Source organism: Diplotaxodon limnothrissa, linkage group LG1 (assembly GCF_057381915.1).
Source record: "Diplotaxodon limnothrissa isolate DT_005_m linkage group LG1, D_limnothrissa_male_GT1.1, whole genome shotgun sequence".
Lineage (NCBI taxonomy): Eukaryota > Metazoa > Chordata > Actinopteri > Cichliformes > Cichlidae > Diplotaxodon > Diplotaxodon limnothrissa.
The window spans coordinates 18139841-18428198 of NC_140596.1; the positions used below are offsets into that span (position 1 = coordinate 18139841).

General features: G+C 41.5%; 6 protein-coding genes across 6 annotated transcripts; 4 read left to right on the plus strand and 2 right to left on the minus strand.

The window, feature by feature from the left end:
* The first annotated feature begins 5015 nt into the window (after positions 1-5015).
* gse1b (Gse1 coiled-coil protein b) lies at positions 5016-173376 on the plus strand. Its single transcript, XM_085372779.1, has 17 exons — positions 5016-7920; positions 54893-55031; positions 149486-149683; positions 156482-156690; positions 162753-162919; positions 163165-163359; positions 164758-164925; positions 165071-165432; positions 165641-165962; positions 167301-167944; positions 168093-168205; positions 168311-168572; positions 169763-169876; positions 170085-170447; positions 170631-170969; positions 172099-172202; positions 172595-173376. Exons 1-17 carry the CDS (start codon positions 5410-5412, stop codon positions 172733-172735), a joined length of 6351 nt encoding a protein of 2116 aa, XP_085228905.1. The 5' UTR covers positions 5016-5409; the 3' UTR covers positions 172736-173376.
* Positions 173377-175883: 2507 nt separating this feature from the next.
* On the minus strand, positions 175884-179558 carry gins2 (GINS complex subunit 2). Its single transcript, XM_085354147.1, has 5 exons — positions 179469-179558; positions 178109-178223; positions 177192-177291; positions 176958-177084; positions 175884-175979 (listed from the first exon to the last, which is right to left on the minus strand). The coding sequence occupies exons 1-5, from the start codon at positions 179556-179558 to the stop codon at positions 175884-175886; spliced, it is 528 nt and encodes a 175-aa protein (XP_085210273.1).
* Positions 179559-182593: 3035 nt separating this feature from the next.
* On the minus strand, positions 182594-187304 carry emc8 (ER membrane protein complex subunit 8). The gene is made up of 5 exons (XM_085354159.1): positions 186784-187304; positions 185344-185420; positions 185165-185234; positions 183899-183993; positions 182594-183680 (listed from the first exon to the last, which is right to left on the minus strand). Exons 1-5 carry the CDS (start codon positions 186994-186996, stop codon positions 183521-183523), a joined length of 615 nt encoding a protein of 204 aa, XP_085210285.1. The 5' UTR covers positions 186997-187304; the 3' UTR covers positions 182594-183520.
* A 90-nt stretch (positions 187305-187394) lies between these two features.
* Positions 187395-189964, plus strand: cox4i1 (cytochrome c oxidase subunit 4I1). Its single transcript, XM_085354170.1, has 5 exons — positions 187395-187442; positions 188185-188261; positions 188978-189142; positions 189350-189481; positions 189648-189964. Exons 2-5 carry the CDS (start codon positions 188186-188188, stop codon positions 189782-189784), a joined length of 510 nt encoding a protein of 169 aa, XP_085210296.1. The 5' UTR covers positions 187395-187442; position 188185; the 3' UTR covers positions 189785-189964.
* Positions 189965-191292: 1328 nt separating this feature from the next.
* Positions 191293-209279, plus strand: dusp22a (dual specificity phosphatase 22a). Its single transcript, XM_085354179.1, has 7 exons — positions 191293-191601; positions 192368-192401; positions 193034-193116; positions 194479-194528; positions 197378-197452; positions 197664-197835; positions 207898-209279. The coding sequence occupies exons 1-7, from the start codon at positions 191581-191583 to the stop codon at positions 208093-208095; spliced, it is 633 nt and encodes a 210-aa protein (XP_085210305.1). The 5' UTR covers positions 191293-191580; the 3' UTR covers positions 208096-209279.
* Positions 209280-210961: 1682 nt separating this feature from the next.
* Positions 210962-214185, plus strand: irf8 (interferon regulatory factor 8). The gene is made up of 9 exons (XM_085354190.1): positions 210962-211010; positions 211157-211368; positions 211761-211944; positions 212150-212247; positions 212515-212572; positions 212986-213033; positions 213163-213555; positions 213703-213818; positions 213991-214185. The coding sequence occupies exons 2-9, from the start codon at positions 211198-211200 to the stop codon at positions 214183-214185; spliced, it is 1263 nt and encodes a 420-aa protein (XP_085210316.1). The 5' UTR covers positions 210962-211010; positions 211157-211197.
* The last annotated feature ends 74173 nt before the right edge of the window (positions 214186-288358 follow it).

A 288358-nucleotide genomic window follows, 5' to 3' on the forward strand; every position in this document is an offset into this window, starting at 1 on the left:
AGGTCAGCTGCACGGGAACATATGAAGGCAGAAAGGTGATGGAGTAAGAAGGAGGCACTGAGGTGGATATTGAGTGGTGAATGAACTGAAAGGCAGGACTGCAGACAAGAAATAGGATTATTTGATATGGGTGAGGGTGGGCGGTAATCACTTTTTCCAGGGACTTTGCTGAAGATGTCATGTCATCAGCATTTCACTGGCAGCAAGAGAGAGAGAGAGAACGAAAGAGGAAAAGAAAGAGTGAAGAAAAGGAAAGAAGCAAGAGGATGAGGGCGCGCTTCTTCCGAAGGCGGCAAGCAGCCAACAACAACAGCCGACTCCGGTAGGTCGGCACAGGAAGGGGGTGGGGGGGGAGTGTGCGTGTGTTTGTGTAGATCAATGTGCATGTGCAGGCCTATAAGTGTGTGTGTGTGTACTGCAGGGTGCTGTTAAAGCCCTTATGTGTGCACCCTGCAAGCCTCAAGCATTCTCATTTGTTGTTACTGGGCCAGAAACCCTTCGGCTGGGCCGGACCCAAGGGAGTCGTTACACCACATTCCTTTCCCATTATTCCAGGCGTCTCTTTACGAGCAGCACCATCCCCGGATTCGGCTGGCCTTTCCTCTTGCCCCTGATGTCCTGTGTTTTCATCCTCATCATTATTCTTTTTTGGTTATTAGCTGCCGCTGCTCAGTCAAAAGATGGTGATGTGCCAGAGAGGAATAGTAGTAGGGAGGGGCATGAGATTGTAAGGCTTCTGCTGCTAGAGAGAATGATAGAGCGTGTTAGCATATGTGTGTGTGTTTGTTTGGGGTTTTTTCTCTACATCCTTAAACTGTACCTTGACAACTTTGAAACCACCCCAGCTTCAAGGTTATAGAAATATAAGTAAACCAGCTATTCAAACGTGTCTCTCTACGATTGCTCAATGCATTTCCAGCAGTCACTTGTAGTAACCTAGAGACACACAGTGAGAGAGCTCTGGATAACATCTGCCACAGAGAACAGGTGTTCCAGGCTCTCCAATTCCACGTGGATCACAGCAATACACCGGGGTCACTTATCACCTCTCCTTCCCTACGTTTTCCCTCTGCTCTGTCTTTTAGCCTTCTGGCTCTTCTCATTACTTCTTCTTTCCTCCCCAAATGTTCTCTTCTTCTTCTCCTTGAAGAGTCTTCATCTGTTGCGTCTCAGTGACCTGAGAAGGGAGGAATGTTCATCGTTGGTATGTCATGACTTTTCAGTCTGCACTGGGAGGGGTGTAGAGCCTCAGGGTGGGGCCTCAAGACTGACTGACAAGTACAGGTGAAAGTGGTGTAGGTCATCTTTGTGCCACTGAGGACACACACACACATGTACTCAGGCTCCAGCCCGGCTATGCCTCTGTGGGAAAGAGGGGAGAGGTCAACTGCATCTGTGATGGGGTTCACTACAGGGAAAGTAGAAGCTTCCTGACCTGAACATCACCGTCATATCACATGACTATCATTAATCTCAATTTTTGCATTTGCACAAAACTCAGTTTGGAGTGTACTGAGGAATGAAGGAAATGTAGCTTGAGATGAGTGAAGAAAAGGATCATAAATTAATACTATTAAAATAATGTAAGTGAACTGTATTTGAGCATGAAAAGCAGAGGGGAGAGCTCATCTGACTTAATCCAAATAAGTGAATGAGCAGTGGTCCAGTCCACGCTGTGTGAGCTGGACATTAAATCTTCTTGCTCAGAAGAAACACATTCCTTAGCTACACCCCTGACCTTGGAGAGAGGGAAGAGATCCTGCAGAAACAAATCAATAAGCAAACAAAAAGGAAAAAGTCCAGGCCTCTGCCCTTCTCTGTCTCCTCTGTGAATGCCTGAAATGCCTCATGACTGCTGATAAAGGAGTTAAATCAGATAAGAAAACCTTTCTCACCAATTTGAGAATTTGAGATGCGTCTTGTTACATTCTAATATTGTCTACTGTGAAAACTCCAGCCTTGAACTAGCTCACAACCTTAAAATCCCACAATGTTATTTTGTTCCCCCCCCCCCCACTATTAACACTGCAAACAATGACGATGACACTATAAGGGAGCAGATAATGGGGGAGTGCATTCGCTGTGGTGACTCTCCATCAAGTAACTGAACTTGTGACTCTTTGGCTTGATTCACTTTATGTGTTGCCTCGCTGTAATGGCATGTACACCCTCACTTCCTGCCTGGCAGGATACAGAGCTGTGGCTGGAAGCTAAGCGTGGCTGTTATTTCTGGTGAAAAGGTATCTGCCACTTTTAAACCTTTACTTTGAAAAAAAAAGTAAATGTTGAAGTTGACAAAAACACTACAAAATTATTTTTTTTCAAGTGATAATAATGGAATTAATAAATTAGGCAAAATATAAATGGAAGGGGTTTAGACTTGGGTAGTTTATTGGGCTCTAATGTAACAAGACTTAAGTGGTAACCAGTTATTCTCAGCAAACACAAATATTACAAGTGTCTGATATAAACCAGCATGAAAATATTTTGGAAAAATGCACATCTTTTGTGAACAGCCCCCCCAAATTGACAGCAGAACAGTATTTTCAAAAGAGAGGTACAGAGAGAGGAAAGAGGACTGAGCTATGTGACTAAAGTTACAAAAAGAGTCAGGGGTGTCAATCAGACTCAGTCTGTTTGAGTCCAGCAAGTCCTGTGGGAGAGGCCTAATCAGTCAAAATAAGAGAAAACATCTGTGTAGGTGTAGCTGAGCATTATGACATGGACAAATAGGCTTTGATAGAAAGAGCAGGTATGAAAAGTAGAAGATTTCCTACTGGTGGGTATAAAGTGATAAAGAGAGACCTGAGGAAGGTGTTAGATGGCACTACTTTTCTTGTTAAGAAAAAAAACCATACAGTTGATTTGGGGATGTTTAGTGTAAAACAACCAAACTTTGAGAGAAATTAAATCACAGAGGTTTTATTATATTAGACTCAAGCATTGCAAGTGCTGTAGGTTACAACCACTGTCCAGCTGAAAATGACCCACAGTCAGCAGGTTATATGAGTTTTGCTATTTTAATTCTTTTTAGGCTTTGAAACAGAACTTTCTTGCAGAGTTCTCCCATTTGATGGTAGATAAAGGTAATAGTAATCCGTTTCCCATTTGCCTCTTATTGATATGTGTAATTTCCAGGAGGTCTCACTGGTGAACCGTGGAGTCCTGTGGTATAACAGTAAAATAATGCCTCCCATATGTCCATTAAAGCACAGGCACATGCAGGACATTGAAGTAATGCATCCAAACAGACACATTCAAAAATCTCTGAGTTTAGAGGTAGTTTTTTTTTAATTTAAATAAAGAATAGAAATCAAAAACATAGAACAAGAACAAAATGAAATTTTATGCATTTTAAAGCACATTGGCAGGTGTCCCCTCCCTCAGTGCGCACACTCACATGCACAAAGCGTAGTGTCTGTGCCCTCCCCCCACTTCTGTCATCACCTTCTTCTGACAAACCTCCTGGAGGCCCTACACTACTCAACAAGAGGATTTCATTCAAATCACTTGCAATCTGCATTCCTTTGCTCCTCTTATAACCCTACGGTGTTTTTCTTCTGCTCATCTATGATTTGCTTGCATGAGCCTCTAACTGGCTGGGCAGAGGGATTTCCCAGATGATGCAGTACCAAAGCCTGACGGTACAAGGCAGTATTGTAAATCTATGTTGACTACAAGCCACTAGTGTTTGAGTATGTGTTAGGAATAACTTTAAGCCAGAAAAGAGCAACTAGAGTATGCAATTTAAATGCAAAACAGCAATAGATCAGAGCACCTTCTTTGGTTTACTTCATTCTTAACCTGTGCTCATCTCTGTGTGCATGATCAATCACATTTTTCTGAGATTTCTTGAGGAGGATACAGTTTTCTTCAGGTGGCACAGTAGCGATAATGACATGATAGTGGAGGAGATAATGGAGAAGTGCAGAAATAGAAAGTGGTAGCCTCTGACTCTCTGACATCAGTGGATCACTGAACAGCAGATGAGCCCACAATGGGACAGACAGTCATAATTGTTTTTGCTTACTGTTGTGGTCTTATTGCTGGACTTGTCCTGCTGCCCAGTCTTGTTGTGTAAAATGCTAAAGGTCAGCAAAGGGAAGAGTGGGCGTATGTTAGAGGGAGGTCAATTTTGGTTCACAGCCCTCTTTATCACCTCTTTTAGGGGACTGATCTTTCTGTGTGTGTGTTGACTTTTATATCTGCTTTCTGTGTGAATCTACCCTTTGAATATTCTGCCTTCCCACTTCTGTCAAAGCATTCTTTAAACTCTTTTTGTAAAGGTGCTATATTAATAAAGTGTCATTAGTACTGCTGCTTCTACTACTACTATTATTATTGTTATTATTATTATTATTATTATTATTATTATTATTATTATTATTAATTGTTGTCTAGGAGTTCAGAATTATTTTGATATGAAAGCAAAAGTGCTTGCATACTTGTCATAAAAGAATAACTGTATAACTCTCCTACGTTTCATTTCACCCAGTAAACAAACATTAAAAATCACCAAATAATGTAGTCTAAATTCTAAATAACACTAAAAACTTACTGGGAATTAATATCCACTAATTTGTTGATATATGTAAACAGACCACGTTTCTGGAAAATCAGTTTTATACATTATCTTAATCTATTAATTCGAATACATTAAAATATATATATATATATTTTTTAAAAATCCATAAATATCTATGCGTAATTAAATTAACAAAAGTCTGCTTTTGAAAAAAAAATATTCACCTTTGTGCATGGAAAAAAGTGTTCATGGAAAGTTTATCCTACACCGTTTCCCTAATGGGTTTTTGAGGTTTTGCTCACAGGTGATCCACGAAGGAGCCTGATCGTCGGGCTGATGCACGCCCCCTGTAAACTGTGGACATCCTGTGCATGGTCAGTACTTTGATGCATCGGCAGCTACTGAAGGAATGTGTGCTCTCTGTAAAATTATTACTGGGGCTGACAGGGGGTGGAGGTTTCCTTTGGGGTGTCGAAGCGGGTCCCATGAATTGAGGATGGCGCTGTGTACAGTGTGAGCGAGTTAGCAGCCAAAGTTACATGGCGCAGGCAGGAAAGTTTGCAGGAGAGGCGGACAGTGATTCCAAGTTTTTCTTCTGTCATACCCACGGATGCCGAGTGCAATAATGTGGACTACAGTCTTCAGATAACAAGGACTACTGGGATGTTTTATGGATGTTTTGCTTGAAAAATAACAGTTAACGGTTTTCTGCGGTTGCCGCACGCTGTCGTTTCAATGGACTATCATCTATCTTATCACTCAGTGAGTAACTTGAACAGAAATTGACTGCATGGTTTCTCTGACTTGGGCACAAGTGTGCATCACGAATATGAGTGTGTTGTTGACGTTATGCCATGTAGCCTAGCCTTACATGTTGTGAAACAATGAACTACCCCCGTGACCAGGAATTGGCACCCTTATCTCGGAAACACCGACTCATGGCTGCAGCTATGCCCGGTGAAGACAGCACATTGCCCGGTAACATTTCCAGGACTGATCGGAATGGATTGGGGGGACTTGTTCACTGTTTTATATGTGGAAGCGGAGTTACACCGGGGAAGGAATTAAGGTTACAAGTGGCATATCAAAAAGAGAGGATCCCCTTTTTCCCGTTTCTCCAAAATCAGGAGCCAGCCCCGGGTGCGTGTGAAGTGAGCCCAGATGGTCATGTACTGGTGTGCGCTGTATGTCACTGCTTTCTAACGGAGCAGTGGAACTCTTTCGAGCGGAGCAGGACACCCATTGAGAAGCGCATGTACTGGCTGAAACGTCCGTACCAGTGCGACTCTCGTCGGGTCCCACAGGAGTGGAACATCTCCTATGATTTGGAGAGGAGGATCAGTGTCAGTAGCCAAAACTACGACGGGGGCGCAGAGTCTGATTTCTCTTCTTTTTCAGAAAACGAGAACATTTCAGATCAGGAGATGGATTTTGCCTACAGAGTCGGTGTGGGCAAAGACAAGTTTGTAAGAGCATCTGGAAAATCGCCCAGAGACAGCAGCAGGAAGAACAATGGTATCGGTATTAAAAACAGCCCAGATACACAGCGGGCAGTGCGTTACCCGGTGGGTGTTTATAGGGCGCAGGGATCGCCAAAAGCGGAGAGTGCTCTGACGGCGAGGCGCAGTGCTAAAATTATGAACAATATCTGTCAATCACCAGAATCTTTGGCAAAGTCCCAGGAGAGATTCCCCCGGCGATGCTATGACAGCTCGCTCTCTGACACACCAGTGCAAGACAACGGGGTCATTATGCGCAACAGGCGGTGGCTGGAGGAGGAGAATGTCAGACATGTGGAGTCGCATCAGATCCAGCGTGTAGCCGACAGCAGCTGTGCTCCTTCCAAGCATCCATCGCTGCTGTACCAGGGAAAAGGCGAGGAGAACTCCAGCACTTCTGCGTCTTCTGCTGGCACCGCTGCTGTCATCTCTAAACGTAACACGGCTCCTCCCAGGGAGAATAACTCTGACAACTCTGAAGATGAGATTAACATTACAAGCGATGACGACAGGGAATCGTATGACCGCAAAACAGACCGCACAACACAACGTAGACCTGTTGCAGATCAGCCACACCACACTGCAAACTCCAGTCCAGAAGAGTGTGTGTGTTACATCTGTGGCGCTGGGCTCAGACATGATGGACGTTTTAAAGTCAGTGTTCAGAAACAAGAGAGGGCACAGGGTGAGCCCTTCTTTCCCTTCTTGTGGCTTCACTCCCCACCCCATAATGCAATACCTATTAGTCCAGCAGGTATAACCTTTGTCTGTGGCAGCTGTCACACCTCTCTCTTGCAGCAGTGGCAGAGCTTTCAGCTGGCTGATGTGCCTGTCCTTCAGCGTTTGTATGTAGTCCCCCTCAACCAGACCACAACTGGACTTCATTCTTCCCAGTTTCATCAGCAGGAGGGAAAATCCTCAGGGTCCATGGAATGCATACCTGAACCTAAGGCTTCCCACGAGGCCTGCTTCCTTTGTGGACAGGAGTGTGGAGGAGACATGAGAGTAGCATATGCACAGGCAGGGGTTGGCAAATCCCGTGGTGTGATGTACTTTCCTTTCATTAATATGTTGCCTTGCCCCCCTAATGCACAGGGAGTGAGGAACGGCCGTGTGCACTGCTGTCCTCAGTGCCATTTTATCCTGGAGGAGATCTGGAGTGCGTATCGACTTAGCCTCAGTGAAGACCTCATCACCTCTGTCAGCTCATTCCTTGTCAGGTACCATGCTGCCATGTCTATCGATGTCTCTGGATCAGCCCACCCTCAAACAGGGGTGGCTTCACATCCCAGCACCTCCATGTCAGTGTGCTACCTGTGTGGAGCTGAGCTGTGTGCAGGAGGAGAGTACCAGCTACATGTTAACCCGCCTGGTCGCTGTGGTGAGAGGGAGCCTTTCTTTCCATTTCTCACTGTCCATCCTCCTGCACCCCATGCCAAGCCAGTTGATGCCACAGGTCTGGTGTCAGCCTGTAAGCTTTGCTACCATGACCTGCATGCTCAGTGGGCCCAGCACGAGAGCAAAGGTCTAGGTCAGCCCACCCCTTCTACCTCTAGCTCATCCAGTGCCAACCCCCAACCACCCAGTTCACCCTGGGCACGCCAGTACAGCTGTGAGGTTTTTGTGTGCTTCTTCTGCAGGCAGGAGCAGCGCAGGCAAGGTAGGCTGTGCGCTGTTACTGTGGCCAGACTACCTGTGTTCTTATATGCACCTCGCAGCACACGCATGCTCCTTGTGGATGATGGCAGGAGGTTGGTGATTGGCTCATGTAAGGAATGTAAGGCAATGGTGCAGGTGGGACAGAACATGCAGCAGGACAGGGCTAGGCTGGAGCCCGGAGCCTCAGATGGGGAGAGGAAAGAACAAGAATCAACGCCGCCACAGTCTAGACATAAGGTAAGAAGGAGAAAAAAGCTGTTTGAGAGATGGCACAGTCATATTCTTTTTTTCCTACTGTTTTAAATTTTGCTCTGTTCATTCCAAAACCCAGTATGCTGGGATTTGGATTGACTTGAGTATGCTGGGATTTGAGCTGTCAGTGCAAACTGTGTTTGTCCTAATGCAACCTCTGAGTCAAATTAAAAGGGGTGATAAAGAACTGCAGGGAAATAATTATGTTAAATAAATTAATATCACTGAAAGTCCTTGAAGTTTAGTGCAATGATGTACTCTGCATTGGGAATAACAGTAGTTTTGTGTGAATGTCTCAGTAAGTGGAGACTGAAAGCACTCAGATATTTTACTTCTATAAAGAACAGAGGAAAGCTATGGTGACAAAAGCAGTCCTGTATTTGCTTTTTTTTTGGTTAAAACATGACTAAGTGGGTCTCACCTGAATAGTTTATTTTGATTTGAGCTCATTCACTCAGGAGCATTTTGAAGGAATTTAATGTAAAGATTAGGGCAATAATAATAAAAATTCTCAAGAGATTTATGAAGAAAAAAGAAGCCAGCACTTCTAATCAGGTTTGTGGTACTTTATGTATATACTTAATTTCCTTCACCAGCTTTAGAATTGGATTACCAGTCTGTCACCAACAGGGATTTGTACAATTAAAGTTCAGTTTTACTTTTATTCAATTTTGATACTAAAAAATAAATAAATAGAGTGAGGTAAAGAAATTGTGCATTAACGTCTTTCTCTTTTTAAATTGATTTGTTTAATTGCTCTACCTATTCATATTTACAGTAAATGTATACACAGATATTGGCAATGATCTTCGCTAAAGTAGGTAGCAAAGTAAATGGTAAATGGACTGGTTCTTATATAGCGTGCGTCTATTCTACCTAAGCACTCAAAGCGCTCTGTACAAACCGAGCTGGTACTTTCCCAGACCTGCATTCATTCATGTGTTGTGACATTTTTACCCAGATTCTTCCCATATTAGGGTGATCTGGCAGCGTTTTCTGTGTAAAGCTACTGTGCATTAATCTGCTGGTTTTATGACAAATAACCTTGTATCATAAGAAGTAATTTCGATGCAATAAACTCTTAGCATAAGTGGTCCACAAAATGATAGCAAAATTTAATTTTACCAGATGATCAACAGCAAATTTTCTGACTGTGTGGTTGTATAGGGGACCAGTGTGGGTCAATCAAGGATAGTGACGTGTTAATGAAGAGCTGAGGAGACAGCCAGCTGGCTCTATGAACAGATCTGTCTTGCAAACAAGCACTGACACACTGACCACACAGGACATGTGAAGAACATCTGTGGATGCTATTCAGGTTGCGGATTGGAGCTGTCTATCTAATATCTCCCTCTTCTCTGTAAAGAAGTGCTAGGTGACAGTTAGCATCGGTGTCACAAAAAAAAGAAAACAATCTAATGCACTTCATTATCCTGAACTAACATGCAAATGCTTAACGAAATTTTGAGTCATATGCTGTAAAGAAAGATGTGTCATTAGTAACCCAGATGATGCTTGGAAAATCCCGCCATGGTTAGTTAAACATCTGGAGTTCAGACGTGTGTCTATAGAAATGTGTTATTAACAGCTTAGTTGTTTAATTGAGGGGAAAAAAGATGGACTTGGGTCATATTGGTAGGCACTCGAATTGTGAGTGATAAAGTTGTGCTGCAGAGTCCATGCTGCCTTTTGCTAAATCCAAAGTTAAATCTTTATTCTGTGTCTAAGCATTCACATGTGAGCTAGATGAGCTCATAACAGTCACATGAGAGGGGATACTCCAGATATATATATAGTGTGATATAGTGCAGGGTTTTCTCTCCACTAAGGCTAGTGGATCATAAGGTTGGTTACATGAGAACAGTGGCAGCATGAGCAGAGGTTTGGGTGATCATTCTGGATTGGGATGTTTGCAGGTGGCACAGCCGGTTTTGGCCTGTGTGAGGCAATGACCTCATGGCTGAGAAAGTGCCAGTGTTTCTGTGGGCAAGGGGCAACAGGTGCTTTGTCCTCTAGTGTCATGCTGTATGCTTGAGAGGATCTGTCATCACAGGGATTTCGGCTGTCAGGAGGGAGTGCCCATCTGGTTCCCCTTAGTGCAGTGTGTTTGGTAAAAGGGGCTGTATAAATATAAACACTATTCTATTCTGTTCTATTCTATACTTATACTCATACTTATAACTGCAATATGAAGTGTCAGATTGTTGAAATATATATTTGCTTGTTTTGCGAGATACAGATTAACACGTGAAATAAGAGCCAGAATGTTATATGCAGATATACTGACAAACATAAGTAATGGGTCGCTATCATGCTCTGTGTTGTGCTACTGTGTGTTTAATTAGTATGTTGGACACGACCTTTGACAGGTCCAACATGTTAACCTTTGACAGGTGCATAAGTATAGACTTCCAGCCTGCGACTGGGGAGGGGCAGCTGGTCAGCAGATCTTCCACTCGCACTCAGTGAGACAGATGTCCGCTGAGTTGCATTTCGCAAACGGTTTACAGTTTTATTCAGTGGTTTGGGAAATGCCTGGACAAACACTTTTTCTTTTTCAAAATATAAATCTTAAACAGATTGAAAGTATATAACCCTCTATCGCAAACAGATTTTTCAAACTGCGTTTTCCCCAGTGTTACTCCACAACTATTTTTTACACTGTTTATTAGGGGGAAAAGAAGAAAGCCATAATGTTTATTTTCTGATTACACTGTTTCAGATGAGTGTTTTTTCAGCTCTGGTCAATTTTGAATAAGTTAGTTTGTAATGCTGTTAAAGTGTGCTGTGTTGCAGTGTGCTCTTATTATGTGCACCGCATAGACTAGACTGAAAAGCAAAACACTTTATAAGACCGCACAACAGCAAGACAGTATATTTACTAATGCATGCTAAAAATCAACAAGGTGCATTTTGTTTTTTATTAAAAATGCTGCTCTTTTTCTACATACACAAGTTTTTGTGATTGAAGCCATACAGCACAATTTTAAATGTACCTGTAAACTCTCCGTTTCCATAGAGAGCAGAATTTTGCACTTCAAGACATAGAAGGCAGGTTAAAGGACGAGTAATCGTTTACCTGACGGTTTGTGAGATGACTGCTGTTGTGAATCAGTGGCTATACATACAAATGTGTGTGTTTTTAAGCAGTTTAAGTAGTTGTTTGATTGATCAGTTAAGTGCAGCTCTCTTTCTTATAGTCATATTGATGTCCAAATGATGCATTAAATTGCACCTTCAGTTTTCTTTACGTTTGTTTATCTTACATGTATTTAATTACTCAAATGTATAGTGTGAATCTACAAAATGAATAAAGTAGACGGTGACAGTAGTTTTCCTTTCCAAATCGCACAATAACTGCACATTTGATCAGTCTGCTTGGCAACAACTGCAAACATGCAGCCATGAAGTCATAAAGTACCATCTTCATCTTCAAGAAGAAGAAGAAGAACAGAGTGTCCGCCCACAGATGGTGTAGCTTTCAAAATGTGAGGCTTTTAGCTAAACCCACTGTCTCCTTGCAACTATTGGTGTGTCTAGTGTTTGTACAATGACATAAAAGATCGACACAGCAAATAAAATAATAGCTAGCTAGACACACTGATAAAATCTGCATGATTGATCTGTCTGTCGGGGTATCCACATGACGTTTATATTTGAGTGGCGGTGTGCTGGAGGCTGTTTCGGGTGGATTGTTATTGGTGATCCGCTCCGAGGGCAGAGACAGATTTCTACATCTCAAATCACTCAATTGCTTTGTGTGTACGCAGTAGTGTGTTATTTAAGGTGTGTCTGTAGTTTACTGTGTGCTTACAGGAAGTATTGGCTTAAAAAAGATGAATATTACATTCTCACTGTCACGGTAAAAACACATCAGCATCTTGACAGTTTCACCAGGGAAGATTTATAGCTTAATGAAAGAAGTGACTCCAACATTAAATTTAGATTTGATGTTAACTGTGAATGAATTAATGGAAGTATTTGAAAAAAGAAGAATTGGAGGCTGAGAGAAGGTGAGCGGGTTAATTGGATTTAAATTGCAGCCAGAAGAAAATCGGAAAAATGGGATTCTTAAAATATCTTCATGAAAGGAAATATTACAGCACGCCAACCGCAGAGTGTTTTACACAGTCCTTGCCTGTGTGGAACAAAGTGTCTTTGAGTGTGCATGTGTTTGTTCAAAACCAGTCATGTTGCGTGGATTGTGTAAAGTTTCTGCAGCTGTGGTTCTGTCCTCCGCTAGCAGTGCAGTTTGACGGGCAGCCTTGCGTTTCTCCTGGGATCCTCTGGGATTTGAGAGGCTTAATTTCAAAGCTGCTGGAGGTGGATTTTGATTTAGCTTTCAAAGCTTTACTCAGTCTCTTCCCGCTAGCCTTTACCCAGTGCTGCATTCTTGCCCATATCTGACTGGACAGATCAGATCATACATGGAGTAGATGAGATTGAGGTATTCCAGTGTTTCATGTCTTACCTTTTATGGCTCATCCTCGAAATCACAAACCTATACACCTCTAAGAGCAAATGTTTTTGGACCTTTTGGAATTGTAAGGATTTCTGCATGGACTACTATGTATAAATGTTGTCTGAGCTTCATCCAAATCACAGTCTAGATGAGTTGTAGACCAATTTTGTGAGCAATCCATTTCGGAAAGCCTTTCTATTTTTTATGCACCTTTAAATATATTCTGTCACTTGTTAGCCTAATGTTGTGCTTACTTTAACAAGCCCTGATTATAGTCATTTAGACTTCGATTATAGTTATTGAGAAAATTGAATGTAAATTATTTTTTTCACTGTTTCATGTTGACATTGCTCTCAGAGAGGAAGGTTTTTCACATGAGTAAAGTTGTTTTTATGCAGTTTGATTTGAGTTTAGGAAACGCAAAGAGATGGAAAGAAAGCAGTGCTGCTGCAGAGGCTCAAAATACTGGTAATCAGTTAAGACTGTGTGAGTTACAATGCAACTGGGAACCTTTAGCGAGATCAACAGTAAAGATTAGAGGATGTGGAGCTACTTTGTCATTCCTGTTGATCATATACATGAAAGTATAAGCTGGTAGCCCCATCTGTGTACCAAACGGGATTGGTTTAAAAATGAATTATCAGTTGTACTTATTAAAACTAATGCAGGAATAAAGTGGACTAGACAATAGGACGTTGGAAATTAAGTCACCAAAGTGGATGTACAGTGTCAACATAAGCTTGTGTGCGTTTCTCAGCTATGAACAGGTATGTGGGAATTTTGCTTCTGCTTCATTGTTCAGCGTATCTTGATCACTTTGCCCTATTGAGTCTGTGGAGTGTACGACATGATCATTAAATTCCATGCACAGATGTATTTAAAGTTGTATTAGTGTTAATGTTTTTCTCATTTGTTATATACAAATGTCAATCGACAAATGTGCTCCCCTAAAGATGTCTCTGTTAAAGCCTTAAATATGTTTTAGATCAGCTTAAGGGGGAAAGCTGCTGATTTCACTCACCAGAATCTGTTTATAAATCATTGGAAGTACAAAGCGTTCCATAAATCTTTTGAAACTCCAGAGGAATAAATTGCCTCAAGTGATGCGACTGTTACCTTTGTATAAAAGTTGTGTGAGAACACGTGATTAAATAATTGGGATTGTTTCTGTTTAACCCATTTAAACCATTTTTTTTGTCGAATTTTGGCACCTGTATTTCTTTTTTTTTTTTTTTCAACCTTTTTTTTGTATGATATTTTAAGGCTTGTTCAAATGTGTAAATACGGTAAATCTGTTTGTCATATATTGCTCCTCCACTTCACATGGCCTTTTTTGTAAATTCTTCTGTGTTGCTTGCATGGCGTTGCAATGTTTAAGAGTGGTTAGGCTATAAAGGCAGTCGCCCTGTGCCAGACTTAGATATGGGCACGATCCAGTAGTAAACCTGGTTTGACTGTGGTAATTATAGAGGACAGTGCAATGCAACTATAGCTCAACCCTCTCTACCAGCTGCACTCTAACCATGGCATACATTCACCCACAATCACAGACTAACACTTACATATGCACAAAGAGTAATGTTTCTGATCATTTACATACTGAACAGCTGCAAGCATGTGTGAATGTGTGTCTTTGCGCACACGTGTGTCTACCAGGTGGTTGGGAGCAATGGCAGGTGTTCGCTCTCGTGTTGGCAAAGGCAGCTGGATTGTGCCACAGCTGTGCAAGTGTGCACTCTGTGTGTGTGTGTGTGTGTGTGTGTGTGTGTGTGTGTGTGTGTGTGTGTGTGTGTGTGTGTGTGTGTGTGTGTGTGTGTGTGTGTGGTTTTGCACCTGGATGCAACTGGACTGTGTGTGTGTGTGTGTGTGTGTGTGTGTGTGTGTGTGTGTGTGTGTGTGTGACACAGCACAGTAGCTAATAGCAGACCTATTTCCTTGCCAGACATTCAACATGTAACTTGCACTCTCAGTTGACTGGATATTATTCATTGCTATTAAGTGCTAGTCATTAGTCTTGGTCTTCTAGATCTGCCTAAATGTGATTTTTCATTCTTTGGCTCTTCCCCTTCATTTCCCACTTTGCTCTTGCCCTGCTGCCCTGCTGATATTTTTAATGGGGTGAAGAGAGAGAGAGAGAAGATTCAACCTTACCCTGCTGTCAGGACAACTGAAGATGTCAGCTGGAGACTAAAGAGTGGACTAAATATACTACACACCCTCTTCCCCTCCGCTCAGCAAACAGGGGCTCTGACTCCTGGCTCTGACCAACCAATTGCCAGATCGCTTCACCTCTTTCTGTCAGCCGACCAATGAAGAGATAAAGATGAACATTACTGGTGATCTTCTGGGAGCGTATTTTGGCTGAGGATGACATTCCCTTCTTAGATTACTCCCTCCTCCTGCAAGCATCCCCAAGTGCTGGCCGTGACCTCCTTCACCAGCACCCCCACACATGCCGCTCAGCCACCTGGTTTCACACATACTCAGTTTGTCCTGCCAGCTTCAGGACAGCTGGGAAGAAGGAGACAGAGAGGGAGCTTTGGACTGAGCCTCCCATGAAGCCAGAGACTTTTGCGTGTCTGGAAGAATCCAGACTATACAGACTAGCCTTGCCACATTTAGTATTATCTGATCTCTACACTGTACATCAAAGTAGTAATGTTGAAGTGATCGCACAATTGTGGTACTGCTGCAATTTTAGGCAGCGCCTGTTTAAAAAAACTTACTTAGGTCAGTGGCTACATTTGACCTTTAGTTTGGATTGAGGTTGAGTTACCTTTAGTTATCCAGAGCATCATGCAAACAAGGAAAGGTGATATAAACTTCCACCTACCTTTACTTAACATACCGTTAAGTGGAGAGTCACAGAAACACAAACACACATGCATGGACACACGCAAACACACAGGCATAGTCAGAAGACTTTGTGAATAGTTTCCATGGGTGAATTTTCCCCACACTGACGTGACCAGGCTATGAGTCAGAAATAAACTGATACAGTTTCTGCATCTGTCTGACAGATAGATACCACAGACACTTCCAGAAGGCCTGTCATTATTTATTTGTTACTTTTTGCCCGCTATCTCTTTCAAGCATGCCATTTGCACTGTTGACATGTTATTAATATAGGTTTCACGTGGCAGTTTACCACTGCTGGTCATGTCTATGACTTACTGAAAGCATATCTAACCTAATCCAAGGCTGCGAGGCTAGTATTATCCTAACATGCAACCTGCCAGCTCGGTCAGTGGCATATCCCACATGGTCAAGAGTTGTGTGCGATGTGGAGCGATGTGCTAGTCATGGTTGATGTGCAGAGCTTACTTTCAAGGCCACAGCGAAGGAGTAAGCCACCAAAGAAGATTTGAGCTGTCAAATGATCTGAAAACCTCTTCATGTGGAGCTCCATCATTACAGTCTCATGTCAGGATTTATTGACAATGCTATTGAGTCAGAATATTTCTTAAGAGGAGCCATAACACAAACTATTGGAAAAGATGGCAAGTATAACGTTAGAGAAACCTTTACCATAAGTGTTGTGACGAGTATGATGTGGAAACCATCATCCTCAGATAGCTGCCATTATAAAAGGCTTAACTTGTTACGAAAGCTCACAGAGGCAGAGGGGTACTAGATGTATTCATGTTCCCCTCTTCTACAGGGGGCTATAAAATTGCACTTGGCTTGACTTGGGTGTCAAAGGTTGCTTTTTTTCCCCTTTCTTTTTCCTTATTCTTGTTCTTCCAGCTGTGTCCTCTGTCCATCTTTCTCCTTCTCTCCCTCATCCCCCTTCACCTCATTCATCTACCCCCCCCCCCCCCCCCCCCCCCACACACACACACACACACACACACACACTCTTTGTTTTTCTCCCCACCTCCGTCCTCCTCTTCATCTCTCCCTGTGGTATTAGCAGGGCCACATGTTGCTGGCTTCTCCTGGTGGTGTGAGCCCCATGGCAGGCCCTGGCTCCAGGCTGACGCGTTACTCAGTGTGTCTCCGTGTGTGTATGTGTGTATGAGAGGGAGAAGTGTAATGTGTTCCTGCATGCCTAACAGTCGGTGAGTGTGTGCCTGTGTGCGCGCACGCGTGTGTGTGTGTGTGTGTGTGTGTGTGTGTGTGTGTGTGTGTGTGTGAGGCCGCTAACACAGTAACCTGATAGTGGTGCGGCTGAGCAGTACAGAGCAGAGCAGTGCTGTGATTTATCCCGCGGGCCCAGCAGATGGCTGCAACAGGAGTTTGTTTAAGTTTGCTTCAGAGCCGGGCAAGCAGCCAGGAGCATAGAGAAAGCTTGCCAGAAAAATGTTCACTGACTCTGGATGCCTAACCACACCACTCCCCCTCTCCCTTTTCTACCCCCCCCCCCCCTCCCGCCGCCTCTTACCCCTCACAGCCCCCTCAGTCCAACACACACACATACAGAAACACACATGCTCTTGCAGACTTTCTGTCGCTACTCTTCTTTTACCCCTCTCTAATTTCTCTCTTTCCTCCCATCTGTTTTACACACATGCTTACATACATATGCACATTTACACACACACACGCACAGGCTCTATGTTGTGTGTGCTTCTGTGCTCTTTTGGCAACATCCCTGGTGGAGACATGAGCTCACACCTCAGGAGGGGGCATTCAAACTGAAGAGGTGTCCATTCTGGTGGTGATCTTCTGAACACAACCATATGACTGAAACTTTGCATGTAGAAGAGAGATGGAGGATCTCTGGAGCATAAACACCAACAGAGGCGCATATGCAGAGCTACACACTATACCATGTGTAGATGATTTATGAGGTCCAGTTGGACTTTTTTTTTTCATTTTAAGATTTCCACACATGGGCTTTTCTTCTGTCTCTCTCGTTCAAGCGCTTCGTGTCTGCTTGCAAAGGTGATGACAAGTTCTCTCGCATCACTTCAGGTCACCAAGGTGATAACTGATGACCTCACTGTCCACACATCAGCATCACTTTTTCTACTTTATCTGTCTCTGGTCCTTTACTTTCCTCTGTCAATCATACTTCTCTTTTAGACACAGTTTAGTGACAAAGGTCTAAGGACATTATAGTTAAATCAGGCAGCAGACATTAGCCAGGCAAAGAGACACACATTTTTTGAGCATTTTTTTAGACTGAGTTAGTGAGCAAAGCTGCAAAATGTATGAACGTTTTTAACTTGAAATCAGCACTTATGTGCTGAAGGGCTTTGTGGTTGTTGTTTTTTTTCACTCGATCAACCACAAAGTTGAGTCCAGGTCCTTGTATGGAAGCCAGCTTTACATGTTTTCATGCAGTAAGAAATGTTGACTACATTTCTAAAAAAAAAAAAAGAAGTTAATTGACCTCCTACTTACCATTTTACCAAGTGACCTATTTAGTGAACTTCAGTTAGGTTAATTTGCATGTATGTTGTTTTGCTTATGTTTGTACATACTATATGTATAGTGTCTTGGTTTTTTAGTAGGGCATAAAAATCATAATTATATAATATCTATTATATCTCTACATTTACTTATTTGTGGATCTTAAAGATTAACTCTAGACCAGCTGTCCCCAACCATTTTATGTCCGACAATATTTTCACGGACCGGCCTTTAAGGTGTCGCGGATAAATACAACAAAATAAAACCAGTACCAAAATAATATGATTTATTCATAACACACTTGGAAATACCCAGGGAAACAACGTAAAAAACGATAAAAAATAACGATAAAAACCCTGAAAACCATAAATTTCACACCTGAGCCTCAACTCTCGCGCCCGGTACCAAACGACTCACGGACCGGAACAGGTCTATGGCCCGGGGGTTGGGGACCACTGCTCTAGACCATTACAAAGTTTGTCACACTGTCAGGATTTCTGTAGATTTGTGACATCTGCTAAGTGCTTTTTTTTTTCATCAGCATTATTCTATACTTTTTTCTGTCTTAAAAATAAATATTTTGTTTTACATTTTCACAGAAAAATACATATTTTTATTCTATCCATTTATTTTCCTTTTTAGGATGTTAATTTCTTTTTACTTTGCTTTTGTGGACCATATAATTAATTGTGTTTCTTTGATTATATATACACATCTGTTGAACTGAATTGTTTCTGTTCTTTTTGTTGCATTCTCATATGGTCTGTAACCTGTAACCTTCTCCAGTTCAGCGAGAGTATGAAGAAGGTGGCTATTGAAGTCATGCATACACACAAACTGTGGAGGGAGGGTGAGCCTTGTGAGTGCATAAGTATGAGTAATGTGTATATGTATGTATGACTAATTGTGTGAAGCTGTCGGGGTCATTGAGATTTGGCTCAGAACTTTATTTCCTCTAAACATAAGCCATTCTCACTGCCTGTTGTGCCTTCAGGTCAGAGACACAGCTGAATGCTATCTGTGCCGTGTAAGCATGCAGAGTTTGTTAAGGATAACAATCATATGTTTGCATTCCTGGTGGTGTTATTCTACATGCAGAACAGTTGTGTGTTGTCTTGTATTATGGGTTTCATAATTGGTACAAATTATAGAGAAGTACGAAGTCCTCTGCTAAGAAAAGGCGATAATTAATATGTCCAAATGCAAGGAGAGCTGCTAGTCTTACTCTGTAAAAGAGCAGAGAAATATTTGCAAACTGTTTTATTTTACCTGAACAATATGTAAAAATAAATAAATAATAATAATAATGATAACACCACCCAGCTATTAAACCCTTAATATCTAATGTGTCCTATTTGAGTTTTTGAGATTTCTACATCATCAGTGTGATCCCCCCCTCCCCCCTTAGATAATCTGCACAATACACTTAAAGCAAATATATTGAATATATTTAATTCATTATTTATAAAGAATTGTCAGAGTGATCAACAAACACACTTAGAATTTTCTGGCAGTAATTTGATGTTTCTGGCTTTAATGGTTATAAAACATGTCTTTCAGCTCATTTGCGACATTTAAGTGCAGCTGGTAGAGAGGGACATTTAATCTATGTCTCTTCAGATTACAACAAATAAACATGCAGCTGTGAACAGGGGAATCGATTTAATATGCTTTTAGATCATTATTTTAAAATGAAATGATGCTTAAAATACAGACTTGCAAGGGGACACCAGCTGTACCAGCAATGAGTTCTCAGAGCACATGCATCTTTGGTAAAACTTTGCAACTGTATCCTGCATGTTGACAATATCCCTCCACAGAGAGACCCATATAAACACCTGCCAAAGGAGTTAAAACCACTTGTGTGGTAGTTCTCGCTACAGTGGGGGCTCGATTTCAAGTCATTTTTCACCAAAGTGCTTTCCAATTGATTAGTATACCAAATTGTTATAACACACAAACTGACTCACTGATGTTATCTATAACTTAAAATGACATATTGGTGCCCTCAAGTGCTACTACAGCCAACACAAAACATTTTTGTGTGCTACTGCAGGCATTTGATTTTAAAACCCACTCAAATATGAACAGGTCACAACGAGCAGGAAGGACAAAAGGAGGAGACGAGTAATAAAGATCAAAGTGTTTGTATGCACTGTATCTTCCCACAGCTGTGCTCCTTGATACCCTCAGAGGAGAGCGAGGTCACAGCAGGTCACAGGTCAGGTAGATTAGCAACCTGCTAATGAATATTTATCTGTCAAGATTGTACTCACTTGACACAGAGGTGCCTCTTATCAGACTCATTCCTTAATTGTGCTCGTGCTCTTATATTGCCTTCGTGTGGCATATATTTTTAAATCAGCATTGTAACTTGGATATATACTGAAGGAGAGTTTATTTATTATGTCTTTATTCTAAAATTTCATTAGGCCAGTTTGATGTAGGCCAGCATTTAACAACTTGGCACATGCTGACACTAAATCCTTTTTGCATTTCTTTCTTTTTAATGGATTTATTATTGTAGGGTCTTTACCTTACAGTATAAAGTACCTTGATTGAATTGCTTTTATCCAATGCACTCTAGGAGGCAGGCATTGGCGGTTTGGTGCACAAACAGGAACAGTGAATTACTCATAGATCCCCTCCAGACACGTAAATGAAATATATGAATGTGGTTTGAAGTAAGCAAAACTCTAGTGTTTTTCAAGTGGATTCTGCATCTTTTAAAGATAGTTTATTTTATTATTCATGTCCTCGCTATTTTGTGTATATAACATACTCTGTTGGATCCAGACCAGGTGGGCTTCTCTGTGAGCCAGTTGTTGTCCACCTGTCGGTCTGCCTGATGAGAGCAATAAGCACAGCAATTTCTGCAGACCAGAGCCTCAGACAGACTGACGCTGGCTGAACAGTGATCAGATGCTGTTTGACTTTAGCTCAATGTGAAACATGTGTCCTCAGTGTTGGACTCAGTGCAGGCCTTGAATGAGCTCCCACGATGCACGGCTCCACAGGTGTCAGAGTCGTCCAGAGTTGTGTATGAGGTCTAGTTCAAACGTGCACAAGCATATTTTTTTTCCTTTGTCCCTTCTTTGTTCTCCAAAATTAGTTTCCTCCACACAAGCACAAAACAAAATTGAAGCATGCTGTTAAGAGCAAGAATCAAACAAACAGGCAGAGATGTCACTTTAATCCAAAGTCAAGTTGGCCAATGAGAAGCAGTAAATAACAGATAAAACCTTCCCCTGTCTATATGTTTACACTGCAAACATTTGTAGTTGGAAAGCTTTTCCCAGAGCTACGTTTTCAATGACCTTTAACTGTTTGTGGGGGGAAAAAGGAAAACGCAGGGATAAAGGTACAGTTTTAAAAATACTATCATAGGTGTGGGTAGGGCTGGATAAGGTTGCAATTGTGTATGAAAAAGAGTATGAGCTTTCCAGTATCTGTCAGTACAGATCAAAGCAATTTTTTTCTCTGTTGTTTTCCTGTACTTGGCTGAGTAAGTGTGCCTGGACTCAGAGCTGCTTTTATGGAGTGTTGCTGAGCCGGTCAGTGGTCTGGGCCTACATGCATGGCTGTGGTCCTGTTGGATCTCTGTGATAGGCTGTTAAAGCCGACTGACAATCCCGCTTTACAAGCTGCTATACATCAACCATTAGACCTGCTGCAACCGTGGGAACACAGACATATGTGTTTGTACATGTGTGTGGGTCTGAGTCAGTGACTTGCGGGGATCTGTGTGTAGCAGAAACAGGGCCTGCTGCTGAATGATAAGGCCTGCTGACCTTGTAACCTCAAACTCACTGTGACGAGGTCATATCGAATTACACCTAGCCAAATGTTCCCTGTCTGCGGGCTTTAACACAGGAAGGTCTAACCCCTGGAACAGAAACCTTTTCTAACCCAGTGATGGATGGTCGTCTTCTCCTCAACCTCATGTCCAATAAACACAGACAAATGGACAAACAGGACACATGACCACAGCGGAGGACTCGTGATATGAAGCTAATCTTTTCCTTGTGAAAACAATACAGGTTCTGTTTAACTGCAGAAGATTGCAAATTGGCATATGCTGCATATTTATTCACTACATTATGAGGTGCTTCCTGTTTTATGAAGGTACACCAGCCTGACTTATTGGTAATAGAATAGACGAATCATAAAATGTGAATTCTCATGTTTCGCTTAATTTGTTACAGCGCTGTTTGACAAAACCAAATTATAATTACAATAATTTCTTTGTGAAGATTACCAAGTGTATCGAGGAATAGGCTAAATGTGAAACTCCTCGTATCAAAGTCTTATCCTGTCTTCCTTCTCTTACCCCAAGCAGTCATGGCTGATGGCCACCCCTCCGTGCGCTGGTTCTGACAGAGGTTTCTTCCTGTTAAAAGGGAGTTTTTTTCCTTCCCACTGTCGCCAAAGTGCTTGCTCATAGGGGACATATGATTGTTGGGTTTTTCTCTGTATGTATTATTGTAGAGTCTGTCTTGAATTAAAAGTGTCTCTCAGCATGATAATAAACTGAAACGATCAGCTTTTTTAGAGTCAATCACTCTGTCAGTAAAAAAATGTGTTAACATTTTTTGCACGATTTCCATTAATCTCCTAGCTTATCGTGTGTCCACCTGGTGTGTGTCACTAGGACATATAGGTGAGAGTGGGGGGACGATGTGTATGCAGGAGCAGATTTTTCCCTGTGTGTGGCATTGTGTGGCTCAGCCTTGAGGTAAATATTTGAAAACTGCAGGCACCATTACGAGAGGGTCTGCTTTTGATGGGGTGATTTTTGTGTGAGGCCAAGATGATGTCGACTTGACCTTAGTGCATAATAGAGAGCCAGGAGGCTGTCGTATAGAGCAGTGAATGTGCAATCATTTCTTACATTCAGATTTCTCAGTTTGTGTTTAATCAAAGTTAAATTACTCAACACTTTGTTTGTGTTGTTACTTTTGAAAGTTTCCACTTTGTTCCCTCCGTTGCTTTTTCTCCTACTGCTTTACTTGTTGAATATTTTGCCCTTCACTTTGAGAATGAGCTTCTTTTTGCGCTCCATGAAGTGGCAGCAGCTTGCTTACACCTCCACCCAAGCTGCCAGGACTCCTCATTCTGGCTCTGGATCTTTATATCTTCGTTTTTTTCCCTCCTTCATTTTCATTCTAAACTCTAAATCTTCCTCCTCCACCTCCTCATTCTTCACCTCCTCTGTCTCCCTTTCAGTGCAGAGCAAGCCAATCTTTTCTGGCGCCGGTGCCGCGTCTTTATTTTCCCCTTTGGAGGAGTCAGATTTATTGGTCCACTGTTTATTTTTATAACTAATTTTAGCTTCTCATTACTAATGTATCAGCATTAGGCGAATTGCTTCTTGTTTTTTTTTCATTTTTGGTTGTAAAAGGTAGTCAGTGTGAACGACTCAGTAGATGAACTGGTATAAATCGTGTGTTTATACTTGTTTGAGTGTGTGTGTTTATGCGGCCTTATGTGTGTGGGTGTGCGTGTGTTCAGTGCATGATTCAAGCACAGATGTTCTCAAAGGCTCCAGTTTTTAGGCAGTAGTTCTCCCTCTTCCCTCAGAGGAAAAAAAGGAAGTATCTAATAAAAGGCGGGTGTATGAAACGGAATGAGTCATGCAGACCCGCACAGAAGGAGAGAAAGAGAGCGAGAGAGAGAGAGAGAGAGAGAGTCGGCTTCCATCCATCTCTCAGAGCTTGTGAGAGAGAGTGAGTGAATGAGTGAGAGAGCGAGGCAGGAAGCAGGGAGGGAGGCTGTGCCAAGCTGGAGCTGAATTCCTGCCAAGAGTCTACTTGTTTGCTCGTCTGGCTGGAGCCAGAGGCTGACCTTATTAGCTAGGAGGGCAGCCGTCTTATTAAAACACATCTGGCGCTCAGGGAGCCCAAATAGTCCTCATATTGTCTTCCTGCTTGCTCCTGACCTTGCGTTACCTAGCAGGAATGCTGACAAGGGCTTCACGCATCTGTTGAGAGTTTCACCAGGGTCTTTCTCCCCCTCCTTTCCTCTCTCCACCCCTCCTTTCCACCCTCGCTGTCTTTGCTGGCGCCTGCACGGTAGCTCTGTGGGACCTGTTTTTTTTCCTCCCCCCCCCCCCCCCCCCTTTTTTCCTCTTCCATCCCACCCGTTTCCACACACCACCCCTCAACACCACCTAACTACTCTTCAGGATAGCGTCCTAGTACCCCCCACAGAGGAACTTTTTTTTTCTTACCCTGCCAGGTTGCTGTGTTGATACAATTATTCCTGTGTGTATTTGTTTTATGAGGGGCTGTAACCCGGCCCTGTTTAAATAGCTCTTTGCTGCTTATTTTAAAGCGGGGATGGTGCCGGGTCCAGGTGCTGCGGGCTGTTTTGAGTGAGGGTTTTTTTTATTGTTTCCATAGTTCCTTACAGGACAGAAGGTGTCGGGAGCTACAAAGACACTGAAACTTTTACTGTACAGGAACCTGATCCCAGCTGGCCGGTCACTTGATGTTTCAACACTGTGCAAAACGATTTATTTTTCACTGTCCTCCCCCACCTGTGTAGAAAACTTGAAGTCTTTTTTGGGGGGCGGGGGTCGTGTTCATTGTGAGGACTGAGTTGCTGATCGTTACAGTAAAGGTGTGTGTGGAGTGTTACTCACTGCCCTGTAAATGAAAGCAGTAATGTATCATTACTGCACCTGTAAGTAACTCTAAGCTGCTGCAGATGGAAGTGAAGAGGTGCACTTGACACATCAGTGTCACAGTCAGTGATTTTTCCCCTCACACTCCTGTTAGTTCACTCTACACTCACTCTAATATAAATTCACTTTCACTTATTTAACTCTGTCAAACGTGTCTCTTGGTTGGTATAGTGCCTTTACTTTTCATCTTGTGTGTCTTTACGACAGCATCAACCGTTACCCTTTAAACACGGGACCACCACCACCACCACTTATTTCTTCTCTCTCCTCCGAGGTGAATCTCAGCCTGTTGAATTTTCTTTTGTGGGGAGCACCAGCTGAGGAACTGTATAAGATTGCAGAGTATTTAAACAGATGAACATGAGCGATATCAGTTTCCTTGAGCAAAAAATGTGTGTTTACAGTGACAGAATCACATCTGTGATTTAACATCTGTTTGATGATGGAGTCTGGATTTACTCATCTCACTCATAACACCACTCGTTCTCTCTCTCGCTCTCTCTCTCTCGCTCTCTCTCTCGCTCTCTCTCCATCATCTGGCTACACTGGACATCTTGCTCCCTTTTTCATCTGTCTGGCATTTGTGTGCGAAAGCTTTGCTTTTGTGCATAATACAGCATATTTGTGTGGTTTTGCTCAGGCTCCACAACAATTACGTCCCTGTCTCCACACCAACACCAAAGCTATCGATGAGTCATTTGCAAACTTATACATGCTCCGTCTGCTGATTCACATCTTATTGTCTTTATTGGTGCCACTGTAACTCACTTTTTATGTATCTATGTGTGTGTGTGCTGTTTTTTAATGCAGAACAGAATTGTCACCGCTGGGAATCTGCACTTAGTTTACACACCTGCATTCTACCACGCACACAAATACTTGGCTGGTCTAAATACTCAGATTACTCATGTCCTGTGAAATCTCTGTCATCAGCTGAGTGCTGTTCCCTGTTTGGCTACATAGTTTCTAGAGACTGTTGTGAAATGAGGAGTTCTGTCTTGCTTGGGATTGGCAGACAGAAACACACAGATGTGAGCCCGACGTCTAAAAACTACAAGGTAAGAAAGTGGCACATATTGACCACTAACTCTTTCACCTCTCTCACACACAGACAGCCTGTGACTTTGGATAAAGGCTTTATTTTTCTTCCTTTGGATGTTAATGAACTTCACCGGCTCCGGATTCTTTTATCATTATCTCAGCTGCATCTTTTGCTCTGTGCACGCACCACAAATACACACATCCATCTATAGCTATAGCCCTGAGTACTTATGAGAGTGAGAGAAAAGGAGAAAGCCAAATGTATGCAGTGAGAGTTGACCGTATGGACCCTGCATCCTTCTTGGGTGATTCCTGACATTCTCTGCCCACCACAAATACACTCATTTTGCAGGGCACGTGATAGCTCTGCCTCATTACACTCACAAAGATATCCTCTTTCTGCAGCATGCTTATCTGCTTCACAGAGCTCTGTTGCAGACTAAAGATCCAATTATTAAAGCTGCAAGGGCTAATCTAAACACGCAAAGTAAGATGGATCACGGTCCTCTTTATTGTAGATTGTGTGTGAGAGTGTGTGTTTTGCGTTGGTGTCTGCCAGCTGTAGGGTTGTTAAGTGGGGGTCTCTTCCTCTCTCCATTGATAGAATAAATAACAGCACTTCCTCTCTCTACTCTTTGACTCTTCCTGTTGTCCCCCAGGTGGAGGAGGGGAGGGGGGACATGCCACTTCCATAGCCCTTTCACTGTCTTTTCATATTCTATTTTGCTTTTTCCCCCCTGACACGTAGTATCTGTATTCTCTCAGAAAATCCAAAACTTTGTAAAAAGCAGACAAAAAAGGGATGTGGTTAGGTTAAAAGTTCAGTTTAGAACAATAGTAATTTGAATAAAAGACACAAGTGCATTATGCCTCAGTCCCTCCTCACTATTCTTTAACCATCATTATTTTCAAAAATCTGTTATATATTTGATATAAACATTCACACTTGCCTTGGTGGTATATGTACTAACTATAAATGAATTATACCTGTATGGCTTTATAGGAAATGTGCGCGTGTGTGTTTGTGTGTGCGTGGTGGCCAGGTCCTCAGCATGGGAACAGCTGTTCAGAGCAGCACTGGCCACACACACATGGGTCTGATTAGCACTTGGTGACTCCATCCCTCCCTCCCTCCTGCCCTCCCTGCTCACCTCCCTCCTTTTCAGCGGGGGCCGCAGCATGCTGGCGGCACCAATAATTTTAATGCCTAGTCTGAGTCTGCCAGGAGCAGAGGCATGTGTGTGTATGCGCCCGCACACTCGCTGTACACAGACAACGCTTACACACAGAGCAACACAACCACCGAGTCTTGCCAAGAGAGGGAGCACAAAGCTCTCATGCCTTGATCTGCTCTTTTCCTTTATCCTCCCCCTCCCCTCGCTCTTTCTCTGTCTCTCTGTTTAACCCTGACCTTCTCCTTTCCCTCCTCATTCACTCCCTCTCTGCCACAAATCTTTTACCTTAACAAGTTCAGAGGTGACTTTTGAGGGTCTTCACATCATGTACTGCTCTACACTAATCCCCTTGTATGTTGTATATCGGTTCTGTTTGTCATCCAGGAGGAAATGTCTTTCTATAGCAAATGGTAGATGAGGCAGATACGAGGAAAAGAAGTGTAATAACTCACATAGGGAGATAAGTGTGTGAGAATGAGAGAAGGGAGATGATTAGGGGTGAGACTGGGGGGATTTGGGTAGAGGTAAAGGTTATAAAAAGGTTAAGAACACAAGAAGGAGAAAAATGGCAAAAAAAATAAGGTTTGGAGTTAGGAGAAAAGGAGAAAGGAGTGAAGAAACATACAGCGTGAGAGACAGAGAAGGTCACATGCAAGGGAGTACAAGTAAGAAAAGAGGAGGAAGAGCCCATCATGACTCGTCAGTCTGTCTCCACTTAACACAGTGTCCCTGTTTCTGTGCATGGCTATTGTACTAATAAAAGCAAGACCATGACACCAAATTTAATGTAAACACTTATTGTATGTGTCTATAATAGAAGCAAACTCTCTGCAAGCAATAGAGGGTTTTATTTGTACAGTAAAAGCTATATTTTGGAATAAAAATAGAATAAACGTAAGATTAAGAACCCTACATTGTAAATGGTGTACATTTAAATAGAGCCTTTTCACAATGGAGGTTCTTTTGAACTCACTAATGATGGCAGAGCTGCTGTCCAAGGTCCTCGCCTCCCAATTCAGGTGCAGTGTCTTATCAAGGATGCTTTGACATTTGAAGGAGCCAGAGATCAAAATGCTATTTTAATGATGCTATTTTATCCTGTGTTGGACTTTAACATCCCCCCCCCCCCACCCCTCTCTCCATCTGTGTGTCTTTCCCTATCTCTGTACTGTATGTACTTCCTGTCAGGAAGTGCCACACAGCAGACAGACATTCCAGTTAAAGAGTAAATCGGGACATTGTTGCCAATTCCAGAAATCAAGACCAACGGCGTCTGCTATTGTTGCTTGATCTGTTCAAAGAGACCGAGGTCAGGCCAGATAATCAGTTTTGGCTTCCTGCTTCTGGAGACATCTTGTCTTAAGGACAAGGTGTGCATTTTATGAGTCATTTTTAGTTTGTCCTCAGTGGAATTCTCCTATCTTTAGCTGCAGCTCCATATCATTAATGTTTGTCTTTCAAGAAAGTAGTTTTTGACAGCTTTTTTGTGGATGTGTAATAATATTGAAAGCCACCAGATGGTGTGATTGCTCCATGCAGGAGCGTTTTATTGCTAGGCAAATGCAGAGATGGAGATCTCCAATTAATGAAAATATGGAGACACCAGTAGGTATGCAGCCAGGGTGTAGACCTAAGCATTTGTTCTCTAGTCAAAGCAGGCTAAAAGTAATTGCCTGGGCTTGTGTGTGTGTTTGTCTGTTTACATTTGCATATCCATTAGTGTACGTGTGTGCGTGCATGCGTGTGTGTGTAAATAAGCTTCCTTGTGCAACAGTGCAATAGTTCTAGGGTGGCTTGGAAACTGTGCATGAATGTATGTGTGGTTTCTGAAGAGTGGGGATATGGAGCAGCTGTTTAAATGCTTTGTATGGTAATTACTGTGTGTGTGTGTGTGTGTGTGTGTGTGTGTGTGTGTGTGTGTGTGTGTGTGTGTGTGTGTGTGTGTGTGTGTGTGCGTGCGCGCGCGCGCGCGCGCGTGCGCTTGCATATGTGTGTGTGGTGTATGGTGTCATCACTCGGGCTGTGTTGTGGTAGACTCTCGGCTCCACACACCAGGCAAGTCTGTAATTACTCAAACCAGCGCTCATACACACTGTAAGCTTGTACAGTCTGTGGTCCTAACTCTCTTTTCTCTCTCTCCTAATCCTCTATCACTCTAGCCTAGCTCTTTGGTTTCCTTCCTCTCTCTCTGTCTTTCTCTCCCTTAAAGTCTTCCTCTGTGATTCCCAGTGTGGCCTGAGCTCTGGTTTGGCCGTGAGATCTGTCTCCCGTGTTTTGCAATTTGGACTGCATCGGTGCTTCAAACCAATTCGCTTTCATGCCCATGTTTCATTGACAACACACACAGAGGCAACATAATGTACTGGCCTCCCTGACCAACTTGACTCAGCCAGGAAGCCAACAACACATTTTAAACAGTGAGCTAACACATGCCAGGCAGGTTTTGAAATTGTCCTGTCAGCATTGTGCTCCACTTGAGTGTGTGTGTGTGTGTTTAAGCCAGCTGTCTGTCCAGTTCACCCACACCTGGGTTTGCAGATGGTTGCCTTCAGCCTGTTTAACCTCCCAGTCTTGATTTTAACAGAGACAGGACGCTTTTGTCCCAGATCTCTTGCTATTGCACACACTAACATCGAGCCTGACATATAACAGGCTTGTAGCTTTGATTATGCCAAGATGTGTGTTCTTGCTTGCGCATCACTCTTAGCTCTGTTTGTATGTGTGCGCTTTTGTTCCTATGTAGTTTCTGCCAGCAGCTGTCAAAGGACAAAAGGCTAAGCCACATCTCTAACCAGTTTGAGAGCTTCCCTATCTCTGCTCACACAGACAAGGTTGCCACACACACACACACACACACACACACACACACACACACACACGCACTAATATCGAAGAATTCACATACTGCACATACATACGTGCTTCTGCACTCCAGTGATGTATATTCCTGTTTTACTGTCTCTATTGCACCACCACCCCCCCACCCCCAAACGCGCGCACACACACACACACACACACACACACACACACACACACACACACACACACACACACACACACACACACACACACACAGAGATACACAGATTCCCTCTCCCAGCGTGGCTAAACTAGATTAGTGTGTATAAAGGCTCATAATCCCTGCTGCCTCCCCAGCAGGCAAAGAGGAGCCTGTCCTCCAAATTAGGTTGGCCTCTCCGGGTGATGAGTGGCTGCCAGCAAGGGTCCACTATATTTGTGTGTGTATTTTTGCATTTGTGCACGTGTTGTGGTTCACATGTCTCTGTGGCTGCTGTTTCACTTGTCCACATGTATACATTAAGTCAAAGGAAAGATAAATTCACAGTGGCACTCTGGACCCAGTGGTTTAGTTCATCTTTTTATTTTTATTTTTAAATCTTGCTAAAGGTCACAGTACAAAATTTGACCGAATGGGCAAAAGGGTGAAGTTTCCACTTAACAGCAGATTTTGATGTTACAGGGTGTGCCATATGCAATGCCTTCCAGCTTAGTCCATTACTTTGGACAGATGTATTTTAAATATTTCTGTCGTGCCGTTGCAGAGAAAATAAAACTACTTAATTATTATAACATAAACTTAACTGCAAGTTTGCAGTTCTATGCATTTTGATCTTTTGGATTCTGGCTTGTGGCATCTCACATAATTTAGTTTTTATTTTCTTGAAATAAAACAACCTCAGTTTAATTATTTGGCAGAACTGCAGCAATCCCTGTTCATGCATGGCAGTATTTTCCGTGTCTAAGAGAAGACGGTTTAACACCGTTTAATGTCTTATACCCTTTTGAACTAAGGATTGATATGAAGCCCATTTCATTATGTAACAGTATAATACATGCAGGACAACTCAATATGTAGAAGTAGCCCTCTTTTACTATCAACCAGAATCCCACCTCATTTTTTTTATCACTGGCAGAAACCCAAATTCTTCTTCTTTTAGTTATTAATGTAAAGTCAGTTATAAATAAAGCTTAGCACTTATCAAAAAGGTATACTTTTCATGATGTTTATCATTATTCTTTTGAGTACTTACTGATCTTCCCTGCTGCATGCATGTCTAATCCAGCCCCAGTAGTTGTGATCCTGTAATTATTGTCCTTCTGTTACCCTCTGCTTATCATCATGATTCAGAAGGCTGACTGCTACACCAAGGCTGTATTAGCTATGGGGCAACACTCTTTAGGGTTTTTAGTGTGCTAATAGCGAAGGGCCCATAGGGATCCACAGTAATTGGTCTTTATTTATGCTGAGTGAAGGCTATGATTAACTAATATCACCCTTGAGTGTATACACAAACACACACATTAATACAAACAAATGCACATCCAGTCACACACATAAGTAGATCCCCTCATATAGTGTGTGCACTTGTGAGATTGAGTGGAGAATTGAGCTAATCCCTGGTGGCAGGCTGAATGCTCTGCAAATCTACCAACAGGCAGTAAAAAAAGGCATACTTTAGTTCACTTACAGTACCACAGTGGATTCTGCTACAAGAGGGGAAATGTTAGCAATATAGTTTTTTAATAGTTTTGCAACAAATCATAGGTTATAGAGAAATAAGTTTCTTGCTGTGTGTGTATATATCAGCAAGAAGACGATCCTTTTCTGACCACTGCCAAATGCCACTAAACTGCTAAGGTGTCCGTAGCATCAGTGAAAAAACACAACGTATCAATGTCTTTGCATGCGCTATTTATCTCTATCTCTGGTGCAGCTAATGAGCTGGGGGCAGTAAAGGCCATGCTTTGTCTTTTGAAGAGACAGACGGTAAGCAGGGAAAGTGGTGTGTGTTGGGCTTCAGCCTACTAAACCTTCACACATGAAGGCACTCACATTCTGGCTGTGTTTTCATCTACACTATACCAACCTGCGTGTGTGTGTGTGTGTGTGTGTGTGTGTGTGTGTGTGTGTGTGTGTGCTTACTGTCAAATCCCCACAGTGGCAGTATTCTCATGTGTTTACTCCTAGTATAGAAACTGAACACCGGCCTGTAATCAGAGCTGCAGTGACTGGCTCACAACAACAGTGTTCCCTCATTATGGCTCCAACAGATCACCTTTATCTCCTGTGTGTGTGATTATGATTCCCCCCTGTTAGCCTTCCAGGCAGCAGTGGTACATGTGGGTGTAGTCAAAGCAATCTGTGTGTGTGTGTGTGTGTGTGTGTGTGTGTGTGTGTGTGTGTGTGTGTGTTTTACAAGATCCTGGCCTGGCACTTACATTTGTGCAGATTCTCAGTCATTCATGTCATGGTAGTCAATAGTGCTTGAAAAGACAGCAACTGGACTTTAGGATCGTTTTGCCTCTCATCCAGGCTTCTTCAATTCTAAAACAACTGATGGAAAATCCCAGGTATTTAACCTCTAGTGGGGGACGGTTTTGGGGTTCGTGACCTGCTATTAATCATTTGAGTCATCAGATGAGTCATGAGTTGAAAAACAGCATGGGTCATTGCTGTCACCAGGGCCAAGATTTGAAAGATCTGTAAAGCACTGCCCCACCCCACCATTATATGAGCTGTTGAGGTCACCTGAGGCAAGTTGTGAGAGGGGGTTAAAATGCTTGAGAAGGGATCTCCTTAGAGGGCATGTTTTTAAATTTTCTCACCAGCAACTGAATGTGAGGTATAAAAGAGGGAGAGTCATCAATTATAATTTCCAAGTGCTTACAAATAGATATTAACTCGATCTCAGAGTCCTGAACTGTATTGATATGTGAGAGGTTCAGTGGTTTTTATTTTGTTTGGGAACATTTTCAGTTTAATTTATGCGCATTTAAAACAATTTTTAAATCACACACTAGGTGCACTGTATTAAACATTGATTGTAGCTAACGGAGTGCCTGGTTAGGAGTAGGAGAACATGATCAAATCCTCACCATACTGTTTGCTTGAAAATGAAAGCTTGCTGTTGTCATATTATGACCAAGATAAATGCAACAAATAGCAGTGGTCCTAGAATGAAACCCTGGGGTACTCCTTTAGTTACTCTGGGGAAGCTATATGCGACTCCTTCTACCTGCACCTGAATAATTTTGAAAGGTTTCAAAATTATTCAGGCTTTGACACAGGCTTCGCAGGAAGCCTGTGTCAAAGCCTTTGACTAAATCAGTAAAAAGGATTGCACAGTGTTGCATGTTACATAATGAAAACAAGCAAAGACATTATATTTTTAAGGCTGCTAAAGATATTTTGTAATTTTCCCTGAAACCTGATGATTTATCAAAAGGAAGTCTTTTAGTTGTTCACTAAGACGAATTTCAAGCTCCCTAACAAAGTGTAGAAAGATTAAAAAGATATGTAACTAGCAGAGAAATAGTATCATCTACTAGCCGTACAAAGAAATATCAGGGCCTGCTAATGTTCTAGGATCTATACAGGGAGTGCAGAATTATTAGGCAACAACCATGTTCTCAATGAACCCAAAAAACTCATTAATATCAAAGCTGAATGTTTTTGGAAGTAGTTTTTAGTTTGTTTTTAGTTTTAGCTATTTTAGGGGGATATCTGTGCAGGTGACTATTACTGTGCATAATTATTAGGCAACTTAACAAAAAACAAGTATATACCCATTTCAATTATTTATTTTTACCAGTGAAACCAATATAACATCTCCACATTCACAAATATACATTTCTGACATTCAAAAACAAAACAAAAACAAATCAGCGACCAATATAGCCACCTTTCTTTGCAAGGACACTCAAAAGCCTGCCATCCATGGATTCTGTCAGTGTTTTGATCTGTTCACCATCAACATTGCGTGCAGCAGCAACCACAGCCTCCCAGACACTGTTCAGAGAGGTGTACTGTTTTCCCTCCTTGTAAATCTCACATTTGATGATGGACCACAGGTTCTCAATGGGGTTCAGATCAGGTGAACAAGGTGGCCATGTCATTAGTTTTTCTTCTTTTATACCCTTTCTTGTGGAGTACTTGGACGCGTGTGATGGAGCATTGTCCTGCATGAAAATCATGTTTTTCTTGAAGGATGCAGACTTCTTCCTGTACCACTGCTTGAAGAAGGTGTCTTCCAGAAACTGGCAGTAGGACTGGGAGTTGAGCTTGACTCCATCCTCAACCCGAAAAGGCCCCACAAGCTCATCTTTGATGATACCAGCCCAAACCAGTACTCCACCTCCACCTTGCTGGCGTCTGAGTCGGACTGGAGCTCCCTGCCCTTTACCAATCCAGCCACGGGCCCATCAAGACTCACTCTCATTTCATCAGTCCATAAAACCTTAGAAAAACCAGTCGTGAGATATTTCTTGGCCCAGTCTTGACGTTTCAGCTTGTGTGTCTTGTTCAGTGGTGGTCGTCTTTCAGCCTTTCTTACCTTGGCCATGTCTCTGAGTATTGCACACCCTGTTGACTATTTTGAATGAAACACTTGATTGTTCGATGATCACGCTTCAGAAGCTTTGCAATTTTGAGACTGCTGCATCCCTCTGCAAGATATCTCACTATTTTTGACTTTTCTGAGCCTGTCAAGTCCTTCTTTTGACCCATTTTGCCAAAGGAAAGGACGTTGCCTAATAATTATGCACACCTGATATAGGGTGTTGATGTCATTAGACCACACCCCTTCTCATTACAGAGATGCACATCACCTAATATGCTTAATTGGTAGTAGGCTTTCGAGCCTATACAGCTTGGAGTAAGACAACATGCATGAAGAGGATAATGTGGACAAAATACTCATTTGCCTAATAATTCTGCACTCCCTGTAAGTCTGAGGGATATTAATATCAAGGGCTTACTATTGATGCACTCTTTTCAGAGGACAACACACAGAAACGTTATCACTATTCACGCTTGTGCTCACAACTCAGGAATGTATGTATTACATATTTATACAAATACAAGTTTGTAGTTTCACCATGTTGCAAGGCCTCTTCATTGTGGGTATGCATTTCCTGCATGCCAGATATGTAAAAGAAAATAGTAAGTTTTGATCCCCAAGGCAGCTGCTAGCCTTTCTGAAAGCTCTAAAGAATTTAAAGGCTGAGAAGTATTTCACATTTTAAATCAGTTTAAGGTGATGTACATTTGTTTCCTAGTTGCTGCTTCTGGTCTGAGATACAACTAATTACTAAAGTTACTCAACTGAGGTGCACATCAGTTTCATCTGCATCCAGCCGATATCCATTATTGAATTAGGGTAACCTGGTCCCCTCCTCGTCTTCCCTCCCTCGCTTCTGATTCTTTTTTCCTTTTTTTTTTTTTTTTGTTATTGCATTACACCCCACACCCCACCTCCCTGCTTTATGTGGCCCAGTAATGAGACAGTGACAGATTACCCTAAACCATACTCCCTCTATGCTTCCACCCCATCCCACACACACACACACACACACACACACACACACACACACACACACAAAGAGCAAGATAGAGGCTTGCAGAAGTTCAGTCTGTGTATGTGTGCGGGCGTTCAAGCTGTGTTTGAAGTGTGTAAATGTGCATGCTTAGGTGATAAGAATATGGACACAGTTAATATGGTACAGACTCAGTTTCTAATCCCATGTCAGACATTTAATAATAGGAATCACAGGGTACTACCACATAGTTGTGATCATCCAGCATTTTAGTTATGTGGTTAAGATAAGATAACCTTTATTAGTCCCATGCGTGGGAAATTTGTTTTGTTACAGCAGTGGACAGTACAAAGTTGCATAGAAAAATTGGAGAAAAACCACTAGAATAAGATATCAACAAGATACTGTACACAATAGAATAGAATAAAATAAAAATTGTAAAATAAAATAAAAATAGATTCTTAAAAATCTCAACAAATACTATCCTATAACATAAATATTATAGTAATTAGCAAAAACCTATCCTACGGGATTTTTTTCCCAGGACTGTAGTGCTTTCTCAAATCTTTCATTGCAAATTTAGTGGGACACAAAGGACACATTTTTGTAACTGAGTTATGTACAGACAGCATACATTGAACATGACACATGAACGAAATGCAGAGAACGTAACACTGCATTTGCAAAGGGACAAACAATATAAGAATCAGAAGAATTGGAGATTTATAATAAATGTTTTTGAAAAGCACATAGATGCTAATAATTGCTGCATGTGTGCTGATGTTTGTGCAAAGTGTCGCTCAGATTAGCCCACGCGTTAAGGCCGAGAAAGGGTACAGACATATATTCTGTACTTACACACTCTGTGATGATTGTGTATAGATATATACATGTTAGACTGACAAAAATACTGAATTGAATTATTAAAACTTTAAATTTTTTAATTTTAAATTAAAGTCTTGCATTGAAAATATGATTGAAGTAAATATAAGATAACTCTAAAATGTACAGTAAACTTCAAAATAACATAACTGAGCATTACATCCCTTCAAGCAAGCCACAAATTCAAGCTCAGTCCTGGCAGATCAGCTATCAGTGGCCTACAGGTGGTGCACATCTGCAAGCCATTTTGCATCCTGCCTCTAGCTCATCTCCTCCTTTCATCCAGTATCTAACTTAACCAAAGTCATATTTGTTGTCTCTGACATCAGCTATCTTCTGTGCTGGGGTCTTTCTGCTGATTTCCTCTGCCTCTGGCTTTGCATGTATGTACACAGAAGGGCAGGGAGGTACACTCATCCCACTGTATGCTTTTCACTCATACAAAAGAGTGGGGAGGTCCCAGAGCGGAGCTACACCACTAAATTTTCTGGATATAAAAATAACACTCTATTGACTATAGTGGCTCTGAGCTAAACATGTTTATTTATTGTTATAAATATACTTCTGTTCAGCATTTTTTTCCTGTGTGTGGTTAGGTTAAAACTTCTTTATATATTTTATATACTACTGAGTAGTTTAATCTACAGTAGTACAGAATACTCTTAATGTTTTAATTTTTCTAAATCAGCAGGTAGAGAGGTTTGCCAGTTTACGACCTAAATGTTGAAGTGTCATTTGTCAGGCAAAAATAGCTTCATGCTCTCTGCCTTTGAATGTGTTTTGCATATCACTGGGCGAATGAAGGGAACACTGTAAAGTTTGCGTTGCTGAAGATACGTGATTTGTTCTAGCAAAATTATATTCTTCAGAAAATAGAAAAATAAGAACTATATTTGTTTACTATAGTGTTAACTTTCAGAGTTGATATGTCACATGACTCTTTCTGTATGCTTGAGCATGCATTACACTATGTGTAATTTAGAGAGGAGGGGTCCAGTTTCTTGCGCTGTCCCTCACACGTGTGACTGGTCAAGGTTTTATATACAGCCTCCCGTCCCCGTGTTTCTCATTTCTTTTGTCTTTTTATTTCTTTGTAATGATTTCATGCCAGTCGGTCACCTTATTTGTTTGCTCCACGCATTTATTATGTGTTTAACGACATATACACACATACAGTTCTGGTGCTGGAGCGGTCTGCTCCGCCTCTGGCTTACTGTTGTCTCTTTGTCTCAGAGCACACATTCATTATCTAATCTTCCTCTATGTTTAATTTACAGCCTCGGCTGCTGCTGCCATATGCTCCTTTTGTCTCTGCCTGCTAGCACACTCTGTCGCACACAGTCTGTCTCACACACACACACACACACACACACACACACACACACACACACACACACACACACACACACACACAAACAAACAACTCTGTGTAGCTTTTCCTAAACCTCTATCATGAGGAAAAAATAAATAAAACAAACAAAAAAGAAAAAATGCCAAAGAGAACCTGCATGCACTCCCTTTAGCAACGCTTCTCAACCTACCTACAAGCTTGTGTCGACACAGACAGAGGCGTGTGTGTCTGATTATGCCTTAGTGTGTTTGTGTGCACTGTCAGATGTCCAGGCGTTCAGGCAGGGTTGCCTGAGGTGACAGATTAACCTGTTTGAGGTGAGAAACCTTTGTACTACACAGTATTATTACGTCTTTTCCATAAATAAGCCGTCTTCTTACACCCGCCGCTTCTTTTTGCCCTTTCCTGTAGCCTACCTTTATCTTTCATTGTCAGAATCCCATTGAAGTTGTGGCATTTTAATTTGGAGCAAGCTTCTCATTTTAGTACTTTTTTCTTCACTTTAACATTGAAATAAATTCTTATTTATCTGTGAAAAATGTTACTAGTTACTCATTACTATTAACTAGTTTCAGTTACTTAATAGAAGTATTATAAACTTGGAGTAAAGAGTAAAATTTTTCTCTAAGCTTGGGTTTGACGTGAAACATTTTAATGCTGACAGCGTTTTCACCACTCTTAACCAAACTAAATATAGCAGATATTTATTGAATATCCAGCACAGAACAGATTCTTACCTTATGACATGGCAATCCACCTTGGCATGGACGGCTGGTCACAAAATCAATACTCAAAATTTGATCACATACTGCTTATTGAATGAAGCCTGTCTAGAGACAGGTCCCTGTAGGCCGTCCTGTTTTTAATAGTGTTGGACTCGTATATGTACCAACTGCTTTGCTGACCCAACAGCATTCCTGCACTGCAGAAAGATGTATATTTGTTTATTGAAGGGAATACTTTCATATTTACCCTTTTTAAAATCACCCAACATTTTGAAGAATAACAGTAATTTGATTACATTTTTTCCTGCATCTGTAACTGATTATGGATATACTTAGTGTGAAATTAAATTTCATATGTAATTAGTTACTTCTCGGCACTGTCTGTGGGTAAGGCAGAGCCGAGTTTGCAGACTCTGTGCTCATCCAGGGGCAGCTAATGTAGTGTCAGTGTGAAATATAAATGGGCCAAGAGCAGCCATGCTGTAGATTAGCACTCCCAGGCCTTTTTACACAGTGACATTGTGTGAAGAGCCTCTATTCTTATTCATTTTCATGGCTCTGCAGTCCCGCTATTGACTCTAAGTGCAGCAATGCAACCACCTACTCTAGTGCATTTGGGAAATATAATGAGCTGCAGCAACAGGAATTTAAATACAGTGGAGTGGTGAGGGCAGGAGATGTGAGAGGATCACACAACTGTAGCGGGAGAATATGTTTCATGTTTGTTTTTTCTCAGGATCAAAATGAATTAAGGCATTGTTCTCCGCTCACTTTGTCTCAGCCACTGCAGTTTTTCTTCATATATAGCCTTCTTTCTTTCACAAGCTACTTCCCTTGCTGTCCTGGCCAGTAACCCATGTTTTGAAATGACGTATTCAAACAGTTAGACACTTTCAACAAGGGTGTGTATGTGAGAGAGACAGGGAGACAGAGAGTTTGTGGTTAGCAAGGCTTTCTCTCTGGCTCCAGAAGCCCTGGCCAAGTTAGCGGTGAGGTTTGGCTCATTTCTCTCACACAGTCTTCCACACACACACATGCACACATGCTGTCTCCTTCCTATACCTCTCTCACAGCTTATTTTAATAGTTGGTGTCCCAGGATGAACAGCACTGTGAGATTCATTTTTATGGTACCAAACTCTCTTTCTCTTTGTTTCCTTCTGGCAGACTTTCTTTTTCATTTTCTGCCACACTGATCACACATGTTCACACACTTACAAGAGCACACTATTACAGCCCCTTCCAGTTCTTAACGAGACATTGATTCAGAAAGGACTACAAGGAGTTTGAAGTGATCGATTGTTTTAGCCCGCGGACGAAGAGAGGATGGAGAAAAAGAAATGGAGAGAGCTGACTGGGAGGTGCTATCTCGCAATATGATGGTGGCATAGGCCGTGCTGTGAGGCTATTAATGTGGCCTTAAAACACTCTAATGGACCAAGTGGGCAAAACAGGAGTATTGATAAAAAATTGACTGAGGAGAAGGATGGGGTGGGGGAAGCATCAAGGACTGAGATGGAAGCTGTGCAGCAATGTACAGAGTCTTGAAGTCTGTGTCAGTGTCTGTGCGTGTGTGTGGTTGGGATGTTATATGGTTCGGTTGTGGTCTGACTCTTGAGGCATGCATATGAGCCAGCTTTGAGTGTGTCTGTGTGAGTGTGTGTCACTGAAGATGTGCTGAGGATATTTTTGTGCTCACTTCCCTGCTGCCACACTGTCACTTTCATGAAAAAAATCTAAAAACTAAAAACAACGCTTCTCTATAACACTTATTATAAGATAAAAAAAGAAAAACATCATTGGGCGTTAAGGATATCCTTAGTAGATCAGAAATTATTTGATATCAGGTTTGAGGTTCTTTGGTCCAGCTTAATGTGTTTGCAATATCCTTTCTAAAGTCTCAGTCACACAGGCCTAGAGACTGGTCAGTGACCCCCTGGCAAACTCTGGTCACTGGGGAAAAATGTGTATTCCCTGAACAGTTGGAAACTGGATGCTAGAGGTTCCTGCCTGTTGGAAGGTGAAATTGGTCACAACAAGGGTGCTGGACAAAAGTATTGCTTTGGTTACTAGCAGATTGCTGCAGTTGCATGGAAGACGCTGTCTTATCTGTAGACCTTTGCCATTTGTTCACCAAGCTGTAGTGAATCTTTAAATAGTGCCATGCAAACTGGAAAGGGATAACCTTTTGTTTTTGAAATGTGTAGGCTGCAGCGGTAAGGCATAACCTTTACTTTGAAGGCAAATGGTCTCCATTTCCAGTTGGTGTTGCACTTTTTGCAGATTCACTACTGCTTTGTGAGTAGTTTAGGAGTAGTTGCAGTTAAGTCAGCAAACTGCTGGCAAACACAACATGTGGTAATGGGGCTTTAGCAGCTGATTTCACAGTGACCTCCAGGAACATCCAGCAATGCCTCTCAACCAGTTGGGGAACATGTGCTTTTTATTTTTTTTATTTATTTGTTTGTTTGTTTTCCATATACCCAGTGGTTGCCAGACGGTTTCTCACCAGCTTCCAGTGCTGTGTGATTGAACCCTAAGCATAACCATTAAGCACCTCAGTGTATCATTGAGTCTGAAAACCTCTTTGCTGGTGTGCCATTTTGCCACAGGTATCAGACATTCAGAATTATGTTACTCGTAATACAATCCATAATGTTCACCTTGACTAAGAGCTCATTGAATCTCATTGCGATTTAGGATAGGATTTTAAACTCTCAAAACTTATCACAGGGGCAAGTATTTTCTCAAAACTCCCAAAGTAAGGTGAGACTGCTTGTCATATTTAGGGTTGGGTTCTGACATTCGTGTGTAAGCTAACCACGTTATTAAATTAATGCACGTAAGGTGAACTAGCAAACACCGTTGTAGTTACATGCAGCTGTCTTCTTGTTTGATGGCAGATACTCCCTTCACCCTGGGCAAAAAGGCTAAAATGACCAAAGAAAAAGAGGGAAACAGCTAAACATGAGAGGTTTTTGGACAAAGTTTGTGTTTTTTCCATTAATTAAGCACTGCTTCCAGCCAAAGTGATACCATAAATCCCCTATAGCTGCAGAAAAGGCTAACATTGTTATCTTTTTACAAAAAAACAGCTGAACATGAGAGGTTTTTGGACCAATTTTGTGTTCTCCATTCTTTAAGCACCGGTTCGAGCACCGTTTAAGCACCGGCACAGTTTCAAAAGTACCGGTTTGGTACTGGTATCGGATAAAACCTAAACGTTACCCATCCCTAGTCATATTGGTCATTGCTCAAATAGTGAAGTAAACACAACTCTATAACCTTGACTTGGTGCTCTTAACTTGCTTCAAGGTTCTCATAAATGTCCCCGCTGAAGAAAATGCACTGCTTCAGCCCTGGAATACCAACAGAAGGATGTAATATAAAGGAATTACATAATTTAAATGCAGACACAGAAGCAGTTTTTTCCCCCCTAAACTTTTCTGCAGGATGTCTCATCTTTTCCAATTCTTGCAGCAATCTTCCTCAGCTAGGAGGGTATTGTGGGAATCCTTTGCTCCAGCATCGATTCATTATAAAGATACCTATAGAGACTGACCTGGCAGACTCATGCCTTGGCCAGCTTACAAAAATTGGGATAGGCATGACAAAAAACAACACCCAAGAACACAGGGCACTGTCAGTAATGACCAGGATTGTGTGCTGTTATAATAGGGCATCTTAATTCTAAAGCAGTGGTTCTGTATCTAAGAGTTGTACTCCGTCCAATGGGTCGTATGATAAATAACATAATAGGAAAGGAAAAAAATGCACAAAAGAATTGCCAGGCTATATTTTTTTATGCTTTTCATCAAACTTTTTCAACCTCACAGTTTAAATTAAATCCTTCAGGATATGGAAATCATTACTGGAATTATTTAAAGAAAATCAAAGACATATAAAAATGGGGCAAGGCAAACCTCCTGAAATCAGTCTTTCTTTCTTCCTAGCTCTGTGTCGTGATTCCCACTATTGCTTACTTGACATCCTATCATAGTGAGAACACTGGTGAGCAAAGGGTTTAAAGGAAGCTTTTTTTTTTTTTATGAGGAAACATAAAACACATGAAGCAGGCGCCATTTTAAAAGACATCACACTTCCCGAGACCGCCTGCAGAGAAAAACAGAGAAGGGGGGGGTTAGAATATTGTAATTGGGTTAGCAGCAGTGTACCGCACAGAGTCAAATAGAAAGAAAACACTACAATTTTTTTTGATGATTTTCTTTCGTCACCATCTGCCCCTGCCATCATTGCTTTATTACAAACATACAACAGTCTGTTTAGATATCTTAAATGTTAATTATGACTTGTATATATGACGTATATTATATAAAACTCTCTTCTGATCGGGATCCCTTACGCCTGTTTGTGTAGCAAGGAAATGTGTGTCATCATTCAGATTAATGTTCAAATTTGAGGCGATGTAATGGTGTGTGTAAATAATCTCTGCTGACTCTTTCACCCCACTGCTGAGTATTGAAAGACAGAGAACATGGGGACATATGGTATGAGGCCACATGATTGCAGTAGTGTTAGTGAAATGTGTTATCTCCTTATTGTGGTTTGGCTCTGCATTGCAGAAGCGGTTTAGACTTGGTGATTAGCTGTTAGGTGACGTTCCTCGGTGGAGCAGAAGCTGGCAGTCAGTAAGGCCCGAGGAGACAGAGTTCTGCCCAGGCCAGAGCCCTCCAACTGGCCTGAGGTTTGGAAACCACCTTACCATGGAGAGCTTCCACAGTTGCTGGTGCACATCTGGTCCTGAGGACTGCTGGCACTACAGATAGTGCGTGTATGCTTGTGTAATCGGCTGCACAGGGACAAATGTCCCTGTGAAAAGACTGTGAGATAAAATAAAACCTTTGAAGCTGCTCTTTTTATATGTGATATATAAAAAGACAGATGAACAAACCATGAGCATGTTTTGCTCAGATACTGAATGTTCTAATTGGAAACTATGTTGAAAAGTATAAATAACACTACAAAAACACCCAAAGAGTACTCTACTGATTTTAGTAGTGCATTGTTTTAACAGCACCAGACTCACAACTGAAAGTACGTCTGTCTTTACTGACAGATTTGTTTTGCTCTAAGATTTCTGTCTCATGCTAGTAGAGACTCATGTATCCTTGACACAGCACCTTCAGGCATAGATGACCTATAGAAGTCTGGATAGATCACGTGTTTCAAAGTATTACTTCTGAGACCAGTAAACAGATTTTGATGTTTCAGGCAGTAGGAAAGGCAGTTTGGGGGTAAACAAGGATCCTTCATATTGTATATTCTAAAGAAGAATGTAAGTTTCAATTTTTGAAAATATTTTTTCCACATTTTGGCCATGGGAATGTTAGCCTTGAGCGGAGACGGCAGTTTATTTTGGTTTATTTATAGCTTATTTGCTTTTTCAACACAGTCTTGTGGAATTTTGCAAAGGTCATGAAATTTAATCTAGTGATGCATGTTCATGGACATGCATTTTTCCTTTTTTTTTTTTTTGTAAACATCCACATGGACAACAGCTGCCACAGACAGACCGTAGTTTGTGAAATATCTTTCATTCTGTTTGGTAAATACTTACAAAATTGGATTTAATCAATCATCATAGAGAATAGATTACATTTTCATGGCCATTTCACTTCTGCAGAGAGTCTGGGTTTTCCATTTCCTGTTGTCTGTAGAATAATCACTGCATATATTCTACATATGGAAAATGTTTAGACAAGGGATGAGATAATTTATCCATCAAGCTTTTGTGGTTTGACCAGGTGTTGATTCCATACAAGTAAGCATGATGTAGAGGGGAGGGAGTTCATTTGACAAAATATAATATTTTTCTTTTTTTTTAAACTACATTCCTAAAACAGTGACTGGTAGACAGTACAGCAATTAATTGATGGCGACACAGGAAGCCCCAAAATATTGCCTGTTATGCTCACAGGCTAACTAATCAATGGGTTCTAAAGTTGTCTAATTACAGTACATAAATAGATACACAATTGCATGTTTAATGCTTACTTTAATGGACAAGAACTGCCATCATGTGAGTTTATTTTCTTAGAATATTTCAGTTGACGAACTGACACAGTGGTGGTGAGTGTTTAAGCATGTCCACAAACAGCCATACCTAAATCTCTTAACAGCTGTTAAATGTAAAACGCACACACACGCACACACATACACGCACGCGCACATCATGTTAAAGCCGTCATGGCCTCTGTGTCCCATGCTGCCAGATGCTCACTGCTCTGCTACTACGTCTGTCTTGTTGCTAGGATACACACACATTCAGGGAGTAGCTCACCCCTTGTCGTACGCATTCTGTTTTTGCCCATACGTTGCCAAGGTGCTGCTAATTGTACACACACACACACACACACACACACACACACACACACACACACACACACACACACACACACACACACACACACACATGCATAAACAGAGAATTTCATGTGTGTCTGAACTGTTTTGAATGAAGAAGCTTTACATGCTTTCTGTGAATATTACATCTTTTTTGTTAAATCATCCATCCTTGGTGTCAAATTCAAGTTTGAGAACCAGCTAGAAAGCAGCTTAAATGACTGTGTTACCACTTTAATTGATTTGGAATTGGCTACTCTTGTTTATTTGCAGTACAGTCCCTGAACAAGAGGGGGCAGGATTTAGAGTGCATTACTAGAGCACGAGCACCATTGGAGGGCGCTATCTGTCTATTTTCATTGCTATTATAGGGCAACATCACTTCATCCTTATCAGTGAGGATACCTCGACAGCAGCTCCTTCTGTCTTCTCCCTCTTTGCCTCACTGCTTGGCTCCTTCTGTGTTGTCTTTTTATCTCTTCCTAAGCCTGCCTCCCTGCTCATCCCCCCACAACCCCTTTTCCTCCCTGCCTCCCTCTTGGTTCCCTTCCTACCACTGCTTTTCATCCTCACCTACCTCCTCTTCTTCTCACTTCCCATGCCTGCCTTTCTGAGTCCCTTACATGGCTGCCAATTCTTGCCCTCTCGCCTTTTTCGCCTCCTTCTTTTCATTTCCTCTCTCAAATTCCCCCTCCTATCTCACCTTCCCACAGCTACAGTAGATGAGATCCCCCTTTATAGAGCCTCGCTTTCCTGCCTCCCTTCATCTCGTTCCCTCTCCCTCTCTGGCTCTCTCCCTCCCTGCATTCACCACTCTTGCCCCTCAGGGTTTTGTTCTGCCTTAATCAGAAGCTTAAGTGTTGCATTCTCACCCAGACAATGCCTGCCATTCAGTCTGGGTTTGTGTAAATAGGTGTGCCCTGTTAGTGTGCCAGCGGGCATGCAATGCCAGCCTCGCTGCGGTAGTGGTGATCACCAGTAGCCCCCAGCTACAGGAGGCACTGCTCCACATGCACACATTGACAAACATACACACAAACTAGCAACAGCGGGAGGTGGAAGAGAAGGAACTTGCTGATGGCTGCCTTTGAAGTGCTGCCATCCAACGGCATGGATGGCCAAAGCAACACACACAACACAGACAGTGCACTTGGTCAAATGGAGTGCAGGGAGAAGGATTCTTTTCATAATCAGCCATTTCTCCCCTCCATGTTGGCATTTTGCTTTTCAGTTTATCTGCTTCTGACTTGTGGTCTTGACTTATTTGTTGGTCTGTGTCAAAAACAGCTCTGTGTCATGTTTGGTGATATAATAGCAGAATAGTGACTACAGGGTAATGCGTGTAGTGGCTGCAGGAGCCCAGCAGCCTGTTTCTTGGCCACCTGGCAAGCTCTTTATAGAAGGCAGTGTAGGCCTCTACCCAGCTGGATGCTGCTTGCTCTCAGACTGCTGTGTCAAATCCAGGGAGCCAGCTTCCTTCCAACACCAAACCATCTGTCTACATTCATGATGACACTCTACCTGCAGATGGAGCGAGAGAGACAAACAGTTTTTTTTTTTTTGGATGGATATACAAAGAAAGTCTTTGATGTTATGTGCGAGTAAATTGTGCATGTGTGCACCAAAGTGCAGTACGTGCACATCCACCTAACATTTTATTTTTTGTGGGTTTTTTATGTATGAACTTCAATCTTACACAGAGAAGGATATGGAGTGATAAAGGAGATTAAAGAGAAAAGGGTTGGCCGGACATATAAACATAGACTAGGCAGATGAAGTGAGCCCACACTCGCCCATGCTATCTATCCTCCTCAGATGGCCATTTGGGCTCGTTAATCTATCGCCTGGTAACAGAGACAGCCTATCAACAACAGCCACGCCCCTCTGCACATGCTCATAGAGAGGGGCTCATTTGGATCTTTGAAGGGAAAGCGCGCACACCACACTAAAATACACACAGAACCCCCCACGACACACGCATGCATGCACACACACATATAGAAAACTACCCACAAATCCTGGCCTGTCATTGCTCTCCATTGTTTGGCTGCGGTTGCTTTCTCCTGGTGTGACTGCCAGCAGATGGCTACCACTGAGCTGTCAGAGTCGGCCTGGGGCCCACACACAGACATGGGCGCGTACACACACACACACACACACACACACACACACACACACACACAGAAACACTCACTCATACAAAGAAGGTCTTATTGCACACTGAACATATGCACAGTGCCCACTGAATGGTGCTAGTGTTGGCTGTATAACACTACTCTAGTCCTGCTTATACCTCAATTTATATACTACATATTTGGTCTCTTTTATTCTCTCTCTGTTTTTCACACACACTGGATCCTAATAGACTGTGGAGCCGCTCAGCTACAGGTGCCCCTCATGACCCCCTCTCTGTAATGACTGTGTAATCCCATAAGAGGGCCGCCTTTCTACATTAGCATGTGCAAAGGCCATTGTGTTTGTGTATGCCTGTGCATAAGTAACTGTTGTGAATCTTGCTCCTACCACCCATTTTTTTGCATCTTTGTGTGTACAAATTGTATGTATTTCTGTGTGTGTGTGTTTCTATGTGTGTGTGTGTGTGCAAGACTGTGTGTGTGTGTCACAGTGATTTGATACGTGTAGCAGCAGGTGTCAGGCCTAATGGAGCATGTCATCACAGAGTAAAAGCAGCTGCTCCTGCTCCGGGTCGTCAGGGGTCACCCAGAGGTGAAAGGTCAGGGTCGGGGTGAGAAGTCGGCTGCAGCTACATGACATTCCTCCGCTCGCTAATCGTAGCTCTGACGAATGGCTGCATAGTGGCAGCTGGTAGATAGGAGGCAGTGTGTGTGGCAGTGTCAGAGGAAGACACTGAGAGGAGGATGGAGAGAGAAGAGGGGAGGAGAAGATGAAAAGAGGAGAAAGGAGGATTGTGACTAATCTAACGCGCACACATCCGCACAGCCACGCAGAGCGAGTATTGACTGCACAGGCCTGTGATCCTGAAGGAGCAGTACATCAGAGAGGACAAGCTCAACAACACAGGCTTTTGTCAATGTCTAAAACTCCACACACATGCACAAAACCTTTACACATACCCAGCGGCGCACATGGATGCATTGTCACTCTCTCTTTCCTTCTCTCTTTCTCTCTGTCATATGCACACACACACACACGGTTTGTTGTGTCTGCAGAAAGCTGGAACTAATGACAGACTTTGTGTTGTGTGTGTGCTCACTCAGCTGCCCCCTGGACACACTTTTACCCACCCAGCAGAAAACAGCCCTTTGTGTTTCTCTCTCTCTCTCTCTCTCTCTCTCCTTCTATCAGTATATCTCTCTCTATCTTGTTCTCGCTGTCTCCCTACTTTCTTCTCTCTCTGGAGAATAGAGTTGTTTTGCTGTGCTCTGCTGTATATATTACCTACTGTATATATTTTCTTGGCGCCTGACAACAGATATATGAGCACAGCAGTGGGTGTTTTTTTTTGGCTGACACCAGCCATTCACATTTCCCAGTAAATGGTGCAATAAAGACTGCACATAAAAAAAGACATTTAAATGCTAACATGGTTAATATTGAACCTTAGATATGATGGGATAAATCACGGGTAGATAAATCGAATCACTGTGTTTTGTTCTTTTCTTTTTCCTTCTTTTCTTTTCTTTTTTTTTTTTTTACAACTTGTGCATACTTCACTTGACTGAAAACAGAGTGAAACTGATTTTACAACACTACTGAATGTGCTGACTGTTTCTCTGAGTCATAATTGCACCTTAAATGTAATTTAATATAACTGTTATACTTAAATTTTCCAGTGTTGCACAGTATATCATTTGACCAGCTGAGTCAGTTGTGGAGATGATTGTTCGCTTTCACAAGGTTTTTGCTTTATTTACATCTTATTTGAGGCATTTGTGCACATGTAACTAAAGAGTTCGTTTATTTTAGGAAGCTAGTTTTAGAGACCAGTTAATTTCTTGCTCTCTCAATGAGGTGTGCAATGATAACTTGTAGATCATTTCTTTACGTAGGCTGTTTTTGTTTTGTTTTTTAAAGTAGTGTCATTAGTCCACCCACATATGTGCATACCCCTTTACCACTGCTTCCAACCCTCCCTTTGATTTTTTAAGCCACAGTGAGCAGCCTATCTGTCACCATCAGTGTCTTTTTATAGACTTTATCTCTGTCTGATTTGTATCCTTGCAGCTTTGTTTTGCTTCATATCAAAATACCATCGAACACCAAAGGTTTCTATTCATAATGTCACAGTGCTGCCCAGAGGAGTGTTTTATATTGACCCAAGTGTCTGTCTTCATGTTGGCTTCTCTTGGTACCTGTATACAAGCAGAACAGGCAACTGCAGTATAGATGCGTTTCATGATGTGATTTTAAAGAACAGCCTGATCCAAAACGTATGTAGATAATGATCATGAGCCCATTGCCTGGTTTCTTAATTAAATTTATTCATATAATGATTACAAACTGCTTTTTTTCTGTCACACTTTCACTTAAAAATAGATTTTAACATAATTTTAAGTACTTTGTTTTCATGTAAACACAAGGGACCTGATTCTGATTCTGTACTAGATGAATGGAAATATGAGTTCCATGTGCGTTAAGTGTGTATGTAGTTAAGCTACACTTTAAAAAAAACAAGTATACTGTCAAATGGTCAAGCTTGTTTTCAGTCCGACAGCCAACTGAAGTAGGAAGAAGCCAATCAATAGCACTTACCCTCTTCCTTCTAGAGATCCCAACAGATTTGAGAGAAGGATGCAGTCCTGCATTATGCCCAGCTGGGTGTGTGCATGCTTGCGTGTTGGCATATGAATGATATTTTGTTGTTAGAGCATTGTGACTGAGGCTGAAGAAAAATGGATTGCATTCATGTAGCATTTGATACATTAACTCAAGGACACACTGCATTGCCGTAAAGCAGCATTTCTCTTGATTTATTGACACCCATCTAGTTTGTTTTCAACCCACAGCTTGAGACCTAACTGCAGGTTTAACCTTTCTAAGCCTCAGTTCAAATAACTGAAATAGAAGTGCAATACTGTAACTTTGACTTTGAATTTTGGAGATAAACTATGAAGGGCAACAGGAGGGAGTAAAATAAACTATACATGCTTTTGTCTGTACCATATATGCAGTACTATAAGCACTAAATCTGAATGCTCCCCTGCTCCTGCTCAGCAGTGTAGTATGACTTGCCTTGAAGGGGGTGATACTGTGTATCCTACATGGGGGTCAATAAAGTGACACATTGTTATTGAGTCACTTGTACCCCTGCATCCTGCTCCTAGGGACAAATAGACCCAGGAAGCAACTGAATGCTTCCCTTCCGCTCTCCATCAGGAAACACATCTTTTACAACCATGACATCACTGACATTTGAAGGGCAGGGAGATAGTGAGGTCAGATCAGCACACACACACAAATCATCTGACCTACAGGATCTTATGGTCCTGGGGAGTTACTTTTACTTTATTTGTGCGCCATAAAGATGTAGTTTGGTTAAAGACATAATGCTGATTTAGTCTGGTGCTTAAGGTGTTTGCTGAGGACAGGAGACCAAGATCATACCTAACATCAGTTTTCAGGTTTGTGGTAATGACAGGATGACTTTGAACTGACCATGCAAGACGTGGTCTTGACATAGAGTCTTCTCATTTCACGGTTATTTGAATATCAGGCATATTTTTTTATTATGCCACAAGATCAATGTTTTTATTAGTGTTTAAATACACTTACACACACTATCAAATATGAATTTATTTTACTTGGTGTGAGGCTTGATTCATTTGGGTTTGCTGTCCATCTGCCTTTAACTGACCCAGCCCTGACCTGTGTTTGGGCCCTGGGCCTCCTCGCAGCTACCGTATGGGCTTCTGTGCATTTTGCTTGTGTACATACGTGTGTGTGTGTGTGTGCACGTGCACGCGCGCATGTGAGGCTAACACAGGGCGGTAGGGTGTAATTTGAGCCCCAGGCTAGGACAGGACTGCTGCACAGTCCATCCAGGCAGAAAAAGCAAGACACGGGAGCCTCGGGGTGGTCAGAGAGAGAAGGAGAAAGAGAGAGAGGGTTGGACATCTGAAAGAGTAAGAAGTGGGAAAGCTGGAGAAAGAGAGAGAGTGAGAGAGAGTAATGGACAAAGAGTAGCCAAGCTCTTTTTAACTCAGTCTCCGTGGAAGAGAGATGTCAGTCTGTGTCAGTTCGCTCCACTAACCAGCCTGTAGCAGGAGAAACGGATCTCTCCCTCTCTCCATCACACATTCTTGTTTTCTCTCCCTCTCACTCCCTCCCACACTATCTCTATCTACTTTCTTCTCTCATATCTTTTGCTTATAGCTTTTCTGCCTCAGTTGAGAAAAGCAGAAACACTCCACACCTCAGGGGAAAACAGCAAGACTAAGGAAAAGACCAAGCAGTGAACCAGTCGTCTCTAAAAGGCAGGCAATGTATAGTGCAGGTCTTCTCCTGATCACACTACGGGTGAATGAGGACGGGCCGCTCCAAATGCTGTAGACTAAAGCCCTGAAGGCAGGGCATGCTGCTGGCTCTGCTGCAGCGTTTCCTTCGGTGCTGTGAGGAGGGCAGCACACAGCTCTTCAAACACAGAAGGGATCAAGTCTTCAAATCCCCTGGAAATGTCAACCACGTTTGAGGAAATGTCAGTAGAGCTGAGAACACACGCAAACACACATCGAGCGGCGTGCGCACACACGCAGACACTCACGCCAAAAGCCACGGCAAGAAAGGCAATGTGATATAAAGCAGTCATGTCCCGTGGGTGAAATCAGCATCATCTCATCGTTTTCACAGATCTCAAGGGAGAATCGCTTTATGCAACTTAAAGGTGTTGATTCCCAAAAATGTTGAAGTTTTAATCCGTGGCATTTTCATATGAAATATTTCCTTTGCTCTAGAAAGTTTAACGATTCAACACAATTGTGATTTAACCGGTGATGCCAGGGTAATAAAGACAATAAGTGGAATTGTGTTTTTAGTCTAAAGAGCTTGGAAAGAAAAGCGACAGGACTTCTTTGAGTTTCATCCGAGAAGCTTCTTCAGTTACTTGAAAGTCTTTCAAAAGTCTGGATTCAGTATCAGTTATATCTTCATGTATTTGTAGATTAGCATGTCATGAGTAATTAAAAGAAAAAATGATGTTCACCCACTTTCTCTCTTACTCACACTATGTGATAATACCATTAATTTTATATCAAGCCACATCTAATGTCGATCCTCATACCTGATGCTTCAGGTGATCTCATCTGCAGCCACTGACATCATCCTGTGTTAGTATTGATCTCTCGTCATTCCCGCTGACTAACTTATTGACATCCTCAAGTGTATTTCCTGTCTAGACTGTCAGCAGTGCTTAAGGATGGCCCTGCACCCTGGTGACACACACACACAAATGTGCGCACACCAGCTTTGCTTATTGACGTATCCTTTTGGTCCCCCCCCCCCAGTCCTCCTCCTTAATGAATCTGGAAGGTGCTGAACTGCAGATGTTGTGCAGGGTTTAAGTATTGATGGTGCGGACGTGACTAAAGTGCTTCTCGCCGAAGAGGCCTGAGTTAGCCCACAGTGAGTGTGGATGAGAGAGACAGAGAGTAATTATCAAAGGCTAAATGTCTTTTTGAGTGATGTGCACATGTGTTGCCTCATCACTCCCTGCGTCTCACTTAGAAGAAGTGATACAGACTCTAGAACAAGGTGAGTGGATGCGTGCAAGAGGTTGTGAACGCTGTTTAGAAGCTGACAGGTGATATGTAGGTTAAGACAGGCAGATAACTGCAGAGGTTGTGGCTCTCTTGACTGAAAAGCCTTTTTCTCTAAGACAGTAATAGAGGCACACAAGCATGCACACTTTTCTACATGTAAGCCTGCGTACCCTCTGGACTGTTTATCTTTAGCTGCCTATCAAGATCTGCTCTCAGCTACTAATGTCTTGTGATCCTTGGAGGGCGTACTATACTTCACACTGCAAGTGATTTGTGCTGGCAGGCTCTCTCCATGTCCTGTGACATCATCCATTACTAACACCCTCCTTACCGATTAGAGAGATAATGCTGAACTCTGGAATTAACCTCAATTAGTACTACCTCTGTAGATCTTTCTCATTTCACCTCCTGACTCCTGCTTTGCATCTTAAATGGCCTTGGTCTATTTCTGGTCTATTCAGAAAGCATATGTCAACATAAGTGTGCATGCATCTTTCTTATTTTTGGCAATGCAGCATAAATGTGTGATTCAGATTTACTGTTTTAGTGATTGATGGAGTTGGCGAGGCACTAAGAGGTAGTTACTTGTAGTTTTTGTAAAAATAAATTAAGCTTTTGCTTGGGTTGGGTTGGATGTGCAATCAATTGTCTTCCTCTTAAATTTCCCATCATTTCAATTTGTGTGACACCTTGGGAACAAACAAAGACATGTGTCACAGAGAATTCCTTAGCCCTAGCTGCACTTTGCAGTTAATATGTATTAACAAATATCAGCATGCCAACACATTAAACGGATTAAGAACAAATCATGAATCGCTACATTATTTGCTAGTCATTGAGAAGGTAACACTTTGCTTAGCTTATAGCTGTGTATGAAAGCACTTCTGCTGCTGTCACAGGATTATGTTGTGTCACCAAGACATTGTGAAAATATATAGCTTCCCAATATTTTGGGTCTAACTGAGCCATTTTAAGCCTTTGATGCCAACATCTAAATTAGCATCAATGAGTCCTGTTATCTTGGCTTTTTCTTTGAGGGTTGGATTTTTAAGTGCTGCTTCCTGCCATCCAGTTTAGCGGATGAGAAAAGAAACAATATCTGAGTAATTAAATTATGTAGGCTAATGTCCTTGACTAGATATAAAAGTTCATGCCCTGCTAGCTGCTTCTCTGTGCCCTTCTCCTTTCTTTTTTTATAGTTTTACATCCACTTTAGGGAGTTCATAAATAAGCCATTTACTTGTGCCTTTTAAACAAGAAAAAAAGACACCAAAGTGGCTGATGAAAGAGAGTGAGTGGCAGAAAAGGTTAGGAAACACGTGAGCATGTTTGTTGTGTGTGTTGTCTGGAGTAGAGTTAATCCACGGGCTCAGACATGACTATTTGCCTGCACTGTCCTCCCCCTTACTTTGCTTTTAAGGTGTGTAGAGCCTTAAAGCATACCCAACATGCCTGATGAAGAGGCTAAGATAAGATATAATAAAGCAGCAAAGAAGTCAAAATACCCAGTGACATTCTTGCAGGTTAGACAGGTGCACAAAAATACAATGGGATGAGAATCCTAATACCTCAGTGGCATATCCATAACCAAAAGTGCGTAGGAGAGGTGAATCATTGGCTTGAACAAAGGGTGAATGTATTGTTAAGTGAGGTGTATTTGAAATGGTTTTTAACTGCTAGTGTGGCACAGGCAGCTGTCTGGGCCTGAAAAGAAGGCCCGTGGGCAGATTTGAGAGAAGCGGTTGAGCTAACAAAAAATCCCCTGACCAGTATGCGAATTTACATACAGGCCAACTGCCAAAGCACTTGTCAGTTTGTTGTGTCATATTTACCGTTTTGGGTTTGCCCACTCAACTTGTAACTGTAGGAGGAAGCATTGACGCACCTTGATGTTTCACAAACATCAACAAATGTCTGTGAATACATGCAGTCAGTCAGGCGAGCACACACACTTAAATAAAGGAGGAAAAAGAGACTCTAACTACTCCCCCCGGCTCCTCATGAGAAGTCATTAGGAATGTGTCTGTGTATTTTATTTTTAGCAGTGTGTGTTTAGGAGGGGTAGTGGAGTCTCGTCAGTCTTCAGGGCCCTCCTCTGCTCTGTCGCTCCGTGTCTCTGTCTCCAGCTGAGAGCTATGTATATTTCATAAGCCCAGGGTGCCTTTTTGTCTTAAGATGTGCTGCACCTCCCCTGCCATCATGGTCTTTTTTTCTTTTCTTTTTTTTTTTTTTAAAGTCTTTCCCACTCTTCTCTCTCACCTCGCTGACAGCCACCCTCTGCTTCTCCCTCTGCTTTTCATGGTCAGCTTGTCTCTCTGCTGATGTCTCATCCATCTTTCCTCTTTCAGCTGTGGAAGGGGGCAGAGTAGAGCACGTACAAACAGACTTGGTCTGTCAGGAAAAGTCTCCCTCTGTCTCGCTCTTTGATTCTGTCTGTCTGTCTCTCTGTTTTGTAGCTCTGTCACTTCAGGGAAGGGACATTTCTTCACCCAGAGCTGCATCCCCCTTCGGTTGTTGTCTTTTTATAGCAGAAATCTGAGTGCTGTGACAGCAGCTAAAAATGTTTGCAGTCAAAATAGATCTGCAGTTAATTGCTATATTTGCACCATCAATCTCTTGTTGTTGTTTAAAGTTTATTACAATACCAGTATTTCTGCTTTAGCCCTGATAAAGTAAGAACAAGTATGTTTTGCAAACATTTCCACAGCATCTCTCATATTGTGACTTTCACAGGAGGAGAATCTTTAAACTGAGTTGTTGTTGATGGTTATTCCAGGAAATGTATTTAGACTTAATAAACTCCTCTTATACCTCGGTACCCTAACAGTCTTTCTATGTTTCAGGGTAGTACTGTGATTGAGGCTGCAGCAGGAGCCAGTAAGGAAGTGGACGCAGGTTCGGGGCCCTCACAAACTACAGGTGACTACACTCCTCCTCGGCCACTGACCTTGGAGGCAGAAAGAGCAGACCGTCAGCTTTCCAGTGAGTATTGCAAAACCCACTTGTTCCACTGGTTTTATGCTTCCGTCTTCCCTATTTCCATCACTATTGCTTCTCTTTGTTGTTTTTCTGTTTTGCTTAAAACACTGAAGCCTTTTATTTGTCTTTTACGCACCAGGGATCTGTGATTCAAAGCATTTCACTTAACACTACTGTGATTTTACAGAGCTTACTGCACTATAAAGCAGTTCAATCGAATTTCCTTTTGCCATTCTCCAGCCATTAGCAGTATTATCTGACTGACTGATATGTTTAATATTGCATTTGTTGATCTTGTCTCTGTGTGTCTCCTGTGGCCAGAACTACTCGAGAGTCTGTCACTCAGAACATTCAGTAGTAAACACTCTGCAGCTAGAATGAACCACACCCTCGAAATATATACTCTTTACTTGGTAAGCAACTTATCTGTGCTTACTTTTTCCTGTGTGAGGTATCTGTGTGACCCTGCTATGTAGCAACACAGGAAGTGGTGAGACCCCCGGAGTGAATGAAATGAGATCTTTGGCAGTTCTGACACTCTAACCGAAAAGTGACAAAAATTACTTTTGACTTCCTCTCTTCGTGCTTGTCCCACCATGTACTCTTATACTTCTGCCTTTTTTACACTTTACAGCCCCATTTCACCTCATCCGTATACCAACAATACGTATCACCAAGCGTCATACATTAACGGCTTCTTTTCCATCGTGTCACATCACAAATATCTATCGATACAATCTGCCAAGTGAGATTATGGGACGTGAAGATGATTTGTCTGCAGTTTGTTTTGCAAATGTCCCAGGCGTTTGATCTCTTCACCATCCTTTGAGTGCATTGTTTTATAGCAGCTGCTCCAAATCACCAGCAATGCAAACCTACAAAGCCACCTTTTTTTTTTTTTTTACAAAGACCCTTTTTGTTATTAACTTGAAAATTTACTTCTAGATAGATTAATCAAATACACTTTTCAATCAGTTATTGAAATTGTATGCTTTGCATCAGTTCACATCTCCTTTATAGTGCATTTAAGTGGTGCTTGACCCGAGGGTTAAGAGGATGGGACTGCTAAAGTAATGCTGGAAAATGAGGTTGAAGATGTCATGATGAAGCAGGCACAGCCACAAAAAAATTGTGACTATATGTCCTGGGGGAGGCCATCACAACAGAGGGGTTTGGAGCTCAGTGTGTTTATGTAGAAAGTGCTGGCTGCCTCCTCTCATCAGTTTAGCCAAACTGCCTTTTAACTGAATGCAAAATCCCCTTTTTCTTCTCTCTTTTATTTATGGAAATGTTTACACTAATAAACATCACCGTCTTGTACGTTTCTTATCTCATCCTCCTCTTTTCCACTGTCGCTTTCTTCAGCTCTCTCTCTCTCTTTTGCTCTTTCCTGCTCAGGCCTCGCTTTCTTTTTTCCACGGCTATTTCTGTTTAGCCACGAGTGCCCTGTTGTCGTTTACAGAAACCATCTAAAGCTCTCCTTCTAACTAAACACACAGACACTGTAGCACCACCACAAAGGCACTTGGCTAAACAGTCATGACAAGGGGTGGGGGGGACCTCACATCTACAGACACACACGTAACATTGAATGATCCTCCCTGTGGTCTACTGTGGTATGAGAACGGGGTTTTCATGAGTTATTTAAGCCCTCTTCATCATGCGTGTTGCGCTGCAGCTCACACTGACATGACACGGCCCATTTCCTTCTCTCGGGCCAGAAACGTGACACAAGACACGCTTTCCGTGTTCACACAGAATAGAGTAAAGAGGTACACAGGCAGTCATGATCACAAGGCTGTAGGGTTTAAATCATTAAATGTCCCCATGCAGCAACCGTAGTGACGCTATAGCGATAGACTGATGATCTGAGACAGTTCCTACTGTCCACTGCAGTCTGCACTCTCTGCTCGGTCACATCATGTCAGAAATATTTCAGAAGGAGCCACTTTTCATTTCAAATGCTCAAAACCATTGCAGTGAACCCTCATATGGAAGGAAACAGAGGGTTTGAACTGGGCTGACCACGATGTGCTTCATGCTTGTGGACCCTTGATTTGATGAATACTTCACAACCCACTCAGAGCAACTACACAGTCAATACATCGTTAGTGGTGAGGAAGGACAAAGGTAAACCTCCTGCTACACTAACTGCACAGATTTCTAATAGAGGGAGTGACACGCAGGACTTATATAGCCTATATAATAGTAAGGGTATATGGAGTGGGAATCTGTGGTGCTATTCTCTTCTTTATCTCAACTGTTGGAGCATTTATCCGTCTCACAGCGTCTTTGATTCCTGCCTTTGTTAGCCTTTACTCTGCTCTGTTCCACTGTGTCAGAGCAGCCTTCTGTCCTTTTCACACTCAACAAATCCATTCAGAAACATATGCCTTCATGTTGTTGTGTACATATGTATATTTTGACAAGGGAATTACGCATGCTGATTGCCATGAGATGAGCTGTGAGTGTGTTTTGATCGCAACAGCACAGCTGGACTTGGCAGACTTGGCAGTTGAGTGCACTTGGCTTTTGGCCAGTTCAATACAATCACAATTACCCACAGTGGGAGCATGGAACACCCCTGAAGGTAGGGTGTGGGTACTGGTTGGGGCACAGAGGGTGGGTACTTAACAGTCTTTGGCCACTTGCATCTGCTTGGAAAGACTGAGCTTGTTGTGTCTGGTTAACATTCCACATTAAGAGTGTTAGGGAAGACAGCAGGTTGACTGCTCAAACAGTCATGCCACAACACAGTAAGCTACACATGCAAACATTAAACAAAGCCGGCTGTAAGAAGATGATTACAGCTGCACTTTCCCCCATCTTTTGTCCAGTGGACAGATCGGCATGTGTATGTAAGGAGCAGTGCAAGGAATAAGAGAGCAAAGAGGTTACACGACTGAGGCGCTGAGGGGTGGGGAAGGAGAGGATGGTGAGCTGAAGATGTGGTAGCAAGGAATGCGCTCAATAGAGGACGACTGGAGGGTGACAGAGGAAGCATGGGGAGGAATGCCACTGCTTGCTCCCCCTCCTCGGCTCCCTCTCTTTTCTTCTTCTCTTTTGTCCCCCTCTGTGGGGATGGGAGGGTGGGACAACTTCAAATGACAGTGACAAGCTTGCCACCGCTTCTATGAAGCACAGCAGATGGGAAAGTGTGTGTGTTTGTGTGTGTGTGTGATTAAAATGCCGCTGGAGACTGGGGTATACTGAGTCTCTTGGCAGCACCACACTTGGCAAAGTGCCACTTCTCTGCCCTCTTTTTCCAGCCCATCAGAGTGGGCATTGAGATGTGTGTGTGTGTGTGTGTGTGTGTGTGTGTGTGTGTGTGTGTGTGTGTGTGTTAAGTGAGAGCAGGCAGTCTCAATAAACAAATATTAATTCACAGTGTTTTCATTGTTTGTTTCATTATCTTTTCTTCAGGGTCTTGCAAACTGGATGGCGTGTGTTGCATGTTTTTTCATTCATGTATCTGAGTAATTCAGTAATGATCATAGAACTTTTGCGAAACAGAGCCCTGTTCTGCAGTGTGTGGCGCCAGTGCTGGCGTGCATGGGGGAATTAGTGAGGAGACAGTGGGTTTGGCAACATGCCATGGTTATTAGCCACTCGCATGGTGGGCATGAGCTTATGCCCCGACTCAATCACTCACTGTGTTTGCATTTGTGTGTTTAATGTGTTTGCTCCTGTGCGTGTATATATGCAAGTCGAGCATTTGTGTCGGGATTCTCCTCTGGTCACACTGACCTTATTGTGCAGTCACTCCTGGTTGATTTGTATCCCTTCCAACACATTCCTTTCCCTGAAAGGCCGAGAAACGGGCTGTTGACCCCCTTTTCCCCCCATATTCACCGTCTCTTTCTTTCCATCGCTCTCTCACTTTCTCTCCTCTTCCCTCCGGATGGGTTTGATTTAGTGACTGTGGTTTTCCAACCAGAGCCTGGGAGCCTGAAAGTGTAGACTTAGGGAAGAGACCTATAGATTCGGAGCATGTCATTACTTGGCCATAGCTCATCAGCAGATACATCATCAGGCTGGAGCTCTATTAGATGTGAGCTGATGCACTAAATGATGGCAGTATCTAAAATTGCATTGTTATTTCTGGGTGGATATTTAGCTCTATACTGCATATATCAATATTCCTACCTACCTTGCTATCCTAACACCATCGGGGAGGCAATGTTTGGAATCTGACATTCTTTCTGCACAATGACAATGACACAGTTAAGAGTGATAAAGAAGTGTCTTCATCAACTATTCCTGCAACAAGCTTGTTGCCAGTATGCCCTCTTCTGCAGCTCTCTTCTCTCCCTGTCTCTTTGCCTGACTGCCTCACAACAGATAGGCTAACTTTTGGCTTCACAAGGGATTCAACACCTTCTCTCCAAGGTGAAAGTCCCTTGCTTAACTTTTTTCTTGTACAGGCACTTGCTATATTCTACTATTATACCACTCACCACAGCTGGTCTTAAAGGATTTGTAAAGCTTGATCTGCAATGCTTTAAAATGACCTTAAACTACATCAATTACAATATGTTGAAATGCATTGCCAGTTTTTATCCAAAAAGCTTAAACCCCATGTTATTGAGTAAAAAAATTAATAAATTTATGTTGTTTTTGAAAGTGTTGTTTTTTAACTTCAAGTAACTAAACCTGTTGCCAGTACTGCTTGTCAACATTGTGATTCCCTTTTTTGGACTTGAGAGAAAATATATTTAGATGTATTAAGATATACTATATTTACACACTGAGACCACCTAATGTGAGGTGGAGGCCCAGCGTGGAAGCCATCAGGCAACGTTCAAGACAGCTCAGGAAAAAAAAGAAGAAAAAAGACAGCTTAGTGAGAGACTTCCAGGCTCTGACCTTTGACCTCACATTGAGAAAGGAAGCAGGTGTTCAAGCATGATTAGGCCTGATGTGCTAAAAACTGGCAGCAAGCTTTGTAGAGGCTATCCCAGCTGTCATAGGGCAAGAAAAGGAGGAAGTACACTCTAGACAGGTCACCGAGCCTAACACGGAGAGACAGACAACCATTCTCAATCACATTTGCACCTATGGCCAGGATCACCAGTTAACTCAACATGTCTTTGAACTCTCGGGTGAAGCTGAGTAACCACACAGGCACAGGGGGAGGATACAGAGGAGCCGCAGCCAGTCGGTGGAGTCAAACCCAAAAGTTTCTTGTTGCGAGGTGACAGTAATCATCTTTGCACCACTGTGCCCTCCGACATTATCGAGAACATGGGAGAAAAATTAGAAAATCGAGCAATGTAATAGCTCAACTAAAGAAGTACACTGCTGGAATTAATCCACAGTGGGTACAAGAAAAAGTGAGGATGTTTTCTATAGATGAAAATATTTCATTAAAGTGTACTTTTGCCAGTGGTGGTCATCTAATAACAATATTGAATTAATTTTTATTTGGGCTTTTGTCATGTTTTTTTCTCTGTGTGTCACCTTTATTTATATCACCTTTCCTCTCCAGCCCTTTTTGCAACCCCATGACTTTAATCATCCCTTTCTCCCATCCAGCCTTCATGTCTCCACTTCTAGCCTCTCTCCTTCCTTTCTTCCCACTCTCTGATCCCTCTCTCTTTCCCTCCTTTCGAACTGTCCTCTGCTGTCAGGCGACTTGGCTGAGACTAAGTGCTTTTTGCTGTCTCTCGGCAGGTGGGACTGTAATAAAGCTTGTCAGTGGGAGGCATGGGTCGCACTGTCACATGCTCTTTGGCTCCCCTCTGTAACTCCCTCCTCCATCTTCTTCTAGCCCCACTGCTCCAACAACCACCAGCACTCTCTGCCATGATCTTCTGCTTTTATTTTTCCTCTCTCATTTGTCTGCCTTTTGTTCCCCATTTTGTCTTGCTCTTACCCGAAACTGTGCTCCTTGACTTGTCTCTCATGTGTCTCGCGCTTGCTCTCTCTCTCTCCCCGGTTTCCTTGCCAACGGCACTTTCAGGAACATGATGAAGAAGAGCAGCAACAGGAGACACCCCTCTCGACATAACAACCAAACACACAAACCCTCACACACATAGGCATAACGCACACAAACGGGCACAGACACACAAGCAATCCATATAAATGACTCCAGGTGAGGTTGTATTGTTTGCCCAGCTGCTTTTCCTAACCACCCTCTCCTGTTCCTTAGTAAACCAGCAGGCTATATGGAAATCAGCTTCCTCTACACAAAACAGTTCTCTGTTCTTTCGTGTCTTTTTTAAATGTTTTTGCTTGCGGTGTTTGTGCTTGCATGTTTATGTATTTGCGTGTGCTTGTCGTACACTCAAAGGGCAAGAGAAGGTTAGCACTTGTATATTATTTGCATGCACATTTTTCAGAGTAACATAAAGGCGTGTTCTTGATCTGGTGTATGGTTGCGAATGCTTGTGTAGGTGTGCTCCCTCTAATTGAAAAAGCTCGTACATAGTCTTTCTTCTTCTAGCCACAGGATGGCATTACAGAGCCCCTTCTTTAAAGGAATCCTTCCCTTCCACCTCCTGCCAGCCACAGTTCATTCACACGCACACTCTCACACACCCACATGCACACACATACGCACACAGCCCTCTTTAGTCTGTGTTAGCCCAGGCTTGTGTAAGGTGACAGAGTGCAGTGAATAATTTAGTCCTGGCCATGTTAATGGCTGACAGCGAACATGGCCTCTCCTCTCTGCCGTTGGCCCATTACTAGTACATTCTGTTTCACTTTCTCTCCTTCTTCCTCCCTCTCCTATCCTCCTCTATATCTTCCATTTATGTTGTTCTAGTGAAACTATATATGTGTCACGTTTTCGCCTTTATACGACTCTGTACATGAAAATAAAGAAAGACTGTAAACTCGTCTTATAATGGTGCCCAAGAGTAAAAATGTAAACGTGTAATGTACGTAATGTAAGTGAGTTTGATTAAATATTTAATATGACTTTATTATATTGTGTTATTTTATTATTTTGCATTTGTCAAAATGTTATTGACAAGATAATATCATATCCACCTCTGCTTTCTCATGAGCATTTCCTTTTGACTGCACTTATGCTAATATTAAAATGGTAAAATACATAATACATAAACTATATTAAATTATCCTGTCCAGGTTTCTTTCACATAAATACTATATAAACATAAAAAATTCTTAAAATTAATATTAGCTTTCATTGCATTATTATTATATAATAATTATTGTATAATAAACTGAAATAAGCAACATGTATGAAATAACTGCATGGATCTTTTTTACGATGTAATATGAGGCACAAACGTTTTTTGGGAGCAACACTAGATATGTCTGGATGTAATTACAAGAAAAGTCTACTTGGCTCTTCAAAATGGCTTTAACACTATTAATAAAGCGAGGTTGACACCTTAATATTAATTATGGTGTCATTTTTATCTGTTGGTTATCTACATTTAACTGTATTTTCCCATTAGTGTATCATTTACATCCGGTGTGGCCCCCCTCATCAGTTTCTGGGGTGGGTTTTTTTTTTTCACCTCTCATTTACCATACGTATGGCCTCATGTTCTGCATAAACTGTTTAGAAGACACTCGGGAAACCAGGGTTTGTGTTTGTGTGTGCGCATAACTCCATTTAAGCCCTTGATTGCTCCACTGGGCTTCAGTTCTCTTGTGTGTGACGTGGGAGAAGAATAATACGACCCTAACTCTAATCGATTCACATACACTAAACAAATTACAGCTGCCGCCCTCTTCGTCTCTCTCTTCATCTCTTTTTGGAGACCATTAAACCACAGGGACGTTACATGTAGCATATGTGGTTTGCAGCTTGTACAGCTGATGTGTGTTGAGTGTCTGCCTCGCTCTATTCAACTCTCTGATAAAATCAGTATGAGTGTGTTTGGGCCGGTAGGAGCCGATGAGCCTGGTCTGGCAAGCTTAAGCAGCACCAAGGCCTGGCCAGGCTCATGCAGGCTCAAGGGGGATTGGTAGTGACGTATCCGGGGTGAAACGCGCCACAGTTGGAACTCCCCACCAACCTCGCTGGCTCCAGTCTGCTTGATAAAATCCAGCTGGGACTGGGGAGGAGATGCGCCATCTATCTTGCCCCATCTCTGCTCTCTTCTTTTGAGCATCTGTCATATTTAAATAATTGTCTTCTTATTAATGGTTTGTCTTAACTAAGCTCTTCTCACCGCTTCTTGCAAGCTATGTGTCATCCATTTGTTTCTTTCTTCATCTTAAATTTTAATCAACCTACCCTTCTCTCCCTCTCTCTCTTTTGCCTGCTGTTTTTTGCCATCCTCCCTACAGCGTATCACACATTTACAGTACTCCTCCTCCACCTCTCTACCTCACGCACACAAACAGATCCAGAACCCTAGAAGTGGGGTCATGATTGAGGCTTGCTGTTAATTAGACGGCAGTGGTTGTTGTAGCAATGCAATGGTAGGGTGTAATTAATTAGGTGGCATGTGCACAGTAGGAGAAAAAGAGAAAGAGGAGAGATGGAGTGAAAGAGAAAGACCGGCTATCAGTCCTCCTTTTATCCTCTGAGCTCAGATGAGTTCCCCTAATGAGAAAAAATGAGATGCTCCCAACTAGGGAAGAAAGCATTTTGTCCTTTACATGTTCTCTCTGCCTCTTCTCTGCTTGTCGTTCTGTCACTGCCTTGTTCTCTTTTCATCTGCCTATCACATCCAGGCTATTGCTAGTAGGGTGCCAGTGAGTTGGAGTCACCAGCCATAGATTTCCCACAGTAGTATGAACACAGCCTCTGGGACACATCCAGAAACACACGCAGACACACATGCAGTGGTGACAGTTATACCACACAGCAGAGATGGTAAAGCAGTCAGTTGTAAGAGAGCATAGCGAGGATTGCAGTAGTATGAGAAATGCCCTGCTGTACAGTAATGGCTGCTGCTCTGCTGCATGTGTGCTATACTGGTAGCATTGTATATGTGCATAAAGGTAGCAAGAGGAAGAGAGAGAAAGAGGTGGAAAGACTGCAAATGAGCAAAGAAAATGTGGGAGGGAAGCAAGAGGTGCACAAACACTCAGAGCACTATTGATCCTCTTCTTAGTTCAACAATGTCTGCTTGACCTCGCTCTGAAGCACCTGTGTGTGTGTGTGTGTGTGTGTGTGTGTGTGTGTGTGTGTGTGTGTGTGTGTGTGTGTGTGTGCGTGCGTGCGTGCGTGCGTGCGTGCGTGCGTGCGTGCGTGCGTGCGTGCGTGCGTGTGTACTTATCAAACATATGTGTTGGTGCAGTTACTTCTGTGTGAGTCAGAGGGCTAACCATAGTTCAGCGTGCTGTATCTGTTAACAGCCTGCAGAGAACTCCAGCCGGTGTCAACTTGTCCATTTCAACCATATTATGAATATTTAGATACACACATTGCTCCACCCTCGTAAAACGCCTATTTTGCAGTTATTTTAAATGCTCTAGTAGATTCATTAATGCTTGCAGCACAACCCCCCCAACGCCACCGTGCAGACCTGCCTTCTCAGTGTAAGCTGATAGTTTAATGGCTGCTTGGCCCTTCCTGTCGAATGTGACTGAAACTGTCCTAGGTGACAGGTTTATGGATGTTTTGGCAATGTCACTGGAGACAGACAGCTATTTACAGCCTACTGTTAGACACTTCGAATGCTGGCTGTTAACATAAATCCCTTGGTGAGATCAGCCATTGGATAATACACACTGTCAACTGTGCTCAAACGTAAATCGCCAATTACACACATGCAAACAGCAAGCGAACCCACTCAGTCCTTTGTAACCTTGTTAATACTACTGTCACCACTCAACAAACACCTCACTCTCAAACGTCACCCGCACGCTGTAAATCTCTACCTCCCTTATTTACGCCTCTCCTGCCATAACGTTAACAACCACCACTCGCTTTTCCTCCCTTGCCCCACCTTCTCTTCAGTCTCTCATCCCCTTCAACTATCATTTAGCTTTACGAGGCATCCTAAAAGAAGCCTGAGGTGTCCATCCTTCCCTTCTCCATTTTATGTCTGAGATATTGATATCCTCCATAAGTCAGATGCACCGCTCTCTATCACTGAGCAGGAATTGATGACAGAAGGGTGCGACAGGAGGGGACTGGTGCCAGCAGAGAGTTATAGGAGTCTGGCTAGGTATGCATTAGAGTCTGTGTTTGTTTAAAAGTGTGCACTGCATGCAAACAGGCTTATTAAGCGAAAGAGAGGAGTTCGTTTGGTGAGGGTGGAGGTTAAGCAAAGGAGACGACCAATAATTGAGAAAATCTGAGAGACAGGATGTGGAAAGATGGGAGAGAGGAGGGAGGGAGATCTGTTTCTTGCTTTATGAGTTTTTCATTTGTGTATGATACTGTTGCTATAAACAAGAGGTCAGCTGAACAGAGTCTGTTTATAAGGTCCATCTCACAGAGTGGGCATATCAAAAAGCCTATGAAATCCTGATCAGCCAGCTGTGGTTTCTGTGCATGTGCTTGTGTTCAGTTGTGAGGTTATCCGTTAGAGCCAACTGTTGACAACAGAATTTTGCACTTTAAACATGAGAATCAGTCTCAGTTCTCTTTCTGTTTGAATTGTGTCATGCTGTGCGAGCTTGTGCATGCAGTTATAGGTTGGTGGTGACTATGCTCGTGTGCATATTTGAGCAGTTGGTACTGCAGGACCTGTGAGTTAGATGTAGCATCTAACTTACTATCACAGCAATACATCAGGTGATGGCTTACCAAAGAGCTTATGCTGAAATTGCATTGTGTTTTTGTGTGAACCACATTAGCATACAGGTGTAGCTACTAAAAGGGATATCATAAGAGTCCGTTTACATGCAGGAATACTTACTCATCTTAACCGAGTGGTTGGCACAAGGTTGAGTCGCTCTACAAATTGAATATACATAATTTTTGCTTCTTTAGATGTGGCTAAATGGTGTGATTAGTGAACTTGTTTACTGTGTGGATTTTCTTTTTCGTATATTTGTCTGCCTACATGTGTTTAAGTGTTTTTGTGCTCTGACTGCTGGTGGGGTTTTTTCCTACTATTCCACTGGGGAAAAAGAAAAGGTTTGTTTGATTAATTAATGCTGTTAGACATGAATGTAAATGATCAAAGGAGCACATTTGCATTTCGCGTTTAATTATTCATGAGTTGCGATTGCTCATGAATTAGGACACCTGTGAGGGCCTACGCCTCTCAAGCTCAGGCACTCACTCATGCACATAGACACACACACATACTCTGATGCGCACAAACACATCTCGGGATGTGATCCGGTGTGTTTAACCAGACCTGCTCATCACCCCCGTCTGTGTGCCCTGCTGTGCGCTGGGATGCAGGTCATTGCAGGTTCATCTTGCTATTATTTGGTTATGTTGCCACTCTGGCCGGGGTTCAAACATTCTGATTAGGTTACCGCGTAGCACTAAAGCTCAGACTGTCACTCTGACTGTATGATTCATCTCCATGGAGACAAAAGAAAAGCTCTGATCTAATTACCCATACTGCTGCCATCTCAGACTTGAGGAGAGGGCTGGTAGTGTGAATAAGGCGAGAGGAGCCACGGAGGAAGAGGCAAGGGGCTGCACACAGAGGTTGTAAAAAGAGGTAGAGGCGAAAGAAAAATCAACTAAAAAATAAGAGCAGGCTTGCATGCTTCCAATAGAGACCGTGATAAAAGCAGGTATTATTTGGCTTCTCGCTTCATCTTCCTCATCTCTCTCCTCATCATCAGCAGCATCCAACTGCTGCACAAATGGGCCCTTGTTGCCATGGATATGAGCAATGGTTCTCCTGTTCTGTTCGATGGGGCTCAGTGATAAATGGCGGGACGTGGAGGAAGTTAATAATTTATCCTGGGGAGGGAGCAACCGTTCCGGGGAGCGTTACCTAGCATAATGGGTTAAGCGCAGCGATTGCTGCGTGCCGAGCAATAGACTCACAGGAGGTGTGTATAAAAAATGAATAAAGGCTGAGTGGAGCCTGCTGGGAAGGAACTGTCAGGGGACTATGTCGGTGTGCGCAGGGGGTTGGTGTGTTTGGGGAAGTAGGCTTTGTCATTTCTTGAAGTTAGAGTATTGTCAGGTAAAGAACAGTAGACGCTTAATCGAGCTTTCTCCAGGCTTTCTTCGAAGATCTCCTCCCTCTCTACCTTTTACTGGGAATGAGAAACAGCTCAATATGCTTTGGGCTTTGAAGTGTGACAACAGCAGTGACAAATGAAGTTACTGCAGAGCAGAGGTGCTAGGCCTGAGCCACGTGTACTGTGCTGTCATTATCTGTGACTCATTGACACTTGTGTATACATTAAGAGTCTTCATCATCCCACCGTGTGATCATTTTTAAATAACATTTGTCACTTTCCCGTTTTTGTTTATGCCTCAAGTAGATGCTTCTTTGTATTTGTGACTTGTTGTGACTGTGTGAAAGAGAGAATGAGAATGAGAGAAGGGGTGCATGGGGTAGGCCCACACCTCCTTGAGTATTACCACAACACCTGCTTCACGTCTTTTTAACAATTCATGAGGCGCTACACTCTTTACACTACCTCATTTACCTTCCCTCCATTTAACCCCCTCCTTCCCCTTGCTCCCCTTTTGGTCCTGCTATCACCAAGATCTTTTGCATTTGGAGGGTGATGGTGCGTGCTCGGGGTTATGTAGGGGTCACCGTATTGTGTTATTCTGAGAGAATATATCAGATCAGCTTGATTTCATTATTGTCCCTCTGATGCCCCCGTACGCAGAGGCTCAAAGCTACTCAGAATGATCCTCTCCCAGCAATGAGGGAGAAGAAAAGCAGGAGTCTGTTATCTGGAGTCTTTTGTGTTGGACATTCTGCTGCGTCCTGGAGTGGATTTGTAGCATAACAGGCTTGTGTTAAAACACAGCCGAGCCTCGCAGCGTCTCCCACTGATTGTTTGATGAGTCTTTGTGACGTTCACATCTCCTTCGAGTAGTTGTAATTTCAGACTACGCTGCTTAGGTGTTTGTGTGCTGGCATCAATGCATGCGTGCACCCAGCAGAATATACGACTTGTGGTTTCTTTTCATTTGTTCTCCATTTTGTTTCGAGTGCTTGTGTTTTCCAGGAGCCTTTTTTTCTCAGCCTCCTTGTGGCTGATAAGTGATGCAGATACTGTAGTGATGGATAATAGCACCTCACATATGAACACACACATGCACACACACACTCACACACACATTAAACCTCACTCTCTTGTCTGTGATTCAGCTGAACAGTTACGAATAGTGTTTCTGTGCATGCCGGTGTATATTTGTGTGTGCTTTATTCCTCCAAAACATTGTGCGCATTCTTAGGGAGCTGTTGTGCAGATTCTTAAGGCAGAAGGCTGAACAGCTATGACAGACAACTGAAGGAGGCATGGGGAGAGAAGGGGAGGAGGTAGGAATAAAAACAAAAAAAAACAAGAGAAAGTGGGATTATTCTCTGTATGTGAAATAAAGTAACATTAGTAATCACCGTATTCTAACACACATAAGTAGGAAGGAACATGTAGGTCTGTCATCTTCATGCTTTCTTAATTTTTAAAATAAAATCATTAACTGTGCTGGAACAATGACTGTCACACGTTTATCATGCAAGCTGGAATGTAGATAGAGCAGCTATTAGCCAAATGGCTAATGCAAGGAAATGCTTTTCTTCCTTGTTTTTTTTTTCTTTCCTCTTGTCCTCGTACGCATGCTTTTATCTTTTTATGAGCTCTCATTGCCAATGCCAAAGAGGGAGGCTAGGCTGGTATTACGATGAGCTGTGACAGGGTCAGGCAAGTACAGCACAGCATACAAAAATCACCTGCATATAAGCAAACACGAGAACTCTTCCTGACACCCCCAGCACGCGCAGCCCAGGGTTCATGTCAGCACCCTGCAGATACCCAACTTTTGTGTGGCACACTGACTGACAGCTTCATTGAACCTCTGCCCTGTTGTACACATTTGTGGACACACATGTGCACGCTGATAGCTGTACACACATAAACACATGTACAGACCCATGCCCCCCCCCCCCCCCCAGGTTGCCTTTGTTCCCAGCATCTGTTTCCCTCAGTGATTAATTGCAATTAGCGAGAGGTTTGAAGGCCTGTGGAAGAACACAGCAAGAGGAAAAACATCAAGATTAATGAGGGGATGCATTCATCAGAGATAGAGAGAGGGAGGAGGATGCAGGGAGGATGCAGAAAGAGAGAGTGAGGGGAAGTGAGGGAGAATGGAGTTAGAAAGTAGAGAAGGGGGGATGGGAGGATGTAGGGATGACATGGTAAGACGGGAGGGGCTCGGATACAATGAGGTGGAAAAGCAGGGCGCTCGTGCTCAGATGTTAATGACGTAGATAGGGAGAGCGCAGGAGCGTGACATGAAGCAAGAGAGGTGGAGTGAGAGCTGCATCAGCAGAGATGAAAGAGAGAGGGAGAAAGAAAGCGAGAGAGCGGGAGAGAGCCAGTTGTCAAAGCTCAGGCCACAGAGCAACACCACAGGGGACTGATTAAATATGGAAATTATAATTGCTAATTGACCTTTATTAATCAGAGAAGTGTGGGGGGTGTATTGCATTTTTGCGTCTCCATGTGTGCGCGTGTGTCTGAGATTGTGTATGTATAAGCACGCTGTTTGTGCTTGACTGAGTGTGTATGTGCGACTGTTTGATCCCCTCACTCAGCTCTCTCTTGTCTCAAAGAGCTCTCTTATGTTTAAACACAGCATAATGGAAGAAGCAACTAGAATAACTCACACATGCAGACAAGCACACTCACACACACAAACACACACACAAACTGGGTGGTAATGAGAGTGTGAGTATATTACGGGGAGCTAAATAGGGTCACTGTGGAACCTTGCTCTTTGGGTTGCCAGATGTGCAATTATGAATGCATGCGCACGCTCTCATAGACATGCATACGAGTCCCCGTATTTCTCTCACTCTTCCTCTTTCTGCTTTTCTCTCCTCCCACACTTTGATGTCTTCATGCTTATTATTGCACCTTAGGAAAACCCTGACATCACGTTTTATTTTGTATCAGAAGCATGCAGCAAGAATTTCTCTCCCCTGCCTGGCTCCAGATGGGTTTATTTCCTCACGTTATCGATAAACACTCACATACAAAAACACACAGTCACACACACACATGTCAGTCTTGTTGCCAGATCACACAGATTTGATTAGAGACTCCCTAAATTCATTAACCCAATGTGATTCAGCCAGCCATCATTAGAGCCACATGTAAACTGGTCTGAAGTGGTCTGATTTGGTTTCAGCTCGTCAAATGCATCAATCACCCACAATGAGCTCTGCAAGTTTTAATTACTTTTAACCAATTGCTAGCTGAAAGGTATCACAAACCTTTAACAAAAAGTGCTTCTCTTTAATGGAAGAGCACTATTTTTGGAGTAAACCACTGGCTATTGGGAGCAGCTAAAGTTAAGAGAAGTACCTTCCTAAAGGGAGTTTTGACAAGAAGGAAGATTTGTCTGTGCTTTTCTTTCACTTTAAAGGTTTTCTTGGCAGTTCTGAGGATTCAAGGTGGCAGCTGCCTACGCAGGTCTGTTGTTATTCCCTCACTCCCACCTTTGAATCTGTATTGGGAGTTAGTCGTCTGCAACTCTAAGGGCATCTGCTGAGGCCGAGTGTCATTTCTGATCCCCAGGAGACAGAGACGGCAGGGACTCCTCCCCTCTTAGCCCTGGCTCCTCTAATCCTGTTAGCTCAGCTCAGGATCAGACTGCCATGACTGGTCTTCTGGCTCAACAGCACACACATACACACACACACACACACACATGCACGCAAACTACCCCCCTTGGGGGCCACAGAGGCCACAGGGGGCTCAAAGGGACAATTGTAGCAGGGTCTAGCGATGGCAGTGAGGGTTAGGGGTCAGTAAGCAGTGCTGAAACTATAGGACATGCACATATGTCTGGGTGCACTGCACACTCACACACATACATCTTTAAAATGTACTCAGAGCACTGAGACAGAAGCTTGATCTCACCCTTTGCTCTCACTCTCGCTGACACACACAAACATATGCACACATGCATAGAATTTTCTGAACATATAGACTGCTCTTTTCCATTTCCTTGTTTCTAAGCAGCAAATAAGCTAGACTCACCTCACATCACTGCACACAGTCACTGTACTATATCCCCGGTGCATGTTGCCTGGCTTGACCACTTTTTGCGTTGATAGCAAGGAGTGTGCTTCTCTTTGGGGAGAGGACTGAATGTCAGCAGAGCAAAGACTATCAGATCTGACTCTGACGTTTGACAATTTTCTACTGCTGAAACACACAGCAGTGAAGCGCCGAGGGTTTGTGGTGTACCGTGTCCATCCAGCAGAGGGCTCTTGGAACAGTGAAGCAGAGGCTGTCTTCCTTTTGTCATGACTGCCTACTTTACTGCTCATCTATGAAGGAATAATGGCTGAAATCAACCAGTGTACAATGTTAATGACATTTGAATTAGAACACTTCTAAATTAATTAGGTAAGTAAAGTATGCAACAATCAAAATGTCACTGTTGATAAAGCTGTAAGCCGTCTTTGGGAATCGACAGACTGATTTGCTTGGTGTTATCAATCTAGGTTAGGCTCTGCTAGCTCTAGGTTTCCATGTGTGTGTGTTTGTATGTGAGGCTTGCTGGTATGTGTGTGTGTGCGTGTATTTACCGCTGGGTAGGGAGACAGTTTGATTGAGCTCTGCGCCGTAAAGCTGTCTGTTTGCCAGACGGTTTGTCTCCTGGCCAAGACTCTGCAGTGGAGAAGAATACAATGATTATCTGTCACAAGGCAGCAGCGTTCTTCATCAGTCTGGCTAGCAACAGCCCAGACTGCCCTGTGTAAGCCTCAGACCACACACTGAATCAGCCTCAAGACTTTCTCAACTCTGAAACTCTATACAGGAGCACAACTTCAGCTTTTCACATTACCACAGAGCTCTGTGAGCAAATCTCTCTTTTTTGTGGCCTGTGTCTGTCTGTGTGCGTGGTGGGGGTGGGCATGCAATAGTGTTCACACAGGAGCGTGAAAGGAATGTCAACAACCTTTAACCCCTGGACTCATTAATGTTAGCAGGGTAAGGTGATGATGTGGCAGTGGGATAATTGATGCGTGTGTGTGTGTGTGTGTGTGTGTGTGTGTGTGTGTGTGTGTGTGTGTGAGAGAGAGAGAGAGAGAGAGAGTGCGGGAGAGACAAGAGAGAGTACGTGCACACGGATCCAGAACAGTGACAGAGCAGACATGATTTATCACGTATTAGTAGGCAGAGAGGAAGAGGACAGAGCTCTCAAAAGCCCGAGGTTACAAGATCAGGTCAAAGGTCATGAAAGGTCAGACCGCTGAGTGGATATCAAAGAGCACTCTGGGAGCCAGTTATGGCAGACCAGGCCAAGATAGGCTTGCAGGAACTGCCTGAGCAGACAATAGCATGTAAACAGACACCCACCTCACTTGCAGGCTTGTGTAGGTGGAGTGTATGAGGCTGAAGTCAGTGTGATTGCTCGGAGGTCGAGGAAATCGGCCCTTAGATGATACGGTGGATTTTCTCAGTGCCATCACTTCTCTGATGTACACACACACGCATGCACACTTTTGAAATCCAACATGGGTTACCTCTTGACAGACTGACTGCAAATATGTTCTAAAATACGCATCTAAACCAAGCGTGCTGGTACACCCAAACAGACATGCACAAGCAGACAAAGCCCCACAAAGGCAGCTAATTTCACACTGGCTCTGCTGGGGCCCTGTTTGGGCACGGCTGTGAAGCACAGACAGAGAGACAGATGGTGCAGGGCTGGCAGGAGGAGTTTCTGCTGTCCTCTGTGCACGTATGTGTAAGCGAGTGTGTGTGTATATATATGCATTTGACTGATTGCTTATGCACACTTCTGCTTGTGAATGCATTCTCTGGTGTCTTTGTGCATTTTCAAACGGAGATCTGTACACCCCGCACCAGCTACGCTGGCGGTGCCTGTCCTAGATGTTTCCTGTTGCCAAGATAGGTGTCAGGAAATGTTACCCCCAGCATAACCTCTGTCTTCATAGTGTTTGTTCAATCTAGTTACAATGTTTTGTAAAAGTCATTTCCTGTCTAAGAGACTACAGATTGCGCATATTAAAAATGAGGAAGACCTGTTTGAAGTTTAATGTAGCTGGCAGAGAATGAAACAAGCTCTTATATCCTTGTGTTTTGGAGGTAATGTTTTCCGTCACGCTGTGCATGGACATATTAGTGTGTGTGCATGTGTGTCAGGGGTGTTCACGTGTGGTTGCTGTAATTGAAATGACTGGTTGCCATGATAGCTTGTGCATAGCTAAAGCTTATTAGTGTGCTTGGCTTGGTTGAACTGCAGCCAGGGGGTAGGGGTGGAAAAAATAATGGAAGAGTTGCTAGGAAAGAAACAAAGGAATAGGAAAGAAATGAGGAGACAGTGAGAGAGGCGGCAAAGATGATGGCAAAAAACCAAGAGGATAATGAGAAGAGGTGGAGAAATCGACACAAATAGAAGGATAGAGGTGGACGTTAAAGTGGTGAAGGGATGAATACAGGTGGTGCTCACAAGCTGTTTTAGCAGGTAGCAGCCAGAGGCAAGACTAATGGGCTAACGGGCAAGCTGACGAACTTAACTGACTAGGAGTGAGGCTGACAGACGGTCAGACGGATAGATGGACAGGCTGACAGTCAGTTAGCCAGACAGGCAGACAGGGAGCCAGTGTCATCCCACATTGAGAGAACAGGAGGAGTGAGAGGGGTTCATATTCCCCAGGACAGGTGGTAGAGACATGCCACTGCTGCCACTTGGCATTCACTGTCCTACGCCCCTCTCTCTCTTTTTCTCTCTCTGAATGTTTCTGTCAGCTCTTGACCTGGTCTTTCTCCAGATTTCTTGCTGTAGAAATATAGACGGGTCCTGTTTTTTCTGTTTGAGTTGCTTAAAAGACAGCGAATCTCACAGAAAGTCTTCGCCCTCCCTGTTGTGGGACGAATAGGCCAGGCAGGTAAAAGGCAGCATGTTAGCGATTAGAGAGGCTCAGTGAGGCATGCAGGTAAGCCCTCTGTCCCCATCAGTCAAGGCCAGGGCTGCGTGGGTGGGTGGGGTGGCGGTGGCGGGGCACTCGAGAGACTGGACCTGACTTGCTCAAGTCGCAGAGGCCACCTGCTCCCATTCACTGCTCCACAGCCCTGCCTGACCACAGCCCCGCTAGCACCATGCAGGCTAATTAAACTCAGTGTGGCACATACACTCTCACTCCCACTCACACTGGGAGACACACACTTGCCAGCTCACGTCAATGGTGAGAATACACAAATAGACACACGCGCTTAAAGTATCATCCACCTACACTCTTTGGACGGGAAGAAAACAAAGTGAGGAATGCAAACATTTTATAACACGGGAACAGAAACAATTGTAATACATGCTTACACACACATGCAGCCTGTGCGCTGCCAACAGACTGTCCCAGTTTAGAGTAGGAGTGTTCTATCTGGCGTCCACCCACAGCTCTCCTCCTTTCTCGGATCTCACTGCAGTATTTTCTATGGTCTGTCAGTATACTATGCAGGGCAAAACTGTCACTAATGTGATGGAGACAAAGCCCTCTGTGCCTTCACATAGATACTTGCTTCCAGTTAATGGAAGAACTTGGCAGAAAAGAAATCCCATCATTTGGTGCTGGTATATTCTCATTTAAGAGCATTTATTCTTCGATTTATTAAATATCTTACCATTTTTTTGCCTCTATAGTTTAACTTCTCTTTCATTTGACTATGCGTGACATTTATGCTTTTTTAGAAATTATTTCTAAATTGCAATTTTGAATCTGTTTTGCGATTTGGGAAAAGAGCAAAAAGAGTAACTTCTGCAGGGAGAAAATGAAATACTGTCTGATGGATTACGTTTGGGAAGCCAGCTGCGATTTAAACATTTTGTAAGAAAAAAAATAAGGAAATGGAGAAGGGATGAATATTTCTGGGGTGATGAAGCGTGTGTGTGCGTGAAAGGCAGAGGTAGACAGACAGTTAAAAAAAGAGGAGACAGTGGCGGTGAGGGACTTAGAGAGGTGTGACTGTTTCCTAAACTGATTTAAGGCCCAGCCCTCCCAGACCCCCGCAGCTTTCAACATGCCACAGGGAGTTGTCCCATAATCCTCTGTTCCAGGTAAACAGCTTTTTCCCTCCTCCAAAAGCCTGGACCCATCTCTCCTGCACACACACACTATCAAAAAGCACTCCTTTGCATATGCCTCTAAAGCATTCCCTTGTTTAAAGCTTGGGGGCCCCTCATCTGTAATGGAACTCAGTGATGCACAAATACGGCTCTATAATTTTTTACAAATTTCCCCCGTTTGTGTTGATGACGGCAAACGGCAGACATTGTGCACGCAGAAGAATGCAGAACAAATAAAATGCTTAGATGAACGCTTTTCATCTAAACATTTCCTCTCCTGATGAGGTTATACAAGGCCATACCAGCTGCACCCTCATTATCCCCTTGATTGTCTGATGTTAACCTGCACAGCTGCATCACGGGCAATGCTGTGTTGCCTTCAGTTCTCCTCCTTCTCTGTGTTTAACAAAGTCTTTCCCCACACAGCAGAGAAACTCCTCTGTTTACACTCCATCACAGACACTTAAACACTACTCCCTCGCCTCTGCCTTCCATTTCCTCTTTAATCTCGCCCTCCTCTCTTTTCTTTTCTTTTCTCCATCCACTCCATTTAGTCATTAGGTCGCCTCTCATCTGCATAAGCTTTCCGTTGTAGCACTCGATTGCACTGGGCTCCAGCTCATGTTTATTAAATAAGCCTTCTTGTTGTGTCTGCCCCACAGCTTGCCCTGCTCTCTGCCTCGTCCTCCTATTTTCTTCCTTTGCTGTTTTCTCTCCTTGCCGCCTCTCCCTCTCTCCTTGCTTCTCTCTCAGCGGTTGGCGTGCTAGCCTGCCCCTCTCCCTCCCCGCCCTCTCCTTCTTATTCCTCTGTGGGGTATTAAAGGCTGTTTCTGTTGGCCGTCACTCTTCATAAGTGGAGTCTTGCTCAATGTGTTCGCCCCGTTCCCTGAGCGAGTGCACCTCAATGCCCTGGTGCGCACTCTCTCTACAGGCCCCACTCAGAATGGAAATGAAGGGAGTCTGTAATGAGTTCCACTCAGCCAGGGTCCCCGACCCCACCACCATCAGCCAGCTTAGAGAAGAGAATCAGAGAGACAGAGAGAGGGTAGAGAAACGAGGGTCAGAGATGGAGGGAAGAAGAGGCTCAAGGGAAAACACAGGTTTTTTTTTCTTTCTTCTTTTTTTCTTTTTTTTTTTTACACCCCCCTGTTTTAGTGCCTGGTTGCCAAGCTGCTACAATGTTAAGCCGGCCTTTCTTTCGGTCTATAGGGAACAGTGTGGGATCGTCACACCGAGCAGGAGAGTAGAATGATTTTGAAAGAGAGGGTGCTGGAAAGAGAAGAGGTGAAGGGAAAGGACAACAGTGCAGAGCAGAGGACAGGAGAGATGAAAGGATTAAACGGCGAACAAAGGCGATGACTGTATTTCCAACGAGAACATATTGGTGATGAAAGTGCATGATGACGACAACAGTGATGGTGGCAATTACGACAACCGTAATTGATATCTTTCAACCACTGCCAGCTCATTACTCTGAAGAAAACTGTGAACTTCAGTGTAATTAATTGGTTGGAAATCTGGCATTCTACTTCGCTGTACAGTTTTAGGTCACAGCCCTTTGCACTGAAACTTAAGAATGTTTTTTTTTTTTATTAAGTAGCCAACCCATAATAGATGTTGACTAAAGCAGGACAAATCAGGGATCTCCAGAGCCAGTAATGTTGGGTCTTTTTTATGTAAATGTGTAGAATCTAAATATTTTTATGCATGAAGATGGTCTAAATTAGTCCCAAAGGTTTTTTGTATTATTTTTATTTCTCTGTTAGAAGTAGCAGCAGACTTTTTTTTTTTTTTTTTTTTTTTTTCCCTTTTGGCCTGTCCCGTTTGGCTCTTTTGCCATCAGAATTGTTGTCTAAAGGCAAAGAAAGATGCCCAACGGATTTACTTTACCAAACTGACCATCCCAGCCTTGCCGTAATGGTCCATTTGATTCACCTTTTATTGTTTATTTTATTTTCACTTACTGAATACGGGACAGACTTGACTGGGGGAAAGAAGGGGAGAAAGAAAGAGGGAAAGGGAAACAGCTGAGAAGAGGGACGGGGGAGAAGGGCAAAAGACAAAAACCAACAGAACGGGCAGAGAAAAAAAATGCATATATCAATCACCTGGATCACCTGCTGAGAAAGAAAAAAGAAAGCAAGCAGAAGAGAACAAGAGTAATAGAATAAACAACATCACAATGATATATGGGAATATGACAGTAAATACTAAATGTTAAACATTATTGTGCAGCACATAAGATCAACAGAACACAGTGTGCTTTGAGGTAGCAGCAGACTTTTTTTACCAACAGACATTTTAACTTGTCATAAATGTCCCTAATTTCCTTCGGGATTAATAAAGTATTCTGATTCTGATTCTGATTAAAAGGAAAAACACAGTTCTTACTAATAGCAATAACGGTGCCTACATTCATTCCCAAGTGTCCTTAGAAACCGCGACACTTTAACCTTTTCACCACATTAATCACGATTTCAGACTTTTGGCATTCTTCAAAACCAACACAGAAGTGATAAAACCGCAGTTCCTAGAACGGCCACTTGAGGCTTGCTCCAAAGGTGAGTAGATCCCCATAGACTCCTAGAAATGACCAAATCTAGAAAACAACCCAGTAAAACATGGTTTTCATCTTTCTACCTAATATAATTTAAATTGTATCAAAGCGTACAATTTGCATAATTAGGACTGTGGCCTCTATGACAGGCAAGTGATTCCTGGCACCCACGTGTCAATTAGTTGACTGCTTGCCAATAAGTTGAACCTCTCTGCCAGGCTTGAGGTGTTGGGGCTAATTGTTGCCTTTTTAATGGCATTATTTGACAAATATAGGATTATATACTCCTTAACAGCCCATATAAGAGGTCTTTTCTCCAGTATTTGTATATGAAATTCTACCATTCTGTCTGTAATAGCAGGCAGTTTGGCACGAGAGAGTGTGTAAGCCTGTTTGTCATTTTGAGACTGTAGGAACTACAACTGCTATAAGATAACAATAACTTTGGAACCCATTCAGTTGATTCAGTCATTAACTAATTAGAAGGTTATGGAAATAAATAATTTCCTCTTAATGATGTGAGGTGTGTATCTTTGAGTGTGTGCATACATCATGAGTGATTCCTTCACAAGTGGATGAGTCATATTAGATGTTGTTTACACAGCATCTTTATCCTGTACTCCGAAGCAGTCATCTGGAAGAACTGGAGCCATGTCGACACAAGCTAAAATTGCGTCCTAAGAGGTGTGTGGTGTGTGTGTATGCGTGTAGGTGTGTATGTGAGTGTGTGGAGAGTGAGAGTTGTGCCTGTGATAGATGAGACACAGCTGATAAGGTGACCTGGGGTTGGAGCAGTCAAAGAGTGCACAGATACAGAGTAGCTCGGTCTTTCCTATCTATTCCTGTGTGTGTATTTTGTGTCTGTGGGTGCATTTCTTGCTGTGCTGTTGTACACAGGATTGTCTGTTCAGAGGCAGATGCCTCACTGGGCGTTAAGCCCAAGCGTTGTGTGTGTGTGAGTGTATGTGTGTGTGTCTGAAAGAGGGTAATGGCTGACTCTACACGCCCTCTGACCCTGCTGGGCAGCACAAGTCCTCCTCTGTTTCTCCTCGCACTGATTAGAGGGTCAGAGAAGCGTCTAACGCAGACACACACACACAGACACATACACACACACACACACACACACAGTGTGCCTCTTTTGGCACTGCCGTCAGCACAATAGAGAAGGAGAAAGAGGACATTCACTAACATTGAGAGGTGGGGTCAAACTGAGAAGAAGAGAGAGAGAGCGGAGAGATGTGATGCGAGGCACATAAAGAGAACAGCGGCACAACATGAATTTGCACAGATAAGACGGGGAAAAGCGGATAGCACAGGATATAGGCTTGGAGGAGACAGATATGCTCAAACAAAAGATAAAAGAGAGGTGGGTGAGAGTAATATTCCTGTTATTGGAGGCAAAAAGAGCAAAAGGATAAAAAGCAAGAATGGGTGGAGTAAAAGAAAAATGAGGGCTGTGGCCTTTTTTCCTTGCTTTGTTCTGTCTGCGCTTTCCTTGCTGTCTTTTAAAAAATGAATCATTCACCAGTCCCCTTTTTTATGTTAAAAGAAATGATACACATGACTTTACCGCCCCTATCTCTGTGGTAACCTCTCTATCTTCTTCTTTTTATCTGAAAATGAAAAGGAGAGGGACCTGCATGTGGATACCACTTTTGGTTTTTGGGGGTTTTTTTTCAAGAAACATTATGGCTGTGTGGAAGGTGTGTGTGTGTTTGTGTGCGCGTGTGTGTGTGTGTGTGTGTGTGAGAGAGAGAGAGAGAGAGACAGAGACAGAGACAGAGAAAAAGGAGGAGATTCATAGAGGGCTGTTTTAGCCCCTAATGCAGCATTCCTGGCATTCGACTCAAGGTTTAGGTGTCTTTGGGCCACTTAACATACGTGTATCTATATTTGCATTAGTGTGTGCACACCGAAGTGCCTACGTAGATGTGAGTGCTTGTATGTGACACTGACCCACGTAAAGAGAAGGTGTGGGGGGGCATACGTAATGATTGCTGTGCTTGCCACGCACAAGATCGTGCAGCATCGAGAAGGAATTCCCAGCTTAACAATCCTGCCTGCATGTGTACACAAAAGGGAGTGTGCAAAATCTATAACTGATTCTACAGAACATAGAAATGAGTCAAATTCAGTCCCATACCCACCATCTCTTTCACCAGTAATAACCACTGGTAATTGTTTTGTTTCGTCGTAAAAATTTGTGCTCTTTGCCTTGTATGTACGTCTCTCTTTTTTTCCCTCTCTCCATATTGTTTCCCCATTGCATTGATCTCCGTGATAGGGTCTTTCATCCATCATTTACTTACACTCATCCGTAGTGCATACACATCACCTTCTCTTCTTTCCTGTATAATTGTGCCTTGCAGTTGATGTTAGGGTGTTCGCAGGTTAGGCGGAACATATAATATTACATAGAGACAGGTAACTACAACGTGGAGATGCTTGTCCGTTGGCTTCCCAAGTACCTTTCATCCTGATCAATCCTCTCCAGGAGTTTGAGTCTGTGAGTCTACCACTTCACTTCCACACCAGTTCTCTTTCCTAACCCACCAGAGAGGTGACATTCCACATCCCTAGAAAAAAAAAAACTGTGATCCCTGGAGTCGTACTGGTCTTTGCCTTTGGCTAGTGCATCTGACCCTAAAGACTGTTTCTCCAAGTGGGTGACCACAGGGCAGTGGCTTCATTGTTTTCCTATTTAACACAAAGGTTGTGGCCATGATGCCAGCTGTCTGTTGTTGCTCTGTTCACAGGAGGAGCAGGTCTGAAGTTCAAAGGTCAAACTATTGTGCATTCTTGTGAGGGTGTCTCTATAAAGCTATATTGCCATTTCAAAGATATATGGGAACATGAATTTAGGTTGTTTGTCAGAATTGTCGCAATCAGTTAACCTTTTCTCCTGCGCTACATCAGAGCTAATGAAATTTTGCTATTGCTGTTGTTTTCAGTGATCTTTCAATAAGGAGAAGGCTTGAAGGATGAATTCCCAATTCCATTCCCATTTCGTAGAATGCTAAACAAGTCTTATTATATTTAATATATAGTATACTATAGATTAATCTTTAAACTGGCCACTTTATCAATTTTCTCATCCAACATGTTTAATTACTATTTTTTATGTAAAAGTAAAAGGGTATAAATATACCTAATGAAGCACATGCACATTTTTACAATTTCTTTTTTGTTGGGATTATACTAAAGGAATGTTTGTATCTGACTTTGCATTATATTTAATTCTACTAGAAGTAGATATGAAAACATGTTTACGTATCCTTCGAAGGAACAGGGTGCAAGGCATCATTTATATCTTGGGGCAGGAGGTGACTAGAGCCTAGAACTGTCAGAATGCCTGTCTGCTGACAGCAAGGGGATATATTGTACTGCTTGCCTAGAAGGAGAGGAAAAGCTCTGTTAGCTGTTAGATGGAAGAGGGAGAATAGTTCTGCTTCCTAATTGTCTTTTCTGCCTTCTGCAAACAAAAATGAGAAAAAAAGAATGAGAAAGGTGATGGGAGAAGACTGGGATTTGGTGGCTAAGTAGGAGTGATGATGAGGAAGAGACCGGGTAGGGAGGGGTGGGGTGGGCTCTCTATTATAATGGCTGGGTCACAGGGATCCCTGCCATTCACTATTGAATTGGGCCCCAATTAAATGACTTTGTAGAGCAAGCAAGCTGGAACAATGTGTTTGTGTAGCTGCATGTGCTAGTGTGTGTGTGTGTGCTGTTGCATTTTGGAATGTGGGTCCTGACAAGTGTGTGTGTGTGTGTTCTTTGTGTGCGCACATGCACTCACTTTTTGCAGCATTAGGGGCGACAAAGTACTTGAAGTGTCGCCATGGTACTGTAATTAGCGAGCAAGGGTTAAAGGTCGGCCACAATTCTGCTGGCCCGGGACAGGACCTCTCTCAAGAGCAAAAGGATTGGGGGGGGGCATGGAGAAAGGACAAGGGGCTGTTTTTACGGAGCAAAGACTAAAGGAGACTCCTGACTGAAACAGCACAGAATACAAAGCCATTAAGCAGTGTTAGTTTTGTAACCGTTACCCTGCCTGCTCTGCCCCTGCTGGCATATGTCGACATGTTTAATACTGAATTGTGTGTGTGTGTGTGTGTACACGTTTGTGCAGGAAATGCAAACTCGGTGTTTTAAGTGTAGGCTAAGAATCTAAAAGTGTATTTCATTTCTTTGACTAATCTTGACGTAACTTTAATCTATATTTAAAAAAACAAAACAAAAACAAAGGAACTTGATTGGAGAGGGGTAGAAAAAAGCCAAATACAAGCATTGCTGGAGTGAATACACGCAGGCAGATTGACATGAGAAGAGTTAGAAAGAAGTTAAGAGAAGCACAAGGAGGAGATCACTGGGTCGTGTCTGTTAAAAACTGCTAATGTAAAAACTATCTGACTGCTTTCTTACTGGACTCTCTGCAGCTTTAACAGCCTGATTGTTGGAGTATATCACGATTAATCTGTAAGAGCATTCTTCTTTGTCACCATGTTTTACAGGCAAACGTGTTCTCATGGTAGCACCACCACCACCCCTGGACCGGGCGAATCACAGTACAAAAAAATGTTTCTGGCAGAAACCCAGTAGGTTCTCCACCCTGCTGCATTGTAACAGTGTGGAAGCAGCATATAAATTAATAAAGTAACAAAACAAGTTCCCTACATCTCATAAAACCTCCTGTAGATGTCTTGTCAGATCTTTCATTGCTCAGGAATGATATTATGACACTTTATGTTCTGCTCTCATGCAGGAATAACACTCTCTTTATCAAAGTATAATGTCTCAAGAGGGAGAGGAAGACAATTGTTCTTGTCAGTTTGTCAGCTGGAGTAGAATAAAAAAGTAGGGCTGTTTATAATTAGAGACTTCTTTCACAGTCAGTAGAATTTTTATTACAATTTCTATCCGGCCTCGCATGAATCTAATGCCTGCTTAGACACACCTATATTATATGCAATGACATGTTTTGTGCTTCAAAGTGCACCTTGAGCGTTGGCAAAGCACAAATACTGCAGTGATCAGAAACTCTTGCTTTCTTAACGGGTGTTGGTTGTTTCAGAGGTGCAGTATGTTTCTGTGTTTGAATATAATTGCCTATAAAAGGGCTTTGTGGAATGGAGGAAAAATATTAAGCGCTCATTGAGATGGCGTAAAGTGTGGGTGTCTAATACAGAGATAGGGAAGACATCAGTCCTCTCTTTTAGTTGGCATATGGCGATCAGCACACATGCTGCAAAATCTGCCAGTGACATGTGTGAGAGGCTATGCACATCTCTGTATGTGCGAGATTTGTGCCACCAGACAGAGAGCTGATTTTGAATGATCTACTTTGTGCCAGTTTTGTCAAGGAAGAAATAAAGTTTTGGATAAGAAATTTCTGAAAAGAAACACATTTATATAGTTGCCACACTTAAAAATATATATATTGAAAGAGAAATTCAAGCTAATTGGTTTGATTCTAGTTTTCATCTATTCTGTTTTATTTTTTTTAAACTATTTTGAAGAGTCTTATGAAATGATAATAAAGAGTAGAAAGAAAAGGTGGTAGATACACAGGAAACGACTTGGGGTCTGAACTAGCCTTATGTCAATTAGTCAACCTGGTGAGCTAATCCATCACCCCAGATAAGTGTATTTAACCTTGCTACTTACTCTAAATAATATTTTAAATGTAATCTACAATGTCAAATAATTAGGATTTTCTAATTAAGTTTTATTCATGTATCTTTTTTCCCATCTCTGTCATGGCAGTGAATTTTGAAGCAATGAGAGGACATAAATGTACCACCACTTTGTGTTCAAAAAAGGAAAAATATTCATGTTCAGTTCGTAAACTGTACATTTTATTCTCCCTCAGACTATTTGACTTTGATTAACTTTAACTTTAAGCGAGATATTCACAGCCTATCTAGCCGCAGCCTATCGCAAACCTTTTTAAACTGCACCTTTCAAATAATGGCTGGAAGTCGACCTCTTGCGCTTCTACACTGCAGTTTTGGTTTGAATGAATCACCAGGCCTGATTTAAGCATCTCATACGGAATAAATATGCTGTAAAGTTACTTTGAGCATGTAATTTCACATTTTAAATAAGTCAAATACAATAAATCATTGACAAAATAGAATATCAAAAAAATTACAACAAATTATTTTTGTTGAAATGAAATGCTCAGCTGGTGAAACGTTACATATAACAATAATAATATCTATTAAACAGATAATAAACTCTAACACGTCGTATTATATGTTGACTGTATGGATGACTACTTTATTTATATATATATATATATATATATATATATATATATATATATATATATATATATATATATAGAGAGAGAGAGAGAGAGGCTTTATCATGGCTTGTGTGTGTTTCTGTCTGAGTCATTTAGTTGTCTGTTGGTATCAGTTGTAAGTTATTGAGCTGGTTTTGGCAAGTAATCAATTCTTCAAGATTGTTTGCGGGTTAAAAGGGAAGTTTTGAAAGGTCCTCACAAGTACATTAAGGCAAGCATATGTGTCGGCCTGTTATCTTCATGTGTGTACTGCGCTCTACATTGAGGGAGTGCGCCTGTTAACTGTGTGCCAACTGGCACAGAGCCCTTGGCAGTGGGCTGGCATTCGCGTGCCCGCTCTGCTCCTACCACCTGTCTGGTCCCTGGAAGAGTCAGCGGGCTCCTGCAGGGAGGGCCTTCTTTGTGGGCGGGGGGTGTGGCGTGTGCAAGTGTGTCTTCTGCTCTGTGTGTGTATGAGATGTGGGGTTTGAGGGCCCTGGCAGCTTGGGAGGAGGTGAGGCCAGGAGGAGCAGGAAGCAAGTTGGTCCTTTGGACCTCTAGCTCTCTCTACCACAGGAAGGGCTTGTGCTGCAAAGATAGTCAGACTGGGGCAGACACGGCCTGTAGTCTGGGTGAGACTACCTCCAAGAGCCTGTGGAAATCTGTCTGTCCTTCCCTCGGTCCATCTGTCTGTCTGCCTGTCCATCTGCATCCTGAATTAGTGTCTCTGTCCTTTTGACTGTGTGTTTGCCTCTATGAGCCCAGAAGATGCCAGGAGGACAGCGGGAGGGAGACAAACTGCTCTCCTCTGTTCTATTCAGCAAATCTGTTATTGAAATATGTGGCACATTAGTTAGCTAACCCAGTGTCTCCTAAATCATCTCGCTGTGTTTGTAAAAGTATTACTCATGAGATCGGGAGGAGACATAAAGATAACAGAGAAAGGAACAGTTAAAGGCAAGAAGCAGTGTGCTTCATGGCTGCTGCGTGTGGGAGCAGTGGGTTTTTAGAAAACCCTTGTACTACCTTTCAGCGAGGGATTGTGTGAACATACACTTGCTAAATAATTTAGCCACTGCAAAGAGTGGTTCTGATTAAATAATGAAGGAGCTTGGCACTGTTGATCAAGATCATGTGTGTGAGTGAGGGTGTGTGTCAGTTTGCATTTGGGCACAGGAGGGGAGGGAGGGGAGACTGAGGGTTTACCCGCGCACATGCTTTCTCACTCTTAGATGACACCTCAGCCCATTATAACCACAATCAGGTCTGAGCTCACACATCCTCGTGACAAGAAAAGTGTTAAAAATCATCTCAGATGTAGCAGTGTGGTAAGCGCTTTGAGACAACTGCTGCTGTGAACCGGCGCTATATAAATAAAAATGGAATCAAGCAGAATTCGAACTGAATTCATCACGTGTCCACACACACTGACCGGAAGCTTTGAGGTGTAAAGCATGAACTCTTTCTCTTTAAACGTCACTTTGTTTTCTTGTTTCAATGGAAAAAGAGGATTTAACCAAAAAGGCCTTTTCACAGTCTCTATGTCACCCTCTGGCCTTACACTTCTCTTTCATTTAAATTTCTCAGCCTTGATGACTTTGTTGTATAACTCTGGCCCTACCACCCCAAAACAACAAATATTTAAAAAATGCATTAAAAAAAATCAAGTTTGGTAATGCAGTTGTGACCTCTGCCTTTACTGCTGTTCTCAGTCCCATTTGCAGTGTCAGACTTTGCTTGGGCTGCTCATGGTTCAGGTGCAGGGCAGGGTTTCCATGCCAGGAAGCCAAAGGGTCAGATACTAATAAAGCATGTTGTTGTCTCAGGGTTGTAGATAGTAATGAATGGGCTTTAGACCACATGTCTAATGGTTTTAGAGCCTTTAACTTAACCTTTGAACTCTTTTGACCTGAGAGGTCGAGGCAGGAGGCTACAGACAGTCACCAGAGCAAGACCCCCTGACCCTTAGATCAGTTTGGGGCAGAGGTCAGAGGAAATGCTTATTGGATGGTGCTGTGTGGTCAGACTGGTGCGCTTGTGTTTTTGAGGCCTGTAACATTGCTCTTAGTTTTGAATTAGGATGTTATCCAGATCCAGTCACTACACTGAACCCACTGGACACAGAATTTCTTGTGATTTGATTTCTTAACAGTTTACTTGGATTTTCTTGTGTGTCACAGCTGTATACACATGTGCAATTTCCAGTCTCAATCCTCATCCTGCAGATTGTGTTAGGATTTTCTTATGTTTTTCCTTTTTTATACCATCTAAAATCGGCACACAAAAGTTGGACACAATTTAAAACACAAAGTACCATGACAGCAACACAAACACATCCTTGACTGATTACAAATCACTGCTCGTAATCGCGCTTTGTGCACGTGTACATGTGCGACTGTGTTGTGCTTTATGTGTGAGTGTTATATGCCTCAGCAAGGAGGCTTGGGAGAGTATGCAGTGAAGCCGTTTTTCTTATAATGCAGGCTATCCTTCATGTCTTATCTGAGGCCACTAATGTCTGGGGCCAGTGGAGGCTGGAGTTTGCAATTCATGGCCTAGACCTTGGCTTTGTAAGAGCAAACATCAATAATCTTCCCATGCCCAGCTCCGCCTGCAGCACCACCAGCATCCATATGGCTCCTGTATGTGGAGAGAGTGAAGGGGGTGTAGCAAGACAAACAAAGATTCAAGTAAACTAGGGGAGAGTCACTCAGTAAGAGGGACAGAGAATAATGTATGACACACTTACATCGTGACCCGCTTTGATTCATCAGGTTTACATTAGCAGACACAACCTGGATGTTGGTTTTTGACACAGCAAATAGATAAAAAGCCAAATATTGGCAAAAGAAAACACAAATCTTTTGCGTCTATCATCTTAATAAGTTATCTCATGATCCATTTTAGCTTAGTGTTTTCCTGAAAATGTTTGGCTTATCACTATCACGAATCACATCAGTGGTAATTTGAAGATGTGTGACAAGGTTTGCACCAAAATAAAAATTTCTGAAAGAAAAAGAAAAGACCAAAAATGTTACAAAAGCTTTCCTGAGCATATTTAACAACATTGAATTTTCTTGGTGGTAATAAATTTGTCTGAAGCCCTACCAGGAAACTCTTAACAGCACAGAGAATTTTCCCTGAATTATCGACCAAGTAAGTGTGGTCAGTCCCTGCTACAAACACATTCTTTGTGAAGACTCTATTGATCGATGCAATGATTTAAAAAACGAAACAAAAAAGACTGCCTCTTTCAAAGTAAATATCAAATTGAGCAAAATATCATATTCTGAATCCAGTACAGGATGCATATTGCTCAGTGGTCTCACAGCTAATATAGCTTGTGCTCTTTGTGTGGATATATTGTGTTTGCGTACAAAAAAAGCACACACACACTCAAAAGAAAGCGTGCCGCAGTATCCAGTCTCAACTGGTGCAGGGCTATTCTGCAAACAGAATTTGTCATGGCGAGTTCCTCATTATTATCTGCGTCTCTGTTCAACCGAGTTCGCATCCAGAAGCATAACGAAAACACAGCAGCTTGTAGTTTGTGCATGTGTGTCCAAACTGACCATGAATGAGCCGAGCAGAAACAGAAAACGGGAAGAATTTTAGCATGGCGACTTGCAGACGCAGCGAGTGACTCAGTCCAGCTCGAGTTTTAAAGGTACAAATGAAACGAGGCACAAAGGCTGAGTTAGGAAGCAGAAAATAAATAAACCGGGGATGGAGACTTGAGATCTGTAGCTAATGATTGTTTATAAAGAATTTTCTTGGTCTGTCAGTTTGGTTTCTCTGTCTGTAATCTAGCACTGAGTGGATATGATGTTGCAGCTTCCTTTTTTGTTGTTGCATACACTTTTGAGAACTTTCTTGGAGAACACGTGATGAAAAAAAGTGAGGTGATTAAAAACGAGAAATTGTTGAAGATAAAAACATTAAATACATGGCATTAGTAGTTTTTAATAAGGACACATTTGATAAACGCAGAGATTGTGGAGTTGAAGTTGAATGAAGTTCTGATCCTGCATACACACTAGTTTATTTATACCTCACTGGGCAGCTTATTTTTTTCCTACATCTAAAATCTTGGTCTCCTAAATACATGTTAAAAAAATGGTGCAATTAAAACACAATCTTCGCTTTACTAAACCAGAGTACACTTTTAGTTTAAAGTGTTATTGCGACTGTTTTAGTGTTCCTTTTATGAGTCAAGGGCAATTTAAAAAGAAACAAAAAAAGCTAATGGATTTTTGACCACTAAGGGGCAGAAAAAGTCCAAAACAGTCTCATAAAAACAGTGTTTTCTAAAGTGCTTATAGCTCAAATTTAAGCAAAGAAATGTCATATTTGACATCCACTGGGAACACTTGAAATTCCACAGGAGCTTTCTTTCTTGAAACCTGACAACAGCCCTAGTTTGGTCTCTACCAACGCTTATTCTTAAAAAAGGGGAAAAAAAAAGGAAAAAGCTGTTTTTTAAGCAGTTATTTAATATCACTGATTATTTGTTTATTATTATTTATGTGATTCATTTATTGCTCTCTTTATTTGTTTATTCAATTCAATTTTGCTGAATGCATATTTTGTATTTTTTAAAATAACATAAAATTAAAAGAAAATCAGTAATGTATTTTTGTAACAGGAGAATTAAAATCCCAAAAAACCTCCCCCAAAGTTCATTAAAAAGTGCCTTGGGTATATTAGACTGAGAAATCATCCTGGCTCTTGAAATGCCCTCATACTGAATGACCCACACATTTTGTAAAAATACGTTTGAGTATCGTGTTTCTCGGGTAGCAGAGAATGGCCTTTCTACTCTAATAATAAGGTGACATTTCTCTCAGCACAGCCTCAGAATAAAAGCTGTGCTTTTTGCTCTCCTGCATCTACAGTACATCTGTTTTCCTCCTGGGCTCTCTTTGTCCCTTCCTCTCTCTGTGCTTCTTTCTGCAATTTGCCATCATCAAATTAAAGCTTGCTCTCATCCACTTTTCAGAGGATGAACCCAGCAATGAAAGACATGTAACTTTGTAACTTGCACTGTGTGAGCCTGTAGGGAGGCAGAAACAGAGCATGCGTGCTTAATGTATAAGCTTTTCCTCAGTGACGTTATGGCTTCCATGTAGCTTTAACTTTGTGAGATTTTTTTAAAATCTTGTTTCTTATATGTGAGGCTACTAAACTGTCTCTGCTGTTATGTGCAAAATACACAGGAAGAGCAGCTGGGGGGCAAAAACGTAAATAATAAATAAATGTTGGGGGGCAGGATGTGTTCATTTACACTTTGCAAATCTGACGCAGGTCCGCATCATCATGTGTTGTGTTCCTTGACTTGGAACAAGAACCATAAGACAAAGGGGGGAAGCACAAGAGCTGCGTTTTAATAAATAAGAGAAGCACAGATGACACAAGCTGATACCAGCTGCATTGTAGCCCTTTGATTCACCACGTATGGTCTGTTCACAGATTCGGATCAAGATTTCATTAGATCTCTCTTGCACTGTGTGGCATGCAATAAAGCCATGCAATCATTGTTTTTCCAAAGTCTGAAGGTGCCTTTTACTCAGTCAGCCATTGATTTAGTCACTTCACATTTGCTTATCTGCATTGTGGGGCTTCTGGGCAGCAGAGCATTTTCTTAGATATACTGAGCCTCATCCAGTGTCTCCCACAACATTTAATTTGAGAAAAGAAAAGCAGTCCCAGGCAGCTCTTGCATTCTAGCATCGACATCAACAACACGGTTTATCACAGAAGTTCATTTATCCTTCTGTTTCTCCCCCACACCCTGTCTCTTCTTACAAGACGTTCTTATTTTCTGTATGTAGTTATCCACATGTGCAAGAGACAAAGAGAAGGAGTTGTCTCAGTTGAGCAGTGCTCAACCTTCTGCCCCGTTAATTAGCTCAGTAAATGCTGTTGAGAATACAGCACAGGAAGTGAAGCATGTAAGTCAGTGAGGGATAAAGAGAATGAATGGGAGAAGCATCAAGGTTGGAGAGAAGGAAAAGAAAAAAATCTGAGGACCTGTCTGTGTTCACAGCAGCCTGTGTAAAACTCTGACCCGCTCCCTTTTTTATGCTTTTAAGCCATAACCAAGCAGATACCTTCTGATTAGGCAGTTTGCGCCACAGGGCAGTGAGAAGATGAGAAGAGTTAGAAAGGATGGAAATAAAAGAGTCCAGAAAATTAAGAATTGAGAGTTCACTCCAATCTAGTCATATCTTTTTTTTTCTCAATACCATCTGTATGTCTTCGTGATATTCTCTGTTCAGCCTGTAATTTTGCCACCTACTTATTAGACAAATAATTAAAAAAAGAAAGAAAGAAAGTAATGCACGAGAGGCAGACACTAAGTCCACATGGTGATAACAGATTCTTAGTGTTCTGCAGACTAGACTTAAGTACCAGGAACTGGCTGGTGTAATATTTAACACCGTGGAAATGAATATCATTTTCATATTAAGATACAAAGTCTAGAAATCACTGGGGACGTTTTTTTTTTCCAACACTGGGAGGTTTTGCATTTAACAATCTGTGTTACAGTTACGTGACACAATTGTGTGAGCTTTTCTGTAGCAAGTGAACACATCTCATTTATACCATAGTCATTACTTAGAATGCAATTATATATTGTGAACTTTGTGTGGCAATGATCACCAAAAATGGTAGCATTACTTTGCGTATGCCAGCATACCCGGATTGACAAACGGCATGTTGTGTGGGCAAGTGTAACTTTGTTTTAGTGCAGTTTTTTTTGCACAGGAAACGCATTGCTCCTACTCTTTCCCTCTCTTACCTCAGCTCCACAGAGCTGCTTGCAGTCAGCCCTTTCTCCACTACCTGCTATTATGTGTAGCAGAGGTGTCTCTAATGGCCCGTGGCACTCCTTTCCTCCACCTCTCCCCTTTCATTTTCTCATAACAAGCCCCCTGCCCTCTCTCACTGGAGCTCAGACAAGATTATCCCTTCGTTATTCCACCTTCCACTCCAACCCACACTTCCTGGCTCAGGCGTGACCCCACGGCAGCAGGAAATGGGCATTTGCAACAGTCATTTCTCTCTCTTGCCCTATGCCTCCCTCGCACAATATGTATCTCGCCCCTCCCTCAAGTGCACACACTTGGAACGGGTCACAGATCATTTCAAGCACCTTGAACGCAGTGAGGCAATTACTTTCCCTTCTGGTCACCTCCAGCCCGCCTGACACTGCTCCCTGCTCGACTTTGAGTGGGCCCTCCTCTATTATCTCCATTCCCCACTCAGTGGGAGTCACCACTCTGCTAGTAGTGTCAGCCCATGACTCATGGCTCTACTACTGCCGGTGTTCAACGGCCCACCTATCAGCCTGGAAATCATCTTTCTGTTGCTGGTCTGCAGCGGTACTATCAGCACATCAAGGTGCCACAGAGTTATCTGTCGCAGAACAGGAGACAGGAAGATGGAGGCCGAGACCAGGCAATGTATTGCCTAAGTGTATGTTCATCTCAGACTGGCTCATTGAATGAGTGGAGCCATCCATCATCCATCTCCACGCTCTGTTTGTTTCCCCTTCATCACAGCCCCCATGTGCGCCGCTCCTCATCATAATCCTTACACAGACAGCAACTCGTGTGTGTGTGTTTGTGAGAGTGTGTATGTGTGTGATTTACAGCGGGTATGGTCTTAAGCAAGAGCAAGTAATAAATTCAGTGACATCATGGCAAGAGGGGAAATCTAAGTGTTGCAGTGCTTACTCATAGACTTCACATCCCACTATTCTGTGCGGTAGTTATTATCCCACTCAGCACAGACACGCGCGCACATACACAGACACTATTGTGTAGGTTTAATTGAGGGTGTGATCGTAAGTGTGCTGTAAATCCTGCTGCACTGGTCACTGTTAAAAGTGCCTCTCTGCCTTCGACAGTTTGAGCAGGTTTGTTTACTGACAGGGACAGGAAACCAATCATGCGCACGCACGCGAGTACACCTTATGTTCAATCTATGCAAACAAATAGCATCTAAATCACACAGCTTCCGCTCATTATCGGAAGATTGGTAGGATGGTACAGACAGCTGGGAGAGACACATTCACAGATCAGATCTGTTAATAGGGATTGCAGTCAGTGAGATTGATGACGCTAATTTTGCAATAACTGTCCCGAAACAGAAGAGCCTCTGTCTATTTGATCAAATTCCTCCTTTAAAAAGAAATAAATAATAAATTTGGAAAACTCTGATCATCAGCTGTATCTAATAGGAGAGGTTTCTGCAAGGAGACACAGGCCTTTCCATTTCAACTGTCAAGCAGGATTTATGCACGCTTTGGAGAGACTGCCAAAAAAAGTGAAATAGAGGTATCTCCATCTTGTGGGTTGAAGTGTTAATCAGTTCCTGGAAGAGATAGAATATGGTAGGCACCGATTAATATTGGATAGGCTGTTATTTTATGAATGCCAGGTGATGAGAACACATGTTAATCTAAAGGGTATGAAAGTATGTTTTAAAAAGGTTCAAGATACTTTCTTTTTCTATATTTATGAAAATAATTGTAACATTGTTTTTTAAAAGAATCATGATAATCATTAGCTTAGAGTAAAATAAATATTTCTTACAGCCTTAATCTTACATGTTGTGTTTAGTATTGGAGGGATTTTTTTTACAAGAAGTGTTATACAGGGTGCGGCGCCTCTGCAGGGTAGTTGAAAGAATAGCCAGCATTTCTGTTCAGTATGTTCTTGTTTGCCAGCATTTATTATTAATGTGATAACAAATGTATTTCTTGAGTTATTTTGTGTGAACTCTGACAGAGGAAAATTCAGAGAAAGCCCCCCACCCACCCCGCTTCCTCAACCTTGCAAAATGCCCGTTCCCACAGTGACCAACCTCAGCAGCACCATGGTTACAGCCCACCACCCTTAACCCCCTTCCCTTGATCCCTTCCTCCGCCTCTCCTCCAGACTTTAAGCAAAAAAAACATTGATGTTGACCTCAGTCGTAAATGATCACGACGCTTTAACAAGCAGCACGTCCAACACGGCACTCACACTTTAGTGGGTAATGTAAAAAGTACATGTCACATGAGGTCAGTTTAGGCCCTAAAAAACACACTGAGTTTGATTTGGACTTTTTTTTTTCATTGAGTGTCTTGGAGAGGTTTACCAAGGTTTATCTCCTTTTTCTGTCATACATAAATGATCCACGCAGAGCATTTCTCCACAGCGAGTGCGGAGATTTATACGGCTGTTGGACAGATTAATCTGTGGGAAAAAAAGACAGAGAGGGAAGAGAAAGGAGGGATTCTTGGACGGCCTTTTTCTCTTTGTGTTGGTGGAAGACCAAACAGATCTTTGCTCTGCAGGATGAATAGCCATGATGTCAGGTGATTGCCTCTTTCCATTTTTTTTTCCTTTAGCCGGTTGCCATCGTTTTCCTGCTGCGATTTTCAACAGAGAAAAACATCTTTACATGCCCATAGCTGTGACAATAGGTGTCTTCAAAAATAAGCGTAGTCTCAGATCTTGTGTGTCTCCCTGCATTTGGTCATATCTTTACATACTTTTGTGCAACATTAGCAGTCCATGCTACTGTATTCATCATATAAAAACAAAGAAGACAGGTGAAAAGAATAAAGAAAGAAAAGAAGCGGTCAGATTTGCGACTGTGATGGGAGGATTTCAGTTTCTCCCCCAGATTGAGCAAATAACAGGAGAGGAATAAGATGCGGAGGAGTAAAAGGGGAAGGAGGAGGAAAGGAGAAGAAGGTGGTGTAATTTATCATTATTATTGCAGCATTTTAGACTGGTTTGAGCGTCGGGTCAGAGAGAACAAAAGATGACCCAACTGCATTATAAAACCGGCCTTGCCTTCCCTCGTCTCCTCTCCGCTCTGACTCGGCCTTGTTTTCAACACAATTTCTACATTCCAGACATTGAAGCACAAAACAGAGGAGCCACCGTTTAAATGGCTTTAGCGTAGCAACACCAGCATGAGACTATAATTTGCTTTTATCTTTGCACCAAGCAGAAAAGGCACAGCGAGAGTGAAACAGAGCCACAGAGAGAACACGAGAGAGACATAAGGGACATAAGGGCGAGATGCATTTAAAATCTACACGCAGATAACTCCACCCAAACAGCCTCTTGTGTATCCCGTGTGTGTGTCTGCGTCTTATGTGTGTGTTTGTGGTTAAGCGTGCTTGTTTGCGTTAACGTGCGTGCAAGTGTGTGTTTGAATATATAAAGGAGCATCCTTCTGCTTTGGCAGAGGATCACAGAGTGTTAATTCAGTTGTTATCCATGTTTGAAAATGGAGTTGGCTGCAGTGTTTGCGTGAGCTGTGGTTGCCGGTGTGCGCCTTTGTGTGTGTTTGCGCGCAGGCGTTTGGCACCAGGCTGGAGGGTTGCTGTGGGTCCACGCTGGCGTAGTTGGGGCTGGAATGTGATTGGTGGGGACAGCAGGCCAAAGGCCGCCCAGGCTAGCGACTGCCACTTGGTAGAGTGCCCCAACTAAACACAGGCCAAATCTGTAGCGATTCACCCCTATTTCTCTCTTTCTGTGCTGCTGCTGCTGCTGTCAAATCTCACACATTCTGGCAGCTCTTGCTCGTGTGTTTCATGGAAAGAAAAAAAGGAAACATCTGACTCCTCCATACAGTTCTCTTCTAAACCTTTTCCTACGATTATATTCTTAATTATAATCAAACATTCATTATCATAGGCAGTGTTTTGTTCTCATCAAGGAGGGCCTCGCTATTTAAGCACCGTAATGTAAAATGTATTACCACACAGAAGCAGTTTGGAGCTATTTGATTCTCCTCTTAATTAGATGTTTACTTTTTACCTTGAAGTGCCCTCGTAAACCGCCAGCCTGTTGTTTGCGTTCGTTATCCAGCAAGGGGGGCGTTAACAGCGTCATCTCCTCGCCGGGGAGAGACAACAAAATCTGGGTGTTATTGTGCTTTGAAGAGAAGGAGGGAAAGGCACAAGTAAAGAAGGGAAACAGTAGAGGAGCGGAAACAAAGCAGGACGGCTAGAAAAGCAGGAGAGAGAAAAAAGGGAGAGATGATTAATCCAATCAAGCCTCTTAGTGTTTCATCAATAGGCATTGTTCTAAGATGGCTGCCTCTCCCCAGCTCGGGCTGTGGGCTGTGGCTAGGCTAACACACAAGCTAATCCCAGAATAATACAGAGACGAGGGCAACGATGAGGACGGGGACTGTGCCAGCAGATTAGTACTAGCAAAGGATTCACTCACACAAAATGCACACACACACGCACACTGGGCATCGGATAGAGAGGCAGTCACAGATTGAGTGAGGTGCCTATTGGATTGCACAGCTTATAGTTTTATCCCGTGTGAATGTGCGCTGCTGGTACTGTTGTGGAGTGCGGTGGAGCTGAACTGAGCTCCTGAGGATTCACAGACTATAGCTGTGTGAAGCTGAGGAGGTCATGCATGAAAGTCTATGTTCTTGTGTTCACATGTAGCATGAATTGCTCTTTATCATTAGGATAGGAGCTCACCGTTCAAAAAGAGCGTTATATTCAGTGACATGATGGCATTGTGTTTTTTAGGCATTCTCCTATATTAGATTGCACAGCTAAATTGCTCAGGAATGGCTCGAGTTCCTTCCTTCTGCGTCGTATTTCTATTCCCTCGACCCAACATTTCCCTTTTGATTCTGCTTTCCGTGCTATCTACCTCCCTCTGTCCCCCTGTCGATCTTCCTCCCTGCGCCCCCTCCACCCTGCAGCATTTTCTGAGATGACAGGAGGGTGTTTTTCCTTTGTTGGGGAGCGGCTCGCACGTTCTCTCCTCTGTTGACAGGTAAAAGACATGAAAGATACTAAAAGACTGAGCATGATGGAATTCTCTGGGGAAGGAGAGGAGGTGGGAGGAGAGGCAGCGGGAAGGGAGGACTGATAGCAAAGTGGGAGAGAGGGAGGGGGGGAAGAGCCAAAGGAGTGCTGAAGCTTGGCTAAAGGTAAAGTATTTAGTGTGAGAAAAGGAAGGATTGAGTCAAAGGAGGGAGGAGTAAAAATAAAAGGTGGGGGTGGAGGGGGGTTGACAGTCTGTGACCTCGGGTAAGTCTCTTCGACTGTGTGCTGATGCGTGAAACCTGAGCACACGCAGTATTAGCACGCCTCACTTACTGAGCACAGCAGAGGCCTGACACAGGGCAAGGCAACCTCCTTCTACACACACAAACACACAGGCAGTCGTCCAACACACAAACATTACGGGCACACACATTGGCGCTTTTAATGATGTGCTTACCAAATACAAAACTCACACACACACACACACAAAGATAAAAACCATGTTGTAAGGTAGTGTGTTCCAAATCCAAAAGCACAATGGTGAGTGGAGAAGGTCAGTTCAGCCCTCCAACAGGCCTTGCGGTGCTGGTTCTCTGCTGCCCCGTCAGCTGCTCTCTGTTGCCTGTTACATGTACAACTTGTGTGTTTGCTTGGCGCCCGGCCAGGCCCGTGTTTGTGGCCTCATACAGTTGTGTGATGCACAACACGCCTGAGGCAGGTCGAGCCATAATCCAGCTCTCCCTCTCTCTTTCTCCTATTCTCTCGGTCTCGCTCGCCTTTCCTCCTCCCTGTGTGTAAGTTAATGGGTTAACCAATAAGCAGGGATAATTGAGACAAACAAGCCAATGAGGAAATGTCACAGGAGAGCACAAGTCAAGCGAAAAACACACCGCCAACAGCTCTGTGTGTGTGCGCGAGTGTGTGTGTTTGTGTGTGGACTCAGCCTCATGTGTATGCATGCACAAAATTAAATATTAAATCAAGTATATTGAATTGTGTGTGCTATTCCTGTTTCTGCACATGTACGTAAACGTGTATGTGTCTAATCATATGTGTGTATCTGTGTGTGTGTGTGTGTGTGTGTGTGTGTGTATCTGTGTGTGTGTGCATACGTAGCCTGTCTTTTTTTTCTTTTTTCCGGGTGTTGCTGTAGAGCAGGATTCTCCTGCTGTGTCTGCTCTCTAGGCTTCCTCAGCTGCGTTTGCATACCATACACCTGCCCCTGGGTGATTACACAGACACACACCCACATACGCACACACACCTTAAACAGAGGAACACACAGCTCACATGTGAACACATATTTGTTAATCAAATGAGCAGCACTTTTAAAGCGCCCCTCCTTCCTTCTCCTCCACTTCAGTACTTTGTCTTTGGTTCTCTGCTCTTCTGTCTAATAAAAACGGGACTTGCTGAGAGGCAGCAGATCTGATGTCTTTGATATGGAGACAGATGAAGAGTTGGAGGATGCAGGTAAGAGAGCTGAGTGACTATAAAAAGCCTCATCAGAGCAAAGACGTGTGGCGCGATGCATTCCCTCGACTGAGAACAGGGACGCTTCTGTTGTCTGTGCTAGGAAGCAGGTGTGCCACAAGGCATTGTGGGAAGGAAATGATATGACGGCACATCAGTTTGCCAGCTCAGGTCAGCTCCCTCCAAATGGTTCCAGTGAATTTGCAGGTCTAAGTGAGTGTATAATTGGGTTTTGGTCAATATAGGTGGGAATATTTTAAAAGGAAATCCACTTTAAACTCTTAGTGACAGCATTTGATATTTGGGAATAATATCACCATCAATGATGTTATCATTACTGCTTTCTGGACAGTAAAAGCAAATCTGTGAATTTAGTGAGAAATTTGGATGCTTGCTGAGCCGCAACGGTTCACTATCACAAAGATCGAGAAGCAAAGGCCAAGCAGGGAATTTCAAACACTGATAGCTGTCAGCTCAGGAGGAGCATGACGCAATGTGTTCATCTGATTGCTATCGTTCCAACAACGAAAACTGGCAGGTTTCTGTGTGTGCAGTGGCTATAGAGTGCAAACATCTCTCTTCTAAAGTAACATGTGACCACTGGATGATTGCCTCTGCCTGGACAGTTATTTTGCTGATGTTTGTATCAATACCTTAACTAACATTTATCTGGAAGCATATATGCAGCCTTGTAGCTGGTTACAGTATTAATGCAAATTCTCCTGAGCACAAATCAGACCAGATGTGCTGTGTGCAGTCAGTCAGTTACTGCTGCCTTCGGCTCAAGGCTCTTGTACTATCCAGTACTTTGACAAGAACCTCTCCAGGCCTTGGTTGTCAATACTGAAAGTATTCTGATATTTGTGCAGCAGTTTGATCAGTTTTGCCAGAATAGAGAGTCAACCTAGACTCAGTCTTGCAGTGTTATTTGCTAGCAGTGCCTCCAGTACATTTATTTATTAACTGGAGATTCGAGTGTTTAGACCAAGGAGATCATTGTAGATTTCCGGAAGAGGGGTCATAACAACCATCTGCCTCTCTTCATTGGCAGTGAGGCGGTGGAGAGGGTGAGCAGTTTTAAATTCTTGGGGGTAACTGTGACCGAGGACCTGTCCTGGCGCAACCATATCACCTCAGTTGCACGGAAGGCCCAACAGCGCCTCTACTACCTGAGGAGACTGCGGAGCGCACACATTCCCAGATCTCTGATGTTGAACTTCTACAACTGTGCCATCAGCAGCGTTCTGACGTATGGATTTCTAGTATGGTTCCCCAGCTGCACCAAGGCCGATCAGCAAGCACTCCAGCGGGTGGTGAAAGAAGCTGGCAGAATTATTGGAACAAGTCTGCCAGAGATCAGTAATATCTTCCCCACTCGCTGTCTGAGGAGGGTGCACAGTATCCTGCGGGACCAACATCACCCTGCGTGCCACCTTTTCCATCTGCTGCCCTCAGGGAGAAGGTACAGGTCTATACAGGCCAGAACATCCAGACTGGCCAACAGCCTGTATCCACAGGCTGTGAGGCTCCTGAACTCTCTGCCCCCCTCTCACGGACAATAACCATATCCAACTTCTTAATAGCAATGAACTGGTCTGCATTGGTGCATCATATCTTTATTCTCTCCCCCCCCCCCCCCCCCCCCTCTTTCTTAAATAGATAACTATCATATCTGATATCATATCTCACAGTACAATAATATTGAATGGGTTGCATTGTTGTATTTTGTCATGTTTCTCAGGTCTTTGTCTGAATTTCTACGAACATTATTGCTAAAGATTGTCTTATTGCATTGGAGTCACACTGGGTTAAATATGTACACTTGGGTTTTAAGGGGTATTTATTATTTTCTTCTTTTTTTTGGGTTGTATGGAAGCCCCAAACGCAATTTCATTGTTCTTGACAATGACAATAAATAAATACTACTACTACTATCTTCACCATCTTTTTCTTTTTTTTAAAAAAATTCACAAAAGCAGATTTGGCAGCAGTAAAACATCACCAGTTGTTGAATGGTGACCTGTGATTCTTTTATTTTAACCAATAAACCTTCTCTTTTCTCTTTTTGATTTGAAGGTTTCTGCCATATTAAGTTTTTTTTACTTGTCTTTTGTCTGCCAGACTGCATAACCTTAGAAAAGGCATGAATCTTTGTAGCATTTTAAAATTATTATTACTGTTATTTCTCTGTTGATAAAACGTATTCAGTCTTAGTTTTGTCTCTTGTGTAGACTAGATTGTGGAAATCGTGGACAAGGTTTTGGTGAGTTGAAAGACACGTACTTTATACATCCACATTTAAACACCTTTGGTGTCACAGAAGCACAGGGCAACAGGGTCAGCACTAGAGCTAATGTGCGTAAAGTGTTGAAGTATTTGTGACAGGAGTGTAGCGTGCTTTAGGTGAGCGTGTGGGCCATTGAAGCTTAGTTTCTTGTAGCAGACGCAGATTTATGGTGGAGCTATAACCATACAAGGTTATGTGATGTGTAAAGTAGAGTTGAAGAGCAGGTGGTCTGCATCCAGTGACAGAGCAAACATTTAGTTTTAATGTCACCCTTGCTTGACCTCAACTTTGAAACAGAGTGCGGTTGTTAAAACGTTGTTGTGAGCTAACAACCTAAAACCTCATCTAGCAGCTCGAATGGTAAACAGTGTCAGTCTTTCCTCAGCTTCAGAGGTGGACCCGACACTGACCCTTTCTACTTCTCTCTATGCGTAATGTAAGGCAGCAGCTTGGGATAATAAGATATACTGAATACACAGGCTATTTTTAATACCACAAGCCTTTTCAGTGAGCACCTCCAACCCTGCAAAGAAACGTGAATTATTGTGGTTTCACCAATCTCTTATCCAGCATTTTCTTTAATTTGTAATTCGCTTTAAAGATGTTTAAAAACGAAGCTATTGGTAAGCATTTTCGGCCTGAAATGTGGCACATAGGTACTCACAGCTTTGTATTCTTTCTTTTCCATGTCAACTGCCTTCCTCCTCATGGCCGCTGCGCACTTCACCTCTCATCCTGATGCCTTACTTCACAGGTAAGTGTTCAAAATCATGCACACACATGCACGTTTTTATGTTGCTGTATCCGTAATATGAAGGCTCTGTGCGATGCTGTTGGAGTTCTTAGCAAGGCCGCACTTCCCTTTAATGTGGAGTGAGTGAAAAGTGTGCAGGTGACCTCGGTTGCTGTCCTGTTGACACCGAGGCGAGGAGCTGTGATTAGACTCTAAACACACCGGATATGTCCTACATCGCCTACAGAACTGTTTATGTTTTTTTCTCTCCGCAGCAAAGCAGATATATTTGTGTAGAAATATTTCCTGAATATTGCATCTGTACACCAGAACACCAGAATCAGAATCCATTTAGTCCAGTTTTGTGTGTGCGCGCGCCCCCGCGCCCATGCCTATGTGTGTGTACACATCCGTTTGCTTGCACGTGTGTGTGGTGCTCAGCTGGCCAAGTGAGAGTTGTGTAATTGCAGGGTTATTGCTGCTGAGCCTGATGGGTAATGACACATTTGCAAATTAATTCTCAGCGCTAGGCTGTGATTAGCATACAGAGAGAAGCATCTCACACACAAAGACCAATATATACGCGCACACACGCTCACACACTTCACAGGCTTCTAATCACCAGTGCGAGGTCAGGTTAAATGGGAGCGCGTAATGGCGGAGCGAGTGCGAGTCTTAGCAGATAAGGGTGAGAGAAGGGTGACGATATTATTTCGCATCAGAGTTGATGCGGACACACTTATGCTGCTTTTTTTCAAATTAATAAAATCGCTCCCTCTCTCTTTTCTGCTCACAGAGGCCATTTAAGGTAAAAATGGGACTCGCAGAGTAACTCACAATACACAACATCACCCACAAACACGATATCATGATACACGTGGTGGCTAGCTACACAGCTATGGTTAGCATAACATATACACATTAGCACAGTGAGGCTGGAGGATGAACGCTAACTTTTTTCCATTTGGTAAAAGTTAACGGCACGATTCCTGATGGTTAGGGACAAATGTAAACGCATGGCAGGATACTGTAAACGAACCAAACTTCAGTCAGGAGAACACCTTTGATAGTCGATCCACAATATGAGGTTAGTCATTAATTTACTGGTGCACGGGCTGGACTGTAGCTACATTGTAGGTTTTAAAATGAATAGTGGTAATAAAAACCAAGAGATGCAAACAGTGATCACTGCCTTTTTTTAAGGGCTTGTTCAGATTAAAGAGAACAAGATACAAAGCATTAAAACATGTTAAAAAGACAACAGCCTTAATAAACGCAGAGTAGTTTTGACCCAGAAGCAGGGGTCATCACATCATCACTTTGCAAACGGATTGCAAACATTTTGCCCTGTGGAACAAAGTGGACTTCATAGTGGCAGTGCCAGGTTCTCCAAATTAATTGGTGATTTACATTTTAGGATAATCTGAAAAGGAAAATACTTCGGATGATGTGAGTGTTAATTTAACTTGCACAACTTGAATTTTTTTAACAGATCTGGATGCTGGTCTTTTAGCTGCTTCGCTAAGTTGGAAATATTTTCTCCCTCAGCCTGAAAAACACAAAAACATCACACAAATTGGCTTTCGGGAAACAATTATCATCCCTTGTACAGCCATATTAGTTCTGTTGTTTAAAAAAACAACTGAAAATAGCGATGCATGCATTTAATAGTTTGATTTATATTATTGATTTTGTAAGAGAAGATCTTAGGAGACCTCTATTTTACGTGGAAATAACTGCACATCTACAATTCAGTTTTTGGCATCGTACTACAGCAGTTTCAGCCATGTTTGGCGGACCACCACGAGGAGTCATGAGTCTTTTGTAGGTCAGTACTTCAGTGTTGCGGGATCTGTTTGCAGCAGCTGCATGTTTCAATAAAGAATTCTGTACTTGGCATGTACGTCTTGATAATTGCACCACAAGAGAAATTTGTATAATGTTCTCCTATATTGATATTTCCCCACACCCTTCATGTTGGTTGCTCTGTAGGGCATTGACATGCACTGGGCATTGACAGATGAAATGATAAATACTTTATTTATCCGATATTTGTTAAATTATTTTCAAGATTGTGTATTTTCAAGAAGCAGGATCACACTGTGAAGGATTGTACTCACCATGTTATAACTTCAAACATTTCTCCTGTCACAATTACTGGCTATTAGAAATCTCCTTACCGATAGAGAGATACTCAATGAAACGGCATCACTGCATGGTTTGAATTATGTTTACGCTCAATTTCATGGTTGTCATTTGTGATGCTTATCGGTCGCCGCATGTAAAGAAGGATTTGCAAAGTGGAAAGGACTTTTATTACACATATGCAATTAGTGCCTTTTTTTTATTCAGTCATATAATGAGTATGTTCCAAAGAACCCATTGAAGATGTTGAGTGTTTTTTTCCCCCCATTTAAAAGGTGAATTGCTTTAAATTTACTCTGAAAATCCCTGACACTTTTGTTTTTTGAATGCACATCCTCACTTGTGATGTTGCGTGCAACACAGGCTTTATTTCTTTCTTCTCTTTGAGAATCCCACACCTTCTCTTTTTGCATTCACGTCAGAGTGCAGCGCGTTACCGGGATGCACAGTATATGTTTGTGTGTGTTTATCTTTGCAAGTCTATTTGGCAGAGGCTGTGCGGGGTAGGTAAAGATTATAGTGATGTCTTATCCTGGCACTCCTTGCTGAGGAAGAAGTCATACGTTCAACCCTCTCTCACTTGCGCACTCACACACACACACACACACACACACACACACACACACACACACACTTGGGCACAATGCTTCAGAGAGTGATTATGTCTTTGAAGGGGGGGATGTAGGGGAGACAATAGTATAGTGGGTTGACAGGAAGTGAGTGTGGCAGGTTTACGTGTGTGTATGTGTACAGTATGTGTGACTGAGCTCAGTCTTGCTTTCTCTGAACATAGCCAAAGAATTAAGGAATATAATCTCTCTCTCTCGCTCTCTCCTCTCTCTTTGTCTCTCTACCTGTTTTCATCCCCGTCTTTGTCAGCTGACTGTGTCTTCTTATCCATGCCGTTTTCATTTTATTCTTTTTTTAAACCCCCTTTTCACTTGTTTTTGTTCTTCCCCTCTCTTGTTCTTTCCCTCTCCCTGTTAGTTCTTGATCACAGTGTTTCAGTCTCACATGCTGCCTTGGTCCCCAGGGAGCTTTTATACCCTTTCAGAGAGAGAGAGAGCAAGACAGAGTGTGTGTGTGTGTGTGTGTGTGTGTGTGTGTGTGTGTGTGTGTGTGTGTGTGTGTGTGTGTGTGTGTGTGTGTGTGCCTGCCTCCATGTACGTTTCTTCTTCTGCAGTGCACTTGTCAACTGTGACTCATTACACTACGTTGAATAACAGAGGACAATAGCTGTTCTCCAGCACTGCCTGTCCCTTAATGAGCAGCGAAATAAAAAAGCAGACACATGATTCTTTATCGTTACCTGTCAGTCCCACTTTTCATCTCTGCAATAACCCACATGATTTGATTTCAACACAGTAACCTGTGACGTTACTGCTCTTTTTCTCATTTTACTAGTGTAAAAAAGAAAAACTAAACGAGCAAATGGTCAATCTGAGTTTGCATTTAAAACTTGGGATGTTTCATGTCTTTGTTACAGAAGATCCTGTTAAACAAAAAGGAATTCTTGTGTTTGTTTTGGGGGAAAAAAACTGTCATGCTGCAGCCGTTTGAAATTTTTACATCACCGACTGCCATTTTTTTTCTGTGTCAGCCAACATGAGGTATGACTTTTAGATCATAGCACACTTATTACATGTGTCCCTTCAAGCGCTCTGCATGTTCTGCGTGAGAATAATCTAAATCACCAGTCCTGCATGCCAACAATGACGATAACATTGAAATAAGCAGTTGAGCATATATTTTGTTATCCTGAGGTCAGGACTTTGATTTCAACATATTGGATTAGTGACTTTTTTGACTCTGTTGCTGTTCTCCAACAGCACTGTACTATATTTTTATATTTTTGTGTATTTAATTCAACTGAAAATACCACTGAAATTAAAATTACAGTGAATTTTGATGAATACATTTTTTTTTTTTTTTTTGTTACAACTTCTCTGTTACTGTAATTAAATTCCCGTTTTAGATCCCCACCTACTTTTTATATCCTATTCCATGAAGTCGTGCACACATTATACATTCTTCAAGCAGCAGCTTTATTGTGGGTAAACCTCCTAAATTTTAGCCAAAGGAAAAATCATCATATAGCAAATGTTTTGTGATATGATACCATATGATATAATATATGACTGCAAGAAGGTCCTCGATTTGAATGTAGGCAGTGGCTTTGGTTTTGATGTTGGTGTTACTTTCCCCTCATCGCCTAGACCCCAACACTCCAACACTCCAGTGACTTGCAAGGGGTTCAGTTAATTGGTGATTTGAAGTTTGCTGTAGTTGTGAGTTTGTGCATGAATGGTTGTCTCTCTCTGTGTTACCCCTGAAACAAACCAGCGTCCTGTCCACGCTGTACCCTGCCTCTTGCCATGTAGCAGATGGGATAGGCTCCAGCTCCTCTCAGACCCTGATCTGGATGAGCAGAAGAAAATAGATGGATGGATGCAATTGCGAATTTGATCATTCCTATTTTTAACAAAGTTGTTTAAACTACCTTTTTAAGCTGCTTTAGTTTAGCAAATTTCTTCAAGTGGTTTTCCTGAAGTCCATTGGTGGCTGCTGCAAATGGCGACGAAAATAGATCCTGAAAATGATGGAAAAAAGTCTGCATCTTCATCATCAGAAGCATACACAGCATTTGAGGTTTAAGAAGTGATCTTCAGTAGTTACTGCAATGTAAAACTAGGAGAAGGGAAAAAAAATGTCACCAAAGGTGCCACCCTTAAAAAGAAATGATGAAAAAAAAAAAACTGGGATAACCTATTCCTGGTAAAAAAAAAAAAAATTTCCCCATAGCAATATTGTTCAAAGATGTATTTGTAGTCATAAGTTAGAAGATGTTGTTTTAATTGAAGTCTCTGAAGGCTTGTTGGAAGCAAGCCTCTGTTGTTTGAAAAACGTACAAATCTTCTTGTTCTCCTTCGGTCCTCCTCATCTTCATGCGGTCCAAGTTGCGGAAATTGGGCATCGTATTTTTAGTTCTGTCTCTGTGTCTGCCAGTGTGTCATCAGGCTAGGTGGTGTTGTCCCTCAGGGGGACACATCGCCTCCCAACCTCTCTCACAAGGTGTGAGACACTTCAACACCTGCCTCACGCACACACCTTTGCAACACAACACAGAATCACACAGATGCCTCTCAGCAAAGATGATGCGTGTTATTCGGACGCACTTAACCATAAGGAATACAGTATAAAGGGTGCGCAAATGTCAACATGCTGAACGTACTTATCCACCTTTATGTTAGAAGTTACACATTCTACCAATCATGCTAAAAGACTTAAATCTGCTTTACTTCTCATTTCAATTTATAGACTCCCCCTTTCACATTAGTCTGTCCCTCTGTGTCTCTCCCTCTTCCTTCAGTCACCAGTCCTTGTTAGTGATTATTTGGCCTATTTGCCTATGAGCATGGCTTTCACACTCCCGCTGTTTCTCTCGATGTGTGCTGTCTTTTCCTGTGTCCTCCGAGTCTTGCTGGAGGCATGGGACCCCTCAGTGTGCCTCCTCTCTCTTTCTTCACTAAACTCCTGCCAGCCTTCCCTCCCTCTCTTTTTCATAGAATGGGTTGGAGAGCAACCCAGGGGCAAAATATCGTGGTAGACTATTTCAAAAATCATCTATCTTTTCCCTTTCTTTATTTTTTTTCCTTACTTTCTTGCTCTTGCCCCCGCGCCTGCTGTTTTTGTGGCTGATATGGTTTGGTATGGATGCTTCCCAGCAGATAGTTAACTCCTCACCCCTATTGCCACCATCTCGGTCAGGTTTTTGTGTGGAGCAGGGGGCATAACACAACATGTTTTGTGTGTTTATTCGCGTGTGTGTATGCGTGTGTGTATGATGAGGAGAGAGGCAGTGAGAGAGAAAGGGGGAAAGTCTGCTGTCGGCGCAGCATGGTGAGCAGTCTGTGCAGAAGACTGCACAAGCCAAGTTTCCTAGACGGACACACAAATGCACCCACACACTTGCAGACAGAGACGAGGACTCTCATTTTCAGAGGAGAGAATGGAGGCGGGGGATCTTTTATATTTTCCTCCTCCAAATACGTAGCTGTTCTATTGTGAGCTGCCCTTGAAGACCCACAACACACACTCTGCACTCTCTACGGGTTGATGCTTTCCTACTGTATGATACAGTGAGAACAGATGCTCCCTTGATAGTCGTTGGCCTCTCGCTGTCACTGGTGCTGTCCAATCAGCTGTCACCCTAACTCCAAATTGAACTGTGACCATTCTCCTCCTCGGGTGAAGCATCAGCATTGGCTGGTATTTCCTTCTCATCTGTACCCTTGCCTATTCAGGCTCTTCTTTTGCTCTAACACCACCAACCCCCTCACACTGACACACACACACACACACACACACACACACACACACACACACACACACACACACACACACACACTCCCTTCCTCGCTATCTGGCAGTCTTGTTGCCTGGAGGGAGTTCATTCTGCCCTCCTTCTCTCCTCCTCTCCTCCACCTCTTTCCTTGTGTGTCGGCAGTGAGAGAGAGAGAGAGAGAGGGGAGGGTGAGAAAATGAGAGAGCGAGAGAGAGAGTGGCAGCAGTAGCGGAGGAAGCAGAGCTGTCTCTCTTCTGATCATCTTTCTTGGATAGAGGGATAAAAGGCAGTCCTAGGAATCAGTCGTTGCTCTTGTCTGCAGGATTTACCCAGCCTGAGTTTATTCTCCCTCCTTCCTCTTTTCACCTCTTCTTGACACTGGACCGCTAGCTTTTACATCTCTCTCTCCGGCTGTCCCGACTCGCCGGGTGTGTGTGCGTGTCTGTTTGTGTGTGCTCATGTAAGAAAGAGATTGAGAAAGCGCGTTTCCTGCTGCTGCTTAGAAACGAACAGCAAGTGTTGTGACCCTTTGCCCCTGGGATCTTGGGCAAGAGTGAGGGGGTCGAGAGCACGGGCGTGCTCTGGGGTTGACCCTTGCACCGCTCTGTCTGTGTGTATCTGTGTGGCTGTCTGAGTGTTTGTGTATGTGTGTGTGTCCTGGCTGGCTGGGCGGTCCCAGCCTCACGCTTGGTTAGCGAGGACCAGAAAGCAGGGATGACAGGCTGAGTCCCAGCCCAGCCTCAACACACACTGAGCCTCGTTTCTGGGTGGCTGCGAAGGCGCAGTCCCTTTCTGTCGAAGTCATCCAGGACAGGGCTGCTGCCTACACATTTGAAACAAGTTGCTGTGGCTTCATGACACTTAAACAGAAACCATGTTTGGACTAAAAGCACCACTTTACTACTTGCCAGGTAAGCTTATGTCATTCATGTGTGGTGTGAAAACGAACGCGTGTGTGTATTAAATCATTTTCTAAATGCACATTTGTGTGGGCATGTTGTGCATGTGTGTCATTCTCTCTGCGTGTAACTGTGTGTTGTAACAAAGTGCTCTAGAGGTTTGAGGTTAGCTCTAGAGTGCATCTGAGGAGACACTTGTCTTTGTGCTGTTGATCCTGAGGTTGGAACCTGAGATCCGAGGCTGGTAATGCTGTGTGACAGCAGCTCGCACTCTGTTCCTCTAACCTCTCAGCTCTTTATCGTGAAAGTCAGCAGGTAAACGGGACACTAACCCGGCTGCTTTGTTTTATTCAGCTACACAATGAGTAGAGAAGCAAATGCATAGTTTTGTACGTGTGGTCTATCTTTTTAGGGTTTTTATACGTGTGTATGCTCACATGCATACGTGCATGTTTGCAGTTTTTGTAGGAGCGTGCGTGCGGTGGGTGTGAGAAAAAAATACTAGGGCGGCGTGAGGTTACCGCCGGTCGGCGCTTAAGTGCGTCTCGTGGCTCACTGGGCACTGATTGTTGAGAGGACAGCCAAGAGAGGGCAGTGAGAGAAGAGAGGAGAATGACAAACTGAGGTAGAATGGTAGAGAAGAAAACTTGAGAGAGGCAATGTTTTCTTTTCTCTTTCTGTGCCTTTTGCATATGTATTCATGTGTTCATAAATATTTAAATGCTTTGCCTCCTGCTTGATTTCTTGACATACACACTGTAAACCCACACACCTCCGTACTCTTCCATCAACTCAGAGATGCTTTTTGCTCTTTATACAGCTTTTTCGTAATCTAAATCTAGCTATAATTCAGTTTTATACCGTAACCTAAATCTGCACAATGGTGCTTGTCTTCTGTTTAATGTGTGCTTTCATCTGTGTGTGGATGTTGTCTCCCTGCAGCTTAACTGAGTACACTTCACCAACACTTCTTAGAGATAAATAATTTATGTGCATTAGTCAGCAGGAGAGTGTGCAGTTAGTCCATGACCGACCGCTTAAGTCTTTCTTTTTTCCCATACACATTTTTGTATTAATTGTGTATCAGTTTAAGGACGTGACCCACAGCGCAGACATAAAATGTGCTGCACTTCAAATGAAGTGTTTAGTTGAGTGTATACTGCTTTCTTTTGTATGATTTTACATTTCATTATGTTAAGTTTTTTTTTATGTTTCAAGCACCATTTTATTTGCGTTGATATCGCAGAAACACAGAGGACTCCAAAGATTAACAGTTATAAATTAGTAGTAAGAAAAAACCTAAGAGCCAAAATACTTAAGTCGTACCTGTGATTACCTCTTTAAGGGTACAGATGCTTTTCTTTCTTGAATAGCGAAGAAGCACACCAAAACCTAAGTACTTTAATATAGGCTGATGTCATTTGTGAGCTTTAACAGCTTTTTATCTATTTTTTAGCCTCCTTCTGTATGTGCCTATCTCCACCGTGTCTTTCCAGCCACTTCTCTTTTCAGACGACTGGTTTTGAAATGGATATTTGCTGGTAAAGGCCACAGAGTGCCTGCTGTGTGAGAAATAAAGACAGAAAGAAACACAGAGAGGTGTTTGTGTCAGGGGTTAGAGAGGAGGACAAAAGACTCAATGCACTACTTTTCTACATGTGTCAAAGCCTCTGACCAGAGCGCTCTTTATTTTCCAAGTTTACGCTTGAATCAAACTGAGCAATATAAGAATTAACCAGAACAAGCGGAGAGAGACTGTTTGTGGGGAAATCTGCAGAATGTGATGAGACAAAATCAGGAGACATTTAAAAGAAGACAGGGATTGAGTTGCTGGCTGTAACCTCCTTTATCTCCTCACATTCCCTCTCTGATTCCTCAGGACTTCTTCTCTTTGACTCTCTGACTCCCATTAACCACCCAGTCATCTTCATTATGTTCCTCTTCATCCTCCTCGTCCTCCTCTTCCCTTATTTTTCCAGTGGTATCTGTGACCCTTTCTTCACTCTTCATTACTGCATGTGTGTCTTGGTGTGTGTCGTTGTGTGTGTGTGCACATGTGTGCTCCCTAAACCTCCCACACCAATGTAGCCTGCAGCGGGAGAGTCACGCAGATTAGAGACACAGGTCTTTGCTGTGACAGTGGCCAAAGCTAGTAAGGTGTGTGTGTGTGTGTGTGTGTGTGTGTGTGTGTGTGTGTGTGTGTGTGTGTGTGTGTGCGCGCGCGCGCCTAGCTCTGTGGGTTGCTTCTTCTCTTCCCCCTTCTTTCATTCAGCCACTAAATGAGCCCCTGCCTGCCTTCCCGTCTTAACCGCCGTTGCCTTGGAGACCATGTCAGACACATGCTAGTTCTCCATGATTATTTGACAACAAAAAAGGTTGGGTTAAATAAAGAGGAATGGGTTGGGGGTGGTTATTGATGGGAAGAAGGCAGAGAAAGTGGAGAAAGAAATGTATTAAGAGAGAATAGCAGCGAGGGGTGTCGAGATAAAGGTGCAAAGGAGAAGCACTTGAACTTGGGGTGCATTTACATCACAGGCGAGGTGGAGCAGAGCCAGGGAGCAACCACTTCAAAATGGAGGAGGGTCATAGTCGCTGTTTGTCACTATACCCCCGTCCCACTTTTACACTCCTCAGGTATCTATGCTTCTAGCTACATGTGCATCTTGCCTTCTCACAGCTGTCACCCTCTAATGATCGTCCTCCATACCTGCTGTTTGTAAAACCCAGCATTTTAAACATTATATCTTTTTGGTGTGCGCATGTTAACTATATTGGTCACTGAACCAACGATCTTGTCTAATAAGCTTGACTGTCATGCACAAATCCACTGTATCTCTTTCCTCTGTTGCTGTCCCCCCCCAGTGGTTTCTGTACTTCTACCCTGAGGGTTACATGCTGAGAAACGGGGGGGGGGGGGAGGTGTAAGAGTTACAGAAAACAGGATGGGCAGCAGAGTCTGTGCCTGTGACAATAAAAACAACCTGTGAAGCTGAAACCACAAACCACAGAAGCAAGCAGGTGGGGTGAGGTTAAAGAGCAAGAAAGGCTGAAGTTTTGTTATGACAGGCCACAGACTGACAAGGTTTTTGTGTTGAGAGCTAATCCTGTCAGAGTTTACTTGAAACCTCCCGAGGTAGACAGATTCATTCAGACTTTGCACTTTGTTATCCAGCCTACTTGTCAGGAAAGGGTACAAAAAAAGACTGAAATGCACAGTTTACCAAAAGATAACTGATATTTATTTTAGAGGAGAACAAAATGCGCAGATAAACAAATCTGGTAATAAACCAGTTTAATTGTTGTGATCTACTTCTCTTCCCGTTCTCCCTGGCTCTCTTTGAAAATCAATTTCAGAAGAACATGGTAATCTGGACAAAATGCGTTTCTCTTCTCTTTCAGACGCATGCACACGGAGAGGGAATCAATATGTGTGGGAGCCATGCTGGGTGTTAAGCCCTAGATCAGAGTGTAGACTAATCACTGGTGATTACCAAGTGCTTGTTCAAAAAAAAAACAAAAAAAAACAGCAAAAAAAACTCAGCTAGAGTGCCGCCTGTAGATTTCGGGGTAAATGTGCATATTGAGAATTTGCTTGTGAATATGTGCGCAACATCACATGCTGGTAAACTAAGCCACAGGAGAGCATTCATTGATAAAACCAGCAGAGGGGTCCATACTGTGTTAGAAGATTATCTGTGGAGTAGTGAAATCATTATATCCAATTAACCACAATACCTTTGCATGTTCCTTCTCTTTATAGCTGAGACCATCTCCTCTGATCAATTCCTACAAATCTCCCCACTGCATCTTTCTCCCTTTATGCTAGCGTCAACTCAAGTGTGACCCATCTCTCTGCATCTTTCTCCTCCTCCCACTGTGCTTTTATCCCACAGTTCGCTCTATCATTGTACCCATTTATCTATTTTACTCCCCCTTTGCTCCTCGCTCCAACCATCGCTCCATTCCTCCCACTCCATGTGCTCTGACAGCTCTGTCATTAGATGGCAGTAGCAGCAGTAAAGCAGTCACGGTGATGGACTACTAGCTCCCTCGCCCTTTCTCTCTGCTCCTCTCTCTCCCTCACTCTGCCCTTGCTATAAAAGCTATGACCCATTCTCGATGTGGCATCTGTTCCACGCCAGTCCGCAGGTGGTACTGCCCCGGTCATGGCTGTAAAGGTCGGCGGTGCCGTGTCTCTCCGGCTGCCCTGTTAGCCTCCTCATAAACCCAGGAGTTGTTAAACCCTGACCCTTCACACCTGTGGCCTCTTCTCTTTGGATACAAGCCACCACCAGCTACCGGGTCCGTGGAGCTCCAGAAATGCACACACATTTTTGTATTTTACAGAGAACCTGTACTCACGTCATTCAATTCAATTCAATAATATTTATACAGCGCCAAATCACAACAACAATCGCCTCAAGGTGCTTTATATTGTAACACATACAAAGAAAAACCCAAAAATCACACGCGCCCTGTGAGCAAGCACTTTGGTGACAGTGGGAAGGAAAAACTCCCTTTTAACAGGAAAAAAGGCTCAGGGAGGGGCGGCCATCTGCTGCAACCAGTGGCACAACCTCAACCAGCCCCTTATTCAAACAGCTAAAAGATCATCCATCATCCCACCATCTCACACACCGCTCCGCTAAAATGTGCTAAAACGAATTAAAAGAGTCCAAGGGGGAACATCTCTTCTGTTTAATTTGTTTAAAAATTAAAGTGCAAACACGACAAGCCGGGGTATAATGCTGTGTGTTTTAAAATGTCCTAAAATAGTGATCTGTTGACTTCGTTAAATAGCCTGATGTGAAAATTATAAATTACACCCATTTAACTCTAAATGCTGAACTGTTTCTATGCCTTCCTCATACTGGAGCCTTTTTTTCTACTGTAGTATATCTGACAGGAAATTTAGTTCACCTGCATTGGCAGACATGAACATACACACAAAACCCTTACACACTTTTCTAACAGACATTTGGTTTACTAACAGGTGCAGGGGGGTAATGAGGGCTTCACTGGTATCACAGTTGCAACTATGATTTATGGACTACTGTCAGTTCGCTCTCCGGTAGTCTTGTCAGTTTGGCACCAGGGAGATGCAATGCTGTTTGTGTAATGCTTTGTGTTGTGTGTGGATTTGTTTGTTCTGCTCCTCTGAGGCTGTGGATTGTACATATAGAAGCAGTAGTGGGATGGTAAACGCTTTTTCTCTACAGCACCGTGTGCATCCAGGGATATCGTTGACAGGTTTTCTACGTCCAGTCGGTCTCTGAGTCCCTACGAAACACTCGGCTACAGCAGCGGACACTCACCTCTGATCTTTCGAGTTAAGTCACTGTGAACTGAAATGACGCCCAAGCGGAATGCGAGGGCCATAAGTAGACCCACTCATATTTTGCGGTTGAACGCGCGTATGTGCGTACATGTGCATGGGCGTGTGGCTGTGCTGTCACGCTTTTCCTGAAACATTATTCCAGCAGCAGAAATAGCTGATCTCTAATTTCCTTCATCTTCCTTTGCCTCCACTAATCAAATTAGACTACAGAGAATTCTAATTAAACCCTCCCTGCATCTGATGATGCTGGGTTCACACAGACAGACACGCGTGCAGACGCCCATGGATGTACATCATTACACAGTGACACATGGGCACATAGATGGTATTTATTTTCACTTAGGAACACTCAGATGAATTTCAGTTTAACTTTAGGCAGCAGAGTGGAGAGCGCCTTGTAAACCTCCCACCATCTGACTGCTGAAATTACTAAAATGCATTGAGAATGGGTGTGGAATACTTGGAGTTAATGCTGCTCTCATTGAGGCTAGTTGTCTAATTGATTTGTTATGATCTAGTAATACAAGGACTACAAGGACAGAGGAAGCAATATCCGAACAAATCTAATTTGTGTTGTCTGTGAGAGAAAAGGAAAGCAGAGACCAAATTGTGACTGGATTTGAATGGGAACTACTCACCTTGTAAAGTTATGTGACTGCTTTTTTTGTGCTTGTGATGTTACAGTGTTGATAAGATCTTTCCACAGACAGGCATATAAACACCTGCCCCAGCACTCCAAACTGCCTTTGTGGTAGTTACCACTGCAGCAGGTGGCTCCTGTAATGACTTGTCACACACACTACTTTCAGTGTCTGTTACTCTTCTTCAAAACGCTCCAATTCTCAAACTCATCCTTCATTTTCATCCAGACTACATCGCTAAGTTCCAATAACGTATCCTGAATGGTTGCAACCCCAGCATGTTGATAAAATCTGGAGAAATAAAGAAATAAAAACCACTTGAGCACAGTAATTGTATCCAGGTGTTCAAGCCATATTGTGCTTTTTTTAAAAACTAATTTAAGAAAACAAATAGGACAAAGATAGTTTGAGAAGACTGACTAATCAACTAATAAAAATTATTTTTATCCAACTCAACAAATTATATCTTCATGCGCAGGTTATAAAGTGTGTGTATTGACAGCTCCCCACCTAATGGCAGGTGGCTAAAAAATGTGTTTTCCATTAGCCACTTCACCCAGACCATGTTAGCTAGACCAGCGGTCCCCAACCCCCGGGCCTCGGACCGGTACCGGTCCGTGAGTCGTTTGGTACCAGGCCGCGAGAGTTGAGGCTCAGGTGTGAAATGTATGGTTTTCAGGGTTTTTATCGGTTTTCAGCGTTATTTTGTTATCGTTTTTATCGTTAACTCTGTTTTGCTGGGTCTTTTCACGTGTGTTATGAATAAATCTTCTTTTTTTCGGTACCGGTACTAGTTTTATTTTGTTGTATTTATCCGCGACACCTGGTCCGTGAAACTATTGTCGGGCATAAACCGGTCCGTGGCGCAAAAAAGGTTGGGGACCGCTGAGCTAGACAGACTGACTAAAGGAGGCAGGTGTGAAGAGAAAGATGGTGCTAGGAAGGTCGAAGAGTGTATGAGGGTTTTTTTTAAGGTTAGAGCCTTTTATTGATTTTAACCTGCAGCACATACTTGACTTTTTGTGCAAGCGGTTTACATGACTGTTGACAGATCAAGCATTATAACACGGTGCTGGACACAACTCTGACTCCAGAGGTTAGAGTTGATGATCTATTGCTTTAACCCCTGGAACATATACAGCAGATATCAAAATCAACATAAAATGTCAAACAAAGTTTTTTCTGAAAACACTTATTTTGGTGATGCAGATATTTTCATAGCTTAAATGTAATCTGTATTTCTAAACTTTACCATAAAATCAGAAGGGTGATGCACGAAGTTGCATAACCTTCCTCACATACAGATAGACAGACAGACTGACAGTGGGTAAGAGCTATCAGTTGCCAGATGACTATCTTCTGCTGTGCAGTAAAGGTTCAGTTACATCTTGCACACTTCCTCCCTGCCAGACCACCTGCTCGCTACACCAGTCTGAGCAGTCAGGTCCTCGCACTGAACGATTTGAATAAACACGAACTTTTCGCAGTTACAAATATACTCACACCTGAGAGGTGACAAATGTCAATGATCTCATATGTTCCCTGCCCTTTTAACTGCACCATAAATGGATGGTCGGTGGAGGAACAAGCACAAAGCAGGAGATAGATGATGTTAGGGGGAGAAGCAGGGTAATCCTCCCTCACTTCCTGTGGTAATTAGGAGTGTGTGAGTCTAAGATTTATGAGGAAGAGGAGGGGAAAAGAGGGAACAGTGCTACCCAGAGAGAGGGTAATAAAGAAACTGCTATTTTTCTACTCTGAAGCTCCGTAGAGCAGTGTGTATTTGTGTGTATCATTGTATGTGTTTCTTGTGGTGGGTGAGGGCAGCCTTTTAAGCTGACAGCTTTCCAATCATTAGCCGATGGGATTTCAGAGCTTAACCATCAAAGCAACCCCTTCACTTATGGCAAGAAATGAAGAAAATGCAATTTGCCCATTCCAACCCCTCCTCCGTCTCTTTGTTGTGTCAGTTATTTGTCCTCCCTATATAGACATACAGCTACTTTCTCTAGATGCAGTTTGCAACATAGTCTTTTCTCACTTTCCTCTTAGATGAGTATCTGCTACCAGCTTTCTGTGCATATGCTGTTCAGTTGCCTCCCTCTTAGCCAGGTGTTAGGCGGGGTGTCGGTGCCCCTTTCATCTCTTGGGTCCAGGGTATGGGCCTGTGTCACCATATGTGAGTGTTGGAAGGGTTAAGAATGAACAGCCAGTGACCTCACCGAATCAGCAGGACGTGCTGTATGGTACATTAAATGTTGTAGTGAATGAATAACCTCCTACTTTTCATGCAGTGTTTTTTTTTTTTTCTTTTTAGATTGTGTTTGTGAGTGTGTGCTTCTTTGTGTGTCTGATTGGTGCCATGCTGCCAGCCTCTCGGCACACAGGAAATGGAATTGAATCATGGGAGATAGATTAAGAGAATGACGAGAGCTCATCACATCCCGTTAAAGACGGGAGATAACTCAAGGCAAGGTCTCTCTCTTTCTCACTTTCATTTTTCTTCCTTTGTTTGTCCTCTCTTGTCTCTGTCCGTACCTACTCTCACTTTCTCAGTTCTTCGCTCTTTGTGGTTCTTATAAGGTGGTTTGGCATGGGGCAAGTGCTCGCTGACAGGGTCTAAAATGCCACATTAAAACTAATGTCACACACTGAATTGTGTGTGAGTGAGCATGCGACAGAGAGACTGGGAGAGACTAGATGATGGATGATAGATGATGGTTGTGACCTGAATAGATGGCTCGGGGCCGGTCAGATGACTTCCTCAGCAGGAGGAGTAATGAGGAGAGGGCACAGGATTACCGCTCCATCACTCTGTGTTTATAGAAGCCTTACAGGGTCCACAAAATGAATAGCACAGCAGCTATAGCTGGGTATAAATCTCACACACTGCACTGTTGTTTGTCCATGTGGCTGAACAATATGTGTTTGAGAAATGATGCCTTTTTTTTCTTTTTGATGACAACATAAAAGGGGCGGGGGGGATATAGCTCATCCTATCACATCCAGTTCTTTGGGCACTCTGTGTGTTTATGCGTTGACTTGTGTTATTTGGTTGCTTGGTGTCAGAGGGTATGGGGGTTGTTTCGCATCCTGAGGGAAAACTGAACAAGCTGAACGGTCAGACAAGGTTATGTGAGCAGTTCTAAGTGAGTGGAGACATATAAACATGCTCCGTTTCAAACACTCACACCATGCGTCAGTGCCTTGAGCCCAGTACAAACCAGAGTAACTTGCTAGGAGTAAAACTTGCCCTACAACGCTGGTTTCCCCGATAAATCCCAGAGTACAACCAGTCGAAGGATGATGCATCGATCTGACACGCGGTCGTCATACGCTCCTGCGCTGATTGATGTGGCCTGGCTTCTTGTTCTGTGAGTGTCTGCTCCGGTCTCTCGGCATTATGTCAAGGGAGGTCTCAAAAAAGAGCGCGACAACTAAGGGTTGCTCAGGAGGTGGGAGTAGAGCAGATGAAGGTCAGAGTAACGCAGAGTGTAAGGTGAGAAAAGGGCTGAAGGGGGAAGATGAAGCACAAGGAAAGATAAGACAAGTGAATGTGAGTAGGCTGCCAAAAGTGCTTCATGTCTATGTGCGAGACAAGAGGAGGTTAGGGGTGTGTGTGTGTGTGTGTGTGTGTGTGTGTGTGTGTGTGTGTGTGTGTGTGTGTGTGTGTGTTTGAAGAATGTCTAGGGGCGGATGCTGTAAGGGAGGGTGAGTGTTGGGGAGTGGGAACAGATTTGGGGAGGGCTGGCCAGCTGAATCCTGGTGGGGAGTGGCAAGAGTAAGCTGGCACTGCGGAGGCGGGCATATGGAGGGCAGGTTGGCACTTTGGCTGCCACCGGAGTGTGCACCTGCCGGCAGGGGGAGACTCTGCCAAAAGGACGGGAGGGAGAGCAAGAGAGAAAGGGAGGCAGGGTGTGTTTGTGGTATGTGACAGTAAAAGTCGAGTTTGGGGCTGCTGGAAATGGTATCTTAAAATTTTGGATAATAACGGGATTCCGAGTGTGCTCTCTCACAATGGAGACTCGTGTATGCAAGCACACAGGTGGATACATAGAAGGACAAATGTTTACTCACTCTACAACCCTTCAAACCTAAGGCATACACATATGCACACACACACACACACACACACACACACACACACACACACACACACACACACACACACACACAGAGTTGCTTAACTCAACCTCAATCTAAAATAAACAGTCGCTCTTCTCTTCACCCTGTTTGTCTAAATCTATCAGTCAGATGCACTAAGTGAGTCTCCCGGTAGAAGAACAAATAAACAGTGTTGATAATCAGGATAGCATTTAAACTCTTCACTACATGCACTACAACACACCTCCTAATTGGACTCAACTGTTTTGCTGCTAACTAGCTGCTAATTAGATCAGTGTATTCCTCTCACTCTCTCTCTTTTCCTCTGTCATTATCGGCTGTGAACAAAACACTTCCGAGAGTTTTTACTAAAAAGTAGCAGTACTAATGCGAGCAGTGGAAAGCAAGGGGATACTTTCTTTTTTTTTTTTCATTTTTCATGTTAGTGAATCAAAACTTGACATGTATAACATGCTGAACAGAAGAGAAATTGATACGCGTTTCCTGTGTACTTAAGAGTTTATTAATCAGGGTCTTTGTGTTTTGGCTCCTCAATACTGACACACACGCAAGAGCCAAAAGGCAGTGCCCTCATTAAGCCGCCGTCAGAGAAGGTTTATCACAGCCCACCGGAGCCCATCGTTATCCTAATACACATATACACGTGCACACAAAGAATTTCATGTCTGTGCATGCTGGTGCAGTCATGCAGTATTGTGGATGTCGTAAGTGCCCAAAAAATAAATAAATAAAAGAGGTGTGTGTATGCACATGTGGGTTTTTTTCCCCCATATATGTGGGTGTCCACAAGTCTGTGCTGTAAGTGGATGGTGAAGGGGCCGTGACTCTGTGCTCTGGTTTTAGCCTTGGCTGTGGACTCAAGTGTTTGGACTGCCATGTTTTCCTCTGATCTGCCTCCTCTCTTTCATCAAGAAAACCACAGAGAGCAGGGCAGAGGGAGACGAAGCGGTTTAAAGGCTGGCAGCAATACCATGGCCTTGAGGTGTTATCTCTGCCCCTCACCGTGCTAGAGAGAGTGTGGATCGGATGCAGCTAAAGAGAGAGAGAGAGAGAAAGGGATTGTGGGAGTGATTTCAGTGCAGCCCGCTTCTCCTTTTTTCCCCTCCCTGTGTGGGGCAGTATGGTTAGCAGATGGTCTTGTTACCAGCAAAACGGGAATGAACGCTGTAAAATTTGCTCGTGTTAATTTCTTGTCCCCCAGGTGAGACGTCAAGCACTCACATAGGCAGACCAGTACGCTCGCACATTTACACACGTATCGCAGATACTCTTGCATGCGCGGCCTTGCCCTGCTGGCTTTAAACACACACCATCTGCATGCAAAGAAAGTGTGTCGGAGGAGTGCGAAGCGCGTGCTTGGCTTAAAGAATGTGTTTCCAATGTTCATAGCCATAGCTTATGTTGCTTTGGAATGTAAAGTGTTACCAAACACTTCATGTATCAGTCATCAGTAACCCAGTTGTCCAAAGACAGTGGGTGTTTTGAGGGCAGACTGACAGAGCTGAAAGGAGGGCTGAATTGGCAATTAGAGGCAAAGGGAAGCAAGGGAATCTGTGCTAACAGGGAGGAGGAGATGGCATGTTCATCCGCAGATGAAGACTAAATCCTTTCATTCCCTCCTCATCTTCCCTCCCTCCTTTCCCTGCTTGCTTAGCAGTGAGATGAGAGCTTGTGCTTTGTAACGTCTGCTTCTCCATGTTTATGTGTATCAAGGATCCGTACTAGTCCATAGCTTATCCCTCTGAGTGTGTGTGTTCTGCAAGGATACAAGCGCCTTAGCCTTCCTTATCGTCTTATAGTAGGGTGCTCACTTTTGCAGTTTGAACCCCAGGGAGAAAGAAAGTAGTGGAGGCAAGGGAGAAAAACATACCTAAACAAAGTGCAAAATAATGATCTTTACTTTCACTTGCTCTCACACCACCGTTTTCTTCGTAAAAGCACTGTCTTAGCAGGACTTGGAGCAGTGGCACATGATGCTTCACCGTGGGCCTTGTGTCTCTTTATAAAGCATAATCGTTTTTCTGTTGTGTTCCTCTTTATTATCTAAGCTAATTCAAAATCTCAAAGAGAGACACAAGGGAAGAGAACTGGTAGATATGAAAGATGGCTGCACTGACTGGATGGTGGATGCTAATAGACCTGCAACAGTCAGCGAGATAATAAGAGGTGATAAAAGAGCAAGTAAAGAGAGCAAGCATAAAGAAATGTATCTTACTACCTCTGCCTTTGACTGTAACATCTTTAATTTACTGAGTAAAGGCTACAACACCTGCAAACAGCATATTCAGTGGATGACCGCTGGTAGTCTTCTTGGCCTTTTCCTGCCTTTGTGAAATTGAATGCAGATGAACTTGGCTTGGAGCGCTACAACCCTGCTAACATTGCTACGTTCAGGGAAAGGGAATGACAAAATGTGCAGGAACTGATGATACTGCAGTATGCTTTAGGTAAGCTTTAATGTCATATGCTGAACTCACATATATGTATTGCACGCACACTAGTGTTTCTGTGGTGTTAATATGAAGCCACTATGCCACCTACGCAGTCCTTCTAAGTGAATGAAGTGAGTCATATGTGAGGAAGCTCTATACGAATACAAGATTCAGAACACATATGCTCACCTTGAACGCACAGTACACTCTTATATACATTATGCTTATAATAACATAGCGACCGCATATCCTCCCGCAGTGTTAAAACACAAAAATCAGTGGCTGGAGATGTTCCACAAATCCTGTTGCTCTTTAACTACTTTGGTAGCTTGCAGGTCTTGGTTGAGTCCTTGATGTGTGCAGAAGAGGGATGATGAGCTTAATGCAGTCTGTCTGTGTCCCAGACGTGACCACCACATTAATACAGCGCTAATACAATGCTCTGTCTGCTGCATGCTAATAAAGTGCCAGCCCTTTTTCTCACACTCATTTCCTCATATAGTAAGTCTATTGTGTGAAACAAATGAGACAGGTGAGAAAAGACAGACTCCTATAGGCTGTCGAATTTGAATCCGTCATCTGTCACAGCACAAGCCCCATTATCATTTTTACATTTCCTCATGCATTTTGTTTTACAGGAATCCAGCTTTGACTAGCATTATGAAAACAAGACTTTCTTTTACTTTAGCACAACAGATCTTCAGCATCAGGTAGCGATGCTTGTAGCAAATATACAGAGAGCAAATCGGACAGAAGCACAAACAGTTCTTGCACCAGCTATTACCACAACTTTTTGAGGAGGTGCATCTCAGCTGCGATGGGAACCTCCAGAACACCTTGAGTGAGAGGAGAAGCGAGAGGGAGGGAGGAACTGCAATACTGGAATAAATAAGGAGGGAGGGGGATTGGAGGGATGTGTAAGCATGACTGGTATTAATGGCCTAATAATGTATTTGGCTTTTTGGCAGTTGTGAAAAGGGTGAAGGGGACAGAGGGCAGAGGAAAAGGGGTTGACAGCATGTCACAGCTGGTTAAAAGCAAACCCAGAGCAGAGAGAGGAGAGAGGGCTTGTTTGCCGGGCTAAATGCTGTAAATAACATCAGAGAGTGCAGCTAAATGGAAATCAATGCAATTACCCTATTAGCATGGGCTTGAATTCACCCTGGCTTTTGCCAAATCTCTCTGTCTCTCTCTCTCCGTTTATTCATCTCCTGTACATTTACTGCTCCATATATCATGGTATACTGTACATTTGTGGACACGTTGACCATAACAATTTGAGAAACAGCACTTAAAAACTTAGCAGCGTGTCTATATTAGGATCATTCAAGTGGACATGCTGGTTTGTTCGTACTAACACCACTGCAGGCATTTTGTTTAGATTTGCATAACCCCCTTAATCACCCCTATTTGAATACCTCACAATTGCAGGGGGAGATTATGCTGTTAAGTGGTAAGTCATAATTAGATAAATAACTGGTTTGGCTTTCATCATCCCTGTGCCATCTGTTTGAGGGTGCACAAGTTTACAGGGGTGGGTGAGAGGAGAGCGGGGTGGGTGTATGGAAGAGGGTGGGGATAATGAGGAAAAGATTCCAGCTTTTAGTAGGTTATGTTGCATTTAAAAAGTGATACACAAGTCGCAAAAGAATTTGTAATTAGACATAGCACTCGCAGTCTTCTTTCATTCAAATGGGTCAAACTCCTTTACATAATTCCTATGTTTGAATCCATACAAACTAAAAACAAGGGGTATCACAGCTTACTTTCAAACCGAGTGTCACCTCAAAGCTTGGAGTAAAGTATTCTGAGCTAAAGGCTGATTCATCTATATCAATGTTTTGTGTTTTTTGTCTTTTGTATGGCAACCTACGGCGCTATAGTACCAGTGATTGTTGTGCTGTCTGTTAGAACGCATTTGCATAAATTTACAAGACGCTTGTTTGTGTTTGTATATGTAAAAACGGCTCAGACACAATTCTTCACCATGCACCTCTTCTATCTTCCTATTTATTAATTATTATTTCCTCTCGCTATTTCTTCCGAAACACACGAGCACATCTGCTGCTGCCTGACATGCATGCATGTCTCCATCTGTACTGATCCCAGCGCTTTCCTTTCCACACTTTCTCTTTGGATGCTCCGTTTAATTTCCTTCCCGCCCTCCCTCTGTACCCCCTCCCCCTCTACTATTCCCTTCTGCTGTAAATATCACAGTAAAATGATAATGCCTTTAACCTGGTACTTTGCCTTCATCCCTCTCTTTTGGTTTCTTTGTCTCTTTATCAGAAAATAAATATTGTTGTACCTCTGTCTGCTGCTGAATCTAAAGGAACAGGCAGAGAGGTTTCATATCTACAATAACAGCGAGGTGGGAACAATTTGATCTAATTAGCAGCTGAGGTATTACCCATAAACATTCAGCTCTTATTAACTTCTGCTGCATTTAGAGCGGGACCTGCATCCCGCTTAACAAGAAATGGAGGTGTACTAAGTGTAGAAATACATATTCACACAATTGTATGAACATTTATGAACGTCATAAATTGTTTTGCTCGTCTGTGTTTGTGTGGGTGTGTGCGTAGGGGTTTAGGGTGTCTGTCTCACAACATTCAGAATGACAGCTGACAATTAGCTTATGCCAGTGTGGTTAATCGAGGAGTGTACATTGTTAATTATACACAGCAGAGGGGTGGGAAGGTGGAATCTATTTGAATAATTGGAAGAATGATATAACAGCAGGCTTTTAAATTCCTTTGCCCTTTTGCATGTTTAATGAAAGGTGTCTGTGAATGTGTATGTCCACCCAGACCCGGGGGCTTGTCTAACATCCATAAAGATAAACCACACAAGAGCACACGGGTTAGTGCACACGTAGAAAGTCACACACATTTACAACCCCCTCCCACACATGCAGACGCATCATCCGTCTCTCTTCTTCATACACACACACACACACACACACACACACACACACACACACACACACACACACACACACACACACACACACACAGCGCAAAAGAGAGGCTTGAGAAACGGAGGGTATGTCTGAGTGGTGCGCTCGTGCCTGGTTTTCCAGATCAATGATGTGTGGCTGGGTGATCGATGTGAGGGCTTAGCGGAGTGGAGAGAGCTAATGGGCATGTCAGTGGCTTAGACACATCCTGGCTCCCCCTGCCTATTACCACTTCGTCTGTTAATAGGCCTCACCACACTCCCCTGTTGCTCTCACACCCACAGAGAAGGGGAGTGAGGAGGGAACACAGCAGAGCATGCTCGCTCCACACACCACCTCCCTACTTCCTGTTTGAATCGACGTCTCTTCAACATATAGAAATGTATTCCTTAGTTTTTCATTTTTTTCCCCTGTCTTCTCTGTGTGCTAAGAGTGAGCCTGTGGAACTGCATACATGCACACTGCCTGCATGTATGTATGATAAGGGGCAGAGCAGATAAGCAGCATATTTACAGCCACGTAAAGCAAATGTAAAAGAGACTGCTGTGCATCCCTCCCCTAATCTCATTAAAGTCTTCTCCAGCATGCACAGGGTTAAAGACGGCCTTTCCCTTGCATTTATAATTGACCAAAGTATATGCATGAGTGGAAATACTTTACGAGACTGGGGTCTGGTTTAGGCAAGGTCAGCAAAAAACAGCTGTATGTTGCTGGCATATTAGAAATCAGTTGTGCTTTTTAGTTGTATCTAAAGCACTATTCAGTCACATGCTGGCTTCATATTGGACTACTTCTATGCCAGTATTACTTGTGGTTTCACTCAGATGTACCCCAGTAGTGATGGAGAGCGCCATATACAGAGATTTGCCTCACCCTCAAGACAGGACAGTACATAAAGTGACGTATAATGCATGAGGTCACAGTTTTCTTACCGCAACATGGCAGTTTATTGCTATTCTCAGCATTTCATTTGGTTGTTTATTTTTCCATGTTTTTGCAGCACTGATTCCAAGACTTTTATTTGATCAACTGTACATAGCAACAGCCTACATCAGCATGTTATAACATGCAAGCAGTTTAGATTTGTGCTGTTTGAAAGTTGGTCTGAAAGCCTTTTTTTTTTTTTTTATTTAGAGAAGAGGAAGAAGAAGAAATGTCTAATACTGTGCTTTTTAATTTTTTTTTTTACAATATTATATACTGTTTGGAGTAAAACTTCAATTTTATCTTGTATTATTGTACAACACATGGTATATCTACATATAAATAAAGGTAAAATGGCTGAAATCTCTACTCCCTTAATTGATTTGCCTAAAAACATAATTGCCGAATAATTTGCAAATTGTTGAAATGCTGTTACAGAGCAACCAGTTATTCAGTTAATGAAGAAAATACTTACTTGGTAATCTAATCATTAATTGCAGCTATCTACTTTCTTTCTGTTTTTCTGGTGATGCAGTACTGACAGCAGGTCAGTAACTGAAGAAAATAATGTGGGACATGTTGTATTTCTCCCTCTTTTTTTATCTGTCATTCCATCCATCACTCTCTCTTTCTTGTCTAACATGTCACTGACTGAAGACCCCTTCTGTCCTCAGTGTGGCATCTGATCTGCATGTTAATTACATCTCTCGCCTTAATTTAATATCTGGCTTGGAAGAATGTGGAACACACACCCCAGAGGTACAGCATATGCCCTCCAGCTCTCGCTCTCTCACACACAGGCACAAATGTACATATGTCTGTACATGCACAGACATATGCAAAGCCTGATGATTTTTTTTTCTCCTGAATCCTTTGTGCTTGCTGAGATCGCTGCTTTGCTAAGGTTTTGTGTGGGTGATGGAGGTAGGAGGCAAAGCCTAGTATAGTCTGGATATTAAGCTCAGTGTTAAAAAAAAGGGACCCAGGCACAATGTCCACAGGGGTGGCTGAAGTCTTTTCCAACCCGTCCACTCTGACTGTGTCTCCCTATGGTGAAGTCTAAAAGAGCTGCCACTTGTCGTCAGCTTGATGGAGGTGAAGTAGGAGGTGGGGGGGAATCTGTGGCGTTTGTCGTTTGGTAGAACTGAGGGAGTTCAAAAAGGAGGTGAAGATTTATTTTTTTTAAGATGCCGAAGGGAAGGAAAGCGTGCATGCATTTGTAGTGGTAGGCAGCTCTTTGACCAGACGCCACTCTCCACCATACATATGCATACAGGCAGGCACTTTACGATGTAGACCAGAAGTGAATTGAGAGTTCACAAGGTGTGTGACTCCATCATAGCTCTAATAATTACAGCAAATATTATTACAACCTTACCGGCATACTCACACATGTTCACACACACACACAGACATACACACACTCGATCCCTTTCTCAGCCATGCAACAAGGCTGTGTCTCTTGTGGCTGATAGATTGTAATGAATGAACAGCAGTCAGATCCTTCAAAAGCCTCTCAAAAGCTTAAGCCCCTTTATTAAATTAAGCTAACGATGCCTAAGGCCAGGTCTGCTGCTGAGAGAGCAAGTGAGAGAGGGAGGCGGAGAGAGCAAGAGAGAGAAAGCAAAATGGGGAGCCAGAGAGAGGAGAAACAGGAGAAGTAATGCATAGGAGAGTAAAGGCTGTAGAGAAAATGAAGAAGTGGAGGAGGAGGAGGCGATGTTAGGAGCGAGTATGTGAACTGGCAAGTAGTCAAATCAATGAGGGATGGTAGGAATGGGGGATGTTTAGTATCAAAGGAGGAAGGTGCAGGAGGTTAAGAAGAAAGGCTGGTGAAAGAGGAAAGGAGGAGGAGAACAGAAATGCCCTGCAGACTCCCATAGTTACACGGCAGTACACCTACAGCTGAGAGAGATGTAGCAATTAAGAAAAGGCAAATGTGTGTTCGTTGAAAAGTATTCGTGTACACCCGACACTGTGGATGAAAACATAAACGTTTAACCACTTGGTGGAGGTTTTACATGGCGCAGGCGTTTTGAAGTTGTTTTCACACTCTTTTGGACACAAGTTAATTACACTGTGTGCTAAATACTGCAGCTTTGTATTAATATGCAGTGGGTCGGAAAGAGGCACAAAAAAAGCTACATTTCCAACTCGTGTATATGTAAAATCACATAGTTTCCTAAACTGCGCATCAAAATGAGGCTCTGCATGCTTCTAATACGTTGGCCTGTGACTAAAGGAATTAAGAAACTTTTTTTTTCTCTCAAATGTATTAGATTATCCTTTTGTTCTCTCACTGATTAATGCAGTCACACTGATGCTTGTTATAGAACAAAACATATTTATGAATATTTCAAATACTGTGATGCCAGAGATTATCTTCTAATAATGACTCATTAATTTTCAACAATGACTAATCACAATAAATTACTAAAGTCTAATAGCTAATATGTGATTAGTGATTGAAAAAAAGACCATAAAAAATACTAACTGACTGAACATTTTGAGTCAGCAAATAGATTTTAATGCCCAAATGTCTATTTGACGAATTAAACAGAAAAGGAGATCCTTATAGTGTCTGCAGAGCTGAGCTGAACAGACAGGAGGTACATCAAAGGCTGAAGTCTCCGTGCGGCATTGTTGTCTACCTGCTCTCTCACTCTCTCTTACAGGTCAAGTAGAGGCGAATGATACACTATCACATGGATGAAAGACGTGACATGTGGTGCACAAATGCGCTCACTCATAGAGGAGGGTTATGCTGCCTGACAGAGCACGCCATGCGTGTTGGGTAGTGCTTTTTTTCTGCTGTGCTTTACCGTTTAATAGTACGCACAAATGAGCTATACGGAATTAAGCTTACATTTGATCCAGTGCATCCCTAAATTAGCAGTGTACACCACAAAGTACAAAAGGCCCTCAGACCTCTCCCCTCCCCAGCCATCACCTGCTTAATCCTCAGTTTCATCCTTGGCATCACGAGAACACCCTGTCTTTACTGTTTACAAGTTTGGCTTTGATTTTACAGCCTGTGCAGTCGCTGGTATCTAATCCACAGTAAAACCATTGATAAGCCAGACGGGGGTAAAGGCTTTTTTTTTTTTTTAGCAAAGGCTTCTGTGTGCTTTTTGTGGTCGGCTGTCCCCTTGTGGACATTTGCTGGAATTACTTTCATTTTTAAATTACCTACTTTGAAGATTCAAGATTCAAAGTGTTTATTGTCATGTGTCACAAGAGAAAAGGCATTTCTCTGTGCAATGAAATTCTTTCTTTGCGGTCCACCCACAGATGCCGATTAATATATACAATAGAAATGGAATATATAAATACAAATAAATAAATGAAGACAGAAAATGAGACAAAATATGGAGATTTGAAACAGAGATGTGTGCAAAAGAGTACTGTACCCTGTGTTGTCACGCTGTAGTGGTAATTAGCAAAACAAAAGAGCAATGATATCTGTTTTTATTGGATTATGTGATTAAATTAAGTGATCTATTTTGTATCAGTGTATTTCGTAAGATACTATTCAAGGTACTAATACTAAGATTAGATATTAGTATACATACGCATGCGTACATACGAAACAGAAATTTAAATCACAGGATAACTTAGTGCGAATTTAATTTTAACTGATCAGGAAGTAGTCTAACCCTCCTGGTGAAGCCTTTAACGTGCATTCTTGTCCCTCTGGGATGACTATGCGAGGTCAGCCCTGTTGACTGGGGGCGTGACGGGGAGGGAGCAGGTGCTTCTACCCCCCGCCCCCCTCCGCCTTGCCAGTCTTTCTGTGTGCCTGTGGTCCGGCCCCCGCCGGGGCGGAAGCTCCACCTCTCGGCTCCCGGCAGCCGGCCGCCTCTCTCCTCCTCTCTCCGGCGCTCTGCTCTGCTGTGCTCCGTCGCTGTGGCCTCGCTAGGCGTCGGAGCTTCCTGCGTGACAACAAAAGTGCACGGTCTCTGTTCTCGACGGAGGATGGATCAACGCTTTCACCGCTAACGGAAGGAGATTTTTTTTAAACCTTTTTTAAACCAATTTATAAACACTGGAATAGCCCATACTTGTTTGCGGTGAGTGATTTTTTTTTTGTGAATCTGTTTTCAAACCTGGAGGTTGTTTGTGTATACGAGCGAACATACGGCGAGGGTTTGTTGAGGAAGTCGTTACTATATCGAGGAAACGGGTGCTAGTTATTTCATTTTATTTTTCGAAGGTCGGTGCCGAGCCCTTATGTGTGTGTGTGTGTGTGTGTGTGTGTGTGTGTGTGTGTGTGTGTGTGTGTAGCCCTCGCTGGTGTGCGCGCGCGTGCTTTTGTGTGTGCGTGCTAATGTGTGAAAAAGAGACAAGAGAGAGTGAGTGCAACAGAAAGAGAAAGAAAATGAGCCGCTCCGGTGCGCTCACGCGGCCATCTAGCCCTTAATATCGCTCAGTATTTATATATCGTTACTCACTTGTTATTAAGGACTTTAATATAATCGTGTTTTAAAATGCAGATTACCCGAAGGTCTAAAGAAAAGCGGCCGACCCCCCACCCCCTCAAATGAACTTCTTGTAACGTTGTTACCGGTTCACTGTTGTTATTAGTCCATTAAAGCATAGCTCGGGGTTTCTGCGTTAAGCCATTTACGCTCACTTTAGACCCTTTTGACACGGACTCTTTAGCCTGTTTAAAACTGTATTGATGGATTTACTTTGTTGTTAATCCGCAGTCTTCAGTTCGTTTGGCTCCTTCGCAGTTGTCTTTTCTGTGTTGCTTCTCGGGGCATTTCCTCTAAATGTGACTGCTAACGCATCTTGACCATTTGGTGCTGTCGGGTTGGAGGATCTCTCCCTGTACGTGTTTGTACGCGTGCGCGTGGCAGGTGGACGGTCTTGAACCACATCCCACGCGCTCCTTCACTTTCTTTCTTTCTTTCTTTCTTTCTTCTGTGGGGAACACACTGAAACAGACGCACACACCGCTCGTTAGTCTCGTCACACAACCTGGGTTTAAAACACGGCCAGCAAACACAGCGGTGAAGCAACAGGCTTTACTGCACGCACCGTGCGGCGGGTTGAGTTTATCTGTAGCCAGAAGGAGCCTTGTTGTGTGTTTTAGCTGCTGCTGATAAGCTTTGCCATAACTGCAAGAGCAGGGAATCTGACCTCCTGCTTTCTTTTTAACAGCTGCTGACTGGTGGTGGAGATAGGTCATTCATTGCTACATGGCTATCCCTCTGTCATGACTTTGTTCTGACATTTTTTGGCATAACTCCGAGGTGTTTAATCCATTACTTATTGTAACATGGGAACAGTCCGGCTTCTCAGAATAGAGCCAGAAATGGCTTACAGTAGGGTAAAGGGCAAAAAAATACAGTGTAGGACAATTAAAAGTAAATGAGGGGGGGGCACATCAGTTGGCACTAGAATAGAACAGGAAATGGTGTCATCCCAGGTATTTTGGTTATCACAGACACTATATGTATAGAGTTAGTTTCACTCCTATCAAAAGAAATCATGTAAATGTATCTTACGGTTGTCATTCACTGTGTATTTAGTCAAGATATTGATCCAGATTAAGCCATATGCTAGATATGTGGTTGCAGGCCAGGTGCTTTTAGGAGTTCTCCTCAAGTGCGGTTAACGTGAGCCTACAACTGCCATCTTTTACCTCTGATGATAGCCGGTGTCACCACTTCACTAATTTGTGTTTCATACAGGAAATCCTCCGCATGAACACATGCTCAACCTGCCATTTAACCAGTCCAAATTAGACTGCTTTCACAGATTCAGCTCTCACTCCCTCTGATGTTATGCCTTTCAGCACAATATGTCTTTTAATTAACTGTTCGTAATCACCAAATGTTTATTAGATGTAAAAAATTGAGGATACAGACAGATTATTAAGTTTTAATTCAATTCAAAAACAGTAACTTTGGCTACATTTAAATTTACATTTAAACTTAAATGGAATAATGTTGGAACCAGTGACACAAACTGCTACTTTCATTTCCTGATGGGTATTATCAGACACATAAATGAAGCCAAAACCATCTAGCTAGGTCACTTTGTGCCATTTTATTTTTATTTCACGGGTACTCCTTTCCCATCGTGCCATATTTGCTTTGCGACAACTCCAGTATATGTTTTCATGCTAACATGTTCATTCGGATAGAGATTTTTTTTCATTTTAAAATGAAACTCATTCATGTGGATGTAGATTGAGAGCAGAATGGATGATGTCCTGTGTTTTCTCCATCTTATAAAACCTGTCATTCAGCTGGAGAAGCAGTTTCTAATCTTGCTTTTAATTTATTTAGGGATCTCTGTTATTACAATGGGACTGCAAATTGTGTGCTCTTAAAATAAAGCCTGAAGTAGTGATGTCACAGAATTGTTAGGGGTTTTATTTTCATGTCTGTTTTTCCCCACTACAGCACATTAATATATATATAAACAGAACAGTGATCATGTCACAAGGCTGCTGGGTTAGGATCAGTCATTGCTAATAGAGAGGGCAGGGTTAGGGTTATCTAAATTTAACCAGGTTGTAATTAATAATCCAACATTATTGATAAAAACTACATAGACATGTAGGACACAGATGCACAGTTTTGGTATTTTAGTATTCATGTATAATTTGCTGACTGCACTTCTGAAAACTGGAAAAGCATTTTCAGCTCCTTTTTGCGTAACAAACTAGATGGAGGTGGGGCGGTGCAGTTTGCTTGGTTCATACTTAAGGTGGATAAAAACCTGGCTGCTGCATGAATGTACCTGTTGTTTTTACCACAACTATGCAATTGTGATGGCTCTTTTGTTTGGTGGACTTAAGATAATAACTTTGCACCTATGAAACACTCTGCTGGTTGTGATAGTAGTTGAGTTTTCTGCATTAATAGCATGCAGTTTTTGCCTGTCTGCCTGATCTCGTCTACAGTCTTTTTTTTTTTTTTTTTGATCATCAGCCATCAAGGAGTATTAAATCACCTACTTATGTTTAACTGTAATGCAACTTCTCTATGTGATGCAATTTGTTTCCTCATCAGGAAAACCTCTACTGTGCCTGGCCTAGTTTAAGCGAACAAGCACCTGCTGATAATGATTATTTTCTGCTTGTTTTAAATGAAGCATTACCTTTCGGAGTGATTAACAGAAACCTTTTGATTGCCCAGTAATGTTTTGAGACACTAAAAAGTGTTCTTTGTTTGTCTACCACAGTTTGTGAAAATTAAGTCTTAGCAAGATATTATATATACTAAGAGGAACAAATATAGTGTTGTTGGCAGAAGTGAGTTAGCTGACTTTGGTTGGATTTATCCTCTCTTGTCACAGACTTACATGTCTCTGATGGTTCAGCACATGATAAGAGTAGGAGATTACTTATGCAAATCTTGCTCTGAGGAACAGAATTTTTTTCAGTTGTAATCTGCCATTTAAAAGTTCTTGAAGCTTTATGCTGCGAGAGCACTTATACGAGGTTGGCATGTTTTCAGGTGTCGTTGTGCTGTTTGTCATGCTGTGGTAGCCTGCAGTGCTGTGAGTGTCTGGGGGCTAGACAGCAGCTGTGTTGAGCAGAGTGTTGGTGACAGTTTGTCTGTGGCAACAGCACCTGGCTCTGTTTAGAGAGTGATTAGGACAGTCCCAAGCAGCTTCCTGTACTGTTTACACAAGGAGCCTGGAGTTAAAGGTGACCCACTTTGCATTTTCTTATCAACAGCCCACATTGATAGCTTTGAATAGCACAGACTGTAGAAAGGCCTTTGCATGGGTTTACATAGTTCTCTATTACAGAGAATGGGATGTGTTTTACTGGGTGAGGCTTGGCTTTTACTAGCATCACAACAATGTCCTTAGGTGGTATGAAATTGTGGGTGCATTTACCGCTCTCTTTGTGTGACAGGGCTGGATTCGTCTGTGGTCCGGCTCTGTGATGGAAGAGAATACAAGTGTAGGGACGTTTAGGAAATTGAGGGCTTTTTTCTGTTTTGTCTACATACCCTCTGCCATGTTTCCTTTCCTTCTCTGTCTTTCCCTCTCTGTGTTTTTGCCCTTCTGTATCCCTAGCTAGAACTCTCATGGGGCATGTCTTAGATTTTGTAGGTTTAACCTTGGATTTCATGGCTTTTCCCTTTGGGACGAATTGAGTTTGTGTGTTTGATTGTCTTTCTAAGAATCTCCTATTGAGTGTTTAAAAAAACCGTAGTAAATGTAAGCTGTAAATGTGATGACCAGTGAAGACAGCTGAACAAACAGGTCATAAAGTATTTATCTGAAGAGAAGACAGATGGGACGTTGGGTGAAGGACCAAGCAGACAGTTCCACGGGTAGAAAGAAGTAGTAAAGTATTGAGCCAGAGAGCCAACAGCTTCCTGTGTCTGATGTCCTCCTTTTTTTTTCTCAGGCCTGCAACATTTTCCTCCTCATTTCCAGTAATAAAGCCACTTATTACTTTACGTGTGTGTGTTTGTTTACTCTGTGTATGAGAGCAAGCTAAACCTGCTCTGTAGAATGTGTAGAGATGCATTTCTTGTCACCCAGCACTGCTGTTAAACATTGCTTAGTTTTATCAGTATGATATGTGTGTGTTGGTTAGTGCATGCTTTTAAAAACATTAAGGCGTTGTCATACAGCCTGGCACACTCACATGCCTTGTGACACACCACATTATTTTGAGGCTAGATGGTTAATTTTACATAAAAACGAAGGACTTCAGTAACAGTAGCATAATTCTCCAGTAATAGATCAGGAAGGCTGTACGAAGTGTCAAAGCTACCCGATATAAGTGCATTTAAATATGTAAAGTTGTTACACTGATGGCAAGTAGACGTGAATATGAGAGTTTTAATGAGAGTCTTGGCCTCAATTTGTAGACTCAAGTCCTTGTAATGAGGGTTACTTGCATAGGATCGCTTCACATTGCTGAAAAAATATTCCAAGTAGATCTGAGATTTCAGAGGTAAAAACTAGTAGGACGTATATTGTACCTGTGTTTACATGATCAGAATAATTTGTTAAACGTGGAAATTAGTGTCGGGGCATTGTTGTCTCGTATCGTACATTCATCTGTAAGTGTGGATTTTTATCACTCTCACACAAGTTAACCTTTTACCATTTTTCACCTAAAAGATGTTCACCTCAAGTTAAACTATAGTTTGTGTTTGGCCTTTTTTCAGCTTTATTTGAGAGGCACAGTGAAGAAAGGACAGGAAAGCGGGGGCAGAGATAGAAGGGGGAAGACATGTGGTAAAGGGTCAGACTAGAACCCGGGCCTGCCACTCTCAGCCGTTCGGCCTGTGGTTGTCTGCGCACGCACTGAGCTAAACCAGCACCTGAAACTATAGTTTGTGTTTAAAAGATGGCCACAATGTTACACATTGGGTTGGGAAGTCCCATTTTGAAGCCTCAACTTGAACACTTCATTTATTTATTTGTTTGTTTTCAAAGCTGGGTGTAATGAGTGAGTAGATCTCAGAAAAAGAGGACACAGCATGCTCATACGATGGCCATTTATCAACCTCTGTGTAGCCATATCCTAAATCAGGAGTAGGCAACCTTTCTGATGATGAGTGCCATCTAAAATTTCCTCAGAAGTCAGTCTGCCATATGATTGTATTAGCAATAAATTTAATAACGCTCTATATTAACAGTTGCATACTATATAGAACCACTTTATAGAATTATATTTGTTTGCAGATGTTGGCAGCGAATAGCTATCAGCTATTTTCAACAAAAAAAATAAAAAGACACTTTTTATCCATAACAAGAACTCCATAACAGCAAATGAACTGTACAACAGAAAGTGCAAATGCTATTTATGGTCTCCTCACAACAATGATAAGAAAAATAAACTGAGCCAATATGGCATGTTTGTTAATACACTCTGATCTCTGGTCTCCCACTCAGAGACACAGGTCTCTGAGCGTCCAGCATTCAGATGGCCTGAGGACACTCATGTGAGAGAAAGTCTGCTCACACAGATATGTAGAACCAAATACTGTCAATTAGGCCTCTGCATTGTTTTGAAGACAGTTAAACTTGTCAGGTAGTGATGTCCAGCAGGTGAAAATGCAAGCTCCATGAACACGCACAGCTATGGATTCCAGCTGCTTCGATGTTGCATTAACTGGCATTAACTCAGCCAGTTAATGCGAGACAAGTCTAGCTGCTCATTAAAACTTTCTGGTTTGAACAGAAAATAAAACATTGGTCCATACACCTGAAAGTCCCAAAAACACATTGTGAATTCTGTCTCGAATCTACGGATTTATCCGTGTATTTCTTCCTTCCCTTATAACTTCCCTTCAACTCATTCATGTCACCTAAAAGGTAAACCTGTTTCTCCATCACCTGTTCAGCTCTGATGATTCAGTAAGGACATCTCCTGGTTTCATCTTCATGTTTCCCTCTCACCTGATAACCAAACCGACATCATGACCAGCAGCTTTAACAGCTGTGGCAAACATCAGCTGATACTGGAAATTAATATTAAGTAAATTCTAACAACAGCTGATCAAGCTTAAACATGCTGCTGTTGTTTAACACGACATCCGGCGGTTTCCTCTTTCTGGTGCAAAGTGGGCGATAAACAAACAAGAGAGAAAAGCCGATCAGCTGATCATTGATCAGTTTCATGATTGAAGCAGCAACAGGAGAGGGAGGGGAGAGAATGAGAGAAGAAGAGGCAGCTGTGCAGCGTAACGACAGAATAAATCCAGCTTTGTGTGTTTTTTTTTTTTTTTTCATTCTAGCTGAAGTACGGGACAAACTGTGTTCCTTATCAGCTCAATACGAAACGCGTAATATTTTCTCTGAATGCGGGACGATTCGTCTTTTTACGGGATGGTTGGCAACTCTACTAACTAACCTTATGAATAAAATAAAGTTCACTATCAGTAAAATCATAGCACCCACCCAGGTGTATAAACTCCATCATGCTGGCTAGTACACAGTACGAGTTATTGTAACTGACTGTAAAAAGTCAGCACAACAAAAATAAACTCCATCTAAACTTGATTTATATCTGACCCAGATAGACTGCAGGTCATAACTTCTTACCTGAATTTCAGTTCACCTGACACTCGGACCGGCGGCCGCCTCGGGTCCCTGCTCCTCCTGCCTTCCCTTTCCCTCATCCACCTGCTGGCCTCCACCACTTGCTAATGTCACTGAATCTGTGGAAGCTCCGCCATAACCACCACCAAACAACTGAGTTATTTTTTACGCACCGGCCAGCATCTGGCCAATCGACCACATTTCATTATTTATACCGTTACTAAAAATAAAAAATCATCGGCCCATAAAAACGGAAAATCACCATCGGCCCACTGAGCAAATGCCCGCCCGGTATGCCCGATAGCCAGTCCAGCTATAGTCGTGCAGTTAACCCTTCGCGTGCCAGCCGTGGCACGCGTGCCTAGGGTTGCCGACCCCTGTCCTAAACCTTCTCTGCCTTCTATATTTTTCTGTATGGGACCATAACTCACACAGTGAACATTGTGCTGTTTTAATTAAGATTTGGAAGTAGAAATTGGAACTATAAACTCATTAGGAAAGTCTTTAACTAGGTCATAAATCAATCTAGAAGTATGGACTTTCTATACAGTCTGTATTGTCTGTTTGCAACCAAAGGAGTATTTCTTGTGCTGGGCATTAAACGAATGCAGGTTTAAAGCATTTCTCCAGTGGCTTCACTTTATTGACTTAATCTTTTATACATATTCTCTGACCGTACCATATTTTACTTCTCGTAACTGGAAACACTTTTATTCACTTTGGCTTGATTGGAGCTTAAATCGTTGTTTCCCCCAGTTTAGTGTCACATTTTTCAGGGTTTCTTTTTCGAACATGAGGACTGTGCGGGCAGTTTTTATAGATGCAAGGTGAGTCACACTGCTCTCCATTGTGGTCGAGTCCCATGTTTCGAGAGCCATTCCCTGAACTGCATTGGAGACATACTGCTTTGGTAGCCATCGTGATTTCATTTAGACAACAGGGCGCAGTGTTCATCTGTGGAGTAATTTCCAGCCACTTTGTCACAGTCTCAACTTTGTATTCTGAAGCTTCAGTTTGGATTTGATTGCCTGAGGCGTACGATTAAAAAAAACATTTTCATTCACACAAGCCGCTCTTGCTACATTGAGCAGACCAAACCACCTCTTTAGATTATATGCGTATGTTTGTGTAGCTCGTGTTTGCTGCTGTCGTTGTCATACCCCAGAGCCTGATAAGCACGGGCCAAATAAACACAACACAGGCAACGTGAGAGCAGTAGATAAGCGAATCATACACACACTCAATACTGACCATACTTGACTATTGCCCTCACCAAGTAGAGCCTCTTTCATTAACCCTTTTTTTTTTTTTTTGGTGTGTGTACCTCAGCACAATTCTGTCCATCTTGTGCTTTCTCCAGTCACACTAAAAACAGCTTTGTGCTAAGGGCTACTCTTCAACAAAGCCCTTTTCTTCTGCTATCACATCATCATCTCATCTTGCCTCTATCCGTGTCTGCTTCCACCTCTCTTCAACATGACTCTTTGCCTCTCTTGTTCAGGGACGTGCAGAGAGGTTTAAAGGGGCGGGTGCTCAAAGTTAAAAAGGGGCACATTGAACCATGCTGAATAACAACAACACACATTCATCAAGAATCTAATATGGGAAGGGCAGGGCTGTGTTGATCTGAGACTGTAGACATTAAAAAGTCCACAGGAGAGATGGTAGCTGATTAAACAAGTGTCATGAGATAATAACAAAATGCAAAGATTGGTGACAGCGCTTGGAACCATAAGGCAACAAAAAACTGTGACATAAACTCGGCTCTGCCTGTGAATCACTCTTTGCTTCTCTTCTTCCTTCCATCCCATCATTTCATATATCACTCTCCACTTGCTGTCTATCTGAGAACAAGGCACAACTTGCTATTGCAATAAACTATAATCTAATTATCCACACCTAACAACTCTTGCACTTAATCTATAATAAAATGATGACAGAAAAATGTTATAGCACTGCCTTTAGTAGCCTCATACGCTCCTACTGTTTCCTCCTCATGTCCTTACCAGCCATGTCTGCACAATGTTATATCATGAGTAATAATTTAAAAAAATCTATATACATAAAACACACACATGCACGCACAGTGACATTTTAGACCTTCTTCAGAATACTGTATATACTATGGGCATCCTTACATTATTATTTATTACTAGAGCTACAATAATAAAGCAATGAGGAGGGGGAAGTAATAAATATGAAATAATGTATTTATGATGATTCCATTTGTTTCACTATCCACTCTGTGCAGGGCAAAGCTTATTACATTTTTAAACTGTAGAGATACAATCTTTTGTCTTATTTAAAATATAAATCTAATATAATCTGCTTCTTAATGTATGTTCTTTAAAATACAGCGTGTGTTTTTTAATATATTATAATTATTATTATGTGGACATGCATATTAGATCGTTTTTTAGTGAAATATAATCCCTCCAGAAAGGCAGGAAATGCCCAGAAACTTACTTTAAAACTAAATATGTTCCCTAAAACGGTGACAGAGCTACAGACCCATGACAGCCTTACACAGGTAGCCAGCAGCTGTGACCAGCACTACTTGTGCAGTTAATAAAAGGACAGGTAATGTTTGTCGCGCTGTTGCACACACAGCACGCTCGTTTGTTTCAGTTCGTCAGTTGCAACAAGACAGCTTACCAACGTGTACGTAATAAGCTAATACTCCTGTGTGCTACACACTACAGTGTGCGCTGTACACCTACTTACTGGGTTTGTCGCATCAGTCTGTGTCTCTGAGTTAACTTGTGTTTCTCCTACAGCTCCGGACCGCAAAAAATGCGCGTGCTCTTTGTGAGCTCGTTCCCGGCTCGTAACCAGCGCGTTCTGCCGTCGAGGGCGATCATTGGTTAAATGTGATCATGTGACTGATGCAAGCCAGATCCTTTTATTTAGCAAAACTATGATTAATAGTTAAATATTATTGTTGATGGGCACAGACAGGACTCCGCACGTACACACATAAAAAAAATAAATAAATAAATAAAAAAAATTTAAAAGTTGCCTCAACAAAAGGGCACTTTGGGCACTCATCAGGAAAGGGGCGGGTGCTCAAGCCCCTCTAGCCCCCCCCTCTGCACGTCCCTGCTCTTGTTTCCTCCATTTTTGTCTTTTCCTCTGTTTCTGCGATATCTGCCATATCAGCTGACTGTCATATTGTATGTGTCTGTTTGTTAGCATGCCTCATTGTGTATGAGTACAAGGTCAGATATGTGCCTGAAGAAGTGAAGCAATTTTGCGGCCAAGTGTTTTAATAAGCTCATGGACAGAGCTGCATGCCTGTGTTGGTGGAGGCCACAGTTGCCTTGTTAAACGTGCTCTCACAGAGAATCTAGTTGCCAGCTAGGCTTGTTTTAGCTGGCTGATATTTGCATAACTAAAAGCGTATGCATTTTGGGAACTGTTCTTTCTGTATTTTTGTTTATATCTCGGTTTCACATCTTCCATACGCGTTGTCTCTTATCTCAGTATCACATCAACCTTGTGCGTTTCTCGTTGCATTGCAACCGATTGACATAATTTCTAATAATTAGTAATTTAGTGAGCGGATAACATAAACACACAGGGGGGGTACATCGCTGCATGGTTTTCCCAGTCTATTCAATCTCATGGATGTATGCATTATGGCAATCAACTGTTTTGTCGTTCTTTTAGGATGGCAAGTGAATCTCTTAAATGTTGAGTAAGCCATTGAGAAAGATCATGCCGATGTACTCAACACCTGCACAAGCACGCTGCACACTTCATTGCCTCTTAATACATTCTGCACCACAAAATCTGTGGATCGTTGCAAGCCAATCCAGTTTTTTGTTACATTTGCACAGTACCATGGCAAGTACAGGCACCTGTGTTGTATGTACACACAGAACACAAACGGATGTTTACATTTAACAGAAAGTTTAATATACTTGAATGGTTTAATTCTATGACTAATAATGATTTCTTCTCATGCACACTATAAAAAAAATCATAAAAAATGTAAACAATAAAATATAATGCAATTTATAAAGATTTATAAAGGCCAAAGGTAAAAGTTTGATCATTTAAAAAAAATTTAAGAAAAAAGATAAGAAAGGATAAAGAAACTAATTTGAGAAACTGGAACCTGACAAAGTGTTGCATGACTAAATTGAGTGATCTGTTGTCAAAATATCTGTCGTCAGCTGTTTTTCTTTTGGTTGAATAACCAAGTAACAACTGACTAAATGTTTGTAAGGTTGTGTAACTGTTCTAGCTTTAATCTTACAGATCCTTAGATTTCCCCTGTGCTAACTAGATAAGTCATGAACATTTGCACTTTTGAACCACTTCTTATTCTTTTTGCATTCTTTGTGGATCTAATCTTAAATCACACAGTTCGCTGGTCTAGCTAATAAACAAGCAATGCTCAAATTCATTGTAATATTACTGAGAAATTTTTATTTGAAGTTTTAAGCACTGCAAGAGCCATTGTGATTAATCTGGACTGACCCTCGAACGTTGTGAAATATTAAAATCACTTTTTAAATGAATGACTGTTCTGCAAATGGTGTACTTGTCAAGTACTTGAGAGTATCAAGGACACCACAAGTCTCAGCTCTGTGGCAAAGCCTTGTTTTTGTGGCTACTCACAAAGATTTGGCCATGGTGACAGTGGTTTGCCTTCTTCGTGCTCGCCTAGAGAAGAGAGGTTCACTCGTCAAACCGTGCAGCATCCACACATTTGGACACGCACACGCATGCACGACCGGGAACACACACCAATTATACCAATTACAAGATTACAACAGGCTAACTCTCAGCAACAGCTATGGAAAGTCAAGTGGGTGCTGTGTGCATGTCTGTCGCTGTGTGTGTCTTCTTGTGTGTGTGCGGCGGTGCCGCTTGGGAGTCAGGGCCCATGCAGAGCACTTGCAGTGCTAATTAGGCAACCACAACCCAGAAGAGTACATCACAGAGAGAATAGAAAAGGGAGAGCGGATGAAGTGAGGAGTGTATGTAGGGAATCCAGCAAAAAAAACCAAAACTGTGCTCATCTCCTGAGGAGGCTTGTGGAGGGAGATAAAGAGAGGAGGAGGGAGCAAGCTGAATGATGATAACAACCAAAATATGTTACATGCAATGATGTCCCCAAGCACTGAGAGTATCACAGTTCAGAACAATACAATTTATTCAGCTTTGTGGGATATATAGGTTGTCTGCTTATTTGTCAGCATTGTGTGTGTCATCTGTGCCTGTGTACGTATCAGTTTATGTGGCTAAAAGTACGCTAAAGAAACACAGGTGCAGAAAAGACGATAAGCTCCATGGTAGATTTTTGTCTTTTGGTTTTTGAGTTCATGTGTGGGAGATCTGTAACGTTTGTAATGTCGCCCTCCCTTTTTCGGAGCCAATCTGTCACCCTTTTTCAGTCTCTGTAACAGGTGAGGTTGATTACGGTAAAAGAGGGAGTTGGCAGGACATGGTAATATCTGAGCTAACAGCCTCCATGCTTTCTGACGAACAGCTGGGCTGGGGCTGAAGCAGGCCCTCTCATCAGGGGAGCAGCAAGGCTGTGTCCCCCTCAGCAAGAGGCTGCAGAGGGCACAGCCATACAGACAGCAGCTTGACTCCTGGGGCATCGACCACAAAGAGCCAGAAACACAGACAGGAGGCTCTTGTGTGTGTTTGTGTGGCTGAATGTGTATCTCTGCATGTGTGTGTTCACACTCTCTAAGCAGCATTGTGAAGCGTAACCAGACTGTTCTGTCATACGCCCACGCTGGTATCTCCGAGAACACGCAAGATGACATGCGCTCACGCGCGCACACACCACCACAACCCCAGCCACCCCTACCACAGCCGCTATGTAATTAACAGACAGAGGAAATGGCACTGTTGGGGTGGGTAAGTCGGATGCAGGGAGGAGGAGAGGAGAGAAAATCATCTCAGCTCGTGCCTGCCCCGAGGACACACTGTTTCTCTGTGGCTGTGTGTGTGTGTTGGAGAATTGAAGAGAAGAAGGTGAAGAGAGGGAGAGAGATGCCGGCTGGTCTTTTGAAATCTCTGTGTTTTTGTTGCTGGCTGCTGGAAGGCAGGTTGGGGGTGGGGTGAAAACAGTGAGTGTACGAGAGGAAGAGAAGTAGGAGGTGAGGGATGAATAATAAGGTGTTCACACACATGCACGTTCACGTACACAGCCGTATCATTTAAAGCCTCACAACGTAGAAGACAGAAAGACTGCTCTCTTTGCTTGTTGCACAGTGGTGTCTGCGTGCTTGTGTGTTTAGGTGTGTGTGTGTGTGTAGGACAATGTGAGCAAGCCAGGTCAGAGAGAGATGTACTCTGTTCTCTGCTGTAGCTCCATAATGGAGGCCTGCTGTATAATGACAGCTCAGACGCAGGCAATGCTGTCTCCCTCTCTTTCGGCTTCTTGACTGATCTCTCGCTCAGCCCCCCACCTTCTCCCCACCCCCCTCCTCCTACACCACCACTGTGATTTTTTTCTTCCTCTGTCTTGGTCTTCCTTTTCTTCTTCCATCTTTCTCCAGTGGAACTGTCGCCTTTGATTCAGCTTCTCTGCAGCCACAGTGCTTCTGTTTCAGGATTTCTCTGATATTAGGTTTTTGTCTTTGGTATGGAGTGAAAGAGATGGCACTCGTAGTTGTGTGTGTGTGTGTGTGTGTGTGTGTGTGTGTGTGTGTGTGTGTGTGTGTCTGTCTGTCTGTCTGTCTGTCTGTCTGTCTGTCTGTCTTTGGAAACACACGTACACGTCCGCTGTATCGTGCCTGAGGGTAGACTATGACATCTCATCTGAGAAGTCAAACAAACTTGGAACTACCAGAGCAGGTTTATCCTGCTGTGCTCCTGGATAGTCTGCGTATGTGTGAATGTGTGTTCACGAGTGAGGATGAAACATACATCTGTTTGCACTGTTAATATCCAGACTCATATGATGAAAGCAAAACTGAAGTCATTGTGTTTGGGCTTCCTAAAGATCCCAACTTCTCTCTTGACTTTTTGGGACCCCTAACCTCCGATTGCACTTCTTCCATTAAGAGTCTTGGTGTTATTTTTGACAATGCTTTTAAACTTGATAAACAAATCAGCTCTGTAGTTAAGGGATCTTTTTATCATTTGCGGATTTTAGCCAAAGTCAAGTCTTACCTTTGCAGGAACGATCTAGAAAGAGTGGTCCATGCTTTTATTACTTCACGGCTAGACTACTGCAATTCCCTCTATGCTGGCCTAGATCGTTCCTGTCTACATCGCCTTCAACTGGTGCAGAACGCTGCCGCTCGCCTGTTGACCGGTTCAAAAAAAAGAGACCACATCACTCCGGTTCTCTGCTCTCTCCACTGGCTCCCAGTTGCCTTTAGGATTGATTTTAAAATCTTATTGCTGGCTTTTAAGGTTTTAAATGGCACTGCACCTTCTTACCTGTCAGAACTCCTTAGTACTTATCGCCCCAGGAGATCTTTGAGGTCAGCCGACCTGATGCTTTTAGATGTTCCCAGGTATAAATTAAAGACAAAGGGAGAGAGGGCGTTTGCTGTGGCTGCACCCAGACTGTGGAACAGTTTACCTCCTCACGTCAGACTCTCCAAAAGCCTAGAAACTTTTAAAACCGCTCTTAAAACTCACCTCTTTTCATTGGCTTTTAGAAAGGTTTAATTTATTTGTTTTATATATTTTTATTTTATTTTTATCAGCGAGGTGTTATTACGAAATTGTGTTCTATTGTATTTTTATCTGTATTTACTGTACAGCACTTTGGTCAGCCTTGGTTGTTTTTAAATGTGCTCTATAAATAAACTTGACTTGACTTGACTCATATCTGTGAGCATTTACGACCACCTTTGATATTATGTCCTTGGTCAAGTGGTTTTTCTTTGTTTTGGAATAGCTGCCTGTGCACCTTAAAGATCATCTTTTTTTTGGTCAACCTTAGCTGTTTATGGATACATGAGTACCATTTATAAACAGTATATCACTCAAAGTTTAGATTTAGTTAGCCGCAGAGTTATGTTTCCTGTTGCTATGCAGTCTTTTTTTGGCCGGCTTTAGGCACATGATAACTTTGCAGTGGTAGCAGATATTATGCTCATATTACATCCTGTTTAGCTAGGTTGGTTTAACCTTAATTGCAGCTTACTTAACTGCTGTTTTGTGAACCCTCGTTTGTCTCTGTTGTCTCTTTAATCTGAAGTTTCTTTCATGTTAAACTTCTTACATAGCTTCCTGTCATCTATTTCATCCTCCTGTCAGCACATCTTGTGCTACCTTGAGCTTCTGTCAACCAGTCACGATGACATGTACTCATCAAATTGACTCTAAATCCTTCCTCTGTCAGTGTCTGAGCTGCTAAGGCTAAAGGTTTGGTCACATGTGCACTGCAGCCCTGAACCTTTGTGGTAATAACCCAGAAGAGTTACATATGTTACACCATTTTCCAAATAATTTGGGTCAAGTATTAAATGGACTTAATTCTTCCAGCTTCCTACTACAGAATCAGTCGGATGTCTGAATAAGTAAGTAACTGTTTGGAGAACTCGCAGTGAGTGAGTGGGCACGCTGTGTCCTGTCTCCTTGTCTCTACCCAGGCGCCACCTCTTATCTAAACCTATATATTTCCACTAGTGATGCAGACTATTTCCTGTTGTCTGTTTGTGAAAGAGGCCATCTTTGGACAAAGTCGAAACTTGATTTTCTCGACTTTGTCTGAGGTTTAGGTGTGACGGTCTAGCTGATATATGCTTTCCCTCTGGGAATTGCCATCAGTTTTTAGCTCTGCTGAGCAACTCTGATTAGAGCCCATAATGTAAGAAAAAAATAATTTTCCTCTTACTTTTGGGCGAGACGCTTAGCTGATGACATGCTTGAGGCATGTCTGCAAAAACTGAACTAAACGCACGTCACTTGAAGTTCAAGCATTCCATTAACATCTTGTTCAATGTTCCTTATTCAAATATTTAATACTGGCCTGTTGATAAAAAAACAAATATCAAATGTCCTTTGCTAATCAGGGAACGAACTATGCTAGAATTCATTTAGCCTTGAAGTAGTGGGAGTAAATGTTTGTGTTGTATTGACAAATATAGCTCTGATACTACATTGTAGTACATCAAAGAACAGATTATGAGAAACCAGCGTTCATGCTGTAGACGAAAATAAGAACTGGAATGTTGAAGTGGAACACAACATCAGACCACACAGCTATATTACATTAGAGCTACAGAAGTATTCAAAGCTGAGCACAGCAAGGCTTTTAGAAACTGCTTCAGTCGCCTGCCCGACCACATGCATTGAGCCAACTGGTTTATTGTAATGACATTTTTATTGCTCATTTTAAGCGAGACACTGACCGGTTTGGCTCTGTTCCTAAACAGAGCCACAATATTGTGGCACGACTGAAGTGTGCTTTACCATGCCTCTAGAAAAGAGGCATCTGCTGCCTGAGTGAAGTAAAGCATGGAAACGCACTAGTTGTCATGTGTCAGTTGGCAGTACAGTTTCAGTCCGTGCTGTATTGGACTTGGCCAAGACAGGTTGGTGACTGGATCAAATAGATGGGCCAGCAGCACGACACTGCTAGTTTTAACAAGCTGATAGGCAAATCCCTTCCTGGTTAAAGATTAACCACTCGCTAGAGCTGCCACTGCATTATCTCTCCACTGGCCAGGGCATACAGTAGCCAAGAGGATTTACGTTCCCTGTGTGTGTGCGCGTGTGTGCGAGCGTGTGCATGAAAGCCTAATCTGCATTCCAACCAGCAAAAGGGTGGAACTGTGTGTGTCAGTGTGTTTGTTTGACTATGGGAGTTAGTGATCTGCTTCTCTCCCAGCTGGGTGTTAAAACAGTGCGTTTACTGTATGCCATTTAGCAGTCAATCTGTTCTGTGGGTGCGTAGAATCATGTTTGTATGTAGCCTGTTGTAGTCTACATTCTTTTTCAGGGCTTTGTATTTGTTTTCCCTTAGGGCGTAACAGAAAGGGTTAATTGCATCAGTAAGCTTGGTGTGTAATAGACTCCTTTAACCCTTGGGTTGTCAGAAAAAATGCTCAGCGTTTGCTCCAGTGTCAATAGATCTAATTTATTCATATCTCTGTAAATGTTGCGTTAACATCCTTAACCTTGGTTTGTCCTTCTCTTAATCCACAACGATATCATTAAATTGTATCCGTTTTCTTTTGTGTATTACTGGATTAAAGGACTGTGACATATGCTGTTTTACTGACAGAGGATTCCCCTGATTGACTGTTAGACGATGCCATCTGCTGGTTGTTTGAAGAATGAAAGGCCTGACACTGCACACCCTGAGCAAGTGTGTTGTAACTGAGTGATGTTAAGAAATGACAGCAGGCCCACTTATCTGGAAATTCAAGAGACATTACTCATGCTTTCCTTAGATCGTAGTCTTCTTCTTCACTTAGTCTGAAAATAGAGCCTACACGGCTTGTGCATGGCTTGTGTTTTCTCAGTTTAGAAAGAAATATAATCACACTGTCACTGATGACATGATTTGTAATCATTAGTACGTTAAAGTAATAGGTGTTTATCTGTTTTGTTGTTGGAAGCTAACTGGGAAAATGCCACTGTTTGTTTTCCATTTCTGGGTATTTACTTTACTGGATGAGAGATGGTGGTGACAGGAAATGAGGGCAGACTGATAGGGGGATAGATTGTGTGTGTGTATGCAACAAAGCAAGACTTAAACCATGAGAAAAGGATTCCTTATGAGTTATGTTACTCGTGACTGCTGGTAGATTACTCAGAACATAGAAGCATAAGCACACACACACACCACCAATCTTTGATAGGATGTGTTGTTCAGAACCAGCTGGTTGATCTTCGTGGTTTTAGACAAAAAATGGAAGAGAAGGCCGGAAACAGCAATGACTGTGGTGGTCCTGTGTTCACAAGGGACAAACTTCTCTCGAGGAACAGAGAGGATTTCTGGGAGGTGGCATTTGGCGAAATGCTGGCCACTATGTTGTTTTAACCTAAAAATTGTATCTCTCGCTCACTTGCTCCTTTGCTGTTCTGAGAAAAGTAGCGAGTGGCGGAAGGAGGAAATGACTAAAACAAGTCATTCACACCCCTGCTATGACAGCAGGACAGAGAGGGGAAGTCAAACCCACACTTTTACCCTTTTCCTGAGTCCTCCACCCCAACCACTATTACACATTAGGCTCCCCCACCCTGATAACAGCTCTTTTTAATTGTGGCATACTGTGCTGTGTGTTTACTCAAAGGAACCCCTGTGTGTGTGTGTGTGTGTGTGTGTGTGTGTGTGTTTTGGTATGACATCCTCATTTGTGTGAAATGTTACAAATGTTACTGTAAAAAGGAGAAGAATGATTTTCTTTTTGTATTTGCTTTGAAATAGCCTTAGTTTCACTTTAATTTGAGAATTTTCAGTTGTGGAAATGTGTGAATAAAGCAAATTGAACTGAGTTGAATTGAGGCTAATAATTTACAAAAGAGTTTCTGTGTTGTGCTGTAGGGCTTGACACAGGCCAGGGCATGTTCTTTCTTTCTTTCTCCTAACTTCTTTGTATTTGTCTTAAGAAAAAAAAAGGGAGCCTCGCATATTTCACCTACCTGCTCCCCCTCCATTCATGCATATGCATACACGACCCCACACGCACACGCTTCATGACGCTTGCCAGCAATGAGGTCAGATGTGATGACCGGCTGAGCACCCTTCCCTGTTTCTCCTCCTCCTCCGTCTCCTCCTTCCCTCCCCTCCCCTCCCCCTCCTCCAATTCGCCTTTGCAGGGCATGCATGCCTGTGTCTGTTATCTACAAATGGCTGAGGAATTATAGGTTGAGAAGGGTGGAGGAGGAGGAGTGAGGGAGACTGTGGGGAGGGGGTGGGGGTGAGGTCATGTGACATCGCAGCAGCTGCTAGCCTAAGAATTTCTGTTTTCTCAGTTAGAGAGAGAGAACGAGCGAGAGCACGGAGGGGAGAGAGAGGCGGCGTGCGTAGTGTGTTGCTTTGTTAGATAAGCTCTACACGGTCTTTGTGAGACAGGAAGGCAGCCGGGCAGGCAGGGAGAGAGTGGACGGGCAGGACGAGAGAGATAGGCAAGGAGTGAGTGAGAGAGAAGGGAGCAGTAAGATGGTGTGTGTCCTGGCGCTCGTTACCGGTGCGCACTGGGCTGGGCTCAATGAGAAGATGCAGGCATGGGAGATGCAGGCGGCTCCACTCCTTTGTGCAGTAAGAAGCTTCGATCACACTTTTTTATCTGTGAGGGGGGTTCTTGAACCGCTGCGAGAACTCCGGATGTGCGCCTCTGCGTGTATTTGTCAGGCTGCGTGCTTGTTCGTCTCTTCTTTCACTGCTACTCACATTTGTTTCTGTTTGTGCTGTGGTTTATATGTGTGGTTGATACAGTCAACCATAAGCTGCTGTCTCTGTAGTTACTCATTTAGAAAAAGTTCCTTGAATATGTCCTCCTGACTTTGTCGGACTTTCCCTAAATAAGGAGGGAAGAGTAGCACGCTATTGTCTTAAGTCACGTTACTGGAATGGAGTTGAACTTGGTGTGTGCTTTTGCTTGTTTGCCGGTCTGTCACCAGGCTCTGTGTGTGTTACTTTAGTGATTCCATTATTAATTGTTTGCTGGGTTCATTGAAAGTGCACTGGGTAACTGGGAGGTTACAGGCAGGACAACTTGAGAGGTGTTGGGAATGCTATTCACTCTCTCATGCCTGACTTGCCACTGTGTGTGTATCCACTTGAAAACACACACACACACACACACACACACACACGGTGCTCTGCTTCTGCTCTCTTCTCAGAAGGGAAAATGATCTTTTTACAGCCCTCTCAGGCTACATCCACAATAATACATTTTCACTTAAAGCAGTGTTTTTAAAATGAAAACAATCTCCGTTGTGCACACTTTCAGAAATGGTCTTCAGCTTTGCTAACCTAACCGCAAATCACATTGACCATTCACTGGACAGGCGTGTGTGATGCAAACATGAAACGCATAAAAGCCACTGAAAATAACAAAAAAGTATAAGAGCGTAAATTGCAAAGCAAATCTGGCAACATTTTAGAGTGACAGGAGTACCCACACGAGTAAAATATAATCCTAAAATGAATGGGAACTGTAAAATCTTAGCTGAATTTTTGTGACTGATAAGATCGGTAAACAAACGTGGGCATTTGCACCATTGTTTACAAATTTTTCTGTTTCTGCCCAACCAAATCCTGGAGTTTTTATACTAAATGCAGGACTGTTCCAAGAAAGTTTTTTGTTTTCAGAGGCCAAAATTACCCGAGTAGTGGGGATGCTAGGCTTAAATATAGAAAAAGTACCCTTAAAAGTGAAAATGTACCTTTGTCGCTCTGCTAGGCTTCTGCGGAAAACTGAGATCTGAACTTGCTTGCCAAACTGCTACTTTTTAGTAAGCAGATCTTAGTCATCATGTTCATTGAAAGTTCATTTTAAATGTTGTTTTTAAGGGAGAATTCAGAACAACTGTGTGTATGTTATTGTTTGTGTAACAGAAGCTATTCGAGTCTGAAGCTAAACTGTCCTCCGAGCCTTCCTTTGTGTGTCCGTGCGTGCGTGTATGTGTGTTTTGCTTGAGCACGTAGGGGTATCAGACACCGCTCTGGCATTTAGGGATTCCACTGACCGTGGGGCTGTCAACATGGTGTCACTTTTCAACACACACATACACAGGAAGGAAGGAAAGGACAGACCCTCTCAGCCCTCCTCACCCTTTCTAACCCCTTCAGCCATCAGAGCTTCTTCTAGCCCAGACTGTCATCAATTTCACTTTTATATTAAGTCTGTTTCTCTTTGCGACGCAGCATTTTCTTTTATTGGTAGTGTTTTTTTGTTTTGTTTTGTTTTTTTCAATTAAGCTCAGTGTCAGTGTGAGAAACATTTTCTTAAGTGATGGTTATGTGAGGGAACCGAAAGGCACTCTGAATATTTTTGTGCTGAATTTTTTAAACAAATATGATATTTCTATTTAAAGGTAGTAATGTTGGCGCATGCTCAGTAGAGGAGCTATGTAAACTCTATGACCGTGGACCTCTGGCACACATGCAGTCAACTGCAGCTCTTTGAGCAAAACAAAGAGTGACCTGCCCTCCTAACCTCTCACCTCTGACCCTATGCCATACAGCCAAAGCCCCTCTGCTCCTCAACCCCTCACACCACCGATCCCCCATCCTCTCCAGCTGTCACAAACAGAAACCCAGCTCCACACGCTGTATTTTTATTTACACAGATCCTCATGCCTTGAATTTTTTCTCATTCTTTAATGGAAATGCAGTATTGGTCCCTAATACTTTTCCATTCTCTTCCTTTGTTCTTCATTTGTAGGCATGAGCCATGAGCCAAAGTCACCATCATTAGGAATGATCTCCACGGCGACCCGTACCACGGCGACGGTCAGCCCTCTTACCCCGTCACCTCTCAATGGCTCTATCGTAGCCAATGGAAGCCCAGCTGCCCAGTCAACTCATTCGGGATTTGCTGCAGCCCTCCGTAAACTGGCAAAACAGGCAGAAGAACCGCGAGGTAAAGCCAGCCGGCCCATATGACAGGGATGTTACACGGAACTGAAAGTTGAATTCTCATCTAAAATCTGATCTGTAGTGCCGTAGGAAGAGTTCCTTTCACATAAAGAAAGAATTATTTTTATTTTTATTGACAGAGATCTTAATAGTTTTATATGCACTGAGTAGTGTAAATTTACAGACCAATATATAGTGTTTATTTAAATGTGAGCATTTCCTGTTGTGTTTTTCACTTGAAAAATGATGTTTAACTGTTAGAGCTGGAGTAGCCTCGATATGGTCATATCAGACAAACGGTGCTTTTAAAGGATATGAAGCTAAAGGAGCTTTTCTCAGACAGAAGGTGAACTGAGGGGCAGAAGCAAGAGCCAGTGTGAGTAAACTACAGGTCATTTTGAACAATGATTCATGCAAATCAACTCTAGTATTCCAGGAAAATACATAATAGGTCCCCATACGACGTTAAGGTTAGAGTTTCTAATTTGGGTATTAAGGTCAGACTGTAAAGTGGTTAGCTGAAAATATTTTGATAATACCAAACCCTGTTCCAGGTGTGTCTTATATCTTAATCTTGCTTCACATAGCCATACTTGGTGTTTTGCACTTCCTGTAAGCTGTCTGTGGGTTGTATATTTAGCCTTTTTGTGTCCACATATATACTTATATATATATATATATATATATATATACTTATATACTTATATATATATATATATATATATATATATATATATATATATGTGTGTGTGTGTGTGTGTGTGTGTGTGTGTGTGTGTGTGTGTGTGTGTGTTTATAGAAGTGCTCATATTTGTGCATGCATGTATACTCCAAGACCAGCATAGCTGTGTTCAACTGTTATTAGCAATGTAGGGATATCCACATAGGGTTAAATTAGTTGGTGTCCCCACAGAGGCTGGTATGAAGGGAGCCACTCTAGCTGACCCACTTAATGTGCTGTATGTGAATCCATGTACACTTGGGCCTGCTTGTCACTGTGTGTGTCTTGACTCTCCAACTCACTGTCATACATACTTCCTTGTCAGTGGTTACACACATGAAACTTCACTAGAATTGCTCTGTTGGAGCTGTATGAATGTGAAATAACCACTAAGTGGTTTAGTTGCTTGTTAATAACTGTAAACCAACCAGAATTCAGTCTTCAGATGTTTCATTTTAAATGTTTTTGTGGATTTTTGCTTGTAGATTTCTGGCTTTGTTTTGTTTTTGTTTTTTCATTTTATGCAAAACTAGTCTCTCCACTACGTAGACCCATGCAAATATGTCTTAAATATGTGTACCCAAGTGTCACCGGTGCATACGTAAACATACAAATAAGGTTATAAACTACATTCTACACAAGAGAACCTCAATAGGACGACATTATTTGTGAGTGTGTGTGTGTGTTTGTATATGTGGCTCTGTGCCTTGGCTCCAGAGAGGCTCAGCTACCCCAGCTGTCCACCCTTGCTCTGGCTCCTAAATCAGATGGTCCCCTCCTTTCTGGCTGTCCCTGGACACCTTGCTCCCCAGCCCACTACAGTATGGGACCCAGAGCCGTGCAGACGATTTATTACACCCATAGAGAGCACTCAGACCCAACCTCTCCTCACCTCCCCCTCAGTACTTCTTTCCCATCGACTCTCTTCACTCCCTCCACCCTGCATGCCAGCCCCTTTACTTTGTCACAGTTTTCTCTCTCGCTCTGTCAAACACTGCCTTTTCATTTTTATTGTGGACTCCTTTTTATAAATGCAGCTTTTCCCTTATTTTTGTTACAAGGCCCCCTTTTCTTAGTTGGTAGAGTACACAGGGAAAGCAAAATACAAGTTCTTGTGTGTTTCTATTTTTTGTTGTGTTAAAAGGTGAAAAAAGTGTGTGAATTACAGATTGAAGTAGACAATCTGTAATTCACAATCTGCCAAGACAGAGAGCTTCTGTCTATGTCATACAAATACTTGATCCTGTCTGATAAAAACTTCACCACCTTTTTATTAAAAGAACAAAAAAGAAATCCCCTTTATTATTTTGAGTCCTGCTGTTTCCTCGTTGAAGTAGGATGTGACGTGTCAGTGAGTCAGCCATCAGGCATAAGGGCTGACTGCCTGTGTTAGGAGCACCATCTCCAGGGTGGGCAGAGAGACACGAGTCCCCCTGAAGCTCAAGCCCCTTCTCTGTCTGCAGAGCCTGTATTTATACAGAGCACACACCCAGTCACCCCACACATACAAACAGTTGCCTTTTCAACTGTGTAAGCCTCGTGATTTCTTTGCATGCTGCAGCCTGCTGTCCTCTCATTACCTTTTGACTCAGCCTCTCTTTCTCACTCACCCTCTGTTGATGCTGTGAGGTAAATAGTGCAGTATATACAAGGTGCCATGACTCAGTGTCCTCGGGTCTGAAGGAATTAGTTAGATTTGAGTACAAGTATCACTGCCACCGGCTGCTGAACTGATTTAAGACCCTGAGCACGACTGCTGTTTATATACAAACCCACACACCCATTCACGCGCACACACATACATTGTCACTTGTCTGTGGCGAGTATAATGAATAGCTCTGTGTACTGAGTGCTGCGTTGAAGAGGGGAGGTGATGGATAATGAGTATCGGAGCAGCATAAAGGACACACTCTCATCCAGTGCACACTTGCTTGAAAACACACACATATGCTCACAAATGCACACAGACACAGTTAACACACTGCCTCAAAGAGGCAGACCTGCTGATATCTGATTAATTAGGCAGCCCTGGGTTTAATCTTCTCTGTTGTTTCTTCTTACTCACTCATAGACACATAAACATCACAAGAGTTTCATGGCTGTGTCCATACCAACCGTAGTGCACTGCCTGGAGAGAACATGAAGAGAGGGAAAATAAAGGTATACAAGATAGTTGGAATGAGCTGGCTGGATAAAAGAGGGATAGGAAGTAATTAGTAGATTTGTGAAGAACCTGGGGTGTCGGTCATATTGTGTGTATCTGTATGTGTGTGTGTGTGTGCGTGTGTGGCCTGAGGCTTCCCTTGTTTCTGGGAGCCCAGAGCATGCTGGGACAGCGGGGCAGTGTGTCTATGACCTCTCCATCTGGAGCCTGCCTGGAGCTCGCTCAGCCTCGCTGTGCTCAGTGTGTGTGTGTGTGTATGTGTGTTTCTCAAAGGCAAAACACTGCAGGCCGTGACTGTCCCTGAAACACTTACAAACAAGCTTATTTGCGTCCCCTTTCTTCCTAACTCTATCTATACACAGCAGCCTTACACCTCTCCTGATTTTGGCGCGGCATTTAAACGTAATGTACCGTTTGCACCGTCAGCCGAAGGGACAGAGGATAGCTCCTCTTATTTCCATCCGCCATCTTGTACCGTCTTCCTTTCTCTCCCTGGCACAGCAATACACACTGTGTGCCTCTCCCCTCCCCCAACACAGCGATGCAGATTACAGGCTTTGTGTTGTGTTGTCAGTGCATGGCCAAGACTGTAGTAGCAGGTGTGTGCAATGTTTTTGTGTATGCGTGTGTTTGTGTGTGAGAGTGCACGTGTTGAGGCTTGCGCTAGTGCATGCTGGTGAGGCGGCATATGGATGCAGGGTTGGCTGGGCACTGCTATGCACACCAGGTGTGAAATGGACTGTTTAATTAAGTGCTGATGTTGTTGTAATGCATGCTGGGAGGAAGGAGGGTGGAGGACGAGGTGTGGGTGGGTGGGTGGGTGGGTGGAAGGGAGCAGATTCTGTTTGGCTGTCTTGAGAGGGGTGTTGCTGGTGATGGTGGCGGCAGAGGGTTGGTAGGTGCCTTTTGGCAACACTGACAGATTTTTGTGTTGTGTTGAATACTGAGGAGTTGTGTCAACTTTTTCACTGGGTCATTGGTCTGCCCAGGAACACCTCTGACTACGACTTCGTTTGTTCATTGCTTCTGTTGGGTGCATCGTGTGTGTGTGTGTGTGTGTGTGCATGATAGTGCAGCTCAGCTTGAGCGGTCAAGTGTGGAGGCAGTCTGGGAGAGTGGGACTGTTAATAGAAGAGGCGATAGAGAAAGGAGCCTCACATTAATCACAGGCAGCTTGGGACTAAGACAGCTTTCTCTCCCTTTCTGTCTTTTCCTTGCTCTTTCTTTCTCTACCGTCTCCTACGGCTTTTCTTTTTCTGCAACCCCCTCCATTCAACCCCGTCATCACACCACACACACCACGATACACTGAGCAAGTGACAATCAGTACTGCTAATGAAGTGAAGGTTGAGAGCTGATGAGCCTGTTTTAGACCCTGGGGAAAACAGCTTGTGCTTTATTCCTCCTACTCCTCCTGCCTCTTCTTGCTCCCTACAGGGTCACCATGTATGGCCATCTTCTCTCGGTATAGGTAGAATGGCAACCAGGTTAGTGCCAGTCACACACCTCATATATGCGATTTTTTTCCCCCTCCTATCATATGGCCATAGTAATGTGGGGGAAAAGGTGTGCCCCCCCCCACACGCACACACACACATTGATATGGACATTGAAGGAAGGAGGTTAAAAATGGTACACATTTAAACATGCAGCCCCTCTCGTAGACATCCCCAGTTGCTATTGCTTGCTGCAAGTACTGTGTGTTTATAAAAATTGTTCATCGAGCCTGACAGATTTACGTCTGCTTGGCAAGCACTGTGTTTGACGAACAGAAGGAAAACGAAGGAGGGTGTACGAAAAGTTGGTAGGTGGGTGGTGGTTGCATGGGGTGTTGTTAGAGAGAAGGAGGGGGGAAGGATAGAGGAATAATAGCTGTTTGTGGTCCTTGTGTACGAGTGTGCGTATGCATCGCGGAAGGACGCTTAGAAGAGCACATCAATTCTGCAAGCTGTAAGAAGAGAATGAAGCCGTTTGGTAGAAGGCACTTGTCTCTTTTATTTCCTCCTCACCCTCACGCGCTTCTCTTCCTGCTCTCTTATTTAGTCTGCCCTCCTCTTCTCTGGTCTGCTCTGCCTCTACATAGAAAAGGAGGAGGAAGAGATGGGGGGGGTGAGTGAAATAGATGGAGTATAGGTCTGTTGCTTAGCACCCCCAACTTCACCTCTTCCATTCCTCCAGCCTTATTTGTTCCCCATCCTTGTGTATGCATGTTGTGAGCGTGTGATGAGTGAATAGGCTGTGACACTAGAGCTGTATTAAGTGTACCTCCGTTCCCCTGGCTGAGTGGGCTGCTATTGATTGGCCTTGTCTTGCAGGGTAGAGTAATGGCTCTCCGAGGTGAGGGGGGAGGATTAGGCCACTAATTGCCATTGTGCAGACAAGATATGACTTCCCCCCCCAGCAGCCGCCCCACCACCATCTGCACCCCTTATCTCTCTGCTTTCCTTTCTGCTACTACTTCTCGCCTCACCTCACGCTCCTTTTGCACACTCACTTTATTTTCTCTCCCCCCAAATGCTCCCCATCTTCTATCGTTTTTCACTTTCGTGTCTCACTTCATGTATCGTCAACCATCTTCTGGTCTCACATACCTTGTTTTTTTTTTTAACTCCCCCCAAAAAACCCCAACACTGCCAGCCTTACCACCACTTCCCCTCACACACAGATTTGATTTATCAGATTCTCTGATTTTCCTCTAGACATCACCTTGCTGCATTTATCGATTCTTTCCATTATTGAGTATTAGTCAGAGTTAAGTACTTAAAATCAGTCAGTGTCCTGACCACACCTACCGTAAGCTGACGCTGTCTGTTAGGTTTTGTTGCCATGGAAACTAATGGAAGAAATGGCCGCTGAGTAAAGATGTGCTTTTTTTTTTTTTTTTTTTTTTTTTTTTTTTTTGTTACAGGAAGCTGCCCTGAAACTGGCCTGAGGTTTCAGCTGCTTTTTATTTTAAATGTCTGCACGTAAACAGTCTAATGCACAAAAACACTCATGCTTGAGCGCTCATCATTGCAGTCTTCTTTTTTTTTCTTTTTTACACCACCAAAGTGTGTGTCCCATAGAGAGGTTTTGACCCACTTTGACTTTGTAATGCAGAGACATACAGCAATACTGTCCTGTCAAAGAGAAAGAGGATGTTGGTAGAAAAGGGGAAGAAATTAAGATTAAATGGGCAAAACATGAGTATCATTTAAAACAAAGAAAAGAAAAGAAAAGGAAGACCCAACAAAGGCTGTGGCCTGCTGGTGAGGAGGTAGAGTTGAAGGGATATAGAAAAATGTGACCGTATCATAGGAAAGATTTACAACTTGAGGGAGAAAAAGCAAAATGTGTAGAAAGTAAGGCATGTGACCAGACCGTGACCCTGCGCTACAGGGTTTCCCTGGAGGGCTTTGTTAATGTGGCACAGCTACAGTGGAGCAGAGAAGCTCATTGGGCCAGCTTTTCACCACCTGCTGTGTGTGTGTGTGTGTGTGTGTGTGTGTGTGGCGGGGGGATTTCAGTCTTTGGCTACAAGCGCCACATACATACAGTATGGCTGTTGAAGCTGTATTCTTGTAGTGTGTGTGAATGTGTGTTCTGCATGTGAAGGCTGTGTGACTCTCACAAGGCTGCTCATCCTGATCATTGTCACTTCATAATAGGGGCCTTGGGCTATCCATCTGGCCCTCGGTGTGTATATGTGTGTGTTTACACCTGTGTGTGTGTGTTATCCATTGCTTTTGTAACGTTCCAAACCCTTTTTTCATTCCCTTGTGAAAGAATCAGAATCAGAATACTTTATTGATCCCTGGGGGAAAGAGCTACAGAATCATGTTAATTTTACCTTTTACCAGTAGAGGAAAACTGGACTGTCATCTTATTTCTTACAGACTTTGACTGATCCTACTTTTTTTTTTTTTTTGTTTCTCCAGCTGCATCCTCCATCAGCAGTGAGTCACCACCAGTGTCTTCACCAGCCACCAATCACAGCTCTCCAGTCAGTACACCCAAGAGGGGTCCTCTTGGTCCTGGTCCTGTCCTGGTACCCCCAGCAGGCCACACTGTGCCAAACACTCCACCTGTAGTCACCATTGCTCCAACAAAGACCAGCAACGGCCTATGGAGAAGCGAGGGGCGCCAGGTAAATATTTCTTCAGTGTGGCCGCTTGTATATGTACATGGATAACATAGATGGCCTGTCTATAAACGTCTCATCACCCACTACCAACTAATGGATTTGTGCGTTAAACATTGCCAGCTGCCACTGGGACATCGAGGTGACAGCCTCAATGGCCCATAACATCTGTGCCCCTTCGCCCCCTCTCCAACTTGGCCCTTAGACCAGCCCAACCACAGTCCCAGGCTTGGGCCTCCTGTAACCATTCAAGCTCTCCACCGGCCTCACCCCTTTCACCTAAGCAGTCAAGTGCATCGTCTCCCTTGTCAACCTGGCACCCACTCATAGTGGGGAAGAGAGAAAGAGGGAGAGCTGCTTGCTTTGATAAGGAGTGGATTATGGATTATGGCCTTACTTTAAGCCGCCTTATCTCAGTTTAGGGCTAATAGTTCAGGCCAAGTGCACGGTTATGAACAGCACTCGGCAACATGCGGAAACTCTCTGAGCGGCTGACGGTTCCCTGGAGACAAACAGAAGGGGGATAGTGAAGAGGGAATAAGGAGGTCAGCCAGGCAGCAGTGTGTGGTAGCATTCAGACCATTGTCCTCTCTTTTGCAAACCCCTCCTGACCCCCCCCTCTCTAGCTATAGTTTTTATGAAATGAACCTTTTGCAGTACAGGGTCAGTTAGAGCTGCAAGGGACAGACACACAGGAAGCCCTTGTAGAGATGCCACCATTTTTGTAATTTTGTTAGCACAGAAATTTCAAAAAGGACGGACGAAAAAGAAAACCGGCAAGAATGCCCTGTTGCTCACAATTTAAGGGCAGTAATGTGAACAAGAGGTAGGGGTGACTGGCTATGGGCTCAAGGGACAGCAACAGGGTGAAGCGACACCCCGTCATTGTTAGGGTGCCGCTTCACTCAGCACTCATAACTCACACAGAGCCAGAGAATCCTTAAGGATACACACACACATCATCAAAATCTTCCTGTAAAACAAAGATGACTTTAATGGAACTTTCTGTTACTGAATCACGCAAACGGTTACAAACAGAAGGAGCAGTCAAGTTCCGAGAACCCATGCAGCATGTCCGGGAAAACTTGTCTGTTGCTGTGTGTACAAATTAATGTGTTCTGCTTTCACTGCTTTAAAAGAGCATTTTAGTGTCTCTCAGGCTGAGAGATGAGTCTGTCTTTCAGAGGGGGGTAACAGGCAAGGCAGTGAAGAAGGGAGGGCTTGGTGCGTTGGCATTTTGCTTTAATGACTGCAGGAGTCTGCTCCCGCTGCTGCCTGTAATTGCTTTATAATTGGCAATTTGGATTCATGGCTCCATCTGAGAGGCGTAAACGAGCACTCTACAATGCGCGGGGTCTCCCACCCTCACTGAGGGTTACAGGGGCCTGGCTCACACAGAGGAAGATGGCTGTTAATGGATGTGTCTTTGAGTTTGAGTGCTTGTATTTGTGCACAGTAGTGTGTGTGTATATGACAGGCTACTGGAGAATAGTGCAGGAATAGAAGGCCATGTATTTTAGCAGGTGAAAGGTCAAAATGGGATGGCTGCTTGAATGTGTAGGTGCCTGAGTTGACTATAAGGTGCCTTTCTCATAGGATGGAAGGTTTTTCTCTTTGTTGTTCATGTTTTTTTTTTTCATGGCCCTGATATATGTAGAAGCTACATGTTTTTAGGTAGGCATGCATCCGTACATTAATCCATACATGTGTACATGTATATACAGTCAAATGGATATCAAGCTCAAAATGTGTGTACATGACAGATATAGGCTGAATGCAGGTTTCCAAATTGCTTTGATCAGTTTGAATGTAAGTGGCTGAGATGGACGTTTCAAGAAAAACATATTTGTTTCAGCCATTCTTCAAAGATCCCACATCGCTCTCGAATCTTTGCGCATAGTTTTAGTAATTTTTTGGCATGCTAACTTAACCTGGCAGAGTTTACCCTTTGCCTACGAATCTCACAACACCATACATTATACCAATCCTGGTATATTAGTATTAGTTATGTTAGCATTCGTAATGCATTCTTGTTGTTGTTGTTGTTGTTGTTGTTGTTGTTGTTGTTGTTGTGTTTCCTTCTGATGCTGATGGTAGTAGTGCAATGCATACTATCAGACACTGGTAAAATAAAGGAGAATTTACATTTTAATACAAAAACACTAGTGTACACTATTATTATCATTATTTAAAATCTATTTAATGACTATCTGAAAATGTGAAAATCACGAGCATCTCTTGTTGGCATAACTGGTTGCCCTTCAGTGACAGTGAAAATGGTGAAAGGAAGAAGCTGAAACCAGTCCAGCACCAGCATTTGTTGTTTTATAGGCTTCTTTGTCTGATCGTCTTATGAGACGATTTCTGTGAAATTCATTGGAAAGGAACACTTAATTCAATTTCTGTGTTAATCTATGTCTGGGACTTGCACCAATTGACAGTTATTAAGTCATAGCCATGGTTTTAAAACCGTGATTGCCTCATGACACACAAGTTGTGTGTAATGCAGAATATCAACTACTGATCACCAGAAAAATACCAGATAGTTGTTGGTCAGGTCTTGAAAATAAATTAGAATTCATTCTCTCTCTGTGTGTGTGTGTGTGTGTGTGTGTGTGTGTGTGTGTGTGTGTGTGTGTGTGTGTGTGTGTGTGTGTGTGTGTTTTCTTTTATTATTGTATGCCATCAAAAAAGGTACTGGTTGTGTACTGGGGACACACAGTGAAGGAAAGGTGCAGCAACTGTCTGATTCAGACAGTTGCTGACTCTCCACACCATGTAACGAGCATGCGTAAATAAATGCCCAGTATATTCATGCAGTCACTCAAAGTGATTGGGCTGTTTTATCCTATTCCGATCGCTTGTCATCAATCAATCAATCAAGTGATAGAAATCAATTACTGTAACTGTCAATATACGGTTTTCTTTCACAATTATTACTCACTGATAGTTCAAGCTCATGATAATGAAGAGCGGATGGGTTGAGGAAATACACACACATTGCACCTTAAAGTTAATGTGGGTTCAGAAGAGAAAGAGTTACAAGGGCTTTCGGGACAGCCACAAATCAGCAGTGTTGGTCAGCAAGGCTGTGCAAAAAGGAATGAGGTGGAGCAAAGAGCAAACAGAAACTGCATTTTCTTTCAAAGTCACTATCTGATCGAGTTTTAACATATGTGAAGTGCTTTTTCAGGTGACTGCTGGGAGCAGCGGGGAACAACCAGCTCTCCCTGTGTTCATAAGGCTTGAAAAGAATGGCGATGGCAGTGGAGGGGATTATAGAGATGGGTGCTTTGAGAGAATCAAGTAAGATAAGATAAGATAAGATAGAACTTTATTAATCCCTCGGGTGGGTTCCTCTGGGAAATTCGATTTCCAAAAAAGCACAGCACCGACAGAAGTTACAGAGTTATACACACACACATATATATAAATACAGAGACAATATAAATAAAATATACGAAGGGGATAAATAGAATAAATAGGAATAAAAATAAAAATACAAGTGAATTGCACATTTCAAGTATTGAGTCTATTGCACCGTTGACTATTTACAAAAGTATTGCACAAAAGGTATTGCACAGTGAGGTGAAGAGGCACTACAGCTTAGTTGTTCCCTCCTTTGTCCTCCTGTTTCCCCTCCCTCTCCCCTCCAGAGAGGAGTTAAACAGTCTGATGGCGTGTGGGACAAAGGAGTTTTTAAGTCTGTTAGTTCTTGTCTTTGGGAGAAGCAACCTGTCACTGAACAGACTCTTCTGGTTGTTAATGGCCGTGTGCAGAGGATGCCTGGCATTGTCCATAATGTCCATCAGTTTCTTTAATGTCCTTTTCTCTGCCACTGTCACCAGAGTGTCCAGCTTCATGCCGACCACAGAGCTAGCCCTCCTGATCAGTTTCTCCAGCCTGGATGAGTCCTTCTTTGCTGTGCTGCTCCCCCAGCACACCACAGCATAGAAAAGTACTCCAGCAACCACCGACTGGTAAAACATCCTCAGGAGCTTCCTGCAGATGTTAAAAGACCTCAGCCTCCTGAGGAAGTACAGTCGGCTTTGGGCTTTTTTATACAGGTGCTCTGTGTTGCATGACCAGTCCAGTTTATTGTCCACCCACAGCCCGAGGTACTTGTACTTGTTGACCACCTCCACCTCCTCCCCCTCTATCTGAACCGGCAGTGGACCTGCTCTAGACCTCCCGAAGTCCACAACCAGTTCCTTAGTCTTTGAGGTGTTGAGTTGCAGGTGGTTTGTGTGACTCCATGCGACAAAGTTCCTCACCAGACTTCTGTACTCCTCTTCCTGATCATCCCAGATACACCCCATGATGGCTGTGTCGTCTGCAAACTTCTGAATGTGGCATAATTCAGAGTTGTAGCAGAAGTCAGAGGTGTACAGGGTGAAGAGAAGAGGGGACAGCACAGTTCCCTGTGGTGCTCCTGTGCTGCTGACCACTGTGTCAGACGTGATGTCCTTCAGCCTGACGTACTGTGGTCTGTCGGTGAGGTAGTCGGAGATCCAAGCCACCAGGCAGGGGTCCACCTCCATCCTGTTCAGTTTTTCTTGAAGCATACAGGGCCGGATGGTATTAAAGGCACTGGAAAAGTCAAGAAACAGGATCCTGACCGTGCCTTTTCCCCCATCCAGGTGTGAGTGGGCTCTGTGTAGGAGGTACAGGATGGCATCCTCCACTCCGACACCCGCCTTGTATGCAAACTGTAGTGGGTCCTGGGCATGTTGTACCTGTGGTCGGAGGAGGTTGAGGAAGAGCCGCTCTAGAGTCTTCATAAGATGTGACGTCAGTGCCACCGGTCGGAAGTCATTCAGCTCATTGGGCCGGTTCTTTTTGGGGACCGGGACGATGCAGGATGTCACACTGTTTAGCGAAGCGCAACAAATAACAAGGAGTAAACCTTAAGATTTTGTGGGGAGTGGGGGTGGGGGTTAAGAAACAGGGTTATGTGGGGAGTCTAAACATTAGAGGCATTTAATACTGGATGTTAGCGCATCAGTGTCAGTCTGGGTCAGTGGTTGTGGAACAGGATGTGGAGGTAATGGCTCACTAAATGGGATTTGTTTTATCAGAGGCAGTGGTGAGAGAGAGGGTCATACTGCTGTAAGGTCTCTCTCTAATCCCAGGGAGCCCAGAGGTTAATTTAGTGGGGCAGGAACTGCCTTCCCCTCTTGTTCACCTTCTTTATGGCTTAATCTCTTTCTTTGCTTTCTCCCCTCTTTTTCTTCTTTCTAGTTGTTCCCTTGCCAACTTCTAGTACCATTTTGCGAAACAAGAGATAAATGTTCCACCAGTCCTACGAAAACCCTCCTTACCTGTATATTCATATATAAACATCTTTCTTGTTCAACTTACAAGGGTTGTAGCGTTTTTCACTTCTCCAATTGCATTTGTAGTCAGAGGGAAACTGTAGCTTCTGAAAATGCACTCCCACTCCCACAGCAGGATGTCTTTGTAGCTCTGAAACGGTGTATGTGCCTGCTGAGTGTCTGTGTGTGTTTGTTGTGGGATTGGATAAGTGAGACCAGGCTTGCTGCCAGAGGGAGGGAGGGAGGTGAATGAGAAGGAAGAAAGAGAAACAGAGGCAGAGGGATGTTGCTTTTTGGACTTTGTTGTCTTCCCTGTAGATGTTGCTCTGCACGCACGCTGATGCGCATACACGCACTTTGCTAAGATCAAAGTTAAGATCTCTAGAAGCACGGCTGTTGTCTACCATTACCACATCCTCATCGATCATAAGGATGACATCTCTTGTTTACAATTAGAGACAAAAACAGTGAGGCTTTTTTCTTACCCCTGTCTGCCTGCTTCATCCATTTTACCAAATATCCTCCTTGGAGATTTGTTGAGCTGTCTATTTTTACAGGGAGGTGGTATGTGTGAGAAAATGTACAAAAGTGCCTGAGGTAGGAAGCAAGAGTGAGGAGGCTGCTTCACCACAAGCAGGCCTATTATTTCCCTGTTCTGTCTTCTCGTAAGATGGGTTCCATGAGCAGTGACAACCGTAACGGTCACAGGTCCTCACAAACAATGACTAAGATTCTCTCTGTATCTCTCTGCAGGCTGACGCAGGGCCTCATGGGGCCAGCAGGGAACGTCTGGGCGCAGAAGGAGCCCTCTCCCAGGAAAAGGGTGGCCCCTCAGTCCCTGCACACCTCCTGGGAAACCCCTATGCCTTTGGTCTCACTCCAGGAGCTGTCATGCAGGAGTCACGGTTTCAACCTCTTAAGTGAGTCGATCCCTGCTTTAACATTTTCTATGGATTTGCAAAGTGTACATGTTCATTCAAGGCTGTATTAAAAATACAGCAGCAACACACATGCCTTGTTGACATGGGTGCTGGGAAGCAATTTGAATTTGTATAGTTTCTTGGTAAAAAATATAATGAATTTTCACAACACCGAACACATACAAATTGAAATGACAATTTTTTTTTTTCTTGTTTTGTGCTTGTACTCCCTCTGTTACCTTCAGCCTGCCCAGACAGTTGCCTAACACAGTGCCACCTGGTCCTGTACCAGAGGAGTATCTCCGGGGTTTTCGGCCTTATGCTACAGCCGAGGATGCCCTCCGGATGCCCTCTTTGCCCTTGGGCCTAGACCCTGCCACTGCAGCTGCCTACTACTCCCACAGCTACCTGCCCCACCCTTCAACCTTCGCTTCATACAGGTAGGCCTCTGCATTTGTTGACTTGGCATCCATTTCCTCTGAGAGTGAACTGTGCAAAACCAGCACATACAACTGAAGCAGATATTTGTTCTGCTCGTTCTGCTCAGCAGTAAATGCAGTAATGTATAAATGACCAGATTTCAAGCTCTCAGAGTTAAAATGATGTTTTTTTGTTAGTTTTTTTTATGAGTGTATTTATTTAACTAGAAGTAAGATTTTTATGAAGCGTGAAGAAGTTAAAGGGAGATGCAAAAAAGACAGGGCAACACAAATTAAAATGAAATTCCAGATAAAAGACACAGAACAGAAGCACAACAGAAGGAAGGAAGTCTGCAAACAGAAGCGAGATAAGATTGTCTGTTAAAAAGTACATTCTACTACTGAGCACTGGGGGCACTGGGAGTCTTTGCAAAAGATCAGATCAGTGTTAAATGATAGCTATATGAGTGCAGGCTGTATTTTCTGACAGGCTGTTGCTAAGAACCCTCTTAGAAAATATCTGGCTCAGCTGTATCAGAAAATGCTTAACAGGCTGATTAAAAATAGATATACGTGACTGCTCCAAAGGCTGTAGTAATATTATTTGCATACTTTAGAAGTCTTCTAATGAAAGTTAAAAAAAATAAAAATAAAATAAAATAAAAACAGCATTCTTATGTTTCTATTTTGAAGCTGTGTAAGGCCAACCAGTTAAGAGCACAACCCATTTTCCATGTCTATACCCAAGCTAGGCTATGAGAGGAGGAGAGCAACAGCTTGGTTTTAAATTTTTTACTTCATGTCTAGAGCATCTGTGGGTTTGTGAGAAATTATTAAAGAATCCTGTTTATATATCTGGAAAAGGGTCTTGTTCTGAAATTTTTATTGATTGATTTTTTTCGGCATCCTTTTCAAAAGCAACAGCACGATTATTAACAACAACAAAAACAGTCAGAAATATAGTGTGGAATATTTGTTAAATTAATAGAATTTTTCATGGACACTGTGTATGATCATGTGCACTCTGTGTGTATGTTGAAAAGAGCCAGGCTTGCTTTGGGCTGTCTCACAGGCTGTGTGCTCCTGGTCTGTCAACCAAGCAAGATCACAGGACTGCAGCACCCATCACACACTGTGCTGTAATGGATTTAATGAGGGCTTGAGCAGCGGATGCCACACACATACACAAACACACAGCATCAACATACATCGCACTGTCTTCCTGGATGCTGTGTTGTGATTGAGGTTATCTGACAGACACTGTTACTTCCTTGGAAGATGGAAAAGCCTGTGATGTTCCTTCTTTGGAAGATGGAGGCACACAGGTTAATGAAAGTGAACACTGCACTATCACACAGGGAGACTGTCTGACTCCCTCTTTTCCTCTCTTCTCTCTCTCTCTCACTTTTTATCTCTCAGGATGGATGACCCGTTCTGCCTCTCTGCTTTGAGGTCACCTTTCTACCCACTGCCAACAGGGGGAGCTTTACCTCCTATCCACCCCTCTGCTGTTCACATGCATCTACCAGGCATCCGCTACCCTGGAGATTTCACGCACCCCTCATTGTCGGCATTGCAGTCTGACAGGTAAAAGCCTGCTTAATTGATGAGTGCTGTATACAGTCACATTTATTTATATGAGGTATATCAAAGTGGTGTGCTGTGGTCATGGGTTGTCTTCACACACATCATCTTTCCTCTTTTGTTTCTCTCTCCACTCTGTTTTTTTTAGGCTTCAGCTAGAGGATGAGCTGCGGCAACGAGAGAGGGAACGCGAACGAGAACGCGAGCGTGAAAAAGAGAGGGAACGAGAGGCTGAGAGAGAGAAGGAACGGGAGAGAGAACGAGAAAGGGAGAGGGAACGGGAAGAGGCGGAGAGGGAGAGGCAACGAGAAAGGGAGAGGGAGCGCGAGAGAGAACGGGAGAAGGAGAGAGAAAGAGAGAAGGAACTCGAGAGGCAGAAGGAGAGGGCACTGAGGGAAAAAGAGCTGCAGGCATCCAAGGCCATGGAGAACCACTATCTGGCTGAGCTCCATGCCATGAGAGGACAGGAGGACCGAACCAAGCCTGAAAGACTAACCCCTAATCGGGCTGGTATGTGTCCGTGCATCCTACCTAGCCTCTATTGGCTATAGTCCTTTTACCTTTAAAGTGGATATCTCTCTGATATTTCTGACTCTTCAAAGCTGTTTTATAGACCAAATAAATACACAAAATTAATTTTTGAAGTAATAGTTTCATGAATGTAATTATCTGTTATAACATAAATGTTAAATTCTTATATACCAATCTTTCTCTACAGACAAAACCAAAGAGCCCGCTCTTCCAGCTCCCAAACCAGTCCCACCAGGAATCCATCCGTCTATAGTCCAATCACATCATGGTCTAATCTCAGGCCACAGCATCTACATGGGGCCTGGCACTGCAGGAACAGGGCTTGCAGCCTCAATGATTGCTCAGAGGAAAGACGAGGAGGAGAGGTGGATGGCGCGGCAACGCAAGCTGCGTCAGGAGAAAGAAGATCGGCAGTGCCAGGTGTCTGAATTCCGCCAGCAGGTTCTGGAGCAGCACCTGGACTTGGGTCGGCCAGGTGACACTCCAGATCACAGGACGGAGTCGCACAGGTGAGACTGCACGCTTAACTTGTTTCAGTCCAGCCAATTTGTGCAAAAATGTCATACAACATAGCATGTAGTTGCAGTATTTATTTTCTCCTGTTATCTGATAGAGACGAGCAGCTTTTGGGGCAATGTGCTCACTATTTCTGGGGGTTTTTGGCTGGCTCTGCTAGTCTGATAGGGACAGTTGTGCCTGTGGTTTTGAAGTCTTGGAGGCTGGCAGGCTTTAGAAGTTTGTTTTCAGGCAGGACTGTAAAAGAGTAAGAAGCTTCACATCTACTCTATATCTGTCCAAGCTCCCTTCCAGGCCTGACATGTAGAAAAATAATAGGCACTGTTTAGGCATTGTTGTAGGTTATGAAGAGGAATCCTGATGACTGCTGTTTCATGAGTTGACATGAGTAGGGGGTTCAAATAGCCAGCAAGTGGAACTGCTAAGATACACAAGGGCTAATACCTTTTTCATCCTCTCACTCTTGCATAGCATAAGCCCCAGACCTTATTTGTTACTGTGCCTCTGTGTGTGTTATTGTGTTTGATTCAGAAATGAGGTTGTGGTTCATGCTGGTAGGACACACACAAGATACACACGTCTGCTATCGGTAACTTACCTACAGTATAATCGCAGAATCACAGCTGACAGGCTGCAGATTGCAGATAAGACACATTTACTCAGTGACACACACACAAACACACAGAAAAGAAAACACAAACAGGAGGCATAGATAATTTGACTGGTCATGCAGTGCCTGCTCCTGCCAGGTTTGATTTGGAATGAAGTTTGAGACAGTGTCCATCAGTCTGCCATTACCATTTCCTTTCCCCCCACTGTATCATTCTTTCCTTTACAACCTTGCTCTCCCTTTAAGGCTATTTTCTTCTACTCTCATCATTTAACGTGAGCCCTATTCTAATAATTCATTGTTCTTCTTAAGCTCTCTCTGTCAGTTCTTCTCTTCTCCAGAAACCTGTTAGGAGAACATTGCTCCGGCCTCTTCCTCAGTATACTGCTCGCTTCCTGTGTGTGCATGCCTCACTACAAGGGCCTACCAGATCAAAAACAGCTCTTTATATCTGGAGGACAGTGTGTGTGCCTTGGCCACATTCTCACTCTGCTCTGGGCTACTCTGTCTGGGCTTGATAACACTGCTTTGCACAGACACGCAGATCCACAGACATACTGACATGGATGAAAGGAAGTAGGCAGGGCATATGGGCAAATGTTGTGCGTCCCTGCATAGCATGCATGATTCAGAAACACTATTTCTCAATTTTAGAAGAGATATGGGTGTTACCCTGCATGTATAACAGATTAATAATTGCTGTTCCGTTGTATCTCTGCAGACCAATACCTAATCATCATGAACCAGGAAACAGGGAACTCAACCCTCTCTTAGGTGCCCCTCCACCTCTCATCTCCCCCAAACCTCCACAGCCACCGCGTGAACATCACCCTCCGCCTCCTACCACCCTGTGGAACCCTGCATCTCTTATAGACACAGCCTCAGAGTCGAGACGTAACCATGAGCCCTCAGGGATGGGACACTATGAGCTCAGTCGGCTGCCCCCAGGACCCTCCAGATATGAAGACGGAGCCCGAAGAAGAGACGGTGGTGCAATGGAGAAATATCCTCCTTTGAGAGGTCCCCCAGGTCTGCCTGAGCCCAGCACATACCTTGCTGATTTAGAGAAATCCGCCCATTCATTTTTGAGCCAGCAGAGGGCTTCCATGTCTCTCTCCAGCCAATATGAACTGGAGGGAAGCCTGAAAACCAATGCTGGAATAAAGAGCCTCCAGGGTCACCCAGGGTATAGTAGACATGGACAAGCAGTGGTTTCTGGGCCAGCAATGGGACTGGGACAGGTAGCCTCATTGGGCATGGTCCCAGACGCAAAGCTGATCTATGACGAGTTTCTTCAGCAGCATCGGAGGCCTGTCAGCAAGCTGGACCTGGAGGAGAAGAGGAGAAAGGAGGCCAGGGAGAAAGGTACTTACCCACATACTATGATGAGATGTATAACTTGCTTGGAAAATCAAAGATCAGTTCTTTTTTTTTTTTATAGATATAGAACTGACATCCTCATTAGAGAATTTAAAGAGCTGAGTGTCAGGGGTGACCTCTGTGTTTGCTGCAGGGTACTATTATGAGCTGGATGACTCATACGATGAGAGTGATGAAGAAGAGGTGAGAGCCCACCTCAGGAGAGTAGCAGAGCAGCCTCCACTGAAACTGGATGACTCTACAGAGGTAAAAAGATTTTCCAACACATGCGCTTTTGCATGATTGAAGAACACAGAAGCGCTCATGATGAAACATCACAGTAAGATGATTGTTTTTCTCATCTCTGTACAGAAACTGGACTTTCTGGGAGTGTTTGGCCTGACCACAATGGGCCGACGGGATGAGCTGGTGCAGCAGAAGCGAAGGAAGAGAAGGAGGATGCTCAGAGAGCACAGTCCCTCCCCACCTGCCTCACAATCAAAACGCACTCCTCCACCTCAGCTCAGCACACGTTTTACCCCTGAGGAGATGGACCGAGCGCCAGAGTTGGAGGATAAGAAGCGATTCCTCACCATGTTTAGACTGTCCCATGTGACCGTACAGCAGAGAAAAGGTAAGGCAATTTTTAGTGAGAAAGAGATTAGAGCATTCTACACTTTTGATTCGCTTACTCATTTTTGCTTTAACCCTCCAGGTAGGTAGGTGTGTGTATATGTGTGTGTAGGTGTGTGTGTGTGTGTATATATATATATATATATATATATATATATATATATATATATATATATATATATATATATATATATATATATATATATATATATATATATATATAATTATATAATTATATAAATTATTATTATTATTTTTTTTAATAAATGTGCATCTTTTAGTTTTGCTTTTTTATGGTTGGTGGAAGAGCTAACCTTGCCTATCAGTGCATGAGTGGCTTCCTCATTGCAAAAGGAAAGATCTCCTGTATGAAACGGGCCATGCTTGTTGCCTTCAATGAGAGAGTTTCATAAATTGGAGATACAGACTACTGTTCCCTGACACTGACAAATGTTTGAACATTATATCAAGGAATAACAGGGCACACATCTATATGCTTTGGCAATCTAGCTAGTAACTCGTACAGCACAGAACTGCCCCAGTGCCTTTAACGCACCATACCAAACACCTCCATCAATTATTCATATCTTTTCTCTTTGACATCTCATTTCAGCAGTGTGAAGAAGAAGACTGATTGCATGCTCATTTAGCTAATAGAGAGTACTAGTCATTTTCAGTTCATCCTACATCTCATTAATGCTTTACTTCCATTACCTTCTCTCGAGGTAGCTTGCTGACTTAAGCCTCAAAGGAAATAAGGGGTTGAAGTGATCTTGTCAGTGCCATATACCTATATTAAATGCATCGTATTGAACATATTTTTAACATAACATATATATTTAACAATGCATTCCAAAAATTGACTTATGTCAGGGTTCTCTTTACACGGCCAAAATGTGCCTAAATTTCAAAAATAGACACCCATGCACTGACTGAATTGGGAGGGGCGGCAGTAGGCTTACAATGATCTTAGTCTAATACTCTTCATTTATTCTTCATTTACTGTTTCCTAATCACAGATGACATGCCTCCCACACTGTCAGGCCACCTCCTTTTACACACACACACATCGCACTTGGCAAAATGAGTGCTACTGAGTGAAATTGGAAATAAGACTAGGACTGATGCAAAATGTGTTTTTTTATTTTTTTATTTCTTTATTTCTTTATTTTATTTTTTTTCCTGTTTTAGATAATGAAAGGGTAGTGGAGCTGCTACAGGCAATTAAAGAAAAGACTCTGACCTTGGATACCATCAGACATGCTCCACATCCACTGTGTAAAAGTCCTCCAACTCAGATCTCTAGTAAGTTACGTGCTAATGAACATAAACACACACAACTTGTCATCCCTGAAGTAATGTTAAAGTGGTGCTAATCTGTGTAATGCAAATGAAGAGGGGTTATAATTGGGGCCGTGAATGTGAAGATGTAAAGTAACAACAGTTTCTCATTGCATTGTAATATTGTGGATCTTGACCTCATCAGCACAAACATATGTTTAAATGATTGCAGATCCTGCATTCTCCCAGCCTCCCTCTGAACCAGAGGAGCACCACAGTGTCAGACCACGCAGCCCCTCCTCACATTGCCCAACATCCCCCAATGGGCATCCAAAACCCCTTGGGGACACATTAAGACCAAAGGCACCCCCTTCTCCAGCTGTCTACCCAGACAAGGCCCGGGGGCCCAGTGAGGGACCGATCTCAAAGAGGAGCTCCAGCCTGCTTAACAGCTTGAGGCCCCCACTCCCCCTGCAGGCTAAAGAAGGTCATCACAGCATCAATGGACGCATACAACCACGGGACTTCGCCCCAGAGGAATTTGCCCAGCAGTTCCACGAATCTGTGCTACAGTCCACTCTGCAGAAACATAAAGGTAAACAGCTCAAAATAAGGTCTAATAGGCATCTTTGGAAAGGTGAATACATGGAGAGCAGGCCAACATAACTTTTGGAGAGACTATCAAATATGAAGAAATGATGGAAAATATCCCTATGTGTAAAATATGAAATTGATGAAATGTAACATCTCTTTCTTCTCCTCAACATTTGTCCATTAGGTGGAGCCGCAGGGGTGTCAGAGTCATCCCACCTCCAGGAGTCCTCTGTTCACTACAACATTCCCGAGCTTCAGGGCCCTCCTGGCCGACCACCACAGCCACATTCACAGTCCCACTCAACTCCACAGTCATTTCCACATCCACTTTTGCACTCTCACCCTCAGCCCAACGGGCAGCACCTCTCGATGCCTCAGCACAGGGAGGCATCGGGGATGAGGGAGGACATGTCTGGTCCAGAGGACTCTGAAGAGGAAGACGAGGAGGAGGAAGAAGAGGCTTCAGTTTTCAAGTGGCAGGGGATTGAATCTATATTTGAAGCTTATCAGGAATATGTGGAAGGTAAGTAGCTGAGGTGCCTGTGTATTACATGGACTGATATTAGATCACTTTACATACATAAACAGCTTTAACAGTCCCTCTGTTATTATCACTGTATAATTTTATGAGGGATTAGAGGTTTTCTTTATTCTTTGGAATATATACTGAGATTACTGATTGTGCACAAATACATATTATTTTGCATATGTCATTGATTTATCCCCTAAATCAGAATTACTTGTTTTAGATCCAACTATACATTTTTTCCATCATTGAGCATGATCTACAAATATGCAAATTGGACCCGCCTTCACCTTTTAGCTCTTTGCCTGCAGCGAGGCCCTACTTTCCTATTCACTCCTGTGAACCCCACTCAACTACGCATTCTCCTGCTAGATGTAAAGAGGCACAGTGCTAATATTCAGTGAAGAAAAAGAAAAACACAGTGCTTAAACTTGTAAATCTGAATGTGTGGAGCACTTTGTTCCAGCAGGTCATGAAAAAAAGTCACAAAAAGCTTAAAAACACCCACAATACATTGGGTAATCAATCGCATATATCAAAAATAAAACACTGAAAGTAAGGTAACTAACTGTAGTCAACATCTGTAGTTTCTATAAATAAATTATGTCATATAAATACATTTCTGGATGGAAAAACTACAGTAGAAATAAAGAATATTAAAGGCAACCACACATTTCTGGTTTATTACCACTGCACATGCCTGGGAAAAGTAAATAAAACAGGTAATAATAATGAAATAATGATTTATGAAGTTTGAAAGAGTTGTCACATTATTTCTGTAATGTTCTGTGTTTTCGTGTCACTTCCTTATGAGTATAATGTATATCCTATTTTAAGTTGTTGTAGCATTCTGTCACCACTAGAGGGTAGTAGTCATTGTTCATTTTACACAATTCAATTTGTATTTAGTATTTGTACAAGAAAATTTGTGAAAAATGGTTGAGTTGATCTCTAATTACTCCCAGTCTCACATTCACAGCCTGCCACTAGTGTATTTTAAGACCTTTAACAATGAAGGCAGGAGCCTGAAGACATTTGCAGCAGATTATCCTGCATCTATTTAGATGGTCCAAATTCTGCTAATCCTGTTTTTCTTCATTTTCTCTTATTCCCTTTTCTGATCCAGAGCAAACTTTGGAGCGACAAGTACTGCAGAGCCAGTGTCGAAGACTAGAAGCTCAGAACTACAACCTTAGTCTAACTGCTGAGCAGCTGTCTCATACCATGGGGGTAAGACAAGCATACGGAGCCACTTAAGCTGAGGCCAGGAAGTCAAAATATTTACTACATAACTGCAAGTGACTTAGCAGCGGCGCTCTGCTAAGAAATTATGAGCATGTATAATAGGAGTGGGTGCACAACTTTACTTATTTTCGTAGATCAGTGGTTTCATAAATAGCAGAGCAAAGTAAAAACTTATACTTTACACTATTGGCCTCTTCTGATTAATCACTGGAATCCAGACAGCTTTTCTTTATTACACTCATATCATTGCTTTTCTGTTTTTTACTTATCTTTGTAAATATTGTTATATATAGCACAGGTTTGCCTTCTCATGAAGATCACTGTGAATTAAAATATATATATATTCTTATATATTTTTAATGTCCTTGGTTACCTAGGAGCTGATGTCCCAAAGACAGAAGCTGGCAGTGGAAAGAGAGAAGCTACAAGCAGAAATGGAACACTTCAGGAAGTGTTTGACGCTGCCACAGACACACTGGCCAAGAGCCGGCCATTATAAAGGTTACCCTCCGAGGTGACCATGACGCTGATTTTGATAGCCCTTGGGCCCCAGCCTCCTCCCCTTTCAGACTGACTCCCAGAGTTTATTTTTAATGGCCTGGTCCTCATAGCTCCATGGAGGATAATACGGCTGGCTAGATACGATGAATGAATGAATGGAGTGAATGGATGGATGGATAGATAGATAGGTGAATGCAGAGGAGACCGGACCATTCAGTGAAGTACAGGCAGTCTTTGGATTATGGGTCAACAGGGACTGCACCACAAGCCACTAATGTGTGCCAATGTAGCCAACTCCAAGATCAGTGAGTGTATGGGGCAGAAAAACCTGAAGATCAACATGACACCTGCTTTTCATTCTTCAGTCCCTGCTGCGCTATTGTTCAGTCCCTGCATCCCTCACCGCCACAGCTACACAGACAATCCTGCCAATGAGGGAGCAGCTACCCCCAGAGGGGGGTGTCGTTACAAGACTTGAAAGCTCCAAATCTCCAAATGAAGACCTTTGGTCATTTGGGACTGATTTCTTTTCTTTTTTCCTTTTATTTTGTGGCCACATGAGCTTTTGAACTGGAAATGCACTTAATAAAAGCTGAAGAACTACCTGGTGGTACTGTGTTACAACAAAGAACTGTTCAAATTAGGGAAGAACTTAGAAAATGCACATTTTTGGAAAGAATTAAGTAAATGTTTTATTTCGAAATAGAAAATTTCAAAATAAGAATTTTAAAAGGTGCTTAAGCCTTGTATTGTATATAATATGAAGACTTAAAAAGAATTTTGTATGTTTTTATTACTTTAATCATTGTTCTTTTAAAAGAAAAAGCCTGCCATTTTATATGTTTATGCTTTTTGGGTTGAAAAAAAAGAAAGCCTTGCTTTTAGTGTTTGTACTGCTGCTGGCTAGAACAGCTTGTTTTGAGACATTTAGCAGAGTGAGAGGAAGCAGGATGCATTCCTCTTATTCTGTCCCGGCACTGCGCAGCTGAGACCCCAGCCACAGCCACCTTATCTGGCCTCTGAGCTCAGCAAAGCTTACTTAGAGGTCCTGAGATGTGGCTCATGCCCTCCACTCCCCTTTCATTCACAGCAGTGTGTCTCTGTTTTAATGCCCATTTCATCAGCTCCTCCCAGTCAGCTTTACTGTTGCTGGCATGACCAGTTAAGTACTCATGCAGAAACCAGATCCACAGCCACTTTTTTTTTTCTTTTTTTTTTTAAACTTGATTTTCTTGATTATTGTAAGACATTTTCTTACACAGCCAGCAGATAAATCTTGCTTTATCCTGTTTTTGGACCTTCACTTTACTTTGTATGACGCATAGCATTGAACTCAAACACACGATATGACGGTTTGCGGTATGCCTTACAAGATCAAGCCCCTGTCAGCAGCCATGAGACGAAATGGTGCCAAAATAATGATAAAACTATAGCATAGTAAATTATTAGTTGCAGTTGGGTAGCCAAACATACAAACCAGAATGGCCATCTTATACTGCTGAATATGTTTGACATAACATCATCTACTCTTTGCATTTCTCTATTTTTAGGACGCTCTCCACCCACACAAAGTTGCCAAGATGTCCTAGAAACCAGGCAGGACGCTTAACTGAGCAGCTCCTGGTACATTTAAAATCAGAAAGGTTTGCTTTACCTTGGATATCTGTTTACAACCTCCATCTGCCCCCCATCTTCCTAATGAGATTTGGCTCGTATTACAGTGACTTTCTACCCTGTAATTCATCTTGTCTCCACCTTATGGTTCTATGTGCACTTGGAGACCTCAGACACAGTGAAATGAGGTGTCTAGGTCATCGTTTGACTTGTGTGGTGGTGGGATGTTTGATGTGAGTGGGTTAAGGATTTCAGTATTTGCAAATAAAAACTTTAAAAATGTACCAATATTTAATTTATTTTTTAAAAAAAGTACTGAAGCACAACTTACCCCCTTACATACACTTTTTTACAAGTGCCTCAAGAATTTGGGAGCATGTGAATGAGTTTCCGTCTACAGGACAGACATTACATGACATAACATCAGTGATCAGGGACTTTGCATATTACATCCAAGTGTCTACTGTATGTCATACCTTTCAAATATGTACAAGTCACCAACAGATACCAAGTTTCTTTCATCCAAATGAGTCACAAGACAATTTTTTTTATATATAAATGACACGTAAGCCAGTTTAGAGGAATACAGAGTGTAGTCAGATTTTTTTTTTTTTTTTTTACAAAGAAGAAAGCCAACAGCGTAATCTATCTGTAAGTGAAGGAGCATGCATGCTGAGGTAAGCTGCCATTGAGCTGGGGAGGAAGGTGCAGTGTGGTAAGCCTCTCTTGCTCAGCCTCCCCGTGTCTCCAACCCACGCACGCTCATGCAATAGCCCCATTACTCAGTGGAGGATGTCTAGATGCTGTGAAATCCTGTTTTTAAAATGTACTTGTTTGAATTCATTGTAATGTAATATATTCTTTGTTGAATGTAGTAATTAGGTATTTATGAATATATGGCTGTGATTTCAGACAAAAAAGAAAATAAAATATTTCAAAAATGTTAAATATCAACCTTTGTCTCTTTGTGGGTTCTGGTTTAACAGCTGGACATTTTGCTCTGGAGATTAGGAAACGGATTCATTTTCGGTGCAATCCTGAGAACAATATCAACCAATATTATCCATCTTTAGAATAAAATGCAACAAGAGTTGAGTGGAATTCCTTTTAATGTGGGTTTTTCCCCCACCTACGTACATTTTAGGAAGGAATTGTTTAGTTTACCAATGTTTGACAGAAACCACATTCATTCTAGTAAACCAGAAAACATCTTTTTTAATCACTAACACAACAAGATCAAAAGTCACAATAAGACTGATTAAAAATTGTGAGGAAAAAAAGTATACATGTATATACTCTGTTTACATGCACATACATACATTTTGAAACCTAATGACAACATTAACAAATGATACACTAACTGCAAACAGCAGATTCACACAAATCAGACCGGAGAGCAACATGATAACTTAAATAGTTGAGTAAATCTCTTCACTTTTCCAGAAAACTGTCTTTAATGTTAGGTTTAACCCCAGTCTTGCTAAATCCAACCCTTTTTAGCAAGCCTTGTGTGTGTTCAAGCTTTTTTACCAGTAGTCCATGAACTGCCCTTCACTGCAAGTTGGACCGTAGCTTGTACATACAGTTGAGAGTATCAAGAAGAAACGCTCGTATGGTGTTGATCTCCATCAGAGTAAGGTTGTCCAGCTGTGGACAGAAAGAGGAATTAGGTATATTCAAAGATTTAAAATAACACTGTTACTCTGTGACACAGTAGGTAACTCAATGATAAACAGGTGAAAGTTCATTGTGACTTTCACTGTTGATATGCGGTATGGTATTGTCAGCAATTGCAACATAACCAATGAATCTTTTATTACTGGGTTTTTTTTATGTTGATTTGCTGTAATACCATAGACTGTATAGAAAAGATGGGCACTTTCTCAACTGACATCACCCATTGATTTGTGAAGTCCCTATGAGAAGCCTCAAGCCAAATGTTTTCACCGTTGCCGTCTTAATAATGACGAAACCAGACATGAAAAGCTACTACAGACTACAAGTCTGCCTGCAGAGAGCGTCTGTCTTCAGATGTGGGCAGTCCTTTCTGTTGAATCAAAATAGCCATCATGCTGTTCCTATAAGGCTTAAAACTTGGGTTTGAGACCATAAACACGTCAGTAAAGTGTTTCATGAGGTCATAGGGAGCCAAAAGGTTTTTCTTCTATACTGTCAGCCCTCAACCACATGAATCACCCCCTGCAGGTCATCAGAAAGAATGCAAGTGTAAGACATTTCCACATTAGCTTTACTTTTAAGACAGTGTGAGGAAAACACCTAAAGTGGGAGTGTAGCTGTTAAGAAAACACATTATGGAACACTTAAATCAGATTCTACATTACCTATAGATAACATTTACTGAATGCTTATATACAGCCAATTAAATTGGGGGAACTTAAGGTGATGCCACTTTTTCTAAAGGATCTCAATATGCAATGGGTCCACAACTTGAAGGGATAATGAATAAATGTCACACTGTCCTTTTATGTGGAACTGGTAATTCTGTTATTATGCTGTTGAATTTGTACTTACTTTGCATCTGTTTTCAACTCAATTAAATGTTCAAAACTCAATGGTTAAGTGACAGCAGAGAATACTAAACACCCTACATGTGATCAGTTTTACCTTGGCATAAGCTTCCTGCTGACTGATGAAACTGTCAGCAGACAAGCGGAGCTTGGCAATGCGAGTATCCCAGATGTCTTTGACCAGTGTACGGATCTCATCTGCTTTAGGAATGTTGTCAGACGCGCTGCAGAAACACAGAAACCTCTTTTAAGGGGAGGGGGCACATACACCAAGCACACAACAGTACTGAGGGCTGTATTTCTGTGGATTACTTAATTGTATATGACTCACTGGTTTAGTAGCAGCTTGGTAAGCTCCATGTAGTAAGGACTAGGAACAGGTGTAAACATATCCTCTTTTCTCTCAAGGTCTCGCATCTCGTCCAGTTTCTCTGCACAGTGAAGGAAAATGTCAACAGCAGCAAACTGCAGCGACACACAAAAATGCTGAAAGATTTTCAAGATTCCTCTTTTCTGCTGACTTTTGTAGGAGAAGTAAAACAGAAATTCCAAATAAAACCACCAATGAATTTATTCTTTTCAGCATTTTCCATATGGAAAAGAAATATTAAAAACTTATATGTGATTACTCATGAAAGTGGCCACTTTCATGAGTAAATCATATAAGGCTTACATGATTTACTCATGAAAGTGGCCACTTTCTCATTACTTTCATACATTGTTTTAGTAAGTATCCAAAACATACAAGTTTCATTATATAATTTTTCAAGGGATCTTATATCTGTTTTCACTCTTATATGCTTTTCATACAAGTTTCACACAAGACAGATACAAACTTTATAAGATTTATATTTATCTTTTCCATATGGGTTCTTACAGCATACAGACCAACAACGACATACACATATTTTACACATTTTGCATTTGTAATGAACACAAAATCTGAATTATTTGCCTCTTACAACTAAGGAAACAATCTTACTGCATTTCTTGTGCCCATTTTTGTTTTACTTATCTAATGCAAATTTGGAAAAATAGTTTAGCACTACTTACATGTCAAAGTTATGGCAAGGCAGGTCTAGGCTTAACATGGCATGCCAGTAATGATTACATATGTCATAATGTGAAGGAAAAAATACTCAAAATACTGAAAGACCCTCATCTGAAACATTTTTAAGTAATCCTCTCAGTTCATGCCTGGAAACAAACGCCTGCAAAGACCGCATCAGGAAAAACTTTGAACTTTACCAACATCCATCCACTCAGGAGGAATAATTCTACACTTCTGTCTCTGTTTTAGGTTTAGAGCCAGCCACACGGGAACATCAATAGGTAGTCCAGGGTTGAAGGGACCCAGATCTCCCTGAGAACACAAATACACATATTTTATCGTGCAGCACAATGCATTCCCCACTTCAGTGAAGTTGGAAAGATACGCATTTGCACTTTCATGATTAATAAAAAACATTGCTAGAAGATAAACAATGTCTCTTTCTAACAGCAGCAACTACAAGTTACAGTCTGATTTACATCAAACGAGCCATCCTGAGAGCTTGATGAATAACACAGGCTCTCTTGTGCAGCCAGCTATGTAAAAAAATACCAAAAAATATTCCATGACTTTAGTAAGTAAAGAAAGTAAGTAAAAGTTTATTTATATAGCACCTTTCAAGATAAAATCACAAAGTGCTTCGCAGAAGTTGAAACATAAAAACAAAAATCAACCAAAAGCAAGTTTAAAAAGATGAGTTTTTAGCTGTTTTTTATTTATTTATTTATTTCAAAAACCACTGAGTCCGCAGATCTCAAGCTCAAAGGGAGCTTGAGACAGTACAGTGTACTGTCATTAAATTCACATCATGCTGCGGGGGGATCTTGTTAGCTGTTATTTATTTTTAAAATTTAAAAAGAAAAAAAAGGGGGTTTGGAAAATGGAAAACACCATGACAGTGTATGAGATTTTAGAGAATTATTGAACAATAATTCTCTAAAATCTCATACACTCTCATGGTGGCTCCAAAAATCGCGCATTCATGTGTTGACTGTCAAGTCTGCTTTGTTTATATAACAGATTAGACCCAAAGTGTTTTACAGACAGGCACAGTTACATTGCAAGTTTCCCAAAAAAGAAAATAATCCAAATCAAACAAAATACATAAAGCTGAAAAGTGTGTTTTATTGCAGTGCTGAGCCTGTATTTACTTGATCAATAATAAAAACTGCAGTATAATATAGCAATAATAGTTCGGGGTACTTTTTGAAAGGCCAAAGATACGGTACCGAATATTATTGGAGCTTCAATTTTTTCGAAATATATTTAGACAGATTTTATTTTAGCTGGAGCGACTTATATTTATGTAAATGGTTCGTTAAAGTCTGGAGTTTGAGAGATGAGGCTTTTTTTGTGCGTGTTTTAATCAGTCACTGAGTGAAGTGATCCACTCAAACAGAAACATCTTTACATACATACCTCCAGCTTTAAACTGAGTGTGTCGTGATATAATACAAGGTTTTAGCCCAAGGTTTAGCTAATATTGCTACAGTAACTGTCAACGTCTCAGTATCTGGTCAAAAACCAGCTACTTAAATACAGACACAACTGACTTACCCCGATTAAAAAGACTTTATCTAGGCTGAAATTTGGTATTATCTTCACCATCTCTTTCTCCGCAAGGAACTCGACCTCCGAAGCATCCATATCTGTTTGGTTTTTGTGTGTGTTCAAAAACTTCCGTCCCACTCGAACTGCACTACAAACCGTTCCCGCGCTGAAGGCAGCATTAACCGACAATGAAGTCAAGAAAAAGACAACTACGTCATCAACAGGAAGCGCAGTATCGCAAAAGTGAACGTTATTGTGTGCCGTATTACGGCACGTCACATTTTTATTTTTCTGTATAATTTCTCGAATCTCGGTGTTAATTGCATTTTTAAACTTGTTAATTTACGTGTGAGGTGCGGGCCTGGCCGTGACGAAGCTGACCATACCTTAAATTTTAATTTAGCATTGTCTGGCCCGGAAGAAGGAAGTGGGCCATGTGAGTGACAACAGTTGCAACTAAACTCCACCAGATGGCAGCATTCACCAGGCAATAACAAGAAAGGTGGCAGTGACCTTTTACATGTGAGAACAAAGTTAGATGTTTTTGTCAGTGACTGGGTCTGAACCCATTAGAATCGTGGGTGAGGAGGCTGAATCAGTGGACAGCTAACAACAGATACTTGGTGTTCAGTGACAGACTGTACTGAAGAACCTACAGCGATGCTGTGTACAAGAAGGGGATCAACTGATTACTTTCTGAGGAAGTCCAGATCCTTCAGTGTGTTCAGCAAGATGTTGAAGAACTTCTGCCGGTCTGTGCCAGCATCCAGGCCAGCGATGACGTTAAGATCATCAGTTCATCTGGAGGCATTTGGGTCAGTGAGAGACAGGAGGTCACTGAATATCATGGACAACCCGTCACACCTGCTCCTTTCTACACTACGGAGCTCATTCTCCCTCAGACTTATTCAACCTTGTTGCCATAAAGAACCATTCTTGCATTACCACTCTGCAGAATTCTGTTTTACATAACCTCAGTCTTATTATGTTTTCTATTTCATTCATTTTTTATCACAGTTTTACATGCAATTTTTCACTGCCTCATATTTTACGGCCTTTGGTGTTTTCCTGTAGTTATTTTTAAAAAATGTTTCTGTTGTCTGTTATACTGTTTTTATTTTTAATCCTTCTGATGCTGAAGTAATTTGCCTTTCGGGATCAATAACCCCATCCAAAGGATTCTTCCTGGTTGTACAAACGCTCTCACAACATTCACACCACACATCTCAAATAAATTTGCCAAGATAAAACGAACAAAGAAAATTGACAGAAGACACCACAATCTATTATTTAAAACAGCAATGAAACTTCTTCATAAATCCAAACCATTTATTTTAATAGCATCTGCTCTCAAATCCACTTCAAATATTTCCTGTCAGTGGACTGTGCTTGAGGTATTTCTGCAGAAATGCACCTATGCTGTAGTTAGACAGAATTAGTTTCAGTTCATTTATCGTGCACTGATAGAAGAAGTACTTATCTTTACTGAAACTAGAATACTACATTCACAATTTAAACCACTTTCACATCTCTAACATCTCTGTTTTAATTCCATTTTTTATTTTGTTTATTACTATTGTTTATTTATTTTTGCTGATATGGCAGCGTGCAAGTAGCATGTAAGGTGTAACTAGTCAATGTAGGGACCATTTTATTAGCTTTTTATACATTTAAAAATAATGTAAGTTGCTGTCAGATTTCTGTTGTCTCACTTAATGTGCTGGAGTAGAAAGCAGCATATAATGAATATGGATATTAGGAAAATATACAGTGTCATTTGTTTAAAAACTTCCATGAGTTCTTCCCAGATACGGCCACACTGTCATTTAGTTTTCATTTTACAAGAATTACATTATGCAGAGTATGGGAGACTGAAGCTATAGATTAGAATGGTCACAAAGCATGAAATAATCTGTAGACACGTGCGAATATGAACTTTGCACCACTAAATTATTAGAAAACCGCAGCTACTACAACCATTCATGACCTCTAGCACTCTGAGGTTAGCCGACAGTGTTTATTGGCTGTACCTTGGTCCAGGTTAAAGACAAAAGGTGATTGTGGCTCCCAAGTTATGGAAATCGCTTCCACTGGATCTAAAGTCTGTGGACTGATTGATATCTTTAAAAATAAACTTAAGACCCATATATGCAGGATTGCTTTTATTTTGTTTTTTAATATACCATTTTATTTGCATCTTATTCGGTGCTGTAAAGCACTGTGTATTTTGTTCTTGAACAAAACTATTAAAAAAACCTTAATTCAACAGGCTGCTGCTAAACCATACAAAAAACCCCCAAAGCTGGGCAGTGATTATTCTAAAAGTGATTTTAGACTTTTTTTTAAATTGTCATGGCAGAGATGCAGTCATGTGAAAAAGAAAGCTTTCACATGACTCTGCTTGTAGAGACTCTCCTAAAGAGCAATTACTTGAAGTGCTTGCTTTGCGTATGAGTTTATCAGTCGCACAGCGTGGAGGAACTTTGATCCATTGTTTTTTGTAACGCCGCTTCAGTTCATTGAGGTTTGTGGATATTTGTTTATGCACAGTTCTCTTAAGGTCCAGCCACAGCATTTCAATGAGGTTGAGGTCTGGACTTTAACTGGACCACTGCAACATCTTGATTCTTTTCTTTTTCAGATGTTTTCTTGTAGATTTGCTGTTGTGCTGTGGATTCTTGTCCTGTTCCTTGACCCAGTTTTGATCAAGCTCTCAGACAGATGGCCTCAGATACAGAGGGTTTCATGGTCAGTTCAGTAACTGCCAAGGTGCCCAGGTCATGTGGCTGCAAAACAAGCCTAAATCATCACCCCTCTTCCATTACGCAACTGTTGGTATGAGGTGTTTGTGCTTATATGCTGTTTGTGTTTTCAGTTTGTTTTCTGTGTTTGTGTCCAGTGGACTTTGTTCCAGAAGACTTGTAGTCTGTTCAAATGCAACTCTGTAAGCCTATAGAAGCAGTAAGGCTTCACTTTACCTTAGCATGGCTGAACAGTCCTTTTGCAAATAACTGTATAAGACACAGCTAAATAGGTTTAACACATAAGAGGCAATAAGAGATCTGTAGAAACATGTAGATGTTTTCAAAAATCAGTTTCATTGAACATTCAGCTCAAAACAATTGCAGTAGAAAATGTTTCATCCACACAATTAACTGATTAATTCTAATCTCAATTACAAAAGGTGCTTCTGTAGTCTCACAATAAATATTAACTTTTTAATATTTGGTTTTAGAATAATCAGTTAAGTGTTAACATAGAATTTATCTAGTTCTTAGAATGGATATCCACACAAAACAAAATTCACACATTCCTGTGATCTGATTCAGTATAGAGCGGGTCTTCCAGATCATAAATCAAGAGCCAAAATGCACATGTGCATCATCCAGACTGACATTCTCCGTCGCATTAGTGGCAGTACCGAGAAGCATGCACGCTAGAAATGCATCTATGGAAAGATTAAAGTTGGGGCTTTTGAATGGGCCAAATCTCTGGTTCAGCGTCATCTAAAACTTTCAGACTTCACTTATATATATGTGAATTTTCCTTCAGATCTTTTATAAACAAGAAACTTAATAAAGAACACATTTATCCTATCAGTTGTAAAATCATTACCTAAAAATTAATAATTTAGAACTTATTTAGAACTTGATCTCTGTATGGCTAAAAGCAAATGTATAGGTTTAAACCTCTAGAATCTAAACTTTTACACAAAACAGGATATCAAAACCCATTGCAGGGGAAAAAAACCCAAAGTTGCATAAAAAAAAACAACATAAAAGCTTTCATCACTGCAGCATCAACCTGTAAAAGGTGGACACGGGCCAACAGCGCACATATGGTGCTTGCCCTTAAAACATTTGGCCTAACTGGCCAGCGCCCCACAAGTTCCCTTCAGAGAGAGAGACTTTTTATGGAACGCAGACTATAGGTTCAGCTTTTTCATTCTCCTGTGCTACACAAGTAGCAGTGTGCATGCTGAATTGGCAGCAATATAGTTGTTCACATGTGTGTGTGTGCGTGCATGTGTGTGTCATGGGTACTCCCGACTGAAGGTCTTAGCACAGATCCAGGACGGACTTGTTAATAACAGGGTTGGTCCAGTCGTTCCTCAGATCATCCAAGTGACTGTCAAAATCAATCAAGTTCTCATAGGAACGACCCACCAGCAGGGCAGATGTGATTTTCTGTGCTTCGCTCCAGTCCTCAAAGGAGTCACTGGAAAACAGTTTTTTGAAAAATTACATATTCAAGCTTTAATACTGAAAATACAGGGTAATTACAATGTAATTACAGTGTAATGTACTTTGTCTAAATAATTCAAGTAAATGAGAGAACACTTGGAGTTGTAAGTATGCTGGAAGCTCTGAGTTAGCTGCACAAATAGTCTGCAGAGGAAGATAAAATCTCACACTAAAATAGCTCTTAACACTTACGCCGTTACTTCTCTGCTTTTCCACTTGTTTTCGTGGTGATCATAGATCAAGACGATGGGTTCGGAACAGCTCATTGTTAACTTACTGCTGTCCACCTGCAGGAAAACACGCAAAATTTACTGTGAATTTAGGTGCAACTTTTAGGTGATAACAACAACTGCAACAGACCAGACCAGGGTCTAAGAAAAATGTCTTTCAGAAACAGTGTTATATATTTTATAATGCATCTAATTATTTCGCCCAGACACGTCTGAGACTGAGAGCTGCATGTCAGACTGACTGATTCAGTAAAAAGGCAGCTACTTCAATGACCTCCAACAAAACAATGCTTTGCAAAATATGGAAGAAAACTGTTCCTGCTAAAGGTGACTCAACAGAGTCTTGCTGGAGCACTTGCCAGTTGGACTACATATGACAGGTAGAGCAAACAGTGGCTAGAAATGACTGATGTGGTTACATGGTGGAAAAGCAGCTGGCTAAAAAATCTCGACTCAACATGCAGCACCCTGGGTAGAAAGTATTTTGTTTTATTTAAATTTTAGTATGTTTCAAAGTACTAATTCAAAATCTTTGTACAACCAAATGTGTGACAAAATTCCACAGAAACAATTCTAACTCATCGCACGCTCTCCCACTTACAGCTAATACGTTTAAACTATAAAATTACAACCCAGCTCTTGCTGAAGGTCAACAGGACTGAAACATTGTCATTTATTAAACGCGAGGATACTATGCTTGCATTTGCTGTGTCACTGCTATTGCCTTACAATGCCGCTGTGGCTGCTGGCACCTTGTGGCGATAGATTCGCACTTCAAATTGGGCAGTGTGTCATCAGTGATAGCAACTCATTGGAAAAGAAGGATGAAAGATGTGCTTCACTTTATTTGCATGGATTAAATCCTGCTGTCTGCGAGCTGCAATCACCTATAAAGGGCTCAGCATTTTTTTCTACATCATCATAAATGTCATTATAGCAAATTTCACTGAAATATCTGATGGAATTTTGAGGCTTTATTTTCAACCTGTAGAGCCACATCAGTCACTCTATTTATACAATATTATATATTACTGTATAGAGACATAAATAGAGGCTTGTGCTGACAAGTGTATTTAAGGATTTTGGTTCATTTTTACTAAACTAAAACTCAGCTGCTACCTGAAGAGGATGCATTTATAACAATGGATGTAGCAATTGCTTTGGAGAAAGAAAGAAAAAAAACATAACGTGTAACCCAGTTGCATCAGCCTTAATAATTTACAGTTACCATAACAATTGCTGCTTCACTGAAGTTCTCAGAAATTCTGGCTGCCACTTTCTCTGCAACTTGGTTGGGCCTGCAGGAGAAAAGATCAAGCATATATTAAAGTGAGGTCCAAAGCAGGATGCAGCATGGTTTCTCAGTGGTTGTTTTTCCCTGGAACAGCACGGCGCCAGTGTTTCTACCTTGAATCCTTTGTGCGTTCGTTGGCTTGATAATATCCGACAATGACATAATTATTTTCTTTACACCAAGTGTCAATCTGGAGTTGGAGCAGGGGCCCATCAGGTTGACATATAAGAACAGAAACATAGTTTAGGTCAGGTATATTTTATTTTAAACATAGGAAAATGCATATAGAGCTAGACTGAAACTTCAGAACTATTTCAGAGCTGCAGACATTAATTTGATATTATTTCCAGTCTCACTACCATAAATAAAAGTGACGCAACATTAGTAATGGATTTTAGAGTAAAGCAGGATACTTCAAAAGCACCACAACCTAACAAATTGCTACAATACAACATTTAAAACAAAAGAAAAACTGTACTGTCATTTTAGAAGGCATACTAGATGGCAAGTGTCTAAACCAGAATTTGTCATCAAATACAAGATAATATTAAACAAAGATGCCCTGAGTAAATACAAAATACAATAATTAGTCAGGGTAAAATGAAGCTACCCAAACCTACCTGGCCCTGTGAAAAATTTAATAACTACTTGTGCCACTCTTGGCAGCAAGACCTTAAGTCAAGTGATAACTGGAGGAATGCCAAAGCATCCCTTAAAAATGTAAGTGCAGATTTTGACTAGGTAACCTCAAAACTATCATTCTGTGAATGTTCTTCTTTTTAATCACTCAGAGCTGGACTTCCTCCTTTTTTTCACATTACTGTCCTGCTGTAGAACCCAAGTGCACTTTCTGGTACAGCAGAATTCATGGTTCTAATTACAAGTGCAGCCAGTTGTCCAGGGCCTGAAACAGCGAAAGCAACCCCAAACCATCACACTACCACCATGTTTGATTGTTGTTATGATGTTCATCTTATGAAATTCTGTGGTAGTTTCATGCCAGTTGTAAACAGGTTTATAGTTTTTGCCTTAGAGCTCTCCAATGGATGCCATTTTCCGACAGTGAATCATGAACTCTGACCTTATCTGAAGCAAGTGACACTTACAGGTCTTTAGTTGTTTGGGGTTCTTTTTGGGCCCTCCTGGATGAGTCACTGATGTGCTCTTGGAGTGATTTTGGTAGGCTGGCCAAGCCTGAGAGGGTTCACCACTGTTCCAAGATTTCTCCACTGGTTGATAATGGCTCTCATCATTCTAATGACAATAAGAATTGCTGTGCAACCTTTCCACGCCAGTATATACTAGTGACTTTTTTTTTTTCTTCTGAGTGCCTTTAGATCATAGAAAGATGTAATACTTTGAGTTGTTTTTAGACAGACAAACGTGAAGTGATTTCTTGCTGTAACAGATCTACAGTAATCAGGCCTGGGTGTGGATAGTGAAATTCGGTGATTTTTTTACTTCAATAAATGAAATCATCACTTTAAAACCTACATTTTCTATTTAATTTGGGCAATATTTTTCTTCACAGAACTCTATATGCAAATACTTACCAGAGTTAAGGCTACTTCCAGCATTGGTGCCAGAGCTAGAGTACCGTGAAACAGAGGCACACAGTCCACGCACAGAACTGGCTCACTGTGGCTATCTTTCTTTTTGTCCTTCTTCTTTTCTGCCACCAGCAATCCATTCACGGCGCAGTGTGGATATTTGGCAGCATGTAAAAGCATTTTACAGTACGCCTGACTTGTCAGCTGAATGGGCATTTTTATAAGAAAGTCGGCAGAATTTCAGTAAAGACTAAAGCTTCCAGAGTCGCTAAGTTAGACGGTAAGGAGGGGGGGACAGCTGCCTGCTACCGTTAGCTATCGTTACTTGACATGCCCGGAGAAAAGTAGATGTACACCTCAGCAGTTAACTTACTGCCACGATATGATGTCGGAAGTACAGTTTGTGATGAGTTCATTAAGCTCTACAATTATCCGAAATGACAGCAGTCCTTTTATGCTGGATAAATTAGTCGGCATGCAGTCAAGAAGCTAATCTTACTTCCACCTTCCACTCGTTGCTGTAGCACCGGTGCGCCGTAAATCAGAACTGTCGTAAAACGAGATCAGAGTCCATCCGGTCAAACGCACAATTTACGTTTTTCCGTTCCCAGTCACACTTCCCTTCAGACTGTCGGCGGACGGGAGCAAGAAAGAGACAAGAGGTATGGTTTTATTTTATTTTTTAAAACTCAATAATAAATTACTTATCCTTCGTAGATATACATAATTTTAGCATCCGCGACATGTGCATCCTAGGAAAAAGTAACGGCTTGCGAAGAATCGCCTATTTTAACCGAAATAAGTAGTGACTTTGTCGGAGCAGATAGGAGCGAGGACTGACTAATGTTCCGGGTAGCTGTCATTAGTATGTAGCATCAGATTTATGAAGGCGGGTTTGATATGAAGATAGTTCATGTTTCAGTCATCTGCCGTTATTACGCATTAATGTAGTTTCAGTCAATAGAAGAATGATGAATATTGCATGGTCGCATCAGAGAATCTGGTATTTCTACGAATATTTATCCCCTGGTGCTATGACCTTGTGTTTGTTGCTAATGCTAACATCAGGTTAGCCGGACGGTCGTAGTAAAACCAAGTATTTTGCAATCTTAACAATAAGCCCATCAACCTGGACGATTATTTCATGTAGGGAAATTTTCCATATGGATGGTAACTGACTTATTTTAAAATGAGTCAGGATTTTATGTATATAAATAGCTTATAAAAGATTGTGATGTAAATATGGACCCTGTGCAGCCTACTCTTTGTTATGTATGTACACGATCTCCTATTGAAACGGGGTTTACTTTAAAAATTAAAAGACAGAAACAATTGTAAAGTCATTTAACCTTTATTAGTGTTTAATACGGTTTCTTAATTTCTCTTATATGACGTTTTCCACAGAATGCTGGCAACCAGAGCCCTAAGCCTTATTGGCAAACGTGCCATTTCCACATCTGTCTGTGTCCGTGGAGGACATGGTAGGTATAAGACGAAATGCATTGAATGTGTTCTATTTATGGCTGGCAGTATAACAATAGACTCCGCTTGTGCCACTGACCTTTTGAAAATCTCTTTTCATATACACCTAAACGTTTAACATGTACCCTCAGTTGACCATTTAAAATAAATGAAGCTGTTTGTGTTGTAAAATGAATCCATGTTCTTCCTGTAATACTACATTTCTAATATGTAATGGGAGCTTGGCTGGTGTGAAGAAAAAAAACTTGTCTCTGGTAACTGACACCTTAAGTTTATGACAATAGATTAAAGAAGATGCACCAGTTTTACAGCCAAAATTACACAGAGGTAAAATGTTTTTTTAAGTACAGATTACAATGGGTTTTACTTTACTAACAAAAAAACAGGCTTTTCAGGAGTGCTGTTGCTGCTGCAATGTTGCAGTTTATTATAGGTCAAATGAGAAACTAAACACTGCTCACAATCAGAAACGTGTGGGTTTTGTTTTTGTCTGCAGTTTCAAGTGGCAGTACATCTAAACAGTGATAAACAATACTACAGTGAACTAGATCCAGGGTTTGAGAGCGGAAATGTAAAAACAAAATTAAAACAAATCTGGTCTTGGAATAAGCCCGGTAACTAAAATAAGGTTATGTTTAAAAAAAAAAAGCATTGACATGGAGTGAGGGATTATGTGTGAAAGTAATTTGATGAGTTACTGTGGTCTCCCCTGCAGGTGTTGCTAAGGTTGAGGACTATGCCCTCCCTGCCTACTTCGACAGGCGTGACAGCCCTCTCCCCGACGTCAGTTATGTGCAGAACCTGAGTGCAGAGCAGAAGTCCCTGAAGGAGAAGGAGAAGGGCTCCTGGGTTGCACTCTCTAATGAGGAGAAGATTGCATGTAGGACTCAATAACGCTATAGTGTTGTTCACCCATTTATACTAATGTAATGTATAACTGCACCACTCCTATTATGTAGGATAGGGAGTACTAAAATTGTTTAAATTCATGCTAAATAATGGGACTGGTGTAATGTTAAATTCCAAGAGTATTTGTGTTTCCAAATTCTTAAAAAATGTAATCTAGAGTTGTTTTTCCACTTTACAGTGTACCACATCAGCTTCAAGCAGAGCTTCGCTGAGATGAACCAGGGATCAGGAGAGTGGAAGTCTGTGGTTGGAGGAATCTTCTTCTTCATTGGCTTCACTGGGCTGGTTGTGCTTTGGCAGAGGAAATATGGTAATTATGAAAAATATTGCTTATATGCAAGGAAACCTGTGTAATATCTGATGTTCAGCTGCCTCAGGTTTTCATGTTGGTTAAGTAAAGAATGCAGTATTGAACACATTTTTTTGCGGTATAATCTGGCTCATCACTTGACTCATTTGTTATTGTTTCTTCCCAGTGTATGGACCTGTTCCACATACGTTTGAGGAAGAGTACAAGGAGAAGGAGCTGCAGAGAATGTTGGACATGAGAATGGGCCCAGTGCAGGGTTTCTCAGCCCACTGGGACTACGAAAACAAGCAGTGGAAAAAGTAAAAGACCAAGAGGACTATAACAGTTCTATATACAGGCAGACCAACTCAAAGATACAAAAATACATATATTTCTGTATTTATCAGATGTCCACATTACCTCACCTTACCTGTGATTTTTGGAAGACCACTTCCTCTTAAGGTCGTTGTGTATAATAAAAATAAAAATTGTTAAACTGTTTAAAACCTCTGATTAACTGTGTTAACTGTATGACTCCTTCATTAACACTGATTTTACATATCAGGTACAAACTATGGCAGCTAGATATAAAATTATTCTTAAGGTTGAAATATATCTAATATATATATGTATATATGTTTGTTCATTATTTTCTGTAACTATAATCCTGAATTTTGAGTACATTTTGGTCTATGGACTGCTGAATATTGCTCCAGTACCTCTGAGGAAAATAAGATGCAACTATTTGGCTGTTTCTTTTTCTACCGAAGGGTGTAATGAACTGGTTCTTATATAGCCCTTTTCTACTCTATCTGAGCACTCAAAGTGCTTTAGACAACTCTGTTCACCCATTTGCACAAGCACAATGCTCATTATGTAACTGCTTTCCAACATTTACTTGTGTTTACAGCAGCTTGGGGTTAGTTGCCCAAGGATATTTGAATTGCAAACTGGAGCACACTGGAGTCAAACCACCAACCTTCCAATAACTAAGTGGCCTGCTCTACCGCCTGAGCTGTGATGGAGTTTATCAGAATCAGAAAAAGTTGTGGAGGAATTTGCATGACAATTTTTACAAGATGTATGTCTTGGTTGGTTGAAATCTGGGATATTCATTACTTTTGTGAGGTAAGGGAAATGTGTGTCATATCTTTACAAACATCACATTGACAGAAAAAGTCGGAAAACATCCTGTGCTTTTATGGGAGGACAAGTAGCCCCAAGGACCAGAATTTAAAGCCAATGTTTTACCATTATTGCCCGAAGAAAAGTGGCCTAACTGCGCAATACTGCTCTGAGGCAACAGACCAAAAATGGTGTTTTAGTAAATAAATTAAATCAGAATCTGCCATAAAAACTTATTTCAATTTAAACATGCATAAAAATGAAATCATACTTAGCAGCAGCTAGCACTATAAGCTGTGTCTTGGCCCCGGAAAGGATTGCTCCGCCCCCAGATCAAAGATCAAAACCTCATCTACTCGTTAATTAGCTAAACACGGAGGTGTCTTGTGTCACAAAATAATAATAATGATCACCAAAAATGTTGTTTGCTGCCTGAAGGCATCAGCATACCATAGAGGGTTAACATTAAAGACTAAACAACCACACAGGGTTAGATTACGAAAAATGTTCAAATCCAGCTGGGGCTGAGGCGAAATTGCAGCGATAACTATGGGTTTTCTGTGTTCCTCATAAAATTACGTTTAAATCTTATACTGTATACTAGGTCTGATTGTGACTTTATCTCTAGCTTCCCCCTGAAGGTGTAAGCTGAGAAAGCACAGTTGTTGTGTCGCCTGCTGTGATGTCACACGCCGGATGAACCCGCAGATGCACCCACTTCACGTCAAAACAATCCGGAAGACGACACAGCATGATGGAACTGTTGTTGGGGCTGAAACGAGGTCAAAGCTAACACAAATACAAGTGGGTTTTAAAGCAGTTTAATCTAATAATGCTGTTAAATATGCAAAAGTAGCGTCTGAAGCGAAGGTTATTTAACCGCTTAAAGAGTCCAGTCACACAGGCTAACCTCGCATTTTGGATTCAAAGTCCATATCCTAGCTCTTTAACGCATTAAAGTCTTTTAGCTAACCGCAGACTGTTCCAGGGATACCATGGGCAACGGAATGAATAAGGTAGGTTTGCTGTTGTTGTTTATGTCATGTCATTACGCTGTTTGGGGGTGTTTTTGATGGTTAAAAGTCCAAAGCGATGCTGGTGAACGCAGGCGCCAATCACTGGTCGCTAATCAATCACGTGACACGCTCTGCCCTGTCAAAAAAAAACCCAAAAAAGACAAAATTTGGATCCAAGCCAGGGCTCTTGTGCTAGACTCTAACCTACAATACTGTTGTATGCCAACCTTAAGTTAAGTGTCTGTGTCTGCATGTCATGTTTTGATGCTGTGATATTGCACTGTCATTGTTAATTGACAGTTAAAAGGGTCCTCCTAAAAGAAAAAGCTAACTCATGTTGTTTTTATTAAAAAGTAAGATTGTTTATATCGATTTCTTCCTAAAAATGAAATTGTCATCCGCATCTATTTTGAGCTGCCACAACAATGTTCAGGTACTGTAGTGAGATATTTCATTAGAATCAATCCAGCACTTCATTACCTTCATACAGCTATTGTTCCATAGGTATAGTACCAAAGCTGTACAGTAACACTCAGTGGCCGTTTGCCACCCATCACATCATTCAGATAACCATGCATCATTGCTTCAAGCCTTGTATGGCCATAAGGAACGTTTCCTTTGCTCGTAGCTCCACTAGGATCTTTAGCCTTAAGCTTTAAATCCAATCTGGCTCGAATCAGAACATTTGTTCTTTTCATGCGAGGTTCTTGAAGCTGAATTGTAATGAACATCTAAGTGCAACATGTCTGTGACTGCTCCTTCACAGGTTGTTGATGGACTCTACCTTGGGAATATAAGAGGTAAGACAAACATGTATGTAGATTTATTGCTTTAATTACATACAGTATAGAAAGCCCAGTTGGGCCAGGTGTTCGGTGTAGCATTAGAGTACAATATTTTGCTCTGAGCACACTTTACATATTATCATTAATTCTCAAATAATGTTTAATTAGGGGAATTTTAACTCAACATAACTTAATCTTCTATATGAAAAAGTGAAAGCAGATTTTTAACATAAGCCCTCCCTTTTAAGCACATATATTCGTAGCTTAAAGAGTAAAATAATGTAATATTGTAAAGTCTCGCCCACAAGAAAATTAAACTGCTACAATGTGTGGCATAAAAACTAAAATAACAATCCAGAGCCTTGTGTTTCACTCTAGTCCGATGCAACCTCCTCAAGTTAATATGGCATTTGGAACATTCTAACTTTAGCTGCCTTGATGACGGTAAGAGTATAATGGCTAAATATAGCTAAAATGACAGGGACAAGTGACCACTTGCCCATCTGTACTAAGTAATGTTGCAGGATAACAAACTACTCACAGACCTGCTTCTGTAGCTGCTTGTAACGGGTCAAAGTCATGATTGTTTGTGTAAGATTCATACCAAAGGACCTGTTGAGATATGTTTCCCTCTCTCCTTGTCACAGATTCAGAAAACAGAGAAAGTTTATCTAAGAATGGCATCACACACATCCTGTCTGTGTACAACAATGCAAAACCGGTGTTTGAGGTTAGTGGGAAATCATGGTTAGTATTTCTGGATGTATTATGATTAAAAATTGCTACTTTCTGTGGAAAATCTTACCTGGTGTTTTTTTTTAAGGTCATGCGTGCAATGTTAATGATGTAATTTGTGCTTTCAGCCATCTGGGGGTGGTGATGAGTTATGGTTGGATTGCTTTGAAGTCTTGCGACTGAGATTGACAGATAAATTATGAGGTTCATGTGTATTAAAAGACAGAATCTTATTTTGTGTAAAACTGAACTTTTTTTTACTCTGGTAAAGAAAAAGGTTAAGTGTGAGAAATATGATTTAGAACACCGATATTCACCACCGTAGTATATCTCTGTAAGTTTCACATTGTCTCTGGTTTCACACACTGCTTACTGTAAATGCATTGTTTTGAGTGTTGGACACTGACCAAGACCAGGGGAACACATTAGATATTGATCTACAACCAGACTGACAAAAGGTTACAATGTTTTCTAAACAAAAACAAAATTCTAAAAAACCCCATGCCTCATATATATATTAACTGAAAATTGTACAAATAAAACAGAAGAAATATAAAAAATATATGTATGCTTATTTTTAAATTGATTCCAGCAATATCTTCCAGAAAAGGGACGTGTTTACTACCGTGCGTGCCGCTTCCTATTTTAATACAAACCTGTAAACGTTTAGAAACTAAGGACACCAATTACTATAATTTCTTTTTACGTATAAATTTAGCTTCTGTCAGTTTGGAGCCTCCTTTGTTGTATTGTTATGACAGATTTTTTTGTAATCTGCCACAAAAATATCAAAGTCAGTTGATCACAGAGACGCTTGTATTACTCAAGACATGCTTATTTTAAATGCAGAAAGCTTTGGCAGCTTATGTTAATACACAATTTATATTGTTCAGCATTACTATGTTGCCTATGACATCAAAGGTCATTGGGGTTTGAAACGTGTTGTGATAATAAACAGTCCCTCTCGTCTCCTCTTCATAGAATAGAGTAGATTGCAATAGCTCTTTGCTGTCATTGTACATGTACAACAAACTTGTTGGGGCTCCATGCCAACTGTGGCTTTAACTGGTTTTAAGCTTGTTTTTGCATCCAGTAATTTCTTTTTAATCTATAATAATGTCATTCTTTAAATAATATTATACACCATGTGTGATGAAATCTCAAATACTTAAAATTGTAATCTGGGAAAGTATTCTTAGTCTTACACAGAGCGCTGAATTTCTTTTGAAGACACTGTGTTTTTGAGATGCTACTACATCATGTCACTAATTCACTTGAGTGTCTTTTTATTAGTATTACACAACTTGTCCAATATTTAGTTGCCTGTCTCCTAACATTTTTCACTAATGTTTTGCAGGACATGACATACCTTTGCATTCATGCAGCTGATGCTTCCAGCCAGAACCTGTGAGTAAACACGTACATGAAGGTTTAAAAACATTGGTGGATTCTTTTTCACCCTCTAGTCTTGGTTCCTTTGCAAATTTCAAAATGTATGCAGTAGACTATTTATAGGAGAGGAGAAGAGCAGTAACTCAAACAGTAGTCATACATAGGAGTTACAGCCATCTAATGATAGATTAAAGTTATTTAATATTCACTTCATTTCATTCTGTTCCTAAAGACTGAGCAAAAGAGGGCTTTTATTTTTTCACGTGCTTGTGAGAGAAAGGTTAAGTGAAAAAATAACAGATGAGTAAGTATGTTTAATGTGTCACTGTTCATCCAGAGTCTGACTTGTTGCTGCTCTGGGAGCTGGCGCTAACACGACACATTAGTCATAGCAGTCTTTGACCTCACACATCCCTTGTTGCTTTAAGTTTGCAGCATGAACTGAGGGGACAGTAAAGAGCCATTATTCAGTTGGAGTTTAAGCATTAAACTTTAGTGTCATATGACCCTGGTTGATGGCTTACTTTAAGGTCTTTATTGGCGTTGGAGAGGAATTACGTTGTTATGTCTGCACTAGTGCCCTACGTGGTTAGTCAGGGTTCATGCATAGGTACAAGTGGGACATTAGTAGGAATTTGATAAATCTCCAGTATATTATGTCAAAGACTTTACCTTGTTGGGTCAAAAAATCTCAGCGTTACTTTGAGCTCCACAGTTACTCAACCTCTCCTTGATTTGAAGGGGAACTTTATTTGCTTTAGTTTGTAAAAAAGTAGTACTGAGTCAAATGTAACTTAGTGAGAACTGAGGTTTAGTGGCTGGTTGGAAGTTGATGATTGTTGGGCTGGAGATGTCTGACCTCCACTGTCGCAATCAAGCGTCCTTCCCTCAGGCAGCAGAGGAAGGAAACCTAAGTGTGACATCTGGCTGTTTGCATCGACCACCCAGGGCTTTAATAAACCCCCTCTGTCACAATCACTGGTCTGAGTGATGCGAGGGTGAGGCCAACTGCCGTCCCACCATGCATGCCATGATCTAGGGGCCCCTGTCATTACATGTGATGGCCTCTGTTACATGGTGATGGTACACAGCAGAAACTGTCTCACATTTTGTAAAAGTTTAAAGCTTTCTGAAAAACCTTAACCTCTATGATTGCTTCAGTTCAGCAGAAAAGGATTAAGGTTGATGTGCTTAGATACTTCCTCGCTAGGAATCATCACATACTATACAAAAAAAAACTAAAGTGACAGCAAATCTTAGACCTATGTCCTAAATCACTGAAATAATACTAATACAGCAAAACTGTGGTCAGACTGCAGAAACAGCCCTTTTTTTTAATTGTTATTTGTGCAGCAGACAACGAGGAGCATAACAAAATAAATGTATCTAGCAACTAGCAAGCAGATTAAACCTATTTAAGCTTCTATGCATTTTGTGATGTCAGTGTTTTGTGAAATTCACACTGAAGACAGTAAATGCTATGAGGAATTCACACCCAAGACAGCAAGTGCTTAATTGAAATGGCATTAAATGTTATTTATATAGTTGCTAACAATGTATGTAGATATTTGTAGAGAGCCAGGGGTTCCCCTTTTTTTTGAACCTTCTCTGAGAAAGTCTGTTAGTGTGCGTAGAGCATGAAGGTGTAAACTTTTGCATTTGCATCAACGTGATGTGCTTTGGTCATAACTAAGGAAGCTCTTTTTTTAAAAATGATTTTTTGTTGTTGTTGTTGTTGTTTTAGGCATATTAATATAATAATATTTTTAAAAACCACCATAGAAATACAGAAGCTCATTTTGCATATTAAACATACAGTAATCTAACAGCTTTTTGTTGCTAGAGGACTATTTTTATTCCAGTGTTCTCCTATTCAGTTCTACTTAACCGTAAATGTTTGTCACAACTTAGTTTTCTGCATATTAAACAAGACTGCCGGAAACTTCTGTGCTAGGATGACAGAACAAAGTGCTGAGGAGACATCTTTTAAAGAAGAGTTTGGATCTCAGGAAGGAGGAAAAAAGTAAAGTGACAGTCTATTTTAGCCCCAGTCTGTTACCCTGTCTGCTATTGAGTAACCAGCATCTGCTCCTCAGGAGACCAGCGCTATCAGCCATGCAATTCTTGATTATGCAAAACACCAGCAGTGTTTTCCTGACAGTGTATAAGGAGGATATTTAAGGAGCAATAGCATTGCATTATGCTGCTTTATATTGGAAGATGTTTTGTGTGGATTTTTTGCAATCTTACAATTAGCGGTGATTTATTTTCTAAATTTACCCATGAAATGGCATTTGCTGTATTTTTGGTGTAAACCTAAAACGATGCCTCTGTTCGCACTGAGTAACCCAGCGCTGGAAAAAGACCAAATTTTGCAGTTAAGACAAAATGACGGCATTTACTTCCCTTGTCTGTCCCTACTGTCTGTGCTCTGGTCGACCACAGACTCTCTGTTTGAGCATACCCAACCTCTTTCTCACATGACAGCTTGGAGTAGCTAAAGGGAAAAAAAACACACCACAGTATGTTCTCCTGTTTCTGAGATATAACATAAATCTGTTGAAACTACCTCACACATTTCTGAACTTATCTCTAAATCTGAGAGTAATCTGTAGTTTCCACAGCTAATCTTAGTATATTATTATGGTTTTAACAACCTTTATGGAACCACAATGTTTGGGCCTTTAACACAGTTTCAGTTCAAGGTGGCCTTTTTCATATCCTATAATGTGTATTCCATTTTTAGCTTTACACTCCTTAAATGTTACTATGACCTTAGTAAAAGTGAACTGTTGTTTTCTGTTTGATGAGCAATACTATATTGACTCAGAAAACTTTACTGTGCTTTTTTTATGTCTTTCCAGACTGCAGCATTTTAAAGATTGCATTAGCTTCATCCATGAATGTCGCTTGAATGGTGGATCTTGTCTAGTTCACTGGTAGGTATTTACATCCAGCCAGCTTCCTACTCAAAACCAGAACAGGTCAGCCGTCTTTTTTAGGTACTTTCACAGTCAACATGACATTTGTCCTGATGGTTTGTGGCCTGTCCCATTTTTTTACCAGTTAACCGTAGGAAGTAAGGTATTAAACATCCAGCTGCTTAATGAAAAGAACCAAATAAGCCAAATGTCCTTTGTGTTCTTGCAGCCTTGCAGGTGTATCAAGGAGCACTACCATGGTGGTGGCCTACCTGATGACTGTCACCCACTATAGCTGGGAGGAGTGTCTGTCTGCTGTCAAAGCTGTTCGTTCCTTTGTTGGGCCAAACTATGGCTTCCAGCAGCAGCTGCAGGAGTACCAGACTACACAAGTCTCAGAGGTAAACATGCAAAGAAACAGAGAAGACATGAATGCACACACACTGTACACTACCTACAGAATGCATCCAATTCCCTTTTACTACTTCAGTGTTTCCGCTTAAAGTCAAATTTTAAAGTGCTTTTTCTAGCAGTAGCTTTGTGGTATACTGGCATTCTGTAGAAACTCTTGTGCTCTGTTATTTGTGATACAGACCCACACACATACATGCACACAGGATATGACACATACACCATTACACAGCACAGGCAGTCTGTGGTCAGTCTAGCAACTGTTAATCTGTTCAACTGATGCATACCTATTTATATTCTTTTTTTCTTTTTTTTTAATTGCTTGTAATTCTTGTTGAGGACAAGAAGTATTCGTTTGAAATGACAGATCTGAGATTTACAACTGGAAAACTAAACCAGCACACATCTTCTGTTATATGCAATGGTTTACAAACCCTCAAATATTTTAATATCACAATGGCATAATGGTCTTTTGTATACGCAAGCCAATTACTCATTTAGTCAATCAGTAATCCAGTCTTTAAAATAGTACATAAGTTCTTAATATTGCATTCAATCACTAACACATCTTAGTACTAACTCTTAGGTTCAGAACTCATAGCAAGGGTTTCTAATGCTCCTCTGCTGCACATCAAGGAGGATCATCTCTGCATTTCTCACCTTTCTAAAAAATAGCTTGTGTTTTGTTTTGTTTTTGCCACCAGCAGCTTCACAGGTTTGCATAGCTGTTTTAACTTTTAGAATGCCTAATTTGTGATCACACATTTAAAAAAACATTCCTGTAATGTTTTTAGTTTTGATTCATGCACTTTCAGATATTACCTTGCTTTTTTCTTATATATAAATACATATATGCATAAGGTTGTCGTCAAGTTTACATCCACTCATCATGGGCATGAATGTCATTGTAATTTTGGGTTTTCATTGGGTGGAATCATTATGCAGCATACATCTTCAGTAACTTTAAAAAAACAAGAAGTGGGTGCACAAGTTTGAAGTTATTTTAGATTTTGTCTAATTCATACAGGATCGAAAGTAAAAATACATGCTCAAATATATACATACACCCAGACTAATATTTAGTTAAATGTTTCTTAGCAAGTTGCACATCGATCATGAGTGGCATCCATGTCCTTCTGTGGCCAGCTTATTCTTCCAGATGGGTAGCTGATGACCAATAAAGCATGTGTATTATAATATCTTAGATCTTATTCCCTCTATTGAGCTGGCTTCTGATCATCTTTTTTTTTTTTTTACCTCATGGAGGTACTTCCAATGTGTAGATTACTGAGTTTTAGACTTTCTTCTCATCATTCCAAGCCATACTCAGGTTAGACTACTGTTCTTAGAGTCTTGATGTTTTGCTCTATCAACCAGTAGATGGCACTTTAGCCAGTCTGAACACCTGGATGAACACCTGCTGTTAGCATCCCACTTATTTGTTTTTTGCCAGGCTTTTGTGAAGTGCAGTTAGCTTCTTTACCCAGTACGTTTGGATGTCAGGTCCTGGTCCTATTCAGGTCTTAATTCTGGAGACTTGTTATTGAATGTTTTTTCTTCTGAAAGGTTGCTTTGGTCTGCTCTTAGGCTGGTGTTGTGTGACACCTTTCTCTCCAAGATGTTCTTTCACTATTGCTCCTTTTAAGCTCTGCATGGATTTGCCCTCATACTATTGTACTTGCAGCTGAGAGTGTACCCTGGATAGGTTTTGGGAGAAAAGGCCATTTATTCCCATGGCCTCTGTCCAGAGCTGTGAGCCTTTGTTTCGTAGATTCTATGGACAACTTGTTGCACTTCCTATTGATCCAGGACCTAACTCCCATGACACACTTCTACACCTCTCGTAACCAACTAAAGGACTTACCACTATAAATTTTAAATAAAACAACTCAGATGCAGTTGAAGTGCAAACTTTCAGCTTTAATTTGGTGGGTTGAACAACAAAAAAAAAAAGGGGAACTAAAGAATTTTTAACACACTCCCTTCATTTCAAGGGCTCAAAAGTAATTGGAGAAATTGAAAAACTAAAATTGAAATGTTCATTTCAAATACTTGGTTGAAAACCCTTTACTGGCAATGATAGCCTGAAGTCTTGAACTCATGGACATCATCAGATGCTGGGTTTCTTCCTTTTTAAAGCTCTGCCAGGCCTTTACTGCAGCTTCTTTCAGTTGCTGTTTGTTTGTGGGCCTTTCTGTCTAAAGTTTAGTCTACAACAAGTGAAATGCATGTTTATTGTGCTTAAGATCAGGTGACTGACTTGGCCATTCAAAAATATTCCACTGGGTTGCTTTGGCTGTATGTTTTGCGTCATTGTCCTTTGTCATTGTATTATGAAATGCTGCCCAATCAATTTGGCTGCATTTAGCTGGATTTGAGCAGACAGTACGTCTCTGAACACCCCAAAAATTAATTCAGCTGCTTCTGTACTGTGTCACATCATCAATAAGACACCTTAATGCCCACTCACATCCTGGGCCATTTGACCTCAGGAAATCACATGATAGGGTGGGGCTAGGTTTCACAGTGAGCTCACCCGAAACCTTGGCTGATTGTGACCTACACTCATTTTCACACCTTGGCTCGTGTGATTAGGTAGAGGTCCCTCTTGGGGGGACACTCCCGCAGGGCTTAAATCTGGAACTCTCCACATTTTGACCCTAGAACTGAAGAAGCTTCTCAGATGAGAGGTGAAACATCTTCAAGCAACAAGTCCAGACGCGTTTCTTTCCAAGCTCCTTAGATTACGATGACCTGGATGACTGAGAACCTTCACAGACATCATCAGTAAACAGTAGTGTCCCAGTGCCACTGGCAGTTATGCATGCCCAAGCCATCATACTGCTTCCGCCATGTTTTACAGATGATGTGGTATACTTTGGATCATGAGCTGTTCTTATAATGTACTCTATACCTGTTTTTTCTTGCCATCATTCCAGTAGAGGTTGATCTTGGTTTCATGTGTCCAAAGAATGTTTTTTCAGAACTGCGCTGGCTTTTTTAGATGTTTTTTTTTTTTTTTCTCAATCTAGCCTTTCTATTCTTGAGGCTTATGAGTGGCTAGCACCTTGCTGTGAACCCTCTGTATTTAATTTCATGCAGTCTTTTTTTTTAAATTTTTTATGGTGGACTTGAATATCGCCTACCTCCTGGAGAGTGTTGTTCACTTGGTTTGCTCTTCACCATGAAAATGATTCTGCGATCATCCACTACTGTTGTCTTCTGTGGATGTCTGAGTTCACTAGTGCTTTCTTTCTTTTTCAGGATTTACCAAACTGTAGATTTGGCCACTACTAATATTGTAGCAATTTCTCAGATGGGTTTTTTCTGTTTTCGCAGCTTAAGGATGGCTTGTTTCGCCAGCCTTTGGGTCAACTGTCCAAATACAGTGGGAATTAAGAAACTGCACCAAAGTTTAGAAGAACTAAACTATGAATCAGATAAAGTCCACATAGTCCAGAAATAAAAACATGGCAATGCAAAGTACCATAATAGGTCCCCTTTAAATGTGAATTTTAACTTCCTATTGTATGGTTTATTCTAGAAAATATTTCCAGGTAAGTATGGTTGTGTATTTAAAGAAAATCTCAAATATATCCATGGTTTCCTTTAGCTTCAGCCATGTGGTGGACGCTTGTTGGCAACATTAAGAGTGGTCCTTCTCCTAACTTGAATTTAACAGAAAAGCTCACCTTTTTGTAAACCTGACTTATCTTGGTGCCTACGCCTAACCAAAAGCAAGACAAAGCCTAAGTAAACAAAAGTGAAAATGAAATTAAACAGTTCATGAAACAGGACACAAACTGTGGTCTCCAGGTTCACAGTTTTGTGATTTTAAACCACTGCCACCCTAACTGCCAGTATACTCTTTAAAACAAGTATTCTAAGTATCAGTTGCATGTTTACATTATAACTATCCAAAACATGTTTCAAACAACAGTTATTAACCAGATAAGTTTAGATTACTTCAGTTGTTCCCAAACTTTCTACCATTAGTTTAATAGTAAAAACTAATTTGTTTAATTAACCATACATTTTTAATTTATTGGTAATGTTACTGTAAAGTGTTTTAATAATAATAATTAATATATATATATATATATATATATATATATATATATATATATATATATATATATATATATATATATATATATATATTAGATAGATAGATAGATAGATAGATAGATAAAATGTTTAAGCCAGTGTTTGAAATAATATTTCAAACACTGGCTTAAACATTTTGCATAATTTTATCTAATTTATTTAGCGATAGCTCTAACTGTGATTCCATTCCATTGGCACTTAAGTAGTCGTTGCACACAGAAGGGGAACTGTAGGGGGTTTGCTGGGATTGCATTAGCTCGGTACTGCTCATCACGTGTTTAACCATTACTGTCAGCATCTTGCAAAATAACATGACTGGAAAAAAAAATGGTCATTATTTGTAGACTTTGCATTGACTTCGAGGATTTAAAGGGAAATAGGTTTTGTGTATTTGTGATTTTCCCACATGTGTCTCAGATAGAAAGTGAAGAATCTGAATTCAGCAATGTCTTCAATACAGCTCTAGCAACATTGTGTATCAGTGGTCATGGTTGCAGTGCATGTGAGATACAGCGTAATATACATAGTGACTAAAGCTTTGTAGTCTGTAGACATTCTGTAAAAGTTCAACAAAGGTTAGAAAAACAAGTTCCTGAAACTGAATGAAGCAAAACAGCTCCAGGCTTTTTAAATTTCAATTTCTCTAAAAAGCCTTAAATTTATCTATAAATTTGCTACATATCATAATATTGTAACCCAGCCAAATGCTCGCTTGTAACTGGATCACTGAGTTGTCATTTACAAAAAGAACAATCTGACAATTGGAAAGCGTGTTTGTGTGGGTGTGCAGGTGCACTGGTGAGTGGTGGCAGTGATGACCACAGATCTATCTGCTTATGAGTAGCATGATGAATTTAAAAAGGTGCAGATCTTTCATGTTGCCTTCATTGTGAAGTTGGGCAATAAACTGGAGCCTTGTCAGAATTTACTAATGTTATGACTTGAACAAATTCATCACTGGGTGAGCTTCTACCGATTTTATGAGTTTCTACTTTCAGTTTGTGTACCACGTGAAACACTTCTGACATGATTCATGTTCTTTATCAAGATGGTATAATGACAGATAAGAGCAGGTGTTGTACAGGATTCGGATATGACTGAGTTTATTGATGGCTTATCTTAAATCTTTGCTTTGAATTGTTATTAATTTTTACAGTTCTGTTAATATTATGAGTCAGTTGTGCTCTGTTTGGTTTTTAGGGTGAGTGTGACAGTACTAATTTTAGGAAGATGGAGACTTTCACTTCATTAAAGAGTAAGGTATTGCACAAAATAATTGAAGAATTCCTGGACATCATTACAGCTCCTCCCTTTTTGACCTTTTATTAAACAAACGTTTAAATGTTTACTGCAAAGTAATGCTGCTGCATATAATACACTTATTGATAACCACCCCTTCTAGCGACTTCTAGTGTTTATATCTAGCTCTGAAAAGTCAATAAACTGTACTACAGTTCGACCTGGGCAATGTGAGGAAAATCTAATATTGTTTTTTTTTTTTTTTAAAGCTGTATCACGATACACAATACATATATATATCACGATATGTTTAAATAACCTCCAAAAACAAGTGTTATTTTCAAGCATGTAGTGCCTGAAATTGCACTGGTATACTCATTCAAATCAACCATTCAATATTTTTTTCCAACTTTGAATACAAAAAACATCTGAATGAATCGAAATGTTTTATTTTAACCATTTTTTAACCATCAGTTGCACAGAGGTTTTTCACATATGATAGTACTGTCACAGTAAGACTCTTTCTGTGGTCAACCCTAGACCAAGAACATTCACAGGTATCGCAGCTGGTTTATTTAACATTTTCTTTGGTGTGTAGGGAGACATTGACATGCAGAGTTTTAAAACATTGTTCATTTTGCAATGAATGACTTTTCAGCTGGTGGGAAAAATTTGGGGTACTGCTACCTTTTGCGGCAATAGTTTTACAGCACGTTTTGCAAATTACCGCATTTTGTTTGATGTCCTCCTTGTGAAATACAAATGACAGTGAGTCTCATCCTCTCGCTCCTCTGAAATTCCCACTGTTGCCATATTTCTCGCTACCTGGTAGTATATAAACACACATGCTCACCGCATGTGTACCAGGTAGAACATTTTTCGGTTGGGAGGGGCTGATTAATGATGCATTTGCAGCATGTGGGGGAAAAATAAACCTCACAGTGAATTACATGCAGACAGTTCAATATTGCCATGGAAATTTATACTTGATGGTTACGATAAAGCCACTTTAACCGTCGTACATGGGAAAACTTGCAATATATCGAACATAGTCTATATATCACCCACCCCTAACTACAATCATTTGAAGGAGTTCACTTCGGTGTTATTGGATCAGGAAACAAACTTTTTTTTAACAATTTGGAGCAGCAAATTTTCATTCAACTCTCTCTTGCGCTCTCACTTACATGCACACACACTTCCCTTTTAAACGCATAAGACAGTTTAAATTAAATTAAAATATACTTTAAATATAAATAATATAAATACTTCATAGAAGGTTCAAAATACACTTGTATCTCTGGTGACATAGATATGTATCTATATATAGTAGAGATGGACCGATCCGATATTACGTATCGGTATCGGTCCGATACTGACCTAAATTACTGGATCGGATATCGGAGAAAAATAAAAAATGTAATCCGATCCATTAAATATCACGAAAGCACCTCACAAAACTTGCAACACGCCGTAACTCACCTCAGAACGTATGCATCACGTGATAGAGCAGCTGTGGCATGCAGGACCTGTCGGTGGTCTGGATAACATGTGGAGCTTCGCTAGCAACCCGGCATTTCATCTCCGACAAAGTTATCCCCGAGAGAAGTAAAGCAAGTGTGTAAGTCCATCTCTGAATGTTTGTAAAGCATTCCCACGTTAAGCTTAACAAGCGACTGCCTCTCGCTCTCCGGCTGCTACTTCAATCGTGAAACTGCTTAAATCAGCTGATCGGCTTTTCTGTCGCGAGTCTGTCTCTCGTTTGTTTTTGGTCCACTTTGCGCCAGAAAGAGGAAACCAGCGGCTGAACAACAGCAGCACGTTTAAGCTTGATCAGCTGTTGTTAGAATTTATTTAATATTAATTTCTACACCAGGATCTTTTTCTACGTAGCTGACGGCTGGTAACTGTGCAGGGGCGGATCTAGCAAAGTTTAGCCAGGGGGGCCGATAGGGCATTAACTGGGAAAAGGGGGCACAAAGACATACTTTTCTTTCTTATTCTCATTTAAAATGTCTAGCTTTTAATAAATAATTATCTGACACCCAAAGTTTTAATTTGATGTAAAATGAATAGAAGTCAATTACTGTACATAGTGACTATTAAGTCTAATATATATACCCTAGTAAGCTATAGTACTTTTTACTTTGGGAAGGTACCATCTGTGCAGTCTGCAATTTTGTTGAAGAAAGATGTTGAATCTATTTAATATTTCTTGAAAAATAATTGATTTCTGTGCATTTTTTTTCACACTGCATCAAATTAAGGTTGATTACGTCGATTAAGCATCATGAGGTGGCGCGTGAGGGGTGGTTCCCTATTTTTTATTTATTTAATTTTGTTGTTGCTGGGAGTTGGAACCCTATTAGTTAGGTTGCTTAATATTTACGCTAAGTACTCTTTAAAATACCAGAATAGGGAGGATGGTGTAGGTCTAAGTTTATTAGATTGATCAGTATTGCTGAACTATGAAATATTTTTTTTGTATACAGGTATAACAGAATAGCTTTAGTGTAGTTGTTGTTTTAAACTTGAGTATGAACTTGCAGACTTGCAAAATGCAGCAAGATATTTTAAAAAACAGTTTTGTTGATTAAAAAACACTATATCGGATTCATATCGGTATCGGCAGATATCCAAATTTATGATATCGGTATCGGTATCGGACATAAAAAAGTGGTATCGTGCCATCTCTAATATATAGATATATATATATGATCACAAAGCTGCACAAATTGCATATAGGTTTAGAAAAAGAGGAACAAGAGAGTTGCATTTTCCATGAAAAAAACTAAACAAGTGTGTCACCATTTTAATTGCGCTACTTTCTGTAAATTTAGCTTTTCGGTATGAATACTCAAACTATTCTTTTGACATGTTCTCTAATGAAACTTGGGTGGATATGTATTTATAGCTTATAATCCACCTGTTTCTCAATGTTAAGCAGACTAATGTACTGTTTGAAGACACTGTAGATGTGGTATGAGGCAACTATGTTTCAAGGAGATCTGTGAATTTTAGGGAGGACAATTTATGTTGTATATTTGTTATTGTAACTTACAGTATGAATACAGTTATAATAAAAAGTCACTATACTAGCAAATCTAAAAAAAAAAACTAATATTGTAAAAGTTTGTTGTTTTTTTTAAAATTTCAAATAACTTAGTACACTTTACATTTTAAAATTATGTCCTGAATTCATTACATGGTGAAACATTGCAATTTTTTGTTTTAATTGTGTTGATATGGATTTTAGCTCATGAAAATCTGAAGATTACTATTCAGTCAGTGTAAATATTGTGCATGTCTCAGTCTAGTTCAATACATGCAACCACAATCATGGGAAAGACTGCTGAGTTGACAGTTGTCCAGATGATCATCAACGCCCTCCCCAAGGAGGGCAAGCCACAGGAAATCATTGGTTAAAAAAAACTTGCTGTTCCCAGAGTGTTACATGAAAGCATATTAATGGTAAGCTGACTGAGGGGGGAAAAATGCGGTAGGAAAAGTAACTGGGATGACCACAGCCTTGAGAGTAAAGTTGAGCCAAGAAATTGGGTGAATTTCACAAGGAGTGGACAGAGGCTGGTGTTAGTGCATCAGGAGCCAACAAAGCACAGTCTTTGGCAAAGGAGCTACAACTGTCGCATTCATAATATCAGTCATATCCTGAATCGGAGACAGTATCAAAGGAGACTTATGTGCTGAGGAGAAAAAGAACTGGACTTTTGCTCAGGGGGACAAAATCCTCTTTTTAGGTGAAAGTAGAAGTTTATTTGGGAACTTAAGTTCTAGAATCTGAAGAAAAACCATAGAGGCACTGAATCCAAGGTGTTGGAAGTCCAGCGGGACGTTTCCACAGTCTGATGATTTGGGGTGCCATTTTTTCTTTTGGTGCTTTTTGTGCTTAGTCCAGTCAAAGTCAGTGCAGCTGTCTACCAGATTTTTAGAGTACTCCATGCACACATCTGCTGACAAGCTTTATGGTGATGCTGGTTTCCTTTTCCAGCAGAACTCATCACCTGCCCACAGTGTCTCATGCCAAATGCCAGAAAGTTGATTCTATTCATCTAGTTGTAGTGTTTTTAGTGGGAGAAACATTTTGTCACTCATCTAAGTGACGAATGCTCCAGATGATCATGGATGATTGAGCATGCATCAAGACTCTGCTACCAAATGGTTTGGTAACCATGGCATTACCATGCTTGACTGGCCAGCCAACTCTCTATTGCATCTGACCTTAACCCCACTGATAAACTATGAGGAAGACAAGAAACACCTGAACCAAAAATAAAGACAGGCTAAAGCCGTGCTTGCGGCACTGCCGAAGTGTTCAGTAACACCTCAGCAGTGCCACAAGCTAATTGCTTCGATGCCACACTCCACTGATGCAGTATTTAGTGGTAAAGGAGCTCAAAGTATTGTGTATTAATGAACGTACTTGTCAGAAGTTGGATATTTCTTATGGTAAATTCTTTTTCAATTTGAAAAAATGTTATTAATTTGAGATACTGGATTTCTGATTTTTATAAGCTATGAATTATTGTCATTAAAAAAATAAAACAAATAAGGCTTGAAATATTTGCCTGTTTCGTGTATATAAAATATATGGCAGTGAGTTATGTAAAATTGTATTATGTAGTTTGATCTTAACCATAAAAAATGTTATTTTAATTAACTGTTTTCCTTTCCCCTCTCTTCTTCAGTACAGAGTATGGTTACGGTCAAGTTTCCGTCCCAGTCCATTCAATGACCAGGAGCAGGTGGGTGCCCTGCTGAGCCAGTACACAGAGCAACAGCAGAGCCAGAAGAGGGGAGGTGATCACAGCTGGATAACTGTCAGTGACTACCCATCCATGCGATCCAATGCTGATGCTGATGGTGATGATGAAGGAAGCGGCTGAAACACAAGTCTGGTCATGCCAAACTTGTTCCCATTGCTGCCTGGAAATAGGAAGCACCCACTATTCTGTACTCATTTCCAAATCAACCCTCAGTCATATCTAACCTACATGTATTCATACAACTCTAAAAGCATAAGATAATATCGAGCACTTTTTACTTTATTCGCGTCTGTTTTTTTAAGAAGAGATGGAGGTTGATTTAGAATTGTGCTACAGACCTATAACCACTACCAGTACCCGCCACAGTCCCTTACAACCAAAACAGGGGTATTGGTGCTCACAGACGCCTTACTCTAAACACCTCAGCACCTTAGCCATGATGAGTGATGACCTTTGTTTCCACATGGACTCCTGCAATGTTCAGCTCAGCAGCCTTAATGCCATAATCAACTAACGGCATCTTAAATGAACATTTTGCCTATAGTTATATAAATATCTAGTCTGTTAAATCTCAGTTAAATCTAAAACCAAACTGATGGTTGATTTGATACGTACAAGTTTGCATATCAGCACTGCTTTTTGTGTTTGTAGGTTTGACAGCATGAAATTTGTTGTTACATTCATCCTACCTATAAATAGCTGCAACATACATCATAAGCATTGTACTAGCCACCTACAAAGATCACAAAACAATGAGTTTATCACTGCCTATGTAATTTACAGTATTCATGTTGACATAGTTGGATACTGCTCTTTCAGTATAGTTAGCACTTTCACTTTCATTTGGTTCATCGTAGAGAAAATTCCAAGCTGTGTACACACCACTTGTACCAATATTTGTTACAAAATCTAGTATCAGAAATCCACACCAAAACAACAAAACAAGTCTTTATATAAACTAGCAGAATATTGTGAGGCTAAAAAGAAAACTGTTATCAGTTCCCAGCAATTATTTCTTCTTTGCATTCATTGCAGGGCTGAGAGGACTGGTACTAAGTTATCCCTCACCAGGCACACAGGATTAAAGAAGAGCCAAACCTTTTTAAGTAGGTTGACACACGGAGACCGCACTGTGGACATTACAAATAAACCACTATGAGTGACACCTAAAAATATATTGAAAACAAGGCAAAATGTTCCTTTAAGTTTATTAACAGCAGGTTAAATTTGGGAATTTGAATTTAAAGTATAACTACATATTCAGGATGTCTGTAGTCCAAATGTTAAAGTCTTCCTGATTTTACCGAAGCTCTGATGTTATCTTTTTACTGTGTCAAAACAGATTTTTAAAGAATTTCTGTTTATAGTTTTGTGGATAATGTTTGTTGTCCTAATTGTGTATTTATGGTGTTTTGTTTGTTGTGTTTTATAATGAAATGCAGTGATGGAGAAATAATGGAATTGTTAATAAATCCACCCTATGAAGATAACGGTGTGTCTTTGTCTTTATAGTAAAACATAAAAAGCAGATTTAGCTTGAGATGTATATTTGAGGATAAAACGTTACAATGGTTAAAATAATGAAATTAATTTCATTTTTTTCCTTAAGGTTTTCATTGTTTGACATAATGAAACAAATATCAGTCTAAAATAAGGATTACGTTATGAAGCCAGCCTTCCAAGAAGTGAAGCGTAAGTCTTTCCTTGGAAATTATTCCTGCTGGGCCGGTGGGGTTGCTTCCAGTTTCCTCCTCTAAACAGCAGTATATCATTGAAAGTGTGTATTTACTTAATATTCCTGTACACACCAAGTGGGGTGGGGGGATTTTTGTAATCACATAGGCATGTCCAGACAGGTTAACTGTTGGCAGGATTTCCAGAACCTTACAGTTCAGCAAAATATTAAAATGCTAACTGGAAGTCTTCTCTTAGGACATGTATAATGAATTGAACTGTCAGTGCACCCCAGGGTGGCTGTGGCAACAATGTAGCTTGCCATCACCAGTGTGTGAATGGGTGGATGACTGGATGTGTAAAGCGCTTTGGGGTCCTTAGGACTAGTAAACAAATACAGGCCATTTACCATTTCACCATAACTGAATCCCAACTACATCTACCAAGTCTTGTTTTTTATCAGATGATGAAATTATTTAAATCACTCTACATGTGCATAAAGAATCGAGTATTTAATTAGCTTACTACTTTATTTTTTTGTATTCTACATTTTTGGTGTACACAAATTCATATAAGCCTATGTTCATATAAAAGTGAGAAGCAGATTGATGTTTCTGTTTGAAATCTTAGTTCAAATATGACAGTAAGTGTCAGTTTCTGTAATAAACAGGCACATTAGTCCCTAAATGATGTCACAGGGATTTCATGATGGACAGAGAATAACAGTAAATGTTTTTACTGGGAAAATAATAGTTAATGTTTTGTTTTAATAATACGCTGCGGTTCCCCGTTTTGAGCCTAATATTTCACATATAATCACGATCATTTTAAATAACGGTAACGGTGTAACATCTTCCAGGTGTCTCTGACACATGGAATCAGTCCACCTCACCATCGCACTGACAGCTGACCACTTTTACCTGCACAACCTTCTAAACTTTCTCATCGGAGGATGAGTGGGCGCAGAAGGGATATAGTACCTTGGTCTGGAGAGTAGAAATCCCCTCAAAGCACAAGGTAACTTGTGACTTTACGGGTTTATTCATAGCGCCGCGTCCACGCAGCTTTTAGCGTAGGCAGTAACTTTATAACCATCGTCTGTGTCAGGCCATTTCTTGTAAATGCCCACGGTTAGAAGAAAAAGTCTTCCGGTATGGGCAGTCTTACTGAAGCGTCAGTACTCGTCATTGGTCAGAGTGTGGCAGCGTTGTCAAATCCTACCACAGATTTATTCATTCATGACACGGGGCACGAAAAAGTTTAAAGGCATGCGTTTCGGAGAGCTCACTTGATTAAATCTGACAGTGCGCATTCTATCAAGATCACAACCCCGTGCCAAGAGCTTATCTACCTGTCAATCTGTAAGTGCCTTTGATTTTAATCTCTCTTTTTAAAAAAGACGATAGCGCTTTATAAACTTCGGCTCGAATAAGACATTTTCATAATATCTTAAAGAAAGTTAACTTATACTATTTAACGAACTTTACGCGACATTTTCCACATATAGATATAAGCGCGCCATCTAAAAAGAGAGTTTCCACCATCAAGATGTCAAACACGGGAGGTCGGCGACTGAAGCAGTGGCTGATTGAGCAGATCCAAAGTGCGCAGTATTCTGGACTCCTGTGGGAGGATGAAAGCCGCACTATGTTCCGAATTCCATGGAAACACGCAGGAAAACAGGATTACAACCAAGAAATAGACGCATCCATTTTTAAGGTTTGTCTCATTTTGCCCCATTTAAAGATTGTTTTGTTTTTTGTTTTGTTTTTTTTGCGGCTAAAACCAGAACTGGTGTGATTCTTAAAGCTGTCCAACACTTCTCCTCTTACTGTAAGGCTGATTCTTTTGTGTGATTTAGACTATTAAAATAATTTTTCACTTTTTTTTCTTTTTGTCCTTTTTGTGCATTTTTACCTTAGAGTTATTATCTTATGAAGTGTCGATGCATTTTAATGCATTGTGGTGTAGCTATATAACTTAGATTTTCTTTCTTTCATTCTTTTTTCTTTCTTTCTCAAGAACAGTTTACAAAAATGATGTACATGTCTCTTCTTAAATTCTTACGGTTTAATCCAGTACAATCATATACTTTTCTTTGTATCCTCAAGGCCTGGGCTGTGTTTAAAGGCAAGTATAAGGAGGGGGACAAGGCTGAGCCTGCAACATGGAAGACCAGACTTCGCTGCGCCTTGAATAAAAGCCCTGACTTCGAGGAGGTGACTGAGAGGTCACAGCTTGATATTTCTGAGCCTTATAAAGTGTACCGCATTGTTCCAGAAGAAGAGCAAAAACGTGAGTTTGTGTTATCTCACAGTACACGGCATATCTCACAATACACTCTGTTATCTCTAGCAGTTAGCAAAATCACTTTTTCATTTGTGATTAGAACTGAGAGCAAAATACTTATTACAGACTGTAGTTCCTATAGCAGTGAATAATTAAAAGAGTATATATGTACTTTGAACCGACTCATTGTGTACTATTCTTTCACCCACAGACGGCAAAAGTTCAGTGATGGCTGTGACAGCTACCACCAGCTCTGGTGAGATCACAGATATGGACTGCAACCCCGAGCTAGAAGAGCTCATTAAAGAGGTGAGATGATGTCTAACTTTAAAGTCTTTTTTTCATTCCACCCCACCTCCCACATATATTTAGATGCACTTAGCCTTTATTGTCACTTAGCTTTCTTGTCACTTTTTTTCCCCCTTACCACACTGTGCCGTCTCCTGCAGTACTTCGCGCACTTCACGGGGTTCACACTTGTTACACTCAGCATGAAAACCGTCCCACTTCTTCACAGCTGTAAAGTGTACAAAGGTGCTTTTGATAACATCTTATTATATTATTGTCCTTTTGCAGGAGGAAAGCTGTAGCATCCAAGCCAGTCCAGAATATTGGTCCCAGGGCAGTGTCAATGGTAAGATTATACTTTGTACCCAGTTTACAATGCAACACACAGCTAGATTAAATGAAGCTATTCACAGCACTGGGTCTTTTGTCTCAGCCTTCATATATCACACTGTTGTTGTGACACCACTTTTGAGAGACATAAGTTTGAATTTATTCACAAAATAAACTCAGCGGAAAACTCAGTGTCTCTGCATTTGTGGGTGCTAAATGGAGGTTATTTACTTGACTGTTGAATTCTGCAATGGAAGAATTGACTAACATCCTGTAAAACTTTGCTGACTCTTGTGATTATTTCTTCGTGAGATTGTAATAGAGAAATGGCATTTCTGATGACGCAGCAAAGTAAAGACATGACACTGTGGTTGTGTCCACTGCCTTGAAAAAAGGCCTTAACCCACCTCTTCCTCCTCTAATTCACAGCTTTCCCACTGCATCAGGAACCTTTGCCATCGAGCAGTCTCAGTTCAGGTATTTGCTTATTGTTATCCATGACCTTATATCATCTACTTGTAAACAAGCTTTCAGCTTCCATATTTTTGTTACATTTGTACGTATTTGTTTTCATTTCTGAATCTGACCAAATGTTTTCTTCTATAGCCCTCTGCCAAATGATGATCAGTTTTTACTATGGAGGAAAGCTGATGCACTCCACACTGGTGACTCATCCTGAAGGATGCCGAATCTCTCCGCAACATCCCCTGGGTCGGGGTGCCCTCTACAGTTCAGACAGCATGCAGAGTGTTTATTTCCCCCCTGCTGAACTCATTGAGTTTGAACGGCAGCGCTATGTCACGCGCAAGCTTCTGGGCCACCTGGAGAGAGGTGTATTGGTCCGTGCAAACCAAGACGGCATCTACATCAAAAGGCTGTGCCAGAGCCGTGTCTTCTGGAGTGGATTGGGAGATGTGGGCTCGCAATATGGCTCCATGCCTGGCAAACTCGACAGGGATGCTGTTGTCAAGATCTTTGATACAGCAAGGTTTCTTCAAGGTGAGGCTCTATATTGGTTCCATATTTTGGATTTACAGAAAAATACAGCTTTGTTTTCTATTTCTTTCACTTAAAGGAAGTAAGACTAGATACTGGTAATTTGCGAAGATTATCTAAACAGCCGTTCGTTTGTTTTATATGCTCCAGCTCTACAGCTGTACCAGGAGGGTCAGATTCCTGCTCCTGATCCAACAGTGACTCTGTGTTTTGGAGAAGAGTTGCATGATCACAACAGTGCCAAAAACAAACTGATCATCGTCCAGGTAAGACGTGTGAAATGATAACATGTTTCACTCAGAGTGCTGACTAGTAAAGCATTAGAAATATCACTTTATTTTTGAGCCTTGATAGTTTTTAAACAAGAGCTAGTTATGGCTTTATTCTGAGAAAAAACTAAAAACATAATTTTTGGGGTTTTTTTTCTCCTCATGGCAGATCACTTCAGTGAACTGCCAGCACGTGCTTGAGACAATGAACATGCGTCGTGCCCAGCCTTATTGCAACAACCCAAACCTAGAGATGTCTGATGATGCGGCCACTGACCAGATGGCTCGCATCTACCAGGATCTGTGCAGCTACAGTGCTCCTCAAAGGCCAACTTACAGGGACAACATGCCAATCACTGCCTAAGATGTGAGCAGTAATACCTGACAAGAGCTCTTCAGCTTGCTCTAAACTGAATACAGAACATAAGAAGAACATTCTTTGCTTTTCTAACACACGCTGGCGAGCCAAACGTGAAAGAGCACATTTCTTCTTTGACTATAAGACTTTAAAGCTGAAGCTCCATATTAGAAAGTCGACAAATTTTTCTATACAAGTAATGTTTACTTTTGTGTAAATACAGGGCATAACTCTGCCTAACGTCTGATTCATTTTTGTAAGATGTTTTTTTATTATCCAACTTAAGAGAACAGGTAGCATATTCATGCATGTTCAAATACTGTATTTCCTACAACTCAAGTCTTTATAGATACAAATCTTTCGTATCTATAAAGATTTCTATTCAAAGTCTTTTTGCAAAATGGCAGCAGTTTGATATATAAAAGCAATTTAGTTTGCTACACTGAATTTTATTTTTGATATTCTATCTTTTTCGTACTTTTTGAGTTTCTTTCTTGTTTGACAACCAGCTGAATAAACAACCAAATTTTTATCAAGTGTTGAGTTGATAAAAGTTGCATAAAGTTTTAGATGCAAAGTGGCATTTAATGAAAGATAGGTTTTACTATCAGACTTTTTAAATGATTGATCTTTAGTTCAACCTTTTGTAGACCGTGTTTCAAATAAAACCTTTTTTACTGAACTACATTTGTATTCATTTGTGTACAATCATACTTATGTGTTGTTTAAAAAGGACTATTCTATTTTGCAAAAATGACCTGTAGAGAAAGTACTATTGTTCAGATCAAGGAAATTACATGAAATAATGATATATGTGTTAAAATGATGCCAGCATATTCTCAAAGCACACTGTAATGAAACCAGGGATTCCATTTTATTATCCTATGCTTGGTAGTCCAGGAATGGTTGGTATTGCAAGCTAAAGTACGCACAATCTAAGCACTTATTGAATTTCCTTCATTTTTTTGAGCACTATTTCAGTGACAGTTTGTCAAAATGGAGAAAATAGAAAGAGAGGCAATCTTACCAGTGTAGAGAACAAAAACTTAGTCCAAACTACTCACAGTTTATAACTAGTATGAACTCAAGCCCTACTCACACAGGCCTAGAGACTGGTCTGGAACACTGTAACAATGGTTTCCCTGAAAATGAGTTTCCCTGACCAGTTGATTAGCTGGAGGTTCCTGGCTGTCACCAGTTGAAATCAGCTCCACAGAGGGTGCTATGCCAAAAAGCTACCTTGTGATTCATTCAAAGTTTGCATGGAAACACTAACTTGTCTGCAAATACTTGCTAGTCACTCTTCAAGCTATAGTAAAATTTTAAAAGATGCAGCTTTTGAAATGCTTTGGTTGCAGTAGTGAGACTTAGCTTTTACTTTGAAAGCAAAAGGTCTATTAGTAACTGCAGCAACCTGCTATGAATCAAAGCAATCACAAGGAGGTTTTATGTCTTTGCAACCAATTTCATGCAAACAGCTTCTACCAGCCTCCAGCAGCCACTTATCAATTGGTTACGGCCACACTTTTCCCCAGCAACTGGTGGTTACTAGATGGTTGCCGACAGGTTGCCTGTGTGACTAAAGCTTTAAATCAGTTTGCTGTAAACTTTGTTAAGTGGTTTACCAAAACCCTTGTGCTCACTTAAAACAAATATTCCCACGCTAAGGTTAAGAGCTCCACAGGGTTCTTTGCTAGGACCAGTTCTGTTTGTATTATACATGCATTCCTTAGGCAGTATTATTAGCAGTGATAGCATACATTTCCACCTCTATTCAGCCCAGCTTTATCTATTCTTAAAGCCAGACGACACATACCAATTAGTCAAACTGCTTGAATATCTTAAAGACCTGGATGGCCTCTAATTTTTGGCTTCTAAATTAAGATAAAACTGAGGTTATTGTGCTCGGGCCTTAAAAATCTTAGAAATATGGTTTCTAACCAGATGCTTTAAATCGCATTACTTTGGCCTCCAGCAACACTGTGAGGAATCTTGGAGTAATTTTGACCAGGATATTTCCTTCAGTCTGCATATTGAACAAATATGTAGGATTGCTTTCTTCCATTTGCACAATATCTCTAAAACTAGAAACATCCTGTGTTAGAGTGATACTGAAAAACTAGTTCATGCATTTATTACTTCAAGGCTAGACTACTGTAGTTTGTTATGAGCAGAGTATACTAGCTTCTCTTCACGAGCTCTTTGTTAAATTCAGAATTGAATTTAAAATCGTTCTTGTCACATACAACGTCCGTTGAAGACCTTGTAGTACAGTATCACTGGAGACAGTCACCCTCTCTACTTTTAAGATTAGGCTTAAAACTTTCCTTTATGACAAAGCATGTGGTTAGGGGTGGATCAGGTGACACTGAATCCTCCCTTAGTTATGCCGCAATAAGTCTAGATTGCTGGGGGCTTCCCATGAGGCACTGAGTATTTCTTCTTCACTCACCTTTTTCACTCACTATCTATTTATAAACCACTCTGCATTTAATTATTAATTATTAGAATCTATGACTCTTTTCCAAAGAATGTCTTTGTTCTCTCTTCCTGTTAAAACTGAGTTTTTCCTTTCCACTGTTGCCAAAGCACTTGCTCATAGGGAGTCATATGATTGTTGGGTTTCTGTATTAATGTAGGTTACTTGCAATAAAAAACAAAAACAAAAGAACAAATTAAAAAACAGCAACTTTATCCTAAGATCAAAGTAATGAGCCTCATGACCTTAACTATGCCAAAGCTACAAGTTTGGAGCGTGTGGCTGTTCAGTTCTGCTAACTGGAGTTCTTCTTCTTCCATATGTTTACACTGTTGGTGTCTTTTGGATTATTTTTAATATTATAATCTTAGAAATAATATCACTGGGGTTTTTTGTGTTGTTTTGTTTTTGGTGCATACTTATTTGTAGGAATGCCTCGACAGTCTATGGATGCAGCTTGCTAACCAAGCTTGTTAGTATTAGCTAATAACTTAGCATTTCACCCTGTCATCTAAATAGGGTTATTTCTGGCTCCAAAGAACAAGATGCTGGAGGCAATAACACTAAAGTTGAAACTTCCAATGGGAATTCACAAACCAGTAACTGACTAGGCCGCTTCCATCTTTTATATACAGGTTATGACTTGATTCTACACCCAAATGGTAAACTGATACCAGACATTTGTTTTTGGTATCACAATCTGATACCAAAAACAAAAGCAAAATTAGTGTTTGTGATGAATTACCCACCTCATGTAAGTTTCCAGGCCTCTAAACTGTACTGAAACATAAGTTGACCACTAGTGCATGTCAGTTGGGAAATAACAAACAACAAACAATAATCTTGGTCATTATTTAGTATAGACTTTAGAAACTGAAAAAAAAATAGGAATGTATGTATTTTAAAATGTTTACCTACAGTAACTGCAAATGATTGTGAAGATAAAGTGATTAAAAACAAATAACATATGAGGACATAAGGATCCATATACACTTTTTGTGAAACAACACTTAACCATGTTATTGAGTTTGAAAATTGTTAAATCATTATAAAAGCAACTACCCATGAATCTTGCCACTTACTTTGTCACAGTGACAGCAGCAAAAGTATATTACTACTAAAATGGTCATTTACTATGAACAAACAATGTTTATGGCTCTGGCTTAGAAATGATGAAACTAAGACGCAATCTGAAACTAAAAGAGGGATCTAGACAACATATGTCAGGGAATCTCTCAACTGCTCCTTCCCCACACACACAAACATCTTCCCAGTGAGTAATGATGACAAAAGACAGGAAGAGAAGGAATTAACTGCTACCATTAAATGAGCAAATGATTCCCAATAAGACAATGACATTCATTCTTCTTCTTCATCTACTTCTTGTTCTGTGTTTCACACAGTTGGTCACTGTGGGCCATGATTGTATCAGACAAGGCGTTAAACTGGGTATATGGTGTCATTATTGGTAGGGAAGTGTGTACAGTATGATTAAATTAAAGCATCTTGGATAGAGTGATAGTGGTTTTCAGGGGGGCTCGTGTAGAGCATCTGCAGTGATTTCTATCAGAGAATCATGTCTGTTTTTAACACAGTGTCATCCAAGAGATCTCTTGTAATTATGTTATTTTGATGTTAAATAACCAGTCAATTTCATCATTATTGAATTAAAATTCAAAATAAGCATGTACACTATTGAGCCTCTTCATTAGGTACACCTATTCAATTGTTAATGCAAAAATGAAATCAGTCGACCATATTGCAGCAAGTCAGTGCGTTTAGGCATGCAGGTATAATAATGAAGTGACTGGACTTCAGCAGTTGAAACACACCATCAGAATAGGGAAGAAAGGTAATTTAAGTGACTTTGGATGCGACATGGTGTTGATGCCAGATGGGCTAGTCTGAGTATTTCAGAAACTGCTCATGTACTGGGATTTTCCCACACAACCATCTCTAGGGTTTACAAATAATGGGCAAAAAAAAAGAAAGACAGAAAAAAAGGAGAAAATATAGCAGCAGATCTGTTTGCGAAAATGCCTCACAGGTCAGAGGTGAATGGCCAGATTGCTTTAAGCTGTTAGGAAAGCAACAGTAAGTAAAAACACCACTCATTACAACCAGGATAAGCAGAAGAACATTTCTGAATGCACAACTTGAAACAGAAGACCATGCTAGAGGCCACTTAGGTCAGCTAAGGACAGGAAATTGAGGCTTTAGGATGTTGTGCAAAAAGGGAGATTGGCATGGATATGCAGCAACTGTGTGATGACTGTGTGATGCCGTCATGTCAGGATGGACCGAAATCTCTGAGGAATGTTTCCAGCACCTTGTTGAGCATATTGCATGAAGCACTTCTGAAGGCAAAAGGCAAAGTGTATCTAATATAGTGGCCAGTGTTTATAGTTTCCAAAACAAACAAAATTTCAGCTTCAGCTCTGCTGTTTTGTACTTCCAAAGAAAATCAAATATCATGTTAAATTTAATTCCAGATCACTGCATTTAATCACATACATTTTCAGGAATGTTGATGGGTCCCTGTGACATGAAAATTATTAGTACACACACAGTTTGTGTGTGTATGTATTTTCGGTTCCCTAATACGAAAAGCATTGGTTACTATGGTAGTCATTGTATTGTACTCACTCACTACACCATATTGTGCACATATATTGTTTTCATTAAGTTAAGAACCTAAAGTAAAAGAAAAAGTAGTTCAAAGTGGAATTTACAGGAATAGAGAGAGAACAAATACGTGTAAATAGACCAAAAAGCATGTTTTGACAAATAAGCAATAATTGCAATCATAAACATAAACACAGACCACAAGTACAAGCCATTGGTTGAAAAGAATAATTATAGACCCAACATCATACATTTTTAGTATGTAGATGCTTCTGGGTACCAGGGATGGGTAAGACTTGAAATAGCTTTTAATAATGACAAGCAGATTTGCTGCAATGACTCACACAAAAATCACCCAGTTAAAGGAGTCATGTGCTCTTCATATGACATCTCTGGATAAAACCTTTCACTTAAATTAGAATATTGAATGGTTCATTGAATAAAAACACAGGTGGAATACTGTGTCTGTCTGTGTGTGCTTGTGGTTATTTACATGGGGGAGTACTGTCTAAGTTCCACAGAACAGGAACTTACTTCAAAAACTGTCACAGGAAACTGATTTCACCCCCTCCACCCTCAAATACCTTGTTAGACACTAGAAGAAACTAATTTATATTTTTTTAGGTATTTTACACTTTCTTGTGATTATACACATGAATGACAAATGAGTGTCAGTTTAATTTGAAAACATGCTCAGTCCATCCAGAACATCAAAGTTTAATGAGGCTCTCCCCAGCTATAGCCTTCTTGAAGCTTTAAAATGTGATAACTCTGCTTGGGATTAATTATTTGCAAGTTCATCTAGTTTTTCTCTCTGTTGGTAAAGATTATTTTAGTGTTTATTGTTCTGCTGAAGTGTCAGCCACATTGTTAAACTGCTAGATAAACACATATTATTACTTTGTCAGCATTTACAGAATATGCTTTTAGGAAAAACTGTATAGTAAATTTGCAGCTGCACCCAGAAAATAGCAAGGTTAGCCTAAAAAGTGGACAGTAAATCGGTCTAACGGTAAAACTGGTAGCATGGCTTTTCAGTTCTACAGGTTACTGTTGTTGTTTCTTAAAATGTCTGGCATTGAACTTACAGAGCTTTTAGGAGTGCTGCCAAGCAGATGTCACCTTTTTACAGAGCTAGTCTGCCTGTTTCCCCCTCTTTCCTGTCTACCACTAACTTCTGATTCTTGTAAATGAAGAACCATGGTACAGTATAAATATGTGCACGTTCCATGTTCCATATGCACAGATCTGACTCACAGGGAGTCAAATCTTTGCACTTCATGCTTTCACTCAAAGCTTTACTTCACTTCTGTATTTCTGTTTGGAGAGTCTAAAAACTGCAAACGCTGTCCCTCTGCAATATGAATTCGACTCCTCCAATTACCATGATTGTCTTTGGAGGCCTTTACAGGAAGAAAGAGAGGCCCTTAGTTTCACCAAGAATGTATGTTTGATAAAAACATACATTCATGATCCATTCTACAAATTTGAATCAAAAGATTGAAATATTGTGCTTTGTACTGTTTCAACAACGATTTCATCCAAAGCAGTTCAAAAATCTTGAGTCCACCCTCATGCTGTTATATATATATATTTTTTTAGGAAAATGGTAAATAGATGTCAATTTACTAAAACAAGTGCAAACACAGAAATATAGTATATAAGCTAAAAAACATAATTTGTGCAATTCTGGGCTGCTCTTTGTTCCATTCTCTGTTAATAATGTTCAGTAATGGTGAGCTCCGGGCACTGGGAGGCCAATTCATGACTGACAGTGTCCCATTGTATTTTTCTGTTCAGGTATGCTTTTAGTGCTTTAGCAGTGTGTTTGGGACTACTGTCATGCTGACAAATGAAGCCTTAATCAGATGCTTTCCAGACGATGATATACCAAGTTTACAGCTCTTTGGGAATCACCACGTTTATAAGTGTGTTATCTTTGACATTTTTCATAGATTTAATTAAAGAAATGCCAGGGAATTGTATATTTTTGTAACAGGCAGCTAGTACCAAAGTCACAAAGAACAGTTGCTTAATTCATTACTCAATGTGTCTACAACATTAGTCATATTGTAAACACAGCACAGTTTAGTCCCCAAAGTCTGCTTGAATGATTCACAGGTCAGTGTTAAATAAAACAAGAAAAACATTCCTGTGAAAATGATCCAGCACAAGTACATGATTTAAAATAAGTAAACACAAACAAACAGTAAACATCAACAAAACAAAAACAAAACAAACAACAACAACAACACTTCAGAAAGCAGAACTATTGCACAACACCACTTTCAACAATTACAAGACTGGTCTGTCAGCCTGCCTTATATTATTATTATTATTATTATTATTATTATTATTATTATTATTATTATTAGGCACTTAAATGACCTATCTATAGTTATCTATCTTTAAAGATAGGTACATTACTGGTACTCTGAAACACTGCATTACCTTTATAAATTGGATCTCTTACTTGATCTGTACTCTTGTATTTTGTGTCTCATGCTGTGTTGTGTCTTGTGATAAATATTCTCTTCGACAGTACTGTATAATATGATTTCTTTCCCACTTGAACAGAAATGGCATAGTGGAAAAAGTTTGTCTGGGAAGAGACAAAATCTTAAAACATTAACTTCTGTGAATGATCAATTTTATTTTAAGTGTTTTTACTTCTAAAGCACAGATTCTTGGAACTGCTTCTATCCTTTCACTTATGTTGAAAAACTAAAAAAAACCCAAAACATTGCTGTGTTGACATGGCAGGATCTGCAGGGTGAGCAGACGGAAGAGAAGTAGACAAATGTTTCTGTGTGTTTTCTGCCAAGGGACGCTTTTCTGCTCAGTTTTTCAGTGTCTGCAGTATGGTTCTTGTCGCATTGCAACATCTCTTTGTGGCGTCTGAGGCTTCCCACAATAAACCATTAGAGACTGATGACAAACAGAAGTAATGTTGCTATCATACGCAACCATGCCCATCTGCTGTAACATTTCAATCTGTGCTCTATATAGACGCTTAAAGGAAGCAGTTCTTCCCGTGAAAATCAGCGCTTCAAGGAAATTAAGCAAAAGAGGAATCACTACGATTTGAAAGCTTTCTCTGATAGACTAAAGAAATGATTTTTTCTTGTTTTTTTGTTGTTTCCTGATTTCTCTCTAATGCTGACTCCTCACTTATTGTGCGGAGGTTGGCTGCAGGCTCAGCACTGACCTTTAAATTAATTTCCTTTTTTTCTTCAGTGTTTGTATCAGCTGTAATGTAATAGACACAGTCATAAGGGGCGATCGTGGCTCAAAGTTCGTCTTGTAACCGGAAGGTTGCCGGTTCAAGCCCCAGCTCGGACAGTCTCTGTCGTTGTGTCCTTGGGCAAGACACTTCACCTACTGGTGTTGGCCAGAGGGGCTGATAGCGATATGGCAGCCTCACTTCTGTCACAGAACTGTAGCTTATAGTTACAGTGTGTGAATGTGAGAGTGAATGAATAGTGGAATTGTAAAGCGCTTTGAGGGCCCCGAAAAGCGCTATATAAATGCAATCCACTATTATTCTAAGTTCTAATGAAAAATATCTTCATGCACCACGTCATTTTATCATTTGCGGTCTGGTAGATTTTTGAAGAATTATGTAAAAGAGCCTAATTATAGGACTTATTCTTAGCCCTGAAAGGTGAGCTAGTCAGGGTGTAAGAAATGTCTCAGTGGGAAGTTATGATTTACATTGAACAGGTTGTGTTATGCAAGTTGTGCTGCTGAAGGCGTTGGTGGTGTCTCTGGGGAGAACACTGGTTTAGACTCAGTGTGGGTGAGATGAGAATAGGCATTCAGAGAGGAAATGGGAGAGCACTGAGGACACTGTGAGTGGAGAGACAGGTGGACGAGGAGCCCACATCCTGGGACACAGGGAGAAAGCCACCTAACCACACACACATTGTGTACACACACACACACACACACACACACACACACACACACACACACACACACACACACACACACACACACACACACACCTACGCACACTCATACGCATACACAAATGCACATGTACATCCACACACATGGTAGCCACTTATCTAGGATCATATCCTCTAATCAGTATCAGTTCATGTCCTTCAACCCAAAAGTCCCTTTAGTTACACACCTATGGTGGTCTTTTGGGGGGGAAAAGAGTGGGGGTGGAGAGCTGGGTGGGGTAAGCTGCTAATGTATTTTGAACAAAGAGCAGTAAAAACATTCAGAAACTGATATTCGGATTCTTGTTGTTTGATCAATTTCATAATGAAAAGAAAACAAGACTGTTTAATAGAATCATACACCCACTGGAAAGTGTGTGACGCAGGAGGAAAAAAAATTGACATGCAAAAGTGAAAATAAGGAACTTTACAGATTTATAGGAAAGGGTTTTATTGTAAGGCACCATCACTTTCAAAGTATTCAAAGGTTACAGTCGATTTGCTACATCGGCGCGTGTCGTTTTATTGCTTTTTAAACATTTGCTAGACAAGCCACTCATTCTTTGTGTATGCACGTTTCCTTTAAATATCTGACATGTGACTTATCTAACAGGCATTTGTATCAACAGCTGACATTTGTGGTAATTTAAAAGAAACCCTGTAAGCAGATTAAATTGAAAATTATCAGCGATCAGAGGCTTGGGTTAAAACACCTTTTAACGACATATGTAAATGCAGTATTTCTGAATCAGTGGGTGAAGGAACAGCTGAAAATTGCATCACTCCACGTCCTGTTTGTTGCACTCTTTGACAAGAGTGATCCCCGACCGCCTGATTTGTTTCTGGACAGGAAATACAGAGAGAAGCCCAGAAAGAAGATCCAGCAGTCAACTTCTCCCCTAAAAAAGAGGAACAGCTGCTCTACAGGCGTGCAGTGACAGAGTACAGAGAAGTGGTTTATGGGACTAAAACTTGAATGGGAGAGAAACGACTAATTTATGATGAGAATGACAAATGTTGATTGTTTTTAAAACATTGACTTTTTTCAGTTTGAAACTTACCTATATGTCAGCTTTTCCGAGTGCCAGAATTCACAGGCCTTATACATGACCTTTAGAAACGATTTAAGTGAGACAGGTTGGATTCACACTGTAACTGTTTTAAAAATGTGTCTAAACAGTTTTACAACAGTTACTAGAAAGAATGTTGGATTTCTTGATATCAGGCAAAATGAGACTTCCTTCTCAACTTTCATCAAGTTTATTTTTTCACAATATTATTTGGAGCTTTTGATGTTGCCACTATCCGCAGCAGCAAATGGCATAAGCTGCTACTGGAAACATACTGATTCGCGTTTAACTACAGAAATACATGCATAGTATGTGAATAAACAACATTCATGCATGATCTTTTTCTGTTTCATGTTCAAGAGAAGCAAAACTTATCAACACGAAAAGAAGGTGATGGATGTCGAAATGAAGGGGAACGCCAGGGTGGGGTAACAGTCCCAGAGGAACCAGAGCTAGGCGAGCATAAGAGGTATATTGACATGAACCTCACAGCTCAGTGCTCTCTGTCTGAGCATGTGTATGTGCATGCAAAGCACAAAGGTGACGGGATGTGGGTAGCCAGAAAGGTGATAGCAGAAAAATACCTGTGAAACAGACTTTCAATACAGATATTTTGACATCACTCTCTCTAGATATGTACAGTCTTGACAATATTGCTTTATTTTATCAGTTACATGCAAAAGAAGAATACAGCCAGCACTGTTTGCACAACATCATTTAGCAAACAGACAATTTTATATTACTTTGACGATGAATTGATCATTTGTAATTATTTCGTTTTTGCATGCATGCATGCATGATCTGTGGTGGATTACATTTAACTCCATCTTTGATTGAGGAACAGGACCTTTGTGGTTTTAAACCATGTTTCCAACTATATCGTTGGACCGACTGCATAAGTCACATTGATTACACAACCTCTCTCAGAATAAGAAGCCACACATGGGCCAGGCAGCAGGTGCTGCTGTTATGGATTATTTAAAGTCGCTCTAAATCGGTTCCAGTACAGCTGAATGAGTCTGTGGGCCAAGCTGTCTGTCGACCACAAGCCTTAGTAGAAAGTACAGTCACATTATGCACTTCCCTCTTTGAAATACCATAATCCATACATGTCCATCACATGACCAAGGTGGAATTACCTGTTAATGCAGTTGAATTAAAAATACAAAAGTGCTAGATCTGTTAGAAATATTGCATAGTTATGGGTTGTGATATTGTGAACATAGTACACTTATAACAATGTATTCATGCATAATAAGCACTTTTGAGGGGGGATTGAAAGCAAAATATGGCACACAGGAAAAATTGAGAAGAATTTGCATTTTTAAAAGCAGAAACCTAGTGAGGGATTCAAGTGTATTTTTATCACGAGATTTGCATGTTGCCGTTCTCTGCCGTGCCCCGTCGAAGAAGAGAAAAAGTGGCACCACTGAAGCAGATCCTCTATGGCTAGTTAACCATGATGGTTTGCACAGTTTGCAGTTCACATCAATAGAGAGTGCGCAGGGGAAAATCCTGTTATGTAATTTAGGGCAAAAAGAAAGGTCTAATGTCATAAGAGTGCTCAACGGCATGAGAAGGAAATAGTGAAATTTATGAAAAGAGGAAATATGCTGTTGGTGAAAGATGAGTTATTGGTTATTATTGCACGTTTCATTATGAGTTTGCTTCAAGACGCCAGTGCTGAAAGAAAAAACCGGCAGCTCACCTCAGCTTTCATAGCTTCACATTGCCACCTAGTGGAATCACGAGGTTATGAACTAGCCACACACTACAGCACGGTACATTGGTTTTCGTTTAGTTTAGCTGAAGTACTGATTCAACAATTTAGGTAAAAGTGATAAAGTAAAGGCTCTGAAATTAAAGTAGCTACTTAAAAAGTAGCTACTTTTTGAAGGACAGTTCTTACAGCTTTTGTGTAAATGTAACTGAAGCTCGTTATCTTTGTGCCTCTTTTATCCCTTTGTATGCGATAAGCACTGGTAACGGATAACCCAAAAGGAATAGAGAGTACAGATAAAAAGTAAAAGTAAAAAGTTCTCAAGTAAAGTACAGATACCTGAAAATTCTGCTTAGAGTGTTACTTTACAACTCTGCGTTTAATATGTAAAATCTGTGGAAAACAGTGTCTCATGAAGTTTGTATTATTTCCAAAGGCTCCCCGTATGCCACCGATAACAAACAGGATCTAATTCTTCTTGGCACTGCTTGCCATCTTGATGCACACCACAGATAATTCCATTCCTTCATTTTCCTAAGTGATTCCTTCAGGAAAAGCAGATCATATCTGTCTATGAGCTCTCTGGGATAATTGTTTATTTGTTGTTTCTGCTACATTTAAAGCCTCTAGACGTCACACACGTGACCACCCCCCAGCTATAGATATTTTTCTGTGATTGCTCTGCAAATTATGTTGTGAAAAATTCTTTTGTAAAGTGAGCAGCTGTGGTAATAACATTTCTATGTACAATTTAAGAATGTGATACAATAAAAAAAAGATATTAATTTGCAGTATCTAAAGAAAGTTTCTTGTATCTTTGGTAATGTGTGAATACTTTGCTGGAGAAGTTTATGTTGTCCTTATTACATGTTTTCAACTTTTGAGCTCTTCTCTGGCAGTCTTGTCTGTTGTTATTTTAGGACAAGGTGGAGGTTGTGAATTCTAATCTTTTGCGAAATTAGTCACCACAGAAACCATTGCTATTATATTAAAGTGGAGTATTTGAATCTCTTTAATAGTCTTGCTGACATTATATTGAAAAACAGAACTATGAAGATTAAAACAATTCAAATTTAAAATTAAGTAGATTTTTAAAAATAGTTTTGATGTCGTAGAGTGTTTGACAGTGTGAGATGACTCAACATCTATTTAATATTCTTTCTTGTCTTTTACTATAAACATTTGTTCAATTAATGAGTCATAAAACCAGATGGTGTCGAAGCTCAGGACAACTCAGACAGGTCTGCGAGTCTTTAAGTGGCTCATTTAGAAGCTCATTGTATTATTGAGTCACTCAAAACTATGTCTGTCTCATTTTGTCTTTGTTACACACACACACACACACACACACACACACACACACACACACACACACACACACACACACACACACACACACACACACATGCACAGATACATATATTTTAAAGACTTTCCACACCAAGCCTTACAATGATTTCTACCTCATCTACACCTAATCACTCATTGATCCTAATTGAATACTTGGCAGTGAGCACGGGTGGTGATGGCATGCACTGAACTAAGGGCTCATCAGTCTTAGTCTTTAGTCCTAGGTACTCTGACTTGTCAAGAAAACTAATGGAACAACTTGTCCACATGTCCACTTTATGTGTCTGTGAGAAAAGTAGTTAAAGTTGTTTTTCACTGTTATTTTGGGTATGAAATAGAGAGTTCCTTCAAAGTTTGGGGATGTGAGAGTACCTTTTGTGGTTTGACCAATCACGTTTCCATGAGAGAGGGGCTTTTTTCTTGCGCCTCATGTGAAAAGAGGTTTTCGGTTGTGTTTTTTAGAATTTGCAAAATGCTGAGAAATTATTGTAAAACACACTTGACCTTGGATCATAACAAAAGTTGTAGCTGTATCTGTTGAAAGAGAGCAGAGACCATTGGCTGTATCATTCCATTTGTAAGCTCAACATGTGACAAAGGCTGTCTGTAAACAAGCATGAGTTTTAAGTTACTGCACACATATAGTGGCTAAATGCAAGGATGAAGAAAAAAAACAAGCTGCATTTTTGGTTGCCCCATATATGGCAATAGCCATCAGCACAGTATAATATGATATAAGCTTAAGATTTACTCCACCTCTCCTAAGAAGCCAGCTGAAGCAGCTGAGCTCTCAACCCTCTTCATCGCATCCTGGATCCAGGAGCAAACAGCCGGAGAAGAGAAGACCTGGTTCGCCTTAAGCCTCTCCCTTGGGGTGAATTACGATTTCCCGAGTAACGGCGAGCCTGGGGAAGCAGACTGAATGGTCATCCATCAGCCTGGGTGTCTGCATCCTCTGAAACAATGTGTGACCCCTGGGTGCAAAGAGGGTCAGAAGAGGAAGCCTTCCACCCTCATACACACACACACACACACATATGCACACCCATCAATACATACGCCACTCTGCCCTACTCTAAAAAGGACTTCAGAGTAAACCCTGTGGACGTAAGATCACATTAGTTGGCAGAATTTTTAAATCTTATCAGTACTCCAGCAGCACTGTAATACCGCTTTATGCATGGCCAAAAAAGCTCATACATATAGAGTTCACCAGTTTAGAACAAGTTAGAATTTAAGATACAAAAGCAAGCCAAATCACCTGCTTTTTTCAAATTGTGATCCATTTCTTGAAGATTATCTCATTAAAATGTATTCAGTGGAATTCTGGGATAATTTTAATCATAGTTTATTCAGAATCTTTATTGCCAAATGTTTTTTTTATTGATGTAAAATGTATATAAAGTAATTCAGTCTCACTTCATTAAGTTACACTGTCTTTTATATAGTGAATAGGAACACAATTCTAAATAAGACCCAGTCACACTTTTCTTTAATTAATATTAGTCTTGTTAGTTAAAATAACTGGCTATATTACTCTAATATGTATTTATTTCAAAGTGTATGAATGTGTGGAGTGTAAAAGTACACTTGACTAACTTTTTCTTCTAATATTAATATATGTTTATTTAATATAAAGACATCTTTATATAAGTTATATGATTTACTTATTATCACCACCATCCACAGCGTGGAGGTTGCACAGCTTCTTTGGGGTTTTCCTAATGTCCGAATCAGAAAATACATGACAACAGACAATAAATACACTTTCTGGCTGAGCAATACAGTTCCTAAGAACCCAATGATGACCCCAGCACCAGAGAAAACTGATCATTTATTGGTCTAAAGGTTGTTAATCCCAGCTGGTTGGTGGGAAGGTTTATAGTGCTGTGTAGACCAAGGGATGGAATCTATCTGTATCTCTGTCTGGGAACCTGACAGCTCTGGCTTTAGTCTGCACCCAGACCTCCTACATGCATGTCTCACTGTTTACTGCCCGCCTCACACTCCTCCCTCTACACATCTATCATTTCAGCAGACCACACACACATACGTGACATACACAAAGACAAATACACACATACACATACCCTAACTCAAAGGTTATTATCTCTTGATTAACCTTAACCCAAATCAAAGTCATCATCCTAATAAAAATGAGGCCATAACTCTTACTAACCCAAAGTTACTGTCCTGTAACTTAAAATAAAAGAAAGAAACTTTAACCCTTGACAATTATAGCCTCATCTTTGAAAATATCCTCATACTGAACATCTGAAACTCACTGGGTTCCCACTGGGACTCAAACACATGAACATACTGATTCTAACTGCACCGACTCACTTGCTATTCAAACTCTGACCTGCATCAGTGGGTCCCTTGGTACAGATGTGTCATAGGGAGCCAGATTGGTGCTCATTCCACACGCAATTTCCTGTAATAAAAGAGCAGTTTGAGACGATGAGCTCTGAGCAAGCTGATGCCAGCCAGTGATACCTGCACACCAGGGAATTCTGCCCACGTCTGACCCCCAAAAATTAAAGTGTTGTCTGCATTCCAATGAACATTTACCAAACACTATAAAGTTAATTACACTGGTGTAATATATGGCGTAAAAAAGAGCAAAAGATAACTGATGCATTGATGTTTAATATGTTAGCATGTATGAGGATTTGTATGGGGATGTGCTTGCATGTGAGAGGAAAGCTGTTTCTCAATCTCTGGTCATTAAAAAAGAAGACTGTTAAGGTCAGCTTAAAAAGCAGGAAGAACTTCTGCCCCATCCACCCACCATTTTCTTACTTGCACCATCCATTTATCATTAGTCAGACTGACTACAGCTCCAGGCTTATACACGCTCTACAACCCTGCCACTAACCCTTAAACCCAACATGGCTGCAACTCTCAGCTTTCCCACATTAACCCATTTCCTGGGAGAGCTGGAACAGCATTTTCATGCCCACTCTCAGGAAATTACTCCAATCTCTGACTACAAACATACTCATGTTAGAATCTTTTTTTCCTCTTTTTTAGGCGTCTGTTTTTCTGTGGACTTGTGATCCCCTGGGTTGTTCACATGTCGTATTCAATGCAAGTGTGCATGCTGGTGGGTGATAAGTGACTTTACCTTGTAGGAGGGATTTGTTAGTTCTCTGCTGTCATGCTTACCAGTGGTTTACGGTACACGTAGCACTCAAGCAAATCATTATTTTCAATGGTTATGTTGTTAAAAGACCGGTTTGTTGCAACACAAATCTCTGTTTACTGTGAAGCTATTTATTCTTAACATAAAGACAGATCTGCTTAATCATTCCAGAATTTGAGATGTGTCATCTGATACTTCATTACATCACAGCTCTGTGTGACTCTGCGCTTTTACGTCAGTGTTTTTGAGAAAAAACAAAAGCAAATTCAATTTAGATACCAAACAGATTACAGCTGTTCCAAGTGGGAGCAAAACATGTGGAGGCATTTTACCCAACTCCATAGATATTAACCTCATGGTGGAGCTAGAGGAAAAGTCAGGGGGATCATGAAAGTTAGTAGAATAGATTGCCTGCCATGAATTTCTGCAGCTACACTGTCTGTAAAATGCTATGGCATTTAGGCCAGCAGCTGACCCACAGACTGACTTTGCTATCCACTAGAATTGTTACATTTGAGTCATTTCTGGAAACAGCATCTCTCTTAGGCTATTCAAGAGAATCCACAGAACACACTGCCAGTTTTCTTAAGGCCAATTTCTTCGGTAGACAGTTCCAATAAAAACTTGTTGATTGTATGTCATGCTGAATGGTTATCTAAGTATAGGGATGGTTTCTTAAGTTTGAGTGCTGTGAAAACCACAAATAAAATTCCATTTGCCCTCATCCTGGTGTGCAGTGGAAGAAATTTCAGATGCGGGTGCCTCAAAACCTGCAGATATTAAATCTTTTGTTAAAAGAAACAAATAACAAAATGTGTTTTTGCAATTTGGGTGAAAATACCATTTAAATAAATAAACCTATTAAAAAAGCTATGTGCAAATTCTGGTATAAAACTTTCATGCAGTCAATAAAAAATGTAATTTAATAGCTAAATTGATTACAGAAGTATAATAATCCAGTTCTATTTCTGTGAATGAGCCTCATACAAACACAGCCTCGTGTTTCTTTTCTTTCCTTGTGCTGCAATCTCAGAGGGATTACACGATCCAGCAGATTGCTGTCTAACATGAACATTTGCACCAGGTCACACAGACAGGATGTTGATAGTATCTCTGTCTCTCTTTTGCTTTCTCTCAGCCGACCTCCACTTTTGCCCACAGCAGAAAGTTCATCATAAGAAGACTGAAGCGAAAAACAAAAATGAAGATGAGAATATGCACAGGAGCAAATGTACACATGTGAATGATCAAACACAGAAAAAAACGAGATACTTGCTATCTTAATCATCGACCATCGTCCATCTCTGGTTTTACTCATGGTTGCAGAAGACGTCTTCTTTTGAGGAAATTTAGGAAAATCCATTGTTAGGATGTTGAAATTTCATTTTGAGTGTTTACACTATCCATGCACTCTTGTGTAATCTGAAATCTTTGGATTTAGGCAAAACAAAGCAATGCTACACGATAACATATTACTCAGAGTAGCAGCGCAGGACCCCAGAGAACTTTAAATGTTAAGGTGAAATGTTTCACCTTAACAACCATCTCCATTCATAAACAACTGCACACATACATGTTTAGTAATTCTGCTATATTAACATGTTAAACACTTAACTTTAAACCTCAAATTCTCTCTAAAAGTCATTCAGTTTCAAAAACACTTTTTGGCTGGCCGAGCCAAAAACATACTGACTCACAGTCACTGATGCTAAATTAAATTTACACCAGTATAAATATTAGCAGCTCTCACTGCTATGATCAACTTCTGGTTGTTTGCAGCTCGAGGCTTTGTTTTGTTTTTTTTTGACCATCTTTCCCATCAGTCTGTATGGTGAATGCAGTATTTTCTTTTTTAGAACCAGGGGGTTTGCGGTTTTACATTTTATTTTGACACAGTGATACCCAAATAGCTGGAGTCCTCTCTTTGGTGGCATCACCGGAGTCTAAGTCGAAGCTCCAATATTTAGTCGTGTTTTTAAACGTTCTCAATTCTCAGCAGCTTTGTATAAATTTCTCCTCCATGCTCTGACATTAGCTAGAGCATGAGGGTTATGCTGCATTTACTTGCATGCCTCCCGTGGGTTGGCAGCTGTCCAGTGGGCTTAGGACTGCTCAAGCCCCTTGTCGAGTCCGGCCTGTAGGCAGGATCTTCTGGGCCTGATTACAATACTGTCACAGAATGACAGATGAAGGCTCTAAAGAGCTCTATCTTTAGCCCTGGGTAAGGCCGTCACTGCTTCAGCTTCCACTTAAGGGAAGAATGGTGGGACAAAGAGAGAAGCAGATGGAGAGAGAAAATAAGTCACTACATGGGAAGAAAGTCAGCTATGGCACTGGTTTGTTGTACCCAAAAGAATGAGTATGGCATGAAAATCTCTAAAAGTCTGCAGAGTAAAATGCACAAGTGAATATTAATAGTGATTCATTTAAGCATATACCTAGAGCAAGAGTGTCTTCTGTGTCTTCACTCCCTATCACTGACGCACTGCTATTGCTGTCACTGAAGAAGACAAAGCAGAATTTTCCCTGGCCTCCCTCTGTCCGTCCACCTCCCCTCTCAGGCCACTGTTGGTTTAACCCCAGTGGGCAGCAGGCAGGCTTGACAGCACCCAGACACTATCATGTAATTTATGGTACGCTCTGAGAGTGGTGAGGAGATGACCACTCACATCTGACCCCTGCCATCTTATCGGCCACTCATCAAGTAGAGAACACTCAGACTTATCGTCGCTTACTCATTCGTACACCGAGCCAGCATAGAGTATAGCTAGTCATAGCAGTAGGCTGTATTTTTTAGAAGATCGTAAAGACAATGTATGCTTGTAATAGTAGATGAAAAGGATAGTTTATAGTCCTTCTGCTGTTCTAGTTTACAAATGTGGTGAAGTAATAAGCATATAAACAGATATGTATTGTATATTTCAATGAACCAACGAAGTGACATCTGTGAGTTTCATTTAAAGAAGTTCCTTCTGTTATAGTCTACCAGTGACTTTATCATAGCAATGTAGGATCAGTGGCCTCATAATTTATCATAGAAATGATAAAAGACTGGTGCCGATCATTTTATCACTTTGTAGGTTTGATATTGCTACAAAGCAGTTTGTGGATTGGGTGTGTGGAATTGTTTTTCAATTAGCAGCAAACGGTTTTGCAGTGTAGCCTAAATCCTGTAGGGGGCGTCCTGCACTACACTATCACACCTGAGGAATAACCACAGAAATCAGCACTCCACTTTGTCAGAGCTTGGAAAGCTGCAAAAGCTCATTGTCACTCTACCCGTCCAGTTAAACACTCACAGTGGTGTAAGATCTGCAAATACTTCTTCACACAGTAATATCTAAAAACTGAGACCTTTGAAGCATACTTTTGTAAATCTGTCCCAAATTAGGGCTCAGCTTCAAGATGTGAAATCGCTGTTAACTCAACCAGGGTGAATTTTATAAGTATACCTGGTGATTTCTTTCCAACCCAAAGAAAAAGAAACATTTTTTTCCACAGAGTTCACCACAGAACATCTTTCAAAACAAGCACTGGGCTGGGTTTAAGGTGATGTAAACACAAATCTATTTCTGTGGCTATGACACACCATGGTTTCTCTGGAAAGGGAACAGCAGGCCAGCATTACAACAAAGGAGGCCACACAGACAGTGGCGGTTAGAGCATCTCTTTGGACGTAGACATGGACAGAGAGAAGGATAAAAGGAGCGAGGGTAGACCTTCAAAGCCAAGTGCAATACAATACTAAGTTACTGTAGGCCTCAAACCCTAAAACATACACTGCACGTTTAATAACGGGCAAAACAGATTGCTTTGGCTAGTAGTTACAATACCTAGTACTTTCTAAACTGAGTACTTTTTAAAAGAAAAGCAGAACTACCACAGTAAAGAATAAAAAACAATTTGAAGTGCTGTAGAGGAAGAAATGAGCCAGATCACTGTGGTAAAGTCACCCTGACACAGAGACACAAAACAGACAGAGAGCTCTCCCTCGTAAACTCAGCAGTGAGTCTTCAGCAGTTCATCTCAAACCAGCACATTCAAATGCAATGAAGCCTTTTCCACTTTATAAAGATACTTTAATATGTGTGTGAACACTGAGCCATAGAAGGAATTTAATCTGTGTGCGTACCTGTGTGAACGTTTTATCAGTAGTAGAGCTTCTCTGGCCCACCACTGTGCAGGGATCGATCAGACAGCAGACAGCTGAGGGCAGATGTTACCCGACACACTCCTCCTTTCAGTGAGGCCTGGCCCACCCAATTTACTCCATCAATCAATGGATTGGGTGCCAAAAACTCACCTCCCTCCCTCCCCAAACACGCAAACACATCACAACAGCTCTTGCTCACTTACACTGCAGACCAAGTTGTAGCTCATCTCTAAAGAGCAAAGGTGATTAAAGGGTGTGGTGTGTGGTAGGATGAGGCACGCTGTCCCCCAGAGACACACAATTATAAATACATTTAGGAGGTAAATATAAAAAATAGTCAAACAATAAATGACCCAAAAAACAGTTTGTTCAGATTTTGTTCATTTCAGCTCACTGGCCAAGGAAAATTGCTTAATGATGCACTAAAATCCGAGATGACATGTGGAACAACACAGGCTTACTATTCTCTTCATCACCTACAAGAACATGTGGGAGCTGGAAAAATAAAGAGCAGATGATGCTCACAGTGCGGGGGCATTGTCTGAGTGTGTGTGAGCCGGATGCAAATGACGTCTTTGATTTTGTAATCCGCAGAGCTCAGAAGCCAGTGCTTGTGCAGTTTAATGTCTGTTGTGTTTTTTTGGACTATCTGGTTTCAGCTGCACAGTTGTGGATAGTTAGCATGTAAGGTAGAGTATGGGGGATGACTTCTTTTCTGGAGGAGTATACCTGAGTCATAGATCACTGGGAGACAACAATGAAAGCCATTCAGCCACTCAGTGAAGCACTAAAATCTGCTTCACATAGATTGAGTGGCTATAATCGGAAGTGTTACAATGCTGTGCTAAAATCTCGGGCCAACCTTAATTTTTAAAAGATATTTGTCATTCAAAGCGGCAGACATTCTTGTAATTTTTCAAAATGGTCTTGACCAGCAGTTCTCCAGGTCTTCTGAAGGTCTTTCACAATTTTTCTTTCAACATTGGCTGCTTTTTCACTCCTTTTCAGACCAGACCTTGAAACTGATTATTTTTAGAGGAATGCTTTTTGTTTGCCTAGACACTTAAGACTGACCTATGAATCATTCAAGCATAAATCAAAAAAGCAGGGATGAACCAGTGTTGTTTTTACCCATAACAGATGATTTGGCAAAGAACAAATTTTAAAATATATTTTCAGGTACTTTCTATGTAGTTATTAGCAGTTTGTTACAAAAACACAGTTTTCCCCAATCAAGTCAATTGGCTCTAAAGAAAATGGCAGCAATAATGCAGTTTGACAAGCATATAGTATTAGTAATAGTAATAGTATATTTGCATCAAAAAGGAGATTCCCAGAGAGCTATTAGCTGAAAGCGTGGCATTTCCCAACATGGTGTGGAGTGTGTTCTTAAAACACCTGAGAAAACTACACAAGTAGAAGATAAATACAAGTAGAAAACCTATCTAAAGCAGATAAAAGTGATCTGAAAGTCATGTCTTTAGTAATGGATAAAAACTCTAGCCAAAACACAATACTGAGAGATTGAGAGATTAAAAGTGTTCTAAGTGTTCAATGAAGCCTCATTGTTTCAGGGTGGTGTTGAGAAGCACTCTAAAGGAAGGAAAACAAGGAGATATGGGTGAGGTATGTAAAATTATACAAGAACTAGACTCAAAATCAATGGCAACGGGTCTCATGGAATCCAAGTTAAAATTTTTTGGTTCATATCCTTGTCACTCTGTGTGTAGGAGGTCAGAAGAGAAGTATGACAATGAAGGCCTATAGCGATCAGTGAAACACTTCGGAGGCTCTGGACTGAATGTCCGCCAGTGGTGTTAGACATAAAACTGAATTACAGAAAAGTAAGAATAGACTTTAATCCCCCATCCCCTTGGCAATAGCTTTGTTTTTGAGCATAACAGTGAAAAATGTCAAACACAATGCAAATGCCGTAAAAGGCATAAAAGATGGATAGAAAAAGATACAGCTGAACACATCAGTCATGGACTGGCCTCCCCATAGACTGGACCTCGGCATCATTAGAGAACTGTGGAATCATCTTGACAGCGAATGGAATAAAAGGCAGCCAACATCCAAATAAAAGCTATGGGATGTCCATCAAGAGGTCTCGTGAATTATTCCTGAAGACTATTTAAAATTACAAAAAATTACAAGAAAGTTTGAGTTCAGGCTAGAAAAATGATGTTTATACCAAATATTGACTTCTAAGCTAATTAGAACTGTGCAACCTCTGTTTTTGCCTTATATTCTGCATTTCCATTTATGTTTCTACATACCTCAATAAATTACTGCACCCATAACCCATTTTCCTTGCAAAATAGAAAGAAATTAAGGGTTGCTCAAGATTTTTACCTAGCAGTGCTGTGCACATTCTCCACAGTTTCCCATGTCTTTTCAATTTTACTTCTATTGTACTCATCCAGTAGTTATGGCAGTTACACAAAGGTGAAAATATTTCCAGCTTGCTACAGACGCAGGTTGTTGATGACTAACTAGCCACAAACGCGTCATCCGATTTACAAACAGATAACAACAATGATTTTTTTTGGGAACCATTAACTGTGACAACATCTCTAAACACTGATGTCATCTCTTGGTGCCCTTGAGTGAAATAGCTTCACGATGACAGGATTAAGCAACAAATCCCCAAAAAAGAAAAGAAAAGATTTATCTTAACTAGGAAAATAAAAAGTAAAAGCATTTCCTGATACTCACGATGATAAAACTGACACAAAGCCTCCCTCTGTGCTTACAGTACAATAAATTATCTTATTGCCTGGGGTAAATCAAGGTAAGGCTTGTCAGCTCTTCTTCTTTTCACCCTTCTAGGCTTTACGCTAGCTTCTGGTTTATTTCCACTCTTTTCAGGTCTAGTGTGACACACATGATTTCTAATGGCAAAGAAAAAAACTGCTGCTTTTTATTGCCTTTCCAAGTAACCATTTGGGTCTCCACTTATTGTAGCAGTGGAGGAATCATACTGGTCAAGCAACCAGTGCTATCACCACGAACAAGAAGAAACGGCTTTATTCTGATGTGTCTGCGCTGGGAGAGGGAAACTGACCATCAGTTTAAGTGATGTGGCCATTCTGTGGCCATGAATGAGATCACTTTTTGTATGCACATTATTTTCTCCTTGATTTTTTTCTGAGCAAAAATACTATACATTATTTTCCTTATCTAGAGTAACTGCATTTTCCATAGCAAAAAAAAAAAAAGTATTTTGAAGAGAGACATTTAACTTGCTTTATAATCAAAAAATATTGTTTTTAATTATGCTACACATCCTGACCAGTGTGGGGTATAATCAGATTACATGTTCTGATAATTCTGTAATATCGTGCATTACTGTAGCAAATTCAGTTATCACTTTACTTTCAGTTCACTTTAATTCAGTTGAAAGTAACAAATTTGCAGTTTCATTTATATTGTTAATCACAATATCAAGGACAATTTTATTTATATAGCACATTTTATTTTAACATTATTATTTATTTTACATTTTTTTTTAAATAGCTGCCTATTGTGCAGATAGGCAAAAACACCCTACCAAATGTTCCTTTTTCCCCTTTGCACTTGTGTTACAATCATCTGATTTGAGTGCAAAGAGGAGAAAAATGATCACACTATCTGCAAATTTTGAGATGTGATGATATGGATATTACTTTTATTTTTATTACATGAAAGGACAAGTGCACGATGGTAAAATCCAGGACAGAAATAAGCATTATATATGCATTAGACTGCTAACACAAAATTGTCTCTTTGCATAACACAAAATTAGCAAAACAGTGATGATAATGTTGAGCGTATGCTGACCCGCAGCCAGAGCCTGATTTCAGCAGGTAACAGAGGCTGTGATGAGCAGTTTAGTTCATTGTAGCCTCAAACTGTAAATGTTTCTGCAGTAGAGTCAAGGTAGCAATCTAAATCTAGCAAACTAAAAAAAACTGCATGTCCTAATTTTATTGTTATTTTGTAATTATGTGGCAGAATATTTCAGTACATGTTACAGAGGAATTTTAAAGCAATGCAAAAAGTAGCGCAACAAATTGCTTACTCCAAGGAGTGAGTAGGTAATTTAATTAGTTTTCAAATAAAGAAATGACTAGTAAGTAATACATAACTTTTTTGAGAAATGATCCTTTGCACTCTCCATTGCAGCAATTATATCTCAATAATGAATAAAAATAAATACTCAACGATTAATGACCAAAATAAAAACTAAAAAAAAGGATTTCATCTAAGCATGAAATTACATTTTGTGTTGGGTGACCCACATACTTACTGTGACTCAACAGGCCAGCAGTCAGTCTTCGCAGTTAAACAATGAAGTCGTGACCTCTGTTAAAAGAGCCTCCTCATTTATCAGCTATGTTGTTTTTGGTGTGACACGAAGGGCCGCAGTTCAAGTAATCCAATTTATAAGTATGAGCTAAAAAAATTCAAATGGAATAATGTTGCATGGTGTTGTTCATGTGTGCTCGTGTTAACATGTGTGCATGTATGTTTGTGGCTATGATGTACACTTGTTTGTGTTAAACTGCCACTGCTTGCCTACTTTTATTTCCCCTGCAGGGACACCGATAGTCCCTCAGATAAGCCCCATCTCCATTTACAATCACAGCTCCTGAGATTGAGTCTTTTTTCTCTAATAAGTAAATTACCTCTAATACCTTCTGTGCTGTACTTGGCTGCTCTCAGTCTGCTCAGACCCTCATGGAAACCAGATGTTAAGCCAGCCTGCTTGCACATACATACGCCAATGTAATGTAGGGCTGGGCAGCAAACTACTAGCCCTGAAAGGCATGTGCATTTATATGCATGTCTCCAATGAATGTGATAAGTAGCTGGTCATCTTTTTCATTATCCAGTCTTCAGTGTAAAATGAACCCTTAAACAAACCTTCAATATTTCCATTTTATGCATTTCCTTCCTCTCAACACTACTTTCTCTCTCTTACCTTTCTTTATTTTCCTGTCTGTCACCATCTCTCCTGTCCTTTTATCGGCGCAGCCAGCTTTATCCCCACTGGGCTCATTTCTTTCTCACAATAACAAACACAGATTTGGTATTGGGTTAGGGTCACATCCAGTTGGCTAATGAAGGTATCAATCGATCTTGAGGTGTAGCACCACTAGCTGAAGGGGGATAAACCTTTTGGTGATCAATAGTCCCACCTGGAAAACATATTTATCCACGCTGCTTGTTTGACACTCCTCAGCAGCTGTGTATCAATAATGTAAACATCATGAGGCTGTTAACTATTGCTAATGATATATCCTCAGTTTACAGATGCATCCATCATTGGTTGACGATAACTTCTGGTTTTGGACAATGAAAAGAGAGGGTTAAAACCGATACCATATGTGGTGGTCAAAGTATGCTGAGTTCATGTGTGCAGAAAACTGTGTCTGTATGTAGAATGTGTGTGCGCGTGCGAGTGTGATATTGACCGGGGGTAGGACAGTGGGTTTGTGGATGCTCACACCCACTGACAAGCCTCCATGAATGGTGCACCATGGGTTCAAGTGGAGATGCTGTTCTGTATCATGAGGTTTCCAAAAATACACAGTTACAGACACACATCCACCACCTCCACCTCCACCCTACACAAACACTCAGCGCAGACACAGTGAGAAAGCACAGGCTGACCCTCCATGTGTGCTGTTGCTCGTGACCCATACCTGTTTCTGTGGGTTTTACAGGCAGCTTCACACCAACATGTCACGCATCGCCACACTGTCGGACTCTGAACACTGTCTCTTTGTGCGGCCACAGCAGTGCGTGGTAAGGATTTTCTCCCACACACCACATTGTGTTCATCTCTTAAATTTCATTTTCATATGTGATTCTCAGGGGTGAAAAGCGAGTAAAAAATGTACTCTAGAATGCGTTTAAGTAAGATTTATGTGGAGAAAATACATTTGAGGTCATTTTATACTTGTAATTATTTTCTCCTACAATCTTTAGTCCACTTTATAAATGCAATTTGACAGTTTTGTTGTTCTAATAAGGAGGTTATTACATACAAAAAAGACAGTGCACGCAAGTTGGAGGCTCTGGTGTACAACTGAGCCAGAAGACAAATACATCAGCGTCCTCAAGTAGCAGTTTAAATGGGACCCCAAAATATTAGTTTCAGTGTTAATGTTGAAGAAGTGGCTCCAGGTTGCTGGCCTACTTGGCAAAAATGCCAAAAGTAAACTTTTTTTTAACCAAATATGGCTTTTTGTTGAAATTGTCTCAAACTCACTAAGTTAAAATTCTCCATGCATGTTTGTTCATCAGTAATACTGACCCTGCAATATATTGGAACTGATGTATATTAAAATAAACTGAAAAACAATAAATATGATAATCTTAGATTTTTCTAGTGACATTTAGGTACTTATGTAGTTTCTGGTTCTCCTATGGAATCACCGCTTTGTTACTTAATTATCTTTTACACTGAGTTTTGCCGTATTACAGGATGTGCACACACTAATTGTTAATCACATCAATTTTACATGTATGTCAGTTCATTTGTTGGACCTTGTTTGTTGTGTGTGTGTGTGTGTGTGTGTGTGTGTGTGTGTGTGTGTGTGTGTGTGTGTGTGTGTGTGTGTGTGTGTGTGTGTGTGTTGTGTCACTTAGAGCATGTGTATTGATATCCTAGTGGATTATAGTGGTCAATGCGCTGGAGCAATGCAGGGCTAATGAGCCCCATCTGGAAACCATTGGCAGAGACTGGAGCCCTGCAGCTACAAGAGCTTCTGCCCACTTTGTCCTCTTCTCACAGGGCAAAGACTCTCAGTCTTTCTCTCTGTGTGTCTGTTTCTGAGTCTCTCCTTCCATCTTACTTCCGCTCAGAAGTGCATCCAGAGAAATGAAGGTCTAATGCAGATAAACTTCCAGAGGTACACATGCAGTAGAGACTACATATACAGAGAATGACTGACATAACACACGTGCGCGCACACACTTACATCCCCGTTATTGGCAGCATCTCTTCTAGTCTGAGCCCAGAGGGAAGCGGTGGACCGAACTGAAGATCTCTATCACTGCGGCCCCAGAGACATGGAGTTGATTGTGTGTGTGTTTGTGTGTGTATGTCTACGTATGTGTAGAGGACAAGCCGAGTCTCTGGAGAGCGGTGGATATAGAGGAGCCCTGAGGCCACAGGAAATCCACAGAGACAGACAGGCTGAGAGAGTGAAGGCTGTCAGAGAGAGCAGAGGAGACTGTGAGAGAGATGGGGAAAAGAAAACTGAGGGAGGGATGATGAGCTGGAAAGAGTTTGTCTGCTGATAGACGTATAAAGAGGTGGGGCTGCTGATTTTCTACAGCTCCGTGACTGTCCGCTGCTTTGCTTGATGCTGTTGGACGTCAGATTCCTTAAGAAGCACTAAACCTCACAATGGAAATGTTAACACTTTTTGAGGTATACAATTGTGATCATCACTCTTTATTTTTTAAATGGTTTTCTTAATTTTAATTTCTTTTTTGGTCATTTTCCCTGTCCAGTTGCTCATATGAACATAGAATTAGATGGTTGTAGTCAGGGCTGGCAGCAGGAGCAGGCGTGTATGACTCGAGGTCTTTTCCTTTCCTTTACTCAGACCTGGCTTTGGCTCTCCGGCTATTTAAATCTATTGAAACTTCATTAGGTGAATCGGCCATCTCATGAACGTTTCCCCTTGTGAAAGAGTTGCTTTGTAGAGGGGAGCAGCCAGGCCCATCCACAGACCTTCAGCATGTCTCAGTGGGACACCGTTCCCTGCTCTCCGTGAGCTTTTTTTCATTTTGGAATATTGTGATTTCATTCAGGCTGCTCGTGTGGCCTTTAACAGTTGACTTATACTCGCAGTGTAGAGCTTCAATGGCTGTGTGCTCTAGTTTTAGAAGACCACCCACACACACATTCGTCTGCTGTCTCATTTGCTCCCTTTTCTCTCTCTCTTTTATACGAACGCACAACACACACACACACAAACACACACAAGGCGGCATTACATGGCGTATTATCTGGAAGAATGGAAAAAATTCATTGGGGAAAAAGATAAAATTGCTAAATAACACATAGAGGGGTTGTATTTAAAAGTCTTTGCGGTGTGCTTTTTCTCCCACAATGGTTATATGTCTGTGTACGTCCTGTCCTTCGCCATGTTTGATTACTTTGACTGAGTTAAGTCCAGGGACTCTGAGTGCCACTGGACTCCATTTGGTTCCTAATCCCTTGGGTTATTATCTGGGCAAATTTCTGGTCCGTCCGTCAACATTGCTCTAGGGCTTAGACCTGTAGCAGCATCACAGAGGGGCCCAGCTAACTTATTGGGCTACAGTTTTTGTTATATCAATGAGTAAGTAAGAAAACAAAGAAAGAAAGAAAAGATTAGAATAGAAAAGAAAAGAAAAATAATCTACATGGATTTTTACGTGCATTAATGAAGGTATGTGATATGTTTATTATGTTGAGCAGTGTGACATTAACAAAAAAATGTGACGAATGATAAAAACAATTATTCTTAATGACCAGGTATCTTGGTCGTAATCATATTCAGGGTTTCTAAGGCATCAAATTACTATTATTGTTGTCATTGTAAAAATATAAACTAAGGGAAATGATACCAAAATACATAAATAAATCACTTTAGTGATTATAAAATGTAAAACTATCATATGTATTATCAGAATTTTGAACTCATAACTTTAATGTGAGTGAATATGATTTTTTTTAAAATAATCTAAATAAAGCGTGACCAGAGAAAAATAAAACAAAATTGCTACTAAAGGTTTTGTTTCAATGCCATGGACACAGTTTCATTAAACTACATGAGAATTATTACTTTAACATGTTCAAACACTCAAGCATTCAGCCACCCACTGAGGATTTTAGAGCCACAGTGGATATCAGATAGATGGCGGATCTTCTAAAGCTCTAAAACGGAGCTTGCAAATTACCATCACCTCATCCAGTCGTTCACATGCATCCCTACTTTGGTTCAATCCCACTCTTTCCTCTTCCCTCTTTCTGCCCCCTCTCTCTCGCTCTGACATGCAGGATCTCGTGTTACTTTGTATAGCTTTTGCAAGGTTTACAAGACAGTTAAGTCTGGAGAAATCCCTGAAACCAAGACAGGAAGAATTGTTCCTGAAAAGACATCTCAGTGACATTTTTACAGAAAGAAAAAAAAAAGTCTGCTCCTATAGCCTGCACAGTGTACTGTTGCATACATACACATAACAGGAATATACTCCTTTTCTCTCTGCTGCCTTTTGTTGTTATATTACTCCAGCATAAAGACATGACAGATGGATATGTTATATAAAAACAAAATTTATTCTTATCCCCCCCCCGAATAATGCCTTGGAAAAAAAGTGTGTATAAGCTTTGTCTTGAAGGTAGGCAGTGCTGAATCAGTGCTTCTTACTTTTCTAATTTGTACTGATACTAAAAATAGTTCAATTCAAGTTGAAACCAAGGAAAGCCTGTTTTGCCCTTTTTTGCTTCTGTTATTATATCTAAATCCTTTTTTACTTACTTTATTTTACGTTTTCTTACATTACACTGACTTAATGATATTAACTTCCTGCCTCGCTGAAATCCAGTCACTCCTGTGTATAGGAGTTTGTGTGTGTGTGTGTGTGTGTGTGCGTGTGCTTGAGATAGAAAAAGAGGGGGTGTATTTTTACAACGACATGCATTTGAGTGTGTTTATGTGAGTTTTGCGTATGTTTGTGTACGTGTATGTTGCATGACAGTGCATGTGTATTTTTTTGTATACGTGTGTGCGCATCCACGGCTGTGACAGAGAGAAGACAGAGAGAGCGTACCTTGTTAGGTAAACTGTTTGACATTCACGTAGAAGATGTGATAAACAGGAAGCAGTGAGACCCCCCGCACTGTCCCACAGCCACACGCCAGGGTCAAACCAAACATTCCCAATATAAACACGTCTGATATACGGACATTTATAGTTATCAAGTCTGTCAAAACATCAAAGAATAGTATGAATGTTGTCTCTTTTCATAGAAACTGAGATTCTGTGATATGACTCGCTCTCTTTCAAACCGTGATAGCCTCACATTTCTTTATGCTTGAGAAAGTTGAACAAGAATTAAAAAAAAAAAATCCAGAGCTGGTGCGATCAAATATATACACAGAAATATGGTTTGATTAACAGGAAACAAAGACAAAGCTTTCAGTTGTTTGTATATGAATTCATAAATTCATTCGATATCATTTCCGCTGTTTAAAAGAAAAATAAAACAAGTTTTGAATCGCAATCTTTAAACCTGTAGTTCTTCCGAAGGTGCTTATTGTTGCTCAGGCTCAGTGTAGCTTTCACCTCTGCAGTGAAACCTAATGGCAAAGTCAAAGAACGAGGCATAAACAACACGTTTCTGTGTGTGGCACGTCACTGTGGCAGTCATGTGGTAAATATTGTGTTTCCTGTCCACTCCTTAACTGTTCTGGTAATTGGCTTGTGTTAACCCTGTGACCCAGTTACTGCACGCCCTGGCTTGGTTTTTGCGTGTGAATGCGAGGTTCTATCAGTGCATAATGAGAAGACTGAATGATTATTTTTCTACATATTTTGATTACTTTGAATAGTTAAAACACGTGACCAATTTACCTGTAAAAATTTGTCTAAAATTTGTTTAAAAGAAACTGTTTAAGTGGACGCAATAATCTAGTTTTTTTGTTTGTGTTTTTAGCCAAATCTTATTTCCATTTCTTTAAGAACGCAAATATAGTCTTGTAATACGAGCTTTAGTCATCAATATATTTTTAAAGATAGAATGTCTACAATAATAAAATAAAATATTAAACTATTAAAAATAAAACATCAAAAAAACATGTCAGATAAGGAATAATCAAAGAAGTTGCTTAAATATGTTGATTTAAAAGTAAAGAAAGTTGTAGAGGACTATGCAAAAATAATATTGAAAATAAAGTGTATTGGTTTTAACAAAATAGTTGAATTTGGGGTTGCAATATGTCCTCAGTGACAGTTTTGTTATCTTGCCCAGTCTCAAGCATCAGTTCCTTGTCATTGTTTAAGCTGCTGTCTAACTGTCCCGCCAAGTTAAATCAGCTTGAACCACTCTAACCACCGAACCTGACACTGGTCTGATAGACAGTTTGTCTTTTTATAAAATCGATTTGACTGGATTCCCAGTTCTCTCTGTATGAGCTGCTCTGTATGAGACCGTCTGCTAAATGTATATTTGTAACTTTGTAACTAGCTTCAAGGTCTCTGGTCTGCATTCATTTGTGTTTTCCATTTCTTGTACACATCATATTTGTAACTAAATGCCATGATTACAAGTAAACATCTACTGTGTGGGCATGTGCGTGTGTGCATGCAGTTAGTCGGAGCACAGGGGAAGGTGGGGGAGGTTGAGGCCGGGGCTAACTATTGTTGCTGAGTGGTTGGAGATACAGAACAAATGAGTAATTAGAGACCTCCTCTGTACCCCTCTTTAGTCCTGGCAGGCTGATTAGATTGGCTGTGACATGAGAACAGGCAGAGGGCTTTTTTTCAGCAAAACCTCTCATCTCTCTTTTCCACATTTCCCTCAGTCAAATCTTGGTGCCAAAAATGGCGGCAAAGCAAAATATTACAAGTGGATTAAACAAATCTGAACTTAACCAGAAGCCAATGTCACACATTTGAAGAGTGAGGAAAAATTAGAAACTGAATTTAAAAAAAACAACAACAACAAACAGCATCACTTCTATCATACACGAATACACGCAAGCACAAAACCATAACGCACAATATTTAGACGTGAGCTTTTTTCAGGTTCTGAAAAACAGAGATTTTAGAATGGCAGCTATTGTAATGATCTGGGTTATTTGCAGAGTTTATGGATTATAAATAAAATGCACAGTTAAATTTTTTAAGTGAATGTTTTAAATGATTTCATTAAAATGTTAATATTTTTACTTAACAGTATTTTCAGCCAACTTCTTTCCAAATTTCAGATGATGCATTTCTGGTAGCATTTTACAGATGAAACACATGCTTCTAAAATAAAACTTAAATCAATCATATCTAAATAAAGTAATTTCATCATTCATCTGTTGCATACTTTTTCTCCTTACGTGAGAAACATACAGCACTTTCGTACTATCACTCTGTGATAGATTCCACACTCTTAATAATAATTTGGCATTACGGAAACATCTTTGGACTGGACTTAGTTGAAGTGAAAACCTGCAGGATCTCCCACAGCACGGGATTGGTTGCAGCTGAGCAGAAACATTAGGTGCACATGTATTTTGTTGTTCAGTGAAACAGCACTAGCTGAGCCAAGGTGACGTCACAAGGGGCCAGCAGTCCAACATTGTGCTTTTTCACTCTCTCTCCAATTAGGCTGCCTGCACTTCCACTCACTCATCTGGCCCTATCGCAGTGGGACATGGAAGCTGGTCCAAACACAACATCTCTTTGTTTCCACTGGCAGTGGCCACTACACAGCGTTGGATTCTCGTCAGCTCTGATCTGTAACTCTCACACTTTCTGTAAAACTAATTTCAGATTGAGTCCATGTGTCTGTGTGTGTGTAAGATGTGGCATCCTAACTGTTTGTATTTACAAATGATTGATGCACTTAGCAAATTTCCCACACTGAGCAATACATTTTTCACATTTGAGAGGAAAATAATAAGTGCCATAAATGATACTGTAATTTAGACTAAATTATATTTATGTCTTTATTAATCAACCTACTGCATCATCTTCTGAAACGAGGCAAAGCCGCAGATTCGTTATTGTCTGTTGTGCTCAAAGTGTAAGGTTATCCTCAGCAAAGCTTGTCAAACATTTGACATGCCATGCACTCAAAAGTGAATCAAGCTTAACCGGAACCAAAAGGCATTTCCTTTTCTTTCTTTTTTTTTTTCGTTGTTTTGCGCATTGTGTTATCATGGCAGTGCAAAGATGGACTATTATGGAATATCTCCAGGGAACAGGTCACGACAGAGAGATATGACTGATATCTTCAGCTAGAGAGTCCATGACCCCAGTACATAAACAGTAGGACTGTGTGTTTTAGGACAGGAGAGGCCAAAGCAGAGGAGACACAGTGGGACAGGGCTCATGCTTCAGCCACCACCACCATCCCACCCTCAGTCTGCCATAAAACATCCATCCATCCATTCACTTTACCGCTTATCCAGCTCGGCTTGCGGGGCAGCTGGGGTATATCCCAGCTGACAGTACTGGGTGTCAGACTGAGCACATCCTGGACAGGTCCTGCTATTAGACAGATAATAAATAATCGAATGATCTTAAATGGCATCTAAGAAATACATAGTATGGGGCACATGCTTGCAGCAGCAATACATTATAAAACAATTTTACAAATTTCTTGGTTAAGTGAATAAAATAATAGTATAGTAATTATATTTTGCCTGAAGTCACCACGGTACCGTTTAAAACCTCAACAGTATAAAACACCTAAATTCTGACTGTGCTACCATACCATTCCATGTGCTAGAAAGCAGCAAGCAGCAAATGCATTTTGCTCAAATGAAAGTTGGATTTTCTAGATAGATGTTTTGTTGCTGTTTACTGCACAACTGAACTTTGTGAACACAATAATACCAGAATCCATCAGATCAGTTCCTACACAGTGCTTCTGTACTGTCACTGGCTATTCTGGAATAAATTAAACCCAAACTTGTACGTCCAGAATTTCTTGTAAGATACAGTTTTCTGTATTTCTTTGTTTTTTAGGCTGGCAATGCAGGGTTAATGTCTATGTCAGCAAAGCGTATTGATTTTGGGAAAGAGAAAAGAATCAAAACAAGCAGAATATCAGCACCTTTTTTTCTGTCTTCTTGTTTACTGTTTGGCAAAGAATGAACACGTTTCAGTTATAAAACATCATCAGTGGAAACACAATAGTTGTAACACATTTGTTGTTTGCCCCCACAATAAAGATGAGGCCACTCAGAGAGTATTCTGCTTGTTTTGATATTTTCATGACCGTGCGTTCAGGGCACATTTTACGATCTGGAGATGAGTGAGTTAGCCTTTACTTCTTATAAAGACAGGAGCACAGCCTTACAAAATAACAGAAAGGAACGAAAGACACAAATATACTGTGAGACCGAGAAAGCGATGGAGAGGGAGACCAGTACCACTTCACTGCGCTCCTGGGTGGTCCCATTTAGGAGGAGTACAGAGTACAGACAAACATTCACATGTAAACTGTAAACCAGCTCTACTCTACAATAGGCCAACGCTGCTGGCACCGACCACAGAAACAACGTGAGACTGTTGCAATGACATTTTAGGAAAGTCACAATAGTAACGATTACAGAAAGATTACCAAACACTGAACTGAGAAACACGCTGAACAACAGAAATGTGATGAATCACGAGTTTCCAGAAAGGGGGGAAGGAAAATGCTATATTTTCTTGAAAAGTAGGACGGTCGCTCTTGCAGTAAACTTCAGATGCACAGGTCACATAACAGCCTGCAAACTTTAGGCTGTCTAAGGAGATCAGACAGCCGCACGCACACATGCACATACACATGCATGGTGAGAGCTACAACAAGTAGGAAATGACACAATTTGCTTGTGATTCCAACTGTCAAACATGAGGACGCTGACCCCAGCTGAAAAGGAGCAGTGTAATCTCATAGCAATCAACTGTATGCTTAAAGAGAGCCATGGCCAAGCAGTTTACCTTTGCCACAGCATTTGGTGTCTTGTGCAGTAGGAGGAAGGGGAAGGGACCAAAAGACTAGATTTTGAGCCAACTGAGGTAGGTGGGGGGACTTGTTTGGTGACAAATCCTTTGTTGTGGATTAATTTTTGGGAAATGTGTCTGAGTGTCTGGCTTTCTCGTGGCTTTCTCTGGTACATTGGGAGCGAGGCATGTTAAACTTGCTGGAAGACAGACAAGAAGGAAGGCGGGGAGGCAGTCATCATCCCTCACCTCAGGAAATTAAAGCAAACAATCAAGACCTTGTATCCTGTCCATGTGACCACAGTATACTCTGATCAGAAAGGTTTGAAGCAGTAAATGTGTGAATGTGTGTTTGCAAGTGCACCTAAGAGTGTGTAACTGGGCTCAAACAGTCCAAACGGATCAGTGTGCTCCAGTCATTCAGATATCTGTCTGGGCACAGCTACGTGAATGAATTATACCATGCTACAATTTTCAGTGTTCTATGCATGTTTTGGGAGAATTTGTTACCTTATGAAATGTTTTAGCTTCTAATTTTTTTTGTCAATAATAGACAGATTTATTTATTTTGTTTACCTGAACCTAAATAATTTCTCTCTTGAATATGTAATGAAATAAAAATAACAATGTAACTCTTTAAATTTCTCAGATGTTCTCATTATTTGCGCTGCAATAAAAACATTTAGCACTGTATGTAAAAGCATAAAGATTGCAGTCCAATTGGTTTCTAGTAAGTTGTAAATGCCAGTATCCAAATTTACAGAAATATTTACATTTTAAAGGAAAACACTTCTTAAAAAATGTAATGCTAATTATATATAAAGTATGTGAAGTTTACATGTTGACTTTCAGTATTAGGTTCCTATAAATTGCAACAAACATAAAAATGAATGCATAAACAAATAAATAAAATGAAATAAAAGCTTTACATAACCAACTTTCAAATTTAACGTGTTTCACTTTGACTTTTAGATGAAAGTGTCAGTGAGTATTAATATTTAACCCTCTGAGTAAATGCAATAAATATCTATGGATATGGGGTTTGGATGCAGACTTTGTTCTTAACCAAACAAATAAAGCGTATTAGATGAAAACTTCCATCTGAATTTTTATTCAACAGTTCTGTTTGTGCAATTACTCATGTTCTGTCCCCACTTCTTTTTATTCCTCCTCACCTTCACGTCCTGCCCTCTTAATCTGTCTACTTCCCCTGGTTTCTTCTGTCCTTCCTGCACTGTTCCTCCCCTGCCTCCCCCTCTGGGGTTCTCAGGTTACCTTGCGTCGCTGGTCCAGACAAGCTGGGGATTCTTTCAGCAAGCAAATTACAGGCAATTAGGAGCCCAAAGGATAACATTTAGCATGGAGAGGAAGGCCGAAGCAAGAGGACAGAGAGTTGTGCTGTGGAACACCCAGATCCTGGACAGAAAGGGGAGAGGAGTGTGCATGTTGTGTTGTATTAAGTGTGTGTTTACATGTGTAGATTGTCTCCTGATAACTACCACTGAAGAATAAATGGTTAATCAACTACCTTGCTGGCATGTATACAAACGCTACACTTCAGAAGAAGAATCCTTAGTGAAGATACTAATGGGATAGAAACAGTCACAATGGGAGTGCCACTCACAGGAGTGTTTAGCATGTCTAAGTGAACCACTGGCATATAAACTACAGGATACTTGAGGACCTTTATAGCTTCAAATCAGTATGAAAACCATCATATGTTTGCATGTGTGTATGTGTGTGTGTGTTTGAGAGCAGGGGGGTTGGGGCGGAGGTGATGGAGTGTTAGGATCTGCTGCCATTATGCATTTACCATTCTGAACCAACAGTGAGAGAAGAAGAGATTACATCTGAGTTGGATGAATCAGTAGGAATGGAAAAATCTATCTCAGCATCTGCGCACGATGGGGTTTGATTTCTCAGAGTATCTCAAATGAGTCCAATTTATGCTGCGGGAGCTTTGTGCTAAATGCACATTTGGTTTGTGTTCTGTTTCAGTGGGGTTCAGAAGGTCAACTTCATCCCACTGATCATTGCTAGTATGATAAGGTTTCACCAAGAAACCAAGAATTAGTAGATCAATTTCTGACCACTCATGGTTATTTGACCATTTATTATATATAGAAAAAGCCTCATCAAAGCCTTTAAGGGATAAATCCTGACACATTTCTCATTCTACCAAACTTCATGGCAACTATGCCCACCACTCTCAGCACACATGGACAGCACTCACCCGACCTGCTGAATTCACTCGTCTCATATATTTCAAAATGTGGACTTAGCAAACTATTGCAGCAATGTAACCCTCGCTGTAATGAGGTGAGAAAGGAAGGAAGAATGAGAAAGGAGGATGAGTGTACAAAGGATGGTGCACACTACAGCTGTGAACAAACCGTGCTGTAGAGCCAGCATCATAATTCCAGGCCTATCATTGTAATCACAGCTCCATCACAAAATGGATTTTGTCAGGGCACGCCAAGTCTACTAAGAGCTGCTCCAGTTAAACATTAAGCAGCTGGTCTTGCTCCCCCTCTTTCTTTCTCTCTCTCATGCACACACACACACCAGCACACACACGTGCACAAACACACACAGATGCATACTTATGAGCACCTCCAAAATATATAATTTGGCTTTGGTTGTGCACTTGTGAATGATAAGAATCTTTTGTAGATAAATGTGAGCATACCTGTGTGTATGGACGTGCGTTTTGTATATGCATGTGCGTGTATCTCTGAGTGTGTGTATCTCAAGTGAAGCCTGGAACTGGTTTGGATTAGCTCTGTGTCTTGTTCAATCTGACAACAGTGACGTGTGCCCCGGTGGCCTGCACTATTGCAGCAGCAGTGGGAGCATGCGCATTTACTCCAGCATGTGTGTTTTTTTGTGTGTGTGCATGTGCTTGTGTGTGTGAACTGGTGTTTTTGCTTGTACCTGCCGCCTTACTGGCTGGCTGGGAATGCAGGGAATGCTTGGCTCTGACCCCACCCCTTGTCCTACTTGCTCAGCCCACTCCAGTGGGACACTGATGGGGAGTGATGGGGGCGCTCGAAGGGAATGGGGGTAGTGACAGTTCAGTAACACTCACCAGAAACTGCCGTCCTCTGTCGCAGAGTGGCATCGCCCACCCTCAGTGCCAGAGGAGAGAGTTTATTTTCTTAGCTCCTGCTCTCCCGAGCGCTGGCTGCAGAGGACCACCGAGCGCGGGGTCTCTTTCCGTCTCTCTTCGCCCTAAGCCTCTTCTCCTCTGGCCGGAAAGAGATTTATTGGGGAGGGTGGAGAATGGAAGAAAAAAAAACTGCTTGTGACCTCCACTTAACTTGAAGTAAACACACGGCTGTGGTAGTTTAATCAAAAGTGCATGCTCTTCTTTTCACTGTCAGAGCACAGGGGTTATGGGAGGGCTGTAAACAGGTTCTACTGAGATGAGAACATGGAAATGTCAGTGCAAGACTCTTTGTATTTCCATCAAAATGTGGTTATAAAGGGGGGGAACCTGTGCTAAAATCCTGAAATGAAAATATACACAGTGTGTCCAAAATAAAAAAGAAGAAAAAGCTGAAGACTGATTAAAACCTTTAATTTAAATACATTTAGCTTTATTGAAGCAATGTGAGTTCATAACAACAGTTGCCCTATGGTAGGTTAATGTGACACAACATCGCAGCTCATGGTTTTATTTGCTGATTACATCTGTGTATTAGCGTGCAACTCATCTTTGAGCTCATCTCCATATGTAATCACATCCAAAACTCCTGCTGAGTAATTAAAACATACCAGAGACTGTTAACCTGCATCTGTGTGACATCATATTTATGTGAGAAAACGAGAATGTCCCTGCCATTCATTAGTTTTTAATGAACGGCTAAGTGCCTCTTTCAAAATCATATAAAATAATTACTGAACATTGCAAGCTGGGTAGAGGGACAGTTGTCTCATTTTCACTAGGACACACACAAACAGACACATGCAGGGCAACACCTTTAACGCAGTTCAACAATAAAAGCCTTTCAGTGTGTTTAAAAAACTGTGAAATGTTTCTGTTGACTAATGTGAAATAAGGAGGTTAAAATAAAGTCTTCAATTTAGTTTTTAACTGGAATAAATTTCCTAATTTATCATGTTGACCACTAAGGAAGATGATATTTTACTATTTATTAAACAGTAACATTCATGATTCAAATACAGGTGCATATTTCAGTTTCATGTTCAAAATAAGCGCAATCTGCAATCTTTGCAAATTTGCACATTTAAAACATAAATCATCTCGTATGACTAATGAGATCTGCTTGATTTCCAGTAAACTGTCTGAAATTCAGGTGCATCATTATAATGACGTGGAACAGGAGTTTCACTTAAATAAATGTTAGTGATTGCACCACTGATACACAATTTTACATTTTTTTGCATGCTGGTGAAAAAAAACAGCTTTCTTCTAAAGTTGTTCTTTATTATTTTTTCTTTCAGAATGAGTCACTGCTTCCTGTCCCTCTTCCCATATCTGTATCCTGATCTTCCAGGTCAGAAATGAAAAATAATAATAACTTTGCAATGTCAGTACAAACGTTCTGCTATGATATGGATAATGGTGTTATACTGACCTGTTCCTGCCCTCCTGTTTTTCCTCACTTCCTGACATTTTCTTTCTTTTCTTGTACACTACCAGTACTGGATGCACAGACTTGTTCTTCAGTATGAAACTAAATTACAGATAAATGTTTAATAGCAGCCCTTTGAGCGACTCTTCTTTAGGTACTCATAAGATATTTGTGAACATTTTAACTTTGTCATAAAATATCATGCACAGGAACATTTCTCTTCATTTGATCCAATTATTTTTGCACATATAAAACACTCATTTCATTTTAATACATTTACATGTATTCAGAAGAAATGTTTTTAGACACACTGCTCTGACAATTCACACCAACAATACTTATGACTCTATTTTATTCTATACTGCTCTGAATCGCTGGTGAACACAGATTTAATCCACTATCCAGCTCGTCTGCTAGGACCAGTATTCTGTGAGGCTTGAGACTGGAATTCCTGTCTGAACCACTGGAGATAGGGTTAATTAAATGCTTAACGCTGTCTGAATATTGGCTACAGCATCCATCTTCGACTCATTCCCGTTGAAGCAGACCATCACACCTCTACATACACCTATGTTTCCTCTGTCCCAAACCCTCGCCCCCTTTCTCTTCCATTGCCTGCCTCCCTTTCCTACACCCTCCAATTTCAAACACCAAATTGCACTCATTGTCACTCTGGAATTCTTCCTCCCCCACTCATCTCGCCTTCCCTCGTGCATGCGCACTGTCTTTCCAAGGAGGAGCATCGTTTACGAGACAGTCCAAGAATAAATGGTGGTCAGCAGTTCAGCGTGTTGGCTCGTCCAGCTCTGTAAATATGGCTGACTGGACCCAGGCAGAGGGAAAATATGCGAGTGTCTAAAACAGCGGCTGCACAGCTTTGCCAACAAGAGCACCTGGATGGTGTTAATCACAGCTTAACATAAACACCACTTCAAAACAACTGCACATGTATGACCAAGTGCTCATGCACACAACCTGTCTCTTTTATGTGTGGGGACAAGTACATATTATACCAACCCTTGGTGATGTAATACATATTGCATTGTACCCATCAAAAACCATCTGTTAAAATTATTTCCTTAAGTGAGCCACAAATTCACGCAAGCGAGTTCATCCCACCAGCCTGATGATGACAAAGGCCATCCAGCTAAAATTTTGTTTGATGAATGCTGGCACTCGGACATAACAGGTAGCACATGTTAGACACGCTTGTGTTTAAAGGCAGGTTAAGATAATAATATAGCGAATCATATATCATAACGTATATAAAGTGTGCACAAAATGTTCTTATATAAGATATAAGAAAAGGAGAATTGCAGATTCACTCAACTGAAAATTCGGGCAGCAATTTTTCACATCAGTACCATTATGAAAGGACATGAACTTTAAACGATTAAAAGTACTGTATACAATGCTATACATTCGTTAATGTAACAAGGTTGGACATGAGTTTATTATAAAGCAAAGCACATAAAAAAAACAATCAAAAATGAAAAAATATAGATTAAATTGTATTGCTCTCTGCCCTAAAATCAAGTAGTTCATCTGCCTTTATTGTATGATTCTGAAAATATTGCACTGAAGTTTTATATTAAGATGCAGGGAGACACATTTCATCAGTGTGATCTCCTTTCACAACAAACTTTTTTCTTTTTTCTTTTTTCTTTTTTTTTTGTAGATTGGCCTCGTGGCACTCGGCCATCCAGTTATTTATCTCTCTGGGACCTGGACTCGAACTTAATGGATAAGCCTCACTGTCACTTAAGATACAGTCAGCACCGTAATAAGTAAACACATGCTGTCACACATCAGCCTAACAGCCAAACCTCTTCAGGCTCTCCAGCGGAGGGGGCCCTTGGTCCAGCTTCTCTCCCCGAGCTGCGTCTGTGTTTGTCGGGCAAAGAAGAACGCACGGCTGGGCTTGGCGCTGACAACGAGTGTGCTTTATTACCCGGTGTCTGGACTGAGATAAACACAGTCAGCATGCCACAAGAAGGTTGTGTGTGAGTGAGTGTGTGTGTATATGTGCGTGTGCTTATCAGTCATAAGAGAAAGACATATTATCTGTTTAAACTCTCTCAGTGAAGCTCGGCCACACAGCAGGCCTGCTGCCTATTTTATTTCAGCTTAGACAATCTGGCCTTCCTCTCATAACTGCAATACTTAACATTTTTTTAAATGTTATAATAAATTCCCATTCCCAATTCCCATTCCAAGCACCCGCAGTGATGTAATACCACAGTGTGACAAAGGCAGGCTGTAGGAAAAACACAGTTTTCAGTCTAAATGGGTAAAATCGTATTAGTTTAACTGATTGGTCTCCTGCATTTCAAATATAGGGCCCACTGATATTGGTAGTATTGATAAATCTTAGCACAGTAGAAGCCTGTGAACGTTTTTTAACTCTCTATTTGTGCTTTCCTTGGCTCGTGGTCATGCTGGTCTGCGCTGCCAAGCTGTATATTTTTCATCATGCTAACCATATGACATTCTCTGAAATGTTTGCTTTCTCTCTGGTGTTTAAAGCCCACATTCGGGCAGACGCAGTGTCCAAACCTCTACCACAACAGGCCAGGTTGGTTTGGAAAGAGTGGTAAAGTTTTGGAGGTATATGTTACTGGATCGTATCTTTTCTCAAGAGACAATGTTATCATTTTATTGCTAAAGCTAATAGATAGTAGAGACGTACAAACTTAACCCTAAATCTGTAATCAACACTCATGAGAAAAACACAAAACAAACTAAGATTAAGGTTTTTTTTTCTTGAGTAGTAGTGCCTATTATTTTCTTTTTTTCTTCTTCTTTTTTCTTTATGTTGCAGTTTTTTTTCTTGTAAGGGATTTTGTTTTATGCTCTTTTACAGAGAAACTCAGACTGAACCCATGACCTTTACTTTATGGGAGGCACTGTAGTGGTCTTCTTATTCCTGCGGAGCCAGCTGGAGTCTCTTCACTCCCAGCCCATTAGCATTCTGTACATCCAGCTGGGTCTCTGTCAGGCAACAGGTCGGTCCACGGCACATTACCAGCTCTTCCTGCCTCACTTTTTATCCTCCTCATCCCAGGTAGTAACTGGGATCAACCAGTTAGTTTCATTGTCTCCCCACTTTTTTCCATGAGCAGCTATCCTCAAACACAGATCCAACGCCATGTGCTCCACGTGGCCCCAGACCTACCCCATCTACTCACACATTGATTAACCCTGAGAGTGTTTAATCTGCAGAAATCAAACCAATATGTGAACTCTGTGATTAGTGTCAAAAGTATTACAGCGCCTTTCACTCAGAAGCCAAAGCCCGGCACATTCCAGTCCTGCTTCCTATATCTCTGGTATGAAATACAAATACTCTCCAATGAGGGAGAGAAGCACAGGAGAGCTAAAGGGTGGGGGTTATCGAGCTGCTGCATTTTACCCATGTCAATTTGGAGAATATGTCACCCTAGTTCTCCTTCTCTCTCACTTTTCTATCACAAACACACACACAATCAGTTGTGAAAATATTTCTCCATCCCCAAATGTCCTGGGGCTGGTAAGGCAACAAGATTCTCCCCAGCGGGAGGCAGATCAGAGAAGAAGTCTACACTCTGTTTTACAGTCAGACTTCCTGAAATCCACCGGCTGCCGTTCACCTGTAAAGGCAGCCCCACTGCACAAAAACAAGCACACAGCCCGACAGAGTGAAGGGCAGCAATACAACAGAAGCTTTCTCCCAGTGCAGACGGAGCCCCCGACTCTGAACAGCAGCCAAAGACATGAATGTCTCCTGTATCGTTTTCACCGTTCCAAACCCCCAAAATCCAAGGACAGGAAAGAAAAGGAGACAGTGGGGTTACAGTACAATGGCAGGGGTGTTGGAAGGATGGAGAGGTAACAAGAAGGACCTTCACCACATTGCGTGGGTGATGAGGACACAGAGGTGGTACGATGGAAGCCCAGGGATGTCTATTTATACTAGGGGTGATTTTTCTCTCCCATCTACCACCTCTGACTCAGTGGCAACGTGCTTACTGGAAACTGCAAGAAGCCCACGTTCTACTTTATCCTGGGCCAGAATTGTCTTTTTGCTGTCAGTTTAGGAGAGAGTATGACCTCATGTAGGACATTTGGCATAGGGATGTCCCCCCTAGGGACAACACTTTCTTGTGCATAATAGCTGAAATTACAGAGTCATAATTGAGATATGATATCATATATCGCTCTGAGGGGTGGCTGGCATGAGGACAGAAGCCAAGCAGGAAGTTAGAGATAGGAACAAATTGCTAAGAGGAAGGAAATGTTTATGTGCAGAGGGATGAAAGCTGCTGATTGTGCCTTAACACACTTCTTAGGACAATTTAAGACGCTGTGAAAGTTGTGCTAACTGCGCAGCTCCTAACTGTTCCGGGCTTTTGACGAATAGGCATGCATTTTGAGGATTGATGTAGTGCTTCTTTTGTGTTAAGTCACTGTGGCAGCTATTAGTGTTCCTTTCATCCAGCCGACACCGATGTTCAAGCCAGAAACAAAGACAGGCCTAAACCGTAGCATAGCAATTTTTGTTGTGAGGTTGGGATTTCCCCGTGATACCAAACAGGAAGTGGCTTAGAAAATGGGTGGAAAGTCACCATTTTTCATTATGGAATGATAAAGTGAATACCAAGATTTTCCAGGACATATCTGACACTATCTGCTCATAACATTTACATAACAAGTCAAATGACAGAAGTATTTTTTTTTACAGGCAAATGAAGCTGGGCCTTTTAAGAATTTTAAAAATTATTTACGATTTTTGTTGCTCTGAAATCCCAATCATTTCAGGAATTCAGATAAATTATTATTAAATTCTCCAGTTCTGCCCTGAAGGCATGCACACTGTACAGTAAGGTTTTGGGGGTTGACTACAACAAAAACACTGACCAGAGTTAACTGACACTCACATGCCCACTCTTCACTGTGACGTAACCTGCATTATCAACAAGTTTTTGTCACATTTTGTGTTACTGCCCATGCTGGAAGAATCACATGTGGGCAACAGCCCTGCTGTGGAGCAGTGAGCCAATGGAGGACTGGAGCGCTTCTCTCCGCAGGTTTAGTCTACATGACCAGAGGACTACATACCTCACATCTGGATTTGACCACCATCAACGCCATCAGAACTAACTCAATGCCAGGGAACGAACACCACCATGCCTAATAGAATATTCTAGAAGCCCAAGTGGAAGCCTGGACAGAAACCATAACGTAATTCACCGAGTGATGGAATAGGATCTTTCAAAATAATATGCTGTGCCATAATATAGGTGTTTACTCTTATCTACAAGATCTCCCAGCATAAAAAGAGTTTTATAGCTCTGCTTTGTCTCTGTATAGGGCTTTATCTCTTGCAGTGAAAATGTGTGCATACACCTGTGTTTTTAATGCACTTTAAATGGTTGCAGCTATGTTGTGTGGAGCCTTGCCAAGGTGTTGGGGAGTAGTAAACAGATATTGAGCAGAGCGGACTCTTATGGTCTACCAACCAAGAGGCCACTCACAGTTCACTACACATAGCACACTGGAGTACTCTTTCTCTTTATGACTTTCTGTCTTGCTGTCAGTCTCCCACACACTCAGTCTTCACTGCCTCTGGGTGTGTTTTCAACTAAGATAAGGATACAGTATCATAGGTAAGATGCCAGTTTGTTTCCCGGAATGTGTACGCAGCCTTTTATATCTTTGAATACATTATTTTTCAGACCTAATAAATCCACCTTTGCTTTCGCACATTTGGCATCTGCCTGTCTTGTTTTTAGGAAGCGCATAAATTAGCTGACCTCAAAGGACAGATTGTTTTCCATTACCTTTCTTCTATTCTTTCAAATGACATACGTGGGAGCGCAGGAGCATCCAAAGTCGCATGTAATGGCAAAATTCCAGCAGCCTCACTCGGATGTCCCCTCTTCCTGCTATTCTATATATGTCACCGGGCCTTTTAGAGGGGGCTCTTATGGGAGTCTTGCTGGCGAGAGATTAGCTATCACACACTCACACCCATTTTCCTTGCACATTTATGCATGTGTGTACATATATATGCTGGACAGCTGCACAGATGTGGAGCCACATACATACACACCCATGCAGCGTTGCAGCATCTGAGTATGACAGCGAGGAATGGATAGCCAAGGGCTGCGGTCTGACACCTCTCGCTGTCTGTGTCACTGTCAGCCATGGGAAACGCTGCAGTCCAGGAGGGCTTTGGCCAGAGGGTGACGTGATGGGGCAGGATGTGTTTCCAGTGGTGAGGTTTAACCATGCATGTGGACATGCTCAGAGACCTGTGGAGGAAATTCTCAGCACCCCTTGGCCTCTTCATTTCGTGGGTGTCAGGAGCCATGTGCCCCAGCTGGCCACACACGCACGCATGCGACCAAATACATGGTTTTGCACTACAAAACAGTATGCACTATAGTAAAATCTTCAGTCTCACCTGTTAACATAGCATGTTTACCTGTAATCTTCCCTGCTCTTTAGAATTTAGACTACTTAATTAAAGGCTACATATGCTTTTTATTCATCCAGAGGAGCAATGAAAGTCCCACTGGAGACCATATGTTGGCTAAATAATAGCAGTAGTGATTCATTATGTTCCCGCTATGGAAGTTATGACCTCTCATTGTTACTCTCTAAATTTAAGCGTGCAATAAAAGCATCAGCTATTTACATTAGGATGCAATCCGTAATTTAAATTGCTCCCATGCTGCTGCACGTAAATTTCATCTGACAACAATACAAATCGTCTCTGTGCTAAAATGACTGTGACAATCCTTCGGAGTCTAACAACAAGGTCACATGTTTTTGATCCCAAACGTACCCTTCCTTTTATTTTCCCTGTTTTATCTCTGCCTCTCACGGAGTGATTATTTCTCTCAGTCTGTGTACCTATTACCCCCCCCCCCCCACCTCCACCCCCAAAAACCCCTCCTTTTGGCCTCTGATAGAATTAGGAAGCCCCTGAACCATGGTGATCATACTTCCTGAAGCAATTACTATTAAGCAGCAGTCACCAGAGAGCGCAACATGGAAAGAGCTTTAGAGGTGGGAAGATGTTTACATGAAGCGCCGCAGGGAGCCTGGTGACACCCACGCCAGATGCAGCCGATGACGGTTTCTTTAGGCTGGCATGAGAAGATTGAGTCTGTCTGTTAGAGTGTGGGTGTAACCGTGTGTTTTTACAGGTTCTAAGCTGTCAGGAATTACCCATATAGTATGAAATGTTAGGAAACGTTACATTACAGACAGATGTTGCTCTGCTGTACATGGAAAGTTGGGGTTCTGGTTGCACACACTCTATACATAATGAGAAGAAAGCAAGCTGGAGACAGCCATGCTCAGAAGTGGTGGCCCTTGAATGTGAAAAAGTTCCCTCACACAAATTCTGAAACTGAGTATTTTTTTTCATTCAGTGGCACAGTAAACATATTTTCAAATTTACAAAATCTGAAAATATCATAAAATGTAAGAAAGCTTGTTTGTAGATTATGACAGCATCCTCTGATGAGTCAGTAGTTCAGATTCCCAGAAATAAGTGATTCCATGCAGGCCTTTTAACTCAAGGATATCATGTTTTGTTTTAGTACTGCATCATTCCACTCTAATTCAGGACTCCAGTAATATGCCAGTACGTTCACGAAAATCCTCAGGAAGTTCTAAAGATTGCCTGATGCTTTTCTTAAACAAAATTTACAACCAAGTCATTATTACCTGCTCCTCTTCTGTGCCTGTAAAGCCACCTCCTCCAACAAATCATTTCATTTAATACTAGGATCAGAATAAATATATGCTTAAACCAGCTGTTTATTTTTGGAATGGCCAGTGCTAAATCTAATTTGTGCAGGATGGATGCTGGAAGACCCAGGAATCCCCTGCAGCCTTGGAGGAGGAAGATGAGGAATTTGACCCCCAGATGTCAATGGTCGCCTCTCCTGGGTTACAAGGGCTCCTGCGCAAGGGCTCGCCCAGGGTCACAGGTCAGCAGGCTCGCTCATTCGGCTCTGCCTTGGCGCCTGCCGGCATAGCCCTCAATTTGTAAAGCAGTAGAGGGTGACGCCAGAGGGCCTTTCCTGGCTTCCCTGGCCAAACACAGGTCTTAAACACTACCAGCCTCCCCCTGATTGTCTTCTCCCCAGTTCCAAAATCAGGACCTATAGTTCAACACTCGTGCATACACACTCAACACCAATCCATCCTTAATAAGAGGAATTACCAAAGACAGGGGAAGAAGAGAAAAGGAGGGGGGTCGGGGCGGGGGGAGCATGCCACTCTTCCACCTCATTACTCTGTGGATTTATGTAGGATCATATGCCCTGTGTATAGTGGCACACTCGGCCATTTAACTCTTTGACCTTCACTGTAAATAAGTTAATTAATAAATGCAAACCTTTGGATTTTCTGTGTATAGAGGTGGGTGAGACAATAAAAACGTGATAAAGAACATTTAATACAGCAGATAGAGTGTAGCACGAAATCCAAGCACACATTTCTAACCAATTTCATGCTGATCTGTAGCGATATATAATACTGAAGTGGATAGAAAATATACATACATACTGAAAAACTAGAAAATTTGTCTCTCCTCTTGTTGTCAGAACATCTACCCTCAATAATGCCAACATCTGCAGGCTCATATTTTTGAAAAAAAACAATGGTTACCTCCAACATCTGAATGTCTGCATCTGGGTGAGTTGCCAGTCTGTCTGTTTCCACTGATGAGAGAGACTGAAATGTTCCTGATACTGACGGTTACAGAGAGACCAATTATCCTGGCCAATGAGGACAGGCCTCTGACAGCATAATTACAGGCAGCTTTGCCTTGCAGCAACCATATGCCTGAGTATGGCTACCAGTCACCGAGAAGTTGGGAACAAGAGTGGATAGGAAAGCAGAGTTGGGATACGTGGGTGGATCTGAAGGTGTCTTAATCCACCAGGACCCAATGTCCCATCTTGTCCCACATTCTGGGGCCTCTCCATGGGCTGCTGAGAGCTGGAGCTGGGGCCTGATTTGCCCCAGCTGGAGGAAGCGGGCGATCAGAGTTCAGTTGGTGCAGACAGAAGTAAAGTAAACAGCCGTGGTCATTGGGCAGGCCGTTAGCAGGCCTCGGACAGATGAGCAGGGGGCCGGGAAGACCACACACATACACATACAGGCAGACCACACAGGGGCCGGGGCTCAGGGGCCTACGCACGCAAGCACACGCCCCATCGGCAGGGTTCCCCTGTGGGCAAAAGCATACGGCAGGTCAGGGCGGAGCAACATAGAGCACCGAGGAACAACAGACTGGCACATGGTTGGCCTAGGACCTTGTGTGAACCTGGATGACACCGTCAATAGCCTCACTATTACCGAAAGACCCACAGATTTCACACAGTGCAATCTTTCGATATAGCAGTGCTGTAACAGTAAGTAAACACAAACAGGAAGGGACTCGTAAGTACACTGCTGTTCTACTGCCAAATCTCAAAGTGCAGTTTGAAGAGTGTGTCCGCCTCCATGTCGGAGGCATGCAGCCTCTTCTGGGGAAAAACCACACATAGATTAGCTGGGAAATCACATCATGGTGATTAACCAAAAGTCACAGTTGAGTTGCTTATCAAAATATAAAAATACATTTTGTTGTCTTGATCTTTACAGCACAAATGATGACACTTTGATACACTGCTTTTACTTTATGTGGGAAAAATAACTGCATCTGGAGATATCTTAATCTCACTAAATCCCACTATAACTTCATGATTAATTTCTCTGGAATATTAGATGAAGAGAAAACAGACATTTTGCAGAGAAAACACAAGGTACTGCTTTAAATCAAGCATGCACACGATTAACGATTCCTTCAAATTTCTGCTGAAATCCAAAACACGGGGGTAAAAAAGCTTATCATACTTCACAAATCTCGCCTTCACACACAATTTAGAAGTTTGGCAAACATGTTAACACGCAAAGGCTAAACAAAAATAAATATATACCACACAAACACTTACACACATACACACATCCTTTTTCTCTCTTTCCACAAGTCCACATAACCATCAGTCTCATTCTTTATCTGGACAGTGTCAGAATGACCCATGGGAGAGCCTATGAATGTGTGTGTGTCTGTGTGTGTGCGTGCTTTTTTTGGTGGTGGTGGGGGGGGTATATCACCGTGACATAGGGTGGAGTGAGAAGTAATGCTCTCAATCACAATTACTCCCCACTGCCACCAGTCATGCCGCCTACCCCGCATCACTTTACCATGAGAATAGATGCGCAGAAACACACACACACACACACTGAAACACAAGGTCAGCATTTCCAGTGGAAAGACATGTACTCTGAGTTCAGCAACGACTCCAAGCTCACCTCCATCGAGGATCTAGTGCAGCTGTCAGGGGGATCAGGCAGAGCAGAGCTGGACTGCACCATCTGTCTGCTTACAACACACTCCCACCCGTGCATCAGTAATCCTCAGCACCGCGCCTCCTTCTTCTTTCATCGCTTATCTCCACATTTAATACCACATTTATGATAACGAATGACAGGTAGCTTGGGCTGTGTTCCCTCCTCATCTGGCCTTTATCTCATAATGGAACAAGCTAAATTCTTGGTTCTTGCACACAGCCCTCCAAGGCTTGATAAATCCCGATCACAGGATGGCCACAACACCACTATCTTTTTTTTTTTAGCTGTAAGAAAGGATAGTTGAGAACACCTATATTGCTGCTAATATATTATGATAATTGTAATATAAGGGTGGATTTTGCATTGTGCACATTAATGAGGTGCAACCAACAGAATTGCTAAAACGACCTAGGAAGCATTGTTGTACTAGCCAACAACAAGTTCCTCAAGAGCAAAAGGAAGGACTTCTTAACAAAGCTGTGAGCTAAGTTGGAAGTTTGAAGCTGCAGTGGGTCAGCTGGACAAGGACATTGGTATGGGTCAGTGTCTGGACAGGAAGAATCAGGGGTTGAGAAACTTTTGTGACTTGAGGTCAGGACTGTTTTTGAGGAAAAGAATTGGAAGCAGTGTCCCTAAAGATGGAAAATGGTGCTGTAGGGCAGATATATGATGGCGAGGTTATATCTGTTGACAGGAGTTTTGGGGATCCATGGCACTGAGGAGCCCAGGCAGAGAGTTTCAGGGGGAGCTGGACACTTGCCTGCTGAGTAGGGAGCTGGTGAAGGTCACGGAGCAGTGAAATATGGTTGACAGGTAGCAGGGAAGAATAACACAGACTCTGTCCTTCCTGGCCTGCCACAAGAGTGTCTGGGTCCCTACCAGGGAACACAATGAGGTCATGACCTGTACACGGGTTGAGCCGAAGTTCTCACACATATACATACATACAAGACCTCTTCCAAAGCCATAAGATATAAAATATTGATGACAGTCACGGTAAAATTCACTAGCTAAAACTAGCAATAAATGAAACTCTTGGAATAGATATTCCCTTTAGGAAATTAGTCAAAAAATAATACTTTTTAAATTTTAATATTTATTTTATGGGTAATTTGGATAATTTACAATTCTTCTTCTTTATTTATTATGTTTATTATGGTAGATTAAAAATAAATGAATACAATATAAGACATGCAGATGTCTTGGCCTAAATGGGGAGTGTAAAGTATGAATATGACCTGTTTTCAGGCTCATTTACTTCAGACACTGTCAGATTAAAAGTTAAAAGACTTTAGCTCTGAATCTTCTATTGTTTCCCTAGACAGATGAAGGCCTAAACCCGCTATATTGGTCCTTAATGAGACTCTCACGTAGGCCACTTCCCTTATGCCCCCCCCCCCCCCCCTCCCCAAACATCTTAAAGCCTGTCCCCAGGTTCCTCTTAGGAAAAAGGAGGACCAACTGGTGAGGAAACCTAGGAGAGGGAGTAGAGCCACGGCACAGGAAGGCTTGAGAGAGAGGTGACTCATTCAGTTTTTTAAAAGGTGGGCATATGGTCCTAAAATGCTTCACTGCATTTCCCATCTTAGCTCCAACCTTATGTGTGCAAAGGATGTCCTCTGAAAAAAAATCCATAAATAATTATTTAAAAACCATTTTGCACCAAATGTTTGAATTTTTCGTCCAAATTCTGAAACATTCTAAAAATCAAATTAATAATAATAATAATAATAATAATAATAATAATAATAATAATAATAATAATTTATTTTATTGTGTTTATTGTTAAAAAAAATTATTAGCCCATTTTATATAAAGAACGTAGCAAAACAGTTTTATCATTCAGAGGCTAAGAGTAGTTCATTGTGTGGAGTATTTATAGAGCAGTGGTTTGCAAAATATAAGCAGTTTATTTTAAACATGGCATTCTTCTCAATGGCAAAATCCATACTTGGAGTTTTGGTTTGTCTGGGCTCAAAGCGCACTCTGTGTTTAGCTTTCAGAGGTGAAATACCATACAACTTTTGCTACTTTCAACACGGTGGCTTGTTTTTTTTTCTGTTGTTGCTATCTAAAATGCGTTGTGCCAACAACACGCTGCACGGGTTATAACCAGGATATCGTGCATGAAACATTAGAATTTGTAGCACTTATCCTGGGGATGAAAAATGGTTGTGTTCTGCACCCCTCTGCCTAAGAAATGAATAAAGTATCAGACAGGTCCCTGCCTGGCATGATGCATTTTCTTTGTTATTAAAACTATAGAAAAAAATCCATAATTTTGCAACAACATAGCAAATAAAACTATATAATGAAGATGCATCCCAGCTGTTTTAATTAAATCTATTTATTGCCACAGTCATTGTCAGTGATCACAGAACAGTTGCTTTTTCTTCTTTCTTTCATCTTTCTTTTATCATATCTAGCAACAACATTTTAAATGTTTCCCAGATTTAAAAATGATCAAATCTGAGATTTTAAGATTGCACTTGTTGCATTTACTCTGCAGCTTTGGCAGACTTAGAATTATGACCTGCGCTCAATTTACACTTGTGTTTCCACGCCGATGATGATGACTGTCTAAAATTTCTTTAAGGATAAACAGTAGTGTATTTTTTTCCTTTGTAATATAAGAAGCTCCTTGGGTTACAGTATTGCTTTTTCTTAGAGTAATTATTTATATTATGAAAAAACCCTTCATTGTTTCAATGCTGGACATGAGTCTGAGTGTGTGGCTTAGTAGTGTGTATGGATTGCTAATAGCACCCTCTAGATGGCGTTAACATGCTTTGAGGGTCAGTGTGCTTTTACCTGAAAACGTCAGTTAAGTGAAGCTGTTTTGTAATTTGCGTTCCAATTACTCAGAAAACATGAACTCACATTTATTGCATTCTTTTATGCTGGTGGTGTGCACAAAACATCACAGTGACTGAAAAGTTGATAGCTGAGAAAAATCAACTTGGGAGCTCTACATAGAAATTAGAATCATAAAGCGCTTCTTGAAAAGATCTTAAAATCTCTGACTTCTCATACACAGACATGGTGTGACCTATTCATCATTCAGACGTTTTGGTTTGCCTGTTGCCCTTTCACATATCTTCTCATATCTGCTGTGCTAAATGCTCATAATTGTTGCATCAGTCTGTCAGCTGGAAGCACATGATTGGGCTAAAACAGTCCTGCCAAGGGGTGGGGTGGAGCATGAAGTGTCTCACAGACCTCTTATATCTAATGATTTGGGGTCCCAGGGTCCCAGGCTGCATGGCTGTGTGGTCCTGAGCAGACACAGCAGGCTCAGTGAAAAGCAGTATGCCCCCCCCCCCCCGCCGCCCTTCCCGGGACAGAAACAACATTCATTCTCTGGATCAAATAGCAGCATAACACTCCAGTTAACAACAGATCGTATGATGGCACAAAAGAACTGTTGTGTCACATTATCAAAGGGTCAGGCACTTAGACAACTTCCAAGTTCAGTGTCAGGAGAATGCTTGTGAATGCTTGCTACCATGTGAAGGAATTTTACGTAGGAAATTTTCTGGAACTGTTTAAATTCAGATTTTTAATATTAAGGGGGGAAAACATTTTTCTTATTAACTTTCTCACTGCTTGAATTTGTTAATTTTGTTAGTTCCCACCCCCCTCGTCTATATATAGAAACAGTAATGGAATACAATCCCATGGAATCCAGGGATGGACTAAAAGCCAAGAGGATCTGCTACTATAAAACGTCTCCCAGGCCTTGTAGAGCTTTAAAGGACAAAGAAAGATAGTTGGACAGGCCTGTTCTCAGGCTGCAAACAGGCATCTGGCTGCCTTCAAGACATCTCTGTCGCTCTCCCTTTCTTCCCCTCAGGGAAGCCTCTTTAATTTTCAGATTTTCTCTCTGTTCTTCTCTTTGTCTCCCTCCTTTTTTCTTTTGATCTATTTTATATCTCTCCCCTCCCCATGTCTACTCTCTAGTGTGACTTCTCTGTGTCTCAGTGTCTTTCCTTGTACAGAGAAACAACCAAGGGTCTAACACAGCTATTTAAGGGTATGTGTGCATGTGTGTGTTTGTGTCAGTGTGTTGGCAAGGGTTGCAGCACAAGTCTGGAGAAACAGTAACCAGAGAGTATCGCTGAAGTGTCGAATGGGGTCACAGAGAATGGAGGGTCTTCTGTGACCCATCACGGAGCAGAGCAGTCCACGGGGAGTTCTTGTCACACAGGCCCCGTCATTCACAGACACATGAATGATGCCAAATACACACATGCATATATGCAACTGACTTTGCCCCAGAGCTTCTGCACAAACAGCAGCTGACACATCATATGTCCTAGTACAGTGAAAACACAACTATTTCAGGCCTTACTTGTCAATGGTCCCAAATTCCTTGCGCACTCGGGAACATATAGATGCAAACATTATACCCAATACAATTTTCTAATTAGAAATTATGGGGTATTGAAATGGCATTAAAATATTCTGGCTTCATGTGCGGTGGACATCACTTCAACATAAACCAAAATATCCCCTAGTTTTCCTCACATGCAGGAACCCTTGAGAAAAAGATAAACAGTGAATCACAGCCATTAAATTTAAATTTATTTTGAGCAGAGAGTGGACTCGTGCTTATGTGGGCGAGTGTTTCTGTACCTCAGTTCCAGTCCTCTGTTTGTGTTGTGCGTTCCTGCCTCTTGTGTGTGTGAGAGTGTGTGTGTGTGTGTGTGTGTGAGTGTGCAGGCGGTTGGGGGAACAGTTCAGTATGAGGAGTTAGCCGGCTTTCAGAAAGGTCTCGAATGTCTGTTTTCCTGATGTGTGATCCATAAATATTTAAAGTGAAAAGGGCTGAGCTGCGTTGTAGGACAAATCTAATTAACCCAGAACTTCCTAAGGGTTCCTCCGTCTGTGGGGCTGTGCGGGTGTCTCTTACATTGCCAATTCACCTCCTTAAAAGGGTCTGTCTCCTCAATTAAGTCACTCAAACCTTGATACATCATTCACCCACCAATCTAAAATACATGGTTTTAGTAAAGGAGTTAAAAAGAGGAAGAACTGCTACCCATGGTAGCTTCAATGCTTGTAATCACACCTTTTGAAATTGGCTGGCTAACTGATTTCGGCTTAAACTGCATGTGACAATTTTCCATAAACTAATACCAGGACTTAATATAAATATTAGATTATTAAATTATAGTGCAAAGAAGGCAAGGGCAGCGGGTTTCATTTAGACACGATAGTCTGTATTTAGAGAGTGTTGTCACACTCTGTGGTGAGACAGAAGGAAAGACAGAGACGACCATATAACCAAAGGCAAACCTTTTTTTCGGACTTTCTGTCCTGTTTCTCATCAGACCATCCATATAAAGTTAAAATTACGACTCTTGGCATTGTCTCCAGAAAGGTCTTTGTGTTTGGTACACAACTACAGTAGCCTATGATTCAGTGCATTATACATCTCTTCCCTCTCTGTTCTCAATCTGACCCTGGCAGGGAACACAGTGCCTCTGAAACACTAAAGTGCTGCAGATTGCGAGATAGCCTACCATCCTTTTAGCCAGATGAGACACGCAGCCTTGTCTCCTTAAAACTAGCAGTGGGATGCCCAATTGAAAAGCCGGCTTGGGTGAGGATGTAGGGAATGAAAAGTGGTGCATGGACCTCATTCCTGAGGCCTAGGGTTGCTGATTTCATTAGAGTGCACCACACTATTAGAGTGGCCTCAGTTTGCTTAGCACTCGCTGCGAGCCTCAAATTTCCATAATGCAGCAGAGGATTTAGTTTCACATGAGAAGACCACGCTCGAAACATTTCCGCCTTAAACTGCTCGCTTAAGTTATTATACATTTTCACAATAAATACAAAGAGAAATGCGGCCAGCATCTCATTAGAAGAGGTTAGCTCTAAAGCAACTTCAATCCACACCGTGTTCCTGTTGGTGCTGTGTCAAGTGTCAACTTACTCTGTGATAGAAAAGTAGATTTTTTCTTCTTTTTTAAAAAAATCCGCAACATATTCAGCTGGCTGAAGAGTGCACAAGTTGAAATAAGGTGAGTGAAAGTGATGTGTGCTGCCATAGCAGGATTGTATTAAACCTCGGAAATGATCACCATACCTGGTGTCATACTATAGCCTCATAAGCAGCCAGTGAGATCTGTTTTGCTGTGCTGCCAGCAATTATTAGACGCACGGACAGAGGGCTAACGCCTGCTCCAGATGTTCCGGCACAAGGAGCAACGGGGAATTGGATGAGACCTTGAATTAAAAAGCATCACACACTGAGCATAGTGCACTTCCCCTGTGCTCCTTAGAAGTGCTATTCTATTTCACTGCATACCACCAACAGTGTACCACCGAGGCAGGATAATGAGAAGGGCCAATTAGGATCTGTTGGATAGGATAAAAAGTTTCAGAACAATACTGCCTTTATTTTGATTTTTTCCATAGCATTAGCACTGCAAGCCGCAGCTGGGAATACAGTCACCAGTGGAATACGTGTGATTTTTGTTGTCTGCGATGAAAAAGGAGAAAGTCGGAGTTTGGATTAGTGTGTTTTTTTCTGTTTCTTTTACTATTGCACTGAAGTTGTTTGCATATCACATGTTAGGAAAGCGGAGTGTGTTTACTCCAGCTGTGGGAAGTAAATTCATTACATCTGGACAAGTACAGTTCTGATTTACATGCGCTTTAAATTCACTATTCATATTTTAACTTATTTAAATAGATAGATCATTAGTCACATATAATTCAGTGCTTTTGCCTCCCACTCTGTTATATTTATTTGATTAGACGAATTAAGAATTGCAGATTAAGTTTTTACATTTGATTAACTTAAAATAATCAGTTATCGCATTTAAATAGCCAGTACGTGACTGTGTGAACTAGTAAAAAGTACAGTGGTTCTTAAATGAACGCTTTTTGAAAACAGCATTTTAACTATGCAGCATTCCTGCTTGTTCATGCTAAAATGATCACCGCTGCACGTGCACCACTGGTGTCTTAAAACTCACAGAAAGTTCACAGAAAACCGTTTGCGCCCTTTATTCTATGTGTCTACAGTCTACTCTTTGAGACAAAGACAAAAGTGCAAGACCCTTTATTCTTTTTTGTGCCATGATGCTAATGAAAGGCTATACTTCACATAACGAATGAGACATTACAAAAAGTTGTTTAGTCTCAGTGGTTGTTTAGTGCAGACCACTTCAGGCCCTGGATGGCAAACACAGAGAATTTCAGTTTTGGTGTACATTTTCTTATGCCTTGCAGCAATAGTCAACCTCGTCATATGAAGTAATCTGATTCTTTGTTCCAGCATTAATTATTAATCTCAGATGTGTCTTACGGTAAAACCATTGCATTTACTGAACTTTTTGCACTTTGGTGGCCAAAGTAAGGCACTAATATTAGTGGCTGTCACAAAGTGACATTTGAATTTGTGATGGTTGGGTTTCACACAGTCTGAATTTCGTCAACATTTAGTTTCCCAGCTCAGACAGAAATCCACAGCTACTAATTCATCAGTTCCCCTAATTGATACACACAAGGAGAAAACAGTTTGACCTAAATTGTGCTCTACTTAAGCTAATTTGTCAGATAAAATAACACGAAAAACACTATGCATGTGCCAGATAAGCTGACAAGCATCAAAGAATGTCTTTGTAGATAGTATAATTATTTAACTAGTTGATGAAAACTGTACCCTAATGGATAAAAAACTGATTTGTGAAGTTTTAAGCCTTGTAATAATAGCTCTCCTCTTCCCCCTTTTCCCTAATTTGGTCTTATCTAGGTTGTAGTGCTTGATGGTGAGACAGTGCTAGATCATAGAAGGAAATAGAGAACATGCATGCCATGTCGTCAAGTCAGATAAGAGACTACTCTGGGTGTATGTCTATGTTTAAGTGCAAGTGTGTGTGTGCATGTGTGTGTGTGTGTGGCGTAGAAAAGTCTGGGTCTCTGATTGCCTTTGCCAGGCTTCCCACATTAAAGTGGTCTCTGCCCCAGGGAAGAGATTCCTGACTACATGGCAAAATGGAGAGGGGTGGGGGACATAGCAAGAAAAAGATATGGGAGAAGAGAGTGAAGTGGGAGAGTAGGGGCATTTAGGTGAAAAGGGCTGCCAAAACAACTCCCAGGCTTCATCTGGCCTGCATCCAACTGACGGATACACACTTGTTCACTCTCTCCCTCTTTCTGTCTTACAAACACACAAATACACAGAGTCAGCCCCACCACATGTTCTTAAGTGTGGACCGCACAGGGGGTAGCCCCCTAACCTCCCTGGCCCCATATCCCGTTCCTCTCTTCCCCCTCTCAGCTTTAATTGAGAAGACAAATGGATCTTTCAGAGCCCACTACTACGCCACCATACATCAGTCATGACAATGTTAGCTTTATAACGCTGGGCCAGTCATGAGCCGAACCATATGTTTGGCCCACGCCACACGCACGAGCAAACACCTCAGTTCCATGTTAATGGTGCCCCGGTAATTGCCTGTTGTTTTATTATTAAAGGTAATTTAAGGCCTAATGGAATTCATTCAACATTGTGCATCAGCTCCACCCAGACAGCACTGTAGAGAGATGGCTTTTTTTCATGCTGGACATCATGAAAGGCTTTTATCTCCAGAGAAATAAAACATAATTTGGCATGACAAAACAGATTCAAACTTCCCTTTCATTTTAGCCCCTGCTCCAGTTGTCCCAGTACTACAGTATACGGTGTTTTCCCATCACTCTTTTTCTCTCCAGGGTTTTCATCAAAACTAAATTGATATCTCTCCTCTTCTATTTTAGCATTTGATAGCTGTTATAATGCAGTTATTAATGGAACCTGCAGCTTTTCACCACTAATACCATTTATAGTAAAAATTACTCAAGAGTTTTATTTTCAAGCTCAAGATGTATTAGGTCTATTAAGTGTAAATACAAGTCTGACAATAAGAACTTGCTAAAAAAAACAAAAAAAAAACAGCTGAAGAGCCAAAGTGTCCTTTTATAAAGACATACCTTTTTCATCATCATCATAGAATTAGTTCAGGCTTGCCACAAAGTGAGGCTAAATCACTACCCCCCCCTGCTCACCCTGCACATATGCGCACAACAGGGACAGGAAGCATTTCATTTCTACTTTCAACACATGCACCTCATCAGGTAAGGAGGAAGAGAGAAAAGAGAAATGTCAACAAATATAATTCCAGTAGATAATTGGTCTTCACTTAAGATTGGACCAGACAGAAAGTAAGATTTAACAGATATCTACCTTATTTGGCAAATTACCTAGCACTGACAGTGCAACGGATATCTGAAACGGTAACTCATAGGTCACCAACCCTTACACGGGAAACAAACTATTCTTCAAACGCAGCATGAGTCAGTTAATCAAGCGGTCCTATCAATGGACTTACAGTAAAACGTAAAGTTGAAAAGTCCAACAGGACAAGGTACAATGCCAACAAATATAAACTCAGCTTCACATGAATACAAAACTCATATTACTGCATCTATCAAACGCTGTATTGATATTTAGAGAATTTTTGGGAAACCAAACCAAACACATTAAAGTAAATACCAGGCTGGTAGTTCAGGATGACTGGGAGTGTCAACAATTCCAGGAATTACCTGTCTAGAAAACTAAAAACTGTGATCAATGGTGGTATTGTGTTAATATGGGCCAATAACATATAACCAGTCAGATTTTCATTACCTGACTCTATCAGGTTTTGGTAAAACGCCTCTTTTGATTGAGAAAAGTATATCATAAAAAATAATTGGCCAACTCCAATGACAGTTTGCATGTGTGCTGAAAGTTCTCTGACTGAGTGTACTGATTTCATCTAATTTATTAATGGCAGGATCTGCTTCAAGTGGACGGAAACAGGTAACTGTGGTCTTATTTATGAACAACTACACAGAGTTTTTTGTCAATGATATTTCTGAGGTACTGTGTAGCTATAAACAGAGAAATAGATTGCATAACTGCAGCTGATCTTTAAAAAATGCTGATATTCTTCGGACATGTGCGAAAATGTCACACAGACTTTCACAAACTGAAAATCTGCCTGAAGATTTATTAATGCATGACACTGTGTCAGTGTAAGGTCACTTATAGAGTCCACAAGCACACAAAGCTGTGTGAGTCCTGTTGAGCGCTTATCAGTTCATCTCGTTCCCCTTCCTTCCTCTTTACTGTGATCTTTACTGCAAGTTTTCAGTTTTTTCAGCTTGATTAAAACTGAAGTGTTCTTCATCTCATTATATCTTACTTCGCCTTTTCCCGCACTTCCTACCCGTGTCTAAATCTCTTATTGAGTTTCTTTGTTTCACAACACAGGAAGTCAGCGTGGTGCCCTGGGATCTCTCTCTTCTTCCTGGTCCCTGCTCCCATGGTTTTTCATGCCTGGCGTCAAGCATGCCTATCCTCTGACTGGATTTACTCTCATCTGGGGCCAAAAACACCAAAATAACAATCTTCCCTCCCATCATCTATGCACTCGTACACTCTGGTCTGCTTTCCACTGTCTTACAACTACTGACATGTGACACATGTCTGTGAGTGAGTGTTCTCATGGTTTGTGTCGTCGTGACCCCACACAACATTTTATTACATCATTAGAGGACTCGGCAGAGGTATGTTAGGTTATTTCTGCTTTTGTGACAGTCGAAATTAATCACGCTTGCTGTTTCTACATTCTCTCTCTCTATGTCTCTTTTTCTGCCTCTCTCGCCCTCTTGTTCCCAGCAGCATGTGAACATTAGCCAGGCTTTTTTATCAGGAGCTTCCAGCAGAACTCCAACAGGCCTTCCCAGGAGAGGAGGCTACAGGAAGTCGTAGGATGATAAAATTGGGCCATTACTGGGCCAACACAGGACCCCAGGGTTCATTGCCCCTCCTCCTAATCTCACTCTTTGACCACAGCACAACCAAGCCCTGAACACACCTCAAATGTGATGCCTGTTAGTTATTTTGTTTTCCTCAGAATCTCTAGAAGTCTGGCATGCTTGAACCTAAAGAAGAGCTTTTGCCCAAATACATGACAAAGAGAGAATTTATTTTGGAAGAGGATAGTAGGAGGTAGTAACTGTAGTTAAATCATTTATAAGAAGGAAGAACATTAAAAATTCCTCAGCATTAAGCTATTACTCAGCACTCTGCCAGGCCCTGAGAGTGGGTGCAAGGAGGACATAAGAATAAAAACAGCTGCCTCTGAGACGACGTCACAGCCTTGAACACCACTGATGTAGCTCCCAGGAATAGTACGCACAACAACATGGAGCTGCTGCTCTTGAAAAGTAGTGTAGGGATGCGGAGAATTAATTGGCAGTGATGGTCTTGCAGACGTGATGACAGCTGATAGAGAGAGCAGCTGGAAGTGACAGAAGCGCCAGAGCTCAGAGTCATGTAGCAGACACAGAGCAGCGCAGAAACCACAGAGTGAGTGACAGAGGGATAGGAAGAGATCTTAGAAATATTTTTTATATGACTGGGACCAGATTTTGCATGTATAGAGTACATAACAGACAGTATTGTAATAATCATAATTGATTATTATGAAAAAATGTCTGAATGAACGTGAGATACGTTAAATGATGGCGCTTTCACCTCAGAACCCAGAATCTGCTGTGAGTGAGCAGAAACAGGCAACTTTACAGCTAACTGTTGGTAAAAGGAGGGAAAGCCTAGTGTGGCTTTGTCCAAAGGTAGCAAAACCTCTACAGGTGTAGCAGCTTTTACAGGTGCCAGTCTTTGTGCAAAAGTCTTGAGACACTTATTTCCTTTATTCTTTACGTATCGTTAGGAAAATAGAAAACAAGGCCAGTGATTTATTAAAGTATGCTTAAACATATAAATATACATTATTAAATACATTACAATAAACTACATTGTTACAAATACATTATACAAAGCAAAACAAGAGTTTGTATTATTCCGAAGAGTATGGAAGTCAACATTCGGCAGGACCACCTTTATTCTTCAACACAACCTGAGGTCTCTTAGGCAAACTTTCTCTGAATTTCTTCAAGCAGTCTTCAGGAATAGTTGTCCAGGCTTCTTGAAGGACATTCAAAGCTCTTCTTTGGACGTTGGCTGCCTTTTGTTCCATTCTGTGTCAGGATGGAACAAATTCCAAAGGTATTATTTTTCCTGCATTTAGACTGATGTGATGAGACTTTGGAGAACAGTAGGTAGGTAAGTCAAAATTGGTTCTTTGCTTTGCTAAGTTTTCTGTTATGTGTAGACACATCACTGGCTCATCCCTAGAGTTATGTGCCATTTTTATCGTTGAATGACTCGTAGATCAGTGTTAAGTGCCTTAACAACCTTTTAAAAAAAAAAGACGTATAGAAAAGCTGATGAAGAGCTGCTGCTCATACCTTTTTAAAGACTTACAAGAAAGTCTGGCCGCTTAAAACCAATAAATAAAAAAACGGGGCTAAAAGGGGCTAGCTTAAGATTTTTGTACACTACTGTATTTTCTATACAAATTAAAATCAGTCTCCAAATGTAGCTTGGACTGGAAATACTTGTGTTCAGTATAAATATATTTCAATTAGCAGATTTAGTTTTTAATTAGTAAAAGTTTTCCACATTTGGCGACTCGACGCTTTCTTGCTATGAACATGGGCTTTATAGTTCATTTTGAGTTAACCCTACGTACCCCCTGTTGTAAATACAAAAACAGCACGCCCAGTTTACAGCTGAAATTTCGGAGAAACTCGAGTAAAAACTACAGAGTTCAGCTACTTTGTAAAGTGAATTAAACTACTAAAAGTAAACATTATATATCTACTGTAGGTTTATATTTGTGACCTTAAAACCCCCAAAACTTTGCATCCTCTGTGGGAACGCATTAGCTTTGGGTCAGAAAGTCAAAAAGAATTAAGAGACTGACTAACAAATTCTCTTTAGAAGTAGGTCTATAAAATGTGTCTGGTTGTCTCTGACATTCCACTGACAATCCAGGGAGAGCAGCCAAATGACCCTGATGCTCTGGGGACACCACCCCTTCACTCCCCCACCACCGCCTCCTCATACCAGCAGATCAACTGAGCTAGTTTCCTTATCTGTTCACCCCTCAATTACCCTGTGCTGGAGAGGGCATTTGAAGCCTCAGATGAGCAGCCTGGTGGTTACATGGGGCTGGACTGGGAGGAGGCAGAGGCTGGTGATGGCCTTTTAACCCTCGCTGCACAGATAAACGATGAAGGGGTGGGATGTAGTGGCTCAAAGGTTCACTGAGTGTAATCTGCTGTTAATTATGTAAAACTGTTTGTTTAGTGTACATAATTGCTGTGATAGTCAAGTTGCTGATTACTTCATTTGCTGATTCATATGCCTGCGAAAACAAAGTTCACCTTCCATTTTGTTATATAAAAGCGCTGCATTGAGAGAGAAATGAAATCAGAGAATGATATCATTTTACTTGACAAAACTACTTTTTTAATAGTCATTTATTATTTATTTTAATAAACCATATTATGTTTAAGCTCAGTGTATGTTGTAGATATTGTGTAATGTCTTTTGTCTACCTGTCTTCTGTCTTTCTCAGCAAAGTGTGCTGTTACTGAAATGTTTTTTTCTGAATTTTCAATTCAATTCAATTTTTTATGTAGCACCAATTCACAACAACAGTCACCTTATGGCAATTTATATTGTAGGGTGAAGAGTCTACAATATTAGCGAGGAAACCCCAGCAATCAGACGACCAAGCACTATGCAACAGTGGGAAGGAAAAACACTATTGCAACAGGAAGAATCCTCCAGCCGAACCTGACCCAGGGAAGGGAAGCCATCACATGGGACTAGTTGCAGAATGACAAAACAGAAGAGACCAGAGGAATCTGCATGCTTAGTAAATGTGCAACCATTTCTCAGGTCTTCCTCACAGAGGTGAGCTTAAAGAAGATTAAAGACAACCAAATTTGTTCAAAACTAATGACTTGACTTTGGTTACATTTTTTAAACAAAAATATTCCACCCATCAGTTCATTTATTTATGAATTTTATTCAGTGATCAATAACATTTTCATTGTATGTAGAATAAACTTACTGAACCTGAACTTATGCACCCGCTTCAGATGTTATCATCCATCCAGATGGAGGATCACTAAGACACCCGCTTTGGATATTATCAGTCCATACAATGGGCGTTATTAGCAGAAATCAGTCCCATAGATATGGGCCAGGAGGGACCTTCTCTGCCTCCTAGACTGTTCAATAATAAACTGTGCAACCATATTCTGCACCAGGACGTGAATGCTACCATAGAAGAACCCAAGGCTACTACTGCTAGCAATGCTAAGGTTAGCAAGACTCTGCAACCTAATCTGACAGCGTGTGTATTTGCAATGTTATACAGACCGCAAGCTGCCACACATTTCAGCAACATTTAAAACATGATTTGTTTAATGAAGAACAAGAGGAACGGTTTCATATAGCTCCTTAAAGACACACAGAATATTTGTTTGGCTAACTTTAACTTTGTGACTTTATAATTAAGAAACAGGTCCTAGTTTTAGAAGGTGCAAACTTAAATACATTTTTTTTCAGAAGCTATGTGACTCATAAATGCATATTCTGGCACATATAATGTCACTCTTCCCATATATGTCAGAGTTTCTTTAACATTCAGGAAATATTTTCTAGTATGCAGGTCAGTAAAGTCCAACGGTCTACCTCAGTCATGTTTTAGGCCGCCTAATGAAGAGGTCTGTGTGAGCTTTCTCTGGAAGCACCAGTGGAGGAAAGCTGGACAGATAAAGAAAAGGAAATAGAGTTAGGATTGAATGTATGACTGAATGAAGGCGACTGCAGTGACTGGAGAAGAGGGAATAGAACAGAGCCACCATCTCCTATCATGTCTTTCTGCATCTGTTAGATGTTTCCTTCCTTTTAAGGCAACAGCGATGTTCTGTTTTCTCTTGAAGGGTAGCTACAAAGAGTTTTGTATTTGGACTACTCCAGTAATTTAGGATCAGTTACCATTAATTTTGGTAACTGTAATGATTTGACTCATTCATTCTTTGGTATCTTAAATAAAAGGGAATTCCAAGTTAGGCGTGTTTACAGTATCTTTATCGGTCAACTTCTTTAATCAGTCCCTCGGTGCTATTTCTTAAAAGTTGCTGTTGCTGTTTGTCAGCACCTCTAACATGCGCCAGTCTCGCCAATCTACCAAGTTATCTGTGATCTGTTAGTATAAACTTATCACTCTGTTAACACCTAGTTGCTTCTTGTGAGCTATCGTGTTCTCGGTGACAAGGGTCTCCTCACCTGTCCATCCATCACAGCCAAGACCTTCAGTGGTGTCTCTGGGTGCTTGCAGGCTTGTCAGTAATTACAAGGGAGGTAGTGATACTGAAACCAGCTGTGTGCAATGCGGGCTTAGCGGTCAGTCAGATGACAAGAGTCAGACAGGGAATTCACGACATGTCCACAGGTCACATCATCCACAGTAATACAAGATAATCGCTCTTCTGTTCTGACATAACAATAACTGGAACTGAAATAACATGGAAAGCATTTTTTTCTTATGAAGCAAATGGTCATCTGATTCTGGAGGGATTGGATTTTGTGCTCAAGGTCACTACATTGTTACATGCGGGCTTGCATCACAAGCCATTCAGTTAAAGGATGGTCTTTCTGCTCACTGCACTGCCCTACCAGGCCAAACGCCAGCAATAGAGAAAGGCTTTAAAAATGCTTTGTCGGTTTGTGTATATGTGCATACCTACATGTGGGTCGCATGTGCATGTGTGCAGAAATCCAACTGCAGCAATGTTCTCCCCTCCTTATTTTTCTTCATGTGTGTTCCACGTGTTGCAGCCACATTTCTGCAAATATTTATACCGGGTGTAAAATGCTCTTGATCTCTCTCCTCTGTTTACTCTCCTGTTCTTTCTCATAGCTGACTCTTACACTGACCTTTTTTCATCCTGACTAAGAGTGACAGCAGGGAGGGGACCGAGAGTCGGGGGGGGGGGGGGGGAAGGAGCAAGTGAGTATGGAGTGAGGTCAGGAGGAGAGAGAGAGAGAGAGTAAGAAGAAAGTCTGTTTGGAAGAGAGAGATGTGAGCAGGGGAGCAGGGAGAGAGAGTGTTCAGCGTGATGGATGACTTGTCATCATATTGAAATCAAAAGCCCAACTTACCAAGCCCTTTCTAGCAAAAGCACACAATGCAATCGTGCAAGGAGGCCCATTGGCCTAATTGTAGAGTAATTTGACATCTGTTGACGTCTGAAAATGTGTTAGCTACTACTGAGAGAGAGAGCGAGAGAGAGAGAGAGCGAGAGAGAGAGAGAGCGAGAGAGAGAGAGAGAGAGCGAGAGAGAGGGTGGTACTGTAATGATCTCTGCTTGATTTCTAAATGAGGCACATGCTGCTGACCAAACTGTGTGTGCACGCCTCTGAAATGAGAACAAAAACATCCAGATCCAGTTACAGGACCAAGTATCACATTTGTGGTCTTTGTCATCAACTTAGCTGAATTCACAGCGGCATGATCAATGGGCTTTTTGTAATGATATTTAACCTGAAACATGAAGTAATGTGTTGCTGAAACTAATGAGCTTTGTCGTTGGGTGGCCTATTGGACACCACACACACACAAAGGCTTAGAAACATGAATATATCCTGCTCATCTTTCCAGCTGTTATTTGTGTTTATTCTTTCATAACAAACTCTGATATTTTAATGTAATTTAGCCACGGTCACGAAAAAAAGCCCAGTACGTAGATTTTAAAAATTATGAATCGGTAATGGAGATTTAATTTATGTATTTTGAAGACACTTGTCACAACATATAGAGCTTTTTTTTTTTTTTTTTAATGAAACTACCTGTTAAATCATTAAAATCTCAGTCAAATGGAAAATATTTCTTCTTTCAAGACAGCATTAGAGAAGCTAATTCGTGGCTTATTTTTCAACAACAGAGATTTCAGAGCTGCTAACAGGGTGCTAACAAAGCTCCAGCTGTGACGAGTCCTTCATCTCTACCTTCACATTCCTTCCAGTGTGAAAGGCTGCTGTTCTCTGCTTGCTGAAAGGAAACAGAGCTGGTAGCTGGATTCCTCTGCAGTGTTTTGGCAAAAGCTATGGAAGAGGCCTTAGGCTCATTAGCGAGGCTGGCATGAGAGTTTGAAGGATATCTGCTAACACTCTGCCATTCTTCAGCTAGAACGAAGACAGCTTTTGCCTTACTCTAATCACAGGGGCAGTTTTACTCTCTTTTAAATGGCACCTGTCAAAATAAGTCTTTAAACACAAAATAGTCAAGCACCGCAGGCACGTTCCAAGTCTCTACCCATAAATGAATTGCTGACCGTGATGTGCCGTGGACCTCTGTGCACTCCCTCATAACCCGCGCGAGACCTTGCAACAGATCTGCCAGACTGGCCTTGGACTTTTCTGTCTATATCGACTGCGAACCCCTGAGCTAAGCAAAGCAAAGTGCAGGAGTTCAAGACAAACGGGAAGGAAAGGATGCTGTAAGCAGACAAGGGTGAAATGGAAAAGTGTTGGGTATAAATGAAGAATCTGAAGCATGACTAAAGGATGAGGAAAGAAAAAACAGAGAAAGGTTCCCCTCTCTGTGCTCTAGTGCATGACATCACAGCTCTCCCAGCTTCCATTAGGGCCTAATAAATGAAGGCCTAACGAGGCAGAGTGGGTGGGAAATATGGAAGGAGGGGATGGAAAGGGGAGGTGGAGGTGCCTCGCCACCCCAAGCCTCTGTCAACCCCTTCAGGAACACTTGAAGGAGGGGTGGAAGAGAGGTTCGAAGCAAAGTAAGGGTGGAAGGAGACTTCCAAAAAAAAAAACCCAACTCTCGGCCCATTAGAGAAATCAGGCCGGGACTCTAAAAACACCCTGAGAGCAGAGAGGCCGAGTGGCCCTGGTGTAAACATACGGTGGGTGGCAGCCCCTGAGCACTCTGACAGCCAACAGCGGCCATGATGGATCTGTGGAGTTATCTCATTTTCCACTGTTTTAATTAGAGGCCAGGCTGTGAGCCTCGGCAGCTGGCTCCGCTGTACTGACTCCTGCGGCCTGACAGAGAAAAATGTCCACCAATACTGCTGCCAAGTTCAGCCTGACCAGAGAAAAACAGAAAAAAAATCAAACTTCTGGGATCCATAAGTTTGTTTACTGAGCAGGTTGCACTTTAAACAATATTATACTCTAATAATTTAAGTTTCTGTCTTTCCATATTTGTGTGTCTTTGAGAAGATGTTTTGATTCGCTAACTCAATTTACATAAGAGAGAGCCCAGTGCATAATTTGGAGGAGAAAAAAATCACCTATATTTACAGCTAATTAGAGCCATGCATTTTAGATGACAATGACAGGATGAGTTGAGGTATCAGCTATCCGTCCGCAAAATGAGCACAACTCGTGGTGCACCCTGTTATTAGGTGGCGCTCTCAACCCTATAATCCTGCAGAGCACTGCGGTGATGGGGTAAGACAGATAAAAAAAACTACCTCACACAGTCAGTAGGGGCAAATGTAAGGTTTATATCTGCCCATGTGAAATACGTGGTAGCTAACGGACATGAAGAATGTGTGATACAAAAGGTCTTTGATAAGAGTTTCTTTAAAAAATTTGAAATATTATTAAATGTTAAATGTTTCACAGGCTGTTCTGTAATTTCATCTGATATAGCTGGTGTTTTAATCGAGTAAAATGTTTGTTCTCCAGTAGTTCTGTCATTTTAAAATGTAATATATGGTTTAAGGGTGTGCAGACAATTAAAGGCTCTGTGGGGAGAAACCTTAGTATTTGTCATTCTTTTGGAAGAGTCATTTTCTCAAACTTCAGAAATCTTGAAAAATGAACTAAAAGCCAGATAAGACAATTATTAATTAATACATTTTTTAAACAAGATTTCCAGCTGTACTCTCTTTGCATGGGTCTGCTTTGCAGCTGTTTAAAGGTGATTTTTTTTTATAATTCTGACTTAAATATAAAATCTTAATGGAAATTATTTGGAGATTTCCTTTGTTTGAGCACAGATATTTGATATAGATTTAGACAGGGATGTTATAAAAGATAGTGAACAGTTTTTCTTTCTTTTAAAAGAAGCAGTTTAACATTGACATAAACTGTTATAGCTGTTTGTCTTCTTAGAACATTACAAGGGCATTTCACAGTGAAACGAGCATAATGAGCCGCAATGTGTGCTCCTCTTCATCGTGAGAAGACGTGGAAAGAAAGTGCAAGCGAGAAAGCTGGGTTACAGAGCGGTGGGAAGGAGGAAGATAAAATAAAATCATGTCATTGTTGTTTACACTGGAACACCCCCCCCCCCCCCCCCCCCCGCCCCCCGCCCCCCCCAAACTGAAGGCCCTTGTGTGCGAGTCTGTGTGTGTTCCATCGTTTTCACTGTTTAGAGTTTCGGTTATTGTTAAGTTGACCTCAAAGGACATTTTGAAATTCACCACGAGACCAGTTTTGAGTTATTTTGGAATATTTTTGTTTTCATGTGAATTCAACATGCTTTACATTTAAAAATGGTTTCTTTAGATTTTTATATGTAGCTATCTTTTTTAATTATGAAAATGAAAGCGATGAAAACATGTAACAGGCATGAATAAATTTAGCTGAGCATGAAATCTGACGTGAAATATCAGGATGTGTCCTTTGGTGTCATTTATTTAGTTTAGGCTCCCATTTGCTTAATTACATGAAGCGACAGGTATAAATATATGCACTGTGATGCACATGTACCCCCTTTTAATTAAACAAACAAACAAACACAAAAACATGTAGGCACATGCAATCACAGATGACCTCGGGAAGCTTACTGCAGGTTTTCCAACCCTCTACCATGAAACCTTCTGAACTATTAGAAACCTGTTCACAATAGTGTAATCCTTCTTTTCTTTTTATATACTCAAGGTCAATATCTCACGCCTACCTTATCTCTACTTCTTCCCGTTCACTCACTTCCACACTTGTCGCTGCATCAGCCTCTCCCTGTTTCTCCAGGATTTCTCTCCCTCCTCCAGCTTTCTGCCTGTTTAGTATGAACAGCAGCCTCCATTGCTGAATGGCAGGGTGTTATGACAGCATGCTACTGTTAACTGTGTTTGGGTTGGGAGGACAGGGGAACACACACATTCAGACACTCCGCAGTGCACGCACATACACCAGGACATTGACATCTTCATCTTTAGAATTGCCATTGTACATGAGCGTGCTCACACATGCACAGACACACGCAGGCCCGTGATCACTTATGTGTATCTGGCACCAACTTCTCCAGATGGAGCTCATCCCCTCCCTGCCTGAAGCCATATTTTGACTGTTTACTCAAGATTGCTCTATATCTGCCCATTGTTAAGCCTGCTTGGCTCTGTGAATACATTCAGGAACATTTGAAGTGGGAGTTTAACTTATGTACATGTGGAGAAGCACCACGATGTTTAAGTGTGTGCCCTCTTTGGGTGAAGGCGAAGGGGGTCTTCAGTGAGCACTGGCCAAATGTGAACATATATTTGAGTTCATAGACTTGCACACTGCTTGACCTGTGCAGGTGGGTGTCATTCTCCAAAGTGCATCCTGCCTCCGCAAGACATTTGTTTGTACACATGATGAGTTACTGGTAGCTACAGCAGGATGTTTGTGACCTGCTGTTTGAGAGCGCCTTATGAGTGAGTGGGTGGGTTGCTGGTGTTTGTATGCATTTGCACCCAGACGTTAACCATGGGGGTTTGCAATGCCCTAAAAAGTCGTGTTATCCCTCCGAATTAAAGGCTTGCCTTCAGAAGCTCGAAATCTGTCATTGCGTCAAATTACATGCCCTGTATAGCAGCATAATATACGGTATACTATAGCAGATGCAGAGAGAGGAACATAAACACCTTCAAATCTTAGAAAATAGTGGAAAAATGAAATGGTCGTCAGAGCAGAGCCTCATTGCGCTATTGTCTTCCTCTTCTCCACATTCACTTTTTCCACATTTAGAAATGGCTGCTTTGATGCATGCTGAAGGAATGCAGGGTGAGTAATCACAGGAGGGAGCGGGAGCAGGAAGGAGAGAGGTGGATTACGCTGATGAACTAAAGAGGTGATGGAGACAATTAAAGAGGCCACGGGGCGAGAAAAGATGGACATTTAAGAAGAAAGAAAGGGAAGATAGAAATGTAAAGCAGGCGAGAAAAGGAGAAAGAAAGTACAAGGGGCCTCCCTGGTTGTCGTTGCGCTGTGTGCGATCATTTGGGTTGATTTGGATTAATGCTTTAATTGAGAAACACACACAGAGACCGTTAACATCTGTATCCCATAGCAGTATAGTGGCCGCCAAGACAAACCAGCACTGCGTCACACTGACAGATTCCCCCCAGTAACAAGAGCACTCAAGCAAAAGCTCTGTGTGAGAGAGACAGGGCTTTAATGGCAAAATTGTCCCAGTTCAAGACTTTAAGCTTTAGGTCATTAAAGTGGTACTGCCAGTCTTGAGCTAACATGACACACACAAAGGGCATCGCTGCAGAAAAGCAGAGACTCGCAGAATTATAGAAGTAACATCTGGTTTCACAATATTTCCACACTTGCCCCATGCGCACAAAAGACAAACAACTTCCCAGCATACTTCAGTGTTTTTTTGTTTTCTGTCCTGACATTTTCTCACTAAACCAGAAGGTCAAACTAATACAGTCAGGGTTCACACACCTTGTGAAAATCCAGCCGCATTTCCTAATGATAGTGTAAAAAGGAAAATACGATGATTTCACTCTCGGCTAAGTGTCCTTTCCCTGGTCCCTGCAGCCTTGTGAGCTACACAGAAGAGGCAGTAAAAGCAGCGTGAGGCCTTTTCGACAGTTCATCACTCTGACCTGCAACCTCACAGTTGGTCCATTCAGTTTTACACGTATACTGCAAAGTAGCATGCACAGAGTTTATATGCGTTGTCAGGTTGCTAATACTTTGACCATAAAATTCATGAGCGCACACTTTCTTACAGACAATTGTGAGAAAGTATTTTCATCATGACACACTGTCATTCTTACACACACACCACACTATTCTGCTGCAGAACAATGCAAGGCTACACACCCTGTCTGTGTGACTCTGTGACCTATGGGACCCCTGCCTCTCTTAACCAGACTGAGTCCCTACACCAATCCAGCATTGACCCCCATTCATTTGGACCGACCCCTCTTATCAGGTCTGCCAGTTTTAGCTGTTACACACACACACAGATGCAGGCAGCCCAACCGCTCTCTCCTTCCCTCCCAACCTCCCCCTCCGCTCAACTCTCCCTCAACCATACGCACGTCAAATCGTACTAGTTTCCTCCTCGTGTATTCACACACATCTGAAACCACACATTGAGGAAAACCATGCTGACTCAATCCTTATGGGCAGTACAAAGCGAAGAGTCGAGTGTCAAGGCCTCGGTCTCAGAGCGCAGGGCCAAGAAATCAGACTTTGCGGAGGGTAATTAATACAGCAGAAAGCCCAGGCTTAGTGAAAGGCCAGAGCATTCAGACAGCATTCCCTCCAAGCTCACAGCAAAGGCACTCGCACACATGACTGCCAAGACAGCTTTCGTGACTGCTTCCCCTCGTCCCTGTACGGTTTCACATTCAGCCCACTGCGTTTGATCATGCAAGCCTGCAACATACTCACATCACCATATCTAATTAACAGTGAACGGCAAGGGGAGACATTTACACGCACACAAACACCACAAAGATAAGTGCAGCCTAGAAAAACCCATAGTGTAACATGAGCCTTTACTCAAGTATGGATTAGCATCGCTGCCTGTCAGATACACATAGTTGCTCTTTGGCTGGCTACCACACACAGTGACCACTGGCTCAGTAGCAACTTGCGCACACTCTCTGCAGCAGAAAATAAGTGCCTAACTCTAAGAGAACGTGACATATAATAAGAAATGAAAAGGAAAGCAAACACATAGCATAAAAGCTTCTTTATTCACTTTGTGGAGTACTAGCAGAGCAATAAAAGAAAGTGTTTATATCACAGATAAGATCTACTGGATTTAAAAATGTCAAAACAGCAATCTAACTATGCTAAAAGGTGAGAAAGAGAAAAGAGTCTTCTCGTGCTCTGTTCACCACCTGTCTCTGCTGACACCTAAACAGTGCTCTGTCTCTGGGCTTTGGGGGATTTTGGCCAGCATTACTTGACAAGTGCACAAATATGACATGCCATCATGAGCCAATTCTGGTCTAATGAGAATTCACAGAACTCCAGAAAATTGGCAGATTCAGCATCATTAACTCTACTATGTGGAATATCACCATCTCTGCCACTAGTCTTAAAGACACAGTAAAAAAAAAAAAGTAGAGCCAGAATTGATTCCAGCTATGTACAATACAGCTGTATTGCTCATACCTAATGGTATGCTCTCATGCAGCAGCTGGTACTGTCTGATTAGCTCCATCGTTAACTTAATGAAGCTATTCCTGCCTCGCTGTGATGGATTCACATGGAGGGAATGAAGAACATATACTGTTAAAAAAACAAGAGGCTATCTCCTTTTCTTTCAACCTCCGTGAGCGTGTCCAGCCGTGGTGACCCCTCATCATTCACCAGCAGAAAAACAGAAAGATTATGCCAGCCCCAACGAGGATAAACAAGGGGTGGGCTAAATTACGGGTGCTAAAATGTGGCGGAGAAAGGTGGTTTAGCTGTGCCTATTTAGTGTCTAAAAATAAAGCCATGCCAGGCCAAAAAACTGCATGCCCACAGAGGTATCCGTGCCAGTACCTTTTATACAAAGCATCTTCTCTTAACTTGTGAAGTGTAATGAGCATCCTGAAATGTTCAATTACAGATTTTCTACTAACGAGGTAAACAAAGCATCAAACAACTCAAAACAAAGGTCTTGATGAGGCGTTTGTATTCAGGTAATACTGGATTTCTCTGAAGTTACGGGGGTGGAAGGTGTTGACAGTGTTAGTGTTTTCCCCTGAGAGAGAAGAACTGGTGTTTTCCCATATTTACGTCAGTATTTACGCATGTGTGTACAGGTCTTTTGAG

Excerpts from the sequence above, each read along its gene's own strand:
- gse1b (XM_085372779.1), top strand. The coding sequence starts at position 5,410 with ATGAACTACCCCCGTGACCAGGAATTGGCACCCTTATCTCGGAAACAC. Across the intron at positions 149,684-156,481 it reads ACAGGCAGAAGAACCGCGAG|CTGCATCCTCCATCAGCAGT; the intron begins GTAAAGCCAGCC and ends TTGTTTCTCCAG. Across the intron at positions 168,573-169,762 it reads GACCGTACAGCAGAGAAAAG|ATAATGAAAGGGTAGTGGAG; the intron begins GTAAGGCAATTT and ends TTCCTGTTTTAG.
- gins2 (XM_085354147.1), bottom strand. The coding sequence starts at position 179,558 with ATGGATGCTTCGGAGGTCGAGTTCCTTGCGGAGAAAGAGATGGTGAAG. Across the intron at positions 177,292-178,108 it reads TCCTGAGTGGATGGATGTTG|AGAAACTGGACGAGATGCGA; the intron begins GTAAAGTTCAAA and ends TTCACTGTGCAG. Across the intron at positions 175,980-176,957 it reads AGCAGGAAGCTTATGCCAAG|CTGGACAACCTTACTCTGAT; the intron begins GTAAAACTGATC and ends TTCTGTCCACAG.
- emc8 (XM_085354159.1), bottom strand. The coding sequence starts at position 186,996 with ATGCCCATTCAGCTGACAAGTCAGGCGTACTGTAAAATGCTTTTACAT. Across the intron at positions 185,421-186,783 it reads TGGAAGTAGCCTTAACTCTG|ATTGACACTTGGTGTAAAGA; the intron begins GTAAGTATTTGC and ends CTCCAACTCCAG. Across the intron at positions 185,235-185,343 it reads GAACGCACAAAGGATTCAAG|GCCCAACCAAGTTGCAGAGA; the intron begins GTAGAAACACTG and ends TTTCTCCTGCAG.
- cox4i1 (XM_085354170.1), top strand. The coding sequence starts at position 188,186 with ATGCTGGCAACCAGAGCCCTAAGCCTTATTGGCAAACGTGCCATTTCC. Across the intron at positions 188,262-188,977 it reads CTGTGTCCGTGGAGGACATG|GTGTTGCTAAGGTTGAGGAC; the intron begins GTAGGTATAAGA and ends TCTCCCCTGCAG. Across the intron at positions 189,143-189,349 it reads TAATGAGGAGAAGATTGCAT|TGTACCACATCAGCTTCAAG; the intron begins GTAGGACTCAAT and ends TCCACTTTACAG.
- dusp22a (XM_085354179.1), top strand. The coding sequence starts at position 191,581 with ATGGGCAACGGAATGAATAAG. Across the intron at positions 191,602-192,367 it reads TGGGCAACGGAATGAATAAG|GTTGTTGATGGACTCTACCT; the intron begins GTAGGTTTGCTG and ends GCTCCTTCACAG. Across the intron at positions 192,402-193,033 it reads CTACCTTGGGAATATAAGAG|ATTCAGAAAACAGAGAAAGT; the intron begins GTAAGACAAACA and ends TCCTTGTCACAG.
- irf8 (XM_085354190.1), top strand. The coding sequence starts at position 211,198 with ATGTCAAACACGGGAGGTCGGCGACTGAAGCAGTGGCTGATTGAGCAG. Across the intron at positions 212,248-212,514 it reads TAGAAGAGCTCATTAAAGAG|GAGGAAAGCTGTAGCATCCA; the intron begins GTGAGATGATGT and ends GTCCTTTTGCAG. Across the intron at positions 212,573-212,985 it reads GTCCCAGGGCAGTGTCAATG|CTTTCCCACTGCATCAGGAA; the intron begins GTAAGATTATAC and ends TCTAATTCACAG.